The sequence below is a fragment of the Sorex araneus genome, chromosome X (assembly GCF_027595985.1).
Source record: "Sorex araneus isolate mSorAra2 chromosome X, mSorAra2.pri, whole genome shotgun sequence".
Classification (NCBI taxonomy): Eukaryota; Metazoa; Chordata; class Mammalia; order Eulipotyphla; family Soricidae; genus Sorex; species Sorex araneus.
In genome coordinates, this window is record NC_073313.1 from 10,167,732 (window position 1) to 10,456,089 (window position 288,358).

A 288,358-nucleotide genomic window follows, 5' to 3' on the forward strand; every position below is an offset into this window, starting at 1 on the left:
TATTCTATCATTAGAGAGTTCAGTCTACGAAACACTTTTCGTCAAAAAAGCATTAAGAAAAAGGAGGGAGACATTGCTTTCATGGACACTGATTATTTTAAAATCTGCTCTTCTAAATACTCACTGGCAAACAACTCAGAGGGTTGTATGTTGCTTTATTTTTAGAAATTAAAAGATTTAGGCTGTGTCTGCTTTGGTCAATTAATGTACATTGCCTTTTATTTGCTAAACAGGATATCTGTTGACTCTTTTCATCAAAATATAGAGGGGCTTTGTGTTTACTTAGGTATTTTTAAAAGGCCAGAGATGGAAAGACACAGGTGTATACAAACATCTTTTGACCACGTCAACGTGGGATGAGTACTTCTAGCTATATTCAATTGTTTTACTTTCCTGCGATCTCTTTTGCCTCCTTCTTTCCCCCTCCTTACTAGTTCTTGGCTCCATTGAGGGGGGGGGGCGAATTTTTCTGAGAAATTCCTGGAACAGACCTGACCAGAAATAAATCTCCTTGGCCTCAAGTTCACATTGGTAGAACTGGGAACTGCTTTTGCTATGCTTGACCTGGATCTGCATACTCGGGTCAGCTCATTCTCATGGACCTCCTTTGTCTCAGCTACTTAAGTGCAACACAGCGGCTGTTATTCTACTTCTCAGAGCTTCTAATGCATTTTCATGTCATCTACCATACTCTTCATTTTTGTCACTTCTACTTGTAGTTTGTTTTTCGTATTTTCTTGTGCTGCCTATACCATTGTTTCTTTGAGATCATTGAAACATTCTCACCATGGTGTCCGTAATTTTCTGAGGGTTTACAGAGATAGTTTCTGTTGGTTGTTGTTGGAATACAGCTCTAAGAATTTTAAGAAATGACATTGCTTTGTTCTTTTTCCCCACTACAGGGAACTTAGGTTTATTGAGTTACTCACATCGCAGTGCTCCAAAGGCACACCCAATTCCATCAGGCACTCCCATTCCTCTGTGTTTATGTTTAACCTATCCTTTTTGCTCTTCTTCCTCTATCTGTTGATCACTTATATCCCCAAATTACACCTTGTAACTTGTAAAGTCAAATTCTTCTGAGCGCTCTGTATTTTGTATATGTAAGTGAAATATTGCTTTTTCCCCTTTATGTCTTTGACACAGTTTATTTTAGTGCAAAGCCCTTTTGTATAGACACAGGAAGACAGTTATGCTATGCTTTTTTAACATGGGAGTTAATTGACTCTGAATATTATTTTCTCCTGGGTACCCATCATATTTACTTGACTGAAGCCTCAGTTGCCCTTACTCCCTGACACCCCCCAAAGGAGGGTCCTGGCGGGGGATTGAATGAACCCAGGGCAAGCCTCAAGCTACCCTGGCTTCAAAAATGGATATGCTAAGCACCATAAGAAGTATAATAAGTTCAGATAACAGTCATGGAACAAACTCTGTCATTACTCCAAAACAAGTAACTTAATAAGAACCCTGCTGGTTTTAGGAAAGACTAACTTGACCTGAAGACTGTAGTCTGGGGAATGTAGTGAGATGTTCCCAGTTAGAGCCACACTTTAAGCTTAATATATCTATTACTGCATCCATACAAAATGACTAGCAATATTATTCAGAAGTAAATTTAAGATCATAGTTGAAATGGATACTGGCTAAGAAAAGGAGAAAGCAATATACCCTTAGATGGAATTCCGCCCTTGGGTGGATCTCCTGGCAGGAATCTAGAGTGCTGAGCACGTAAATGATATTTTGTCCTTGAGTATCTCCTAGGAGAACTTCCCCTGAAGAAAGGGCTCTATATCTATTCATTGATTACAATAATGCCCAGTCACACCTATGTGTAATTGCTATACCCAACCCATCATGATTTCTCTATAACTAACTCTTAGAGACTTGAATAAATGACCACGGATTACCAGCCTGGTGGCCCCCATTCCTTTGTATGTCTGTTGCCATCAGCTGGCTGGGGAGATGGTGATCAGCTCTAAATGCACCAAGGGTCCTTGGATCACTGCAGGCAGGCCGCTGACTATGCAAGAACAACCACAAGCTGTGGCTTCCATGTCATCGTTTTGCTCATTGAATTTGGTGGGCATCTTTACCATTAGTTTTTTATGTTTTCTGCTGTCTTAGGGGTGAATCTTTGTAGTTAGACTGTCTGGGAAACTCTGAAGTATTAGACTGGGAGTGGATCTTTACCTTTTCTTCCCATCTTTACCCAGTAACAGGATGTATAACTGAGAGCAGTATGAAATTTGCTATTCTGTCTTGTGGCCGCATATGCGGCCACTTGATTAATGTGCTGTTGCATGGGCCTGTTAACATGGTGAAGGTCAGGACAAAGAAAGATCATTTTAGCTTTGCTAGTCTTATGATATGTACAGCTTCCCAATATTGCCATTGCAATACAAATTTCATAGGCAATATGTGGCCACATGGGCAAAGTGGTTTTCTAATAAAACTTTGTCAGTATAAGAAAAGGGCTGGAGGCGCATATACTGCCTGAGCCCATGTGCTGCTTGTGCCTGCGTGGCCGAGCACATGTATTTCCCAAGCACATGTGTTGCCCGCATCTCCCCTCTTGAGATGTGCACTTTCATGCTTTCATACTTTTGTGTCTAAAGCTCGGTTATGTGGAGGGGCTTCCTCCACCCTTGGAGAAGCCCGCGTTCTCCCTTGAGTGCATTATTCTTACTATTTCTCTCTCCCACTTACCCTTTCCTCCTTCCCTCAGAAACCTTTAAATAAAATCTATTTACTTCAAAAATAAAACAAGAGGGCTGGATTTGGAGTGAAGTTTGCCATCTACTGTTCTATGTAACAAAATGATCACTGTCATCCCATTGTTCATCGATTTGCTTGAGTGGGAGCCAGTAACATCTCCATTAGTTCCTGTCGTGTGCTGATGTGACCCGATGGCATATTGGGGGCTCTTTCAGGATCAGGGATATGAGCACCATCGTTGTTACTGTTTTTGGCATATTGAGTATGCCACAGGTAGATTGCCAGGCTCTGCCGTGCAGGTGGGATACTCTTGGTAGCTTGCTGGGCTCTCTGAGAGGGACGGAGGCTTTTGGGGCAGTCTCTAATCACCTTTACAGATGTTCCTAGTCTACTGAATGTAAGCTTTTGGTCAACTGGCATGTTGTAACGATCTATACACTGACAAACACGCACCTGCCTGCGTCTCTGGGCAGCACCTGGGACATCTGCGGCTTCAGGTTATCTCCTTGAGGTTGGAGTGTGGCTGGAGGTTGTTAAGCAGCTGACAGAGCAGGACCCTATCACAGAGGGTCTGTGCCGGGTTGAACACCTGTGCTGAGTCCCAGGTCACTTGATGGTTGGCTGACAGCACCCCACAGTGGATGATTCAATATACGCACTGCCACCACGGCTCTATAAATGATGGTGATGCGATTCGGCCTGGCAGGTCAGGCAGCGACACTGTGGCCGACGCCACGGTTTCTTTGTGCCCAACCGACGCTGAATCTTGCAAAACAGCCAGCGATGTCCATCAGGAATCACACGTAGAGCCAGCAGGGATCACGTGTAGAGTTCCATGCCTGGCGTGCTGAGCCGCACTTTATCTAAGGCAAGATGGTGAGCTGGGTTCGGGAGAGAGTGAGGGGTGTCGGCACCATCTTGCTGATACCTGAGATTATTGGACAATGTACTTATACTGCACACAAACCAATGGAAAAGGAAAAAATCTACGCAATTAGCTGGTTCTCGTTCATTAGTTTTAAAAATTGAATCATCCTGAGATACAGTTACAGAGCTTTCATGTTTGAGTTTCAGTCATACAATGATCTAACACCCATCCTCCACCAGTGCACGTTTTACAGCACCAATATCCCCAGTATGCACCCTCCCTACAAACTTTCCCCCTGCCTCTATGGCAGACAATTTCCCCATACTCTCTCTATACTTTTGGGCATTATGGTTTGCAGTAGAGATACTGAGAGGCTATCACGTTTGGTTCTTAATCTACTTTCAGCACACATTTCCCATCCCAAACAATCCATCTAACCATCACTGACTTAGCGGTCCTTTCTCCATCCCAGTTGCCTTTTCTCCCAGCATGTGAGACAGGCTTCTAAGTATGGAGCATTATTCCTGGCCTTGGAATAATAGTGTCTAATAATAACAACATAATATATTATAATATATACTATCAATGTATTATATAAACATCAACATAATATTATATTACTATAATAGCTATAATTTATAATAATTAATATTATAATCAATATAATTACAATATCAGTATAATGTTAATATATTAATATATTATATATTATATATTATATGTAATATAACAGTAGACACTAAAGACAGTGTCTACTGTCCTTGGGTGTCAGTCTCATATGATGTTATTTTCTTTTCCACAGATGAGTGCAATCCTTCTATGTCTGTCCCTCTCTTTCTGATTCATTTCACTTAGCATGATATTCTCCATGACTATTCACTTATAAGCAAATTTCATGCCTTCATCTTTCCTAACAGCTGCATAGTATTCCATTTTGTAGATGTACCAAAGTTTCTTTAACCAGTCGTCTGTTTTTGGGCACTTGGGTTGTTTCCAGATTCTGGCTACTGTGAACAGTGCTACAATGAACATACAGGTACAGATGTAATTTCTACTGTGTTTTTTTTTGCACTCTCAGGATATATTCCCAGAAGTGGTATCGCTGGTCATATAAAAGCTCAATTTCTAGTATTTTAAGGATTGCCCATATTGTTTTTCAAAAAGGCTGCACCAGTTGGCATTCCCACCTGCAATGAAAAAGTCTCTTTCTCTCCACATCCACACCAGCACTGGTTGTTCTTGTTCTTTTTGATGTGTGCCAGTCTCTGTGGTGTGAGATGATATCTCATTGTCCTTTGATTTGCATCTCCCTGATGATTAGCTATGTAGAGCACTTTTTCATGTGTATTTTGGCCATTTGTATTTCTTTTTTCAAGAAGCTTCTGTTCATTTCTTCTCCCCATGTTTTTATGGGGTTGGAGGTTTTTTTCTTGTACAATTCTACTAGTGTCTTGTATATCCTAGATTTTAACCCCTTATCTGATGGATATTGGGTAAATATTCTTTCCCATTCAGTGAGCTCTCTCTGTATGTTGGTCACTGTTTCTTTGAGGTGCAGAAGTTTCTTAATTTAATGTAGTCCCATTTGTTTATGTTTATTTCCACTTGCTTGGTCAGTGGTGTTTCATCCTTAAAGATGCTTTTAGCTTCAATGTCATGGAGGGTTCTGCCTATATTTTCCTCTATGTACCTTATGTATTCAGGCCTGATATTGGGGTTTTTAATCCACTTTGATTTGACTTCTGTTCCTGGCATTAGACAGAGGTCACATTTCATTGTTTTTGCAGGTTATCTGGCTCTTCATGTATCAATTAGCCCATGTATTACCAGTATCAGACTCAGCATCAAAGTCAGCAGCCATGCTTCCAGAAAAATGCATCTTTCAAGAGACAGAACAAGTGCTTTTCAGTCCATGATCCCTTTTATAAATGAATAATTTAGAATGATACTTCCCATTTGTGTTTCAACATGTCTCCCCCAAACCCAAAAGGTCTACTTCAGTCCTGGGCCCCATGCTGTAAATGTTCTTTTCTGTCTATACTTTCCTCCAAGCCCAGGATTTTCTTGGGCTAGTTGGACATGGAATCCTCTTCTGGACCCTGTATCTGGGACCTGGAACCTGAGATTTATGAATTCCTTACCCCAAATGCCCAAGTAAATGTCCAGACCAGCATGGAGGCATCTCAATGTTTCATATGTACTTAAGAGTAGAGGACAGTCTGTGTTGCTTCTACACAATGCAGGTTGAGAATTGGCCAAAATAAGGCTCTTCATGGTTTACACTGGCAGTGGACCTGGAGCAGAAGAGAGGGGACTATGTTCTGAACAAGCTTCTATGTAAAAATTTGCCCAGGCCCTACAAGAGTTCTGGCTACCTAAAACCCATTCTTACAGGAACTGGGTGCTCAGTAGATATTTGAGGACTGAAATAATAATACCATCATGTCACTAAATTGACAATAAAATAGGAAATCAGTGTTACTGTTACCATTGCTGAGTAACAAATCACCCAAACTTAGTGCCATACAACAGTTTATTATGCTTACAATTCTGTGGCCTAGATAGGTCAGGAAATGATGACTTGTTCGTGCCCTACAATGTCTAAGGCCTCACATGGAAAATAAGTTTCAGAGTGACTCAAAAGCATTTGGAGTCATTTGGAGGTTGACTCACATGTCTGGCAGTGATTCTGGTTGGGACTAGAATACTACAAGTGGTCTCTTTTCTTTGTGACTGCTTGGGTTTCCTCACTGCATGGTGTCTTGAATAGTTAACTTCCCTCAAATAATTTGGCTTGGAAGTCATCACAGTCAGAAGCCCAGTGAGATCCCTGGGGAAGGAACATATGCTCCTACCTTTTGACAGAGGAGATTCTAAGACACATGTTAAGGAGAGTATCTGGGTCAGGAAATATAGTGTGGCTATAATTAAAAATATAGAATTTTTCATCTATAGGTAGATATTCCTTGACAAAAATCAACAGATGCACTCAGACTTCTGGAGAAGGGGGAAAGCTTTTCAAAAATAAATTGTAGTGAAAAATATGGACTGCCTCTATGAGGTTAGAAATCTAAAATGGGCTCCACTTAATGATTTGTGGCTTGCAATGGTTTCTTTCCCACTGAGTGGTTGATTATTTTCTTGCATTCACTGTGTCCCAGTAGTATAGAGTGACTTTTACATGGAGTACTAAAATAACTTTTCAAAAATAAGACAAAAAGTTCCATGCTCTAATGAACTAATATAGCAAAATGTCAATATCATTAAGTGAAAAAATAGCAGACAATTGTTTGAGTTAAACTCAGCTATGAGTGTTCTTTGCAAAAGTTCTTGTATTCTTCAACAATGCTTAATTGACATGATCAAGAATTGATAGTCGTCATCATTAATACATCAAACATGTATGGCAAACAAGGAACAGTGTATATAAAGATTCCAGGAATTTGTTGTTCAAATGGTTTAAGTTTGAGGACATATGAACAAAATATAATTATTGAATGACCTCTTTGAAAATTAAAAACGTATATAAAGTTGAAATAATAAAGTGAATTCAAAGAAAATGAAGAATCTGAGTTGTAGGGAACATGCTGAACAACTTGCCAAAGGTGGTTTTTCACACTTTCTTAAAATTTTTAATTTAATTTGTTCTTTTATTAGTGGTTTGTTTTTTTCTTTTTTGGAGGAGGCCATACCTGGCTGTGCTTAGGTCTTACTCCTGGCTGTGGGTGAGGCCAATCATTCCTTGTGAGGATTGGGGGACCATATGCAGTGACGGATCAAACCAGGTTGGCAATGTGCAAGGCAAGTGTCTACTCACTGTATTATCACTCTGGCCCTAAATTGCTCTTTTAGACTCTGAAAGTGGTTCTCTTAAGAAACCAGAAATATGTGCTTCCAAGGAAGGATGAAAAGTGATTTTAAATGGTGTTTTCCTCATGGAGAGTATCACGCTAAGTGAAATGAGTCAGAAAGAGAGGGACATACATAGAGGGACTGCACTCATTTGTGGAGTATAGAATAACATCACATGAGGCTGACACCCAAGGACAGTAGATACAAGGGCCAGGAGGATTGCCCCATAGCTGGAAGCCTGCTTCATGAGTGGAGGGGAGAAGGCAGATGGAATAGAGAAGGGATCACTAAGAAAATGATGGCTGGAGGAACCAGTTTGGCTGGGAGGTGCATGCCGAAAGTAGATGATGGACCAAACATGATGACCTCTCAGTGTCTGTGTTGCAAGCTATAATGCACAAAAGTAGAGAGAGAGTATGGGGAATATTGTCTGCCATAGAGGCAGGGGGAGGGTGGGAAAGGGGGGGGTATACCGGGGATATTGGTGGTGGGGAATGTGCACTGGTGAAGGGATGGGTGTTTGATCATTGTGAGACTGTAACCCAAACATGAAAGCTTGTAACTATCTCATAGTGATTCAATAAAATTTTTTTTAAAATGTTAAAAAATGGTGTTTTCCTCCCCCACCCCACCGAAAGCATTTCTTTCTACAGCTCTTTCCTCTCCTAGTCATTTTCTTTGAGGATTAGGAAGCTCCTATTCTCACCTTCAATTGTATCTCAAAGGGCAGCAAACTCAGCTTCATAACACTCGCCCTCTTTCAAAATACTGCATGGTTAGCTCAAAGGAATAATTGAGCACACTATTTATGCAGGGGTCCAGACTCAACCCCAGCACCACAGGATACTTTGAGCACTGCCAGGAGCAGTATGGAGCAATGAGCCAAAAGAAACCCTTGAGCATTACTGGCTCCAAGCCCAAAACAAAACAAATATCCTTCTACAAATCCAACTTGTAGGTCTCATCTTAAAAGCACTGGCCTGCCAGAATCTCCAGGATGAAAAAGCCAATGGAATTAGTGTTGGAGATGAGATACACACAAAAGTAGACATAGAACATCTTCTGGGGCAACCCTGTTGACTTCACATCCACTTTGTGTCAAATTTTTAGTGCCTCTTTGTGGGAGGCAAAGAAAAGCTGCGGCAGATGGTGTTATGGGCATCCCACCCAAATTTTAATCAGTTGGCTCTGGCTTTATTGTTGAATGATCAGCCTTCCTTGCAAGTATGCATGTGAAGACCCTTTACAGGTTAGCTAGCACTTCATTGTTCACATTCACTTCCGACCCTCATGAAAACTGCTATTACTGACTGATTTATGGGTCCCTTTAAGTGATTTAGAGAAAGCTCTTTTCAGTCCCCCAAGATTTAGCCTATGCAGACAATTTTAGCACCAAGAGCTATACAGAAGCAAAAAAGGGTTTTGGTGGCTGTCAACATGGACAAAGGAATGGTAGCAGATGTTACAGACTGATCTCCAGTCTTGACTCCCAAAGTAGATGACTCACAGGGCTTGACCATCCTTTTCTTATTAAGTGCTTACAAATTATGAAATTGTTTAAGTGTGAAAAGTGCCTTGAATAAATCCATGGCTGGGTTGCACCTGGAGTCTCCCTACTTTGCCAGTTTTAAGGAATAATTTGGAATAAAGGTAAAGGGCAATGCATTGAGGTCGTATTCAATGTCGAGTTTCAAGTGGATAAGATCTTGTTATTTGAACAAGAAGCCTGAACATTGGGGCAACCTCAGGCCTTTAAGGGGTCCAATCTTATTTTGGTATCCAGCCTCCGCCCCCATTAAACTCTTGCTCAAGGTAGCTCCCTGATGCTTCCTCACCTAAAGGCAATCATTCAATTATGAAGAGGGAAAGAGGAATTTCAATTTTATGATTGCAACATTTAGTTGTAGTAGCTATGCCTGAGTTATACCTCCAGCAACCCCTGCTCCATTATACACTTGCTGGGGCAACCCCTCCTCTGGTTGCTTCTAACCATTAAACAAGCAACAGCAAACAGTGATGGCGATTCACTTCTATGAGATTATGAGCTGTAATATGCTTATCAGAGAAAGGTAATAGGTCAATATTTGTGTGACCCACAAGTTCACCCTTGAGTATGTGATCTCCTTTAGGTTTCGGGGGTACATTTGCTGCTGTAACAAAGGGTGCCAAAATATACATTGGCACTAATGCAAAAGTTCATTTCTTGCTCATAAACTAGCCAGCACCAACAAGTGAAGAGGTAGGCTAAATGTCTCTTTCTCCTCCACACAGCTCCATTTAGAGCCTCAGGGTGACCCAGAAATTATGCCAACTCTGACACAAAACTTCCAGTGTGGATCTGGGTATGGGGTCATCTCTAGACCAGCTTGCTGGAAGGAGAAGAGCTCGTGGAGGAATTCTAGGTCAAAGATTTAAATGGGGTGGGGGTGGTGAGAGGGATACTGGGATCATTGTTGGAGGTGAATGGACACTGGTGGAGGGATGGTCACTGTATGAGTGAAATGCAAACACAAAAGTTCATAAGTTTGTAACTGTATATCACAGTGATTCTCTAATAAAATAATTTAAAAAAGATTTAGAAGTCACCTCGGAGTGAGGCAAGGTGATTATGCTTATGTTCCATTAAGCACATCTCAGTCACCTTATCAAACAGAACTACAAGGGAAGCTGGGAAATATTATAATTCTGCTTTGTGGAAATTGAACATTTTGCAATGGGGTAGTCAGTTTAGTAGTTGATTGTGACATGAAAAGATTAATATTCTTGGTAAAATCAGCAATAGTCTATTTTCCCACCTTCCCAGAAACTCTACCATTCTGGCTTCATTCACACAAGAACCAGAGAAGCACAGTGACAGCCACTACTCATAATTCAGTGTTGAAATTAATTCAGGTCTTCTGAGTCCCATTCCAGGAAAAGGAGGAGGCAAGTTGTTTGGTTTGACTATACATTGAAAGTATTTCTTTCCTTCATTGCCCCTCGGGGTCACCTGCAAGGACTGTTCTAGCCAGAATTCATCATCAAGCCCCTTGCTGGCATATATCCCTTATAGCCCTGCCTCTGAATTTTCCCTCATCACATTCCCTTCTGTCTTAAACCATTGCTTCTTTGGTTTCCTTGTATATCACATTTCCTTCAGTCCTCTACTTTCCCACCTTAGAGGATCAGAGATTTCAGTTTCAATAAACTTATGACTTTAAATTTTCTATCCCTAGTTTTATGTTCCATTTGAGCAGAATACAATACATTTGATATTTCCAGGCCTATGCCCACGAACAGGGCATACTTCACATCGCTACCTCAGTCACACCACTACTGTTACTCGTATATGTTCACCAAGATTTCACATTTCTTGTCAACATAGATAGCTGTCAAGTGAATGCATGATGAATTCATCGTGGGTGGGTGTCCCTGAAGTCATTGTTGCAGGTGGAAAGACACAAGTCATCCGCCTGTTAGCTGAGTTGAGAATTCCTTTTCCATCAAGATCACTCACAATACCGGGTGGTGGAAGAGGTAGGGGAAAAATCAAGAGATTTAGTAGTCTGAAGTTATTGCATAGGGAAAAATACAATGCTGAGTTCCCAAGCTCCCCAGCTCAGAGTGGGCAACATTGTTTTTCTGTAAAAGGCCATGTCATAATTATTTTGGGACTGTGAGCCATACCTTATCTCTGTTGAAGTTGTGCCACTGTAGCCTGGTATGAGCCAGAGACAATGTGTAAACAGGCATATTTGTGTGTTAATAACATTTTCTTTATGGACACTTAAATGTTGTCACTTGTCACTTGTCATTTCGTTGATCTTCTATTTGCTTGAGCGGGAGCCAGTAACATCTCCATTCGTCCCTGTCATGTGCTAGTGTAGCCAAATGGTATCTTGGCTACAAATGGTATCCTCTTCGCTCCAGGAACACGAAGAGCCTCAAACCGTTTGTTCAGGGCTTTGACGAAGTCTGGGGCTGGAGTGATAGCACAGCGGGCAGGGCATTTGCCTTGCATGCGGTGGACCTGGCAATCTCCAGCATCCCATATGGTCCCCCAAACACCACCAGGAGTAATACCTGAGTGCAGAGTCAGGAGTAACCCCTGAGCAATGATGGGTGTGACCCAAAAAGCAAAAACAAAACAAAACAAAACAAAAAAAGAAGTCTGACCATCTCGTAGGTGGGCGGCCACACGGTCTTTTGATGTCCCGTGGAATCCAGTCGATAACAGCTCTAGTCCAGCGGTCATCTCTTAATCGCATTATGTGTCCGGCCCATCTGTTTTTCGATGCCTTGGCAAAAGGGACAGCATCCCTGATTCTTTTATTTTAATTTTTAAATTTTTTGTTAGTTAATCACCATGAGTTACAGTTACAAACTTATGAACTTTCATGTTTGCATTTTGTCTATATCCCTTCACCAGTGTGCCAGTCCCTTCCACCAATGTTCCAAGTATCCCATCCTCCCACCCCATCCCCCCACCCCACCCCGCCTCTGTAGCAGTGCATTCCCTTTTGTTCTCTCTCTCCTTTTGGGTGTTGTGGTTTGCAATAGAGGCACTGCGTGGCCATCGTGTTTGGTCTATATTCTATTTTTAGCGCACATCTACCATCCTGTGCAGGACCTCAAACCACACTTTAACTGGTGTTCCCTTCTCTATGCGAGCTGCCCCTTCCTCCAGCGTGTGGGGCTAGCTTCCATGCCTTGGAGCCAACCTCCTGGTACTTATCTCTACTATTCTTGTTATTTTATATTAGTCTCCTATTCTGTTATTTTATATTCCAAAGATGAGTGCAATGTTTCTATGTCTGTCTCTCTCTTTCTGACTCATTAGTTAGTCTCCTATTCTGTTATTTCATATTCCACAGATAAGTGCAATATTTCTATGTCTGTCTCTCTCTTTCTGACTCATTTCACTTAGCATGATACTTTCCATGTTGATCCACTTATATGCAAAGGTCATGACTTTATCTTTTCTAACAGCAGCATAGTATTCCATTGTGTAGATGTACCAAAGTTTCTTTAACCAGTCGTCTGTTCTCGGGCACTCGGGTTTTTTCTAGATTTTAGCTACTGTAATCAGTGCTGCAATGAACATTGAGTACAGATGTCATTTTGACTGTACTTTTTTGCCTCTCCAGGATATATTCCCAGGAGTGGTATTGCTGGGTCAAATGGGAGCTCAATTTCTAATTTTTTGAGAAGTGACCATACTGTTTTCCAAAATGGCTGAACCAGTCGGCATTCCAACCAGCAGTGTAGGAGGGTCCCTTTCTCCCCACATCCACGCCAACAGTGGTTGCTTTTGTTCTTTTGGATGTGAGCCAGTTTCTGTGGTGGGAGGTGGTATCTCATGGTTGTTTTGATCTGCATCTCTCTGATGATTAGTGATGAAGAGCATTTTTTCATGTGTTTTTTGCCATTCATATCTCTTCCTTGAGAAAATTTCTGTTCATTTCCATCCCCCATTTTTTGATGGGGTTGGGAGTTTTCTTTTTGTAGATTCCAACCAGTGCCTTGTATATCCTTGATATCAACCCCTTATCTGATGAGCGTCCCTGATTCTTGATTGTTGACGGAGGTCAGAACTCCGGATGCCTTCTCTCACTTGAGTGAAATGTGATATTCCAAGCACAGCTCTTTCGGTCCCTCTTTGTGATGCCCGAATAGTGTTCTTGTCCTGTTTGTGTAGGGCCCAGGTCTCTGAGGCATATGTTAGTGCAGGAAGAACAGTAGAGTTGAAAATATGTGCCCGGAGCCGGAGGTTCTTTGTCCTCTTAACCACTTCTTTGACACTCTTGAAGGCATTCCACGCTGCTCTCTTTCTCCTGTGCAGTTCTGGCGCCAAGTCGTTCCTCATGTTGAATTCTTGACCCAGGTACACATAGCTGCTGCATTCAGAGATGTTCGTTTTGTTGAGAGCAAATGCAACGTCAGGGACTAGTTCGTTTTTCATGAATATTGTCTTGGTGAGATTCAGCTTCAGTCTGACCTTTCCACACTCGAGGTCGAAGTCGGCCAACATTTGTGCCATTTGGCTAATGTTTGGTGTTATTAGAACAATGTCATCAGTGAAGCAGTGAAGCAGAGGTGATGCAGTTGCCAACCATCAATCCTCACTCCCATTCCTTCCCATTCTAGTCGTTGCATGATGTTCTTGAGGGTAGCACTGAAGAGTTTCAGTGAAATGGTATCACCCTGCGGACCCCTCTCTTTACATTGATGATCACTTCCTTGTAGAATGGAGAGATCCTGGTGGTGAATCCGTAATACAGCTCACGGAGGATCTTGATGTACTGAGTTTGAATTCCCTATTTGGCTAGGGCTTCAATGACCACTTCAGTCTCAACAGAATCAAAGGCCTTCTTAAAATTGATGACTGTTAGACAGAGCGGCATCTTGAACTCTCGCGAAACTTCAATGAGTTTGGTCACTGTGTGGATATGGTCGATCATGCTGAATTCTTTTCAGTACCCAGCTTGCTCTCATGGTTGTCCTTTGTCTAGTGTTTTGCATATTCTATTCAGGATGACTTGAGTGAACAACTTGTAGATGATGGACAACAGGCAGATTGGGTGATAGTTGCTGGTGTCGTGGGTGTCTCCCTTCTTGTACAACAGAATGGTCCTACTGGTTTTCCATTGGGATGGAAACTTGCTTTCGGACAGGTAGCATGTGAAGAGTCGAGCCAATGTATTGACGAGTACTGGCGGCAGATTCTTCAGGTGTTCGTGTCTGACCTTGTCTGGACTAGGTGTTGTATGCATCTTTACCGAGGAAATGGCATGTCAGATTTTAGAAAGAAATGTGACGTTGGGAATGATATAACCATCCCATGGAATTTGGTATGTGGGCAGATGGACGTGGCTGTCAAAGAGATCTGAGTAGAAGTTGTGAATAATCCTCTCCATTGCCCTTCTGGAAGATGTGATAGATCCATCAGGACATCGGAGGGCAGTCATCTTGGTCTTGTAGTTGGCGAAGGACAGGGGAGCGTTGTGAATACTTTTCCCAGCTTCTGCCACACCAGCCTACACTGCTGTTCTTCTTTCTTTGAGGTCTTCCTTTATCGCTTTTCTGCACAGCTTTGCGAGCTCGGACATTAGCTTGTGGTTGCCTGAGGCTCGCGCCAAACCACGTTGGCGAATGAGCTCAAGAATTTCTGAAGACAGGCGTCTGTGTCTTTTTCACTCTCAGTGTTCCTCGCGCAGTCATGGAAGTGTTGAACCAGTAGATTGTATTCCGTGTCGATGTTTTCAACGACGAAATCTTCCCACGTTGCCGCAATAGTGTCAAAGAGCTCCCAGTTGGTGGTCATTCTGGGAGTTCTCTTCTTAAACTTAAGCTTTGCAATCCTTTCTCCCCACTCTGTGAAGTAGAATTTTGCATGAAGGAGGTGGTGGTCAAATCCTGTTTGGAATTTTGGGATAACAGCGACAATGGTCAGGCAAAACCTTCGATTGAATATGATGTGACCAATTTCATTGTGGAACTGTCCACTGGGAGACTCTGTTTAGATTCAGCTTTCTCTAACTGTGAGTTACCATGGATGGTTTTGGTCGACATGATGAACTCAGACAGTCTCTCACCCTGTTCATTCCATTTTAGGCCATGGGACCTGATGTGGAGTTCTTTGGGTGACCTTCTCAGTCCTATCTTGGCATTAAAATCACTGACAATGATCTTGTAGAAGGTGTGGTCTTCTTTTTTAAAAAAAATTTTGTCAGTGAATCACTGTGAGGTACAGTTACAAACTTATGAACTTTCGTGTTTACATTTCAGTCATACAGTGATTGTTTACCCATCCCTCCACCAGTGCCCATTCTCTTTCACCATTGTCCCCAGAATCCCTCCCACCACCACCACCCCATCCCCCACCACCCCACCCTGCCTCTGTGGCAGGGCATTCCCTTTTGTTCTCTCTCCTTTTGGGTGTTGTAATTAGCAATAGAGGTATTGAGTGACCTTAATGTTCGGTCTATGGTTTACTTTAGGCATGCATCTTTCAACCTGAATGGGTCCTCCCAACATCCTCTACTTGGTGTTCCCTTCTCTATCTCAGCTGCCTTTTCCCCCATCACTCCTGGGAATATATCCCAGAGAGGCAAAAAGGTATAGTAGAAATGACATCTGCATTCATATGTTAATTGCAGCACTGTTTACAATAGCCAAAATCTGGAAAAAACCGGAGTGCCCAAAAACAAATGACTGGTTAAAGAAACTTTGGTACATCTACACAATGGAATACTATGTAGTTGTTAGAAATGATGAAGTCATGACCTTTGCATATAAGTGGATCAACATGGAAAGTATCATGTTAAGTGAAATGAGTCATAAGGAGAGACAGACATAGAAAGATCGTACTCATCTGTGGAATATAAAGTAACAGTGTGGGAGACTAACACCCAAGAGTAGTAGAGATAAGACCAGGAGGTCTGCCCCACAGTTTTGAAACTGGTGTGGTCTTCTTTATAGAACTTCTCCAGCTCCATGTAGAACTTCTCGATTTCTTCTTCATTGTAGTTGGATGTTGGTGCATTAACTTAAATGTTAATTTCATGTTATTTTCACATGCCATCAAATACCATTCTATTTATTCTCCCCCCCCAACAACCACTTATCAGGATAATAAAACATGCTGAGCTCACAAGCCATCAAGAACAAACAGTAGGTTGGATTTGGCCCATGGGTTGTAGCTGGCTGATCCGTTGCCTAGATGGTCGGTCAGACAACTCAGCCTTGTGTGTATTGGGATTGTTGATTCCAGCTCACACAGCTACTTTATAAATAATGTCTCATAGAAAATTTTCATGTAATCCTTGCACTTGAGTCTCCAGGGAGTGTTCCGGGTTACACAGAGGGAGAGGAAGAGAGTATCGCAGGTTTAAATGGTTAACGTTTTATTGCAACATAAATTACTCTTTGCTCCAGATTGCCTGTGCTATCCATGTAGAATGATTAATGTCAAGATGATAAAATGATGCAGTCTCTTGAATTTGATTCCAGCTGTTCTTGTCTTTGATATGATTTGTGAATGACATTTGTATTTTTCACTGGTGATTAGTTAATGCTGGAAAGGACAGCCAGATGAGTGCTGTCTAGAATTCTAAAGCCAAAGATTTACTTGGCTAGAAAACTGTTCAATAGAATATCATTACAGCATTTACCACAAATTCATTTAGCATTTGTCATTAGAAGGTAGTCAGTATCAGGGAAGCCACTATAGCCTGAAGAATTTATTTGACCCTTTGATTTTACCATGATTATTTACACTGCCACTGTTGTTCCGTTGCTCATCGATTTGCTCGAGCGGGCACCAGTAACGTCTCCATTGTGAGAGTTGTTGTTACTGTTTTGGGCATATCAAATAAGCCACACGTAGCTTACCAGGCTCTGCTGTGTGGGCAAGGTACTCTTGGTAGCTTGCCAGGCTCTCCGAGAGGGGTGGAGGAATCAAACCCGGGTCGGCCTCGTGCAAGGCAAATGCCCTATCTGCTGTGCTATCACTCCAGCCCAGATTCGCCCCAGATTACTTACAATAATTGTAAAAAGTTAAAAAGTAAAAAGTAAAAAAAGACTGCCATGATGTATTTTTCTCTTATTTAGAAAGAAATTGTACCCTTAAAGCAATAATTCCATTATTTTTCTGAGACTCCTTTATTGATTTGGTCATGTCAATATCACAACTCAGGCAAGTGTCAAAAGTTACTGAGTTTGGGGCCAGAGAAATAGTACAATGGGTAAGGCACTTGCCTTGCATGCAACCAACCCAGGTTAAATTCCAGGCAATCCAGATGGTCTCCTGAGCACCATCAGGAGTAATTCCTAAGTACATAGTCATTAGTAAGCCCTGAGCACTGTATGGAGGTGTGCCCCTCCACAAAAACAAAAGTTACTGAGTTTTATCAACAATGATAGTAGTGACCACTTATTAAACCGCTTATAATGTTCCAGGCACTAGATTATTTGGGGGCCATTTTTTCCCCATCTGGAGCTTTGAAACATTTGCCAACCACTCAGAACATTGGCCTATCCACCAACTCATTGGTGGGCAGGCAGTGTGGTCTCTTGTTCTCCCTGTGTCTGATTAGTCTTTCAGATGGCAAGTCTCTGTGGGCAAGGGTGGGAAAATTGAACTGAGTGTTTTCCTCACTCAGCGCTATTGCTATCTAGGGCTGGGTCACTCTTTGTTGTGGGGCCATCCTGGAACTGCAGGTTATTGAACTGTATCCCTGAGCTTCACCATCTAGGTGACAGGAACATTCTCTCCCACTCAAGTCAGAACAGCCACAAAATCTCCTCACATTGCGAATATTCCCTAGAGGGCAAAATAACCTCATGTTGCAAACTGGCCTAATTCAATCTCCTCAGTGTAGCTCTGAACATGTACGGGTTTTCTTGCGTGCTCAGCCTATAAATTCACTTCCTGCATGGGACCATCTTGTGATGACTTTCTCTTTACTTGAGGAAGTGAAATGAGAACTGTGTCTAATTTATCATGTATTCTGCTGTTTTGGAAAGCAGAGTTCATTATGATGTTGGCAACAGTGATTGAATTCTCTACTCTGGATCCAAATGAGTATAAAGGAGGTACCATTTTTTAAAATGTAAAAAGAACAGATAGTACAGGAGTCTCCCTCTCTTCCCCACTCCCTTTTTCTCTCCTCATCTCTTCTGGATTAAAATCTCTATAACCCCAAGGTAAATAAACCAGTTTTTTTTCTCTGCATATGGATCAGAGACATATTTTTCCTTTTCTTCTGTGACATTATTTTCAAAACATTCTGCAATAAACACATATCAAAGTTTTGATCAGATAAGAGTCTTTTAAAAATTGAGTCACTATTCTATAGTTAGATTTCTAGCTGATATTAACAATTTCTCTGGACATGTAAGACTTAGCTCTGATCAGAATACTAATGCCACTGTCGCTCCAACAATGAGATTTCTTAGGCAGAACTTGATTGACAGATAGTGGAAAAAATATCCGTTACTTAATCAAGAAGATAAAATTCGAGCAATGTCCTGAAAACTTGAAATGCCAGGAACTTGGAAAAATAAACATCGCATTGCCAGTTTTGAGTGATTTAATATTTTCATTAAAGAACAATGGAGGACAGGAACTGCAGTTGCTTTGAATTACATGCTATTTGGGATCAGCAACAGTGGATTAACCAGGTTTTACTACATGTCAGATGTTTGTCCATGATTGATTGTCGGCCTTCACATCTACATGTGCTTACCAGGTTTTGGGGGTGCAAGGCCTTGGAGAGAGAGAGAGAGAGAGAGAGGCTATAGGATTTTTGTACCAATCCCGACCACACAGGAGAGTCCTAATATGCTGGCAAAATATTTTGCCCATCAATAACAGTATGTGGACTATTTAACTCACAATCTCAAGACCAAGGTAGAAATAGCCTGGAAACAAAGCCTGCAGAGCAAGCATAGAGCTTTCCCAATCAGTGAAGGTTCTTGGCTCAAACCTGTTCTTAAAATGTGGGCGTAGACCCAGGCTGGGTTCAGAAAAGCGGCCCCCCTGCAAATCCACTAGCAGGCTTCCCTGGGCAGAGTAGGAAGCCCTGCCCTTCCTTCATGGCCCCAACACCAGCTCCTGCCTGGAGACATTGGAGAAGTGATAGCTTTCCAGCTGGGCCGGACAGAAGCAGGACCTGCCAATTCCCAGCCAAAGGACATAATCCTGAGGTAGAAAAGCAAATGCAATGCAGAGAACCAGAACCCAGTCATTCCCTTTGATTGTCAGAAAGGAAATGGTTGGGCGATGGTTATGGATGAACACCAGCCAGGGGCCACATTCCTTCCTACTTCTGAAGGCAGAAGTGTCAGCAAACTCAGCTCGTCTGAGTTCCCTGGGTCAGAAGGGCCAGTGCAGCCGTCAGTGCCTCTGATTGGCAGCATCCTCCATGGGGGTCCCAGGCCAGCACGATGGATTTCCTCTGGTTCCTCATTTTTGTTTGGCTTCTGTTTCTCTGACTGGTGGAAGCAATTGGATTTCTTAACTAGAATTAAATTGTTAAGTCCCTTATTGCCAATGGGGTGGGGGGGGAGAATTCTCAAGTAATTTCCATTCAGATGGAATGGGAATAAATGGCTCTGGAAATGGAAGGAATGAATAAAAATAGTAACCCTATTCCCAGGTATGTTTTCCTCCCATAGGAAACAGTGGTTTCAAGTTTATGGAGCAGGTTAATGAGTTGGAGAACCTTGCCTTTTGGCCCATGTCCTAAAATAAGACGTTTAAACACACTTCAAAAACACACAACACTTCTCATTAATGGCGAATAAAGAATTAGTTCTTGAATCAGGAAAAAAGGGCAGAATGATTCATATAGTAATATGGAGCAGAAAGGAGGCTTTTCTGAAATGAGACATTTCATTGAGTCAATGATTCCTGGAATACTCTGGGTATTCCTTGTTCTGTGCCTTTCTCTTTTGTGTTCTGTGATATTTTTCAAAATGGTCTTTGGTCAACATAAGAGAAGAGTAAACTTGAGAGCAAAGTTGCTCTAGTAGATGCCGTAGCTGCAAGGGGCTCTGCAAAAGTAAAACGAAACAACCAAACAACCTCACTGACAGTATTACTGCGATGTGAAAAAGTGGACTTGCCTTCAAAAGTCTGTGAGAAAAAGCAGGAAATTGGCTTTTATTGGGGGTCATGGAATGAATCAGAGGAGTTTTCAGCTTGTTGTTAACTTTGTTTACCTTTTAGGACTCCAAAGCAAAATTCGGGGTACTCTTCTTGAGTATCAAGTTTAGGGGCTTGGGGCAAGTTGAAAAACAGGAAAGGTGAAAAGCTGAGCCCTGTTGATTATTTGCTCTTGTTACCCATTTTCAATCAACCATATTTTTGCATCACTTCAGGCAGCCAGCCTAGTGCAGCTTTACTTCTTCTCGTGCAAGAATTACACAGGAAGTTTTCAGGGTCTTATGGTGACCACAAGAGCAGGCTCGCCAGCACTCGCACTGATTCTTCAGAGCTTTATTTACATTTGGGTTATGCAGTATATAAGCCTAACCAGAATGTCTCTTTGTCTCTTCTTCCTTTTCCTTTTACCTCCCTCCTGCTCTTCTTCCTCCACGTCCCCTCCTCCTCTTCTTCTCACCCTCTCTGTCCCTCAGATTTCTCTCCCTTCTTTTTAAGTAAACGTCCCCTGAAGATATATCATTAACTAGGAACTAAGGGGTTTTTTTTGGTACCAGAAATACACACACACACACAATCAAATAAAAGCACAAAACTTCTATTCAGGAACTTTCTGCTTTAATAGGAAAAGTTATCCCTTAGAGGAAAGAAAAACTCTGTAGATTCTGTAGAAAAATCTGTAGAAAGCAGTCGAAGATGATACAAGATGGTTCAATGCAAATCACACTTGTGATGGCATCCCACTGATCCAGCATATTGTAATAGTTGTTTGGGGGCCACATCCAAACAGGGTTACTCATGGCTCTGTGCTCGGGGGCCACTCCTGGCGGACCCTGAGGTTTCTAATCATCAGCCCTTGCTATGGTGGCTGAAGAGCTCTCAGGCCGGTGGTTCTCCAAAACATCCTACAGAGACTGGAGACTGACTATAGGAGTTAAGGCATTTGCCCTGAATGCCGCTGACCCTGGTTTAATCCCTGGCACCCACATGTGGTCCCCTGAGCCCTGAAAGGTGTGATTCCTGAGTGCATAGCCAGAGGTAGGTAGCTTCTAATCACTGTCTGGTGTGATCCTACTCCTTTCTGGATGCTGCAGTGTATACAGGACAACCCCCACCCCTGCGCTTCCCCTCCCCCCCGCCCAACAGCATACAAGGCTCTGTCCTGTTCTGAATGTATAGAGTGCTGAGGTGGAGAACGCTGCTTTCATGAGGGAAAACCCAAAGATCAAACATGATGAAAATGGGCATCAGAAGACTTGTCCACAGAACAACTGTGGAGGAAGAAAACCTATTTGAGACCAGGTATGGGGCTCAGTGGTGGAGTACATGCATTGCATATGTGAAGCCTTGAATTTTATCCCCAGCAGCACCCAAAAAATAGATGGAAAAGGTATAAAACAGATATAGACTTCTTTGAGCTCTGAGTCCACTAGGGAAGTAGATTGTACTTGGCAATTTCATTACACCCCCAACACAAAAGTGAACAATTCTGGATATCCTGCTGAAATTGGAAATGAAAACTTGACACCCAGACTGTAATTAGCAAGAACGAACAACTTCCTTCTTTTTACCCAATTCGCCAGGGCATTTTAACACTTAGCCATCTCATTTCCTTTCACGGCCATAAAGGTGTCATGATTTCAATCTCTCTGCAGTGGAATGTTTCTACGACCTGGAGCCTGGCCGGGCCACTATGGGGGTGTTTTTGACAGCAGTGTTTGACAGCATTAGGAAAATTGTTCACATTTGAGTCTTGGATGCTGTCACAAGCTGTGTTGATTTTCCTCTGGTTAGAACAGTCTCTGAGGATTTCCTGGGTTTCAGGGCAAAAACCTCAGGACGACTGAGTGTCCTTTGAAAGTCCACCAGCTCCTCAAGTGCGGTAGCTACACAGCCATTCAGACAGAAACCCAGAGGGGAGCTGCTGGGTTGTTCTAGAAACACCTCTTGGCCCTAGTTCGCCACAGAGAGGAGGCCTGTGCATTCCTCTGGGCTGTCTTCTCTCCCAGGATGTTTCCAGATGGCTCTTTCTGAGGACAATTGGGCTCCCAGCCCTTGCTCGCCAAATGTTAGCAATGGAACAATGCCCCAAAGAAAAGATGGATTGACTTGGAAATTTTAAAAATACATGTTTCAAGTGCCTGGAAATCAGGCCCCTAAGGGAGCAGGCAGCCTTATGTTTTGGCACCAAACCCAGCAGCCTGGCTTAATGAGAACTGCCTGTCCCTGGAATCAAGGGCAGGACAGGCTGCTTGGCCCCATGAACTCTGGGATTGAGTGTTCACATCCTGTCACTGCAGCTTCCAGTCAATCACCTGAAAGTTTCAGACATACCTCCTACAGCAACCTTCTCCATGTCAGGATGTTATTTGTGCCAGGACTAGAAAACAGGGAGAGAGCAAGAGGCAACTGACCGCCGATGCTGCCATTGGCTGATACCCCTCCTTTCTCTGATGGAACCAATTCCTCAGGGTCTGAAGGGCAGATGCCTTCACTGGGCTTACTGATCTACCCTGTGGCTGAGCACTTCTTAATTGAATCACTATGAATTACAAAGTTGCAAAGATATTTATGATTGACTTTCAGGTATATGTTGTTCCAACACCAATCCCTTCTCCAGTGTCTACTACCCTGTACCCATGACTCCAGCTTCCTTCCCACCCCCAACCTGCCTCCGTGGTAGATACTTCCCCCCTTCACTAGAACACATTGTCCTAGTGTTCCCTTTCCTTATTGCCCCCACCTCTGTTCAGTGGCAAGCTTCCTACTGAAGTTCTCCTGCTCTTTGTTTCTATTGTCATTGGGTATTTGATATTCCCCTAGGAAGTTTCTTTATATTCTACATAGAGGAGAGATCATTCTCAGTCTGTTCCTCTACCTCTACTGATCTCACTCAACACGATACTCTCCAGCTCATCTACATTGCAGCAAATTGCATGGCTTTATCTTTTCTTACAGCTAAGTAGTGTTCCACTGTATCTATACACCATAGTTTATCTAGTCATCTGTTCATGGGCTGTTTACATACTTTGGCTAATACAATAGTCATGGTGCTGCAATGAACATAGAAATGTAGGTGTCTTTTCTGCTTTGTGCTTTTGGGCCTAGGAGTGAAATTCCTGGGTCATATGGAAGCTTGGTTCCTAGTTATTTTGAGGCATATCCATATTCCTTTTTGGAAGGAATACCCATCCAAAAAGGTTAGACCAGTTCTCATTCCCTCTAGCAGTGAATGAGGATGCCTTTCCCCCCACATCTTCACCAACACTGGCTGTTGTTCTTTTTGATAAGTACCAGTCTCTGGTGTGACAGTTTCATTGCTGCTTTGATTTGCATTTACCTGATAATTAGTGACATAGAGCATTTTTTTCATATTACTTTTGGTCATTTGTATTTCTTCCTTAAGGAAGTTCCTGTACATCTCTTCTCCCAACTTTTGATAGGGTTGGATGTGTATTTTGTAGAGTTCTACCAGTGCTTTATGTATTTTAGATATTAACCCTTTGTCAGATGAGTTGTGGGCAAATAATTATCCCAAGCTGTGTTCTGTCTTTGGATTCTGATGTTCCTTTCCTTTGGAGTGCAGAAGTTTTTTAGTTTAATTTTTTAGTCCAATTTGTTTATGTTTTACTTGTTTGGTGAGTAGTGTTTCATCCTTAAAGATGCCTCTAGCTTCAATTTTATGGAGAGTTCTGCCTATATTTCCTGATATGAATTTGGTTCTGATATCTAGGTCTTTAATACATTTTAATTTGACTTTTGTACATGGCAGTGGAAAGAGGTCTGTGTTCATTTTTGCATGTGGCCGATCAATTTCCCAGCACCACTTCTTGAAGAGGTTTTCCTTGTTCCACTTCATTTTTAGCTCCTTTTTCAAAGATTAACTGACACTCTGTCACTGGGTTTTCTATTCTATTCCATTGATCTGAGGGTCTGTCTTTATTCCAATACCACACTGCTGTAATTACTACCACTTCATAGTACAGTTTGAAGTTGGGTAAGTGATGCTTCCTATTTTTCCCCTTGAGATTTGCTTTAGCTATTTAGGGAGGGAACAGTGCTATTGTTTCATATAAATTTCAGGAGTATTTGATCTATTTCTTTGAAAAATATCATGGCTATGCTTTGAGGGACTGCATTGAATCTGTATAATGCATTGGAAAGCATTGCCATTTTGACTATATGTTAACCCTCCAAATCCATAAGCACCAGGGATGTGTTTCCGTTTACCCTGGATACTGTTTCTTATCTGTGTCTCCTGAAGCTTTTGAAGCAGTTGTATATGGTAATGTATCTCTTGGTAGCTGACAATATATTCCAAAAATCAGTCTGAGGGTCTGTCTTTATTTCCAGTCTGCCCACCAGAAGGGCTGTTTAACCAGTGTCTATGGATAGATGGCCCTACTCCACAATTTCTATCTTTAGACCAGGTTTTTCCTCAAAAAAAGTGCCTGTCTTTGTTTTTGCTCTCCATCTTTTTGGGGTGAATGAAATGGCAATGGCATGAGTGGGTACGGGCAATCATGCATTTATTATTAAAGGAATTGACCCTGAAAAAGCCCCCAGTGTGACATAGTTGGAAGGGCCGAGTCTAGATAGACTTCTAAGATCTCAAGGAAAGGACGAAATGAGAGGTTACTGAGCCCACCCGGGAAATCGGTGATTAACGGGATTTTGTTTAATAAATGTTTCTTGTTTAGAATTCTACTTTGCTGCTAACACAGCAACTACAGCTTGATTTATATTACTGTTTGCAGGTCACGTCTATTGCTATCCTACTCTTTTAACCCTCCTCAACGTCTCTCTTATTTAAAGTGAATTTCAGATAAGGTGGGATTGGTGAATCTGAAAGTCATTCACTGTATCTTTGGGAAACATGGACCAGACCATGTTCAAAGCAGTAAAAGGCAACAGACCTAGGAACACAGGGACAGACACAGTGAAGGAGACAGAGAAATAAGTCCATGCAAATCAATGTACATGCACCCAGTTGGTGACCTGGTTGTCACGTTAAGCAAGGAAGGCCTGAGGTGGGATTCCAACAGAGGGCTGCTGTCGCCTGGGACTTCCCAGGCTGCTCTGGAGATCATGCCCAAAGGAGTTCCAGGAGAACCCAGCTACTGAGGAGAAATGAGAAGCCTCAGAGAATCGGAAACTTCGGTAAAGCCTAAAAACTTTGCTTTCTGGGAAACAGCATGAATTTACAGAGAAATTGAGGCAACAAGCTTAGAAGGGGGAACTTTTACAAGCCTGAGGTAGACAGTAAGACTCTGGAACCCATTTTATTCACACCTGGATTATCTTATCAGCAAGTGGCAATTTAGAAAGTGCAACTCCAGATTTAGAATTTGAGCACAGATGTCAGCCAGGAGATGCAGAAAGGTCATGAATGCTATACTTGATCAATTTCATGGTTTGACTTTTGCTCAATGACCTGCCATTAATATAAATTGAGGATGGAATTTCTAGAAGGTTAATCCTCAAGATTTCACTTCACTTTTATTCTGTAGCATATGTGGTTACTGCACCTATAAAACATTTGTTTTCTTAGTACAAGCACAACGGGTAGGGCCTTGCATGCCCTACTGGGTTCCATTTCTCTGTCCCTCTCAGAGAGCCTAGCAAGCTAGCAAGAGTATCCTGCCTGCACAGCAGAGCCTGGCAAATTACCCATGACATATTTGATATGCCAAAAACAGTGACAACAAGTCTCACGATGAAGACATTACTGGTGCCCACTTGAGCAAATTGATGAATAATGGGATAACAGTGCTACAGTGCTACAGGTTTAAGGGAAGGTTCAAGTACACCATACTCACGACAAACTGGAATTCTACTGTAAATATTTCTTGAACATATACTATAGGGCACACATTGAGCTAAGCTAATCTTAATTTCAGAGTTCAGGAATACTGTAGTCGAGTGTGGAACAAAGAGCGGAAAAAAGTGAGCAAAATTTGACATTAACAAATGCTAAATCACAACCATGACAAGGATTATGAGGAGACCCAGACCGTTACATAAATCTATATTAAGAGGATTAGGCTTTGCTGAAGACAGTTGGGAAATGATGGCTGAGAAGTACTATGAATGACCAAAGGCAGTAAAGCAGGAGAGGGAAGAGTGGTCCAAGCAGAGGTCTGTGGCATAGAGCATAAGGCATGGCACGATGGCCAGTGTAGGCAGGGTGCAGAGATGACAGTCATTGGTCCAAGGTGCTGCTGTGTAAAGATGGAGGGTGCAGGTATAGAGGGCCTCCCAGCCACCGAAGTTTCATGAAAAGTAGATGGGAGACTTAGAGAATTTTTAAGTCAGGTGGCAGTGGGGGCATCGGTGTGGGAATTAGAAAGGTGAAAGAAGTCAAGGGGGACATGTGTGACTTGATTCTGTCTAGAGATGACCATGGCTGCTTGGGGGTGAGCTAAGGGAGGAGGTGCCGTGTGGATTACGACGGGGGTGGGGGGCACGGCATTAGCTGATGCTGTGAAAGTTGAGCTTGGAGGCTGGATGCAGAGCTACGGAGTGGGCCTGATTAGAGCAGTTAGACTTAGAGATGGAAGTTTGGGAGATAGCTGCAGAGAGCAGTAAAGATGCTAATAGTGGAGATGGCACTACCTAGGCAGCGGAGGATTCTACCACTGAACCACTCATACCCTGATCAATGGCACTGCCTAGGGAGAGATTAAAGTACAGAACCAACATCTCCCAAGCTGCCTCTTATCAAAATGAGCCCAGGGAAACCTCAGAGGGAACAGGTGTGGGTGTGGGTGCCGCCTCTGAAATGGGGAGTGCATGGTGTGAGGAGACACTGAATGTGCCAGGGAACATGAGCTGGGGCACTGAGGGCAGAAACAGAACATCTAAGCTTCAACGGGGAAGCAGAACCGAAAAGAGGAGGCGAGATGGAGAGTAAGATTGAAGAACAGGGCAAAGAGGTTTGGGTGTTTGAGATGACTGAAACGGAGCAGTTTTTCATGACTGATGAAAACCTGTGCTTTGAGAAGAAATAGACTATGAAGAGGAACCAATGTTTATTAAATCATTTCTCTGTGCCTCTCCTTAGCTGGTAATTGGTTTGAAGCCGTGACATATTTGCTCGTTAATTGCTATACTTCCTATTTAATCAGGCATACCTAATTCTCTTAGGAGAACATGGCTGAAAAGGATTTAGCAGCAGACCTGGATTCCTGTCCATAAACCACCCATACTAAAACAACACAATGGCCCGAAAAGCTTTTCCCAAAGTCTTTAACCCCATTTTTATTTTGCATTCTTGAATGTGCATCCCATGGTGAGGATGATACTCAAGGGAAAAGAATTTGCCAGTTCCACATGTCTCCCATTTTATGCCCTTATTATAATCGCTAGCAACAACCTTCTCCAACATGTTCTATTTGCATGTTTTTAAAAAATAAAAATAAAAAGAAGGGGATGCAGTCTACTCTCTGGAGTGAGACATGCCTGCAAGCTGAATCGAAAGATGATTCATTACAGCAGTGTCTGTTCAGTTTCAAATGTTGCAATTAAATGTATTTCAGAACTCTTATCAGAGGGACTATGTTACCTGTCACATGTTGAGAAGGGCTGACTTAAGTCAAAATTATGAAGGCTTTTAAGCTGATCCTTCGATTTGGCCTCCCTACCTCTCTTGAATGAAAGAACTACTAGTCACCTGCAGGGCCCTGACTGATGCCTTCTGGGACGAATGAGGTCTGCAATTTGGCAGAATTGTCAAAGTTGCAGTGGGCTTGAGAGCTCACGGGGACTGGCCAAGTCCTCCAGTCCAGCCCCCATCCACCACAGGAGATGTTTATCTACAGCATCAGCCCAGTGCAGCCCCTTTGGCTTTGTAGTTTGACTGAGACAGTCTCGCCCATTCTCTAACCGTTCCGCTGTGTGGCCACTGACCTAATAGTGACCACAGAGATCCATAACCTAACCCCCTTAAAATATTCACTATCTAACCCAGAAAACATAAAGTACCCCCAAAACTATGCAAGTGCTGCACAGGGGTGGGGCAGTTTCGCCCACTTTGGGTCACAGTGATCTAAGCAGAATGCTTCTAGGCCTGGTGACTGTAGCCATCAAGCCCATTGACTTGAGAATCACCTCCTCCAAAAGGACAGGACTGGACTGGCTCACCATGTTTCAGGATGAGATCCAAGCACCACACCAGCATCTGAAAAGCAAAGGTGATATTCATGCTCACTGAGCTGCGCTCATTAGCTCCTGCTGCTTCCATAGCCCTTTGGAAAACTCATCTCAGGGTCTAAGTCGATCTTTGTACACATTACAGTTTATTCATCCACTCATCTATTCTTGGACACATGGGTTGTTTCCAGATTTTGACTGTCATGAATAGTGCTGCAATGAATACAGGAGAGCAAATGTCTTTTCAGAATGCAGTCTTGGGCCCTTGGGTTATGTGTCCAGAAGTAGGATTTCTGGGTCAGGTAGAAGTTCAATTCCTATTGTTTTGTGAAATATCCATAATGTTCTCACAAGTAGTGGATTTTTTTGGGTCATATCCATGACAACACTGGTTGTTTTCAATCTTTGTAATGTGTGCCAGTGGACTACTACTTGGGATACTATGGAATACTACTTGGCTGTAAGACAAAATTGTACAATTTACCACTATGTGGATGGGACTGGAGGGTACCATGCTGAGTGAAGCCAGCTAGAAGGAGGGACAGATACAGAATGATCTCTCCCAGAAGTGGAACATCAAGATGCATAGTAAGGGAACAAGAAATGGCTAAAATCTATTAGAATCTAATAACTAGTCTAGGGAAAGGAACTTATTGTGGTGGTGAGATGTGGGGGAGAGGCAGAGGACATGGGAGAGGTGAGGAGGAGGGAAGAGTGCCCTGAGACAATGGTGGAGGGAAACTAACCCAGGCTGGGGAGTCTGGTGTTGGAATGGTCATGCATGAAACCCTAACGTTGATAGTATTGTATATTGTAACACTGTAAATCCCACACATACAAGTGAGTATAGGTAAGTAATGGGCAGTCAGAGATGTCTCACCCACTTGCATCAGTAACAAAATACCCTGGTGGCCTTTTCAGCAGTCTTCTGGCTAGCTCCCTGGACCCTCCACTCTCCCATTCTTGGATTCAGAAGGGCACGGAGGTCTGGGTGGGGCTGGGCAGCTGGCAATGCTAAGCAGTTCAGGGATATCTGATACTAGGTAGGCTTGGGCTTTTGAGGGATCTCACCATGTTCTGCCCAGCACCAACCTGAATCAGAGCATTCATCTCTAATGAGAGAAAGTCAAGTTCTGTGAGCCACAGAATGGGGCGAGGGAGAGATTTACAGACCAATTGGTGGGATTCTTCTAAACTACAGATATGAAGTTCCGTCACCCATATTCTCCCTTCCATGACAAGACCCTAAATCCAGTCCTTCTTGTTCTGTATCTCCATTCCCCATAAGCAATTTTCTTTTCTTTCGGTTCATTGAAAAAAAAAACATTCCCTGGGGCTGGAGCAATAGCATAGTGGGTAGGGCATTTGCCTTGCATGCGGCCGACCCGGGTTCGATTCCCAGCATCCCATATGGTCCCCTGAGCACCGCCAGGAGTGATTTCTGAGTGCAGAGCCAGGTGTGACCCAAAAAGCAAAAAATAAATAATAATAAATTTTTAAAATAAAACATTCCCTTAGAAATGTCCTGCAGCTTTAAAATAACTATTTTGAATGGAGTGATACAAAACACAGGTCGTGGAAATCCTGGCTGCAAGAATACAACAAGATGAAAAGCAAACACAGAGAGGCAGAGACAGCGGATCTTGGAACCACAAACACAACTTTATTTAGAACCAGAAAGCAACAGCAATTGAGAGACTAATCAGGGCTGAGCTGGGCAGTGCCACCCAAGTACCACTCAGTGAGTTTTTGTTCAGGAGACTGAGAAAGAGAACAGACTTTTCATTTCCAAACAAAACAAATCACATCCAGAGCTTCGCACTACTGATCAGCAAAGGTTCTGAATTGATGTTCCCTTTATTTTTCACTAAAACAAAACCCAAAACACCCAAACAAGAGTTTCTCAATTGTGGCGCTTGATAGTTGGGGCCAGAGAATTCTTTGCGGCAGGGGCTGCGCTAGCACCTCAGGATCCTGAGCAGTGCCCTCGGTCTCTACTCCGGCAGGCAAATTGGGACAATCCACAGTGTCCCCAGACATTGCCAAATTGCCCCCGGCGGAAAAGAACTCTTTAAAAACCATCATCCCAACCCCTTCACTGTTTGTCTTTATTTCTTCTTTATCCTATAAAGGGAAAACCGGATGTCAAATTCCCAACAACCAAAGCAGGTGAATGAAGCGTGCGTATATGCCTGGGGTTGAAACAGTCTCACTTTTTCTGGAGGATACTGGTTTGCTAGAAGTTCACAGTGAATCTAAATATTGTAATGAAACACCTGCTTGACACCAGGCCATTTCTTCTCCTGCAGAAACCACCATCACTATTCATAGGCAGCTTGGGAAGTCATTTTCTCTGAAAGCTGGAAGGAAAATCCTCACCCAGGCACACTCTTCTATTAGTCCATTGGGATTCCTACTGGAATTCAATGACTGCTTTGGACATTGGATCCGGTTTCTTTGTTTCTGTCCAGATAGAGGTACCATGTTTCTCAGTTTCCTTAGAAGGACTGCTTATATTTGTGAGGCCCAACACAAAATGAGAATTCAGGCCCCTTCTTGAATTAGAAAGAATTTCAAGATGGCAGCAGCTGGGCCCTCTCGGCTCTGGGCCTTGGCATCACACACATGCAATGTCAGACACAGCAGCTTTGGTTCACTGGCACCGCACCAATTTTCTTGGAGTGATGTAGTTGGCACTGCCATCTCTTTCTCCCCTGTATCACAGTGCTTCCTGTGAAGGTCCTCAAAAGCCAAATATGGTGACCCCAATTCATTTAAAGAATTGTACGGCAGCAAATGTTTATAGTATATATTTTTCAGACTTTCAAAAAAATCCACATGGAAATCTTTACTACATCATTACAGTAATGAAAGTAAACACTGTAGTCTTTCATCATATACACATTTTCCTGTAAATATGACAATATGGAAATAGTAACTGCTACTATCCACAAAGTTCTTAAGTTAGCAAAGAGTGAGACTTCCACAACAAAACTATAACATAATCCCTCTTGTCCTTATAAAAATAGCAAACACACAACCTAAATGGCTTGCAGTGAAAATTTGAGTAGCAACATCTTTATATTGAAAACATTATATTCATGTAAATATTGTTCTCAAAAATGATTTACATTAACATCATAAGGCAAACTGCAGCATTGGTACCTGGAGACCATGATTTTTAAAACTCAGAAGCTGAGTTTTAGACCCTTTCATTCAAAACCTGTTATTGTACAAAGTACATTAAAATATCTGTTATCCGGCTACCAAAATCAGTACATAAAAATACAGAGGAAACCCTTGCAGGTTTTGGGATAAAGGCAAATACATGTTGCTTTTATAGTATAAAAACAAAACAAAACAAAACAAAATCCCATTAACTTTCCAGAGAATGATCAGTTTTCTCCCCACTGAGGTGTCTGCTTTTCAGATGTGAAATTGTCCTAAGTCACTATCAAAATATTCATCTGGGTATAAATAATATAGTAAATATATAGAATCTATGTAGTAAGAAGGAAAGTGTCTTTCTGTGGAGAGGACAGAGGCCCACAGGAAGCTGCCCATGATGTCAGGCTGAAATGGGTCTTACGGATGGATTTCAGGGAAATGATTGATTGATTTGGTTGAAAATGAAATCACTAAAACAATGCCTAAATCTACCAGACTGCTACATCAAGATGGCCAAGCCAATAGGCCAGAGAAGTATTTTATCAAACAAAACAATTTATATATGCCATGTTCTTGGTCAAGGTAGAATCATGCCAGATTCTAGTCCAAGAACTACTTGAGAATGCCTTAGGTAATGGGCCCTTCAAATGTGTCAGGCGAGCATGCCATGGATGCCACCTAACATCCTCTTAACAGGTCCCGCTAGCTGCTCCCAGTGTGGGTATAATGAGATTGACTTTTTTCTGTCTTATAACTCTACAGTAACGTATCCTAGAATATTGGAGGGACTTCTACATTTTTCAAGATGCATTTAATACAGGTCAGTTTATAATAATGGATGAGACATGTATACTAATGAATCGTACTTTGTTATTACCAACTCATAGTATTCAATGTCTGCAGGTGACTTATATTTGGAGGTGTGATGGTAGGCGGGGCCACAGGTCGATGTCCTGGGGAGCACAGAATCAACTTAAAGGGGTGCTACCATTTGTGACAGACTATATTTCTTCAGCGCTAGTGACACAGGAAAAATAATTGGGGGGGGTGATGGGAAACAGGATAACTAATAAACATAGTGAAGAAATTTCACAGACCTAAAGAGATGATTAAAAGAAAAAAATGAAATAGATTTGACATCATGAAATAATCCAACTTCCAACAATCTTGAATTTTGGAAAACCAGGAGGATTCCAAGTGAGTGATTTTAATTGCCATCTCATTCTTAATGTTCTCCCTGAATCCTTACTCCTACGACAAGTAGGGTGAAATGGCCAAGCATGTCTAAACTTTTCTTTCCAATTTTTGAAAGCCAACAATTTTTTTGGTTGGTTTGGGGTCACGCCTGTCGATGCTCAGGGGTTACTCCTGCATCTAAACTCAGGAATTACACCTGGCAGTACTCAGGGGACCATGTGGGATGCTAGGGATAGAACCTGGGTTGGCCACATGCAAGGCAAGTGCGCTACCAGCTGTACTACTGCTCCAGCTTCTATTTTTTCCAATTTAGTCCATCAGCCACCAGAGGGTAGTTAAAGATGGAATTTTCATGGCTTTAAGCCAGGTTTTTGCAGTTTTTTTCTTTTGCTTCTGTTTCTACTTGACCTAATCAAAGTTTTTGATATTGCAGTTTTAAAATATATCAAAAGGAAACAGTAAGAAATTCTGCTTACTTCCCTATTAGGTTCAAAACTAATTTTGTTTGGGGGCCACACCTTGCAGTGCTCAGGGCATAGTCCTGGCTTTGTGCTCAGAGGTCACACCTGATGGGGCTCGGGAGACCAATTGGGGTACTGGGGCTTGAACCTGGGTCAGCTGCATGCAAGGCAAGTGCCTTACCTGCTGTACTATTTCCCTGGCCCTGTACAAAGCTATTTAAATTTTTTTCAAACAGGTGCAGATTCTGTTAGGCATCATCAAGGTGCCAGGCCCAGCACCTGTCAGACTCAGTCAGAACGATGGTGTGAGGAGGTTAACAATCTTAGGATATTACACAAAACTGTGTAACACGGCCCATAGACTGTGATGAAATGACAATTATAAAGAGCTGCTGAAGTTATGGGCCTCTCGATGTACAAAACCAAACAATTCCTAAGAGCTGGAATTCCGGTTTTGTTTCTTTTATAAATAATCTATTCTTCCTGTAAATACAAAAATTTGAAAAAATTATTAAAGCCTGCACTTAATACCAAACACAGTAAAGATGGGGAGGAACTGCCCACTATGAATCCCATCTTAGACCATTTCTGGACACCTTTCGGTGAAATTTTATCACACTCTGGCAGCCTGTGCTTTCTCTGTCCCTCAAATGGTGCCCCCCACCCCATCCATTGCCCAGTGAGGGGTTCCTCCAGCCAAGTGCTCAGGAGAGCTGCTCAGCACAGTCCAGATGATCTGGGATGGGGAGGCCAGTGATAATGGTCAAACATTTGTTCCACAGGGTAAAGGTGGGGCACACGGGCTGCGAGAAGGTGATGTCGAAGGTGTAGAGGTGCATGGAGTTCAAAGCATCGTAGAAGGCGATGGAGCCGTTATCATAGTCCAGCAGGATACCCACACGCCGGAGGTGAGGGGCGGGGTCGATGGGGATCTCTTTGCTGTTGTGTCTCACCACCCAGTTATTGTGACAGCGACACAGTGCCCAGGAAGCTGAGTTCTTCCCGATCCACTCATGCTTCGGTGCTGATTTGTAGGCCAGGCCAATAGCATACCTGTGGGAACCAAGAACAGCAGCACAAACTGAGAGCGGTATTGCGCGTGGATGTTAAACCCTTTCTCTGGTCCTCAGGGCTATAAAAACGTGACCTTCTGCAGTCCCTGTTCATTGTCCTTAAGTGAAAACTTGGCATGAGCCCCAACACATGTGTTCCTCATCCTCCTCCATCCTACGCACAGAGTGGGAGGAAAGAGACCGTTGGATTGGCCCCACTCCTGTTTTCAGTTCAGACACTACAGGAGAATTTGCAGTTGGTGTTTGGCTGCCTTCCCCCCACCTCCCCTCAATGCTTGTGAAGACCTTACACAAGTCGTTAAGAGGGCACATCCAAGGGAACTTTATGTAGCAATTGGGTAAACAAACATTCTGTTCTGTTTGCTATGGTAGCCACAAGTCACGTGTGGCTACTGGGTCTCAACTGTTGAGGCTGAGGAACTGAACTTTAAGTGAATGTATGTTGACTTTAATTAGATGATTTAAATAAGGCTCATGTGGCTCCCGGCTCCCATATTGGGCAGCATAGCCCTAGATTTTCTTTTTGCCCTTGTATGCATTTTCCAGTGGACAGCATGTCAATTTCATGACCTTGAGCATAGTCCATAGAAAGAAAGCATGGGGAATGATTTGCATGTGTGGGGGGAAATTCCCTGTCAGCTCCCAGTTTTAATTACTCCAGGAACAATGCCAGTGTCCATTTTTGAGGCTTATTTTGAGCAGCAGAGGAAAGAATACATGTTCAGTCCTGGGAAAGAGGCATTGGATGTGATATTCAGTCACTGTTATTGTAGTATTTTTGCCCACTGAAACAGTACTATTAAGTGCCAGGGTCAGAATTTGAACCCGGATGACTTAAAATAGCACAAACTTAAACAAGACTTGAATGAGTTCTTGCCCTAAAAATTGTCTAATTTCTTACTGCCAAGGGTCCTTTTGATTATATTCCCTTAATGTAATTTTTAAAAATTTTCTGAATCTATTTGAGCAGACAGATATCCTGGTTATTCTGAATGTTCTCTCACTGCTCAAACTAAATGAAAAATTCTTTCTACAATGTCCCAAGCTTCTTACTCTCTTTTTGCCCATACTGAAGTATGCTCTGTAATATTTGTAGTATTTCACAATTACTAAGATAAGCAAAACCCATCACTCTTAACAAAGACTGGGTGACTCAGAGTTCAACTTTCAACATATGACAGCAGAAACCAGTGTCGCTAGCTGTTGACAAAGGTTTTACCCAATGCAGAGAGAGAACCTGATTGGGTTTTGGTAAAATGTCATTATTTTATTTGACAACAGTCATATGTTGGATTTAAAATGTTATTGTTTTAAGAGCGATGTGTTTAAAAAGAAACTGAATACAACCTCCTGCCACTGAATTCAAAAGGAGCATGGAGCGGATCATCTGATAAGCCCAGGGTGCCAGCCTGCCTACTCAAAACTCAGCCTCCTCTGCCCCGCTCTCGGAAATCCTGCTTGCTGCATTTCCCAGATTCCCTTTCCTGGAGGAGTCTGGGTCAGGGTCTGCCTTTGTGACACCCTGGCACAAAGTCCAGAAATGGTACAAGAGGGAGGAACAGCCTAGTTTAGACAGGAGAAAGGACAGATGAGCTCCGGGTGCACTTGCCTGGCCCCAGGCTTTCTTCTGGGGCTCTGTGCGCCTTGCTTCCTCTGTCCTCACAGCGCCTAGTGGGACTTCTGTTTTCCTACTGAACCCTAGCCCAGGCACTCTGGAAAGGCTTCATTCGGCAAAGACAGGCTCTATGCCCCAGCAGACAGCACAGCCATTTTTTCAGGTAATTTGGAACCTGCCTTTGCACCATCAAATAACCATATGCTTCTACCGTTTCCTTCTCGTTGCTGCACGCCATTTTTCTTTTTTATTAAAGAACCTTGACATTCATTTACCATTTGAACCTTAACTGAACTCCCTCGGAAGTAGCTGCAGCAGCTATGACCGACTTCATTTAGCAAATGGGAAAACACAGAGGAGGTTAAAAATCAGGAGCAAAATCCAGAGTCTCATTCCTTCCTCCTAGACTTCTGGCCCAGTAATCTTTTCACGAACCTGCACTTAGTTAACACCATTTCATAAAACACCAAGTGCACATGAACGGCATTAGAGAGTAAGAAAATAACTATGTATATAGTCCATTAAGCAAAGGAAAATACCATTATATTATCATTAATCTGTAAAATTATATACATATTTCCATTGAACTTGAAAGGTGCAGGCAGAAAGTAATGTTCCATTAAGTTACACAGTGAGATGCCGAGAATCCCGAAGTCAAAAACTTAGGCTTCTCAGAGCAATGTGAAATGCTCCATTGTATGGATCATGACATCCACATTAATTCCAAGTCAGGAGCGTGTTTCATGAGAAAATATGTGTCATTAGCTGCAGCAAATCAAGGTGGCACTGGAATTTAATCACATCGGGGTCACCTCCCAGAAATGTTAAACTACTTTCTGCATGCGAATTTCCTGAAATCGACACAAACAGGTTTGCAAAGATCCAAAGTGTGGCAATTAATTTTAGAATTTCTCCCCCCCCACTTATGAGTTCCTTTTGACATCTGGCGGGTGTTTTCAAGGTAATCCTGATCCGTGTTTATATAACTGAAGTGGTCTGATGAAATTCCCCGCACCATTCATCAATGGGAATGAGCTCATAACGATCAGGTATCATTCATTATAAATAATTATCAATGGGTTACCATTCTTTAGATACTGGATTCCATCCTAGATTAATATGGCACGTTAATTAACTAGAAATGTTTGCTCTTTTGCACCTGTAAAAATTCATTGCATTTACCTTGGGGCATTTCTATTGCCCTCAAGTCATTAAAAAACTGGAAATGTCCATGGCCATGTAGGGTACAAGGATGTGCCCTCCATCCTTCCTTAGGATGTTGGAACACGATGTTTGGATGCAAAGAGAATCATAATGATGATGACAAAGAAAATTAACTTGCTTGGTTTCTATCAGTACCATGGCAGGGAGAAATGAAGTTCCTCAAATTAGGACTTCAATTTTTTTTTGCTGTTTTTGGGCCACACCTGGTGGTGCTCAGGGCTTCCTCTTGGCTCTATACCAAATTACCAATACCTAGAGGATCACTCCTGGGAGAACTCAGGGGATCATATGTGGTGTTGGGAATCAAATCTGGGCCAGCTGCATGCATGCAAGGCAAGTGCTTTACCCACCATATTATCTCTCTGCCTCCTTAGGATTTCACTCAGTTTGTGCCAACACTCTAAGAGACACTGTAAGATGGGTGTGCTGTTGGAATTATGTGCATGAGAAACCATCATTAATAGAATTGTAAACCACAGTAGTACTGTATCTCGATTAAAACTTTTTTAAAGAGACATTGTAAGATGCAAAAGTACTATTTTCATAAATTTGAGGTAAAGAATTTTAAATATATAAATAACAAGAATTTTGGCCTCCCTATATAAAAACAGCACTATGATAATACTCATCACTGTCAAGTTATGTAGTCTCAGGAGTTTTGGTTTTCTTTTTAAGGCTAGGATTACACTATTGCTCACTGAAGATACCACTGCAAGCCCTAAAGATTAATTATGATCTTAGGCATATTATAAAATATACTGTGGTGGCTAAGAGCAGGGATCAGCAAACTATAGCCCATGGGCCAAATATGGCCGTCTGTTTCTTTTTATAAGTGAGCTTTTCTTGGTCCACCGCCACACCCGTAGACTTGTGGTTTGTGGTTGCTTGCCCACAACAGTAGAGTTGAGGAGTTTCAACAAAGATCATCTGGCCTGCAACACCAGAAACATTACAGGCTCTTCGATAAGATGGTGCACCCTGGCTGCTGACTTCTGAATTTCGCCATCAGTCACCTCTGTATGAGCTTTCTGACCCTGGGTAAGTGCCTCAGTGATCTTGTCAACCATATGGTATACTGGCACTTCCACTTGTGGTGGATTATGAATGAATAAGATGACATCTGTAAAATGCTTGAATCAGAGCCTGGCAACTAGTTGTATTAGATGAAGGCTTCTGAGCAATAACAAGTAGGCATTTATGAGAAAGTCAGCCAGAATAAGGGGTATAAATTGTGGAAAGGTAATTTTGAGTGAGGTTAACCAATCCCAATGTAGACTATACCCTGACTTTTGCCCTTAAGCTGAGACTATTCAGTGGGTTATGATTCAGTAAAAGTTATTCCCAGTCTGCGATCAATGTTTGATCCCATCTAGAATAAAATGGGCAAGGCAACTGATAATTTTTCAAATGATGAAGATTGCTATTTTAGGAAGAAAACTGCTGTTTTAGGGAATTGGCACATTTTATTTAGAAAGGGCCAGAGAAAGATTACTTCTGACTCTGTGCTTGCATAGAGGGCTTACACTCTTGGGCTCGTTGAGAGGGACCCATCTGGAGAGTCCATATGCCCAAAGAGACCCACAAAGCAAAGCTGGGTCTAATCTACAGAATAAAGCAAAGCTCAATTGAAATTCACCTTGATCAGCAAACCCATAGATGTGGTGGGTGTTACTGAGCCACAGTAAATGCTATGTGAATCCACTGAGTTTGGGGGTGGTTGCTATGCAGCAATACTATGGCAACAGCTAACTGATAAAGCGCTTCTGCATATTCTTCTTTAAGATGGACACGGCTGAAGCTTGAGGCTCTCAGAAAGTATGAGAGCTGCCTTTTGCAACCGAATGATGAAAGATACAAATGCCTACCAGGTGCTTCCACTTATGACCACTTCCCAGTAATGACGGCCACTGTCGATGAACACATTGCCAGCTATGCCATAGTTCCCTTGGCTGGTGAAGCGTTCAGGTGTGTGACTCTTTTTGGATGATGACTCTTCACGCTCTACTGTCAAGTTATCATGGGACACCTTCAGCTTTCGATGTGCAGATTTGGGGTCCAGTTTAAATGGCTGGCCTGGATAAGTTGAAAAAAGAGGAAGAGTAAGATAAAATTTAATGTGACTATCAGATTTTCTGAATCCCATTTTTGTTTTGTTTTTTGTTTTGCTTTTTGGGTCACACCCAGTGACACTCAGGGGTTACTCCTGGCTCATGCACTCAGGTATTACTCCTGGCGGTGCTCGGGGGACCAGATGGGATGCTGGGAATCGAACCTGGGTCGACTGCGTGCAAGGCAAACACCCTACCCCTGTGCTATTGCTCCAGCCCCTGAATCCCATTTTTAAAGGTGCAGTAAAATAGTGACTATGAACATGTTCCTGTGACCACGAGCTCACTGTCTGCTGGTTCCAAGGCAGGAGCCCAGAGGTGCTGGGCAAGGGGCAGCAGAACATGTGCATCAGCATCTCAGATACACACTGGCTGAAAAACATCCCCAAATAGATTCTCATATTCAGTCTAGCTTAAACTTATTCCTTTAAAGAGACTTCACATCAGAAACAAACCAAAACAAGGATGTTGATGTTAAGACAGACACTATTCAAAAGGCTTACCTGCTTCTGAGGTTGTTCAAAATCAGAGCATTCCTCTTATGACTTTAGAATGACTACACATGTGTGTATGCTTAGCATACAAGATCAAGAGAAAATATGGGATAGTAACCACTGGTTTTTCTAATTCCTGAGTTTTTCTATGCACACACTAAGCAAGGTCATCTCTATTTCAGTTTTCACATTGGGTTTTGAATATCTTTTTAAAATCTTTTTGGGTCACACCCGGCAATACACAGGGGTTACTCCTGGCGGTGCTCAGGGAATTACTCCTGGCGGTGCTCGGGGGACCATATAGGATTCGGGGAATCAAATCTGGGTCGGCCGGGTGCAAGACAAATGCCCTACCCGCTGTGCTATCGCTCCAGCCCCAGGATTTCGAATATTTAACCCATTATGAAATCTTGACAAAGTCACACCTGACATCCTGTAGCTGTGATTTATTTGACAACTCAACATTGCTTCCTGCCTGTCACTTAACACCATGTCAGCTACATTGAAACACAGGAAGTGAGTTACAACCTGATGCAATACCTGGTGTTCATAGCCAATGGTGTTCCACCTGCCTAGTGTACAGCTCTCAGACAACTGCAGGGGGAAAAATGGCCAACTGGTCATGGCAATACTAGATGTTGACTGAGAAATGGATGTGATCACAATGGGCAGTCACTCTTATGTCACATCCAAGCTCTCCCAAAGATATTCAGTTGGTACCTGAATACAAACTTCATGCCAGCATATCCCTTTCTTTGTGATTAGGGACCAATGTGCCTTTTCTGCATAGGACTGGGTGGGAATATTTCCAACAGAGTGGCACGGAAGCAACAGGCATAAAACATTAGGGAAAAGAATAGATTTGCCGTGCACCAATAAAACTGCTTTCTCAAAACCAGGCAGCTAAATGTGGCCCATGTGCTGTGGTTTGCTGGCCCTGATTTTAGAGTTCTAACTACAGCAAAGAAAAGACTAAAGCAGGGAAGAGAGAAAGTCCTCCAGTGCTAGACAGAAGTGATTCTCTCAGAGGCTGTGAGACCAACAGAGTTACAGCTGAAGTTTTAATTTTAGCTTATTTAAAAAAACTCCTCAGGAATGATGATCAACAACTGTTAGGGATAAGGTGTCATCAAGACAAGAAGAGTATGAAGCTAGATTTTTTTTGGTTTTTGGGTCACACCCAGCGATGCACAGGGGTTACTCCTGGCTCTGCACTCAGGAATTACTCCTGGCGGTGCTCAGGGGACCATATGGGATGCTGGGAATCGAACCTGGGTCGGCCGCGTGCAAGGCAAACATCCTACCCGCTGTGCTATTGCTCTAGCCCCTGAAGCTAGTTTTGATTAAAATGTTTCCATTTGTTGGTGGGGACTGGGGCTGGGTTGGTTTGGGGCCACACACAGAGGTGCTCAGGGCTGACTTCTGGCTGTGCTCAGGGATCACTCCTGGCAGGCCAAGGAACCATATGGGGATTGAGCCCAGGTGAATCACATTCAAGGCAAGTGCCCTGTCCACTGTACTGGTCCCTCCGTTCCCTAGAATACTTCCATTTTTAAAGATGGAAGTTAAGTGGTATGTAGGAGTAAACTGGACCCTGGACAGGAATAAACTATGAGGCACTGATGGTAGAGTGGTGAGCATAGATACCTTGTTTTGGAAGAACTCCATAAAGACCTCCAACATTGGAAAGGGCAGCTGAGACAGAGAAGCGTACACCAAGTAGAGGATGTCGGGAGGACCCATTCAGGTTGGAAGATGCATGCCGAAAGTAGACCATAGACCGAACATGAAGGCCACTCAATACCTCTATTGCAAACTACAACACCCCAAAGGAGAGAGAACAAAAGGGAATGCCCTATTGAAGAGGCAGGGTGGGGTGCTGGGGGATGGGGTGGGAGTGGTGGGCAGGATACTGGGATCATTGGTGGAGGAGAATGGACACTGGTGGAGGGATGGATAAACGATTGTTGTATGACTGAAATGCAAACACAAAATTTCATAAGTTTGTAACTGTACCTCAAGGTGATTTGCTAATAAAATTTTTTTAAAAAGACCCCCCATCATTGACAAGAAGCCTGAGGGATGGGTCAGGAGATGGTTCAGAGGCCTCAACACTTTTAGGCAAGTGTGAGGCTGGCAGTTTTGCATCACAATGGATTTCTGGCCACGTCACAGCCCCGTGTGTAAAAAAACTGAAACTCTGGGGTAGACCCCCAGAGAGCACTGCAACTAAAGAAAAAATATGAGAGCACCATAGCCTGGAGTATGGCCCCCAGCAAGCACCATGGCTAAATGTGTGTGTACCCTGGTCATTGTAGCAACAAAAGAAAAGGGGGAAATAAAGAAAAGGAAGGCTAAGTTCCATGTGACCTCCTGCCAGTGAGGAACCACCTCACATGTCCACACTGGAAGCAGGAACCTGCTGCTTTAGATCAGACCCAAGACCCCACATCCTCAGGGGGCAAATCTACCTGAGTCACAGATGTGGTTCTCAAATAAACCACCGCCCCTGGCACCAGTTTAAGATTTTTCCTTTTGAGAAGATGAATTAATTCAAGTACCAACGTAATTGTTGATTTTACTAAAGAACTGCCCCCTCCCTCGATAGTTCACCACCTCATTGTGGTGGTGGTGGTGGGGGTAACGGTGCCAACCTTCGAAGGGTGAACCAACAGGTGCATCGTTAAAACATGCCAGTCGACCAAAAGCTTGCATTCGGTAGATTGGGAGCACCTGTAAGGGCGATTGGAGGCCGCCCCAAAAGCCTCCATCCCACTTGGAGAGCCCGACAAGTTACCAAGGGTATCCCGGGTATCCCGTCCACACGACAGAGCCTGGCAAGCTACCCATGGCATATTTGATATGACAAAAATGGTAACAATAACAAGTCTCATTCCCCTGACCTTGAAAGAGCCCCCAATATGGCAGCATTGGGAAGGATGAGTAAGGAGAGGCTGCTAAAATCTCAGGGCCGAACTACTTACTTTGTCAAGACCCTGAACTAACGGTTTGATGCTCTTCGTGTTCCTGGAGTGAGCAGACACCGTTGGACTACACTAGCATGAGACAGGGATGAGTGGAGACGTTACTGGCACCCACTTGAACAAATCCATGAGCAACAGGATGACAGTGATACAGTGATACTAAAGAACTGAATAGATCATAGTATTGGCAGACACAGGAGTTTGGCAAACTGCAGTCTATATGTCTAGTCTAGTTTAATGACCATGTGTCAATAAAGTTTTATTTATACTTGGTCATTCCTAACAGATCTGTGTTATATATGGCCATTTTTTGTTTGATTTTGGGTTACAGTTTGAGTTGGTTGGGAACTACTTGGCTCTGTACTAAGGGACCATGTGGTGCCAGGGAATGAACCCAGGTCTCCTAGATGTAAAGACTCACATTAGTCCTTGGAATTCTTGCCCCAGTGCTCTCCAGGCGATTCTGCACTAAAATGGCAGAAGTGAGTGACTGTGACCGGGACCATGTGACTTGCATAAGCCACTACTTGGCACACAGCAGACAGGCTGACTCTCACCCTTTTATTTCACTTCGTAACATACATGTACATATTCTCCTACTCACAAGAATTCATGTTGAGTTATTAAATTTAACAATGAAGTCTGAAGGGCTGAGAGGTTAATAGCTAATGATGTCCTCACGTTCCAAACAAGCCAATATGGGAACCCAGAGGTGTCTGACGGAAACTGCACCCGTGCACACTAGCTCCAGTCTACCTTCTGTTGGTCACAGATGCCTTGGACAAAGGAAGGGAATTATAAGGAGGGAAGAGCAGCTGCAGGGAGACATGAGGCTCCCGGACTTACTGTTTGTCTTCAGCTTCCCAGGTTCGCTACTGCGGCTGCCTGCCTGGTTGATGGCCTTGACCATGAAGATGTACTTGGTGCCGCTCTGCATCCCATGCACCGTGTAGTGGTTCTGCTTGATGTTGGGCACAATCATCCAGCTATCGGCGGAGTTACACAGACCTGCAAAAGCAAACCGAACATGGCTTGGGTCTTCGGCATGGACATAAGACAATATTTGCATAAGTTTAGAGAACTGGAGGCAGGAGTAGGGTGCTTTGTCACTTCTTAGGGGGCTGAACAGAAACCTGAGTCCTTGACAATATGTATTATTATGTATGCCTAGCGCATGCTCTGAATAGAAACGCCTTTTCCGATGATTATACTATAAACTGCTCATGAACAGGAGTGGCCAGGGTGGCTCAATCCAGAATCTTAAAATGAATATGTGCCATCACAGTATAAGGTGCTAAGGGAAGAGCCAGTAACTGACTTCCCCCCATTCTCACCGCAATGTGTCCAAACATTACATTTTGGATCCTTTGATGAGATCAAAGATGCAAAGGTGAGGAGAGAACTGAGCCAGGTAGGGCAAAAGACCTCTCCAATGCAGGTGTCACTACAGTTAGGGCCCTTGTTCTTCATCTTTCAGAAAACCTAATTGCACCTGAGCCTACTACCGCTCCCCACTGTTCCAGCGTGCCCTGAGAGGGCTGGAATCGCCCACATAGGGAAATACTGGTCTTTGCACAAGGAAGCATTTGGCCAAGGAGAAGAGGGAATAACCAGGTGATGGCGGAGTATGTGTTTGTGGCCTGGAATGTGCCGCGGAGACACCAAACAAGAGAAGACACAGGGCACAGTTCTGCTGGCACTGCCCAGCCATTGGTTACTGGAGTGAGGAGGCCAGCAGAGACCAGCCAAGTGCAACCCAGCTTCTGAGAGTAGAGCTAAAGCCAAGCCCACAGGCTGTCAGTGATCCAGCATACATGTGGACATCTCAGACAGGTTGAGGGGACCAGCTCCTGAGAGAACCCTGGGGCTTCGGCGCCCAGCATGGATATTAGAACAGTGGGAGCAGCAGGGATTTGAACCAGCTCCCCCTCCCCCCAACATGGCTGAGTTCACAGCAGAGTGGGGGCTGCTACTCCAGCTGTATTCTGCAGGATGTGGGTTAGGGAGCAGCCTGTGGATTTATGATGCTTGGAAGAACATGCAGTCCAAAGGCAGCCTGTTTGCTCGGCATCTGGCTGATGTTGAAAACATCTCTTTGGTAGTGGGCCCAGCTCTCCTCTCCGCACTCTACAGCCATCAATCTCTGCTCTAATAGAACGTTTTCCCAGCCTCTAGTGAGGGCTGTCAAGGAATTTCCGGCCTCTAGAGAGTTTCCTTCCAGGTTCTGGGTAGAGGGCTGCTTCCTGAGGGACTCCACACTCAACTCCCTTCCCTCCTTCCCTTTCACTGTATTTGCAAGTCAAAGAGTTAGTGCTTTTGATCTTGAGGAACTTGGACCTATGGGCAAGAAACAGTCTCTTAATCCTTCATTTTCACCTTTCTGGGAGAGAAAGAAAGAAAGAAAGAAAGAAAGAAAGAAAGAAAGAAAGAAAGAAAGGAAGGAAGGAAGGAAGGAAGGAAGGAAGGAAGGAAGGAAGGAAGGAAGGAAGGAAGGAAGGAAGGAAGGAAGAAAGAAAGAAAGAAAGAAAGAAAGAAAGAAAGAAAGAAAGAAAGAAAGAAAGAAAGAAAGAAAGAGAGGAAGGAAGAGGGGGAGGGAGGGAGAGAAGGGGTAGGGAGGGAGGAAGGGAGAAAAAGAAAGAAAGAAAAAAGAAAGGGAAGGAAGAAAGAAAAGAAAGAAGAATGGAAGGAAGGAAAGAAGGAAGGAAGGAAGGAAGGAAGGAAGGAAGGGAAAGAAAAAGAAAGGGAGGAAGAGAAAGGAAAGAAAGAAAGAAAGAAAAAGAAAGAAAGAAAGAAAGAAAGAAAGAAAGAAAGAAAGAAAGAAAGAAAGAAAGATGGAAAGAAAGAAGGAAAGAAAGAAGTAACCTTTCTGTATACAGAAATTCACAAATTCAGAAAATTTAAAGGTACTCTGTCAAGGGTAAAAAAATCATATCATTTGTATGTAGTATTTTTGTATGTATGTAAGTAAACATTTGTATGTAGTGTTCATTATCTACTATTTTCTGGCTTACTCTTTCTCACCTGTAGCCACTGTCATCAGCAGCACTGGGACTTGACAAAAGTAGCATCAAGTAACAAAAGGATGTGTCTTTCTTATTTGCCCTGGGTTGTGCGCTAGCTGGAGATGTAGCAGGTAAGAACCCCCTGTCTTCTCTTTTGCCAAGTCTCATTTGCATAAGACCCCAGGACAACTTCCACAGAGAGTGGAGTAACACGGGCTTATCCTCATGCCATGGCCTCTTTGGATACTCGGGATTCACTCTCCACTTAACATGCACTTTAACACAGCAATGCAAAAGAAACTCAGTATTTCTAGAGGGCCACGGCCAAAGACAGGTCATTTTGATCTCTGGGCCCCATAAAGCCCATAACCCACTTTAGATATTTAATAATAACATTATCATAGCAATTAAACAAAAACAATGAGCTTTTCTATTGCCTTGGAAAATCCACTCGTATTTCTAGACTCTTGTCAACAGCCATCAGGCCAACGTGCAAACAATACAGGCATTCAGTGGACTCCAAAGAGAAGCCTCTCAGTGTCACTGCCTTCCACTGTTCCTGCTTAATTGCAAGTGTTACAATAAAATGACTATTGTGGTTTTAAAAAAGCAAATGTAAAAATGTTCCAATAAATTTTACATCACTGTATAAGCCCAAAGCCAGGTTTAATGTGGCCGGGGAATGCTTTCAGGAACATCATAAAGCAGATGTCTGAGATTGCTCCAAACTGCCACTTGGCCTACAATCCGAAGTCTTAACCCAACTAAAAAAATATAAAGATTTAATGCTTCAGAAACCCTTTCCAAACAAAAAAGGAACTCTTGACTATCCTGATTAATTCAGAAAAGGTCACTAATTGTTCCCCTGGAATATTAAAAGAACAAATAGCTTATGGAGCAGTAAAATTTGATTGAAGACCTTTACATCGGGGCAACCTATTTTCATGAATCCAAACAACTATTACCGTTTAGGCTTACCTTCATATTATTCTTATTGCCAAAATAATAATTGAAAAGTTGATTAAAAATGTCTAGAAAGCAACATGGACCATTTTCTTTGGGGGAGGGAGGCTAGAGTAAGTGGGGTGCCCCGGAGAACAACATTATTGGGTTGCTAGTATTGGTCTCCCGCCAACATCATTTAACTTCTGGCATATGGCGCCAAGCCCCAGACTTCTCTGCCTTGATACCCCACTGTGTTGCTATCCCACTGCGTTGGGACTGTTGACCAGGTTTTATTCATCTCTTTATGAAACACCCGCACAACCATCATGCCTGAAACGTTACTTTTCTCCAAATTTGTTTTCAATCATCTTTCAGGGTGTTCTAATATTCACCTTCTCCAATTCAACTATAAGTATGACCACAACAATGGAACGTGGCAAATAACTGATTCATACTGAGATGAAATTGGGTTCTGCAACTTTGTACATTTCTGTCACATTCACAGTGGGTCAGACGCATTTCTTTGCAGAATGTTGCCTGCCACCAGATCCTCATTCCATCTGGGATGTAACAAGCAGCGTTTGGAGAGGCTGCCTGTCAGTTTCTTCTAACAGATTGGACAGACATGAACATTCTTCTAATTCTCGATAAAAGTAGTCTATGCTTACTCACTGACACGTTTCCAAAGTAACTGTGGTAAATTCAGTACATATAACTACTTTGCTACAAAACCTTGGAGAAGGGCATCTTTTTGGCTTGCACTAGTAATAAAAAATGGTTTATGGGACGATCACCCAATTTAAAATTTTAAGTCAGGCACCAGACTTGAAAAAACATGGAATGCATTATAAAATTAAATACGTGTCTTTATATTAATGAGAAATTCATTGACATGTCTAGTCAGAAATCATTAATAAAGATGAGAAATTAAAAATTGATAATACCATTAATTTTACATTTGAATGTAAGAATTTGATTAGTGAAGGTCTTTTTAGAAGACTCTCCTTTACGAAAGTCAGCTAGGATTTATTATGATGAGGCAAGGAACCACTTTTTATACTTTGCCAATAGAGACTATAAGATATTTCCTCATTGCAGAAGGAGGCAGATTCTGAGCATGACAGCAAATTTTCAGTGGAGTTTTGCCATTAGATCTTGTTATTATATATACTATCTACAAGGAATATTCTTCCAAACGACAGAACATATGGACAAATAGCATTCCAGCAGAGACTGCCACATAAAGGTTCTGTAAAATGCGACTATGGAGGTAATCTAGGGAAGCTACATAACTGAGCTTCATCACATGACTAAGAATAAAAATAGCAGCCTTTTCAAAAATACAATGATGGGAAAGTATAGCCTATACTTTTGTAGGAACAAGAACTGTGAATACTGATATGTTTATTATCATGGTGGACAGCATAGGTCCAAGTAAACCAACTGTGCGAGGTTAAAACCTTATCTCCTATAGACCGAACATGATGGCCACTCAATAGTTCTATTGCAAACTACAACACCCAAAAGGAGAGAGAACAAAGGGGAATGCCCTGCCACAGAGGCAGGGTGGGTGGTTTAGATGGGGCAGGGGTGGTGAGAGGCATACTGGGATCATTGGTGAAAGAGAATGGGCACTGGTGGAGGGATGGGTAAATGATCACTGTATGAGTAATATGCAAACACAAAAGCTCATAAGTTTGTAACTGTACATCACAGTGATTCTCTAATAATTTTTTTTTTTTTTTTGCTTTTTGGGTCACACCCAGCGATGCTCAGGGGTTACTCCTGGCTTTGCACTCAGGAATTATTCCTGGCGGTGCTTGGGGGACCATATGGGATGCCGGGGATCGAACCCGGGTCGGCCGCGTGCAAGGCAAACGCCCTACCCGCTGTGCTATCGCTCCGGCCCCTCTAATAATTTTTTTAAACAAATAAATAAGATAAAACCTTGTCTCTTTGGGGAGGGTGTAATTGGGCCACACTGGGCTGTGCTCAGGGATGATTCATGGTGGCTCTCAGGTGACAGTATTTGGGGCTGGGAACTGAAACTGGGTCACTTTCATTCGAGGCAAGAGCCATACCCCTATACTAATTCTCTGGCCCCAAACATGATCTCTTTTAATGGATGAATAAATAGATCTAGAGGACCTAAATCATTTGTCCCCCAAATTATGGAGTTCCAAAGATGGGATTCAAACCTACATCTCCCACAATCACTATAACTATGTACAATAGTTAAAAAATAATTGGGGAATGTTTGCCTCTTGAAACAGAAATTCTGTCTTTCACCACTGCAATTTAATCCTGCAGACATCAGGATGCTACTTCACTGGTGAGGGCTAACAATTTATCAACAGTAGCACCATTAGATAAACACCTGGATCTCCCTGTTTTCCAACTCAACCTGGGAGAACTGGCCGTTTAAACATCTTTGGGTGCATCTTTTTATTTCCCTTACACCATTTTCATTTGGCAACTGACTTATAGGGGGTGGAATGCCTTTTTCTGGAATCACCCAGTATTAAAATTGAAGTACTAGTAGGAACAGAGAGACAATACAGTGGGTAGGGCTCCTGCCTTGAATGCAGCTGATGCAGGTTCAATCCCTGGCACTACATTTAGTTTAATGGGTACCATCAGGAGGGAGCACTGAGCATAGATTCAGGAGTAAGGCCTGAGCAACACTCGGTGTCACCCAAAAAACATACCAAGAAGCAAATATAAGTTGTGCTGCTCCAAAAGTCAGATCAAAGTGGATTAAAGACCTCAATATCAGAACTAAATCCATAAGGTACATGGAGGAAATGTCGGCAGAACTCTCCATGACATTACAGCTAAAGGCATCTTTAAGGATGAAACACCACTGACCAAGCAAGTGGAAACAAACATAAACAAATGTGACTGCATTAAACTAAGACGCTTCTGCACCTCAAAAGAAACAGTGACCAAAATACAGAGAGAGCCCACGGAAAGGGAAAAATTATTTACCCAATACCCATCTGATAAGGGGTTAATATCCAGGATATACAAGACACTAGTAGAATTGTACAAGACAAAAAGTCTCCAACCCCATCAAAAATGGGGAGAAGAAATGAACAGAAACTTTCTCAAAAAAGAAATGCAAATGGCCAAATGACACAAGAAAAAATATTCTACACCACTAATCACCAGGGAGATGCAAATCAGAACAACAATGTGATATCATCTCACAGCACAGAGACTGGTACACATCAAAAAGAACAAAAACTACCAGTGCTGGCACAGATGTGCAGAGAAAGGAACACTCTTTCATTGTTGGTGGTCCAGCCTTTCTGCAAAACAATATAGGAATTCCTTAAAAAACTTGAAATTGAGCTTCCATATGACCCAGAAATACCACTTCTCGGAATATATCCTGAGGGTGCAAAAAAGCACAGTAGACATGACATCTGTACCTGTATGTTCACTGTAGCACTGTTCACAATAGCCAGAATCTGGAAACAACCCGAGTGCCCGAGAACAGATGACTGGTTAAAGAAATTTTGGTACATCTACACAATAGAATACTATATAGCTGTTTAGGAAAGATGAGTCATGAAATTTACTTATAAGTGGATGGTCATGGAGAGTATCATGCAAAGTGAAATGAGTCAGAAAGAGAGGGACAGACATTGAATGACTGCACTGATTTGTGGAATATAAAATAACATCATATGAGACTGACAACCAAGGACAGTGGAGACAAGGGCCAGAAAGACTACTCCATGGTTAGAAGCCTGCCTCATGAGCTGGGGGAGAAGGCAGCTGGGATGGAGAAGGGATCACTAAGTCAATAATGGTTGGAGGGATCGCTTGGGATGGGAGATGTGTGCTGAAAGTAAATAACGGAACAAACATGATGGCCTCTCAGTATCTATATTGCAAACCATAATGTTCAAAAGTAGAGAGCATGGGGGAAACTGCCATCGAGGCACGAGGATAGGTGGGATGGGGGGAGGGATACTGGGGACACTGGTGGTGGAAAATGTGCACTGGTGGAGGGATGGGTGTTTGATCATTGTATGACTGAAACTCAAACATAAAAGCTTTGTAACTGTATCTCACAGTGATTCAATTAAAAATAAAACCTTAGGGAGAAAATGTTGCGCTGCTCTTGTTGGATTTCTTTTGGCATAAAGAATGACTGCTGCTTGGGCACATTTCCATGCCCAAAAGTGTAGACATCAAGGTGGCCAGAGTTGAACTGCCCAGAAGGGTCTAAGTTTTAGGCACTCGATAACTCTTTCATTCAGGGAGTGGAGTGAAGGCTGTAGAGATTGCCTTCTGGCTGCACTTCTTTCTGTATGTATTATCTAGGTCCTGCCATGTAACCTGACAGGTCCTCTCTTCAGAATCTGGAGTCATCGTCAGAAAGAGAGAGACAGGCATAGAAAGATTGCACTCATCTGTGGAATATAGAATAATAGACTAGGAAACTAACACCCAAGAATAGTAGACATAAGTACCAGGAGGTTGACTCCATGGCTTGAAGGCTGGTCTCTCATTCTGGGCAACTCAGAGAAGGGAACACCAAGTAAAATGTGGTCAGAGGTCATGCAGGGGAAGGGTGATGCCTGCCGAATGTAGGCTAGAGACTGAACACAATGGCCATTCAACACCTTTATTGCAAACCACAACACCTAATCAGAGAGAGAACAAAAGGGAATACCCTGCCATAGTGGCAGGATGGGGTGGGGGGAGACGGGACTGGGGAGGGTGGGAGGGATGCTGGGTTTACTGGTGGTAGAGAATGGGCACTGGTGAAGGGATGGGCTCTCGAAATCTGTATGGGGAACATGAGCACAAAAATGTATAAATCTGTAACTCTACCCTCATGGTGACTCACTAATTAAAAATAAATAAAGTATATATAAAAAAAGAATCTGGACTCATCATAAGACCCATGTGGGCCAATGGCAGGTCAGTTCACACAAGGAGGACAGAGGCCTGAAGGCACAAGTACAGTGGGTGTGCAACCGCTGCACTCTACCAGAACATGAAGGAGCTAAACATGCAGAAGTGAGCTTGGCAATTAGTTGAGTTGTCCCACTTCCTAGCCAGACAACACGGGAGCCATACCAACAGCAGCAGGATTCCTAGCTGACCTCAACCCGATTCCACAGGCACCACCAAAAATCTGCTCATTAGGTTCCCTGTGGCTGACTCTTCAGGAAGAGTCACCTGAGAGAGGGCTCGTGAGTTCAGACCAAGCTTCATGTTCTGCCCAGACACCCATAATACTTTGATTCAAGACATTACATCATTACAATCTGTGATGATCATGCTTTCAGGTGGCCCCATGTTCCCACTCCCTATTATTCATGACTCTGAGTAATCATTTCTCCTCATATATAGGCACGAATTGTGACCCGTTCGTTGGTTACTGTGCATGTGTGACATGCCAGAAGTGACCTGCTACTAACCAAGAGAATATTTCAAAGGACAAAGTCTTACCAGGTTTAATCTTTTCATTACATTACAAAATATGAGGAAGGTAAAGGGAATTTGCACCGTAATGCAATTGATGTTACTAATCAGTTGATTTGGGTGGTGTTTGGGGCCACACTGAGGGGTACTCTGGGGCTATTTCCACCTCAGTGGCCAGAGGTTGCTTCTGATAGTGTTCAGGGGACTACCTGGTGGTGGGGATCAAACAGGAGCTGGTCACACACAAGGCTGAACCCCTGCAACATCTTTCTGATCTCTGATCCATCAATTTTGAGAAAATCAAAGGAGAGATGACCCTGGGTAGACCTGAATTAATCAGATGAGCACTTTCACAGATGAAAGACATGAATCAGTCCAGACTCTTCCTCCCTTAATGCCTTCGAAGAAGCCATCTCCCCAGAACTCCACACTCAGAATGAAATACATCCTGACAACCACTTGAGGAGATAGGAAGTGGCTTCCTTAACTGTGTCTCCAGATGAGCAAGTAGCCCAGCCAACACTTTCACCTCAGCATCAGATCCTACGAACAGGATCCTGTTAAACTGTACCCAGAATCCTGAGATCCAGAAATGGTAAAATAATAAACAGGTGTTGTTTTTAAGCAGCTAAGTTTTGGAAAGTTCCATACACTGCAATGTACAAATGATGTCATTGTTCCTGGCTCAAGTGTAGCTTTAGAGAAATATTGGCCTAGAACCATCCTAGAGGCATAAAATGACTCCAAATGTTTTCTTTTGAGGGTTACCCTATTCGTTCATTGAGACATCGCTTCTGCAGGTCCTCTGTGTCCAGAGAACCCTTGAGAGAACTGTGTTGTTTTGAATATGTCACAATGCTTATCGATCCCAGTTTGCTTCCTGCAGTGAATCGTGCCTCTGCCTGCTCTCCCCACGCCTCCACACTCTCCTTTCCTCCACTTCACTTGGAATTTCTGACTGTCTTTTGAATTTCATCTTCCTGAAGTGGGTGTTTGATATAATCTCTCCTTCAGCTTATCCAATATACAGTGATACTCATTCCACAATGAGGAAGTAATCCCTTCAACAAAGTCAAGATAAATTAGATTTGCTCCCCCCACCTCCCATACTATATAACAGTGTGTGTGGTGTAGGCATGTGATTTGGTTATATTCTCAATATTTAGAATGTGATTACATAAATGCCATTTATTTACTGTTACAAATCAAGTTTTCTCAACTTTAGCACTACTGACTTTTGGACCCAGTAATTATTTGGAGTGTGTGTGTGTGTGCGCGCACACATGTGCTATATGGGATATTGCCCATCCTCCCTTGCTCCTACCCACTAGAGGTCAGTAGTACCTCTTCCTCCAGGTTTTGAGAACCAAAAATGTCCCTTGATATGACCTAGGAGGCAAAAATTGGTCCAATTGAGAATCACTACTTTAAATGAAGAAGTATTTAATGTTCCACTAGTGACATAGAATAATTTACATTTCAGATTTATGATGAAGCATAATCTAGGTTTGAAGATGTCCATTTTGCTACGGGTGTCCTACCCCATTTATTGCATGCGCTCTAGTATAGAAAGGCTAATATCCTTTGAATCCTTTCAATTTTTTTACATGTGCTGCCCAAGTGAGCAACAGGTTTGAAAATCATATTGGGCTTCAATTCCGTGTCAAATTTCTGTTACATATATATCCTCAATCAGTACAATGTTAACTCATATAGTTGGGAAAATGCATTTCACCTCTTTGAGGGCAACAGCAAGAAAAAATTACAATGTAAATAAGCTTTGTCTTAGCAATTCCATTTGCATGAAATGTTTTTCAAATCTAACCTGCAATATGTGAAAGGGGAACTGAGCAAGGCTACTCAATGGAGGCACTGCTTATAACGGATGAGAGATTAGAAACAAACTAAATGGCAATAGGAGATAAGACAAATAAGTTAATCTGCCTCAAAAAAGGAGTGGAGTACATATAATATCCAGTGGAAAGGTTGCCCTCTTTTATGTCCCTAAAATATGTGTGTGTGTGAGAGAGAGAGAGAGAGAGAGAGAGAGAAAGAGAGAGAGAGAAAGAGAAAGAGAGAGTCCTTGACTAGACTAACTCAGGAAAGATGAAAGTTGCATGTGAACTGTATGGGTAACTGTGGAACCTGGAAGGCTGATACACAGAAAAATACCCAACTCAGGTCATGTTTGCAATGTTACATTCATAGCACTGTAGCACTGTTGTCCCATTGTTCATGGATTTGCTTGAGCGGGCACCAGTAACGTCTCCATTGTGAGACTTGTTACTGTTTTTGGCATATCGAATATGCCATGGGGAGCTTGCCAGGCTCTGCTTGCTGTGCGGGCGGGATGAAAGATATGGTAGAATCCCATAGAAGAGCAGCAAAATGAGCCTGAGCCCTGCCAGGCCAGCTTCTCAGACTTGCTTTGTGCTGCAATTCAAGTACCTGCGGACAATGTGTGTTTCTGAGGATCTGGGCCAGAGATCAACAAGTCAGTGCTCCATGGCTAGTGCTATTGGTAGGTCCCGGCTCTTCTATCTCGGTGAATGATTTCCATCCACAGAGCTCACACACCTGCTGCTTCTAGTCTCAGGGTTCCACCCACTCTCCAGAAGGCGGCCTGCATCAGCTTCCCATGGTGCATATAAGACGCCATCCCTCTGCCCCACTCCCCAAGGCAGAGGCTAAAGTCCAGGCAGCCTCTCTCTTCTAGCCCCTACGGGAAGATTCAGAGCATGTACGTTCTGGAACCAGGTGTCTATGGGAGAGAGTCCAGCTTCTATTTCTCACTGTCTCTCCCCTTCCTCACTCAACTCCACAGTCGGGCTTTAGTTGAGAGGCCCTGACATGCCGTGCCAGTGTGTGTTTCTGTAAGTTCCTTAGGAAGACAGAGCTGCGTGGGACCCCCTAATTTGCTGACACATAGCCATCCTCTCACAAGACTTAGTTCTGCCCTCTCTCTGCTTCCTATCTCTAAACCAGTTGGCTTGCATTGTCCTCAATGCTTTAATTTTACATTCCAAAATCATATCCTCAGCAAATGGCAGGATTTTAACCAAAGCACCCACAGCTGGCTCTTAAGAAAGTGGAAGGTAAGTGAGCTGAGGAGGGGAGCTGGAGGGAAGGGGACACAAGGGAATTGCAGGCAGGTGGGTGTCATCAACAGTCACTTCAAAGTAGGGGTGTCTCTGCATCACCCTCTTAATAAGTTCTAAATTAAACTTCTCCCATGTCTCAGATTTATAGGGACTATGAAAGAACAGCATAGTGAAAAGAGAAAAGGTTTATATAAGACAAGCCTATTCTGTTGATATGGACTTATTCAAAACACTTCTTTGTTGAAAAGTAGCTATTAATCTTTTCTGTTCTATTCTGTTTGACATGTTCGGCTTTTCTTTACTAAAGAAATTTCAACCTTACTCCCCCCAAAGGCCGTTTCTTCTGGTCTTTTGCCATGTACTCAATGGGGCTGCAATGAGCGTAGGCAGGGGCGGAGGGCTGTCCTGTGAGCATCTCTCTGGAAGCTCCTGCTGCTCTGTGAGATCATCGGATCGTCTATGATGCCAAACATCTTGTGGGCCTCAATGGAGAGAGGGGCTCCTCTGCATTTCAAGCAGGTCTGGAATTCTCCCCAGTGGGGACCAATTACTAATATTTCAGTGGATAGTCTTGGCTTTGCATGGGGGCAGGTATTTGGTGTTCTTGGGCGATTTGCTTAATTACTGTGAAACAACCTTCAGAAAAGTACATTCCACCAAACATAGAATATATCAAGAGATCATGTACTTCCCACACAGCACGCATTGTTAACCCCCAGAACCTCACATCTCTTCCCAGTGGTGCCCATTCCAGAGGTAGCCAGGCCAGCATCCTCCTCTGATTGAAAGTTTCTTATATTTCCACGCACATCTGTAAACAACACCATTTCTATCTATCTGCAAGTTCTGAATATGTAATTGAACTCAGACCACAGACATTCTTTTGCATCCTGTTTCTTTCTCTTACAAATATGTTTGCAATTTTCATCACTCTTTGGCCAGTTATTTTTCAGCAGGGCAATACAAGTGAGTGTGGTCATATTGGTTGGGAAAGACAAGCCCATAATATCATATACTCTTTCCTTTCTTGTCTTCCATTGAGGTCCAAATTTAGAAGCACAGTCCTCTGAAAACAGTCACCAAAGAGAAAAGGCAACAGGTGTGTGGTACTCACTGACGAGGTTGGCTTGTCCAGTGAAGATGGTATAGCGGAGCTCATAGGAAACCACACTGAATTCATCATCGGAGGTCCAGTGGACAGTGATGGTATCGTAGGAAGCCGTGCACAGCTCTTCTCTAATTGTGGGAGAGCTGGGAGCTGTGGGGACCATGGATGCTCATTAGGTGACAAACAAACACCTCCAGGAATACATTTCAGACAAACAGGCTACAACATAGACAGAAATTTCTATGGATGTTGGTTAGCACTACCAGCCTAGAATTGGTGAGCCCAATTGAAAGACCATTTTTTCCCCTGGATATCACTTTGATTTTTAACAGGTAGTGTGATTTCCACCAGCCAATGTGGACTTACCTCCACTTATCATGAAAGTATGTTTCAAATGTTAAGCAAACAGTAACTAGTATCCCATTCACGAGGGAAAACATGCTAAAAAAAAGTAAATAAGATGAACTTCTGTAACTTGGCTCACGTTTGCAATAAGGGATAGAGGTGTGGGAAAACAGCAAATGCTTTCAGTAAAGGCTAGATGGTCGATATGTAAGGCATTGTGGGTTATACAGTGGCCAGTGCAATGACTTTGTTGTGCCTTTGCACCATAAAATCTGCCACAGACAATCTGTACTCAGAGATGGGCAGGCTCCCATGTATATGAGAATTTTATTCAGTTTTCTGGACCAAACCTGGTTGTGCTCAGAGCTCACTCCTGGCTCTGTGCTCAGGAATCAGTCCTGGTACTGTCCGGAGGACCATATGGGGTGCTAGGTATCAAACCCAGGCTGGTCCTATGCAAGGCAAGTGCCCTACCTGCTATACTATATAATTCTGGCCTCATAAAAAACTTTCTTTTAAAAAATAGGCTTATAGAATTGAGCTCATTATGGTGGGGAAACAGGGGAGGGGTTCTCTGGTGGAGGGTGTGGTGTTGGAACATATCTACATGAAACATTATCACGCAAATCATGGTGCCTCAAACAAAATAAAACAGTGGGAGAATCCTGGGGCCTGAAAGACAGTACAGAGAGTAAGGCGTTGCAAGTAGCTGATCCTAGTTCAATCCCCAGAGCCATATATGGTCCCCTGAGAACTATCAGCAGTGACCCCTGAGCAAAGAGCAAAGAGTAGTCCCTGAGCACTGCTAGTACGGCCCCAAACCCAAAACCAAACTCAAACATACCAAACAAAATAATACTACAGGTGGAGAAGGGCCAGGGAGGTGGCTGAATGGTAAAGCATGTGCTTTGTATATGTTAGGTCCTGGGTTGGATGCCCAGTATTACCTGGGCCCTTGAGCAAGCCACCAGCATCGAGTTGGGATTGGACCTCCAGCAACGCCAGATGTGATCCCCAATACAAAACCAACTACACAACCAACCAAACAAAAATAGTGGAGGGCTAGACTTGGCCAATGAATCAACTTACCAACCTCTGAGCACATGGCACTGTTATTTTTATATTTAGGGACCCAACTGAAAAAATAGTGACATGTACTATTCTAGAACAAATCATCCAAATATTGTACATAATTGTTCATTCCTTCCTTAGATGCTTTGATACCTTATAAAAAAAACCTTAGGACTGTGGCCCAATTTTCTTCTCATTCTTCAATAAATGAGTGATATTTCAAATTAAGAACATGATTAACAATCAATCTATCGAAGAAGTACATTTTCCTTCCCCAAAGAAAACATCAGTCCTTGGCATTTGGTTAGATTTATTGCTGGAGAAGGCTGCTGTTTTATGTCTTTAATGCCTTTTGGAGCAGAGAAGTCTAAATCCTACTGAAATAATGAGTTTAAGTTGACTTCTACAGGATTGATTTCAGTGGCTAACTTTATGAGATGAATTTGTGAGAAAAAGACTAGGCAGAGTGCTTTACACTGGCAGCAACATGTTAGAAGCAGGGGTTGGCAAATGAAGGCTATGGGCCAAATTTGTCTCACTCCCTATTTTTGTAAATAAAGTTTTATTGGCGCACAGCCAGGTACATTCATTTATGCATTTCTTATAGCGGCTTTTGTGCAACAGCAAAGCTGAGCAGTTGTGACCATATGTCCTGCAACCCTCAAATATCTGCCATCTGGCCATTACAGCTCACGTTTGCCAACCCCTGGTTTAGAAAATTGATTGGGGTCTTTTTTTCCACTCTTCTGTATACCAGAACCTAACTTCAAAAGGAGAAACTTCTGTGTCTTCTCTAGATTAGCAGAAACTGCTGCTTCTACTGGAGTTTTCTTGCTTCAAGTTCTGGTTAAGACTCACAAGTCCTAAATCAACCCAAAGATGGAGCAACGTTTATGGAAATGGTTGATTTTAAATTTATCATCTTTGGGCTGGAGCGATAGTACAGCGGGTAGGGTATTTGCCTTGCATGCGGCCGACCCGGGTTCTATTCCCAGCATCCCATATGGCCCCCTGAGTACCGCCAGGAATGATTCCTGAGTGCAGAGCCAGGAGTAACCCCTGAGCATTGCTGGGTGTGACCCGAAAAGCAAAAAGAAAACCAAAAAAGAAAACCAAAAAAAACTGATCATCTTAGTAATCTTTGCTTGTTCATCTGAACATCTCTCCAGGGTAAGTATCACAGGAAGCAAGTCACTTCTCTGTGTTGAATACTCCCTAGGCCGAGAGTGCTGCAACGTGGCACGCAGGGCCTTGTTTTGCATTAAGACAGAAAGAGCCTCATAGCTCTTGGATAGTTCTTTCTGGAACACACATTTATACATCTGCCTCCTGAAGTATCCACACGCAAGATAAAGTGCTGTGTGCTGTGACTGGGATGTACACAAAGCAGTGACACCAATGAGAGGTGCAGTCTGCGGGAAAGGCGCAGCTGCATCATAAAACACGCTCACTGCTGTCTGTCGGTGTGGGACAATCCTGCTGGACTCCACAGAAAAACACTCATGTGCCTTCCTCCTCCAGAGGTCACTGAATGATTTCTCCAGCAAACACTGCAGGCAGATTTATTCTTTATGCACTACAAGATGTGATTAAAACAAAAGAAAACTTATGTTCAAAGTAGGCAGATACCAATCAGGGAGGAAACGTTACCTCTCTGGTTATTAGCCTGACACACCACTTAGACACATGACATATGGGGTGGGGCGGGGAGAATCTTGTTTTCACAGCCAGGCAGGCCAACCCTATTTTGATTGTAAACCCAATGGGTTTGTCCTGAAAAGTCAATACCCAATTTATTGTAAATGAGAACACCAGCCTGCTGCCAATTTCAATAGTCACAGAATTGGTACCAGAACTGTTATTTTCTTGCCTCTCATAAACAGGACACAAGAAATGGTGGACTCATACTCTACAAACACTTCACTTCCTGCTTATAAATGTCCGATAAACTATTTGGACTTGGCAGTATCAGCCAAGCATCATATGTTATGGCCAGGATTGATGTTATGTCTAGAAATGAGCTAAATTTGTGTTTGAGCTTGACAGCTAAGGAGGCATAATAGCAGGTACCCCATATGGTCTTCAGTTGGGCATAAACAGCCATCGGGATGATATATGGTGTACATTCAGTACAAAGTCTGCTCACACTTTCCCCTTTAATCAGTCCTTTGGCACTCACAAATGGATCAAAATGGGCACATGTTCTTGAAATCCTACTTTTGGAAACACTAATTATTTGATTATGGGAAAATGGCAGGGGAGAGTTGTGAATAAGACACTAATTTTGTACAGAATTGCCTTGAATGTGACCCTAAAAACTTTTCCATCTTCTCTGCCTATGGGTTTGACCTTGTGGCATTTGGCCCACAAGACCCCAAGTGGATGGTTTTAGATGGGTTTTCTGAGTGAACGTTTTGTTTTCCTGGAAAAGAAATTTAGCCGACAGAGCTTTCTATTCTCACTCCCCCTTTCATCGCCTAGAACCTTGACCTGGTGAAGAATAAGCTGTGTTTTGATCATGTGGCAAAAGGCAACATAATGAAGATGGCACAGATGAAAAAGAAAGAGACCGAGGTCCAACGTGACCTCTGGCCCACTATCCAACCCTGGATCACGTGGCTCTCTTGTCTGGTCTCTGTGGATTTACTCACTGCTAATTGGATTTGTGCTCTAGAGATCATATGTTTTCTCACATGAGAGAAGAAAAAAGGAGATGTTTAAAAGGATGTCCTGCATAAAAAACAATTCAATCAGAGAATGCCCAGACATGCAGTCCTAATAGAGTAGCCATAAGCAATATGTAGTTGTTGATATTTGAATTCAATATCATTTAATATAAATATATATCTGGTAATGAAGCAAAGAAGAGTGAAAGCTTACTAGCACCCTTGGTGTTTTCAATAGCCTCCACATGGTTGTAAGCTACCATACTGGGCAGTGCAGAGAGAGACTATTTCTGTTCTTGTGGCAAGTTCTACTGCATACCGTTACCTTAGCTAAAACTCAAAGCTCAAAGCTTAAAAAGGGAGAATACCATCCTCCTAAAGAATTTCACCCAAGTTTTGATCTTCCTGTGAATGCTTTTTGAATCAATGTAATATTCCTTACTAGATGTAGTATGGTTTGAAATAGGAGATTGCATAAGCAGTTAATGGGCTGACTCACCTTCCTTGCAGAATCAAGAAGGATCAAAATAGCACCTGGGGTTCTTGCAAAGAAAACTGGAGATGGGAGTACCATGCTTTTGGAAAGCAGAACTTCTGGCTTTCTCTCCCAGACTATAAAAATAATTGTCACAGTGTTCCCTCTCTCTTGCTCCACCTTTCCCAACATCTAAGTCTCCAGCGCACACAGACAATTTGAGTTGGAAGCTGACGGCGCACTGAGTTAGGGATGTGGTTTCTGGAAGGTTGCATATGTCCTAAGTCAGTGCACATCTGGCTTCCCTGTATAGGTGGAGCCTTCCCAAAGTCACAGGCACCAGCGATTTTGGCTAACACAAATGAGGTCGTTTAAGCAATCTGCATTTTCCCAGCAAATGTTCTTGGTACTTGCTTTAGAGGTTGACACAAAAGAAAACGGGGAGGCATGGTGAGGAATAGAAGAAAATTGGCTGTTTTCTGTTACTGGTGCTTCTTTTGCTTTTAAAGCATGGAACCCCAAAGTACCTATCAGAAAGCTCAGGATTAAAACATGGCACCAGGAATTTCAAACCTGCTATTTGGGATATCTGCCGGGGTGCCTTTTGCCAAGATGAAATTTAGTCTTTTAATAGAAAGAGCAGAGGGCTCTGGAATCCATGCAGGCTCGAGCCAAGCCTGAGTTCTGCCATTCCCTAGCTAGCTAGGTTCCACAGAGTGACTGAACTTGTCATGTGCAAATGAGGATTCCACTACTTGAGCTCCACTGATGCCGTGGAGGTGACAAGAGCTGCAAAGGCAAGGAGCTAGATCAAACGAAGCTGGCACCATTTTGTTCTCTTGTTGACATGAAGTGGAAACTCATGCTGTACTCACTTCCGTCTCTCTGTCGGCCAACAAAGCTGTTATTTCTACTGACTACACTCACTGTCAGAAGAGGTGGTGAGTGGGCTCTTACTGATCAGAATCCCCTATTTAATCTGGGACTCTCTTATTTGGGACAAACAATACACAAAGAAGCGTGACAAAGATTTACGGGCAGCAATCTGAACCTGTGTCACTGAAAAGTACACAACACTGAAAGTAAACACAAGAAGACAGTACCTGTAAGGTAATCCAGGCATTCTAGCAACTTTTTCTCTCTGGTAAAATCTAAGGCAAAGGTGTCAAATGTGTCATTGAGGTTGATTTCAGGAATTAAGACCTGGGAAGATGCTGTTGCCATGGAGACTCTGTAATGGAAACAAAACAACTTTTTAGACTTGTGAAGATGAACCTGCTAAAAGAATAACACTATGTCTTTTCACCATCACTTGCTCAGGAATGGAAAGAAGAATTCTCAGTAAGGTGAATAAAATTTTTAAAAAGAGCGCTATTTTTATGGGAGCCACCAAAAGCTTCTCAGAATTGGCACAAAAACCAGAAACACAATGCAAATAATGGCAAGCTAAAAGAAAAGGTATCAGGGGCTGGAGCGATAGCACAGCGGGGAGGGCGTTTGCTTTGCATGCAGCTGACCCAGGTTCGATCCCCGCATCCCATAGGGGCCCCAAGCACCACCAGGAGTAATTCCTGAGTGCAAAGCCAGGAGTATCCCCTGAGCATCGCTGGGTGTGACCAAAAAAGAAAAAAGAAAAGAAAAGAAAAGAAAAGGTAAAGGTATCAGGGAAGGACCAGAAAGGTGACCCTCTTTCTTTTTATTATTGGAAAACATTTCCCCTGGAGGTGAAAGGACATTCAGAGCAATGCTGCTGCGCGTTGAACAGCCCGGCCTGCGCGGCCAGCCCGAGCGAGAACACGCAGCTCCAGGCATTTCTTCACACATCTGTCTGGGAAAATGTTTGTTCCTTTCAGACTCGACTCTGCTCCACTTCAAAGAAGAGTCTCCAAAGTTTCAAACTGCATAAAAGGCAAAGCTAAGATTAAAAAAGAATGTTTTCAGATATTGGACTAGTTTAATCAATTACTAGCCTCTCTCTAAAATAAACATTAAAAAAGGAGTTTTTGTCTGGCTCATTTTCATTCTCTCACATTCATTTTTTTCTGTACCATATCCCCAGCAGATGCCATGGAAAATATTCACAAGCTTTCTTGCAAATTCCCCCAGTGGGGAAACTGTTTTTACTCTTCATTTAGCATTTCTAGTTAATCTCTCACGTCTAAGCTATAAACCAAGATATTGGTTAGGACCCATCTTCTGCTAGATGGTATCAAGTTGATTGAGAAAATTTACTTGTTAATAGCAGGATATTCTAATTCAAAAGTGTACAAGTACACTGATTCTTATGAAAACAGGAAAAAATCTGGCACAATATGAACCATTTCTGAGTATATCAAACTTTGTGCTAGACTCATAACTTTGTTCATTCTGGTATTCCGTTAAGTTTGACCAACACCACCAGGACCTATAATGTGTAGGGTGCTGGAGGCTTCAGAGTAAAGAAAGTACCTCGATACTAAATTGAGTAACTTACTTTCTGATTAAGGACCTTGGTGTTCATTTAAACAAGGCAGTAAAGCTAGCTGGCTGCAGTCAGGCAGAGAATTCTAGATCTGTATACTTTCATTTCACCCAGAGAAAAAATGTAATCTGGTTAGTCCAAGAGCTAGAGATCCTCCTATATCTCATAGTACCTCTTAAGGCTTTGGATTTCAGAAATTATATATCTTACTTGTACTTAGGAATCAACTAATGACAGGGATATGCTCTGAGAAACACATCATTAGGTGATTTCATCACGATGACCAGCAGAGAGTATAATTACAGAAACTTAGTAGTGCCTGCTCCATGCCTAATACATACAGGAACCACTGTCATATGTGGTCTGTGTTGACTCAAACATCATGGGATGCTGCATGACTGCAAAAATGGTATTGATAGGGGCCGGCAAGCTAGTATAGCATGTGGAGTGTTTGCCTTGCACATGGTCACTGTAGGTTCAATCCCTCACACTCCAAATGGTCCCCTGAGCCAGGAATAATCCCTAAGCACAAAGCCAGGAGAAAGCCCTGATCACTGACAGGTGTTCTTCCCCCACACCCCCACCAAACAACGTGAAGAATGGCACCTATCACAGGGACAGAGGGGCAGGGTTGTTGTCACTTAGGTGGTGGTGGAGGTGCACACCCAAAGCAGTACCATTGTAACAATGGCATTGTAATAATACATATAGATACCTTCGAATTTCACAATAGAGAAAGAAACAAATTACCCATGGGTGCATCCAGGAGGTAAAATAGGATTCACACATAACAAGAGATCACAGTACAGGAGAGACAGAGCTGATAGGGCGCCCTGGACACAGCAAGCAGGAGGAGCGGGCTCGGAGGGAGCACATCTGTGCCTGCCCATGGCGCTGGGAGGCAGGAGAAAAATGGAGTATGGGATGCAAGTGGGGCTTTTCTGGGCCCTGAGGAACGTGCCTCAGACTGCTAGAATGGAGTGGAGTACATAATGTTGGGAACATGTTCTAGGCCAGCGAAGTGTATTCATTACATGGCTAAGTTAATGCTAGGCAAATTTCCCCCCAAGTAAACACTTATACCTGCCCAGTGCTCCAAATCCTTATAGATCAAGTTTATAAAACTGAAATTCTGGTGTGTCTTCGGGTTCATATAGGGAGAGAAGTAAAGAAGATTATGAACAAGATGATAAGTCAAATAAAATTTGGATCTACAGATCAAAGTTTAAAGAACAGTGAAATCAGAAGTATGGGATTTGAGGGGCTGGTGTGATAATGCGGCAGGTAGGTGCTTGCCTTGAACACGGCAGATCTGGGTTAATTCTCAGCACCTCATACGGTTCCCTAAGCCCCACCAGGAAAGATCCCTGAGCACAGAGCCAGGAGTAAGCCCTAAACATCGCTGGGTGCAGCCGAACACCAAAAGCAAAGCAAACCAACCAACCAAACAAGAGAACTCCAGAATTGTATGTTTTCATCTGCAAAGTCTGGCACCCATGGGAACTGGGCAAATTACTATTAGTAACAACTACTGATTTGGACTAATAGACAGGATAATGGTTGCCAGGCATTTTACTGGCATGCAGATATTCACAGAGTTTTATAGTAAGACTATACTTCAATTATGCCCTCTTTATGTTCTATAAACACACCAAACTCAGGTCTTCAAGTTATTCAATAAATACTCAAATGTCTACATAGGCCCGAGAGCATTTCTCAAGGGCCCTGAATATCTGCATTCAGGTACAGAAGTTAAAAGGAAAGCTACAGAAAGCACCACCAGAGTCCTTAAAGGACCCTGTGAGAGTGAATGCTCCAGTGATCTCTGTTGTGTGCCAGCTCATCAGGGAGACTGCACTGAATGTGCCACGAAACAAATCTAACTTTGCATGAATATGCCACGAACAATCCTAAGCATTGCACTTCTCCAAGGCTGACAAAGCCCAGAGGCTCTGCTTCCCTACCCAGGGGTTCTCGAAAGCTCTGAACAGACAAACTTGCATTAAGATTTCCCCTAGCTAAAGGATGTTGGGAAGACCCAGTCGGGTTGGAAGATGCGAGCTGAAATTAGATTATAGACGGAACATGATGGCCACTCAATACCTCTATTGCAAACTACAACACCCCAAAGGAGAGAGAACAAAAGGGAATGCCCTGCCGCAGAGGCAGGGTAGGGTGGTGGGGGATAGGGTGGGGGTGGTAAGAGGGATACTGGGATCATTGGTGGAGGTGAATGAGCATTGGTGGAGGGATGGGTAAACAATCACTGTATGAGAGAAATGCAAACACAAAAGTTCATAAGTTTGTAACTGTACGTCACAGTGATTTTCTAATAAAAAAAATAAATGGAGGCTCCATTGGGCTGAACAAAGTTCAAAGAACCATCTTGAAACCCTCCACCAAAACTCACTGTAAGAAAAATAAAGTTAGTTTTGGTACATTTATCTATAGCAGATAAATCTTACTATATAATAAAACTATTTAAAAACGAGGGAAAAAAGATTTCCCCAAGCCAGGGGCAGGAGACTCCATTCATGATCATCCTGAACAGAAGTTCTCCTGGCCTTTCTTCTGCTTTGAGAGCCACCAACCATGAAAGAAATGGGATGTTGACTCAGCGACATCAGAAAACACCTGCTATCTTGATGGTGGGAGTTTGTGGTGTGAGTAGGAAAGGATGAAAGTCCTGCAGCCTAGAGGCAAGCAGCGAGAGCAGAATCTTTAGGGATCACTGGGGTTTTCAACACCTACACACTTTCCTTTTTAAGGAAAGAAAGATATTGGCATTTGGCTACAATTTCAAGTTCTTAAGGGGACTGACAGGTGAGGGGAGGCTGCCAAATTCAACATTCTAGTCCAGGTCTTGGTCCCCAAATCCTGGTTACCCATCTTGTGTCCTTTTGGTTTAGTTGCCCCAGTTCACAAGAGCATTGTTGCTATGCCACAATCTTCATTCCTGACTTTCACAGATATGTGTGTGTGTGTGTGTGTGTGTGTGCTATGCATGTGCCACATGAAAGTTCTTAACTTTTAGGGCACATAAGGACAGTTTCCTATATCTTGATGCATAAGACGGTATAACTCCCTATTCTCTTTCTACTTAGATGTTGCTGATCTCCATGTCACCAGGGGTACATGGAACCATTCGGCGAGGGAGTGGACATGTCCGGAGCTTCACTGCTCAAAGCTTTTCTGGTATTCTATTCTGCTCCCCTAACAGCTCCGAGGCTTAGCCCCCGACAATGGCACGGAAGCCACTCTTGGGGATGGGTGACAGTGCACAGTGGGCAAGCTCTCAGAGTATCTCACTGTGGTTTACTTAGGCTCAGGACTTCCCAAATGCATCTGGCCCTGAAAGCTTCCTATTGCCTTAACACCTAACAATACCCTGCAGAACACAATTCAATACCCATTCATAAGATATGTTCTAAGAAACAAGCCACATTTAATAAGTTTTAGTTTGCTTGGGAGCTTTGGGGCCACATCTGGCAATGCTCAGAGATCACTTCTGAAGGGTTTGGGGACCACACAAGGTGCCAGGGATCACACACAGATCAGCTTCATGCAAGGTAAGTGCGCTGCAAGCTATCCTATCTCTCTGGCACCACATTATATTAATAGTATAGAGTCGACAAACTGAGTTCTGGGTTTTGTATTGTGGGAAATTCCTGAGATATTTCTGAATTGCCAGTGGAGGTGAGGGTCACCTTGACAAGTCTGAGAACTATCTAGGAGCTCTGGAAAATGGGTACTATTCAGAAGGAATTTTTAGTTACCATCCTCTTGGTATAGCAAACTTAATATTAACATAATCGTATAAAGACACTTATATAATCAGACCAAATCCCTTTATTAGTGTGCCTTGAGGACAGGATGTATCATTTAATCCATTTGCATGCATTTAGCTATCAGGAAGGAAGGGAATTTGCATTTGTTGCATGTTTACCTTGTCACAGGAATTGAACTAATATTTTTAATACTTATCCCAATTAAGCTTATCCCAAGGACAACCATCTTAGGTAGGAATGAATGATCACTCCTGTTTTACAGATCTGTTCACCCATTCATTGCTGCCAGGCAGTTTGCTGGGAATGTGATGGTGAAAACCATATGGCTGAGGGTTCTGCCTGCTGGGAGCATATGAGCAAAATAAGACTCACATGTGTGAAGCTGCAGACCAAACACAAGTCATAATTGCTAAGCAATTAGCTCAGAACCTGTTGATTCCAGAGCAGCTGCATCACTTACAATGTAAAGCTTTAGGCTTTCCCCACAACTGTATTACTGTCATTGTTAGTGACGTCACTAAGTCGAAAAGCCTTTTTTTCCTTTGCTTTTTGGGTGACACCCGGCAATGCTTCAGGGGTTACTCCTGGCTCTGCACTCAAGAATGACTCCTGGTAGTGCTTGGGGGACTATATGGGATGCCAGAGACCAAACCCAGGTCAGTCACGTGAAAGGCAAATGTCCAACCCACTGTATACTATCACTCCACCCCCCGTAAAAGCCTATTCGCAGCTTTATTTAACTTGTAGGTGAGTATAATCACATCAACAATGATGTTATTAATGCTAAATGATTCAATGATGCAGAAAAATTGCTCCCAACCCTCAGTTTAGGAAGCCCTACATGATAATAAGTGTGCTCTGAATGCTCCACACTTGAAAATTATACTGACCATTTATAATAAATCTCAAAAGAGATCAAAAGCCACAGTTAATCACAGACCCATGGAAGGATGAACAGACCGGAGTAAACTGGAGGGGGCAGGCTAGTCTGGTGCTCCTCTAAGCAGAGCCCCTGGTAGCCGCTTGCTCCCACAATCCAAAATCGTAGCCATACCCTTGGCCTGACTCCACCGTCTTAGGCTGGACCTCATGGAGACATAATCTGCTGAAAATTAAGGTATGCGGGTTTTGTGATTGAAATCTCCAGACTTTCTTGGAGTCTGGATGGGCTACCTCTCCCCAACTCCCCGTACTTCTGGAAGCCTTGGCATTCACATCCCAACCCCAAAGCTGCCACCCAGTTAAAAAGCTACTCCAGCCTTACCATCCCAATAAAAATACTGAATGCCCTGAACAAACACCATGCTCTCTTAGCACCTGTATTGTAAATCATAATGCACCAAAGGAAAAGGAGAGAGAGAGCAAGAAGGAAAGTGCCTCCCATAGAGGAAGGCTGGAGGTGGGGGGAGGGGGGTTGGGGGATGGTGAGAGGGAAGCTGACGACATTGGTGGTCGTTGGTGGTGGGAAATGTACAATGGTGGAGGGGTGGGTGCTGGATCATTGTATGACTGAAACCTAATTATGAACAGTTTTGTAATGGTCTATATCACAGATATGCAATTAAAGAATTTAAAAAGTAATGTGGAGTTTATGCCCAATTCAATCAGCTAGTCAATGGCTGAATAAATAGCAGTACTCCCACATTAAAGAATTATACTCACTGGGGCTGGAGAGATAGCACAGCGGGTAGGGCATTTGCCTTGCACGCGGCCGACCCGAGTTCGAATCCCAGCATCCCATATGGTACCCTGGGCACAGCCAGAGGTAATTCCTGAGTGCAGAGCCAGGAGTAACCCCTGTGCATTGCCGGGTGTGACCCAAAAAAGCAAAAAAAAAATAATAAAGAATTATACTCACCATTTAGAATGAGTTTATTGTGAGTGCTGACGGCCACACCGCCCAGGCGGGCAGAGTGGGGAGCTGCTGTGATTGAAATCTCACATTTCAATCATTTAGAAGGACACAAAAACCAAAGCCTAAGGTAGATACAATAGGGGGCAGAAACCTAGGAAGTTCTGTACTAGAGACACCTGGTAGGTGACAGGTTGAAGAATAGAGATAAGGTAGACAGAGGCCAGCACTGGCCAACAAACATACAAGGAGGGGCTAAAAGAATTACTAGAACAGGAAAAGACATAAATCCAACTAATATTATCAATCTCTGATCTTTTAGTCCGATTCTTAGAAGTCATCAGTAATGTTATTGTAGCTCCTAAGGGAAAAGCAGTTTTCTATGTAGAAAATTACTCATGGATAAACTCAAAGAATCAATGGGAAAAAGGCAGTGCACTGAGACTTGAACACTGGTCTCCCAACAACTAGTCCAGGGTCCTTTTACTGCATACCAAATGGTGGAAAGACCAGAGGTGGGGTGTGGGAGGGAGTTGCAGGAACAAAGGCTTCTGGCAACTTCTTATAGGCCCTGTGTATTCCAATTGGATGAAATTTTAGGTTTCTCATAAGTGGTGGGCCAGCTTTATTATATCTGAATTTAGTGAATACTATTGCTTCTTTAACATAATTTGAAAAGTGCAAATACACTTACCCCAAAGAATTCTGTATTAGTGATGGTGAGAAAAACAGGATACAATATAATTCATTTATAGAGAAAAATTAAAGTCATGTTTCTGTCCTTGATGAGATGGGCTTGTCAGCAACAGAGCTGAATGGGACCAGACTGGATTTGCTGGATCTGATGGAGATCACATGTGGGCATCCACACACTTGTGCTGTGCTTTACATGTAGAGCATCTTTCTAAATGTCACGATGCCACAATCTTTCTCCTGGCCCAGTAAGAACTTCTTCATATTATATTTGACCCAACTGTTAGGAATTTTTTTTTTGCTTTTTGGGTCACACCCAGCAATGCACAGGGGTCACTCCTGGCTCATGCACTCAGGAATCACCCCTGGAGGTGCTCAGGGGACCCTATGGGATGCTGGGATTTGAAACTGCGTTGGTCGCGTGCAAGGCAAATGCCCTACCTGCTGTGCTATCACTCCAGCCCCACTTTTAGGAATTTTAAAGAAAGACAGTTCATGGCAGCCTTTGGACCATTTATAGGTCCAGCCATTTACAACTGGAAAAAAAGACTCTTGGAGCTCATTTGGAAACCAGGCCTTAGTATAGAGAGCATTTAGTAGAGCACACTGAGTTACGCTGGAGTCTTTGTGTTCATTGATTGCACTTTTTAACCTCAGGATAAATATAAAGCAATTGGATGAGAACAGCCAAGACAATTAAACACTAAGAACCTAAGAATCATGAGAGAGAAACTATTTCTTTTTGATTAGGGAGGAGATCATTTAAAGGAAATAAAGGGAAAGAGAACTGGCTCCTGTCCTCATCCCTTGGAAGATATAAATAGCTTGTAGAAGGAAATTTTCTCAAATAGAAGAAATAACACAATCAAGCTGACTGCATACTAAAGAAGAGCTATAAAAATCCCATACACTACTCTCATTGGAAGAACTGTAAAGATGGAAATATCAATGCCCCCCAATATAGTATTTGAGAAATTAACCAAGTGTCCATCACAATGCAGCAATTAATAAATGTAACTTTTCTTTCTCCTTTCTAGAAAAAGTCAAGTCATGAGACAAGGAATTTTTTCCTCCTGAGTTGACAAAATAGAGGCTACCGGCCAAATGTGCTTGTTTCTGTACCTAGTTTAACTGGCATTCGGTCCCACCCATTCATTTCCAAGTTATCTGTTTCTGACTCTGAGCTGTTATCAGCTGAGCTGAATAGCTGTGATGATCAAGACCTTAGGAACTGCAAAGCCGAAAAGATGAACTATCTGATCCATTGCAGGAATTGTTTGCTGACCCCTGACCCATACCAAACAGCTGGCCGGGGGTCTTCTGGCAAAAGAACTCTCTTCCTGCTCTGGGTGAAGCACTACTGACTCTCCTAATCAGAATGATGGAAAAGTCAAGGACCTGACCATCCAATAGAGATGGCATTTAGGAGGCTGTAGGTGCGTTGGTTTTGCTAGAATGAAAACTCGCCTGAACTAAATTAAGAGCTGAATTCAACATTTTATAGGACCAGTAAGCTCTCTGGAGTAGGACTGTGGCCCTTACCTTGTCCTCCTCCCAAAAGCCTAAGACAAGGACAAGCTGAACCCTCCCTCAGAAACCGGATACATAATTGAAAGTGTGCTGCAGGGGACAGGTCCACAGGGTAGTCATTCATCAGTCTGGCACTCACGAGTTTGTAAACAGTCCTTCCTAAAACTTTGCTTCCCTGTTCGCTTTCTCTGTTAAAACTGCTGTTGTAACTATGCAGACAAGATGGCTACTTTGAGGACATTTGTATGCCATTCCCCTATTCTGACAGCTTGTTGTTAATAAGGCTTGTCCCCAACCTGTCACCGTGTCTCGATTGATTGGCTCTCAAGTGGTTACAGAAATGCTAGAGGTGTTTGCATCAGTGAAGCTGAACAATGTTTATGCCAATCAGGTCTGAGTAGGCAAGGAACAGTCACTCATTGGCTTAACTCTTCAGCTGAGCCTTCAATAGTACCCGCGAGTATAATGTCATATTTATGGTTCCTTTCCTAGAATACAAGATAGTTTAAAAGAAGGAGGGATGAGCTTGGCACTTCAGGCTTTTCTCTCTCGAGTTGGCCTTGCCCTTTTCATGAGAGGTGACACTTCTCAACCAAATAAACATGGGCCTAGCAGAGAACAACACCTAGGTGATTTTTAAAAATAGATGAGCTCTGAGGCGGAAGGAAAGACTCCCTTTATGTGTTTGCCTTCATTTGGATTCTTTGTTATCAAGTGTGTGATAAGATCAGGTCTGAAAGTCACAATAAATGCTGTTTTTGTGCTAACATAAGCTTTTTCACTCCCTAAAAGCAGCTGATTTTGTTCTCTCTAATGGGACATTATGTTTTCAAAGACCTTGAACTCCAGGCTGCTACTGAAAGGTCTTTGACTTGTCAAAGGGAGGCATCTTAAGCTGGAACAAAGCAATTCAAAGCCTCTATTCTCTCTGGTCTTCAGCCTTGAAAATGAAAACAAAAGTGAGACAAGGGCAAGGCCAATGCCCACTAATCACACCCAGATACAGGAGCCCAGCAGCTGAGAGCTTCCCAGCAGTCTCCGGGACTCACCTCTCAGTTATATTCTTGGCCGTCTGGAGGAAACGTGCGTGATCATTCTCCTTGAGAGAGTGTTCCGCTTGGGAGATGAGGGATGCCGAGCGCTCAATGCACTGTTTGCAGTTTGCAATCTGCTGAGCCAGTTTGCGAAGCCTCATCACCTGGAACAAAGGAGGCAGGCAGAGGGTTATTGTCCAGGAAGAGTCTGAAATCTGGAAATCCCAGTGATGGGCCCCTTTCCTTAGGTGTTCTTTATTTCAGTGGAGAAATGGGGCTAACCTGTTTCATAAGGAAGCACTGAACAGCAGATAGCTTCCCTCTTGATGGGGAAAGAAAATGTAGCCTGCTGCTAAGTCCCAGTGTCGTCAGGCTCTTCCCAAGTCTACTCACTGAACAAGCCCAGGGAAATCTGAAGCTGGCCCTGTTCTTCAGTGGGGCCAGCAAGAGAGAAGCAACGCATCTGTAGGTGCAAACGTGTGTCCCAGGTAAAAATCATTTTCTAAAAGGCTCTTTGCCACGTATGGAATAAAATCATGATGCCAAAACATTAGGTCTCACCATTTCCCACACTATCTAAAACTCCTGTGTTAAATTAACAGAAAGGGGGCACTTTTTCCATTGATCAATATTTTTCCTGTTGAACAGAAGAGAGGAAGCCAAAAAAAGCACAGCTGGCCCATTTCCCCTCACTGGGAACGTCATTTCCAGGCACTTTGCGCTTAATGTGATAACTAAGAACTATTTTGATAAGCATTTCCCAGTCAGGATAAAAATGCATGCTCGGTTCCAATCTCCATTCCAGTTCCTGATTTCTGTCTCGCTTGAAAACGACCCTCAAACGGAATTGACCTTCGCCTCTGGGGCAGGCCACCAACTTCACTCTAACCTACTGGAGCATTAGCTCTGGCGACTGAAAAGTGCTCTGGACAGGGCCCTCTGGCCAGAAGCCAAGTTCAAATTAGCCTTCTAATTGGACTTGCTGTCCCTCGTGACCCCAGCCACACAGCCCAGGAAAAGTCCTGGCCCACCTTTCGATCTTTCTGGAATGGAAACAGCCTGGGTGCAAGGATAGGGAGGAGGCCAGTTCATCTGTCTTACAGACAAGGCTGGCCCAGGCTCCTCCAGAATTCTTGCTAACTCCAAGAAATTCCTTCTTTCTCCAAGTCATCATTATCATTCCTGTGCAACTCTAACCAGAGAAAAGGAAGGAAGGAAGGAGATGTCAGAACTTGAGGTCTCTGATGAAAGTCCGATTCCAGCATATCACTGTGCTAGGTAAACAAAGGAAATGGATTGAGCAGTGGCGGTCATGAGATTTTGAGCAAGCCGGAGACATTTTTCTGAAAGTCAAGACTTAGAGAATGAAGTGTCAAAACTTGGGATAGGCGGGGAAAACAGCATGTGATCTCAAGGTTTGGAAAAGACTTAACTCATTGCAATGACAGTGACCTTCTGTAGCAGGTTAACTGTGCTCATCAACTGACTAACATAACATGTACTTTACACCAACTGGAATGATTCTCTAACATCATACTCATAGGCCAATTCAAGACATTAGAAGACATCCATAAGAAATTGTCAGAGGGACCGAAGAGGTAGTACAGTAGGTAGGGCATTTGCCTTGTACGATGCCAGCCTGAGTTCAATCCCCAGCTTCCCATATGGTGCCTGAAGCCCCATTGGGGTGATCTTTGCCTACTGAGCCAGGAGAAAGCCCTGAGCACTGCTGGGTGTGGCCCCCAAAAAACAAAAAATAAATTGTCAGAGTGGGCTGGGGGGATAACTCAAAGGGCTGGAGCATATGCCTGGATTGGGTCCTCTCACCCCACTCTGGGCACACTATCAAGGATGCCATCACAAAGCACTGTCAGGTGTGGCCAGAAACCAAAACTAAACCAAAGAAAGCAATTTTCAGAGGAAGGAAAACAAGTCTATAGTCCCTGGAACAACCTAAGAAAAGGCGAGGCTTATCCACATGACATAAAGTATGCTTTAAGTGGCACACCAGAATGCAGCGTGTTCAACACAGATTCTAACGAGAGAAAAATCAGGACAAAATATTTCTTTAGAACAGCTTTATGTCAATTACTCATGCTTTTGGTATGCCTAGTAGTGACCACACAGATTCCCAATGTAACAGTGCTTAAACTCAACTTTCTTCTTTCTTTCCTGCCCTCGTGAGGGATGTAAATGAAAAGTGACATAAGGGCAATAGAGCGGGGGAAATTCCTAACTCATGTATAAATAGAAGCAAGTCAAAATCACAGCTCCTTTGAAAACATAGGAACACTTCACCAGACGCAACTGTTGGGTAAACTTTACTTCTGGGTGTAGCTCCGCTGATACAGCAGATCGAAGATTGCCAAAGCTGCTGTGTTCAAGAATCAGCTAGGGTTCGCTGATGCTCCTATTGCCATATCAGTGGGGAGGGGGTGTGTATAGTAGGAGTTTCACTTGTTTTGGTACGGGGGGGGGATCCTGCACTTTACTGTGGTGCCAAGAACCAAATTTAGGGTCTATTCCTGTGAACCAGGTGCTTGACCAAATAGTTTGGCCCTAGAGATTTTTTTCTTTGATTCTGTAGGATCCTGGGCCTATTCTCCAAAGGCTCGGTAAGTAGCTATCATGGGAAGAGCAGCAAGAATATGCATTTTAACAAGCAATGAGTCTTTTCTGACCTACAAGTCAGGAATCCTAAGTATGGTCAGGATTAGCTGTAAAGGAATACAACAGAAGAAAAGAGGAGAAATGCAGAGTACAGAGTGCATTGCTGATGGAAAAGACTAGTTAGGCTTTGTAAAAGTTTTGCTAGCCTGGGTATATTAATTGGAATGGACATCATACGCTTATTGTACTAAGGGTACAATACACACACATACACCACTAGTCTAATTAGGTGGTCAGAGATACAATTAGGGCCACACACAGCACACAACCTGCTGATGGAAATGAGTCACCCAGGGCTATTTTCACACTACCACCTTAAGCAGAGGTCAGCTCCTAGGACAGAGCAGATGGCAGATACAATATCAGTTCTTGCCCTTTACACAAAACACTTGCCAAACTCACTGATTCCAAGGAGATAGTCCCAACCTGCATGTCACATTGAGCAGATCATTAACTCTTTCCATAGAAAACTACACTTTGGAGGCTGAGGATGTGGGTCACCAATAGAGCCTGTGACTTGCATGCATGAGGATCGGGGTGCAGTCTGTGGCAGAACCCCACAATATATACAATAATGTATATTAAAACCACACAGTCTCAGGGGCCAGAGCAATAGTACCGCAGGTAGGGTGCCTTGCATGCAGCCGACCCGGGTTCAATCCCCGGCATCCCATATGGTCCCCAAAGCACCGCTAGGAGTGATTCCTGAGTGCAGAGCCAGGAGTAACTCCTGGGCATCGCTGGGTGTGACCAAAAAAAGCCCCCCCAAAACATACACAGTTTTATACATTTTTTAAATCAACTGGCAAGATGATTAAAATCGCATATTTGAAAAGAGAGTGACACATAAGAAAATTCTCTAATGCATTGTTATTGCTGCAGGGAAAATTCTTCCCAGTTGATCCTGTCCTGATTTCCTTTGGGAAATGTGATCGCATTGGAATTTGCTCCATACTCATCATGGAAATGCTGTGTCTACTGGAATCTCCTTTTAGTGGATACATGGGCTTATTTATATCAATTTATTTGCAGCTCGGAGCTTTTGAAAGCAGTCCTTATTTTTCTTTCAACACATTCTGAATGCATTTGCTTGTTTTCAGATTTCGGGTTACAGCTGGTGATGCTCAGTTGCCTCTCCTGGCGCTCCTGGCTCTGTGCTAGGTGGTCTTTCCTGGTGGTGCCGGGAAGATCACGAGGTGCTGGCAATCAAAGCCAGGCTCCTTCATACAGAGCCAACACTTGAGACTGTTGAGTTACATGTCTGGCCCCTGAAATGCCTTTAATTAGGTTTCCCTCTGTGTATAGAATTTCTACCTCTAACTCTCTAGGGCTGGAGTGATAGTGCAGTGGGTAGGGTGTTCGCCTTGCATGCGGCCAACCTGGGTTTGATTCCGCCGCCCCTCTCGGAGAGCCCGACAAGCTACCAAGAGTATCTCGCCTGCACGGCAGAGCCTGGCAAGCTACCCGTGGGGTATTCAATATGCCCAAAACAGCAACAACAAGTCTCACAATGGAGACGTTACTGGTGCCTTCTTGAGCAAATCGATGAACAGGATGACAGTGACAATGACAGTGACTCTTTAGGTTCAAATAATTGATCCTCAATTAATATGAAGATCTGAATTAACAATGAGGCCTGAACCCAGCCCATCAATAAGGTTGTGGAAAATTAGGAACACAGTGTCCAAGTTAAATATCTTAAGATTTGAAGATTTTGAATACATAAAACAATGAGGAGAAGGAACTCCTTTTTTAATCTCAAAAAGAGAATAGCTGCTTTTTTTCACTGGAGATAGTTGCCTGAATATAAAACATAAGTTTGTCATGAAATTTGTCCCCTGCTATGAAAAAAATAATGCACTTCTTCCCAGAGAGCCTCATGGCTTGAAGTTCTTCATTGGTTCAATTATAAAGGCTGTCAAACTGTATATGAAGAACATACAACTGTAGGATAACATTGGTTTGTCTTTTCTGCCTTGCCGCAGGAAGCTTAGATTTATTGGGTTATTCCCATCACAGTGCTCCCATTCCTCTGTGTTTATTTGTAACTTCTTTCTTTGTGCTCTGTTGACTTGTAAATATTGTTTTTCTCTTCTCCTTAAGTCCTTTGCATGGCTAATTCAGAGCAATGTCCTTTTTCTATGGGCACAGGAAGATAGTAAATGCTATGCTTTTGTAACATGAGAGTTAATTGAATCCAAATGATATTTTCTTCCTGGGCATCTGTTCTCTCGACTTAAGCCTCAGTTGTCCTTACTTCTTAGCACCCCAAAAGCAGGGTCCCAAAGAGAGACTGGATTGGGTGTTCGAGCATTGTATAACTGAGACTTAAGCCTGAAAACTTTGTAACTTTCCACATGGTAACTCAATAAAAAATTTAAAAAAAGAGAGAGACTGGATGGACCCAGGGCAAGCAGTGAGCTATGTGCTACCCTGGCATCGAAATGGGCCTGGCCAAAGTGCCATAATGCTTAACTATAAGTTAAGAGCTTGGTCATGGACAAATTCTGTTATTATCCAAAATGTAATAACTAGATTTAGACATTGCTGGGGTTAGGAATGATTAATCTGGCCTAAACACTGTTGTCTGAGTCTGTGGCAAGATGCTCCCAGGAGAGCCGCCCTACAAACATCAATATATCTCTTACTGTGCCCATACAAGAATAACTAATATTAAGAAGTAGAATCAAGATGTCAATTAAGATGTTAATTAAGTTATTAGACTGAGGAAAGGAGAAAAACACCTTAAGTGGTATTTTGCCAGTGAGCAAAGGAAAGGCTTTCTTATGTTGATTTTGCTACCAGACTGGGTGTAGCATTGGCCCAGGTGGCTAGGGGGAGAGAATGGAGAGTTGGAGGAAATGGGAGAGAGAGCAGGGAGTGAGATGGAGTGAGGAGAGATGAGCGGGAGAGACAGAAGGAGACGGGAATGAGGGGCAGTGTGAGGCTAGATTGGGGGGCTCAGAGAGATTGGACCAGGCGTGTGGGGAAAATGGAATAAATGGCAACTGATCAACCAACCAGTTTGGGCCTTGTTTCCTCCTCCATCTGCCCCATGCCCCAGGCCACCCCGGCTGTTCGAGTGGCCTGAGACACTCCCCAGACCTGGGTGGCCAGGGGAAGAGCCCCGGCCACCCCGGAGATTATACAACAACTGTGTACATCAGAGAATGCATGCATTCTAAGGACAGGAGTCACCAGTATATACTAATGTGTGACGACACTGCTCTCCTGGCAAGTCCCCAACCAGAGGATTTGGGGTGAGTTTGTTTCCACCAGATCTATGACTCATGTGGTTGGTACCAGTGACAGATGTAGAAAAAATTAATGCTACTGTTACATCCCTCTGTGGTCTGTCCAAACTCCTGCTCTCGTCTTCCAAAGTGCTCGTTAGATGACTCACTGTCCCTGTTCTGGACTCAGTGTTGTTCAACTGCTGGGACTACAGAAACCCAATTCCCTTCGCGAGCACCAAGACCACACCTGCCCTTTCTGCCTGCCACCTCACCCATGCTTGGCCTTTCTCTGAAAAGCGTTTCTGATACCATGTGCTGTGATTGGAGACACAGTCACTGCAAATAACAGGGCTTCAGATAAACAAGTTCTTGGTCATGTGTCAAGTCAAGAGAAAGCCAGAGTCATCCTTCTCAGGTGATCTTTGCATTCTATTATTATATTCAGGAACCTTCTTCTGAGATAGCAAATGTGGAGGAAAGACTTTGGATACTATGATTGAAACGAAATAAAATTTACGGGGAAAACACACAGACAACACACTTGATGATATTTGGCTTAGGGATGTGTTTGGTGACTCAACTCCAAAAGCAAGGGAAATCAAAGCAAAATGAAACAAATGAATGGGTACTCGAACATCGTATGACAGAAACACAAGTACAAAAAGATGTAAGTCTGTAACTGTACCTCATGGTGATTCACTAAAAAAAACGAAACAATGGGGCTGGAGAGATAGCACAGCGGGTAGGGCGTTTGCCTTGCACGCAGCCAACCCGGGTTCAAATCCCAGCATCCCATATGGTCCCCTGAGCACAGCCAGGGGTAATTCCTGAGTGCAGAGCCAGGAGTAACCCCTGTGCGTTGCCAGGTGTGACCCAAAAAGCAAAAAAAAAAAAAAAAAAAAAAAAAAAAAACGAAACAAATGAGACTAGAGCAGGTTATACAGGAGACATGGGTTCAATCCCTGGCGCAGAAAAAAAACACCTCCCAAATGGTACTAGATCAAAATTAAAAGTTTCGCATAAAGAAACATACCTCATAAAGGTGATCTTATTGGATGGGAAAAAGAGATGTGTACATCCTACATTAAACGAGGAATATCCCAAATGTGTAATAATCCACATGAGTGACAAACAACTACAAACAATCCAGTTAAAAATGAGCAGATCAAAATAGACACACCTGCAAAGAAGACACAGATGGCCAATAGGCTCATGAAAAAGATGTATGTCAACTCTTATTATTAGGGAAGTGCAAGTCAAAGCCACAGTGAGATATCATTTTGCTTCTGTGAGAATGCCTGCATCTAAAACAAAAAAATCAAGTGCTGGAGAGGATGCAGAGAGGAATGACTCCATAATTGTACATGGTTTGGGGGGATTGAAATTGGTATAGCCATTATAGAAAGCCTTGTGAAGAATCATTAAAAATTTTTAAAAAGTAATTCCAAATAATAATATTATCCCACTTCTGGGCATTCACCTGAAAAATAGAAAAATAAAAAAAAATAATTCGAAGAGATCTGTTTCTCACGTTCACTGCAGAACTATTTATAATAGCCAACTCCTGGAAATAACCTAAGTGCCCATCAATTGTGGATAAAGAAGACACCATATATATATACATATATATGTATATATGTACAGTATATATATATATATATATACACAGTAGGATTATACTCAGCTCTGTAACAGCAAATATTCCTGCCATATTTGCAACATGTATGGACCTAGGGGGTACTATATTTAGTAAAATAATTCTGAAAAAGAGAAATACCATATGATTTCATTCATATGCAATATATAAAGAAGACAAACAAATGAACTAAATAAAACAAAATAAATGTTTAGACTGCAAGAGCAATTTTGTGGTTGCCAAGTAGGATGGAGCATGAGTAAATTGAGTGAAAGAAGTCAACTATATGTGAAGGACAGGATTGGACTCTATTGGTGGTCTTAATGTACTGTGCATTTCAATGATATATAGCTAAAGCAAATATAATGCTCTAATGCTATGATATGACTTCAATGAAAGTGATAAATTTCAAACATCCAATTTTAAAAGCTAATATGGTTTGTAGTTTATTAACCATTATATTAGCTTCTCATTCCATATAAATGATTATAACAAACCTGTTTATATTTGTGTGATTTCTCTATTGCATATGCATATCATCTTAGGTCATTAATTTTCTAAAAACTCTCATTACATAAGTATGTAATTTGCTTGTCTTAAAGCAACTTTATTGAAATGTAATTAAATACAAGTGTTGAAAGTTCAAATGTGATGTCACCACGATCAAAAAAATGATCATATATATCATAGCCTCAATTTTCTTCCTGCTTTTTATCATTTATTCTACTCTCTTCCCTGCCACTCTGCCAAAAGCAGTCACTGATTAATTTTCTATCATGATAGATTATTAGAAAGTGTTGTCCCATAGATGCAGATTAAAAAAACAATGAGATGTCATTTCACACCACAAAGACTGGCCCACATCCAAAAGAACAAAAGCAACTGGTGTTGGCATGGATGTGGGGAGAAAGGGACTCTCCTTGACTGCTGGTGGGAATGCCGACTGGTTCAGCCCTTTTGGAAAACAATATGGATAATTCTCAAAAAATTAGAAATTGAGCTCCTATTTGACCCAGCAATACCACTCCTGGGAATATACCCTGGAGAGGCAAAAAGGTATAGTAGAAATGACATCTGCACTTCTATGTTCATTGCAGCACTGTTTACAATAGCCAAAATCAGGAAAAAACCAGAGTGCCCAAAAACAGATGACTGGTTAAAGAAACTTTGGTACATCTACACAATGGAATGCTATGCAGCTGTTAGAAAAGATGAAGTCATGAAATTTGCATATAAGTGGATGAACATGGAAAGTATCATGTTAAGTGAAGTGAGTCAGAAAGAGAGAGACAGACATAGAAAGATTGCACTCATCTGTGGAATATAAAATAACAGAGTGGGAGTCTAACACCCAAGAATTGTAGAGATAAGGACCAGGAGGTCTGCCCCACAGCTTGGAAACTGGCCTTACATGCTGGGGGAAAAGGCAGCTGAGATAGAGAAGGGAACACCAAGTAGAGGATGTTGGGAGGACCCATTTGGGTTGGAAGATTCGAACTAAAAGTAGACTATAGACCGAACATGAAGGCCACTCAATACCTCTATTGCAAACTACAACACCCAAAAGGAGAGAGAACAAAAGGGAATGCCCTGCTGCAGAAGCAGGGTGGGGTGGTGGGGGATGGGGTGGGGGTGGCGAGGGATGGGGTGGGGGTGGCGAGAGGGATACTGGGATCATTGGTGGGGGTGAATAATGGGCACTGGTGGAGGGATGGGTAAACGATCACTGTATGAACGAATTGCAAACACAAAAGTTCATACGTTTGTAACTGTACATCACAGTGATTCTCTAATAAAAAAATTTTAAAAAGTGTTGTCCCTAAATTCCAAATGAAAATGTTCCTGTTGTATGTACCATTTTCTCTCTGCCTTCCTTCACTCACTATATTTATATTCATTCATGTTGTTGCATGTATCAATATTTCATTCTTTTTCATGGCTGATTACCAACAATTTTGGTGCTCATTGCTTTTGGTGGCTGGAACTGTGGTTACAGTTGATCACTATAATTGATTATAATTGATTACAATTGTATTACACAGTCAATTGATTACACAGTCAACTGCTGACTTATATGTGTCATTGCCAGTTCGGGGCCATTACATGTAACATTAATATGAAAAATCATGTATGAGTCTTATGTGGTCATATACTTTTATTTCTCTCTGTAAACATTTGAATGTTAGAATCATGTAATAAGGGTATGTTTAACTACTTAAGAAATAGCTGAGGGGGCTGGGATGTGGCTCAGTGATTTGCCTGTATGAAGTCCTGAGCTCAATTGCTAGCATACATGGTTCCCCAAGCATAGCTGGCTGTGGCCCCAAACAAACAATTTTTCAGTCACCATTATCATTTTCACAGGGTGAAAACATTCCAGTACCTCCAACTGTATGTTAACACTCGTGCGATCCATCTTTTTCATTTTAATCATTTCAATAATGTCATCAGACAAGTAATGGTATCTCAGTGAACTACTTCATTGCATTTCCTTGGTGATACAAGATTTAATTTATTTCTAATGAGTATTGCAGTTTAGTTAACATAGTGACAATATTGTTTGTCGTTTTGATGCAAGTCATTCCTGTGTTTCACCACCAAAATGACTAAGACCCTCTACCACTGTCCTTATGTTACTTCTTTTTGGCTTCATCATTTCTCTTCATACCCACTCCCACTGCTCTGTTACCTCAGTGTTGTAAAGCAAGGGTTTAACATAGCTCCTTACTATCTACTCCCTCCTCTTGTTTCTCCATATGCTACAGATAAATGATATCATTTGGCAGTTGTCCTTCTCCCTCTGACTTACTTGCTGAGTGTAATAGCCTCCAGTTGATTCAAACTTGCAGTAAACTGTAAGAGTTCACCTTTTTTTACAGTTGCACATATTATTCCATTGTGTATATATGCCACAACTTCTATACAAAATAATTTATGGCACAATATTTTTGAACATCTTTTCGTGTGTTTATTTATCATCTCTATTTTTTTAATAAAGTTTATATTCAGACACTGAAGCAATTGTACAGGGATAGGGTGTTTGCCTTGCACAGGTTCAACCTGGGTTTGATCCCTAGTACCCCATAGGGTCCCTGGAGCCCCAGCAGGAGTGATCCCTGAGCAGAGTCAGGTATAAGCCCTGAGCACCACCTGGTGTGGCCCCAAAATCAAAACAAAAGAAAGCCTATTCAAATCTTTTATACTTTTGAGTAAAGGAGTTGTTTCCTTTTTTGAGATTTTATTATATAGTAGATATTAGCAAATTACAGACAAATAATTTATAATTTTTCTCTCCTAATTTTCAGCTTGCCTTTACACTCTTATTGCAGTGTCCTCAGAAAAGGTTTTTTTTTGGGGGGGGGGATTCTGGTTTTTGTGACACATGCGCTAGTGCTTGCATAGCGGGTAGGGCATTTGCCTTGCATGCGGCCCATCCGAGTTTGGTTCCTCTGTCCCTCTTGGACAGCCCGGCAAGCTACCGAGAGTATCTCGCCCGCATGGCAGAGCCAGGCAAGCTACCCGTGGCATATTCAATATGCCAAAAACAGTAACAACAAGTCTCTCAATGGAGATGTTACTGGTCTAGCAAATCAATGAGCAACAGCATGACAGTGATACAGTGATGGCGGTGCTTAGGAGTGACCCCTAGTGGTGCTCACAGGACCAGATGTGGTGCTGGGGATTTGAAAACGGATTGGTGGGACGCAAGTGCATTAGGCCTGTAGCATCTTATCTTTTTGGCCCAAGTAATTTTTACTTTTGGTGAGACACCATTTGTGAACATTTATTTTTTTTTTTATCACTACAGATTAAAAACATCTTTACCCAACTCAAGGTCACCAAGATTTCTTTTCCTATTTTCTTCTATAAGTTTTAGAGTTTTACCTTTTACTTTTATGAATATATTCTATTTTGGGCTAATTTTTGTGTACAGTGTGAAATTTCATTCTTACGTGTAGACATTCTTCCTGACATGCAGCACAACTCAGTTTCTAAATTTCACTTGCAGTTGAATTTTCTTTGTAATTTAACTGCCTACATTTTAAACTCCAAAGCTGATGATTTATTATTTTCATACGTACTTTTTCATTTCATATCCTTTTTGTAGTTTCACATTTCTTTGTCTTTTAAAATAGATGTGATTCCTTCAGTTATACCTCCAAACATCTTTTTCCTATTTTCCCATAAAATTAATCTCATCTGGGTGAGATAATGTCTGTTGATTTTGTGAGTTCTATTTTAAAACTTTTAAACTTTATTTAGAATTGTCATTTAAGGTACATGGGTGCGAGGTTAGTCAGTGATCAAACCCAGGGCCTTACATATGTGAGATATTCAAACTACCACAGAGCGATGCCTCTGACTCTAGAATTGTGGTCCGTGTTTCAGCTTTATTTCATTTTTTTGGCCATACCCAACAGTGCTCAGAGGTTTGCACTCAGGGATCAGGGAACCATATGGGTTCTGGGGACTACACCTGGGTCGGACACCTGCAAGGTAAATGTCCTACCAGATACAACTCCTGAGTTTCAGCTTTAAAGAGAAGAAATCATTCATAATCTTTTATACCCTCACCTTCTTGTTTAGGCTTTTCTGTATAGTGCTTTTATATAGTCACCTTTATTTCTTCTTGGAGGTCCTCACTTGAGAATTCCAGGTATGAGAAGTGGGCAAAGTGCTTGCCTTGCACATGGCTGACCCAGTTTCAATCCCTGCCACTCCATAGGATCCCCAGAGTCCTACCAGGAGAGATTCCTGAGTGCAGGGCCAGAAGTAACCCCTGAGCACTACTGGGCATGGCCCCCAAACAAGAATTTCATGCATCTCTGCATTTCTGAGGATCACTTTGGGCACCAAGTTCAGAAACAGTGCACACTTCAGCACCACCAATGACTCGCTCCAGACTCCCGGGCCTGACTAAATCAAAAGCAATGTCATGGGGTAAAGGCTGTCAATCACCTTTGTCAGTTCCTTTTATAGAGCTGAGAATGTATAATGAGGTTATACATGGCCCAGAACATTAAACAATGCGCCTGATTTCAGAGTCTCAGACCACTGAAAGCACAGCTGCTGTTCCCCAACACTCAAGAACTAGGTCTACAGAGGAGCTGCAGGTTTCTTCCAGACTGACGCCCAATAGTCTGTCTTCAGCCCCAATCATGGCCCAGCAATCTCGTCTGCTTTCTGGTCCCTGGAGATGTTTACCAGACTTGGGGTCCAACTATGTGTCTGTGCACATGTTTTACTCTGTTCTATATCACTGACACATGTTTAGGGTGGAATGACTGCATCCAATTGTGAATATCTTGGCTGGAACTTTAAGATTTCCAACTTGGCTACTTTGTTCTAGTTCCCAAGACGGAATCTCAGGATGGGTAGCTCATGCTAAGAAAGGAAAGGAAGTCAGGTTGGCACAGAAGTTGTGGTGGAGTAACACTGCAGGCTGAATAAGGGTCACCTCCCCCCAAATGCCCACATTATAATCCCAGGGATTTCTTGATTAACAAGATGGGTTTTGCAGATGAGATTAAATTAAGGATCTTGAGATGGATGAAGGGAGGAAATTATCCTGGTTGGTTCTGCAACATTCAATTCAATGACAAGGCTCCATCTAAGTGAGAATCCAGAGTGTCTGTGAGAGAGATCTGGGGCTAGAAACAGAGGTCAGGGTGAGGTGAGGAAGAAGCCAAGAATTGTAGGCAGCCTCTGAAGACTTGGAAAGGTAAGAAAAGGATGTGGCCTGAGAGCCTCTAGAAAGAAATGGTACTGCCAAAACCTTGGCTGGAGCCCAGGGAGACAGATTTTAGACTTTTGACCCCTGGAAGGTCAGATCCTAAATCTGTGTTGTGTTAAGCCACCAAATTTGTGATGATTTGTTGCAGCAGCAACAGGAAAAGTAGAATGAATAATGAGGGCTGACCTTTGAATGTGACCATGTAACAGAAACAACTCGTGTTCCAGAGGCATATTAAAAGAAAACCATCATTCATTACTTTATTAAGCAATAAATACCTGAATGAATACTGAATAGATACTATATTTAGTATTCAACAATAAAGAGTTATTGCAGATGTCTTTCAGAGTTAGAGAATCTGGAAAACTCTGAGTACTTAGAAATGGATATAGGTGGTGCATAATGATGGAAGTGGAAGTGGAGACGTGGCTGATATTTCGTGCTTTTCTGAGTTATACAATTTTTACGTGGGGGAGAAGTAGGTGCTCACCATGTGAGTGAGCCTGTGACCAAGGAATGATTTCATGTTCATTTGTTCAAGTACCATTAGCAGCTTTCAAAACTAATTCATCAAATTTTAACTTTTTTGATCATTACAATTTACATGTATAACTATTTTTTCATCTATACAGATGACATGACCCAACAGGATGCAGAACTAGAAGTACGTTTTGGGTCCGTGATGTGGTTCAGTAGGACAGTGCTCTGCATGTCGGATTTGATCCTTGGTACTACAAGGTTACCTGAGCACTGCAGGAAGCAGATCCTAGAGCACCGGCTTGTATGCAGCGCCTGAGCACCACCAGGTGTAGCCAAAACATAGAAAACAAACAAGGTGAGAGAAACAAGACTGCTAGCAGGCAGGGAGTCTGCCTCAAACACAGCTGAACCGGGTTCGAGCTCCAGCACTGCATAGTGTTTCCCGAGCCCTGACAGGAATGATCCCTGGTCACAGAGCCAGGGGTAGGCCCTGAGCACAGCCAGGTATGGCCCAACCCCCAATCCTGGCAAATACAAAACGAAATAAATCTTTTAAAAACTTTGCTAAAAGAGAAGAAACTTCTCTTCGAAATGTTATACAAAACAGAGACTATGAATACCCTATTACAATCACTGAGTGCTACTTACCACGCGTTAGTTTGAATTCATAAAACATGCTTCATTAGTTATGAATAATAGAAATTCACATATGTATTAAATACTGAGTGAATATTTTTTTAAATATTTACAAAATTAGGCTCTGAAGAGGCATAGAATGGGTACAAGAGACAACAAGTATTTCAATAAAAATGACACATATAAAATAGAATAAGGTTGAAGATTCTAAAGCCAACAGTTTCTGAATGAATTTTGAAGAAACAAAAAAGTGGCCCTATGGAATGTAATATAAATTTCTGAATTGCTTTTGACTTTAGTTTACTATAAAACCACAGGAACTTTAAACATAAACACTAGAAAAGGAGCATGATCAATAAATTCACCAAGAAGTATATAATATAGTGAAACTGTAAGACCTTTATCATGATGAAATTATACTTGGCTAAATTCCCTCAAGGGTATTGAAAACCATTTCACAAATTTTTACATATGGAGTTCTTTAAACAGTCACTTCATTCTGTTAATTGGTCAGATGCAACCAAAAAATACAGAGTGAATCATTCCTCTGTGGAACCCACCTTCACAAAGAGATGGAGATCCTGGTCTACGATGGGGTAATGGAGCAGAACTTCTCATACCAGTATGCAAGAGAGTTTGGAGGCAAAAATGGTCCTCCGGGGACTTTGAGCTATATCTTAAAGACCTAAGAGGATATTATAGAAAACCTAAGAAAATACTTAATATTTCTTAACCTACTTAATAGCACAGCAGGTAGGGCATTTGCTTTGCACGTGGCCGACACAGGTTCAATTCCTCCGTCCCTTTCGGAGAGCCCGGCAAGCACCGGGAATATTCCACCCACACAACAGAGCCTGGCAAGCTACCTGTGGCATATTCGATATGCCAAAAACAGTAACAATAAGTCTCACAATGGAGATGTTACTGGAGCCCAATTGAGCAAATCTATGAACAACGGGATGACAATGCTACATGTCAATGACAGTGCTACAGTGTTACTTAGGTGTATGGGAATATGATACTTACGCTGGGTATAGAATTTAAAGACCTTGCCCCTAGAAATCATACATACCTTCCCTTCTTTGATCTTGGTTCCAATAATCTGTCGTCTTTGCTGAATGATCTCAATGAGAAGATCACACTCTTCCATCAGTTTGGCTTCTTGACGGGATGCATTGACCTACAGGAGAGATCAGATGGGAAGCATTACTTTGGCCTTTCCAGGTCAATGGCCATTTGTTACAGTAGAGTAGAGTATTCCTAGAATTGGTTAAAAAATATTTTAAATGTTTAATCTTTCTCCCATTATGCAGAACTTAAAAATATAGGATTTAATACCTACTTTAAGCCATTCCTTGAAAAGATTATTACCCAATAACAGCACATTTTTCTGCTGACCCACACTCAGCCTCAGACTCCACCTTGACACAACTTTTCCATAACTATCACCAATTCGTTGGAAATCAAGATTTGAAATGAAATGTATTTGCAATTCCCTTGTTTACACAATGAAGCTCAATCTCGGTTGTTTAACATTAAAAGTAAACATAAAAACCTATTATTTTGTGGAATAGAGATTGTGAATATCTTTCAGATACATCTTCTAGAATGAACATTATATCACATTTATTTACTAAACATTTTATTATAGTTTAGGGAATCACTGTCACTGTCATCCCATTGTTCGTTGATTTACTCGAGCGGGCACCAGTAATATATCTATTCCTCCCAGCCCTGAGATTTTAGCAGCTTCGACTTACTCATCTTTCCCAATGATTGGAGGTTCTTTCAGGGTCAGGGGAATGAGACCTATCATTACTGTTTTTGGCATATGGAATACACCATGGGTAGCTTGATAGGCTCTGTCCGTGCAGGTGGGATACTCTAAGAAGTTTGCTGGACTCTCTGAGAGGTGTGTGTGTGTGTGTGTGTGTGTGTGTTTGTGTTTGTGTTTGTGTGTGTGTATACACGTAACTTTTGCCTACTGTCTGAACTCCATCAAATATGGTGTGATAATTATGGAAAATGGGTAGGAAGTGTCTTATAATACTGGCGGTTGGATAGTGGAGGTCGGCTGCGGGGCTGGGTCCCTTGGGGCAGGGAGGGCTTTCACCCATCCCCCTCTGGGGTGCCCCGAGTGAAAACAGCCTGGCGCAGAGTAAGGTGGCCTGGCAATGGTAGCCTCATTTTATACTCCGTCTGGGAGGAGCAGCCATTGAGATCTGGAGGTTAGTCAATGAGGAGGCAGGGTGTGGCAGGGCGTGGCATATGGGTATGATCCCTGGGTCACTGGGGATTGGGGGGAAGCAGGCAGATGATCTCTGCTTCTGAGTCTGTTGAGTCCAAAGTCCAAGGTCACAAAGTTCTGCATTATCAGGGTTCTGTGGGATTTCATTCATGTGTGAGGCTCAGCCAGAGTGTTTGGAAAGCGGCCTGGAGTGTGGCAGCAATTGGGTAGTGGAGGTCAGCTGCAGGAGCTGGGTCCCTTGGGGTGGGGAGGGTTCTCACCTGACCCCCTCTGGGGCACCCTGCCCTGAGTGAAAACAGCCTGGTGCAGAGTTTTTTTATTTTCCCCCAAAAAACTTTAATTAAAAAAAAAGTTCAGGGGCAGGAGCAATACTACAGTCAGTAGAGCACTTGCCTTGCACATGGTTACCCTGGGTTGGATCCCAGGCACATCCCAGCACTGCCAGGAGTGATTCCTGAGTGCAGAGCCAAAGGAATAAGCCCTGAGCATAGCCGAGTATAGCTCAAACACAAAGTCCAATAATCTCATCTAAACTGTAGGACATATGCAGTTCTGTCTCCTTCTGGCTCCCTAAACACTACTGTTACAATAATGTTTAAGTTTATAGTATTGTGGTACAAACCTACTGTACCTCACCACCACCAGGACCCTCCACCACTGTCCCCATGTCACCTCTGGTCTTATGTAACATTTACTAAATCTTTCTCTTTTAAAAAATTTTTATTTATTTATTTACTTACTTATTTTGCTTCTGGGGTCATAGCCAGCGATGCTCAGGAGTTATTCCTGGCTTGCACTCAAAAATCACTCCTGGCAGTGCTGGGAGACCACATGGAATGCTGGAGATGGATCCTGGGTCAGTCTCATGCAAGGCAAACACCCTACACTCTGTACTATAACTCTGGCCCTAAGTCTTTCTTTAAAAACAACTTTCATATTTAGTAACTATTAAAACATCAAAGGAAATGGTACTTGAGTGTTTATTAATCTTACAAAATTATATTTATTCCAATGGGGCAACATTGACTTCTAACTGTCACATACATTTTAAGAGTATACCTTAACAACCTCTTCAGACGTATGATACCACACCATGCCCACCCCCATGTTTCAATTATCCCCTACCAACATCCAACCTATTCTTCCCCTCTATCTGTTCCTGCCACCCCACCCTTTCCCCTTGATAGCCATCATTGTATTCTTGTATTCTTATGACAGAATTTTAAATTTTACTCCCATTATATTTCTGAAGGACGAAGGTCCTCCAAGGCAAGTATGCCATTCTCCCTGGAAAGGTTGATCATTATAGACTGGCTTATACTTAAGACTCATTGTATGCAGTGAGGATTACAATGAGCTCATTCTTGGCAACTGGGCTTGGGAAATACTCTGCACATGCTATTTCCTCCACCTCCTGACAATTCTTAAATGCTTATTCACAAACAGAGACGCAGAAATCACAGCTGTGGGAAATGGAGATAGCCAGCAATCATGAATTTTATGATTTTAACACGGTGCAGGAGAACCGCAGCATCCTGGAGATGGGCAATAGCATAACCCGGGGAGGGGGGCCATGGGCCAGTCATTAAGGCCTTGTGACTAGGGATACTCAATTTAGCTGGAGGAATTTCATTCTTTGGGAATGAGATAAATTGAAAGTAGGATAAGGAGTTAAAATGAAAATGCAGGGATGGCTGTTTATCCTGGCCTCTGGAAACAGATACCACGTCCTGTTTCCAGAGACCAGAATTCCTTGAGTTTTATTCCTGATCATGATAAGGCACAGCATGGAGACTACTCAAGACATTTCATAGATAGTCACTGATCATTTGCAGCAAACCATGAGATCATACCCTATGTCAGATAAGCACACAGATGTAGCTTTCTTTTTTTACCTTCTGTTAACTTCATTTTTATTCATTCGATTTTTTAATTTAATTTGGGGGCTACTCCTGGCTCTGTGGTTGGGAGACTTCTATGGAGCATGGGATAAACACTCCTGCATGCAAAACATGCCCTCACACAGCTGAACTCTCTCTCTCTGGCCCAAGTTGGACTTTCTAAATATTTAATGAACAAAGGAAAAATTGAAACTGTGCTGAGAGGCCCAGGGGATTGTTCAAAGGCAAATGTGTGCTGAGTTGGTGTGCAACTGTGAGTTCGATCCCTGGTGCTGGTCATATGGATGGAGCAGTCCCAGTAGCTCTGCTGGATTCACTTAGAATGATTCCGGGATTCCTCCAGGCTTTGGCATGCATCAGTGCTTCATTTTTTATCTCAAAATAATATTCCATTTTAGGGATACACCACATTTGGTTTATACATTGTTTTACAGATGAAGATTTGGGGTTATTTCCAACTGGTGGCTCTTATAAATAATACTGTGTGAAAACTCCTGTATACATTTTTGTGGTCATATGTATAGTCATTCTTTTTGAATAGATAAGCAGAATTGCTGGGTCACTTGTAAACTCTATGTTCAACTTCTTGAGAAACTGTCAACGGTTCTCCAAAGTAGCTGTGTCCTTTTATAGGCCAATAAAATGTTATTGGCCTTGTCCATTTCCCCACATCCTGGTCAACGTTAGGTATTACCTGCCCTTTAAAATTATTCATCCTCGTAAGTGTGAAGTGGCATCAATTTTTAAAAAATAACACTCATTTATAGCAGCTTCAGGAGGGAGTTAAGGAGGCAGGTAATGCAGAAAGAGGGGGTTGTATGTAAGCTAATGCAGTTTCGATTGGCATTTCCCTATGACTAATGTTGAACATCTTTTCCTGTGCACACTTGGCCGTTCATGTATTGATTTGGAGATATGCCTACTCAGATCCTTTGTTTATTTTGGAATTGACTCACTTATCTTCCAAATATTGAACTGAATGATTTCTTTATATGTTCTGAATGCAAGTCTCTTATTAGATATATTATCTGCAAATATTTTTCCCATTATATTCTGTGAGGTGTCTTCATTTTCTTGGCAGTGCTTTTTAAGAACAAAATTCTTGAATTTTGATGGTTCGGTTTATCTATTGTGACTTGTGCTTTTGGTGTCATAAGTAAAAAACCAAATTTATACTTCTGTTTACCCCCCTAAAAGTTGCCTTGCTTATATTTGCATATATCAGTCACTTTGAGTTGAGTTTTGTACATGGTGTGAAATAGAATTTTTATGCTTTTAGATGCCTACTTGTCTAAGCAAGACTAGTTCCTTACTGATGTATCTGAATATGTGAGCAGTTTTATAAAAAAAAAATCAATCAACCAAACTGTGTGGTCCTTAAGCTTTGATGTTGTCACACACATGTTCTGTACTTAAACGACATCCTGTTTTAATGACACCTCCAATGAGACAAGACTAGGAAACACAGAATATGAAGTACCTGCTCTACTCATTGGACGAGACTGGGAAAGTCAAAGACTATTGCATTTTCTAAGTTTTCCTAATTTGTAAAATGACGTGAGTACTATCTACTTCCTAAACCAGGTGGGATTACCGTACTAAATATGCAATACAATAATAAGGAACTAATTACAATTTTGAAGTCATTTGACAAGTCTGGGTAGAACTGCTAGCATTGAGAAGTAGTTTTGTTAACAGATTCTTACTCTGGAGTCCATTTTCCTTGAAAAAATTACTGGGATTTGCGTAGGAAGAGAATCTCACTTGCCATTCCCATAAGGAGCTCACATTAATCCAATTCTGACTATTCAATATTTACAATGGTCAGATTTGTTTTACAGAAAAAGAGGTAGACTGAAATCTATGTTGTTGAGCCAAATATGTTTTGAGAAAGCTGATACTGCAACCATCATCACCCCCAAACATGAATTCCCAGAAATTTGGGAACATGATCTGTTATTTCAGGCCAAGTATTTCTTTAGATCTTTCAAAGAAGAGTTGATTTTTCTCTGAAACCCTGAAAGTTGAGTTTTTTTTTTTCACTTTGATGAAGTATCCAAACTTTGTAAATGTAGCATTCTTATATTCTAACAGGTACAATAAAAATGTTGAAAGATATCTTATATTTCTAAAATTCTTCTACTACAAGAAGTTTTCCACAGTTTTGCTATTTTATATGTTACACCAAAAGAGCTGATTATTTGACTGGATGTCATTTCTTCTGTGGGTTATTAATTCAAATATGGTATAACTGTTAGTTTTGCATAGGTGTGTGTGTGGTGGAGATAATTTATTTTGTTTTCATCAAATACATATAGACATTAAAGGGACTTAATTACATATGCATGCTAGAAGTCTGACTCCATGAAATGATCTTCAGCACTCTACAAACAGGTGCTGTTTCTCGAAATTCGCTCGTTTAATCTGAGCTGTCTGCAATGCTGAGAGGTTCAGCACAGAGTGTGAACATCACCAGGCTGTACACGCACAGAGCTCAACAATCCTTAGGTATGTCTTAGGGCACATTCAGAAGCAATTCTCAGTGGGGTACATCTGGCGTGGCTCATGGGGAATCTGGACTAATGGACATTTTAGAAACCCTCATTTTCCCCATTTGGTGCGCTTTAGGGAAATGCGTTAGCCACCTTGAAATATTCAGAATTAACCCTTCTGATTCCTTCTCTATAGTGGGCAGGCTGGCTAGCACGAGCATTCCCTGCTCACATCCAGATGCTAACTGGCAGTGACCTGAGCACTGATGCTCCAGGGAAAGGAAACTGGCCATAGGCTGAGCGGGAAAGGGAGGTGCAGGGGTTGCACAATTCCAGAGGCAATCATTCACTCTGAATCCCCCCTAAAGGTGCTCCTCTAAGCACCCCCACCACACTGGCCTACCTTCAATGCACTCTTGAAATCATATCATTGAACTGCCACCACCACCCCCTGCCAATGGTTTAAGACTCTAACCTTGTCCTTGAAATCAATCCCAATGTGGTTAGAACCCTAAGAGACAAATGCCTTCATTACACATTTGCCTGGAATAGGCCCTCTTGGCAAAAGCAAACCCACCCACCCCCATTCAAATGAAGGTGACATTGAGAAAGATTCTATTTTTATTTGATGCTACTTTGATCTTGTTATTGTTTTAACGCAACAGCACTATCCCCCTATGACTAAGATGCCATTTTTGAGACTGTGTCCCAATTGAAAGGAGTTAGTGGTTTTATGTCCTAATCCCACTAGATTAGCATAGAACACCCTATGCTGTCGCGTTGGTAACAGTCCCATCTCATGGAAACATAAAGCACCGAAAGAAAAATCCCTTTCAGTTTTCCAAGGGCCGGAGCAGCTGCCACACAACTGAGCAGCAGGTCAGCTGACAGCCTGACTGGGAGGATGAGGGCATGGAGAAACCTGCATGCCACGGGCTCGAAGCCATGCCTGGCTGGACCATCAGGTGCACAAAGAAATATGAGGATCAGAGGGTCCTATGGGTTTTATTGCCGAAGGCAGCTGTGATGAACATTCCAGACCCTGGGACAGAAGTCAGACAGAGCTGCCAGAAGGAACAATGAAAGGGACTCTAAGACTTGAATTTGTCTATAAAATTGAGCCAAGAAGAACTGAATAAGAGTGTTACTGCAATTCATCTAATATGTTTATATGCAATTTTCACCCAGAAGACTCACACCAGAATCAAATATTTGTGGGCCAAACTTTAGAGGATGAGAGAGCAAAGACGCACCAAGTTCCCAGGGTCTCTGTCTGTTCCAGAGAAACTGAAGTATAGAGCAAGATTTCTTGATGCTTAATATGCTGCATTAATTTCCTATTTGGGATGAAAACTCTTTAAACCCCAAGAAGAGTGCTGCACAAGAATTAAAAGTGCACTTGGGAAGTAGTAATGATAGTGACAATACAGGCTAGAAGCTGTATGTAATTCAGCACAGACTGATGTGGTAGAAAATGATTTGGCCCAGAAGAGATCAATTCTGCAGACTGAGTAACTATCCAGATGGAATTTTGCTGGATTTCTGCTATGGAATAATAATAATAAAAAAAACAGCACCAGGAAACCTTATGATAAGCCCTATTTACACGAAGGTTCTGAGATTAAGAATGTTGGGCAGGGCAACAAGGTACCACTAAAAATGGTACCATGTGGGACCAGAGAGGTAATACAGGTAAGGGACTTGCCTTGCTCACGTCCAGTGCTGATTCAACCTCTAGCATCACATATGGTGCTCAAGCTCCACCAGGAGTAACTCCTGAGCACAGAGCCAAGAATAGCCCCTGAGCATTTCTGGGTATATAACCCCAACTCCTACCCCAGACCCCCAAATGACACCAAACTGTGATAAGTTGGACCAATAAAAGTCTTCTTAGAAATACAGCACAATTTGGAAAGGATAATAAAAGTGCCCAGTAAAGCTGCCCATGCTAATGGTTAACTTTTGAAACTGCAGAAAGGAATTTCACTCTGAAGAGTAGTACACACGAGCCACCCATCGGAAGACATTGGTGAATGGCAGTCAGCCTCCCACCTGAGCAAAACCATCCAACCAGGTGAAATAATTCAGAGCTGAGTTTCCTAATGTGGGTGAGAGCACCGAAAGAAAAATCCCTTTCTGGAATGCTGGAATGACGGGGGCAGTAGTGGCTTTGGGTACATTTGTAGGGTGCATGTGTGTCCACTTAAAGAAGGTCAATTTTGGGGGTGGCATTGCATACTTTTTTTTCTGAAAAGGTGGCAGTAGGCCAAGGAAGTCTGGGAGCCTCTGATAGAGGGGGGTTAGTTTCTAACATTCAGAACTAAGGGTACGGAGGAAATATTCCCAGAATAGAAAACCACGTCTTTTACACTTACTACTTTTGTATGTTATTGGGCATTTTCTCCATGGAATCTATCTTCAGCTTCCTGGCTGTGTAGCACTGCACTGTAGCACTATTGTCCCATTGTTCATCAATTGGCTCAAGTGGGCACCAGTAATGTCTCTATTGTGAGACTTGTTGTTACTGTTTTTGGCATATCGAATACCCACGGGGAGCTTGCCAGGCTCTGCTGTGTGGGCGGGATACTCTTGGTAGCTTGCCAGGCTCTCCGAGAGGGACGGAGAAGTCAACCCGGGTCGGCTGCGTGCAAGGCAAATGCCCTACCCACTCTGCTATCGCTCCAGTCTGTATTGCTCCTGGCTGCATAGTGAAGAAAATATCAGTTCTTGCCTCCTAGATCAAGTGCGTGCCCAGAGGACATGGGCAACGTCTGGAGACATTTTCAGCCAGGTGGTGAAGGGTGAAGTGCTCTGAGTACCAGGATTCAGAGTGAATGATCGCCTCTGGAATTGTGCAACCCCTGCGCCCCCCTTTCCCGCTGAGCCTATGGTCAGAGATGCTGCTGAGCAACCTGATACGTGCGGATAGCTGCTGCCATAGTGGAGAAGGCCCACGTGTTCCTAGAACTGAAGCTGAGAAAGCCTGGACTGTGGTGAGGAGTGAGCTGGCACGTGCAATGCCGTGGAAAATTTCTCAGCGCACAGCAATCACTCACTGAATGTTAACTCTCACGAGTGTTAGTAAACTCTTTATCTGGATTATTCGCAGGGAATCCAAACTATAAGGGCTAGGTTCAGTTAGGTGAGGTTCAGTGAGTGCATGCTGATTATCCGGGGACTTTCTAGCACAAAACAAAAACATTTCTCTCCTGATTTCACCTAAAACACTGGCTTTGGAAGGTCTGCGGACCAACTCAAAAATTATGATTGTTGTTTTTACTATTATTTTGTGGTACTAGAAAGAATTTCTGGAGGTAGGCTGATTTTAATTTGGTTTAATTTAATTGTACTTTACTGGCTTTCTGGGCCACATCCGGTGGAGCTACATCTGGAGTCTACAACTGGAGTCTACAACCAGATCTGTGCTCAGGGAGTCATTCCCGTAATGCTCTGAGAACCCTGCAGTGCCGGGGACCAAACCTGGAACTGGGGTGTGCAAAATCTGCACTCAGAGTTATTGCTGCAGCCCTGGAGTTGGTTTCCAATCCCAAATGCACTCCGTAAAGGCTCCTTCCTGGTGCAAATGACAGAGGGAGCAGACGAAAGTCTTCCAGAGCACAGAGTAGAAGCGCAGGAACGGCTGCGAAGGCGAGCCAGCAGAGAGTGGAGCTCATGGGCCACAGCGTCCGTTTTGCAGGAAAGCAGCCACAGACAATAGGTAATCCAAAGGGCACGGCAGTGCTCCAGCGCAACTTTCCTTACAAAAACACACGAAGAGCCAAATTGGGCCCTAGGGTCCTACTTTGCCAACCTCCAGCAGAGAGGAAAAGATCCCGGATTTTGCAGGTGTGGCTAATGTGTTGGATTTCTAAGAGAATGTTTCCACATTTGTATATATTCAGTGAAATTATTCAAACATTTCTTTGCACACAGGACTGTCTTAAGAAGTCCTGGCTTTCCCGGGGCTGGAGCAGGGAGGATAGCACAGATATGGCACAGCGGGGAGGGCGTTTGCCTTGCACACGGCCAACCCAGGCTCCATTCCCAGCATCCCATCAGGTCCCCCGAGCACCGCCCGGAGTGATTCCTGAGTGCGGAGCCAGGAGTAACCCCTGTGCATCACCGGGTGTGACCCAAAAAGAAAAAAACAGTCATGGCTTTCTTTATTCAAGGCCTGAATCATTGCAATGAGCACCTTTGCCTCATTTCAGTTAGAAAGTAGAAATACACACGCACTATGGCTTTTCTGCTCCTCTCGGTGATCTGCCTCACATTTCTAGCCAATGCCGTCTTTCCCATGATGCCTTTTTCAAAGCACACACAATGGTCTTGCATTCCTGGCTTTCAGGCCACAGCCCTTCCTTTCTGTGCTTAATGGTAACTGTTCAAAGCCATTCCAAGCTGAAGGTGCCACTAATAATTCATTCAAAACCAATAAGCCCCTCCCTTCCTCTCTCTCACAAATTACACACTGTATAAAACAAATGCCCCGCTCCCTTCTGCACGCGCAGTGAAGATGAAAATCTATGAACCTGTCATGGGCCCTTGTCTCTATCAAGTCTTTTTCAAAATGTGTTAAGTCATTTTCAACAAATATATCTGACCAAAACCAGCTTGCAGCTGCTGTGGTCAGAAGGAAATAGGACCTGGCAGAGGAGGACGTTCACTGAGTGCCATTCACTGAGTGCCGGGGGATGCAGGTGACGGGTTTCGGGGAAGGGAAGTCATTTCGAATGAAAAAAGGAAGCTTCTAGCCCACAAGCTGTGCCATTAGTCATTTTCAGTCATACATGTCATTTCTCAATAAATGACCTTTTTTTTTTAAAATTCAGTTCCGTTGCCATGATTCCTGAATGGTGAGGGACTGGAAAAGTACAGAGTCAGACTCCTACTATGGCTGGCTTGACATGGCCAGGAGAGATGCCATCTGCCCCGCCGCAGACTTGACGGAAAATACAGATCGGATCCCTGGTTTTTCGATCAGATTGACAAGACTTAAACTTGGAAGTACAACTGGAAATAAAACATTTGTGTTTGCTCTATTTCTCCTTTCAGCTGTGGAGCCATGCCAGAGGGTGCTCAGGACTGTGTCCAGCTCGGTGCTAAGGGGACGGTGGGGTGCTGTGATGGAACCCAGGCCTCGGCGTGCAAGCAGGCACTCAGCTCATTAGCAACTGATAAATACCTTTGCCTGGCTGTTGTCATTTGAAAATCCCGGCAGAATCTGGTAGGATAGTGTTGTTTACTCAGAACAGGTGACACCCAGTGGTGCTCTGAGTCCACCCAGGGCACAGCGGTGGCACTGGGAAAGGAGATCTAGGGCGGGAGGGACTCAGGCTGTCCAAGGCCCGTGCTCTTACCAATTCTGCCATATCCTGGGTCCTACAACTGATATTTAAAGCTCCTGAAATCTGCAAAACACTCAGTTTTCAACTCGCATTTATTTCCGTACTGGGAAGAAGAAGAGAACTTTGAGAAATTGAACATGTGAGCCCCAACCGGGAGCTGGCATTTTATTTTGTAGGGAGTTTTGTGATTCTCTTCTTCTCCGAGCAGGACCTGAGATCATGCTACCAGAACAGACTGTTGCCAGGAAACACCATTAAGAGACCCAGTGAACGGAGTCTTTCCAAGACCACTATGGAAAAGTAAGTGGAGATAAATCCCAATTAATTACTCCAAGAATTAATTTGCTAGTTAAATTGGGGGTCCTTCTGGGCCACAGTGTGGACATCTCCAGCCAATGGGAAGGAAGAACAGTATTATGTATTAACCCCCACTGGGGGCTGAGGAGTGGGTGGCTGGTAACTTCCTTCCAGAATTGACTTGTCTGTAGGGTAGGAAGGGGGGGTGACAAAAAGCTTCCAAGAAGAGTGTCAGCTGCCAGTTCCCAGGCCAGAGAACACAGGCACAGACTGTGTTAGAGAAAGGAACTGTGATCAAGAGGCCGCGGTCATTATCACTGCCTTGATCTACCTGCAGCTCCCACGCCTGGTGACTCAGAGCAGACCTAGACAGAGCCAGTTTCCAGCCTGACCTCGGTCATTCTTGACTTCGGGCCACAATCACCTGCACACATTCCTTTGCGACTGACTGGAAACAGTGCAAAACTTGAGTAATGGCAGGCAATGTTTCCTGGAGAAGAAAAAGCTGGAAACCCAGCGAGTCAAACTCCACTACCTACACTAGGTCTTCACTTCAACATCGAGGAAAGTCGCACTCTTTTGCTGAGATCTGAGTGTCAACAATTTTCTGCAGCAGAACTGTAATTTTGCAAAACTGCAGTTAGAGATGACTCAAGAAATACTCCCCGCCCCCCGCATCCCACTCCATTCTCTGAAAGGTCAAGCAGTATTTCTCAACACAAGCTGACAGATGTTCTAGACAGATGTGTGTTGTCACCTTTCTATCTGACACCAGAATATGGTGCTTCATTTTGTCGGGCTGGGGGTGGTGGAGAGAAGGCATCCTGCCAGGTATTGGAAACATCACTTGCTTTAATTTTATTACGAAGAACAAAGCTTTCTTCTTATTTAATAGAACCCTTACAGGCGGGCCTCATGGGCATACTTCTCATTTTTTTGAGACCACAAACAAGAGAAATTGTTTAACGCCATTTCATGAAAAACAGAAGGAAAGATCTGTTCTTCGGCAAAAATGAAAGCAGTCTTTTAAGGCATTACGGGAGCCTCACTCCACGTTAGCATCTGCACATGATCTTTTATCTGGTCCTTTGTGGCCAGCGTGTACCTGGGTTTCTATTCCTTTGTCAAGATTAGATGGAGGATCTGGCAGAGACAGGAGGGACAGCACCTTCCTTTGAGACAGCAGCTCTGTGGTATGCTTCAAGAGAGGCACACATTTTCATTCAGCGCTTAGTGAGATCCAGTCAATAAACGAAACATTCAATGCCATTCATGCTTCCCAGATACAAGTTTATCTCTCTAATTTTACTAGTTTCCATGCACCTTTGCAAAAGGCTTAGCAGCTTAGGGGGAGCAGTGAGAGAAAATGATGATGTTCTTACTTCCCCACGAAGGAGGAAAGGGCCGATGTTGCCTTGATAAAACACAAAATAATGATATAAATTTCTTGGGTACACACATTGTACAAGGTGAACCACTAGGACCTGTGGTCGAAACAGAACTTTGTCCTCTAGAGAAAATAACGTCATTAGATAGCAGTTAGTGAACATGTCAAGTGCATACATAAGTAACTGCCAAACCAAGGGCTACTGAAGGTCTGGAATTGTGTGGTCCAATATGGCAACCACAAGCCACATGTGGGTTTGGAGCACCTGAAATGCAGCTAGTCTCAGTTGCAATGCATATGGTAATCATTTTTATAAAAAATGACACTCTGAAATGATCATGTTTTGAATATATTGGGTCAAAGAAAATGAACTGATTAAATGAGCTTGACCTATCTGCTTTTGTACTTTTTGAAAAACTGTGGTTACTTGGAGATTTGAAACTATCCATGTTGCTCCCACTATATTTCCACTGGACAGTGGGGCTCTAGAGGATTTCAGAAATGTGACAAGTGGGAAGAAGCGGGGAAAATTTGCTGCTAAATATGGGAGCAGGACTAGGCCTTGGAGATCACAGAAGGCAAGAACGGAGTAGGAAAATACAGGGGTGAGGAAGATGGGCAAAGAGTACTGGGAAGGCAGTGAGGAGTTGCGAGTTCATTTCTATGATGGGCAGACTACAGTGGGCACGAGTCTTGAATTGTTTATCTGAAAGCAGAGAAAGAAGCACCAGAGCAGTCATGTCTCAGTGACTGTTGTCACATGCCCTACTGGGGTGGATAAGAAAAGTAGTTTTTCATATTTTCCCTCAGGTGGAGTAGCAGGGGTCCTCAGACTGGCAGATGAAAGCCACAGAATTAGAAGGCACTAGCTATAGCTGATCACACCCTCGGCCTCCCTGGGGCAAATGGTGAATGGGGAGGGTTAGCTTTGGGGAACGATGTCCTAGACGTTATCTCCCGATGGACCTTGTGGGCCTGCAAGCTCCCGTCTCTTAGGAGTTTCTTTTACAGATGTGTCCACAGGGCAGGTGAAGGTTCGAAGGACAGATGAGGGGAATGAGAGGGGGGAAAGAGCACTGTGCCTTTCCTGAAAGGACATGGAAAGGGAAATCTAAGCTGGTCTGGAAGAGAGAAGGAAAGGTCAGGGTGTCAGAGAGATGCTGAGGTCCTCTGTGTGTGTGTGTGTGTGTGTGTGTGTGTGTGTGTGCGTGTGCAATTGAGAGAGAGTGTTAAAGAGTGTGTGCACGTGAAATTGAGAGTATGTGAGTGTGAGTGCATGCGTGTGTGTGTATGTATGTGTGTGTGTGTGTGTACATATGCATTGATCTCAGGGGAAACTGATCTTGATGGCCACTGGCCATTTTATCTCTTACAAAACAGAAGGAATGGAAAAGGTATCCAAGAGAATCAAAGGGGAAGGGGGAAGACTATGATCCCCCTCAAGGGTTCAGCGATGGGCCAGTGGAAAGGTCACTCATCCTGGCTTCTCTCTGATCCCAGGCCCAGTGGCAGATTCAGAAGCAGCGCCCTGTGTGCTGCCTATTCTGCTGGAGTCCAGGGCTCGGGGGCTGCTAAGATCTGCTAGCAAAGACACTCTGTCCTATGTAAATCTTCTCCGAAGAAAATCCTAGATGGGAATGTGTCCGTCTGGATGAGAATTTATCTGACACTTATGCGAATGGTCCTGGGACAGAGGGAGGAGTCAGTTTGGTGTTTCATGGGGAGCTCCATCCTGCTTCACAGGAGCCCGGTGACCAGGAGAGGAAACAGGTATGCACTTCCCATGAGGACTGTTCAAGAACTACGTTATCATCCACAATGCAGTGCAGCATTTCCTTTTCATTTTTAAGTTCAAATTATCTCATTGACACATTCATAAATGCAAAAATTGTATAAAGCTATGAATGATCACTCTCAGGAGTCCTCAAATCAACGTTTAATGAACTCGTTCAAGACTTATTTCCACCTATAAATTTGATGGCTAAGTTCTTGTACATATTTTTCAATTGAGGCACTATATAAAGAAAAATGCATAGTTCTCTTGGTGGGGAGGGGCTGGGGGGCCATACCTGGGGGTACTCATGGATTACTCCTGGCTCTGCAATCAAAGATCACACCTGGCAGGCCCGAGGAATCATATGGGGTGTTGGGGATTGAACCCAGCTGGGCCACATGCAAGGCAAGTGCTCTACCTGCAGTACTATCGAGATGGCCACCAGGAGATGAATAATTCTTAAGGAACAATTTAATGAATTTTGATAACCCAACTAACTAACAGCTTATCAAGATATAAAACATTACTATCACCCCACAATGTATCCTCTAGTCCCTCTACCAAACAATTCTCATCCCCATAGGAAATCATTACTCAATTTTTAAATGACCAAATACTTGCAACATTTTAACTTAATTATAAAGGTAAATTTCATTTACTTTATAAATTTTTTAACTAGCAAAGTAAGATTAAAAACTCTACCAAGTTAAACCATCCCAAGTATTTAAGCAGTTCCTAGAAATTAAAATAAATGAAACTTAGAAACAGTGAAATTCAAGTTCTCTTGAACATTTCTATACTGGGTTGAGTCTTAATTACTTTACATTTTCAACTTATAAACACATACCTAAACAAATTAGGCATTTTGCTTTGTAATCTCAAAGCTAACATGTAAAGTTTCTGTGGTATCCTAAATTGAAAAACAAAAATTTGATTCATTGAATGTTAATTAGGTCTTCATTCTTTTTTTTGTTTTTTCAACGGAACCTGGAAGTTCTCAGCGATTTCTTACGACATTGTCCTCAGGGATCACTCCTGGCAGGGCTAAGGGGACCATTTGGGGTGTCAGGGATTGAACCCAGGTCAGCTGCATGCAAGGTAAGCACCTTCTTCATATTTATAGAACTATTCTCTAACTTCTTGGGAAGGAGAGAAGGAATGAACGTCAGTTATTAAATAAAGCTAATAGATAATTTCAAAGAAGCTGAGGGATGTGACTCAAAGGGTAGAGTACATGCCTGTTTGCACAAGGCCCAGACTCAACCCTCAGTGCCTTCTCCCTCCCCAATCCACCTAGTCATGTCAGGTGTGGCAACAAACAACAAATATTAAAGAGAACAGTTGCAAGTCAGAGAATAGTGAGTTCACAAGACTGTAATGTCCACTGGCTCGAGTGGCTTCACAGATATGACCCTTATTATAGTGGGCTGGACAGGGCTTCCAACTTCTCAGAAAAATGAACTTCTTGCCATCAGAATTACCCCAAGAATTTAAGTTTATTTACTGCAAAATTTCTATTTCAGTTCTATTACCTGGCTTGGGGAACTACAATTTAGTAAGCCCTTCAGGTGCTTTACTACTTGAGGCATTAACCTATTTCTTTTATTTGTTTTTTTTTTTGTTTGTTTGGGTCTATATCTTGCTGTGTTTAGGGCTTCTTGGGATTAGTACTCAGGAATTACTTCTGGCAACTTAGGGGACCACATGTGTTGCTGAGGCTTGAACCCAGGTTGGCTGTATGCTAGCAGATTCTTTTTCTTTCTTTTTCATTAATCTCAAGAGATACTTTAATAATTGACAATTGACAATGTAAGCTAAACTTTTTACATCAGCTTTTAATTATAGACAAAGGAATCAAATACAACCATGAACTGACAGGCAACGTTATCTGCATAAAAAATCCTGGAATTGTCTTCACCCGGGCAACACAGAGGGAGGTGGGTTGAGTTTCCCTCCATGCCCCAACAGAAACCTGGCAGCCAAAAACCTCCAGAACCCAACCACACAGCCATGCTCAAGGCTGCTCTCCACAGGCTCGGACGAGCAGAAAACCCAGATGTGTGGGACCTGTGACTGAGATCTCCAAGCTTGCTCAGAAAGGGTCTGGGCCTCCTCCCCCGCAGTTCCTCCTCCTCCCCCAGTTCAATTTTCCAGTAGCTTGGCAGTCACACCCACAAACTGCCCCGGGCACCATATAATCTCATCAGTGGCCAAGATCCAGAGACTATGAAATAAAGCTCCCAGAAGGGAGTGACACAAAAAGTCCTCGGCACATGGCCGCAAATGCAGCCATGTGACCTCTTATACTCTAGCCCACTGATGTACCAAAAGTAGCACACATTTGTTTGGGTTTAAGATATATGTTTGTAAGCTCTTATACAAGGGCTTAAATGGCTCCATCATGAAATACAACAATCTTCACACACTTTCCTCTTATGGTGGTGGGAAGGTGCATGGCGGTGGGATTGGTGTTTGAATATTATCTGTAATGAACTATTGTGAACAACTTTATAAAAATAAAATAAAATTTAAAAAAATCAGGAATGAGTTATATTTTGATACCTGGCCACTTCACATTGTTCCATATTCTTAAGACTGATTTCCAGTCACATGTCTACAAACATATGAATGACACTGACCTCAACAGGCTACTAAGATCATTAAATCAGGCTACAATAGAAGGAACTTGTCACATGGTCATTGTTTTGTCACATTTTCATAAGCCAGGTCACTTTTGCTTTCCTTATAGTACAGTTATGCCTACTATCTGCAAGGATGGACAGTGAACCATCTTTCCAAGTCATATGTGAATAGACGAAAGGCTTCCTTGAACTCATTGTAGCCCAGTTCGGTCTAGACCTCATCAGAGAATGAGGCTACTATCACCTTAGATATGTGTAAACCTGATGTTCCCACTAGTACAAATCCTTGTAAAAGCACAGTTAAAATGCTGCCATAAATTCCTAGGCTGGGAGGTGACCTTACTTGGTCATAAAACTCTTTATTTGTGTCACTCCTCTCTGAGTCTTTTACATTCTGTGGTAGCCTCAAGCTTTTTGAATCACTGAATTTAAAAATTCATATTTTGCCTCATGCAAAAATAACCAGTGCTACAATTGAGCTCTTGTTAATGAACATTTTATATGCATGACTCAATTATTTTGCTTTGCAGTCTGAAAATTAGAACAAAGCTCTTTAGTTTTCTCTACAATATCGAGCAATTAAAAATAGAAGCCAGTGGAATGAAGGTAAAGGATGAAGCGTTTGTTTCTCTCATAATCTGTAATCATCTTATATGGAGATCATTTACAGCTGATTGTCTCAAGCAATTCTATAGCCAATTACTGAGGGAAATCATTTACACTCGATATTAAGACCCAGAAACAAAGGAGGTTGGTTCAGTAACAAAAAGATAGATTGACAGTTGGGATCAAGCTGGTCTTCGAATGGCGTGAAGAAGAGCAGAATGAGATCCAATTTTCTGGCAGTGACTCCTCCTTGGAAGATTATATCTTATATCGCTTAACCTTGGATTCATTCAACTCCCACCATGTCAGGTGCAAGCTGAGGGATAGTGAAGGGAAGTGGTCACTCTGGAGGAGGACTTGGTGCTGAACAGAGGGAAAGTGAAACGCATGATACCTTCTTAGCAACAGTATTGCAAACCACAGTGCCTAAAGGGAAGAAAAAAGGTAAAGAAAACAACAGCTGCCACTTAGGCAGGTTGAGGGTCGGGAGGGAAACAGGAAATTGGTGGAGAAAAGTGGGCACTTGATGAAGGGATTGGAGCCGGAACATTGTACACCTGAAACTCGACCACGAATAACTTTCTTACTTTGTAATTCCCAGTGATACCATTAAAAACTAAAATTTGTAGAGAAAAAGGCCAAATTTGAAATTTGTCCTAACCTTGTTTTTTTGTTATTTTTGAGTCACACCTGGTGATACTCAGGGGTCACTCCTGGCTCTGCACATGGGAATTGCTCCTGGCTATACTCAGGGGACTTTATGGGATGCCAGAGATTGGACTCACAACAGGCCTTATCTGCTGTACTATCTCTTTGTGACAAGCCAGCAACATCCCTGCTGCTTTGGTCAAGTAGGCAAGTATTTTAAGGCAAGGAGGTTGTGTGCAGAAACCATAGTAAAGTACAACAGGAAAACCACTTCTCTCTTCACTTTTCTTGCTCAGCCCAATCCCTGTTCTCCTCAAAAAGGAGGGACTATCCTCAGAGGTACAGATAAAATATCATACTTATATCATATATATAATCCAAGTCACATGTAAGATTCTGAATATAACCCAATAAGCCATGCCATTCAAACTGGGAAGTTTAGCACAAGAAGAAAGGCGCTTGGTGATGCTTTAAAAAAAGAGGTGAGACTTGGAAATGTCACTCTGAAAGTAATTTCAAGATGCTGGAAGATTTTCTTCTGATATCATCTCATTATTCCTCACAGAGGTAACAGTATCCAGTCCCCTTTATGAATCAGCTTTTAAGGCAAGAGTATTGAACCTTAGAAGAGACATTCAAGTATGTACTAGAAACTACTTTACTAAACAGCTCAATTTAACATGGAGATAATTTGACTTCGTAAGCTTCCATGTTTAGTGAAGTCAGTGAAGTACACTGGATACACAGCCATTATATACATGTAGAAGTGAAAAATTTGATCTTCACAGGAAGATGAAGTTCAGCACACCTGAGACATTTGCTTTTCCTTTGTTTTGAGAATCCTAAGAATTGAAATTGGCTCTCAAACTTTACTGTGGTGGTATACCACAATCCAGCAGCTAAAGGCCAATTAACTGTATTGTACCATCACATTAGCGTCGTTTTTAGTGACCACATGCAGTGATGCTTGAGGGCTGCCAGCAATTTCCAGGGGGCCCTGTGGTACGGGATTGAACCCAGGGCCTCATACAGTTAAGGATGTGCTCTGTGGCATATGACCTTATCTCTGGTACCTTATTGTCACTTTAGCGCTGTTGACGAGAGAAATGGATGCTATACATTGCCTGGTATGCTTTAATGAGGCCCAGAATTTCACTTCAGACCTTGAGAACATTCTCAGAGGGGCTGAGAAGGGAGGGTGAGGGGGTGGATGTGACCATTATTTGCAAGTCACAAAGGATTATGACTTTGGACATCTATGATGGGCCTGAACAGCTCATTCACGATTGGGCCCCAATCTTCTAGACAGCCTGGGCACTTACACACTAGACACCCACGGCACAGCTGGGGTTAAGATGCTAAAGTTCACCTAATGTCTCAAGACCAGCATTTCTAAATCAAGGGGACTCCTGTGGGCCCTCAGGATATTCCAAGGGGGTTACACGTGAATCATGTAAATCATAAGGGGCATAATATAAAACTAGGGGGTAGTCATCCCCCATTGTAGGATAATATAGCCTCAGGTAGTTTAGGTTTATTGGGTTACTCCCATCACAGTGCTCCCATTCCTCTGTGTTTATTTGTAGCTTCTTTCTTAGTGTTCTGTTGACTTGTATATATTGTTTTTCTCTTCTCCTTGAATCCTCTGCATAGTTTTTTCAGAACCCTGTCTTTTTGTATGGACACAGGAAGACTTAGCAAATGCTATGCTTTTGTAAACTGGGAGTCATTTGACTCTACATGATATTTTACTCCTGGGCATCTGTTCTCTTGACCTAAGCCTCAGCTGCTCTTACTTCCTAGCACCCCCAAAAGCAGGGTCCTGACGAGGGACAAGACGGACCCAGGGCAAGCGGTGAGTTGTGTGCTACCCTGGCATCGAGATGGGCCTGACCAAAGTGCCTAATGCTTAACTATAAGTTAAGAGCTTGGTCATGGACAAATGCTGTCATGATCCAAACAGTAAGAACTAGATTCGGACCCTGCTAGGGTTAGGAATGATTCATCTGGCCTGGGTGCTGTAGTCTGAGTCTGTGGCAAGATGTTGCCAGGAGAGCTGTCTTGCAAGCTTCAATGTATCTCTTGCTTTGTCCATACAAAAATAACTAGTATTAAGATGTGAATAAGTTCTTGGACTAGGGAAAGGAGAAAAACCTTAAGAGGTATTTTGCCTGCTGACAGTCAGGAGGGGCTTTGGAATGCCCAGCCCTCAGGAAGAGCTTTCTTATGTTGATTTTGCTACCTGACTGTGTAGCCTAGAGGGCAAGGTGAAGAGAGACAAGTAGGGAGAGAGACTAGTGAAGAGGGAGAATCCAGAGTGAAGGTAGATGCAGAGAGAGGACAGAGCTAGGAGTGTGGGAGACGAGAAAGATGGAAGATTGAATAAACGGTAACTAATCAGCAACCAACTTGGTCCTCGTTCTTCCTTTGCCTGTCCTTGGCAAACAGCCGTCCCGATCCAGCCCATACATAGCAATTCCAGAGCACCGAACATGGGCGGTGAGACAGGCTGCCCGCAGAGCCCGTGAGTGCACACGCCTTTCAGCGTGCTTAGTTTTTTTAACACCCCATCACCCATCTATCATCTTAAACTCAGTTGTGTGGTTGCAGTGGGCTCTTCACCATCACCCAGCCTGAAGTCCAGCCTCCACACAAAGGGAAGACTGGACACTTAGCATTTTGACCCTGAACTATACCTTATGACGTTCCTTTAAAATCTCTAACCTCCGGGGAGGGGGAGGGGCGCGGCGCGGCTAGGCCAGGCCTGGGGGCTCAGCATGCTGCAGCTGCCCCTGGGCGCCCCCGCCGCCGCCGCCCTCGCTGCAGAGCCGCGCGGAGCCGACCAGGCAAGTTAACCCCGAGCCGGCGGCCCGGAGCCAGCCGGCGGGCATCCCGGAGGCGGCGCAGGGAGGGGCCCAACGCGTGCACGTGGCCCTGGCGACCGCCATGGTGGACAGCGGCCCCGCGGGGGTCGCGGCGGTGGCAGCTCCGGCCCCCGGGCTGGACAGCGGCAGCCCAGGGCCCCGCGTCTACTTTCAGAGCCCCCCGGGGGCTGCGGGCGAGGGCCTGGGGGGCGCGGACGACGAGGGCCCTGTGAGGCGCCAAGGGAAGGTCACGGTCAAGTACGACCGCAAGGAGCTACGGAAACGCCTCAACCTGGAGGAGTGGATCCTGGAGCAGCTCACCTGCCTCTATGACTGCCAGGAAGAGGAGATCCCCGAGCTGGAGGTAGACGTGGACAAGCTCCTGGACATGGAGAGTGACGATGCCTGAACTACCAGGGTCAGAGAGTGGCTGGTTGACTCTTACAAACCCACTGAGGCCTTCATCTCTGGCCTGCTGGACAAGATCCGGGGCATGCAGAAGCTGAGCACACCCCAGAAGAAGTGAGGGTCCCCGGCCTGGCTGAACAGGGGCACCCACTGGACAATCGCTGCCCTCCCCACCTCATAGCAACAGCAATACCTGGTGCCCTGTGGCTCGGCCTGGCGCCGTGAGCGGGGCCCCCTGTGCCCCTGCGCCACGGGCCTCTTCCTGCCCCCTCGGTTTTCCACTTTCGGGGTTTTTTTTTTATTGTTATTAAACTGATGGGATTTTTGTGTTTTTTTTTTTTAAATAATAATAAAATAAAATCTCTAACCTCCAAACCACTCAGATGCTCTAGTCCACGTGAAGTTACTTCATCCATAACCTGTATTAGAGTTACCAGTGAACCCAGGCCGCACATTTCTACACCTCTCCGTAACTCACTGTAACATACAAAGACAACCTAACTACAGGGGCCTAACCACAAAACAACACACAAGAAACAACTTCAAACTGCAAAGGTCACAATGGTAAAAAAAAATGCAGTAACTCACCAGGCTTAGTGAGTGAATTCTCTAGCCCAGATGAACCAAACAGTAATAATGAACTTTATAACCTCTTGGATAAGGAATTTGCAATGGAGCAGTTAAGGATGTATAAGGAGCTCAAACAAGCAATGGAACACACTGCCAATAACATACAAGAGGATATGAGAGCATAAATAAGAAAAATACAAACAAATGACAGAGCTGAAAAGCTTGCTAAGAGAAATGAAAAACTCACTGGAAGGCAGCAGAGTAACAATTGCTGAGGACAGAATCAGTGAGCTCCAAGATGAGGTGCAGAGAATCTCCAGACAATAGCAGAAGATGGGAAAGAGCCTCAAAATAAATCAACAGATAACAAGAGAAACTTGGGATGAAGACAAAGGAATGACATAAAAAATCATTGGAGTCCCAGAGGGGTGGGAAGAAACCCCTGATGAAGAAGAAACCATCAAAGACATCATTAATGAGACATCCCCAGAGCTAAGAGCACATGGACACAGATTCAAGAGGCCCGAAGGGTACCAGCTAAAAGGAATCCAAATAAAAATACTCCAAGAAACATCCTAATCAGAATGACAAAAACCAAAGATAGAGATAGAATACTGAAAGCAGCAAGATCAAAAAGGAAATTGCGTATAAAGGAGCATCCTTAAGATTTACAGCAGACTTACCTGATTTAACTGTCTGGCCCGGAGACAATGGCAGGGGGAATATAGTGAGAAAACCTCAATGAAATGAATGCCTCACCAAGAACAGTCTACCCAGAAACACTCTCATTTATACTTGAAGGTACAATACATAGCTTCAAAGACAAACAAGTCAGGAATGACACAAATTCAAAGACGTGGTTACAGGAAAAGCTAAATGGGATACTTTAAGACAAAACAAGCCCCTCAAATACCCCAAACTTTTGCAGAAATATGGGACAAAACCCCATAACAATAACCTCTTTCTATGTCAATGGGTGAAACACACCAATTAAAAGACAGAGTGGAAGAATAGATGCAAAAATTAAACCCAACATTCTGCTGCCTGCAAGAAACACATCTGAACAGTCAGAGCAAACACACACTCGAAGTAAAAGGCTGAAAAACAATTCTACAATCAAACAACTCCCTCAAAAGAGCTAGGGTGGCCATACTAGTATCAGACAACATAGACTTCAGACTGAAAAAGGTTACAAGAGATAATGAAGGTCATTTCTTATTGATCAAGGGATCTATAAATCAGGAAGAATTCACACTCCTAAATGTATATGCACCTAATTAGGGACCAGCAAAATCCTTAAAACAACTGGTCATAGACTTGAAGAAAGACATTGATAACAACATAATAATAGTTGGAGATTTCAATACTATTTTATAACCTCTCGATAGATCAACCAGGCTAAAGCTGAAGAACATAATTTATTTGAGGAAAAAATGGAAGAGAGGGGTTTAGCACACACTCTGACATTTCATTCCCCAAAAGCTGAATACATGTTCATCTCCAGTGCACATGGGGTAATCTTCAAGATAGACCACATGCTGGGCCACAAAACATACCTCCATAGAATTGAGAGGATAGAAACTATATCAATGATCTTTTCAGACCATGACACACTGAAAATAGAAGTGAATCATATACAGAAAGAGAGAATCAAATCAAATACCTGGAAGTAAAACAGCTCACTACTTAATGAGTGGCTTAGAAAGGAAATCAAAGAGAAAATCAAAAGACTCCTGGAAACAAACGAGAATGAAGACATGAATTACAAGAACTTATGGGACATGGCAAAAGCAGTGTTAAGAGGAAAGTTTATAGGTCTGCAAGCATTCCTCAGGAAGGAAGAGTGAGCCCACATAAGTAATTTAATCTCACAGCTTAAGATCTTGGAAAATGACCAACAAAAGGAGCCCAAACTAGGCAGGAGGAAGGAAATAATAAAACTTTAAACAGAAATTAACGAGAGGGAAGCCCAAAACACAATCCAAAAGATCAATGAACACAAGAGCTGGTTCTTTTAGAAAATAAATAAGATCGATAAACCACTGGCAAGATTTACAAAGAAAGAGAGAGAAGAACCCTAATAAATAGAATCAGAATTAAAGAGGGGGCATTACAACAGAAACCACAGAAATACAAAGGATTATCAGAGATTACTTTGAGAATCTGTATGTCATGAAACAAGAGAATCTCGGAGAAATGGATAAATTCCTGGACTCCTATGACCTCCCAAGGCTGACCCAAGAAGATTTGGAATATCTGAAAGACCTATCACTATTGAAGAAACTGAAATAGTAATCAAAAGTGTCCCCAGAAAGAAAAGCCCCACATCAGATGGATTCAATAATGAATTCTTCCAAACCTTTAAAGAGGACCTACTCCCAATCCTGTTCAAGCTATTCCAGGAAAATGAAGAAACAGAAGCACTTCCAGTTTCTATGAGGCAAATATAACCTTGATACCAAGATCAGAGACATCACAAAAAAGAAAATTATTGGCAGATATAGCTGATGGACACAGACACAAAGATCCTCAACAAAATACTGGCAAAGAGTCCAATGACTCATCAAAAAGATCATACACATGACCAAGTAGGATTCATCCCAGGAATGCAAGTATGGTTGAACATTTGCAAGTTAATTAACATAATACATCATCATTATAACTATCACTATTATCCCGTTAATCATCAATTTGCTGGAGCAGGCCCAGTAACGTCTCCATTCGTCCTAGCCCTGAGATTTTAGCAGCCTCTCTTTACTCGTCCTTCCCAACAGTGCCACATTAGAGGCTCTGTCCGGGGAGGAAAATGATACCCACCATTGTTACTGTATTTGGCATATGAATACGCCATGGGGAGCTTGCCAGGCTCTCCCGTGTGGGCAGGAAGCTCTCGGTAGCTTGCCAGGTTCTCTGAGAGGGAGAACATCTTATAGCCTAGTTCTCCCTCTCGGATAGTACACCCTATAAATAAAAAATTAAAACCATATTGATCACATCAGAAAAAGCATTTGACAAGATCCAGCACCCAACTATGATAAAAAAAAAACTCTCAAGAAAATGGGAGTTGAAAGAACTTTCCACAGTATAGTTAAAACCATCTACCACAAGCCCACAGTAAGCATCAGTTTTAATGGGGAAAAATTAAAAGGCTTCCTTCTAAGATCAGGGAGAAGACAAGATTGCCCACTCTCACCAGTCCTATTCAATATAATACTGGAAGTACTTGCCATAGCAGGTAAGCAAGAAAAAGATATCAAGGGCATCTAGAGGAGAAAGGAAGAAGTCAAGCTGTCACTATTTGCAGATGAAATGATATTATATTTAGAAAATTCTCAAGATTCTACAACAAAGGTCCTAGAAACAATAGTAAAGTGGTAGGTTATGAAAGCAATACTTAAAAGTCCATAACTTTCCAATAAACAAATAATGAAAGATATTTTTTAAAAAACAAGTACCTCAAATCAGTTTAGCTACAGAGGTGAAGAACCTCTTTAGAAAGTTACAAAACACTGCTTCAAGAAATAAAAGGGGACACGGGGAAATGGAGAAGCATATCCTGTTAAAAAATACAAACGTGCATGCTCAAGGGGGTGATGTGTGTGTTGTTTGGGTCAGTTCTCTCTCTCTCTCTCTCTCTCTCTCTCTCTCTCTCTCTCTCTCTCTCTCTCTCTCTCTCCCCGCTTGTGTTTGGTGCTCTCAAGCCGCTGTGTATGGACTGGATCAGGATGGCTCCTCCTTGTGCTCTGCTTCTATATGTGCCGCTGTGCTCTCTTCTGTCTGTCTCTCTAGTCTCTCCTCTGGTCTCTTCCGATGTCTCTTCTTCTGATCTCTCCCTCTCCGGAGCTCTTCTTGCTCTCACTTCTGACTCTGTCTCTTACTTCCGACTCTGACCCTTACTTCTGACTCTCTCACTCGCTTTATGCTCTTTCTTTCCCCTGCTTCTGGCTCTGCTGACTCCCCGATTCTCTTTTGTCTTTGTGCTCTGCTTCTGTGTCTTCTCCCTGCTTCTGTGTCTTCTCCCTGCTTCTGTGTCGTCTTCCTCACTTCTGTGTCTTCTCCCCTGCTTCCATGTCTTCTCTCTTCCTTCTGTGTCTTCTCTCTTCTTTCTGTGTCTTCTATCTGTGCTCTCTATCTATCTTCTGGCTCCGATGACTCTCTGATTCTCTTTCGCTTTTGTGTCTTCTCCCTTGCTTCTATGTTTTCTCTCCTCACTTCTTTGTCTTCCCCCTACTTCTTTTACAGTCTTGGTTTATATAGCAATCACTTAGGGTGGTGACACAAAGGTGGGTTGAACATTTACAAATCAACAAAGAGGGGTAAGACTACTCCTCCAGGAGATTAACAAAATATCATCTAGGGAGATCACTCCAGATTACTAGGAGATCCGTTTAAGGGCGGGATCTCATCCAGGATATGTTGCTTTCTTCTTTCCTCAGCTAGTAATACACGTAATTAGTTGTAGTAAATCTACTTCTAGTATTTCTAGCAATGTCATTCTGTATGAGCACAGTAAGAGAGATATCAAACTTAGTTTGGTTCTTCCAGAGGACATCTCACTATATATTCCAGACCACTGTCTTCAGGTCAGGTTAGTCTTCCTAACCCCAGCAGGGTTCTAGTCTCATCGTTACTTAAACTATACTACAAAGCAGTGTTAATTAAAACAGTATGGAATGGAAAAGAGACAGACCAGCAGACCAATGAAAAAGAGTTGAATATACTGACAGAGACCCTCAAATATATGATGACTTAATCCTTGGCAATGGAGCAATAAATGTGAAGTAGAGCAAGGTAAGCCTCTTCAGCAAATAGTGATGGGAAAACTGGAGAGCTACACCAAAAAAAATGCACTCAGTCCTCTGTCTAATGCCAGACACAAAAGTCAGATCAAAATGGATTAAAATTCAGATCAATATCAGACCTGAATCCATACAGTACATGGAGGAAGACTTAGTTGGAACCCTCCATGACACTTAAGCTAAGGCATCTTTAGCTTCACATCCAAGCAAGTGAAAGCAAAAATAAACAATGGGACGGCATTAAGCTGAGAAGATTCTGCACCTCAAAAGAAACAATGACCAAGATACTGAGACAGTCCACAGAACAGGAAAAAGATTTACCCAATACCCACCAGATAAAGGGTTAATATCCAAGGTATTAGATATAACTTTTTAAGAAAAAAATCTCCAACCCCATAAAAAATGAGCAGAAATAAACAGAAACTTCCTCAAAGAAGGAACGAGTTGGGATGGGAGATGCATGCCAAAAGTAGATAATGGACCAAACATGATGACCTCTCAGTGTCTGTGTTGCAAGCTATAATGCCCAAAAGTAGAGAGAGTATGGGGAATAATGTCTGCCATGGAGGCAGGGGGAGGGTGGGAAAGGGGGGGTATACCCGGGATATTGGTGGTGGGGAATGTGCACTGATGGAGGGATGGGTGTTTGATCATTGTGAGATTGTAACCCAAACATGAAAGCTTGTAACTGTATCACAACGAATCAATAAAATAAAAAAATTGTATGAAAAATTTAAAAAACGAAATACAAATAGCCAAAATGAACATGAAAAAATGCTCTACGTAAGTCATCATCGGAGAGATGCAAATCAAAACAACAGATATAACCTTACTTCACAGAGAGTGGCACACATCAAAAAGAACAAGAACAACCAGTGCTGGTGCGGATTAGAGGAGAAAGGGACTCTCATTCATTGTTGGTGGGAAAACCAAGTTCTCCAGTCTTTTTGAAAAAAAGTATGGGCATTCATAAAAAACTAGAAATTGAGCTTCCATATGACTCAGAAATACCACTTCTGGGTAAAAAAAAACACAGCAGAAATAACATCTGCAGTTGTATATTCATTGCAGCACTGTTGACAATAGCCAGAATCTGCTAACAACCTGAGTGCCCAAGAACAGACAATTGTTAAAGAAACTCTGGTACATCTACACAATGGAATACTATACAGGTGTTAGAAAGATGAAGTCATGAAATTTGCTTATAAATTCATGAACATGGAGAATCTAATGCTGAGTGAAGGAGAAGGACAAACATAGAATGACTGCACTAATTTGTGGGATATGAAAAAAACATAGTATGAGACTAGCATCCAAGTATAGTAGAAGCAAGAGCCAGCACGAATGGTCCACAGTAGAAAGTCTTCCTCAAGGGCTGAGGGAGAGGGCACTTGGGATAGAGAAGGGACCATTATGACAATGAAGGTTGGAAGTGATCACTCTGGATGAGAGATATGTTCTGAAAGGGGATAAAAAACCAAACATGATGTCCTCTCAGTATCTGTATTGCAAACCATAATGCCCACAAGTAGAGAGAGAGACACACACAGACAGATATACAGACAAAGAAGAAAAATGCCTGCCTTGAGGTGGCGGGTGGGGGATAGTGACAGGAGGGAGACGGATATTGGTGGTGGGAAATTTACACTGGTGAAGGGATGGGTATTAGAACATTGTATGACTGAAACCCAATCGTGAAAGTTCTGTAACTGTATCTCATGATGATTTCATTTAAATAAACTAATTAATTAAAGAAAACCTAGTGGGGACAGTCAGTGAGACAGGGTCATGTCACAAGAAGGAAACGAGGTTGAAAGGGAGTCAGGATTGGGATTAGAATGAGTAACAATGCTCAAGACAAGCAATCATCAGGTTTCCATAGAAAGAGACCTTAGCCATAAAATTATACAACAAATTAATCTAAATTTAAGAGTTCATCTTTCTTTTAACCCAGCACATTTTCCTTTATTAAAAACTTTATAATTAAACATTTTCAGGACATAGTGAATGACAGAGAAAGTCATCTGTGTTGCCAAGTCAATGTTTACCATTTCTTACAAGCTACGTCACTCCTTTCCCTCCCCATTTAGAGAGCTATAAAGTGAAACCTAATTCCCAAAGACTCTGAGATTATCAGTACGAGAGCAACTTTCCATTAACAATAGCCTTGAAGTGGGAAAAACAAATGCTAAAGGGAGCTTTTAAAGTGATTATGGGGCAATAAAGATGTCTCAAAGGGCTGGAGCAAGGGTTTGCCTGTGAGGCCCTGGATTCGACCCCTGGCATTACATGGTCCCCCAAGTATCACTAGGAGTGATCCTTGAACACTGAGTGAGCCAGAAGAACCTGAGCACCTCTGGGTAAGGGCCCAAAACAAAAACAAAAGTGACTGCAAACATGCAACATAATTCCAGGAACCAATGACATGCCTTTAATGAAGAAGCTGGGTCAGAGCAGGTTCTTGGGGGAACTTATCCAAGAACTTTTAGCTTTTCTGAACCACTCTGGGCCTAGGTCACTCCTTCCCAATTTTTCTTTACTATCTCACTGATGACATGTGATTTCCCAGATGAATATCCATTGCATGGCTTGGGAATGTTCTTAATTCACAGAAGATGTGTGACTTTGAAATTCACCAGCGATTCTCAGTATCCATCTTTTTAATAAACGAGGTCCATTAATTTTTTTAAGAAAAACTCTGGGTCAAGGACAGCATGATGAAGACAAATATTTGAATTTGACTAAGAAACATGAAGCTCTGCAACTGACACAGATTTTGGTCATTTCTCCTACTCCTGCACGACAAGCTGCTCCAAACTCATCCCAGAGGGACCTTTCAACTGTAATCCTTTTCTTAAGATAACAAAACATACTCATTTTTCAGAATCCCAAATGCCACAAATAATTTTTAGGAGTAAACCTGGAGTTGTTCTTGCAAAACCTGTAAGTCTGATGGTGTCTCCATTCTCCAGTTTCAAAAAAGATTTGCCACTTACTATCAAAAAGCCAGTTTATTCACTGACCTTCCTTTAAAAAACAAGTTGTGAAAACAATGGATACGGCACGGAGGACCTTCAAACTCTTTTCATTCTAGAGAGAAGCAGAAGTGAATCCCAGGAAGGAGGTGTGGGCTTCTAAGGATGTGGCATTTCCTCAGGAGTCGTGGGAATTCATTGATTTAATGTCTAACAATTGAGAGTTGCCTCTGTGCTTGGAGTTTTTTGAAAGCTCCAGCTGGCATGGGGAGTATTTTCCCCAGGAACATTCAGAGCCAGAGTCAAGGACACCTTCAGGAAGAGGAAAAGGAAGAAATACAGTCTAAGAACCTAGGATGTGACCCAGGGGATTCTTGACCCCTGCATCAATTTCAGCCCACCATGCTGGTGCCTAACATACCTCTGGATTTTACTAGCTTTGTGATGTTTCCCTTTGCATGGGTAATCAGCTGAAACTTTGACAGACACATTATTTTCTCAGTCAGAAATACCACTTCCTAAAAACAGTGATGTCAGCTGTAACTGTGATTATAAAGGTCTTCAGGGTCCTTGAACTCTCACTAAACCTTCCAGCTCAAATCAAGCTCAGATACAATATTAAAGCCCACCCAGCTCTGAGTTCTCCAAAGCTGCTTCCTACTTCTCCCTGTCACATATTTTCTATTTCAACAGAACAAACCACTTGCTTTGTGTACATATACTCTTCAATTTCCATTCCCATGCTTTGGCTTGTCCTGCAAGCAGTGAGTGTCTTTCCTGTTGGAAATATCTCGGTTCTCAGAATTCCAAAGTATATAGCTCATGCCTCTCTTTCAGTCACTACAGCTATCCACTTTACCTTGGATGGTATTTATTCTTTTGTCCTAGTCAAGATAGTAAGCTCCGCTGGGAAAGGTACTTTGTAACACACACACACAGGTTGTAATACACAGAGGATACTCTATATAAACAAAATCAACAGAGGAACTGGCATGATACTTTACCAAAGAATAATAACTGATCACAGGAAAATTTAAAACCTACACTCAGATATATATCTGTGTAGTGAACAGAGCTCATAGATCAATAACAGTCAGAGGGGTTGGAGCAATAGTACAACGGGTAGGGCATTTGCCTTATACGTGGCCATCCAGGGTTTGATTCCCAACATCCCATATGGTCCCCTGAGCACCGTCAGAAGTAATTCCTGAGTGTCAAGCCAGGAGTAACCCCTGTGCATCACTTTTGTGACCCAAAAAGCAAAATAATAATGATAATGATAATGATAATAATAATAACCAGGACAGGAAAGATCGAAAGCTGTATTAAGCTAAATGATCTCAAAGCTGGAAAAAAGGCCCAAAGAAGACTGTGTGCCCTCTAAGTGTCATACATGTGCTGCAAGCAGTGAGTGTCTTTCCTGTTGGAAATATCTCAGTTCTCAAAATTCCAAAGTATATAGCTCATGCCTCTCTTTCAGTCACTACAGCTATCCACTTTACCTTGGATGGTATTTACTCTTTTGTCCTAGTCAAGATAGTAAGCTCCGCTGGGAAAGGTACAAGCCAGCCCAAGGAAAGGCCAGCTGGCTCCTCAGGCAGGAAGCAATCAGAGCTACACTTTCTTTTTACTACTACTCTTTACTACCACTTTCTTTATACTACTTTTACTACTGATAAGCTTTGCAAACTTCAGTATCACTATATCACTGTCATCCCGTTGCTCATCCATTTGCTTGAGTGGGCACCAGTAGCATCTCCGTTGTGATACTTGTTGTTACTGTTTTTGTCATATTGAATATGCTACAGGCAGCTTGCCAGGCTCTGCCGTGTGGGCGGGATACTCTGGTAGCTTGCCGGGCTCTCCTAGAGGGATGGAGGAATCGAACTCAGGTCAGCTGCATGCAAGGCAAAAGCCCTACCTGCTGTGCTATCAGTTTTTTTTTAACCAATCATCCAAGATTGGAGCAAAGTACAGCAGGTAGGACACTTGCCTTCCATGTGGCCAGCCCAAGTTTGATTCCCGGCATCCTGTATGGTAGAGCCAGGAGTAAGCCCTGAGCACTGCCTAGAAACAAAACACAGAAAGACACAATCATATGCAACTTATTTTGGCCACAGGTTATGAATGTATTGCCCTTGGGAGTAAATATTAGTTTAGTTATATTATTCTACAATAGATTTCCCCCATTCATTGCCCGCCCTCACCCACTGTTTGTATGCAGCTGTTTCTGACATCCCCGCCTAAGCTTGATTGTCTGGCTATTCCCCAATTCATGATCTAAATAAGTCTTGACTGAAGACTTGTTTGTTACACGAGAATTGAACAATCAACTCTTAAAAAATAATACTTGGGAATATCAGTGCAAACTATGAAAGAACTTGACTGCAATTGCACAATAGCAGCAAGTTGAAATTCATAGTGTGTACCCAATGCTGATAACGGCACATCACAGGAACTGTGTAAATAAGCGAATGAATGTGACAAGCTGGTATTATTATTTTCTACTTATGATTAATTTTCTTGAATTTATATCTAGAATCATTTTCCTGAACACCAAGTTTCTATCCATTGCAAAAAATTTATTGAGAAACAACAGTGAGGGGCTGGAGCGACAGTACAGCAGGTAGGGCATTTGCCTTGCACACGGCCAACCCAGGTTCTATTCCCAGCATCCCTTATGGTCCCCTGAACACTGCCAGGAATAATTCCTGAGTGTAAAGCCTGGAGTAGCCGTGTGCATTGCCGGGTGTGACCCAAAAAGCCAAAAAAAAAGTGAAAAGAATGAATATTTAAATTTTTTCTAAAAAACCTGTATGTATAATGTATATGCCAGAGAGTATAGCAGGTAAAATGCATATATATGTATACACACATATGCCTCCTATATGCCAGAAAGATAGTATAACAGGCACCTTGCACATGGCCAACTCAGATTTGATTCCTGGTGCCCCAAAGAGTCCCCTAAACATCATGAAGCATGAAACCTGAGCATAGTCAAGAGTAAACACTGAAAACAGCCAGATATGGCCCTCCAATATAAGTAAACCACATTCTAGTGGAATGTATGTGTCCAGTTGTAAATCTGCTACAATCAACTCAGTAATGGCTTTATTTAAAAGGGTTTCAGGGAACGGCCTTTCTGACTCCTGATCTAGCTGCTTAACGGCTATGATCCCAGAGACTCAGAAACAAATCTTGGAACCCAGCAGCTTTTGGCAGAAATGCGCTGAGACTCTGCATTAGGTTACTGGCTCTGGGCCACCCTAGGTGGCTCTGGGCCAAACCACCTCCTGTTCCCCCTGGCGGCTCTGTGGCCACCATCTTCCAGAGGCCAATGGACAGTCAGGTATGGGCCCGATGTGACGAGACATGCAGGGCCTCACGGGATTGGGGTGGAGCTGGCCCTTTTCTCCCCTGCCCCAAGGAGACCCCGAGTTGCCACCCACGATTGGCCTCTATGGCTCCTGATCTAGCTGCTTAACGACCATGATTCCAGAGACTCAGAAACAAATCTCGGAACCCAGTGGCTTTTGGCAGAAATCCCTCCAGATATAATTATTAAAATTTTAGAATTCCAAAATCATCATATGCTGTTCATAATCAGCAATAGAAAATAAACTATCTAATGTTTCCTTTTCGGCAGATCTGAGTGTTGGGGTAAAATACCAAATAATAATGTTGGGTCTGGTGTTGAAATATTGAATGTAATCAAAGTAGAGAGAGAGTAATGTGGAAATAATCTGCCACACAGGTAGGGGGAGGGTGTGGGATGGGGATATACTGGAGGTTTTGGTGGTGGAAAATGTGCACTGGTGAATGGATGAGTGGTTCATCGTTGTATGACCGAGATTTAAACCCAAAAGCTTTGTAACTGCTCTCACGGTGAGCCAATAAATAAATTTATGTAAGTAAATAAAAGGGTTTTAGGTCAACTAACATAATACCCAATTCTTTGAAATAAAAAAATAAAATCTGCCTGTTTCTTGAATGACATCATTTGAAATTACTGATTATAAAAGTAATTTTACATCATATTAAATGATGAAAAATATTAGCATATTTAAGCCACACTAATATTGCATTAGGAGCAAGTCAGTTGTTCTGAAATCACTTTAGGCCATAATGGAAACCAGACACTAATGCTTTAAAAAGTATGAAATTGAATTAAATAATCACCCAATCAGTAAAATATTTCTAAGATTTTCCTACACAATCCAGCTAATTACACTTTTAACTGATGAGGAACAATGATTTCTTATTGTCTAAAACATCAAATACCATCTCATAATAAAAATAAACTACAGCACAAGGATCATTCCATTCTGTTCATTCATTTACTCCTATAATACATAGTCACTTTATCATGCCATATTGGAAAAAGCTATACTCACTATTATTTACAATGTTGTTTAATCAACAGTGCTCAAAATGTTCTATGGAGATCTCGTTACACAAAGTGAAGCCATTCTCAGTAGAAGGTTACAAACATTAGCTCTTGCAATTTGCCCTTGCTATCACTGAGGCATACACACTCTTTTTTTTTTTTCGCTTTTTGGGTCACACCTGGAGATGCACAGGGGTTACTTCTGGCTCTGTGCTCAGAAATTACTCCTGGCAGTGCACAGAGGACCATATGGGACGCTTGGAATCAAATCCGGATCGGCCGTGTGCAAGGCAAACGCCCTACCCGCTGTGCTATTGCTCCAGCCCCGGCATATACACTCTTGACTTAGTCCCAACGCACTGCCATTGTGGTCAATTTAACAGAAACATATCTGACAACCAAGATGCAATAATTTTACATCTATGGTATGTGCCAACACCCCTCTTTCAGGGATATGCCCAAATCCTAACTCCCAGTACTTTGAAATGTGACCTATTCAAATAAGTTCTTTGCAGATCTAACCAAATTAAAGTTTAGTTTCTACTGGAGTAGAATGGCGCTGATCTGATTTTCTGAGAGGAAAGGGGTGAGATTCTCTGATGTTCTAGTAGCTTCCAATTTCATTTTTCCTATGTGTTTATATTTCTGTAAGAGATCTAAGTTTAAGACAATTCCCATTTTAAAAATACAATGGGTGAGGCTAGTGGTTTTCATGCAAAACATGTCATACAAAGACACTCACCTCCACATGTTGACAGGTTTGGATGAGTTTGGCCAAAAGGGTCTCCAGTTCTGTGTTCCTCTTAATAAGGTTGGTGAGATTACTCTCTAAGTTTTGCTGTTCAAAAAAGAAAAGAAAATTATCATTCAGCAAACTTTTCAGACTTAATCTACAAAATTTCGCATAATCAGAAAAACCTGAAACATTTTCAAGAAAATTGAAGTCTATGCAGTTTCAAGCATTTCAGAAATAAGCTAGATTTTGAAAAGTTGTCATTTAAATGACCCTTTCCAAAATGTCCAAAGTTCATTCATTTTCTTTCTACTTCCTGCACAAACTCAGACATAGTGAACTAAGTAATGACTTCTAGGGTACTTCTAGGTTTTGAACTGGAGGTAAAGGAGGTAATTGGATTTCTATTCCTATATATGAATCAGAAATGGAAATAATGGGGAATTTATTCCCACATCAAATCAACTACTATTGGATTGTTAGTACTGTTCAACTTCAGAGAAGGCTGGGGTCAGTCCCACAGAGGAAAATTTGGTCCTGCTATTGCTGACAATATGGCCATTTATGGACATTTAAACGAAATCTAATCATGCAGATTTATTCACAGGGCATTTTATTGTACGTGCTTCAATTGTTTGCCTAGCAACCTCTCAATACCAGAGAATATAGATTTTACTGATGAAATTATCCAAACTGAAACTGTGAATCTATATTAGGATTTTTAAAAAAATCAATGATGAGGGAACTACTGAGATAAAAATAATACTCCCAAAATTATAGTAGCTCACATATCAAATGGTATTATTTGATGATAGATTTCCTGAGTATGTGGATATTCACGTACACTTTGAAGAAATTGCTAATGATTAAATGCACTTAACTCAGGTTTCTAAGGGACAGTTACTATTGTAGTCACAAATGTTTTAATTGCTCATCTCTCACTAAAGGCATCTTGAGTAAGGGGTGGGAGCAATAGTACAGTGGGTAGGGCATTTGCCTTGCATGAAGCTGGCCCGGGCTCAATCACCAGCACACCATATGGTACCCGGCAGGAATGACAGCTGAGTGCAGAGCCAGAAGTAATCCCTGAGCACTGCTGGGTGTGGACCAAAACCAAATCAACCAACCAAAACCCAATCTCAGGCAGTATTATCTATTTGTAAATTATATGTGCCTTAATATTGTCAATCTATATATTAAATATTAGTAAGCCTTAAAAACGTTTCCTTTAATGCTATACTTGTTCTCTCATTATTCTGTTTATGAATGTAAAATTAGGGGCCGCCAGAGAGCTAGTACAGGGGCTAAGGCATATGGCTTGCATGAGGTCAACCTCAGTTCAATTTCCAGCACCACATGGTTGCCCGGCTGAGGTGGGGATCACTAGGGTGGCCTGGCTAATTCCCAGCACCACAGGACTTAATCCTTGGATCCTAACATTAAATCTCTGGTTTGATTGGTGGTGAATTGCTGGGAGTGGCCCTGGAATCCCTTTAGCATTGGCTAGAACTGACACCTGCACCATAAAAGGGATCTAAAATTAATCCCTACTTTTCCAGAAAATCAAATTTAAAGTTCCTTGCAATGTTTGTTCAATCATATTTTCAGCCTCAATTCAGTAAGAGCTCACATTGTTTTTGATTCTGCATACTATTCATTCATCTCTTCATAGAAGTCTTTACTGAGCTTCCTACTATATCAGTATTTGAGAGATCAACTGAGGAAACCAAAATAAAAATATGTACTCCCAGAACTGGGAAAGATAGCCCAAAGGGCTGGAGTGCATACTGTGTTGCATGAAGAAACCCCGGGTTCAATCCCTATTGCATATGATCCCCAAACACCACTGGCAGTGATCCCCTGAGCACCACAAGATGGGGTCCAAAAACAAAATACCTACTCCCAGTTCACAAGGAGATAGCTGTGCATCTGGGAGAGATTATACATAAGAGAAAGGAAAGAGAGGGCTTCCTGGAGAAGATTTTTTAGAGAACAATCTTTCAGCTGCAGCTGGAAGGACATGAGAATTGTCAGTGAATGAGAGTGTGAATTTCCTTAGAGGATGGAAAGAAAGGGGAGGTGAGCTTGGGGAAAGAATAGAGCAATATCATAAGCCAAGACTGGGGAGGTCTGAGAAGGCAAAGGATTAGGGCAACTGTGTTTTAACATAGAGAGTTCCACAAATGCAGTGAAGGCAAGGAAAAACTGGGAATTTCAAGGAAATAGATCTAGGATTTGTAATGCCATCTGAGGAAAAGGGTTTGGAGAGAGTGTAACAGATTTCAAAAATTAGCAGCTTCATAGAGGTGATCATGATTCATCATGCTGTGAAGTGTTTCCAAAACTGCTTGTTCTACTTTCCAGAATTTTATGTTCAGAAAGAGAAGAACTTTCATTAATGCTTAAATGCATAAACCAGAAGCCAAAACTTGTACTTATTCTCAGACAAGTTATACTTCTTAATCTAGTGTTTATCCTACTGTTTTGTTCGTACTTTTACTTCAATGACCTCATTTTTCACCTCTAGCAGGTTCTTTATCACATCTCCTTCTTCTTGTTGAGTAATTTCCTATTCCTGTTTTCAGGATACAATTCTGCCTTCCATAATCTGAAGAGGACTCAATATGCTTACTTGAGAAAAGGCAATTCCCTATTTCCTTGTGTTTGCTTAACGCTTCCCGAGAACCTGATGTTATCTGTACCTTGTCAGTTTATGTCTGACAGCTCATCTAATGTCAACTTTGTTCCTTGTTCTGTGTTTTGGGGGCCTGATATGCCTCAGTAAGGGGAGGTGCCTGCTGTGGTGTTAGGGCTTTGGTTTGTTTCCAAGACAGGGAATTCCCACACCACCCTGAGCCACAGAGACAGAGCTGGCTTGCCTCAGCACCTCTGTTTCCTTTCCCAAGAATTCTGTCTGGCTTCAATGCCACAGCGAGAGGGAAGTACCCTTTGAGACCATGGTGTTGAACACCGGCAGTCTCCAGATGTAGGAGGCAGCCTCAGGCCCTTGCAATGTGCAGGATACACCCACAGCCCAACCTCATCTCCACTTCTCATGAGAGTCCAGCTTTATCCTCCTTCAACATTATGTACTTCTTTCCAGCTCTGCCTCTTGGGGACTTTCAACATATATTAAAACTTGGCCCAAATGCACTTTAAAAATATTTTATTTGCAGGGATGGAGTGATATTACAGTGGGTAGGGCACTCTCTTTGTATGCAGCCGACCCAGATTTGATCCCCGGCCCCCTATATGGTCTCCTGAGCACCACCAGGTGTAATTCCTGAGTACAGGGTCAGAAGTAACCCCTGAGCGCCACCAAGCATAGCCCTCCAAACAAAACAAAAATATTTTATTTACAATTCTCACATGTTCTAAATTAAAAGGGACAGGTTGTGTGTCTCTTTCATGGGGCCTTGAAGACAACAAAAAAGTTCAATTTTGACTTTGAAAGACTTAAAATATATCTCAAATCTGAATATTTTAAAAGAGAAATATTTCCTAAAGGAAGGGATGCAACGAAAAGGCAACCAGATAGTGATTTATGTGCAACTTAATCTCAATTCTTCCAAAGCTCTTACCAACAACAAAATAGAAAAGACAAGACCTTTTCTATTGTTTGAGTTAAATGAATTGCAGCTACAAGGCATATTATGATCCGAGCGACAAGAGAACACTTTTTGAAACCTTCCATTATTTAGTGTCCTCGACTTCCGTAGGACTACTTCATGGTATGATTGTCAACTGGTTTTGGTATGTTAATTTTAGGGAATTCTTTTACTGTTCTATTTGGCTGATCTTTCAGGGCAGGAAATTTCTAGGGAAATACATCATCTCCCTGTTTAGATTGTCATAGGTATGAGTTTTTTGAAGCTAGTCAGCAAAAGAGCCAAATAAATACAATCTAACAAACTTAGATTTGACAAACATCTGCTTGCCTCTCCCTCCTGTTATTAGGTATACATCATGTATAAAATCTGTTTTTAATCATGAAATCTGTAGACGAAAGCCCATAGATTAAACATATTGCCCATCTAAATCCGTTGGGGTTATTCAAATTTAAATAGTACAAGAGTTAGTAACATCCATGTAGAATTACTAAGTTACTTAGAAATGTAATAAATGTAAATATGGGAATGAAACTTATTTTAAAGAGGTGCAAAAAAGGTACTGCCATTTTGAAGAAAGTCCAAGTAATGGGAAATTAGCAAGACCCAGTCCCCAGTAAGCCAAATACACAGAACTACAGGACTTCTGTGAAGGTTTTCTAGAATTCAACTATATCACTAACATCTTGTGTAGCAGACTACAAGGTCTATAAGCCCTTGCTTATGACTAGGCTTTGTACAAAAAAAGCAGTAATACTTTTTGGCATGAGAGTCTTGGGACTAAGTGAATATAAGTATCAACTTCCCTAAGGATATGTAAGAAATTCTACAGAGTACAAAAAAGAGCTCAAGTTTCCTGTTCTCACCTCAAACTGTCAATATATTTCTACCTTCTGGAGAAGAGCCCTGTAGAAACCCAAGGACTGAGGCATAAATGACCATTCATCTTCCACACAGCTCACCCTCTTGAACAAATGACATGGGCTCAGTTCTGCCCTCCATAAGGTGTAGGGAGCGATAAGCCTACTTCTCTGTGCTGGTATGAAGATCAGATGAACACACCCTGTGCACTATCCAAATGTTTGAACAATAAATTATTCGATAAAACATTCCACTGGGATTAGTTCCACACTTTCTAACCTCACGTTTCCAACTGGCTCATCACCTTTTTCTTTCTCCTAAAAGCACCTTTGCCTTTTGATCCCAGAATGTTACCGGAGCACAGAAAGAGGAGGTTGGGGTGTTTGGGAAGACACAGGGATGCCCCATGGAAGCTGCCCTCAACCAACAACCACTGACGTGTTGTGCAGTTTCCTTCCGTGAACACTGCAGTTTCCTCACCTCATGGGTGGGACCACTTTGAGTTGTATTGCCTAAAACCCCTCCATGAGCCCCACTGGGAGTCCAGGTGCCCACCCCATAACCTGCTAATGATCACACCTTCCTTCTGCTTCCTTCCCTTCCTTCCGGCTTTCCCCCTCCCTCACAGATGCTTCCTGGCCCACCTCCCAATTCCAGTTCTCTGTCAGGCTCAATTTCTGGGAGAATTCAACTAAAACCTTTCCACCAACATCCTCATTCATTCTTTTCAGGATTTCTTCTTAAGTGAAAGAGCCATGCTAATGAAGATTTTCCTTCTTTTTATCTATCTGCAAACACACCGAATAGTACTATCTTCTCCACATCTTCCCTCTTTATAACTCTAGACGTCATTTAGCATCCAAATTCCAAGTGCCTAAATAAACCAGTCCAGTCACTAGAAACACAGCACAAGTCACAAATGCAAGTACCAACTGAAACTTTTCTAACTGTCATGGTAGCAAAAGTCAAAAGAAACAGGCAAAATTCATTTTATTGGGCTGGAGTGATAGCACAGTGGGTTTTTTGCCTTGCATGCAGCAGACCCAGGTTCAATTCCCAGCATCCCATATGGTCCCCAGAGCACCACATGGAGTAATTCTTGAGTACAGAGCCAAGAGTAACCTCTGTGCCTCACTGGGTGTCATTTTACTATTTTGCTGTTGTTGTTTGCTTTGTTTGGGGGGACCACATCTGGCAGTGCTCAGGGCTTACTTCTGGCCCTTCACTCAGGGATCACTTCTTATGGGGCTTGGGGGGACCATATAGGGTGTCAAGGATCAAACCCAGGTTGGCCACATGCAAGACAAGTCAGCTGTACTATTGTTCAAACCCTGCAAAATTTATTTTAATAATACATTTTACTTAATTTCACTTAAACATAATCATAGCTTTTAAACTGCTGAGTTATTTTATATTTTCTTTCTTTCTTAACAAAGTCTTTCGAATTCAATGTGTTTACACATGTAACACAGCTCAATTCACATGAGGCACATTTCCATGTCTCGGCTGCTACATGAAGGCACTGGCCAGCTAAGTGCTCAAGTCTAGCTCGCTTTTTATAGGTAGGAATGCTGAAGTTTTTAATGGCCAGATGCCCTCTGTTGCAACTGCTCAGTTCTGCAGCAGTTTTAGCCTGAAAGCAGCCACAGACAATATGTAAGCATAGACAATATATAAACTGCGTTCCAGTGAAACTTTATTTACAAAAATAGGTGGTGAGTGAGACTTGGACCGGGGGCCAGGATTCTTCCTGGGCCAGGGTACATGTTCTTCCCGGGGTCTGGACCACATCTGTACAGCAGGAAACAATCTTCTCCCAAGGAGAAAGCATGACAAACCCATTGGATGTACTCGATCTCTGTTGTATACCCATCAAGGCTGCTAATCTGTTCCTATTATAGAGTCTCCCATAGTCATGGAGGGAGCAATTAGGATAGAAAACAGAATCTTTGTTGGCAAATCCTCCTGAAGTCTAGGGTAGTAAACCAACATACTAATTAGTTCATTTAACAATTACTATAGATTATTAAAACAACATTTCTATTATCGAGGGCTTTTCTTTCTTTTTCTATTACTATGGGGTTTTTTTGGGGGGGGTAGCAGATCAGACACCAGGGTTTCACCTGTGATGCTCAGGGGACCATGTGGTTCCCCGATCAAACTTGGGCCTCTCTCTATGAGCCATCTCCTTGGGCTTTCTGATTGCTAACACTGAGTCTGAACTCAGGAAGACCGGTTTGGCCTTTTAGAAGCATTCGAAAGAAATGCAGTATATATAATTCCATCACATCATAAGAATGCATTTTTTATCTAGCAATCATAATTAATGGATGTATTTAAAAATTGCATCTAAAATCACAGTCAACGATAACTTGGTCCTAGTCTTGTGCACTCAGCACTTCTTCCCCAGGTGATATATTTCCAGTGCTCTTACTTCATGATGGTAACAGGTGTACTACAGGTCTTCACTGGAAAGGACGAGGGTTCTGTAAGTGCGCAACTATTTCAGGAATATCACCAACAGGCTCTTCACACCACAAAATAGGAGAAATATAAATAAGGTGGACCTTCAAAAACCATATAAGAGGCACGGTTCATTTAGTATTAAGCAAACGATTGGGTAGAAGTTCAATTTGTAAAAAAAAAAGTAGGAAAAAGTGTGTTACATACATAAATGAGTGTCCTCCTGCTTAATTTATACAAAAAGGATAACAAATTTTTCCTTCACTTTTGGTTTTGAATGCATGTATTTTCATGGCACCATGCTCAGTCTACTTCCTGTTAGGTAATTTGAAAGTGAGGTCTATTTGAGGTGATAATTGAACCCTCTATAGTAGGACAACAGACTTTCCACCAATGTCAACATGATCCCTTAGACGTGGCTCTGAACAACCCTTGAGAATAGCAGAGTCAACTTAACAGATGAGCTTTGTACTTTTGCACATACTAATGCTCAATCGAAGAGCAAGGTAAGTAGACAAAAATACTCCTAATTTTAGCCTTTGGAGACCTGCACCCAGAGTCAGGTTGCAGGGAATTAATGACTGGCCATTGAGCACTACTATTAAAATGTATGCCTGAAACAGGAGATTTCAGTAACTCCTTTTGGGTTCAGCCAGGCCTTAAAGAATGTTTGCTCTTATTACGAAGTCAATGCTTCAGAATGTCTTTAAAGTATAATATTAAGCCTGGATACTTTTCAAGGCAAACACAGATCTGGCTTGTTTCTTTACGTAATATTCAGAGTGACAGTGAGGAACTGTGTTTGTAATCCTGACACCCAAACCACCACATGAGCACCATCAGGATATGAACACACTGAGTGCCACAACTCATATATTTTCTTCTGAGAAACTTTAATCTCAATCCTTAATATGAAAACATACCTGTATTAACACATGCCACCTGCAAAAAAGCATGAATTCTATACGCGTAACTAAACTCTTAAAATGTTTTAATTACATTGAAGGAAGGGGGTTAAAGCTATCGTCAGGTTTAGCTCCTGGAAGACGGCAAAGACATGTGATTATACAGGTCTTATTTTTTAATGACTTTTTTCATTGGTTATGATAGTCAACATTTCCAAATGCCCTGGCAAGGCAGCTCACCCAGAGAACTTCAAAAACATAATAAAACTCGATCTACTACAAATGTAAGTCTAGTGTTCCACGGACTACAATTTAAGTCATTTTGATACGTGATACCATATTTACCTTGTCAGGTTTTATTTGATATTTCTGCATCAGCCTCACAGAATCTGCTCCAGATACTTATGAATTCCACCAATTAGAGTACAATATTTATTATTCTAATCTGGTAGTCAGTAGTATACAGACGATCATTTAGAATACTTTATGGTCTAAAAGAACTTTCAAATTTTAATAGAGATAAGATATATCTTACTATACTTGCTGAGTCACAATTTTAGCAGATCTAGTGAGGTTTGGCCTTCTTTCCAGGTACTAGAGACATGAAAGTGACTTGACTGTTCACTTCTCATCTCCTGGTCCTACTTCTAGCAGAGCTGAGCAACTAACTGACCAATAATATACATTCATTGGTCCTAAGAACCAATACTGAGTAAAGAAAGCTAGATGACTAAGAACCTTTGAAATAATGACTGAAAGACTTATGTTTGGAGAGTTGTTGCAGAGAAAATGATTAACTTTTATAAATGGAACATATGGAAAACATCGCATAAGATTATAACATATGCATAAGATTCATGGATGGTACAGTTTGCTGTCTTTTCTCTATTCCTTTGTTTGGCCCTACTCAACTTCCTGTCTTTCTGAACAAAGTCCTTAGGGTGACACAGGGTATCCTTCTTGTTGTCTCAAGGGTATGACCTGAGGCAATGGGGGTGGAGAGAAATGAGCACTATGGTGCTGGAATGTTGTATGAATAATAACCTAGCATTGACATGAGGGGGAGGGGCACAAAATATTGTGAAGGATTAAGATGGTAAAGAAATCCTGAGAATCAGCTCTGGTTCACCATTAGTAGCCATAATGAGATTGGATAAGTCACATAACTGCTCTCAAAGGCATGCAATTTCCTCTTCTATATAATGGGGATATTCTCTGTTGACCTCTACATAAGAGGATTTGGCCAGGAGTTAATTGGATAGTTTGCAAAAATCTCTCTTCTAGTTTTTGTTAATTACAGATGGAGACATTTTCAGATAACTAAGACCGGCATGAGACTAGAAAAACATTATTTCTCTGAGCGTTCTTATTTACCCATACTTCCAGAAAATAAGCTGCAACCATCCTAATCTGTGATTACTAAAATACAATGAAGTGTTTAATTAACTAGAGGAAAAAATATACAGAAGGGGAAAAAAAGGGAGACAGTGAAAGGATTATGGGGAAATTGGAAAGCACATTAATAGTGGTTAATTATTTTTGCTCAAATGGAAGTTTTCTAGTTGGGGAAGTGTTTAATTCCCTAAACCATGGGTCAGCAAACTATAGCTGAGGACAAATACTGCCTGCTGCCTACTTTTGTATGGATTCAGCTAAGAATGTTTTTCCTGTATCACTGTATCACTGTCATCCTGTTGCCCATCAATTTGCTCAAGCAGGCACCAGTAACGTCTCCATTGTGAGACTTGTTGTTACTGTTTTTGGCATATTGAGTATGCCACGGGTAACTTGCCAGGCTCTGCTGTGCGGGTGGGATACTCTCAGTAGCTTGCTGGGCTCTCCGAGAGGGACAAAAGAATCAAACCCAGGTCAGCCGCATGCAAGGCAAAGGCCCTACCTGCTGTGCTATCGCTCCAGCCCTAGTTTAGAATAATTTTTAAGAGTCAAAAGAAGAAAAAAATCTGAGACACGTGTAAAGTACATCAAATTTGACTTTCTTGGAACATATGGGAACACAGACACTCCCATTCATTCATATAGTATCTGTTGTTGCTTTGGAAGTGCAATGCCAAGTTGATACACCTACAAAGACTGAAGTATTTTAATATCTTGCCCTCAGCTGAAAGTTGCTGTCTTCTAAAATATACTCTTTAAAATTGTTTTGTAGAAGCAGGAGTCTATTAAACAGACTAAGAGAAAAATGTAAACAGACTAAGAGAAAAATGCTTTTCAATTAAAAATTTCATTTATCATTAGAATTTCATGGGTATAGCCACCTTACACTTCAATATTTCTATAAGACTCTCCCTGTATCTCTTAAAAATACTCCAAGCACTTTTTATTGATACAGAGTATTTTTAAACCTTAAAAAAATTTTAAATAATGGGGCTGGAGCAATAGTACAATGGGTAGGGCGTTTGCCTTGTATGCAGTCAACCCGGGTTTGATTCCCGGCATCCCATATGGTCCCCCAAGCACCGCCAGGAGTAATTTCTGAGTACATGAGCCAGGCGTCACCCCTGTGCATCGCCAGGTGTGACCCAAAAAGCCAAAAAAATTTTTTTTAATAAAATACAATTTTCCATAACATTTGCAATCTCTACTACAAGAGTTTTGGAATATACCTACAATTTCAATTATTTTGGTATTGAAAATTCTAAGGAGAAGACTTTTCACCTCTTTTCTTTGGCTACCCAATTTATTTGTAAATCATAAAGAAAAAAAGCTTCCAATCATGAGTAAAATGCAATGTGTGAGCAATGTCTGAATATATTCTGTCATCCACTTTTGTTCAGAAAAGCAGAAAATTCAGACCAGGAAAGGGTTTCTAAGAAAGAGCCTTACAATGGATTGTGGTTGCTATAGCAAAAGCATGGTCAAGAGTGAAAGGAAAACAAACCATGAGGATTAGTCAATCCTTCCCTTTCTGTGGGTAACTCAAAAGCACTGGATTGTACACAAAATGTGGAATTTCTCAATTGATTGTGGTTTCCATCAATTCTATTTTATGTGGTCTATTTTTTCTAATCATAAATTATACCTCAAAGGGGGGCTTAGAGCACTGGATAATTACTGTCTAAAAAAATCCCTTGATATTGATGGATGTCATGCACATTGTTTGTATATGCCATTTCAAGCTTTACTTCCTCCATCTCTCAGAGATTGAATAATTTTGATCTTATCCTCTTTCTTCCGTCTTAAGTAGATGATGACATTGCCAGATACTCATTAACAAACATGTTCTGGCCTTTCTACTTAAATAAGAGTTTAAACTGATACCATCATGCATTTTTGCCAGAACTGAGACAGAGCATCAAATTAGTCTCATGGTTGATGCTTAGCCTTAGATGTATGGGAACTCTCTTTTTGGTAGATCCAACTCAGTGTTTCACACATGCAAGGCAAATACTATACCACTAAGCCACATACTGGCAAGGGAATACATTATCTATTATTTTTCAGATATTGTGGTAAAACCTAATTTGGTCTAAACTAGTACTTGACATGCTGCAGATACTTCATGTTCCTGAATATGGTTCAAACTAAAATAGTTGAGTTTTGGATCTAATAACTTTGTGGAGGTAACTATGTTTTGCTTTGTTTTAATAGAAGTATTTATCTCCCTAAATATGGGATTTTAGAGGACTATGCTTTCTCTGGACAAGCTACTGAAAATGATTATCATAATTCAATACCTGACCAGATTTTCTCTTGGATTTATGGCATTCCCAGAAAGGGTTCAGATTGTCAGCAAAATACATATGCCCATCTGGGTGGTGCAAAATATATTAAAGTCAAAGGAGGCTATACTCTTAGGCTATACTCAAAAAATAGATTAAAATTCCATTCCATCCAAAGTGGGTCTGGTCTGTTAAGAATTTACAAAATCAATGTTTTGTAATAGAAATCCTCACTTGGGACAGCTGAGAGAATCAAAGAATACAAAAGCATGCAACTGTTTCTGAGCCCCAAGTAAACTACCAAGGCCGAAGTTTCCTGGGTTTTAGATTTTTGAATCTCAAATTCCTTGAGTCTATTGCCTCCTTGGTCCCTGGCTTCACTGCCTTTACTCAGCTTCTATATTGTTCCTCCATGTTAACTAGGACCAATGCTATGTCCAATCAAGATGATTTAATTGCATCAAAATCAAAGAAATACAGAAGTTAATGGAAAGAAGGTGACAAGCAAATGATGGCCATTCACTAGGTAGGTGATTTCCACCCAGCCTGTACCCTGCAGTCACCTGGGTAACCTATATCCATATCACGCTCAGTCAACAGATCCTGGAGACTAAGTGACTTTGTCTGGGCACTGGAATCCTTAACATTCCTTGGAACCTTCATCCCCCCACCCCAGGACTCTGAGAAGATGCCACCCGGCCACTGTCTACTTAAGCTCCCATACAGTCAGGATTCAGAGACACTGTTGTTTGTACGAACATGGGTACTTGCTACAGAAATAGAAATGACCCTGGACTTTGCAATAGGCCGTTTCTGCCAGGCTGCTCCTGACAGGGATACTTGCCATCCCTCCACCTACACCCTAGGAACTCTGGCAGGTGCCATTTTCTAGATGCCAGCGATAAGCTCCAGGTACTGAGTGAGAGTGGTGCCAAATGCCAGGCCTCACAGGATGGGGGAGGAGCGGGCACTCCTCAATCCCCCGCCCCAGGACTCTGACTATGATGTCACACCCTGCCACCATCTACTCAAGCTCCCACATGGCCAGGATCCAGAGACACACAAAGAAACTTCGGTCCAGAGCAACTTGCTGCAGCAACCTCTTCAGACCCTAATTATTAAAATTTTAGAATTCCTAAAGCACGCAGCCGTGTGACATTATATTGCATCCATAACAAACAGTACAAAACACATGGTCTAGCATTGCCTTTTCGGCAGATATGAGTGGTGGATCTGGTCTTGAAATATCGAAGGTAACTAAAGTAGAGAAAGAGTATCATGCAAATTGTCTGCCACACAGGCAGGGGGAGGTGTGAAATGGGGAAAAGAGGGTTATTGGGGATTTTGGTGGCGGATAATGTGCACTAGTGAAGGGATGGGTGTTGGATGACTGTATGATCAAAACTCAAACATGAAAGCTTTGTTACTGTACCTCATGGTGAATCAATTAATTTTTTTTTTAAATTCCTTGGGAGATTCTAATGCGCAGCTAAGTGTAAGCACTAAGGTTCAAAACTGACAAATCAGATTGCTAAGTCACTGGATCTGTGATACAGTAAAAAAAATAGATTCAATTTCCTTGCTTCACAAATTTATTTGGAATAAACTTTATAATGCAATATATGCATATAATACATACAGGAATGTAACTATAGATAGTTGTAGCCATATGTGTGAATTTGTTTGAATTTTTCAGAGTAAATCCCAGGATCTTTATTAAAACTACTTAGCAGGGGGGCTGGAGCAATAGCACAGTGGGTAGGGCGTTTGCCTTGCACACGGCTGACCCAGGTTAAATTCCCAGCATCCCATATGGTCCACTGAGCATCACCAGAGGTAATTCCTGAGTGTGTAGCCAGGAGTAACCCCTGTGAATAGCCAGGTGTGACCCACAAAGCAAAAAAAAAAACCTACTTAGCAGGGAGCATGGATGGCATTGCTAAGAAATGTGGAAAGATTTTGTGACTAGGAAATATAGTAAGGTACTTCATGGAGTCATTCAAGCACTCCCAATGTTGAAAACAACTCCTGCATTGTCTCATAAATTTATACTTCGCAGCAGGATCAGTATCATACACATTTGGTTTGCTGATTTCAACATGAAATTATTTCACCAGAAAAGGTAACAAAAGAATATTACAGATGTTTTAAATTTGATGTGATTTTATGTTCATTCAAACAAGAGTCGGGGGAAATTTTAAGATTTCTGATGACAAAAAAATAGACTCACTACCCTACCCTACCCAAATATTCTTTTAAAGGTCAACTCAGGCAATGCAACTGGCCTAAAGACAAGAAACTTTTTCAGCAATAAAATGCAAATATTTACAATGATGATATCGCAGCGATACCATTTCTTTCCTTCAATATTTGTCAATAGTGTTCTGTTTCTTTGATCTATAGCCACTTGTCTGCTAACCCCCCAAAAAAAATTCTGGCGAGTTAATTATTTAATTTGCAGTGCTTTACAGAATATTATAAAGCTTTTTTCCCAGAGTTAATGTGTGTAAACATGACTAAAGATAATTTAAGGCCAACGTATTTCGGAAATGAACTAATGCTCATTTCCCTGGAATATGCCTGAGTTTACATATACAATGTTTTGCTAAAGAGGAAGTCAAAGAATGAATGTCACTTCAACACTGTTTAAAAAGCCACTCGCTTTTAACTCAGGAAAAAAAATAACAGGCCAGTATCCAGAGAATTAAGAGGAGACTTGAGTTCCAGCAATTACTGATCAAGAAGTCTTACACTCTCCAGAGAGTGGGAGTTCTAGAAGCACAGCAAGAACCAGCAGCGCTCTCCTGGGGAGCGTGTTGGAATGATAAACTCTTGTAAGCGCCCTCGCTTGCTGAGACAGAAGCTCTAGAGATGGGTCCAGCAGCTTATGTTTTCATAAGCGTTCCACGGAGTTCTGGGAGTGCTAGAGTTTGAGAACCACCAGCTTGAATGTTAGAGCAGTGTCAGATTGAAAGTCTACAGAGAAGCTTAGGGGGGAGAGGGAGGCAATCTACGGCCTTTCCATCTTCCCTTTCTCATGAGTGTCTTTGTCAACAAGCCCCAATCTCGGGCCTTTCCCTAGACGGGGAACAGGAAGCATAATGGACGAGGGGGCTAGGCCGGGCACAGGGGACAAGGAAGTACAACTGGAGGATTTGGTGGGTGCAGCAGAGGGAAGGCACACCTCTGTCAACCAGACTTTTTACCCCATCGCCACTGGCTGTTCTGAATTGCTTTTTCTAATAAAAACATCAATAGAACTCAGGTGTTCAAAATGTGCCAGGGGAAAAAAATCTTCTTGGTGAAGTTGCCCCAGTGTATTCTCAATTACTTATAAATGTTGTTTGAAAAAACGAAGTGGTGTTGAAAAGGCCTGTGCGCCGGCAGAGGACCCAACTCACCTGTTTATGATGAGAACCTAATGCCCACCCGCTCCGGCAGGAACCAGAGCACCTCTTTCAGATTCCACTTGACACAAGTGTAAAAGCTGAAAGCAAACATGTTAAACCTTGCTCATAGGACTTTTTTAGTATGACTTTTGTCATTTGACTTTCAAATGTCTCTGACCTTGTCAACTACTGTGACAGGACACTCCAGGGAGGTGGAAAGTTAAGCTAATATATGCGATCAGAGGCAGCTACATAATTTAATGGCAAGAGTAAGCCATACATTGGAGTTTGATTTTCTCCTAAGCACTGTCTTTCTTGGATGCATTCTTTAATATTTCAGTTAAGTGCCAATTATATGGCTGGAGCTATAGCACAGTGGTAGGGTGTTTGCCTTGCACGTGGATGAACCGGGTTCGATTCCTCCGCCTCTCTTGGAGAGCCTGGCAAGCTACCAAGAGTATCTTGGCCGCACGGCAGAGCCTGACAAGCTACCCGTGGCTTATTCGATAAGCCAAAAACAGTAACAAGTCTCACGATGGAGACGTTACTGGTGCCCGCTCGAGCAAATCAATGAGCAACGGGATGACAGCGACAATTAATAAATTTCAAATCAAGTGCATTGGCTCTAATAATTAAAGTCAGACTTTAGCACCACGCAATTTTGACTGCAAGAGATTTTCACCAGAATGTGTTCTTTCCCTCTCCCAACAATGAAAACCAGTGACTTCATTTATTCATCTATACTCAAAGCAAACATGTGCTCTTTACAGCTTCAACACTGTACTGATATGATATATATATTTTGAGCTCACACCTTAACTTTGACCTAAGCTTTGCAAGAACATTTCCACCTCCACAGAAACGTTTAGCTTTAATGATGTTCTGTTATTTTAAACTCAACATTCTTAGGCCGGAGTAATAGGAGAGCGGATAGAGCACTTGTCCTGCAGGTGGCTGACTCAGGTTCAATCCCTGGCACCCCATATGGTGCCCGAGTCTTGCCAGAAATCACACCTGAGCTGAGCATAGAGCCAGGAGTAAATCCTGAGTATCACCAGGTGTGATTAATAGAAGACACGCAGTAAAGATTATGGTCTAATGCTATGTTGCCACTCTAACATGAAGGACTGTAATACCCTTTGCAAAGACTATAAAGAAGAAATTTCATTGGGAAGAAGATGCATTTAAGAATGTTGAGTTTATTATTATTTTTAAAGTTTGAACCACACCTGGTGATTGATGCTCAGGATTTACTCCTGGCTCTATGCTCAGCTCAGAATAATAATAAACTCAACATTGTTAAAAGCATCCTCTGCCTAATGAAATTTCTTCCTACTTATAGTCTTTGCAAAGGGTATTAGAGTTCTTCAGGTTAGAGTGGCAACATAGCATTAGACCGTAACCTTTACCATGTCTTCTACTAACCACCCTCTAGAGATTTTTGGTAGCTCATTTACAAAAATCTGGCATTCAGTCCTCCCTTTTTTCCCCATAGTTACCACCATTTTCTCCCTTGAATCTGTTATCTGTTCCTTTAATTTTTCCTAGTAAATCAGATTCACACATGACACCAAAGTAATCTCCCTCATAGGCTTGTGTTACTACACTGGCATATTCCTAAAAGTACAAAAGCTGTTCATTCTTAAAAGATCAATTTCAAACTACTGAATAGTCACAGAAAGCTCTCAAAACTATCGTATGTTTAGAATTTCTCCCGGGTAAAGCCAGCTATAATTTGCACGACCCTGCAAAATGAACGCTCAACTTCAGTTCAACTAAAGTCCTTGTTGGCCAATAACTACCACATCAGTTATTCATTTGAGCCCTTGGTTGTCTATCCAGCAAACTTCGCATCTTTTTTCCTTCCTCAACAGCATCTGAAAGATGGCAGATGTTTAGCTCTGCAAACTGCGACATCAATAAGTGCTTACTCAATAAAAGCTATGTGATTATTAATAATAATATTAAAATTTCCTGCCTATAACCAAAACCATATAAAGCCAAATCTTAATTCTATTTAAAAATTGAATGTGATTAAATCATGTTTCTCAAGACATAAATACCTATTTGGGGCATCAAGCAAGAGTTCACTGTATTAAAAAAAAATCACTTTGATTAAATTAGTTTCAGAAATTGCTCTCTGGCCAAGGAGCTATCTACCACTCAATGGGCCAGGCAATAAATCTTAGACCATAGGTGCTGACAGGTGTAAGATGATTTATTGAATTGTAAGACAAGGAATTATGAAGCATTACTAAGAAAATACACACTCTGTTCCAATACATTATTTTACTTAACAAAAGCAATTTTGGGGGAACTGGACATTTAAATAATAGCAAACACTTCCTATACATCTCTAATTCTATATATTAAAAATAATCCAGGAGTGAAATCATTACATGGTGCTGCTGGCTGTAGTTCAGACAAGTGACTGAATAACGATCCATCTTTCTAAGCTGAAGTTCATCTCTCTCTGTCTTGTAACAATCGGGGAATTCACACTACCTGTGATGCGGTCAACCCAGGTTCAATCCCCAGCATCCCATATGGTCCCCTGAGCACTACCAGAAGTAATTCCTGAGTGCATAGACAGTAGAAACCCCTGAGCATCACCAGGCATGACCCAAAAAGCAAAAAAAAATAAAGCAAACAATTCAAAAATTAATTAAAATTGTACCAAAGAGGAACTTTTGTGCTAGTTTGATGAAAAATGATATCTTTGGTGCTCAGGATGTGAAAGTGACCCTCCATCTTCAGGAGAGGTTGATATGATTATGCCACAAGTTATATGTGGAACAACTCAGAGACATCTTGGCCAGAAAGGGGTTTTTGTTTTCTCAAGTTTAAATTATAATGCTAGAGAGAAACTGACACTCTTGTTCTTGGTCTCTGGCTCCCAAAGAGTATTTTTAGTCCTACACCAGATCGTAGATGTAGAGCAACCCTCAGAAACCCACTCTACGATGGGGTGTCAAGGAGATCTGGCATCTGAGATTAGTTTTTAGCTACATGCAGTCCTTGGAATAAGAAGGCTAGAAGACAGTGGCTAGGTGGGCTCCGGGGTCCTTGTGGAAGCCGAATTTGTTTTCGTGAAACTGATCAACCATTTAGTGCTGAGACTTTACAAAGGGAGTCAGGGTGAGCAGGGTTTGGCTCTGCTCTGTACTGTGACGTGGACAACTAGCAGATTTTATCTCTGTTCACCACCATTACGCAGTGTTTTATTAAACAGGAATGGCACTTCAGTTACATGCAGACCCAGAGAATGCCCTTTTAGGGGGCTGAGGAAATAGTTTGAAAGGCTGAAGTGCAAGTTCTGTACACAGGAACCCCAGATTCACTTGTCACTGCAAGTTCCCCTGAGCACTGCTGGGAGTGACACCTGAGAACCAGGTGGGGTACCCCCCCAAAAAAAAAACCTCTTTCGGAGGATTTCAAGATCTGAGAACTTCCCAAGCTCTTCCCAAGAACCAAGTACTTGAGCTAGTGCCAGTTCCAAGAGTTCTGCCTAGAAGCTGTTTCCTGGGCTATCAGTATTCCACACAAAAGATTCTAGCTGCTGTCCCTAGAAGGCCTGGTGGTTCACAGAAAGAGGCCGAGAGCAGAACTTGCTCAAGGATAGCCGGTGGCACTGTTTAAAAGTGTAAGTCAGATTGTCACTGGTCAGAGGCACCTTGGCTGGTGGTTCGTGACTCACTATTCCAACCGAGATGGTTGCATGGCTAAGGAGCATGCTACCCAAATGGTCCATCTGGGGAATTTTTGCTCCCTTTGTCACTACCAGTGACAATGACTTCCAGGAACACATAGTTAGACTGTCTCCTGCCTCCTGTGACTAGAGGGCTTCCGGTGAAAGCATCTTGTGAAAGAAGTACTGTAAAAGGAAAGCACCATTAATACAGGACTCATGGCTCTCTCTTCTGCCCAATGGATTCACAGTGACTAATGCTGTGCTTGCTTTGTAGACGAGTCTCAACCAATATTTGCTAGAGAAATGGGCAGCTGGTGGGTGATCAGGCAGATGGAGGGAAGGGTAGTAGTGATGAGGGCTCCAGCAGAGTTTGAGGGAAGTAATTTGACACTTGGTCCCAAACCCAGAGAAAGCATTTAGGGGGTACAGAATGCTCTTAGACTGCAGAGCTACAATGGGCAATGCCTGGGACTGGAAGTTTGTCCATTTATCTTAAACGGATGCTTGTGATTCAACTGAGTGTTTTCTGAAACAATCCAATTACTTGGCATTCCAACATCCTACAGAAGACACAAAGATCATAGGCCTGTCCTTCTTCTCTCTCAGAAAACAAAACTGTCTCCCGAGCCAAACACAAAGGCCTCACGTCCTAGCTATATTTTCTCCTCTATCTAGAAATTTGCTGCCCATGTCAAGAAAGGAAATTAGCCATTATTCGCTTGAACAAATGGCAAATACTGAGTTCAGGTGCTGCTACTAGGGTTTTCTTTCCCAGTAACTCACAAAAGGCTCATCTACTATCTCATTATCTGAAATTGTTAACTTTAAAACTCAAATCTAGACCATGTATTCTTCAAAGTACTGTGAAGCAGGCACAGACAGGCCAGCCCTTTTTGTAACTAATTTGGTAAGATAAACCAAGATTGAAATACAGGAAGCAGTAGTCTATTGGCTATTATTTCCCCCCTTTAATCCAAAAATACAATGAGAGTTTAAAAGTGAGAAGAACACAGGCCTGGCATGACTGCCATGGGTACCTCTTCAGAACCACAAAAAATAAAGCAAAACTGCGGACAAGAAAGTAGGTTTTATATTATTTGTGCCTTATTTGAGCAAAGTGTCTCCTTAAACTTAGATGCCTGGAATTTCAGCTGAACATCCATCTTAGACATGCAAAAGGAAACTGCAAAAAAAAAAAAAACATGATTTCAAATCACAAAACAGTGATTCCAAGCATGAAGTTTCTGAGCCCAAGGAGAATCCGTAAAGAGCTGAATTTCTAGAAGAAGGCAGGCTTGGAGAGAGAGAATACAGCAGGCAAGGCACATGCTGTGCCCATGAGCACCATCAGGAGAGAGCCCAGGATACAGAGAGGAGTGAACCCTGAGCACAGGGCCAGGAATGAGCCTTGAGCACTGCTGGGTGTGACTCAACCCCTGCCCCAGCCCCAGCTAAAACGAGTGCAATGCATGGGATGGGTAGGAGGGTGGGGGCTTTAAGGGAGAAACACATTTACTTCAAAGAATTCTGGGGACCCTCCACAGGTAGGTATTTCTACTAGATTTTGCATGCTAATCAGGCTCCCCAGGACTATAGTTCATTTATTTCCAGGAGCCATTTTACTGTTCGGTTCAATAGCCAAATCTACCATGGGTGTTTGCCCCCACTAATGGACCTGAGAGTTGTCAATGTCCTCATAACAGAGAATGGAAATGTGGCAAAATCAATGGCCATTTAAAGTGGTTAACAAACTTCTGGAACATATCAATTAAACCCTTCATAGAATTTTCACCTAAATAAAACATTACAAATGTACAGCTGGAAGGCATGTTAAGAAAACAATCCTTAACTGTATACATTACAAACATTAATGTGTTTTGCAGACTTTTTTAAGGTTGGGATGAATCCAAATTGACCATGTGCATGCTGTCTTTGGCAATCATATGGTTTTCCAAAACAATTATAAAAATAAAAGAAACATTTGCTCATTGCTACTCATGTATACAATGTCTCCAAAGGGTACTTTATGCTGCTGGAATAAATGCTCAAAGTCTTAAAAATTCATAGCTCATTATCTATCAATGTCTACAAGTCAAAAAAATGAGTCATGGAGAAGACTTGGGGGAATGTTGGCTTCGTGATAATTAACATCAGCAATAGTGTCTGAACAAAAAGCTGAATAATAGAAAGACTGAACTGAACTCTGTTGCTCCAAACACTTTCCTCAATTACTATGCTTTAATTAAACTTGTTGTCATTTTTATCGTTTTTTAAGGTCATGCACCTTACCCACTATAGTAACTCTCTGGGAAAAATCAATACATTTTGAAATTAATTGGAAAGCTTATGGATGGAGGCAAGATGGCACCGACACCGCCTGAACCCCTCACACCCTCCCAAACCAGCTCACCATCTCGCCTAAGACAGCACGCAGCTCAGCACGCCAGACATGGAAATGATCCCTGCTGGGACTCTACATTCAGTAGACTGGGAAAACCTGTAAAGGCGATTAGAGGCCGCCCCAAAAGCCTCTGTCCCTCTCAGGAAGCCTAGCAAGCTACCGAGAGTATCCCGCCCGCACGGCAAAGCCTGGCAAGCTACCCATAGTGTACTTGATATTCCAAAAACAGTAGCAAAGACGGTCCTCATTCCCCTGATCCTGAAAAAAGCCCCCAATACACAATCGGGCTACACTAGCACACAATAGGGATGAATGGAGACACTACTGGCACCCGCTCGAGCAAATCAATGAACAATGGGATGACAGTGATGCAGTGATACAGTGATAGACATTAGTAATGAGAGAAACTAAGGTACTCTGTTCTATCCTACTTCAAACTCGAAAAATGTCAAAGATTCGCCACATTTCAAATATACTCTACATCTGAAGTACCATCATAAAAGTTCAATGTAATTTTCTTTCAGAACTAAAAAAATCACTTTCTAGAGTCTAGAGCAATAGTAGACTTGGTAGGGTGCTTGCCTTGCACACGGTCGACACAGGTTTGATTCCCTGCACCCCATATGGTCCCTGAACCCACCAGGAGTGATCCCTGAACCAGAGCCAGGAATAAGCCCTGAGTATTGTGTGGCTCCCAAAACAAAATAAACAAAAAACTCCTACTGTTTAGTGAAATTCTATTCCAGCTCATTAAGTCAAAGTATTGGTCCTACTACTATATGCCAAACATACAATACTCTTTCCCATGTGGCATACTTATTAGTAATAAATCATACCTACACAATGAAGTCTCTAGACTCCTAATCCAATTTGAAGTACATTAGCATTTTTCAGAAGCTTCAGAAGATCATTTTTATAGCTTCAGAAGATCAACTACTGGCCACGCAATAAATCCTAATATCTTCAACAATATTGGTTTGGGGAAACAATTTCAGTCACGCAAACTCAGCACTTGGATAAACTCAGGTTCTTGTATCTTCTATGGTTCCGCCATTCTCCGTAAATTAATCTTGAGTTTATCCAATTCCAAAATACTTAGTCGTTCTCCAATCCCAGCTAGCAAGGGGGACTAGGAAGAAGTAAAGGCTTGTTCACTTTGTTTTTTGTTTTTGGGTCACACCTGGCAATGCGCAGGGGTTACTCCTGGCTCATTACACTCAGGAATTACTCCTGGCCATGCTCAGGGGACCATATGGGATGCTGCGAATCAAACCCGGGCTGGCCACATGCAAGGCAAATGCCTTACCCACTGTGCTATCACTACAGCCCCAAGGCTTGTTCACTTTGAACTAGAGGTGACGATCTCTTTTTTCATATAGATGCCTCACATGACAAGTCATAACAGCAGTAGTAATAGCTGTAGACGAGCAGTTGCCATAAGAGCCATCATAGTCAAAAGTATTAGTAGAACAGTAATAGTCATAGTAATAGCAGCAGCCGCAGAGGTAGTAGTGGTACTAGTAATAGCAGCCCCCATTTATTGAACTATACGCCAAGGATTTAACGGATTTTATTCTAGTCCTTTTAATAATGCTATTAGGAATGTATTATTACCCTGATCTTTTTTAATGAAGAAACATGCTTTGCCAAGTTCACTGAACTAATAAATGCTGGAGTGGGGTCTCCAAGCCCACATCCACTCAATTTCCAAGTCTGTTTTCCTGCCCTGAGCCTGGAATTGATTATTGTCTTCATTCTGATGGCAGCAATCTTTAAAAAGTCAACACATTTTATCCAGTTTTTTTTGCTCTCTTGCAACATCTCCAGAGAAGGCCCGTTATGAGTACTCGGTCTACAAACTGAAATGCCAAAGAAAGGTTTTCAAAGGGAAGGTAGCGATCTCTAAGGTTATCCTTAAGGGAGAAAAGCAAACAAGATTCTATGTTAAAGTGATACTCAACAGAACCAAGAAGCTTTGAAATCTAAGTTAAAACTAACTACATGATGCGGAATAACTTTGTCTGGGAAAAGGTCTGACCAGAACTGCTTACCTATCAAAATTTAATGAAAGACATTGGTTTGAGACTGCTTTTCTACCAAGATCTGGATCAGGATGAGAAGACTACTTTGTTCGTTTGGGGGCCACACTCAGTGATGCTCAGGGGTTACTCCTGGCTCTGCACTCAGGAATTATTACTGGCGGTTCTCAGGGGAACCATACAGGATACTGGGGATCAAACTTGGTCTGGCAGCGTGCAAGACAAGTGCCCTACCCACTGGACAATCTCAGAATAGTAGCCAGTATCAGAAGACTTATTAAAAGGGAAATCAGTCTATTTTAATATCCAACCACCCTAAGTAAAACCAATTCTGAACAGTGACTTAATTTATCATTTGATAAAGAATCATAGCACTGGGGCTGGAGCCATAGTGTAGCAGGTAGGGCATTTGTCTTGCACGCTGCTGACCTGGGTTCGATTCCAAGGATCCCATATGATCTCCCCTGAGCACCTCCAAGGGTAATTCCTGAGTGCAAAGCCAGGAGTAACCCCTGTGCACTGCCAAGTGTGACCCCCCCAAAAAAAAAGAAATAAAGAAAGAATCATAGCACTTCAACTTGTAGCACTGTAGCATTGTTGTTTTATTGTTCATCAATTTGCTTGATCAGGCATCAGTAATGTCTCCATTGTGAGACTTGCAGTTACTGTTTTTGGCATATCAAATATACCACGGGTAGCTTGCCAGGCTCTGCCATGCGGGTGGGATACTCTTGGTAGCTTGCCAGCCTCTCTGAGAGGGACAGAGGAGTCGAACCCAGGTCAGCCATATGCAAGGCAAACACCCTACCCACTGTGCTATCGCTCCAGTCCCAGCCCTCCAACTTATCAATAAAAATACACCTCAAATTCCATATAATCATCCTCTTAACACAGATTTCTCCCCAACTTTTATTATAAGAAAATTCTTATTTAGATATCTATCATTTGGCTGAGGGGCATAAATCACTTCCTTTGCCTTGTATGTGTGAGGCCCTGGGCCTGATCCCCATCAATGCAGAAGAAGGAAGGAAGAAAGGAGGGAGGGAGGGAATGCAGGAGGAAGGAACATGGAAAAGCAAGCAAGCAAAAATAAGAAAAGAAAGCTTAGATATATCGATTATCAGATTTATTTGGCCTGATGAAGGTTAATTTCAAATTGGTGAGCAAAGGCAAATGGACAGCCTGAGATCAAGGGAAAAACTGTGCTGTTTGATACAGTAAAAATGCAACATAATTTTGAACTCTGATTCGTGGAAATGGAGTGTGTTTCTTTTCAAAAATAAGTTTTCAGTGACTCCATATGTAACCTTTGCCTGACTCAAGATTTAAACAAAAGAAAAAATATTTGGATGTAAGTGTGTAGGTGGAAGCCAAGCTAGAGAATACTGTGGAAAGTTTCATCCATTCTTTAAAGAATAGGTATCTTGGGGTGGAAGAGAGAGTACAGCGGGTAAGACAGTTGTCTGGGAGGCTGCCAGCCTGAAAACACTGCAGCAGGCTATTGGGATACAGGCTGGAACATTTTGGTAGCCTGTGTACAAACTGAAATAAGAAGATTAAAGTAATGTTTTTCACTCTTTGCTCAGTTGACAAATATAGAAAGGCTCTTATTTTGTTTCAGAGCACCTAGGAATCACTTTGCCTCCCGAAATGATGAAAGTCACACCAATATTCAGATCCCCAAATTAAATGGAAAACATCTTCAATCTGTGTTGTGTGCCTGTGGTGGCATAATTATTGTTTTGGGATGAAGGAGGGAACTAAGGCAGGCAAGGAGGAGAAAGAACAACATGCTAAATACTGCTATTCTCATGCAGCTCAACTAGGCAGTGATCATTTTGCTGCTTATAAAACCCAATAAAAGGAGGGGGAGAGGGAAAGGGAGAGAAATAAGGGTAGAGGGAGGGGAAGAGGGAGAGAGGGAGGGGATGGAGGAGAGAGAGAGGCTCTATGGTGCTTGCCTTGTACTCAGTAGACCCTGCATGAAATCCCATATAGGCATCACATATAGTCCCCAAAGCATGGCCAGGGGTCACTGGTGAAATCTTGAGCATAAAACCAGAAATAGCCCCTGACCACTGCCAGGGGAAACCCAATAATCAAAAATGAAATAAAACAGCTTATGCCTGGGACTGGAGTGATAGTATAGTGGGGAATGTGTTTGCCTTGCAAGTGGCCAACCTGGGTTCGATCCCCGATATCCCTTATGGTCCCCTGAGCACCGTCAAGTAGTAATTCCTGAGTGTGGAGCCAGGAGGGACTCCTGAGCTCCTGACTCCTGAGTAGGTGTGACCCAAAAACCAAAATGGAGGGAAAAAAAACCACCTATGCTGATTTGTAAGCCCAGAGGTAGTGGCTGCCTCAGGACCACTCTCAGTAATGTTCAGAGGCCACCCTGGATACTCCGAGTGTTGCTCTGGGAAGGGGTGGACACTTGTAGTGCTGGGAATCAAACCCAGGGCCTCACACCGGGAACTCAGAGGCTCTACCACCGGAGCCAGATCTCTTGCCCCAAATCAATAAAGTTTAATTTTTTAAAACGTTTATTAGGAGGGGCTGGAGTGATATCACAGCGGGTAGGGCATTTGCCTTCCACTCGGCCGACCCAGGTTCGATTCCCAGCATCCCATATGGTCCCCCAGCACCGCCAGGAGTAATTCCTGAGTGTAGAGCCAGGAGTAAACCCTGTGCATCGCTGGGTGTGACCCGAAAAGAAAAAAAACACTTGTTTATTAGTATATAGTAATCATGATTCTCCTATTTCTGTTTTTTTTCGGGGGGAGGTAGGTATGGGTAGAGAGGATTGGGCTCCATCTAGCAGTGCTCAGGGTTTACTCCTGGCTCCGTGCTCAGGGATCATTCCTGGTGCTGCTCAGAGATTGCTATATGTGGTGCTGGGATTCTCTCTCTGTGTCCGCCGCCACCCCCTGCCCTTCAGTTCTGTTTGATAGTGTTAGCTGCTGGCATAAACAATACATTTGAAGAAGCTTATTATTTATTTATTTATTTATTTATTTATTTTTTGCTTTTTGGGTCACACCCAGTGATGCTCAGGGGTTACTCCTGGCTTTGCACTCAGGAACTACTCCTGGCGGTGCTTGGGGGACCATATGGGATGCTGGGGATCGAACCCGGGTCGGCCGCGTGCAAGGCAAACGCCCTACCCACTGTGCTATCGCTCCGGCCCCAAGAAGCTTATAATTTAGTCTCCCAGATCATCAAAAATATTGACTATGACCAGTGCAATTTATTTATTTTTTGCTTTTTGGGTCACATCTGGCAATGCATAGGGGTTACTCCTGGCTTTGCACTCAGGAATTACTCCTGGTGGTGCTCAGGGGACCATATGGGATGCTGGGAATTGATCCCAGGTCACCCGCATGCAAGACAAACGCCCTACCCGCTGTGCTATCACTCCAGCCCTAGCCAGTGCAATTTAAATAGAACTTCCAAACAATAGTGTGGCCTACAGGGATTCCTGTGGTAGGATAAGACGATACAAGATAAACTGGCCAGTCCCTGGAAACTTCTATCCTGGCCAGCCCTCAGATGCTCCAGCATTACACACTCAGCTGTCACCACATCAAACTTACCACTAGGAAATGCTTTTAGAACATAATCAATATTCCTTAAGCAGTAAGAGTAAATTACAAAAAAAAACCTAAAACAATATTTTGAAACAGTAAAATATGAGAAAATTCTTCAATTTGAAAACTGTAAAAAATATTCAATTAAAATATTTTAGAGCATATAAATAATTTCATAAAAATTATTAGTGGTAGAATATTCAATTAAAATATTTTAGAATATATAAATAATTTCATAAAAATTCTTTGTATTTTGGTCAGAGAGACAGTAAACTAGGTAGGGTGCTAGCATTGCATACAGATGATCATGGTTTGGTCCCTGGCACCCATATGGTCTCCCAAGCCCTCCAGGAGTGATCCCAGAGCACAGAGTCAGGAGTAAGCACTGAGCACCACAGGGGGGAGGAAAAGTTTGGTATTTCTACACAATAGAATACTATGCGGAGAGATGACATCATGAAATTTGCTTATAAATGGATAAACATGGAGAGTATCATGCTAAGTGAAATGAGTCAGAAAGAGAGGGACAGACATAGTAGGACTGCACTCATTTGTGGAGTATAGAATAACATTACATGAGGCTGACACCCAAGGACAGTAGAAACAAGGGCCAGGAGAATTTTCCCATAGCTGGAAGCCTGCTTCATGAGCGGAGGGGAGAAGGCAGAGGGAATAGAGAAGGCCTCACTAAGAATATGATGGCTGGAGGAATCAGTCGGGATGGGAGATGTGTGCCGAAAGTAGATAATGGACCAAACATGATGACCTTTCAGTGTCTGTGTTGCAAGTCATAATGCCCAAAAGTAGAGAGAGAGTATGGGGAATATTGTCTGCCATGGAGGCAGGGGAGGGTGGGAAAGGGGGCTATACCAGGAATATCGGTGATAGGAAATGTGCACTGGTGGAGGGATGGGAGTTTGATCATTGTGTGATTGTAGCCCAGACATGAAAGCTTGTAACTATCTCATGGTGATTCAATAAAATTTAAATAAATAAATAGGTCAGTTTTATAATCTGGAAATTCAGAAAAAATAAGATCATTTTCCTTAACAAATGCTCTTTTGACCTTTGTAATCTGTTTGTAATATAAAATGTCTTTAGTGGGCTAGAGGGATAGTACAGCAGGGAGGGCATTGGCCTTGCATGCGGCCAATGCAGATTCCATCACTGGAATCCCATATGGTCCCCTGAACACTGCCAGAAATAACTAGTGAGTGGAGAGCCAGGATGAACCCCTGAGCATCGCTGGTGTGACCAAAAAAAGAAAAGTAAGTCTTTAGGGACTGGAAAGATAATACAGTGGGTAGAGCATTTACCTTGTACGCTGTTGACCTGGATTCAATCCCTGATATCCCATATGGTCCCTTGAGCACTACCAGGAGTGATTCCTGAGCCAGATGTAAGCCCTGAACATCAACAGATGTGGCCCCAAAATAAAAATCCAAAAGTAACCCAAAGAAAAGTCTTTAACAGAAATGTTATGGCCTGGGTTACTCTAGCTCAAAAAAGTATGGGAACCCCTGCTTTAGTAGAACTGTCATTCCATTATTAATATTTATCAATTAAATATAAATTATTAACAAAATAATCTTCAGCATGCAGGCCTCTCATAGGAATGCAGATAAGGAAAATGTGCTCTAGTTAAGAAATATTACTCTAAGACACTTGTCATGACTGACATTGACTTAACTTGGACAGAAACTGGGTGTGTTAGAGAAGTGCCTTCAATAGGACTTTCTGAAGTGGAAGAGCATATCAATTGTTGCTAGACTTGTGGTCTACTATATGAGTTTCCACTCAATAGCTGTGTGATCTAAATCAGTGGTTTGCAAGCTTTTGCCTAAGACTCCTAGTCAGCCAGTCACCTGTTTAGGTATGGTTTCACTGACATGTGGCCATGCCCATTCTTTGAAGTATTGTCCATCGCTGCTTGCCCACTAAGGAGGTGCTGAGAAGTTCCAGCAGGAACCATACGGCATGGACGCTGATATTTAGCAGCTAGCTGGCCCTTAATATGCTTGCTGACTCCTGCATTTAGGAATTAATGTGTCTCAGTTTCCTCATTTATAATTGGGCAAAATGATACCTTAGAATCTCTTGGGGGCACTTGGAGGCAAACTCAGGGCCCGAGCTACACCCCAGAGGACTGGGCCCCTGGTTGAGGTGACCTATAGCAGCCTGGGAAGACCACAGGACTAGACAACAGTGAAGCCCCTCCTAGCTTGGGGCTTTCCATGATTTCAGTCTCCTGTGGAAAACAAAGTATTTGTCTACAGGAACAAACACTTGCAAACACTTGGAACTGATGCCGAAATAGCTTTGGCCTCCTAGTTGATGATTCCCTTCTGATTTATGTCATTCCAAGTCTCTGACTTGAGGCGTTTAGAATCTACCGTTTTGCATGGATAACAATGCAGAGTTATGTAAAAATAAACAGTTCCTTTGCAAGACAGATCTAAAATAGACTAACAGATTTAACGAGGGACCTTTGATCTATGGAAATAATTCACTTGGACTAACTCACAGTTAAAACCATTAGGCATCAAGTCGAAACCATTTGGGTGAAAAAGAGGCCGCAGGCAGCTCTCTGCAGACTGCCCACTTGGTAGAAAGCCCTGGGCTGGCACTGAAATAGGCGGCTACACCTGGAAGGTAGCTGTGAGCAGGAGCCATGCAGGGACTGGGAAGTCTTGGGGATGGCAGATAATATCAAATGCACCTAAGTCATGTTTGGGGAAGGGATTAAAGACGATTTCATCGGCCTTTGGAATTTTAAACATTGCCGCAAGAGCTCGAAGGATGGCATGTGCGGGCCCAGACCGCTCAAGCTGTGCTGGGGCCCTGGGGTGGAGGAAGCCTGCTGTGCTCAGAGTCTTGGGGCGGCTGCCAACCTGTCGCTTGGGGTGTTCACAGATGGTAGGAGGGGGACTCTGCAAGGGCTGAGCTTCCTACATTGCAAAACAGACTTGGTCGGGGAGGTCACGCAAACAAGTCCCTGCCTCTGAGAGCACACCTGAGCTCTGGCCTTTATGTCGCCAGGAAGGGGGCTCCAGCTCAATGCAGGGTGGCTCAGCTTCGGCACCACTGATGTTTGGAGCCAGATCACTGTCACCCGTGGGGCTGTTCAGCATGGAAGTCAACCATCAGCATCTGGCCCTTGATCTACCAGGTGCCAGCACGGGCCCTTTCACCCAAGTGGTGATCATCAAGCGATAGTGAGTTGCTTAGATATTTTTAGTCTACCTGCTGTCATAATTTCTTATCATTCTGCCTCAAGGTAAGATTGAGGACAACAGTTCTGAGCCAACCAGGAACCAAATGTATGCACAAAAATGAACAGACAAAAATATGTATAGCATAATATTATTTTATCCAGTCCTTTGTGAATTACAAATATTTTATCACCTCTGCCTGAGCTAAAGTTTTAAATCAAATTGTTTCTTAATGACACTTGCTCAAAAAGAAATCACAGAGGAGCAATTTGTAGATTCAGAAAATGAATGCTGAGACCTAAAAGGCAATATTTCACTTGCTTATATATTCAAAACTCTAAAGAATGACTGGTGGGGTATAGTTTTACTATTTATCTGATGGGCAAACTCTACTGAAGCAGTCGAGATGGTAATCTGATTAAATTATTACAGGTTGTTCCATGTGTTTCAACAAGCATTTGCCTCCGATAAAATATTTGGTTGCTTTTTAAAGTGCTCTAGTCATTACGAAATGAGTAATCAGAAAAGAAATGTAAGATACAATCACTGGGTTTAAGAAACAGACAAATTATTGAGGTGGGAGGGCCTATGTCCAAAGAATAATTGTGAAGGAGCAGGGGATACTGAGCAACTATGAAGGGCAAGAAAAGTAACATGACATGTCTAAGATTACGGGATTTTGTGGAAAATTAAACTAAGGGAGTCCCTAGTGACCTTAAAGTTGGTCAATTGAAAATAAGACAGAAGTAGGCTTGTGTTTCAGGAGCAAAAGCCAGAATCTAATCCCAGTACCCATGCATTTGCCCAAAGCCAGCAACACTGCAGTCCTACAAAGAAAGGAGGGGAAAAATGAATTTTTCTTTTTCTTCATTTTTCCTTCTAGAATTTTCTTAGTATTAAACCTATGCACTTTAGATGTGCATTGTTTGCTTTAAGGTCACATAAGTTTGAAATTATGTAGGTGTCAGCTGCACGAGCTCATAAATCAACATCTGTGTCTATGTTCATCACCCAAACCTAGCTTAACTCATCACCAGACATACAGCCTCTCTTGCTACCGCGTAGAACACATAGTGACTTTCATACCACAGGAAATGCTGCCATCGTGGCACACAGGGATGGAGAACCATAGTAGCCGGCGACACCAGCCATCCATGGGCCATGGCTTCCCAGGGATCGAGCATTAAAGTCCTGATGAGGAAACAAAGCTTTAAAAAGTCAATTCAAAAGTTTTCCTTAGCCTAAATGCACAACTCTAAAGTGGTAGGACCAGGGCACCAGTGAAAATCAGACTTCCATTCTGCCTCAGACCAGTTGAATCAGAACTTGTATTGGGTTCATAAAGGTTGGGGGCTATACCAGGGGTGGGGGGATGCTTTGTGCTTCAGGAATGAGCCCAAGTGGTGGGAAGATTGAGGATGGGAATGGCCATATGTTGTACCAGATTTGATCTTGGATGGTTAAATGCAAGGCAAGGCCTTAACCTCCATACTATTTCTCCGGTCCTCAGAATCTGCATTTTAATAAGTCCCAGTAAGAGTCCCAGGGTACCTTCATGCTAAAAAGTTCTGGTCTTTGCTCAAAACAGCCAGTGTTGGTGGGGGAGAAAAGAACCCTCATCCCTTGTTAGGGGGAATGTTGTCTGATTCAGCCTTTATGGAAAGCAATACAGAGATCTATCCAAAAACTAACAATTCTTTTATAGCCAAGCAGTATCACTCCTTGGCATCTATTCTGAAAACACAGAAAACATTAATTTGAAATGATATGTGTTCACCTATATTAATCACAACACTTAATACAAGAGCCAAGATATGAAAACAGTCCAAATGCCCACATACGAAAGAATGGATCATGGCACATATACACAATGGAACACTATGCAGCACCAAGAAAGAACAAAATGATGCAATTTGCAGTGATATGGATGGAACTAGAGGGTACCATGCTGAGTGAAGTTAGAAGGAAAGAGACAGAGACAAAATGATCTCACTCACAAGTAGTACTTAAAGATACACAGTCAGGGAGTAACAAAGGGCCCAAGACAACACAATGAGAAAATTTATGCCCAAGGGGAGAATTCATCCACACAATCAAGCTGGGAGAGGATGGATGTTGGGGTACTTGAGAAAAGGTGGGGACACAGTGGTGCATGAGAAACCATTATTAATAGCATTGTAAACTATTTGAAATGTCAAACTCATAAGACAAGACTCCAAATTTACACATTCAACCAGGGCAAATAAATCATCGTACTTCAAGTGATGAAACGAACTTCAGGACCGTCAGAGATTCATTCACTGCTTCCTCCACAATATCACATATGCAGCAGCTGATGAATACTGAATAAACAGCATCCCTGCCCCAAAATACAAATTATTCCAGATGGTTCTCTATATTTCAACTCTGTGTTTTTTATTTCTTCCTTTGATTTATATCAGAACAACAAAGAGCTCATTTTCAATCATAGTCATCACTTCGGAGGATACTAGTAGGTCTCTCAGACCTGGGATCCCTCAGCTCAAAAATTACAACGTCACACAAGCACTTTTTCTTATTTTTAGAGGTGGGGCATTTGGGAGACTGAGTTCCTTCTGCCTAAATCAGAGTTGGTCATTAATCGGGGCTAATATCCAGTCCCTGGATCTGAGCCTCAAATTTCCATTTCTTTAACCAGAGTTATACTATTTCATTTCCTGTGGCCTTAACACATTCAGGGAGGTTTTTTTTATACTGAGAGTCTCCCACCCACTAGACACTGGGCTAGACATTTTGACCTGTATTATGTAATTTAATCCTTCCAAGACCCCTAATGAGCAGGTATTATCATTCCCATATTTTATTTTTGCAAAAGATATATGGTTGTTCCAAGGATCAAGTAATACTTGAAAGTGCTTTGCAAACTGTCAATCTGGAGATTTACAAATACTAGTTATTACTCTTGGTAATGGCTGGTTCTCAGTGTTGAATCAACAAATATCCTTGAACTGCATCTCAAAACAACTGAAAGCAGCATTTTTCAAGTCAACCAACCCTGGCCTACAAGATTTTCTTTCTTGAAAAACAAACGGAGGCAGCAAGATGACTTGGCCTTAATATGTTTTAATTTTTAGAATAAAAGAAAAATTGGGGCTGGAGTGATAGTACACATGGCCAACCTGGGTTCGATTCCCAGCATCCCATATGGTTCCCCAAGCACCACCAGGAGTAATTCCTGAATGCAGAGCCAGGAGTAACCCCTGAGCACTGCTGGATGTGACCCAAAAAGAAAAAAGAAAAGCAAAATCAAAACTAATTCATTGAACGAGCTGAACGATACAAATGGGATAGATCATTGTTTGCTGGAACCCTCTAAAGATGATTTAGCAATCCAGGTCAAGAGACACACTCATCTGCCTCCCAGTTCCCTAGGTGGGGCTTGTAGGCGGTTCAGTTCTTCCAGAAGCAATAGGCCATAGGAAGCATGAATTGGAAAACTGGCGCATTTCACTCCTCCCTGCCCCGAGTCTGACAACACCATGAGCAACTAAGCCCCCACACGCCACGTCAAGGGTCAAAGGACGAGGAAACAAAGCTGTCTACCAGGTCAGGATGTTCACCCTGATGTCTAAGTGGGTAAAGAGCCCGGAACAGATAAAGCAAGCACACTTCCTCCACGTGCCTCTCCTAAGGGCTTTCTAGAGATGAGCCCTTTCACAGTGGAAATGACCCAAGCTGCTTCTGGGTCAGGATATCTCCCTGACCTGTGTGCTCCGCTCAGGAAGGAAACGGAGACCTCCAAGGGAGCACTGAGGGGAGGAGCAGTCCAGCTGGTCACCGGTAGACCTTGAATAAGAAAGGGCCTGCCTGGGTCTTATCCAGGGTGGAGTCTGGCGCCCTGGCCCTTCCCTGGCACGGCAGAGGAACGCTCAGCAGGAACATCCTGCTTCATCCTCTCTCAATTTGGCTTGGCACTGTGATGTGCTTTTCCCTCAGTTTTTCAATAGGAAATTTCCAGCAGGCAACACCTAACTCAGTGATTTTTGACTCTTCCTCATAACTCCCTAATGGACTGAGCTCCAAGGTGGGGGCCGGGGTGACCAGGGGCTCTTTCCAGTGCCCTTTATCTCCCGTCACATGTCATAACTAGGCTGAGACCAGGGAAGTAATGACTTAGCTTTGTTATTCATTTCTGCATTCCCAGAGTTGGCCCAAGGCTTATCTCATTGGCTCTACACACATGTTCTTTGGTTCTTGGGGTGAATAAATAAAGTTTTTTTCTTTTTCAAAAGGCAACCTTTCATAAAAAACAGAGATGGGGAAGATCGTTGAGAAAGGCAAATGGATAGAAGATTTTTGATGTGTCCACAGTTGTGGTAACAGGAAGCTAGTCTACCTTTGCCAATGTGAATACAAGCCATTCTTCTCCTGACCTCCCCCGTTCCGGCAGTGAAGGAAATGTGAGGCAGAAGATAATGGGGCCAACCTTTCTCATGTCCAAGTGGTGCTGAAGAGAGGACAGGGAAGCAGTACCCCAAAGCCACTTCCAGGGAGAGCCTGTGAGCCTCAAATGCCACAGAGCTCTTCTCCTCCCAGCCAGAACCAGCACTGCCCCTGGCTTTGTGCTCGCAGCTAAGCAGCAGCTAAGAGGCAGCCAAAGGCTGACTGCCTCCATCCTCCACCCAGACTCTGAAGACAAGCAACCCCTAGCACAAAAGCTGGTTAGCTGACAGCGTGATTGGTAGGGGCTGCCTACGTGTCAAGTCCCCTCCATCGGTCACATCTGACAGTCGCAGCATAGCCCAGATGCTTCTCTTGCCAGGAAACAGTCACAGGACCCCTGTCAACACCTGGGGGGCTGCTTTGAGCAGATACACCAGAACACAAGAGACTTGCTCCCCTCCATGCACTTCCAAACGGGGCTGGTTGGGAAAGCCCTTTCCTTCAGTGCCCTGCGCACTGTCTCTCCGAAGTCCACTTACAATTCAGCTGGGTTTAGAAGGGACAAATGGGAAGGTTCCACCCAATTATAATTTCCCTGAGGTCTGTTCAAAAGTTCCCCCCTGTCAATCAGAAAGACACATTGACCCTATAATCATTGAGTAATTTGTGATGCTGTCAGGAAATCCATGATTGGATTACACCAATGCGTGTCTTTAAGGCGCCCGTCAATGCCCAGATACAATAATACCTCGTGTTCCAGGAACACTGACCCTGTGCCAATTACTGCGCGAGGCACTTGACAAGCTTTCTCTTTTCTGATGAGAAAGGCAAAAGTGTGCATTCCTTTGTGGGTTTTAAGGCCGTTCTCATGGGTACGTGAAGACCTTAGGGGTCAGGTACTAAAGCCCAAAACCTAAAGCGAAAACGTTTTTCAGTGGATTTTCAAACTGCAGCATTCTCAGCACTTTTTCAGACTGCTTATGTCACACACCAAGAAGAATGTCTTCAGTTAAATTCACTTTCTCGGGCTCCTCACAGCCTCCTACTTGATGTCAAAAGTATTTACTACTGGGCTGGAGTGATAGCGCAGCGGGTAGGGCGTTTGCCTTGCATGCGGCCAATCCGGGTTCAAATCCCAGCATCCCATATGGTCCCCTGAGCACCACCAGGGGTGATTCCTGAGTGTATGAGCCAGGAGTGACCCCTGTGCATCGCCGGGTGTGACCCAAAAAGCAAAAAAAAAAGTATTTACTACTGTTTTTCAAAATAACCTCACTTAGGGGTTAGAGCAATCGGATAGTGTGTAGGCATTTGCCTTGCACATGATGACCCAGGTTCAAGCCCCAGGACCCCATAGGGTCCCCCCAGGAATGCCAGGAGTGATCCTTGAGCAGAGTCAGGAGTAATCCTTAAGCGCTGCTGGGTGTGGCCCCCAAACCCATTTGGATTTGTCAATGACACAGAATGAAAAAGCCTTTTGGCAATCACAGCTCTCAGGGAGAGAAACACAGCAAAGGTAGTTTCAGCCACTTGCAGTAGCTTTCAGTTGTGAAGTCAAAACAAATGGTGCTTCTTTCCACAAATCCCAACTTCAATGACAACACCCTGCACAGACTCCTTGCTGATATCTACTTATGGGGCCTACTAAAAGCAAGTTAGTGTAGAGATGTGAGGAGCTCATCTTCTCTGTGGTATCATCCTGCGGTCACCGGGGCCCAACTAGATAAAACCAGTTCTGGGCAAGGGGCCTGGCCCACTTGGGAGCAGCCACCCTCCTTGGCTCAAAACAGGGCCACTTCAAGGAGTGACCTTGAAGCACCAGGCTCAGGGCTAGGAGGAAAACTGGGGACATTGGTGGAGGGTAATGGTGTTGGTACTGGTGTTGAAACATCGTACACCTGAAACTCACTTATAAATAGCTTTGTGAGTTTTGTAATTCACTTTTGTAATTCACAAATTCACTTGTGACTTTGTGACTGTTGTAATTCACATTTGCTTCAATTAAAAGCTGAAAGAGAAGTAGCTTCTTCCATGGTACGTGAGCATCAATCCAAAACCACATCTCTGAAGTCACTTCCCAAGCTGGTGGCTGGATGCTGACCCAGAGCTATGCCAGGTGTCTGTGAACAGAACTGAAGCAAGGAGACTCAAAACCTCACAAGACCTCAGGGAAAGGTGGACAAGCAAGGCCATGCTGCCAGTGCAGACCCTGCCAACTAAAGCAAAGAATCATGGGAAACACTCAGAACAAGTAGGCTGCATTCCAGCCCTAGTTCAGAATCATAACCCTGCTGAGGCAAAGGGGGCCGTTCTCTTCCTACTTCCCAGCTCCAGTATCCTCATCTGGATGCTGGGGCTAAAATACCATGAGCTACAAAATAGCATCCAGCGCAGCAATGTTCCTAAAGCCTGTGGTTGGAACAGCACCTGCCTTTGGCAACTCAAAAGGCTGGAAGAAACTGTATTTGGAAAAAAATGGCTGGGAGTAGTAAGCACAGCAGTCTGCTATGCCCGGGGAGGGGAAGAAGGGCACTTAGGCCTGGCTCTGAGAGCCAGTCCGCAATGATGCCTCCTATTCCTTCCACATCTTCAGGGGCAAGACTGAAGCACACAGCTTTGCAATGACAGGGTGGAGGGTTCTGCCATGTAGGTCACCTTGCCACCTGAACCATCACAAAAAACAAAAGTCTCTTCAAAATCCAAAGCATCTCGTACTCCTTGCCTCAGTGTCGTTGCTGGCAGTCATTGACATAGCTGTTGGCAGTCACCCGAATCCGAATCCTTCTGATCGCCTCATTTAACATTTCCTCCTGAACATGCCCTTTCTATCAGCTTCTCTCCAACACAAAGTCACGTCAGTGCCACCCTGCGGAGATCACATAAGTCTCCCACGCCCTGAACCTGCGGGGAAGGCTTTGGGAACCTCCCATCTACACCACTCTTCCAACGTTTGCTCTCCTGGCCCCTCCGTTGGCACCCTGTGCTCCAGCCAGCATTGTCTGGAAGTGCTAAGCTGTCTTGCCAGTTCCTGCCAACAGGTCTCTGCTGGCCTCGCTCCCAAGAAACACCTCACTCTTCTTTGATGCATAATCCCCCTATCTGTCAGGGCAGCTTAAATCCCACCACCCTGCAGCCAGGTTTCTTGTCTACTCAAAACTGGTCTTCTTCCTCCTCCAAATCCCAACCCATCAATTCTGCACACGTCCATCAACAAGTGTTTATTCATTGTTATGCCTCTGCCCTTTGCCAGGTGCTTTAGAAATAAGACGACACAACTTCTTAAAACCATGACATGGACCCTTATCTCACACATAAATCATACGTGCAGTGGTTCAAAAGGTTTTGACAGAAGCCCACGCCTTCACCATCACACCATCGCTCCACCTGGGTTTGAGCCGAAGTTGCGATGTCCTAACAGAGTACAGGCTTCCTTTGTGCCGAGGGTTACTTGCAACATCTTAATTTGTACCCTAACATTTCTCTGCAGATAAGCACTTTACTAGTCTTGTTTTACAAAGGAGGACAAGGCAGCCCAATGGCTTAGAAAGTGTGCCAAGAGTTGCATTTGTTTATACAGCCACAACATGTACTGTGTTCTTAGCAGCACATGCTCTCAGAGCGTATAGAAAATGCTTCCAATAATAAGAAATGATACATTCCGATCTTAAGGTGAAGGAAAAAAGAAGAAGACTCGTTAGAGGAATAGATGGATCAGAGGAAGAGAAGAATGTGGCCTTTCTTACTATTAAAAACATTGGGAAATGTGGGCCAGAAATATAGTATAAAGGCTAAGGCACTTGCCTAACATAGGCTGTGGCTGCAATCCTAGTTGAATTCCTTGCACCACATATGGTCCCCTGAGCATGGCCAGGTGTGGCCCCCAAAACATACAAAACAAAACAAAGGGAAATGCAAATCAAAATGACAAAGAGATATTACCTCATACCAGTGAGAAGGGAAAGGGAAGGGACAGAAAAAGAAAACATAGAGAAAGCTTCAACATACACAGCTCAATCTTCACTTTGAACTCTCTCATGGCAAATAAAGTACGAGACTTTCACAACTGGTAAATGAAACCCAAACGTGAAACCACATGTCTGTATCTCCAGATGAGAAGGATACAGAGAAAGGCAGAGACGACAAAATGACCCTGGGATGATACAGGAACACAAGCATTAAACAAGCACATTCAGACAACTTTTAGTGTAAGAACATCAAAAACAGTGCTTTGGAGCATTAGCATCAGGGTCATGCTGAAATTGAAGGGCTAGGAAAGGGCAATTGGTTTCAATTCATATGTTTTTATAGGTGTAATAAGAGAAAAGAAACCCGAGGGCCAGAGCGTTAGGGCACCTGCTTTGCTTGTGGTCATGGACTGGGGTTCGATCCCCAGCATCTCATATGGTCCCCTGAGCACTGCCAGGATTGTCAGGACTATCCTTGGAGCAGCACTGGGTGTGCCTCCCCCCAGAAAAGAAATGAGAGTTCTGACAATGTATGTTGGAACACAAGAAAAGGAATTACTGCAGTGTAATTCCTTGAAAACTCTGGAATGCATTACATTAACTTCTGTGTTTTGTGGTTCACAAACCAAACTTTTAATCCAAGTTTGGAGGTCTGAGCAGTTGCTAAATTTCAATTTAAATGATGTAAAAAGGTCCACATTATGATATGCTCCATTTAGAGACTTACACATTTGGCAAGAAGGCTTTCTCTTTTAATCTTAAGAGTTCAGGAAACACTAGCTTAATTTTCTTCTTTGGTATTTCAAGAGTGCTTCTGATGTAGAGTTTCTGAAAGCACGAAATTACTGGCATGGCACTATTTCAGATGCTATGGGTGACTTTATTTGCATGTATTCTACGTGTTGGAACTTTTATTATGCCAAGAAAAATTTTAATGTGCAAAATTATATTTGAATTTCTTCTAGAAATATATGTATAGTAAGACCCAAATTAGTTAAAATGTCTCCCACAAATTTAGTATTTTTTTGCAAAAAGTAATTATTCATCATGGCATCAAAGAATCCCCCTCTTTATACAATAAACTTCAATTAATGGAAGGAAAAAATATTTTCATAGAAGGCACTGGAGTCTCACATATCCAAGTAAGTGAAATTTCAAATTTCTCCAGGCATCGTTGCAAAACTATTTCTATACAAAGGCTAAAACCCATGAAAAGCACATTCCAGGGTAAGAGCAGTGGCTCTGTGGTCCCCTGAGCACTGAGCACTGCTGGGAGCGCCCCCAAAACAAAAATAAAAACAGAAATATTGAAAGAACATGTTTACCTTACAGACCAAAATAATGATTATCATAAATATGCAAAAGACCACACAACCTAATGGATAAGCCATCTGACATCGGCTCAGGAGATTAACAGGAATATACTTTATTGGCTCTGATTCTTTCTTCACAACCCAGTGTCTATTGCAGTTAGGCGTTTCAAAAAGCAAGTCCATATGCTCATGAATGTGTGATCACTGAAACATCCCAGGCATCCATGGTCTTCTATGCTGGTACTTCTTTACTCTAACTTATAAGTGGCATGTTTCAGAACAAACATGTGAAGCCACGGTTTTTTGGTTCAATGGTAGCAAGCATGTCTTGTGGAAACCAATGCTGATGCTGCTGAGTGGCTATAAAAGGACTTTTGGTGCTCTAGCTGCTGTTTCTATGCCTGCTTTGTCATCAGAAGATAAAATTATGACATGGTTAGTCACCAGGTGCTCTTATTGACATTCTAAAGGACCACTAACGCATGGGCTTGTTTAGAAAAGTTTCGATTTCATCAGTAAAGAGGCTACAGAGTAGTTTCCAGAAGTCTGGAGTGTTAGGGAAGTAATGAATAATCACTCAGTCAGTGACAGCGCCCAAGGAGCGGAACTTGGCTACCAGGTTTACGGAGCAAGTCTGGGATGTGCTGAGGAGACATAGTGGTGCCTTGGTAAGCGGGTGTTGGAGATGGTGCTCATCTACTCAACGGAAGAGTTCAGAAGGGCAGGAGGAGGGAAAACTCATCTCATTTCTGAAGCATTGCCTTTGCTCTCACTAATTTGAGGTGGGGTTTTGGCTAAGTCCTTGAACTACTTCCTCTCCCTGGGTAAGCCTGTCTTAGCGCTGTTTGTCACTGCCCTGTGCAGGAGGCCAGTCCAGGTGAAGCCTTTGCTGCCCAGGTGACATCAAGAAGCTGAACCTTCAGTTCTGCATGTCAGTTTCCCTCAGGATCACAAGGAACAATGAAGCCAAACCACAGATGTGGCCTGGGGTCCCATTGGCACAAACTCAACTCTAAGGTCCTGGCAAACACATTAGAGTGAAGTGACAAGTGACAAGAACCGTTTGTTAAAGGTGATGTTGGGCTCTGTGGGGTAAGAACCACTTAAGCATGAGATTCAGTTTGTTTGTGTTTCTCCTGAGAGGACGGGACTGCGATATATATTTACTGGGAGCTCTTAATTTATACTTCCTTTCCTTTTAATTGGCATCTTGTGATCTAAAATTAGCCACTGAATGGCGGATCTCACTCTCCGAGCGCTCTCTCGGCTGAGTTGTCAATAATTAGACCCACCCGGCTCCTGAAGTCGAACAGGCATCTGGAGTGTTGGCCCGTCTCTTCCCTGGCGCATTCTACTCAGATTCAGAGAGGGAGGTTTTAATCTGATGTACAGTCATATTCATTATCGTTCCTCAAGCTGGAATTAGGTTAATCATTTCATGTCAAAAGTGAGGTTCAAGCCATCGTTTTGCCTGGGACCTTCCTGAATAAGCAAGCTAGCATGGCTAGGAATTCTGTGGAGAAACCGGAGCTGGCCGAGCGCTCTAGTTCACCAAAAAGTTGGATATCATTTACAGTAGGAAAGAAGGGTCACGTGTGCTCAGATGCCTCACTTGCTGCGGGCATTCCTCTCTCTCTCCTTGGCTTTGGGTAGTAATGGGATCCTGGCACAAAGGCAGTGAAATTCATTTACCCCGATCAGTAGAAAATAAATGCCGCCCCACAAGATGCCTGAAGCCCAACTTTATCTACCCTTCGGCCTTGTTTTCTCTCTCTCCCGCCCTCCCTTTTCCTCTCCCCCTCGCCCCCACCTCCAATTGCAAGGATTGAAAACGATCCCGACTTTGTGGATTTGCCCTCACCTTGACAACGCTGAAATTACAAGCAGCAGTCAACTTTTACAAGATACCCTTATTGTGTAACATTTATAGGCTGCCAAAAAGCATGCTACAACTCATCAGATAACAAAGGTGAAGAACAAACCTTCACCTGCCACACAGCTAGCAGTGAATACACTTTTTATTTCCATGACATTCACTGGCAGAAAGGGGTTGGCTTAAGGCGGATCGGACTAACCTTCAATTTGTCATAGCGCTCACTCAAAGCTGCCACCTGATGATCTCGGTGCCGCCCAACCAGTTTACACAAGGCACAGATTAACTGGTCATCGGTCACACAGTACATATTCACCTTCTCATCCTCATGCTCCAGACACATCAGCCCCCGAATGTGCGAGTCCGGAATTGGCTCAATCAGACGGTGGCCCGTAAAGGGCTTCTTATTCGGGTGAGTGGCTTTCAGGCACTCATCACAGTAGGACACTTCACAAGTGACACAGGTCTTCACGGCATCCTGGGCAGGATCCTGGTCACAGAACTGGCAGAGCACTTTCTCGGCGGAGGTCATGGTGTGGGCGTCGAAGGCACGCTCGCGGCGGGTCTCGCTGGGGGAATTGGGACTGCTCACAGATGCTTTCTGGAACCTGTCGATGATGTTCTGCAGCGTGACGTTGCGCTTGAGCCCGTCTAGACCGCGGTGGCTGAGAGTGATGACATGCCTGCAGGTGGGGCACTGGAAGGCGGTGATGGACTCCACAGACTCGTTGGTGGCACAGTGTGACACCAGGATGCGATGGGCACAGTTGAAGCAGAGGCTGTGTGCGCAGGGCAGCAGGAGAGGGTCCTCGAAGAGCTCCAGACAAATAGGACAGGTCAGCTCCGACTCCAGTGTTTCCATCTTCAGGCAAAGCTCTCCTGGATCATCAGCAAAATCCAAGGCAGCTGATCAGCTATCTGGAAACACGGTAAGATCGGATTAGGTGGAAAGGTCGCTGGGGTTGGGGGGCCTGTCAGTGTTGAATGCATCTCAGAGTAATTCCAGAGCCAAATCCTGGGAGTGGGGAGTGCCTATATTCTGGATAATCCTTTCTCTTCACTCTGCAACTGGGGAGGGCGCACCCCAAGTCAGCACTCTGGCAAACTCTTTCTCCAAATCCCAGTCTCTAAAAATGGCAGTACTATTTTTCCCCCTGCAGTTTTGTCTTTTGAAAGGTCTTAGTCCAAACTGGCAAGTTACTCAAACTGTCATTTCCATCATTTGTATTTAATCACAATAATCTTATTGTATCACCGCCAAGTTTGGCCTTGCATTGAAGACTAAAATGAAGACACGGTCATTAATGAACTATGGAGTCTTTCATAAGTGAAAATTTACAAACTTACATGTTAAGTTCTGTGTGCTATCAGAATTTGTGACTATGCAATAACGAATCAGGCTTCCAAGAAGCAGAGAGGCACTTATTGTCGAAATGGGCATAAAATGTGCATGAAATCAAGTGCAGGATTTCAGTGGAACCAATAATGCTTAAATATGGGATGTCAGTTTCCAAAACATATCCTGGGGGAAAAACCCCACTGACTGGCCCAAAGAGGATTGTTATAGAGATGTTTCTGGCAGGTTTTTGTTACTCTTCTAAATAATTTTATTGTTGAATTCAGCAATAGGACATGGATAGGCAGAGAGATGCAGAGACAAATATCCAGGGGCCATTTTAGGGGCCACAGTGAGCTTCAGAATCAACAACTAAGGATGATTCAGTTCATCAGAACAAGGATGTTTGTGGCTACCATATTCATTTGACAAGTTATAACAGTGGTAATGGTTACACTGTAGAAATCAGTACTAAGTGGCCTCTGAGAGACTCCACACAGCCCTTCGGTGCTAAAAGCTCCCATCAAGGGCTTGTCACTGGTGGCAGCACAGGGCAGGGCTGGCCAGTGTCCAGCCTCACACTCAGAACCATGTGTTGCCCGGGGCATGGCCCTCATGAGCTCTGTTACTCCCCTGCAAGCTGCTGCTTTGGTCAATTCTCGCCTGCCTTCCCCTGAGAAAGAAGAGGGGGAGGAAGGATCCCACATAAATCTGGTCTGTTAAAGGAGAAGACGCCTGAGTGCTTGTTAGTGGGCCCGGGAAAGCAAGCATCTTTCCTTGAACCTTCTGTCTTTCAAGGCCATTAGCAGAGGTCTGGGGAGAGGGCTACAAAGGGCAAACACAGATGGATGGAAGGGCGGCCTTCAACTAAACCTTCTCAGTACTATTTGGGAGAAGGCAGACTTCACCTCCAAAGCATGTTCAATGATTCTGACAGTCACCCTTTTTGCACTCATGGCTCCATTTTTTACCCAAATCCCAACCTCTAGAATACCCTGACCCTTTAGGAAACAGCATCCATCAGAAATACCATGTGGCATCTTGTTAAAATAATGTTCTTGTTCTCCACTGCCTGGTAACTGATCATTAAAAGTGACAAATATGTGCTCAATTGGCTAAAATTTAAAAGAACTCCTGATTTCCTGGAAGCTGATTCCTTTCTCTTTCAAAGCAGGCAGTTGCTGCAGTCAACTATAAGAGAAAGAAATAATGGGCAGCTGAGGCCAGAAACATTAAAGCCTGCCCATCTTTCCCCAACCTGCAACGGAAACCCAGTGCTAGTGTGAGAAATGCACCGACCCCCTGGGTCCCACTCAACTCTTCCAACAGAGGGCTTGGAAGAAATGAAAGACTTTTTACTTGTTAATCATTACACTGCAGAGTTATTGCTAAATTAAATTTCTTCTCTCTCTCCACCAGAAACATGCATGTTCAAGGAAAACCATGGAGTCCTTTGGTATGCTTTGTTGTCCTGTAAAAGGAGGACAATGCCCACCACCAGAGCTCAGGAGAGGGATGGGTGTCCTCACATCTGGGAAACTCTGATGACTGAATTCTTAGCTAGGCACCGTGGTCCCATGGTCCACTCGGGATTGCTACAGGTAAACGCACTGCTGACCTCAATGGGAACTCTGATGTTTACTGAGTGCCAAGCTCAGAGGTGGTTTGAGAGGCCGGAACCCACCACTTCTACTCACTGACCATGGACCACTACATTGACATGGATGAACACAAGCGCTTTCTAATGGGTCTCCTGGGTTTGGCTCCCTCGTGCCCCCACTCTGGTCAACCCTCTACTCCAAGTTGCCAGGCAAGGGCAACAGAGCTGCCTCTCTTCCGTTCGACCCTGCAAGGGTTTGTCAAAAGCACCAGAATAAAACCAACCCGAGGAAACAGACTCAGACAGTGACCTCATTTCCTCCCATGCCACGCCTGTTTTGCTCGGGCACATGGACTCCTTGTGATTCCTCAAAACATGCCAAGCATGTCCCAGTTCCCTCTTACAAGGTCGTTGAAATCCACAGGCTGCTCTGGAGCTGCTTTCTTTGTGAATTCCCTTCAAACCAGCTCCTCTGCTCCCACAACCATCACCAACACAACACACACACACACACACACACACACACTCTTTCTCTCTCATCTTGGCAATCCTTCCCCACTCCAGTCTGTTTTTCCTTAACACTATCCCTGAGTTTCTTAGTTTGTTCACTGCTCTCCTCCTCCCTACTGCCCGACTGCGAGAATGGATGCTCTCTGAGAGCCGACTTTGCAATGCAATTCTATAATGTATCGTTGGTGCCTGAAAAGTGTACTGTGCATGCAGTAGGCCTCCAGAGTTCTTTGCTTTGAGTCAGTAAATGTACCAATGCTAGGGCTGAAACTAAAAGCAGACAAACAAAAACCACCAAGCTACTCTCTTGATAGAGTCTTACAGAGGTCAGCAAACTGTGTCGAGGAAAGGCAAAACAGATGTTTTTGGCCTCGCAGTCAAGTCTCCGTTACAACTACTCAATTCCACCGCCATCACACCCAAGACATAAAGGAATGAGTAGCTATCCAATAAAACAATATTTGTAAAAGCTAAAAGCAAGCAAAATTGGGCGGCAGAACCTATTCTGTTGAACCTTTGTGCTGGAGACACATAAAGCTAGTGAAAATGCAGAACAAAACTTTCCACTGGAACAGTGTGAAGACAATGGTGGGTGGCCAACATGGTGTGCATGGAGGAAGACAGACACACGCGTGCAAGTTTCCATGTAGAGGGAAATGAGAGGGGATAGGAAGTCACCCCGATATGAGTGGGTGAGTGCTTAGAGGCAATTAATGGGAGCCTGCTCACACAGCTGCTGCTCAGAACTGGAGTCTTTTCTACTATTGCCACAGTGCTTGGCCTGGGGCTTGGTGCAAGTATCCACACGGGAAAGTCAGTTACCTGTAGGAGGTGATGACAAAATATCTACATGCAAAGTGCGGTTCAGTTTTCAGAATCCTCCACCCATTTACTGCTGAAAAAAGGGCTTTGATTTGATATACTCTACCCCATTTTTCCATTTTGATCTAGCTTTTCCTTCATATTGAGATAAAGATTTTGTGAAGTTACTAGACAAATCTTAGCTCATAAACATGCTGCCATTCTTTCACCTAAAAATATAGGATAGCTATTTTCTAGCTTTCTTTAATGTACCATTTTTAGGGAAATGAAAGCACTGTTCAGTCTATCACCAAATATCAAACTTAGGAAGCCAGAGTGATAGTACATCAGGTAGGGTGCTTGCCTTGCACATAGCTGACCCAGGTTTGATCCCCAGCACCCCATATGGTACCCTGAGCCTGCCTGGAGGGATCCCTGAGAACAGAGCCAGGTGTAAGTCCTAAGCAGCCTGAGTATAAACCCCAAACCAAAAACAACAATACCAAAACAAAACAAATGAAAAAGAAGTATCAAATTTACCCCAGGTGCTTGGTTCATGGAAAAATAACGGTAAAACTTGACCTCTACCTCAGAGATCTTATGGTCCATCCAGAGAGAAAACATACGAACATGTAACATGTAACATGCAATGTAACAAAAGATGTGTGCCAAAGTTGGGAGGCAAGGACAGAAAGAAGTATCTGAAGCGTGCAAAGTGCAGTGGTTTTCAGAAGATGAGCAAGGCTTCAGTAAGCAGAAGGAGGTGGGGGAGACTTTGAACAAAACATATCTGTTTTCTCCCAATTGTCTAAATTCCTGTCTTAAAAAAAGCACAAAAGTGTGTGTGTGTGGGGGGATTCTTAGTCTTAACTACAATGGAAGGAAGTCCCACATGCATATCATTGTCAGGATATTCTATAGCTCAACATTTTTTCTGAATGGGCTGATTGGTCCTCATTCTGAGGAGGAAGTGGGTAATCATGGGAACTTCTTTTAACCAACTGGGAACGGCAACTATTCAGAGCTTACGCCACTGTGCACTGTCCACTGTAACCTCAAACAGGGCCTAAGGGAGTGGGTGGAATGAGAGTGGGTGATCCAGGATGATGGGCAGCTCGGGATGTTCCCAAGCTAGGTGCCCCTGGGTGAGTGTCCATTCAGATGTTCCCTCCGATCCTAGCACTTCCGGTACCCACATCTCTGAGCTGGGGTCTTTCATCCTGGTTTGGGACTAGAACCGGCATGGGGTGTGCTGGATGCAATATCTTTTCAAGACTTACAGATTCAGAACTTCTACATCCAGTTGGGTTTTTTTTTCCCTTTCAGTTTTGGGCCACACCTGGTGATGCTCAGGGGCTACTCCAGTTCTGTACTTGGGAATCATTCCTGGCAGTGCTCAGGGGATGTTGGGAATTGAGCCTAGGTTGGCCACATGCAAGGCCCTATCCACTCTCTCTGGCCCAGATTCAGGAGTTCTGAAGAAAGCACTTCCTTAAGACAGAAAATGAAACTAAGATCTATCTGGATGCAACATGTTGATGTGCCATTTCTCTCCCTTTCTTCTTTCCCTCCCTCTCATTCTGTGGATCACTGAAACTGTGTTTTCCTGGTTTTCCTCTCGAACCATTGCTGGCATCTGATAGCTCATCCAAACCCAAGTGTTTGTGAAAGGTATGGCTTTCCATCCCAACGCCATCACAGCTGGCTAACGCTTCGTGCGCTCCCTCTGAAAGCTCCAGATGCACACCTCAGAGAAAACTTTAACATTCCCCATCCCACACTCACAAGGCTTTGCTTCATTTCCCAGGAGCGTGCCAAGTCAGGACACGCCATCTCAAATCTGTCTGCCCTGTAAGCCTCCTGACATCCATGGTGCTTCCATTCTCCTCCTCAATAGATGTCAGAGACTTACCACATTTCTACTCCTCTCTCTCTTCGAGGGGCAGAACAATGATGTGCAAACCCTCATCCCTGGAACCTATGACTACTTTAGGTTACAAGACCAAAAATAAATAAATAAATAAATAAATAAATAAAAAGTTTCCGGCCCTGAGATGGAATGAAGGCATAGATACAGGCATACTGATGGCTGAGAAGCTGATCTTGAGAAGGGGTGAAGCCTCCAAGTGGGACCTCAATGCCAGCATGGGACTCCATAAAATTGGAAATGGGACAAAAAGAGAAGGGTTAGAGGATGCACTGTGAAAAGGAGTTGGTCGGCCACTGCTGACCTTCAATAGGGAAGGGGCCACAGCCCAAGAAATGAAGGCTGTCTCTAGAAGCTAGGAATGGTAAAGAGAGAAACACAGATGCCTCCTCCTGCCGATACCTTCATAGGAGTCCTCAGAGACCCCCCCCCCTCAGACCCCAGACTGAGAGGGCTAGTGAGAGCCATCCAGTCCACGCAATTCATTACAGCCTCAATAGGAAACTACACTCTCCTCAACCCAAGCCAGATCCTTAGACATGTGATGTTCACCCTTACCCTCACCCACGAAGCACCAACAGGAAAGCACACAAAGGCCTCCTAATGGGATTTCTCCCCTGACACCCTCGGTTTCATCTCTGTGACCTACGACTGGCACCACAGCTTTCTCCGATCACTTCTCCTGATCTGAAGCAACAGGCAGCTCCGTGCTGCCCACTGGAAGGAGGCGGACACCGTATCTTCATTCTCCGAGATGCCCTTGCCCAAGTCCCAAACTGCCTCTGCACCCTCACACCCCCAGCACCCCCACTGTCCTCCTGGAGTAGGACCGCTAAATGAGAGCATCTGCTGCACCTACCAGCTGCCTTCACTTGTCTGCTTAGCGGCCAATTGGAGGCTAATTGTGAAGAAGCGGCCTGAGCCAAAGAAGCCCGTCCTCCTGGGAACTCTACATGCTAAAATCTGCAGGTCAGACACTCTTGCTCTGGGGAGCTAGGGACAGTCAATAGCCCAGAGGAGGAGAGCTGGCAGTGAGGGCCTCCAGAATGACAGGAGCCGGGCCCCCAGGCCGTGGCTGAGGCAATCTGGTGGATCCAGGTTCCTGGCAGATGGCTCTCTGCTCTCTTTGGCACCAGGTTTCTTGACTGGGAAGTGGAGGTGGGCCTCCCCAGTGGGAAGGAGGCTTCCTTTCCTTTCACTCCCGGTACAAGATACGGGAACAGCCTGAAGGACAGAGTTCCCAGTGGCCCAGCAAAGAGCTTGCACTTTGAGTTCAAGATAAATTTTGGGCTGAATCTGTAGAGACCCTTATGGGTTATGAGTATAGGGCAGGGAGAGGGAAATTGAGGGGGCTCATGTCTGTTGCATTCATATGTTTCACCCCCGTTTAGAAAAAAAAGGCCAAATTAGTGACCTGAAAAGTGACTGAAGAGAAAACATGCCCTCTCCCCACCCTGACCTGTCACATCTGTTCCCACCATCTTCCTCTGTTTCTCGTTCTCTCTCGTGGTCCCTGCTAAAACACAGCTAAGAGTACCTGCACTCAGAGGAAGCACATAGAATCCTTGCAAGGGTAGTATGCACTGCAAGGGTTCATGGCCCAACCAGTGAGCTGGCTTTCTGGTTCAAAGTCCCAAGAGTCTGGAAAATGTTACCCATGCATTAAGGATAGGACTAAGAACTAGTGGCTCCATAGTGAGTGTGGCCTGTCTAGTTCAGTCACCGTTAGAAGGAGCAGATATTTCACTGTCGCCATGTCCTCCATGAAGGCTTGGAGTCGTAACGTCTTGTAATAGAGGCATTAACATTTCATGCATTGACTAAACCTGTCTCTCAATGCTTCCCTACACCCATTCTGTCTAGTCTGTTTTCTCGTGGGAAAGTCTTGCGTTTTTCTAAGATTTTTTTTCTAAATTACCAACACGTAAGTGAGCTGAAAAGCACCAACAACTGATGTTACATCAAGCCATGTAAAAACAGTTTGCAAAAGAAAACACCTAAAAGCCCGATGAAAAAGACAGGGTCCACGAGGCCCTGACACATCCTTAACGAGGTGGCAACGTCAGAAACACAATTGGCTCTCCATCACCTATCTTCACGTGACTAATATTTAGTTGACTTAATGCTGCCTGGTATTTTGCTATGAGAGCAGCCCTAGGACAGAACCCTAAGTAGAATCTCATTTCAGGGCTGTGGGAGGGTGGATTTCTCTTGGATCAGCAGCAATATAGACTTGCAGAGGATTGAGAGCTTGAGAGGTGTGAACTGCTGAAAACCAAGCTCAGCTGGTGAGGCAGGGTTTGCCACGGGGACCAAGCTTCTCTCTCAAATCAAACAATGACCTAACGAACCCCCTCCCAGGTCTGGGTGCTACAGCCAAGTTGAGTTCCCCACAAATAGAGGATTTTAAAGAATATATTACAAGTACTGGGATTTCTGTCCACAGACTGATTCATGATTTCATAACTAACTTTGAGATAAAAAAAATCTAGGTAATGAACACAGCACCCAAACGCTATTTCACACCATACTGCACTTGCAGGTTTGAGAATCAGACTACAGCATACGAAAATAAGGCTCCAAGGCATTAAGTGAAGGAAAGAGGGGAGCCGGAGCTCCCCAGGAAGGCAATGGTATTCTGACAGACTGGAGTCCACAAAACTTGGCTCTCTCCCACCCCGAATTAGGCTGGGAGCAGTCAAATTGTAAGGGAGTCTTAAAGCAACAGTGCAAATAGTCCCTGGGGTAGGAACAGGTGGGGGAGCAATCCCCATCTTCTGAAGGTAATTCCTCTGAACGCTCACCATAACGAAACCGGTAACTAGCAGCACACTTACACTTGTTCACGTCATCAGTGACTGATACAAATTTCTGTCAGATCTTAGGGAACCAGGGGAAACTACCAGCAATGCACAGTGGCCAGCTGATACGGATGGAGGCACAGCCCTCAGGTTGTAAAAGAACTCCTGAGTACAATCGATATTTTTCAGAATATGCCATTTCATATTTCTCCTCAGGAACACTGAAGCTACAATATCGTACCTGAGACCTGACATGAGAAGCGCTCGGATGGCACCGAACACCCACCGGGCCAAGTCTGCACCAGCTGAATTACCCTGTTCACAAAACCCTTTCTGTCTGTCCAATCCGTCTGCAACATGCTCATTTTTCAGTAATTGGATCTTGAGGACATTCTTGAAAATAATCACATGCTCTCTTGACCGTGCAACCTGATTAATAATGAATGAACATTCCTGAAAAGAATCACTTGGAAGCGGGCCCGATGTCTTTAGGGACACGCAGGCTTTAATGATAAAAATTAAGGAGAAGTGGAAGCAAGGTCACACTGTCTGGTTATTTTAATTGAAACCTAGTCTTCCCAATTTACTGAACAGAATGCTTAAATACACCTTCTGGACCTCATTTCTACAAGCAGACTAGCAAAGAGACACAAATGACAATGCAAGAAGCAATGCTGAGGTTGCGAGGGACCACCGCCCAGGCCTTTCTGCCCCTAACAGTCTCAAATCCAAGTCATCCCACGGAAAGGCTGACAAACAGGTTAAAAGCAGGAAACAACACTCTCGTCCTTTAGAGTTCTTTTAGCACCGCTCCAGAGTCTTACAAAGAGATTGCAGTGAATACCCACCAATGGACTGCACCCTAGTTCTTTTTGAAGAAACATCGCCGTAAGCAGAGGATGGGACCCACGAAAGGATAGACAGGCAACCAAGACCCGTTGCGGGTGGCAGGCAGTGCTGGAGCGGTCCCGTGTGTCTGTGAGAGCGTCAACAGTGAAACACAACAGGAAAATCGACGCGACAATTCCAGGAAGGCCAGCTCCACCTCATCCACCCTGCCAGGGCTGCTGAGCTGAAGAATCAAAACTCTCTCTTGCTTTGCAGCTGCCTTTTCCACAGACCCCGCCGTGACTTCCCCTCGTCCAACAGCATTCAACTGACGAGATGACAAGGCAGCTGGGGTCAGCCAACACCTACTGCCTGATCCCCTCCCACCCTCAATCATGACTTGGCACCAGAATTGGTAACCTTGGGGCTTAGAGGGACCTGCTGAGGGTCAGTGTTCCACAGCCTCACACACTGTCAACAGGAGCCAGCCTGCCAGCTGCCAGGGTCAACAAGGGGTTTGTCCTCTGACCGCAGCAAGACCCTCCCTTTTGGTGCCCTCATGGGCACACTCGCTTTCTGCTCTGCTTTCCTTCTAACACATCTCCACTGTGTCTCTCGTCAAATTAAAATAGAACCTCCAGAAGAAGTTTTTTCAAAAGGTGACACTGGGAAAAAACGTTTCTTTTCAAAATTTTCTTGGTATTTGGAGTGAGGGGGGGTCATGTCCAGTGGTGCTCGGGACTTACTCTTGACTCTGTCTGTGCTCAAGAGATCATTCCTGGTGGGGTTCAGGGGACTCTATGTGGTGGCAGGGAACAACCAAGGGGTGAGCCACACACAAGGCAAGCACCCAGAGAGAGAAATTTACTTATCTCTAGACAAATTTATTTGGCTTATGTAATGGAAGACACACTAAATCAGATATTTTATCTTTAAAAACTGGAAAAATTTCAGTTGGAATCTATCATCCGAATAGTTGAAAATATATAAATGAAATATGTACCTATGCATAAACACCCCAACAGGTTTTACAGACATGTCAACAATGTATCCATATCACATATCCATAACATCACATATGTTCACATACATATAAAATACAAAACTACATGCTCAAAGATCAGATTGGTCAAGGGTGTGCCAGATTTCAGTTTCCAGAATGGCAAAGAAACAGTAAACTGAGAATGCAAAATAATCTCTTAAAAATGCATCTAAAGGAAATGGGCTTCCCACAAGCCAAGGAAGTTTCCCCTGCACTGCAGTTCTTTCAAGGGTCTTGCTTATCACTCTGCAAGACAAGAAAGTGCAATGAAAGTAAATCCTCCAGAACATGTGAAACAAACAAACCAAAAAAACCAGAAAACAGACTGATTGATCGGATACCTGCAGTTTCACTTACAAAACAGACCTCTTGATGCCAACAAACACGTTTGTTTGGGGGTTACACCAGGCAGAGCTCAGGGGCCACTCTTGGCTGTTTTCAGGCATTGAACTGGGGTCGGCAGCAGGCAAGGCAAGAGCCTCCACACCTCAACTACTTCTCCGGCACCCTCCCACCTCCCTGCAAAAGAGTTTGAAGAGAATTCTGGACAAGGACAAGCAGGAAGTGGACAGTCTCCATGGCAGGGCATCCACTTCCACGTCCCCATAACACCTTCTGCGGTACCAAAGTCGGCTTCGCATGCTTGGGCAGAAAAATGCAAAGGATATCTTTTCGAGTGCTTATGTCTCTACAAGTTGTGATTTCATTGGTCTTTTAACAACAAACCAAGGGATTACTCAATTCCACAAACAGAAGAGAGCTTTTCAAAGTCGTCCTCCCTGTCCACAGAAAACAGTACCTGTATATCACTGCACAAAATTGGAAGGAAATTTTCATTAATTTTCATTAAGAGATGTGAAAGCACTGCTTTTGATAAAAGAGCAACGAAACTGTCACAATTTCTACTGAATCTGCCCACCATGTCTGTGTTTTGGCACTGCAGTGGAAAATTTGCCTGAACATCTCAAGTGGAAATACTAGGAGACAAACACTGACTCCACCCCTTAAAAAACAAAAGAAAATGACAACCAACCAATTTTATATCTAAAGAGCTTAAACTCACAACCTCAATAGGAAATTCCCCACTGTCAGAAGGTCTCAGGCATTTCATATCATTTACAGTTTATGCCACAAAAATAAAACATCCAATTTTTAAAGGCAAAGGAAACCTAATTTATTTTACACTAAAATGATGGATGTCTTCCAGGTCTACTGTATAAGCACGTATCAGGCAAAAATTTAGTTCCAAAGTTAGTGACTCAGACGTGAAAGAGAAGGAAGAGAGTAAGAGTCTGACACTTAGTTTCCTGTCAGAAGTCTCGAAGCGGCCTCCTGGAGAGTGGGCCAAAAGTATGGTGGTGGCAGAAATGGAAGCCACTGATTCCTGTGAAGTCACAAATCACCCTCCGGACAAAAGCCCTTAACTGCTGCCTTCCCAGCACATTTGCAAGTAGATTTCTACTTTGACAGGCATCCCCATATACATTCACAGAACTCTTCTAGGTCTCTGTAAAAGCCTGTGTGCATCTAGAATGCAGTGAGTGATTCCTGGCACTCTCAAAAATATGTATGTGTGTATCCCTGGGCACAGTAACTCTGCCAAACAACTCTGGATTTGAGCAAAAGTATGCAGCACATGCACCTAAGTTAGACAAGCCTCCTGTCTTTGGCTACTCTGGGGAAACCCAGAAACATGGAGCTACTATTCTTTTTGAGTTTGCGGTAGGCTACGTCCTGCAGTGCTCAGGGTTTTCTCCTGGCTCTATGCTCAGGGATCACTCCTGGTGGGGCCAAGGGAATCAGATGAGGTGTCCAGGATCAAAACCAGGTGAGTCTCATGCAAAGTAAGTGCCCTGCCAGCTGTAATCTATGTTTCCGGCCTCACTAACATTTTCACTAGACTGAAAGGGGTTTCCCAGCCATTCGTGAGCTGACATGTAATCTAGCTTCTGCAGGACTAACTCGTTGAGTCGGCTGTCTGGAGCAAGTGAATTGTACCTGGAAAAAACGCTCAATCTTTTCCCACCTCACTTCCTTCCTTTGGTCCCTGGCATACTGTTTGGGCCCCTGATCTCTCTCTGCCACACAACCTCCATGCCATTTTCGCATGTGGCCCACTCTCCTGGGAGCCCTGGGGGCTAGGCCATGAGGCTGTGCTGCTCTGGTAGGCTGGGCAGGGGCTTCTCTCTCCTGCCCACTTATTGTCCACTAGTACATCAAGAAATAGTCGCTGATGGTGGTCATTGTAGCCTTTCCAACTGTTGGCTGAACTCTGGAAAGCTTGAGTTCAAAGACTGGTCTCATGAATCGCGGAGGTTATGTCAAGGTTACAGATGAACTGGTTCTAATTGCATGAACAAATTGGAAAAATGTTTTCAAATACGGTAGTTGCTCTTCTCAATAAAAATGGCCATTTTTCTCTTACTGTCAAAAGTTAGCCACACACAAAACCCTCGAGTTCATAACGCCGCCAAAAAACTTTGCAATTCTAAAAAAATAAAGTGACCCAGAGGCCAGAGTGATAGTTCCAGTGGGTAGGGCATTTGTCTTGCATGTGGTCAACCCATTTTATCCCTGGCACCCTGTATGGTCCTCTGGGCAGTGCTGGAAGTGATCCCTAAGTGTTGAGCCAAAACCAGGCCCTGCGCACCACTGGGTGTGGCCCGAAAATCAACCATCAAATAGTGCCCCTTAGTCACAGCTCCTGGATGAAGAACATGCTTCAAACGTTTCCCAAAGGCGATGGGCCTGTGAGGGTGTGGGGAGACCAAATCTTTCTCTTGCTTTTGCTTTTCAGGCTGTAACACAAAGAGGAGGCCCTCTTTTGTTCTGAGTTGTTATTGTAAAGCAGCCTGTGAGAGAGGGAGCATGGTGGGAACGGGACAATGAGAAGGACAAGAGCACTAACAAACGAAAACAGGATATTAACAGTAGCGCCCGGCAGTGTCCACACAGAACAAAGGCCAGCCACTTCTTGGGAGAAATTCCAGCGAAAACACTTTTAGCAGATTTGAATGCTGAGGAGGGAATTCATTTTCTAGACAGCAGGGGCTCTTTAAGGCTGTGCAGTAAAAGTAGGTTATCATTAAGATACACATACAATTTCAACTATCATAAAAAAAAAGTGCTTTCAAAACACTCTGCTTTCAACCCAGGACCCACTTTTTGAAAAGCACCTATTTTGCTTTATCCTAAAATACAAGAGGCATTTTTTAAAGTAGAATAGTCATTTCTAATATATCCATTTCGGATAGTTCAGCATTAGAAACCAACATCTTTATGACACATATGTAAAAGTCTAATTCTATCCATTATCAAGAATATTGGCTTAGTAAATAACTAAACTAATGTTATAGAGATTCCTAAGGAAATTGGATTATTTATAAAATGCGATTATCTCCATTCAGGGCCAACTCTAACATCCACTTGAAGTAAAACCTGTAAACCGGGTTAAGAATGCCTAAGATACCTATGGGATGAGTTCTGTGTTGAAAAACACCATAGCAACTAAGTTGCTATATTAGTAAATATAGCAACTAACAGAGAACACACTCATGCTTGCGTCCTCTTGAACTTGCCTTCTGATGCAAATTCTGCTAAAGTTTAATATGATGCATTAATAAAAATCCTCGACTTTGTCTACTCTTGGACTGACAAGAATTAGAACTATTGGAAAAATCCTATCTTGCACTGCATCTAAAAAAGCCGCTATGTTTTTTATCTCTTCTGTTCTACTCTTTTCCTCCCTGTCTCATCCTTGCCTTCTATTGTGAGACATGAGCTAACTGGCTTTCTTCTTTGACATCATGTGTTTCTTCCAGCTTTCCCTTTGAAGTGCTGTCAGAAAGCATAGGGTTAAGCCCAGGGCTCAGTTGGTCTGACTATCTGTGGTCTGGTTTGGAGGTAAAACCATTGGTTTGATGTCACTCAAAGAAATATGTACCTTGAAACAAGATAAACCTGAGTTCAAACTCTGGGCTCGGCCATTTCCTAGCGAAGCAGCTAGGAGCCTGCACCCGACATATCTTCCTGTCACAGATAGTCCATATCGGCCGTGGTTTCCTTATCTGGAGACTGCGGACAATGGGAGCAATCTCAGAGGATCCTTGAGAGTTATTCAAAGGGCGAGTTTTTGAAATGCCTGGCAAAGCTGGGCTCCCACAGCCTTCTTCCCCTCTCCTCTGAATACATTCGTATCTATAAATTTTTATTGCAAATATCTCTGAGTCATTTTTGGAAGCAGGAAGGCCATAATGTTGATGAAGGTCTTCTGTGAAAGACCAGCGTATGAATAAGTAAAGGAGCTCGCGTTTGGCTCGTGAATACTGACTGCTCTTTCTCATCGTCTTCACACGGGCGATTGCATTGCCTTCCCAGACTGGGCAGACCCCGCCTGCTCATGGCCCTTGGCTCTCCCACAGTTCTCTCGGGCTCCAGCTGTCTGCTCCCCAGACTTTGGGATCCTGTAGGAAATGAGGGAACCTGGCCTGAGTGAAGAAGTGAGATTCCAGAAGCAAGAAAGGGTTCAGATGTTTCTGACTTGCAAGCAAATCAGTTCACATGCCAGTGGGGGTGCTGGTAGAGGACAGGCGACCCTGGGATCAGAGACAAAGGACATTCTGGTCAGCGCCAGCAGCAGCAGCAGCAGAACTTCTATGCCACTAATTTCATGTTGCGCTTTGAGTTTGCTGCTCTGGGAATGCACCGATGAACAATGGGTGCAGAGACTGGGCCCGGCGGAGCTTACAATGTGATAAGGGAACCTTCACGTAAGGCAGGAAATGGGTGAGAACATGTGATCATTTCAAGGAAACATACATAAAAGGAAAGTAGTACAAAGCAGAGAGAGAGGAGCGCGGGGACGGAAAGCAGGTCAATCTGAGCACAGGAGCTGTTCTGACTCATGCCTGTGCGGGCTTTCTTGATATTTGGCTTTGTCCTCTGTCAATAAGCTTGAGTATAAAACTCTCCAGCCTTCGGGCAGAACAGTGATTAGATTTCCCCAGGTGTTCAATGTTTCGTTTCAGATTTCCTTAAGGACTGATTTTGTGTTCAAGGACACTTGACTCTAGCTGTTTCTTGCATGAAAAGACAAAGTGGCAAATTACTGGAAAGCAGAGCCTCCTTATGTGATCGATGCAATTTGAGAGAGAAAGCCCATAATCACATGGTGGATCAAATGAGGGTCCTTACAAACCCCGGGGTGTTGGAATGCTTGGTGGCAGGACACTGGCCCCACATGGATGGGAATGACAGTCATGCAGTCAGGGGTACAGGGAAGGGTGTGGTGGAAATGAAATATTTGGTTTGGGGTGGGGGGCGACAGTCTAGTAGATGAGGCGCCTGTCCAGCATGCTGCAGACCCAGACTCCATCCTGCCATCCCATACGGTCCCCCCCACCAGCACCACCAAGAGTGATTCGTGAATGCAGATCCAGGAGTATCCCCTAAGCATCACTGAGTGGGACCCCAAAACAACTCCCCCCCAAGAAAGACCCAAAGGAAACATTTGGTTTTGTGTGAAATCACCTCCATTTGCCTCTCTAGGAGAGGATGTTTCAGAAAGGTAAAGGTAAGAGGAGTGGGAAGAGCAGAAGGAAGCAGACAGGGACAGTCATGCGTTCCTGAATGCAGGACGAATGATAATTCATGACTGTAAGATCCCATTACCAGAAAGCTTCCTTGATGTCTCATTGACAATGACAAAACAACAACAAAAACAACAACAAAAACCCAATGATAACAATGACAAAAGGGAGCTCAAAATCCACAAGTACTGGCTACTGGCTAGATCATTTTAATAGCTGTAAGATCATAAATTTAAGAGTGTTTCTCACTCTCACTCCCATTCGCACACACGCACTCTCTCTCTCTCTCTCAGTTTGGAGCCACTGGCAGTGCACAGGGCTTATTTCTGGCTCTGTGCTCAGGGATCATTCCTGTTAGTGCTCGTGGGATCCTATGTGGTCAAACTGGAGTTGGCTGCATGCACAGCAAGCGCCTTACCCCTAGCCTATGCTTTCAGTCCCCACAGTTAAACTCTTTAGGAAGGGACAAGAGAAGTGATGAACACAATGGTGTGGCAAAAAAAAAGAATTTCTACTGTGCCCACAACAAAGGCCAAGAGAAGGCTTGGGATTCTGGGTGATGGGTGCCAGTACCCCACAGGGAAACCAGTGAAAAGCTATGAGAGGACAGAGGGCCAAGTTAGATGTGTTATAAAGCAAACAATTCTGTCGGTTGTCTCTAACCCATGCACTTTGGGGGTTAAAAATCCAAACAAACAAAAATTTAATGGTTTCTCTGAAGGCTTAAAGTATATATATATTCATGTGTGTGACTTTTTATACTTACAATCTATATGAAAAGAAAGTCTACCAATGCTATGAGGTTTCTACTGACTTTAAAAAATACTCCTACGGCTGGGGCAGAAGTGATAGTGCAGCAGGTAAGGCCTTTCATACGGCTGACCTGGGTTCAATCTCTGACATCCCATAAGCACTAAGCATTGCCAGGAATATATTCCTGAGTGCAGAGCCAGGAGTAACCCCTGAGTACCACTGGGTATGGACCACCACCAACAACAAAAATACTCCTAAGGCTGCCTAAACTGAGAGATTTTCCTTGCATTAACCAGGAATATTTTCTTACTGTTGCTTTGAGAGTACACATGTAATTTGTAGAACAGGAAGATATTCCATGATAATACCTTGGAATTAATATTAGACAGTATGATGGTAGGGACTTGACTCCAAAGGGACTTCTTGTTGTTCTGTTGTTTAGGATTATGTGAGTCTTCAAGGGAAAGGATATTATTATTACACTAATGAGTGTTCATCTCACCATGTACAGTTTATCTGTTCACTGAATTGACTCTTACGAGTTTCGAAATATAAAGAGAGAGAATTGAAAGGACTCAGAACTTGTCATGAAACCCAAGACCTGCAAATTCACTTACAGAAAAGTGTATAGCTTTGACCATAGTGACTTTTTCTGGGTGGCTAAGTTATCTTAAAGCATAAATACAATTATGTTTATTATGGAGATGAATATTCATGGCAGGAATTACCACAATTAAAGGGAAAACAACACCTGCTGGGAAAGAACCAGTTGGAAAGTCTGTTCTGCTTTAGTGTACGGTCCATATTGATGGGTTTCCTGGCCTGGTACAGAGCTTCTGGAGCTTGCCCTTGTTTAAGTCAACAGACACCGGATTGGGGCACAGTTCCAAACAGTTCTCCCAGTTGCCTGTATCTAAATCCCGCCTAGTGACTCCCTCTTGCAAAGGGAGGCAAGGATTCTATTTCACAATGTTCTTCATTTGCTTCCTGGGGACACAGATTGGGCAATCTCGGACTCGTGGGGTACAGAGCAGAGGACTGGTGACTCCAGAAAGGCGCTTCACTGGGCCCTGAGCCACATGCCAAGCAAGCTCCTGGCAAAATATCAAGGTCCAAGGCCCAAAGAGGGGCCTGCAGTGCCCTTCTCCGCCACCCCCAAAGCCTCACCTATCACTCACCTATTAGCGTGCGGAAGCATTTCTTTGCATGGGCACTTCCCCACTGTGGATTCAACTCCCGGGTCCTTTGTGCACATTAGGCCCCTGGAGTGCTGAGCTCTCAAACCTCTAATTCTCCAGCCAAGAGTCCCCCCCCACCGCCCCTGTCCACTTGGCATCTCACAAAAGCCTGCTTAGCCACTCTGATCCAAAGCCTTTCTCCCACTCTGGCTTATCAAAGGAAAATAAAACAAAACACCAGAGCCCGCCACAATATGACGGAGACAGTAATGATGGAGGGTTTGGAGGGAAGTGGGGAGATTCCAAGTTCTTTCATAGCTCTGACTTGCAAACCCATTTATTTCTTTACTATTAAGACTTTGTTTTCTCCTCAGCAGAATCTGGCTGACAATGGCACACATGACCAACTGGCTGAATGAAAATTGTGTGTGCTATGTATGGGGACATATAGCTATTAGAAAAGGAAAAAAAAGACCAGTGTCTTCCTAATCAAGCAGTTTCCTGTTCAGTGACTGTAGTTTAAAAATGGACCATCTGGCCTCCCTGCTACTGGAGGCTTTTGGCTCCTCACTTCCTGGCTATCTTTAGCAAAATATTATAATTTCACTTATAACTTATTTTTATCACATCGCATTTCCTTCTGTGCACTACTTTAAGAAACAGGGTAGAAAGCATTGTTCTGTTCCCAGGAAAGCCCTTCTCACTTCTAAATGACAGGTCAGTAAGGAGGAAAGTGTACTTGAAAGAGGAAAATAAAGTGAAATCAGGGCATTCATGAGCTGAATCTCTTTAGCCAGAAACACTTCTGCCAGTGAGTGTCCACCCTCTCCAGCTCTATTTTAGTGAGAACTAAAATCCTCAAACAAATGGCTACCACTGCCTTGTTCATTCAAGGTGTTCTTGGGGCGTGCTCGCATGTCCCAAGAAATCAGTCAGACATGCAGTATTCATGTCTCCGTGGGAACCAGGATTACAACAAAAGTTGAGTCAAACTCCAATTAATTGGCATTCTCTGGAAATGGGAACATTCTGGTTAATTAAACTTTCTGGTTAACTAACACCCCCTCCCCAAAAAAACTTTTTATGCTTAAATCCTCATTGAAACATTACTAAGATGCATGAGTCTACAGTTATAACTACAAACCACATAGTAGATCAAATTGAAAGGTTCTTAGGTAATCCCAAATTTTATTGTTCCTTGCAACCATCATTCTAAACAGTTTTCTCATTTTATTATAAACACAGGTAATTTAAAAGGCTGAGCTGAACATATATTTAGATCCATGACCATGAATTTTACATGAATCCATACTATCACTCTTTTCCATGTATTTCACAAATATCTTGGGAAAGTATAATGTAAAACTGTGGTGAAATCTTATATGCCTAAAACTCAACTATCAATAACTTTGTAAAACACAGTTCTTTAATACAAAATTTAAAGAGAAATAGAAACTGATAAGTAGGTTGTTTTTTATGAAAGTGTTTGTGTGCTAGAGGAAACAGACAAAAATTCCTCCTCTAGGGGTCCGGAGTGATAGTACAGAGGGTAGGGAGCCAGCCCTACATGTGGCTGACCCGGGTTTGATCCTCAGCACTCCATATGGTTTCTAAAACCCTGCCAGGAGTGCTCCCTGAACAGCAGTAAGCCCTGAGCACCAGTAGGTGTGGCTCAAAAAACCAAACATAACAAAAATTACTCCTCTACTTAATACTCATGTAGGTGTAAAAAGTGAGTATGTCATCAGTGTTTATTTATTTGAGAGTAGGGTTGGCCACACCTGGAGTTTCTCAGGGGTTATAACTAGTTCTGTGCTCAGGGATCACTCCTGGTGGTGCCAAGAATTACATTGATGGTGGCCATGCAAGGCTAGCATCTGACCTGCCGAACTAGCTCTCTAGACCCCAAAGGAATAATTTTGATACTGTACTTTTCACTGTACTTCCCTCTGACTTCAAAGTCAAGTTTCACTCGCTGATGTATAAATCTCAGCTTACCAAGATGAAACTTACAGTGGCTCCAAACTGGCTGCAAATATCTTGGTTCAATGTGGTTGTGACCACACCTGGCTTGGGCTTCACGGTTCAATTTTCCACAGACATTTACACCGTGCCGCCTCGAATTACCGAATAATAATTTCAGATTGAATTAAATTATTGTCCAACAAAGAGAACTCTAGTCTTACATTAGGCTTCTTGGGTAAGACTACTGTAGACTCTATTTATGTAAATTGTCTCTAAGTCCCACCCAAACTCTAAATAGCAGGTGTCCTTTCCCCCGCTGTGCTGTGAGGAAACTAAGAGGCATAATTCTGTGCTAAATTGTCATGTGGCCAAAGCCAGGTAAGGGCCCACGTTTCTCAGCAATACATCGCTATAATATCCACCAGATACATGGAAATTTCTGATGTAGAAAGAAAACGTGGATCCTGCTAGGACTTCAGCCCTTTCTAAGGATTGAACTGAAAAGGCCTTGGATAGGAATGCGTGGGTTCTGCATCTCCACGAGGAATCTCAGGTCAGGAATCTCACCAGCTACATACTATCCAATTTCCCTGAAAAGGACTGACATCCAAATCATACTGAATAGTGGGTGCTTTCAACATGAAAGGAAACTAGCTGAAAAGCCCAAGGCTGAATGAATTCCATGAAGTCACTCACCAGTATCTCCCCCAAGCGTCTGTGAGGCTACATATAGGTGCAACTGGCTTTCCATCCCGTCTACTCAGTGAAGAATGGCTTTTAACCTCCCAGTAAGCAAGTTCACAGGAGACATATATCAGTTATAGTTAATGTTTACTGGAATTGATGTAAATATTTTAAAACACATAACTATTCTAAGCACATGTGATTTCCATTTTATTTTATGAAACACTAAAAATCCACTTGTCCACCCCATTAATTATAAGCGGCCCTCGGCCCTGACCTGCATATAATTCCCTCAGACGTAAATTGGAACAAGGTGTTCAGAATGGAAGCAGCCTACGCCCCAAACGAGCAACACTATGTCAGGTTTCCAAACCTCTCAAGAGTGGAACCTGACATTTTTCTAAGATTACAGGCAGTTTATGAATTTAAAACAAGGACTTAAAGACTCACCACAGTTTAAACGTAGAGTAACTCCTGAAATATCCAAAGTAAACAGGGCTAAGGTTGCTCTGGGGACACTAAGAGTTTGCTCTGAGAAGAGAACGACTCTTGGGTAGGTGGTATTTCTTTGCACCAAGTAATGGACATGTTGTTCAACCAGAATTAAGGAGAGTGAACAATAACCTTGGAGGCATAAAGCCCTCTAGAGATCTAAAGGAATCCCGAATGGGCTGTGTCGTGCAAAATATTTCTCCTTCTCCTTCGTGAATGATTGACTTTGCACCGCCCATTAATCCCCAGTGTTGAAGGCAGAAAGGAGAATGGTTGACTTTTCTAATGATATTTTTCTTGACACCAATGTAATACATATTCAATTATAACATTCCCCAAAAGCAAAATGCCCACAGAAGACTAACCACTGAAAAGCAGCACCAGCAGATTGATCTTTCTCGTCATTTTTCTCTACATCTTATCCACAAACAGGGGGTTATACTTTGGCTTTGCAAGTTGTTATTTTAAATGTAATATATATGGTAATTTTTCATGTTCAAAGACTCTTTTGATTTCTCAGGATTAACCTTAAGTACCTTTTAGTACAACTGAAGTATTACTGCCACTTGCCAAACAGACCGTGGAAGCTGAAGATTTAATAAAGATTAAAATGGGAGCAATTTATTTTCCCTATTACAACAGGCATGGTCAATGAGGCTGATATTGCCCCCAAGGGGGAAAATTAGTTCTTGGTGGCAAAAAAGCACTCTTTTTTACGTACAAAGCACAGTACACATAATGGATATACAGTTATAACTGGCTGATTAGAAAAAAGGAGATTTGAAAGGCCTCCGTGGGTGGGGCCCACAATGAAAATACCTTTCAAAACACCACGTGATGGGTCAGACTGGCCTTGGCATCTCCCAAAAAGATGAATTTTTCCCCTTGGGATGCCGCATCCTTGAATGAACCCCAGCCTATTTCTGAACTGGAGAAACTGAGGTTCCAAGAAGGGATTGATTTTTGATTTTGGTTTTCTGCCATGAATATTCCTAAGTGGTCAGTGAGGTGGGAGACGGCAAGCAGTTGTTGCTCAGAAGCTGCTGTGCAGGGCCAGGCCATGGCTCTAGGTGGACCAGCTCTTACTCTGTGCTGCCCTCTGGTGCCACCCGTGCCCCCTGCACACCTCCTCCCAACAACCTCCAGTTGCCTCCAACTCCGAGCATCTGTTCTCTGGTGCTTCCTGGCACAGTCACAAAGGAGGTAGTGAAGGAGAGAAGAGAATGCCAGAAGATACAGATTTCCTTGCAGGAAGGAGCAAGTGTCTGGAGGAATGAAAAGCTATAAAGTCTCTCATCTGCCCTTTCACCCTGGGAGAGAGTGGAACGATTGGCCACAAACTGCTGCTACCACAGGTCATAGAATATACAAAGGAAGAGACAGTCGGTGGCAGGCGGATGGTGGGTCCAAATGCACTCGGACCTCCGACTGTGACACCGCCGTCTTGGGTGTATCCTGTTCTATATCACAGCTGATGTTCAAGTATGGAGACAGGCCAGGGAACTGAAAACAGAGCAGCTTTTCTAAATGATGACAATGACTTGGAAGCTATACTGTGTGCAAGAGACTCATGCTGTTGCTGCTCTGAGATGTCCATGTGAGAAAAAGTGTGGGTACGACTTCAGAAGAAAGCATGGGCAGTACAGTCTTCCAAACCCAAGAAAATGGATTCTGCCAACAACTGGATTGAGTGTGTTAACATATTCTTCTACAGGGTTTTGAGAAAAGAACCTAGCTTGAACAGTACCATGTGATTCTTACTTCATGGAAGCCCAAGCTAGAAAATGGGTGTGACTTCACCTGTAAGTCAGTGGGAATTGATTACCCGGCACTGGTAAACAGATTCACCTTCACTTCTCAGTTTGACAGTCAGACCAAGTGTACCTATGAATGAATGATATACTTACAACTCTTAATTAGGTCATCATTTCTCATCTGGCCTCCAGCAGGCTCCCAGGATATTTCGAGGTTTCCAGAGACAAGAATTGTGTAAGGGTGGGGGTTGGGGGGGAGGTTTACTGTGGTTCTTGGTGGTGGAATATGTGCACTGGTGAAGGGATGGGTGTATGAGCATTGTGTAACTGAGACTTGAGCCTGAAAGCTTTGTAACTTTCTACATGGTGATTCAATAAAAAAAAAAGAATCATGTAAATGAGGGCTAAGATAAGGGGGCTAACTAGAAGGACAGGGGGACCATGGGAAGGAATCAAGGATGCGAGAGGCAGCTAAAGTTGAGAAACAACCTCATTGTATGACTGAAACCCAATCATGAAATCATTGTAACTATCTCACAGTGATTCAATTAAATTTTTTTTTAAAAAATGAACCTCTCTTCTGTTATTACCAGAATAAACCCACAGTCAACCTTTCTGCTACACTTGAGTCTTGACAATCCAAGATTGGTGCCATATGGAAGCTGTCTTTTCTCAGAAAATACTGTATTTGACATGGATCAAGGGTAAGAAGAGTAAGTTTAAGACTGAATTAGGACATCTGAACCTATATGTTCATTGCAGCACTGTTCACAATAGCCAAAATCTAGAAATAACCCAAGTGCCCTAGAAGAGATGACTGGTTAAAAAAACTTTGGTACATCTACACAATGGAATACTATGCAGCTGTTAGGAGAGATGAAGTCATGAAATTTGCTTGTAAATGGATGAACATGGAGAGTATCGTGCTACGTGAAATGATTCGAAAAAAGAGGAACAGACATAGAAGGACTTCACTCATTTGTGGAGTATAAAACAACATAGCATGAGGCTGACACCGAACGACAGTAGATACAAGGGTCAGGAAGATTGCTCCATAGCTGGAAGCCTGACTTATGAGCGGAAAGGAGAAGGCAGCTGGAATAGAGAAGGGATCACCGAGAAAATGATGGCTGGAGGAATCGGTCAGGTTGGAAGATGTGTGTTAAAAGTAGATAATGGACCAAACATGATAACCTCTCAGTATCTGTATTGCAAATCATAATGCCCCAAAGTAGAGAGAGCATATGGAGAATATTGTCTGCCATGGAGGCAGGGGGAGGGTGGGAAAGAGGGCTATACCAGGGATATTGGTGGTGGGGAATGTGCACTGGTGGAAAGATGGGCGCTTGATCATTGTGTGACTGTAACCCTAACATGAAAGCTTATAACTATCTCATGGTGATTCAATAAAATGTTTTTAAAAAGACTGAATTAGGAAGAAAGTTCTACAGTTTCTGTCTCAATTTGGGCATTTCTACTAGTTGTTCTGAAACACTGAGTCAGCCATTGCCCCGTGAGGAGGTTTAATTCATCATGGCTATCTACACCCTCTATGTGCGAACTGTGATCTCTGTGAGCTTCTGAACAGTCAGAACTCAGGTGGTTGTTTAGATGGCAAGGTGTGTGTCAGACCACCGCTAAATCCCCAAGCTCTCCAAATGAGAGAATAAATCCCCAAAGTGTAATAGTAAAAGAACTACATGTTTTCCAACTGCTTTCTTGCCTGTGTGTTCCCAGCTGCTACCCAGGAACCAGTTTTTGTGTGATCTAGCTCCAAGGATCCTTTGGGGAATGGAACATGAGGGACTTTCAGATTTAATATCTGTGCTTGCTCAAGAGTTCTTCATTCTGGAAATGACTTGGCATTAAAATAACAATGGATGCACCCATTAATCAAATTAAAGATCATCTTTCTGGAAATGTATCAAATGCAATCAAGTATAAAGAAGCACTGTTGATATTTTTTTCTAATGGATTTAAAGAATAACTTTGCTGTTAAAGTCCAGCTGCCAGGGGCAATGAAAAATTCTCAGGGCTTTCAAATACAGCCTTGGCAGACTCCAAGGCTATGCTCAAGATAGCCAGTTTCTTGATGTAAAGATGAAATCAAGAAATCATCTTTAAATCAAGATGAAAATCTTAGCTTGAGAGATAGCACAGGGGACAGGATCTGGTGCACTGTCCAAGAGCCCTTCAAGCACAGGCTTAGCAATGCAGGGGGCACCCATGAAGGCCCTGGCACTGGATGTCCCAAGAAGCCTTGTACCTTGGGTCCTCGCACTCAACTAACTCACCCTATTGTCCAGCTGTTGCCAGGAGTGGCCCCTCGGCCTGCTAGAAACTGCTTGGGAAGTCAAAAACAAATGAAAATCTCAAAATGAGATATGGCTGCATTATTATCCTCCATTCTTTAGAAAAGAGGGACTGGAGTGATAGGACAGTGGGTAAGGCAATTGTCTTGCATGTGGCCAACCCTGGTATGATCTGCGGTGTCCCATATGGATTTCCCCCCCCCGCCCCCCCCGACCCCTAGTCCACCAAGGAGTGATACCTGAGCACAGAGTCAGGAGTCACTCCTGAGCATCACTGGATGTAGCCCAAAAGTAAAGAAAGAACAGCCTGATGGCTGATTTTTCATAATTTGCTCAAAGTTGACTGTTCCAACGGAGTCTCTTCATAGATGGACCTTGAACACAACAGGGCAGTTACTTCTGGCTTTAAGTTATGCGCTAGCTCAGGGATGACATGTGCTTCACATACTCAGCAGTCAAGTGTCCCCTCTCCCTGAACCTCTTTCTCCTTGACTTTAGGGCCATCCTGGCCAGTGCTCAGGTCTTACTTCTGGCTCTGTGCTCAGGGGTTCCCCATGGTGAGGCTTGTAGAACCATCTGGGATGCCAGGATTCAAAGCAGGGTGGGCCACATGCAAGGCAAGTACCTTACTCCCTGTACTACCTCTCTAGTTCCAGAGTCCCCTTCTAAGTGAGAAGCCCAGTGTTGACACACGGTGGGCCGCAGGCCACTGTGCCCCAGACTAGTCTCTGCCTGCTCTGTGTAGCTCACAAACTACAAATGGTTTTGATGTATCTGGTGGTTAAAAATAAGCTGAGTCGTATTTTGTGACAAGGGAAAATGATCTGAAATACAAATCTCAGTGTTCATAAATATTTCTTGGCATTCAGGCCCAATTGCTAACCGGTTGCTTACGGCCAAGTTGAGTGAGTTTCTTTCCTCTAAGGAAACTTTTTTGGATCATTTTTAGCGATCATTCATAACAAGCAATACAAAATAAATTATTTAGTCCTGCTTTGGAAGCAGGCTTTGGGGACCGGGGTGGAAACATTTGAAATATGGTCATGGGAAGGTGTCATGGTGGTGAGATTGGTGTTGGAATATTAAAGGTAATAAATTATTGTGAACAACTTTAAAAAGTTGAGTAAGTTTGAGAGACTGTATTACCTATGCAGTATTTACTATCCCACCTTTCAGAACCCACCTACTGACCCCTGGCCTAGAGTTATATGGTAGGAGAAGAGTGTTAAGAACTAGAAACTCTGCCCCTAAGAGCACTTCCATAGAACCTAAGACCACGTCCTAGGAGAACTTCCATGGAACCTGAAAGTCTCACATTATAGCTGAGCACTGTCCTTCTTACACTTACACACACAAGAACAGACACTTTCCTTTCTCCTGATCATCCAATTATTGGCAATGGGGAGAGGAAGAAGGAATAGTTCATAGCTGTGCCCACCACCTGCATTTGCTAGAGTCTACGGACTGTCTGAGAAGGAACGAGTTCCCTTTCTAGAAGGAATGAGTTCTTTTCATGGGTTACTCCTGATTTCTATACTCAGGAGGGTATACTCCTGGTGGGTTTAGGAGAACTACTTGGAAACTGGGGATCGAGCCCGAGTCATTCCAGTGCAAGACAAGTGCCTTACCCATTGTCCTCTCTCTCCGGCCCTGGGAATGAGTTCATTTAATCTGAAATAAAATCCTCTATAACAATCAGTAAATGACAGGTGAGCATTAAGAGCCTCGCCTCATTTTTTAAATAAATGCTGAGTACTTATCATTTTTTCTTTTTTGCTTTTTGGGTCACACCCGGCGATGCACAGGGGTTACTCCTGACTCTGAACTCAGGAACTACTGGCGGTGCTCAGGGGACCATATGGGATGCTGGGATTCGAACCCGGGTCGGCCGCGTGCAAGGCAAATGCCCTACCCACTGTGCTATCGCTCCAGCCCCGAGTACTTATCATTTTTAAAAACAGCTCTTTTGAAATAGAATTCACAATTCAAAACTCACATTCAAGGTGTACACTTGGATTTTTGTGCATTCATGGAATCACCACTAATTCCAGAGCATTCTCATCACTCACATCCCTCAAAAAGAAACACCCCTTTGCCTCTGATGCCTACCCACCCATAATCTCTTGAATTTTTCAGTGAAGCAAAATAGGGTGTTTTGTGGTTGTTTTCTTCTTTTATGGGTCACACCCGGCAATGCACAGGGGTTACTCCTGGCTTTGCACTCAGGAATTACTCCTGGCGGTGCTTGGGGGATCCTATGGGATGCTGGGGACTGAATCCGGGTCGGCTGAGTGCAAGGCAAATGCCCTACCCGCTGTGCTTTCGCTCCAGCCCCGCAAAATAGTATTATTGAAATAATTTTGCCTAGAGAAATGGAAGAGGAGAGACAGAGAGATTAATGTTCAAGAGAGAACCAGAGCTTCTCCCGAGCAGAAAATTAAAGCCAAAAATCTCTTTGCTTTTAATGTCATAAGTCCCCAGATTTCCAAATATGTGATGAAAAACAACCATTAAAAGGAAAAGACTATGCAATTTCCTTTGAGTTTAGAACATAATAAAAATAGTCATAAACTTTTTTTTATTGAATCACAGTGTAATACACAGTTACAAAGCTGTTCATGGTCGGGTTTCAGTCATACAGTGTTCCAACACCGATCCCTCCACCAGTGTACATTTCCCAGCACCAATTGTCCCCAGTTTCCCTCCTCCCAGCCTTCCCCTCATTTGTAGCATATAAAAAGGCCATAAACTTTACTTACAGCCCATGTGGATCCCAATGGCCCAGCGACCCCCAGGGGATCCCCTACCACATTCTATTCAATCTTCTATTTACAAGTGGCAGCTCTAAGGCTGGTGCTAACTGCTGGCTTCAGATGGAAGCTCCCAAAGATCTTACTTGCAATTAGATATTGGAATCCATTAATCCCTAAGTAACTTATTGCGAACACCTTGAGCATTTTCCAGAGTTTCTGTCTTTAAGTAAAAATGGTATAATTTCTTAACATGTTGAAAAGAATCAAGTTGCCTTTAACTTTCCAAATATTTAAAGTTCCCAACTCCTCATTCTTGTCATTTCCTACTTTTCCATGCTATGTCTTTCTCTTATGTATTATAGCACCGTAGCACTGTCATCCCATTGTTCATCGATTTGCTCAAGCGGGCACCAGTGATGTCTCCATTGTGAGATCTGTTGTTACTGTTTTTGGCATATCGAATACACCACGGGGAGCTTGCCAGGCTCTGCTGTGTGCGCAGGATACTCTCGGTAGCTTGCCGGGCTCTCCGAGAGGGACAAAGGAATCAAACCTGGGTCAGCTGCATGCAAAGCAAATGCCCTACCCACTGTGCTATCACTCCAGTCCGTATTATACTTCCTTTATTTGATAACTCTTTTGAGTTCTGTAACACATCAGCAAGGTACAGTGAAAATCAGCGGAGTATTTAAACAAGCAACAAAACAAAACGCAAACCTTGAAAGCCAGAGAGAGATTGCTTAATGAGCTGAGCACAAGCTATGAACACAAGAGGTCCAGGTTTGAGTCCCTGGCAACCCATAATCCCCAGAACACAATCAGGAGCCAGTCCTGAGCACAAAATGGAGCAAGAAACAGTCCTGAGCACCACAGGGTGTGGTCCAGAAGCCAAAGCATAAAAAACAGACCTTGTCCATTAACAATTATTTTTCTTAGTACCTAGCTGCCTGTTATCATCTTACGGCTCACTCGCGAACCAAGACTCAGTATTTCCATCCCAAAAGCAAGCTACACTGAGTCCCTATAATCTAAGCAGTGAGAATTTAAAATAGTGGCTTTAGGTCACCGGGTACCAGAGGCCAAATGGTATGTCTTTCCTCCAATCAGGTGACTCTCTCCCGTAGAGAGGCCATTTAACTGTTTGACATTTGTACTTACTAGCATTGCTTGATCCTGAAGGATAAAGTCTAAATCAGACACATCTGGGCATATTTAACCTGAAGAAATGCCCCCCGAAGGCCCTGTTAACTCCGTCTTTGAAGCGCTATCGGAGAACAGAGCGGCGGCACGTGGGCTCTGCCTGGGAGAGAGGCCCAAAGTGAGGGGAAGCAAGAGGGAAACAGCATAGATTTCCTCAAAGGACTAAGTCCACCCCACTGTGCACACTATGGCCCACACTGCAGTGGCTCTCAGGACAGTGGATACTGTGCTAGCATTCCCGGGGATGTTCGAGAGGAGGCACTGATGACAGTCTAGGTTTGGAAGAGAGAAAGGAGTCTGTGCCAAGAGGGGTGATAAGGAAAGGAGTTGGTGTTAGTCTCAGTGTAAGGCAGTTTTAATGGTTCAACGCCAAAGAAAGACGTGTTTTTGAAAGCGATGAAAGCAATATGTGGGGCTGGAGTGATAGGGCGGTTGCCTTGCACACGGCCAACCCGGGTTCAATTCCCAGCATCCCATATGGTCCCCCGAGCACCACCAGGAGTAATTCCTGAGTGCAGAGCCAGGAGTAACCCCTGTGCACCACCGGTGTGACCCAAAAAACAAACAAACAAACAAGCAATATGTTGTCAATGGCAACATATTTTTAAAAAATAACATTTATGGCAGGATTTAGTAAACGAAAGCATAGCTAACACGTATAAGTAAATATTGAGGTCTGACCTGTCCAGATATCAAAAATAACTTTTTAAAGGTATCAGGGGATGGAGATATGGTATGGCAGGTAAGGCACTTGCCTTGCATGTGGTCAATCTGGGTTCTAGCCCTACCAAACGGTCCCCAAATCCCAGCCAGGATCCAGCCAGAGAAGAGAGTCCGGAATGAGACCTGAGCTCAGCCAGGAATGGTCACCCCAAATAAAAGCAAACGGAACAGCAACAACAAAAAGAAAAGGTATTTGAGCAAGAGTAGTGGTTTTTAGGATTAAAGATATAAATTTGAATGATAAATTTCATTTTTATGTAACTTTTTCCAAATTATCACTAGACAAGATCTCATGAGAAAACTTGAAAGTCAAAAATATATGTAATCTTTTAAGAAAATCACTTATTGGGAAGACTTGACCTTGACATTAATTATAAAGAACACAACGATTGAAAATCTTGTACCACTTCACTGACATAGCTGAACTTACCAAAAATATTCTGCATGTTTTGAAATTACATTTTCTGCAAGGGGTTCGTTCAAAAGTTAAAACCTCAAAACTATTGTTCAGTTTGAAATACTTTCAGAAAGTTTTGTTACCAGAAAAAAGTGAATTATCTCTGCTACTTAGCACTAGAAAACTGTAAAATCTGTTCTGATATCAAATGAGATTTTTAGTAATAGTTAAGAGTATTAGAAAATTCCCATACCTTCAATGGTGATGTTGTGTTACATGGAATTGTAACACACGTTATTGTTACATGATATTTTATCCCAAACAGTCGATGTTACATTTTAAAAATTTCTATTCCATCAATGAATTTAGTAATCCATACATCCAATAGAGAGTAAGCTTGAAGACAGTGAGGGAAATTCTGATCATTTGCTATACAGGTTTCAAGGACTTCTTCAAGGAATTATCAAAAAGATTGGCCCCAAGGGGCAAGAGTGTTAGTACAGTGGGGAGGGCTTGCATGCAGCTGACGCAGGTTTGATCTCCAGCACCCCACATGGTCCCCTAAGCTCACCAGGAGTGATCCTTGAGCTCAGAGCCAGGCATAAGCCTTGAGTACTGCCATGTGTGGCCGAAAACAAAACCAAGAAGATGGCCCGAAAATTGAAGTGTTTTTTCCTGATTCGATTTGGGATCAGATCTGTTGCTACTATAATCTCAACAAATCAATCCCTATACCTTCAATGGTGATATGTTACATGGAATTGATAGTCTAAGAAGAGATTGTAACTCTAAAAGATCACTTTATGCATTGCTTCCATATACAAGAATGAAGGAACGCAAAGATGAGCATAACTGGGGAACAAAGTGGCATTATCAGGGTTACCCCATGGCACTGTTCCTTTAAAATAGAGCTTGGGAAGGGGCTAACAGATAGTAGAGTGGGTAAAGCACTTGTCTTGCATTTGGCCAACCAATGTTAGATCCCTGGCATCACATATTGTCCTATCCAAGCACAGTCAGGAGTGGTCCCTGAGCACAGAGACAGAGTAAGGCCTGAGCACAGAGCCAGGAGTTAAGCCCTGAGCACAGAGCCAGGAGTACGTCCCGAGCACAGCTTGTCACAACCCAAACCAAATAGTAAAATAATAAGTAAAAAGTACCTGTGCAGTTGTCTATGTGCCCTCTTGCACATAAAAGTTCGCCTTTTCTCTTGCTAAAAAGTAATTACTTGATTTATTAGAACTTATCAGACAATATTGGAAATAACACATTATTTGGGGTTTTAGCAACACTTTGCTATATAGTTATATAATAAGTGTGCCTCTTATTCCTGCTCATAAAGAATGTGTTCAGAGTGTGTATGATGTCACTCTTAACACTGATCTTAAATGGAGTTAAATAAAATATGTATGGAGTTACAGTGGTATAGCTTCCAAAGAGACTTTCTGAAAGGACATCAAATAAAGTATAGAAAGAGGGGCCGAAGTGGTAGTATAGTGGGTAGGGCATTTGCCTTGCATGCAGCCAACCCAGGTTCGATCCTCAGCACCTCATATGGTCCCCTGTGAAATGCCAGGAGTTATTCCTGAGTGCAGAGCCAGAGGTAACTACTCCTGAGCATCGCCAGGTGTGACCCAAAAAGCCAAAATAAATAAATCAACGAATAAATAAATAAAACTTTAAAAAATGAAGTATAGAAAGAAAACCCTGATCGTTTCCTTCTAGGAGAGCACTTGTAAACTATGAATAAGTTGTATTCTCACTTTAGAAGTAAAAATTTCCTCCAAAATATCCTGCAAACAAAGGAGGACCTTTTCTTTGGCTTGTATGTATATACTTAATCTTTCTCCAAAGCTTTCTCTCCATACAATCTACAAAGTCTGGAAGCACTTTTCAAATACTGTCAACACACATTCTTAAGTACTTTTGAGTCTTGTTATATTTGTTATACAATGAAGCTGATGCACCTGAAAATGTATTTAGTATTTGGGGAATCCATCTTTATTTCAGTGGCTTATTTTCTTTTCGGTAAATTTCTTGTCAAAATTCACCCCCAAGAGTCTTTGCTACATTTAAGTGGAACCTGCTAAGATCACAAGAGCATGGTGGAAAAAAAGAACACAAATATTTTAGGATAAACCTTTGTCTAGAAAATAAGTACCAGGAGGTTGGCTCCATGGCTTGGAGGCTGACCTCACATGCTGGGGGAAAAGGCAGTTCAGATAGAGAAGGGAACATAAAGTAAGCTCTGGTTGGAGGACCCGCTCGGGAGGGGTGATGCGTTCTGAAAGTAGACTATAGATTGAACAGGATGGCCACTCAATACCCCTATTGCAGACCACAACACCCAAAGGAGAGAGAGAACAAAAGGGAATGCCCTGCCACAGAGGGGGGGGGGCAGGGGGAAGGGGGAATGGGATTGGGAGGTGAGAGGGATACTGGGTTCACTGGTGGTGGAGAATGGACACTGGTAGAGAAAGGGGTGCTCGAACATTATATGAGGGAAACACAAGTATGAAAATGTGTAAATCTGTTACTGTACCCTCATGGTGACTCACTAATTAATAAAAAAATAAATTAAAAAAAACCTTTGTCTAGAATTAGCTTTATCTGGAATACCCAAGGACAATGGAAACAAAGATGAGAACTGGTCTTCAGTAGGAAACATGACACTTGAGGGTGTGGGGAGGGAGGACAGGCAGGGGGCAAGGTCTACAGTGGAGGGAAGCTTTCAACCAGGAGGAGGAGGTGTATGAAACCTTAGCAGCAACCCTACTAAACCACAGTGAGAAACAATTTTTAAAAAGCACATCTAATAGAAGCAGACAGGTGGGCGGGAGGCAGTGAGGGTGAGGGGGCAACTGGTGGAGGGAAGAGGACACTGGTGAATTGATCAGTGTGGGAACGCTGTCTGCCAGAAAACCAAGCATGAATAAGATTTTATAGTAATGATCTAATTATCATGTGTGATTGCAGCTACCTTCCCTTAAAATGGAAGGAATATAACTTAGTCTAGGGTTGTTATAAAGACTGAGTGAGTTTTTGCCAGTTAGAACAGCACCAAGTAGAGTTGGTAAGGCATTTGTCCTGCACACAGCCATTCTGGGTTCAATCCCTGGCATCCCACGTGGTTCCCTGAGCACCAACAGGAATGATTCCTGAGTGCAGAGCCAGGAGTAACCAACTGAACAACCCCAGGTGTGGCCTCAAAATGGGAAAAAAAGAATAGCACCTGGTTGAGACTCAGTCCTTAAGAAGTTGCAGAATGCTATTGTCAAGAATTGTGGAGAGGGGCTGGAGCGTTAGCACAGCAGGTAGGGCGTTTGCCTTGCACGCTGCTGACCCGGGTTCGATCCTCAGCATCCATATGGTCCCTTGAGCACCGCCAGGAGTAATTCCTGAGTGCAAAGTCAGGAGTAACCGCTGTGCAGCGCCAGGTGAGACCCAAAAAGAAAAAAAAAGCAAAAAAAAAAGAATTGTGGAGAAATGGAGAATTTACATGACTTGCAAGACAATAGTTCGGCCTGCTGGTGTCTCTTAGTTGTTGACAGAAGACTTGTAACTCCTGGCTCAGAGATAAAGGACTCTTACTCTACAGGATGGAGCATAAGCTTTGTGCACTGCTTGTCCTGCCTTCCCAGTCCCACGGGCAGATGGAGTAGCCCACAGAGATCCCGTGCAGTTCCCGTGATTGCCTCAAGGACAAGGCCGTGGGCTGAGGGAGCGGACTCTCTTGTAACGGACAATATGCTAGCCTGTTGCAGCTGTGTCACAGTCAAGACTACCACTCACTGGCACAGGTCCTTGGAAAGAGTGTCCAAACCCAAGGCAACGAGGGCCTCTGCCCACAGATGTGCAAAAGTGCAGGCCTCCGTGGAGAATTTCTCACAGGAGTTGTCTGATGAAGTGTCTCTGAACCGTGATCTTCAGAGTGCTAATATTTTACCCTTTCCTTCATTTTATTCGCATATATATGTAATATCACTGTATCACTGTTGTCCTGTTGCTCACTGATTTGTTTGAGTGGACGCCAGTAATGTCTCCATTCGTCCCTGTCACATTCCGGGTCAGGGGAATGAGGCCTATTATTGTTACTGTTTTTGGCATATTGAATATGCCATGGGGACCTTGTCAGGCTCTGCCATGCGAGATTCTGCATCGCTCTCTTCTGGGAGCTTTGTTTTATAGTCTCTGAATCTTGGCCGTTGATGAGATTACATGGCACCGGGGGCATTTTGTTGGTGTGACTGCCAAGCTACTGGAAAACTGGGGATCTGGGTGGAGGAGGCCCAGTCCCGATCCGAGCAGGCTTGGATCTCACATACCTGGGCTCCTCTGCTGGTTCCTTCATGTGAGGCTCATCCGAGTGTGTGGAGAGTGGCCTTGAGCATGGCAGTGGTTGCGTTCTGGAGGTTGTCAGCTGCTGGGCTCTGCTTGGGGTGGGGAGGGAAACTCAACTCGCCCCTTTCTGAGGGGACCCCAGTGAAGACACCCTGGCGTGGGGGCAGGAGATTCTATATATAATATAATTACAGAAACAGTAAAACTTCTCTTATAAGTGACGCACCCTGACATATGGTATCTGAGAGGTTAAAGAGACTTCCTATTTCGACAGAGACTTTTCCAGGCTCTGCATTGTTTAGTGAAGTATCTCAGTTCCTTGGAAAATGGTTGCAATTCCAACAAACCAGACTAAAAAATGTAAGCATCCTCTCAGAATCAGATCTTCATAGAAGGCTTTCAGCACTTCAGAGGCTTTTTTAAAAAATTTTTATTTCAGGCACTGTGGTTTACAAAGCTGTTAATATTTGAGGTTATTTTTGTTTTACACAGCTTAGCCCTTGATATTCACTGCCTAGAGAAGGAGAAAAAGTGATAAACAGGCCCAGAAATCTAGACACTACATGAATGTCTGCTGTGAGTCAGCTCCACATCCATTGATACCAAATCATTAGTATTAGCTAGTTATCACAGGAGTCCCTCTGGGATTATGTCCAACATACATGGGGATAGTCATCAACAAGATATATATCACCTCAGTAAAAAACGATAAAGATTGGGCCTGGAGTGATAGCACAGTGGGTAGGGCGTTTGCCTTGCACTCGGCCAACCCGGGTTCAAATCCCAGCATCCCATATGGTCCCCTGAGTGCCGCCAGGAGTAATTCCTCAGTGCAGAGCCAGGAGTAACCCCTGTGCATCGCCTGTTGTGACCAAAAAAAGCAAAAAAAAAAAACTATAAAGATTGACTAAACGTTATTATTTAGAACAATCCCCCAAAGAGAGATAACCTGTGGGGAGTTGGCTCAAAGAACTGGAGCACATGCTTTGCATGCAACAGGCCTGGCACCACATGGACACTGCTGAGGAAACCCCCAAATGCTGAGGCAGGAATACCCCTGACACTGCAGGATGTGGTCCTTAAACAGAAACAAAAGACAAAACAAGAGAAAACAGGTGACTGCACTTGCTCATCAAAGTCAGAAACTGCATGGACCCTCACACCCAGGATGGCCACCTCAACGGATCTGTAATACAGACACCCTTGCTCCATACCAACCGGTGAATATTCCAGGCTTTTCTATGACACTGTTGTAAAGGCAAAAAGATTAGACACAATCCACTTGGCCAGGAAGAAAGGGTCAAACAAATTAGGGTACACAGTCACTACAGAAGACCACACAGGGGCCTGGAGCGATAGCATAGCAGGTAGGGCATTTGCCTTGCATGCGGCCAACCCGATTTGATTCCCAGCATCCCATATGGTTCCCTGAGCACCGCCAGAAGTAATTCCTGAGTACATGAGTCAGGAGTAACCCCTGTGCATTGCTGGGTGTGACCCAAAAAGAAAAAAAAGAAGACCACACAGTGAAGGAAGAGAGAGGGGAAGCTCTTTGGTACTGGAAGAGTTAGGTCTCTGGGACATACTAGAAAGTAGAACAAAATTAGAGTTCAAATCAAGCACACAGAAAGGTTAGATTTATGTTGTGTATGTAAGACAATGGGAATATATTTGCACCTGCCTCCAATAAGAAAACAATGCTCAGTCTGACATCATCACCAAGAACTGAGTATCACAAAGAGGCAACGTGTGGTACATGTCACAACTTTGAGTCACTTAGGAGTGACGCTGTTTATATACCAATTAGGGATTCCAGAAATCCTCTAAAGAAGGTTTTCTAAGATGCTAGCATTCAAATTAGCATAAGGATCAGACAGGAAACACAATTCTCTGAGTTGACTATTTCAAACAATGTTTCAAGTCCCCTGAGATCCAGGTTAGGCCTTGTGCCTATCCCAATTACTTTCATACTGTTTCTTGAAAGGATTCATTGCTCATCATCAATTTACCTGGTTAAAAGGCAGTTGATTTGGATGCACATTAAGAGGGCACACTCCTTTGCTTAGGTTTTCTGCATTCTGACCGAGGACATATAAAGGAGCTCGCGAGAAAGAGCTTTAACAGAAAACGTGAGTAAAGGGTTTCTTTTTGAAGAGGAGCCACAAACACATATTCTTGTGAGCTTTGGGCCTGATTATATTCGTTAATAAGGAATGCCAAAACATGGGCACCAAAACCTGTTCAAGGTCTTTTGGTAGCAAATTATACTTGTAAATTTGATGTAAGTTGATCACTAGAAGCATTCACACTCTTTGAAGATTTGAATTCATAAGAGTATGAAAGAATTAAATGGTTCTTTCCCCCTAGTGATATAAAGTATTAAATGGCAGGAAAAATGTGTTTGAAATCAACTAAGGAAATAATTCATTTTGAAAATTATTCAATAAAAATGTTAAATAGGAAAAATATTTCAGGCCAGTTTCTACAGGATGAGTCAAGCAGAAACATGTAATGGGTAAGCTTGAGGAGGATGGGTTGAAAAATGTCCAGATTCTCAGTCTTCCCTTTTTTGTTTCTTTCTTTTGTTATTCAACTATGGCGGCCTTAGGCACAGTAATCTATTCCATCCCAGTAAGACAAAGAAAGGAAAACTAATCCTGATCAGCAGAAAACTGGCTGGCCTCTTGGAGCCTTCAAGAGGGTAGTGGCTAGGGATCAAGGAGAAATGAATGCCTTTGAAGACTGCATCTTAGATTGTTTGGTTAATACATAAAATCATCTCTATCCTGCAGCAAGCGCATTTCAAAAGGAAAACACAAGTCAATGAGGATTAGTCGGGCTTCTTGGAGGTCAGAACTAAATACACACAACTCGTAAAATGACACTGAGATAAACAAGAATGTGAAATTGTTCATCCGTGGGCCATGAGGTAAGTAATACTGACATAATTTCCAAGCAGAAAGGCAAAACTAGGTCAGAGCATGCTGGCCTGACATAATAAGCATGTTTGCTCCCAGAATTTTACCATGTAAGCTATGTCTGCAGGCGTTAATGTCTTATGTTATCAATATTCCAGGCCTGTCACAAACAAGTCATGTCTTATCACTCTTTGTTAGTTAAACCAGAACAATGTCATTAACATGTGAACTGGTGGCATCTGACAGCTGAAATGCTAGAAGGGAAAATGTTACAAATATTCTGGAAGTGTCTCCATCAGGCTGAGAAGCATTAAGCAATTAATATTCATTACTTAATAGTCAACTATCATGTTTTTGTCAACTCAGAAAGCCATGCCCCCATCAATCATGGGGGCATGATTCTTTCCTTCTTACACTCAGAAGCACATACAAAGGGAGACAGCATGAATCTCTCTTTAGAAATCCACTTTAGACATTGACCAATCAGAAGAAAACCTCCAGTGAGTGAGTCATTGAATCACTATTTTGAAAAAAAATTCTGCTCTCTCTGTATGTCGACTGAAAGAACTCACACTTTCTTCTCCTTCTTAAATTTTCCAGTTCACTTCCTTGCACTATTTCTGCAGGGCAAGCTGTTGTATGGAGAACTCGTCTCAGTCCGTAAAGTTTGTTCTGTGTAAACAGAATTCTCCTATGCTCACTTACCTCAGTCAGAGCAAAGGTACAGAGGAAAACAAAACCAAAATATAAGACTGCTGGGCTCTTTGGAATTTAGGGAAAAGAATTTCCTCCTACAAATAATATAAACCTGCTGGACTCTTGGGCCCGATAGTACAGTGGGTAGAGCGCTTGCCTTGCAAGTGGCCTACCTGGGTTCTATCCCTGGCATCCCATATTCCATATGGTCCCCCAGGCATTGCTAGAAGTGATCCCTGAGTACAGAGTGAAAAAGAAAGAAGCCCTGCCCTGAGCCCCTCAGAGTGTGGCCCAAAACAAAAACAAAAATCATTCACTCTGGACTCTTGATTCATTATAAACAACAGCTCAGTTCAATTATCTTGGAATTTATTAGTACATTAAAAGAGCATATGGCCTAAAACATCCAGATTCTATCTTATCAGAAGGCAAGTTGTTCAGTCAAAAGAGAACAGGAGGGAGAATTCAAAAGACTCGGATTCTAGGCGTATACTAGTTCATACCTGATTCCTAATGAAGGGAAAAGCATTCCTGTGTGCCAAAATGGCAACTCACAAGTGCTAAGTGTTGAGCAGTGCTCCCTGTCTAAATTACTAGTGCATCTCAGAGATTTCTAATATTTGGTGAAGCCTTTCATTTATATGTTGCTCTATCTGGCCATTCTACCTGATCAAGGCATTCAAATCCCATTTATTCACACACAGCAACCTTCCACTTTGCTGCTTGGGGAAGACCTCTTAAACATACATGTGACTGAAGCCATATTCCGTTCAAACTGGGCCTGTAACAGATAACAGAGTCTACCATGATGACCCTCTGAAAATGGATTAATCCTGTTGTCTTCAGAAACCATTAAATGTCTCAGAAATTCCCATCTCATCATTTCAATCATAACTTTCAGTGTATTATACCCAGAAGCAGTGAAAATGCAGCATGCCTTGACTTTTACTGCATAAAATGTGGCCACCATATGCATGGAATACACTAGAAGGCTTTCGTCTTCTCCCAGAAATAACCTTAGTTGCAGGTGACCTTGGGCATGTCACTCACCTGGCAAAATAAACCAAGTGCACACGGGGCCATCTGCTAAAACAATGAGTTGAGCGCAATGAAAGCAAACAGTAGTAGTCTCTCTCATTGCTTGTCAACTTTGAACTATAGGAGTGGGGATCTCATTTCTTAAGCACTTCTGTAGTGCCCCCAAGATAGTATAATATAAACCAAGTGTTCGGCCACGTTCTATGTTCTTGTTTTTATAATTTTATTGAGTCACCATGAGATAGTTACAAGCTTTCATGTTTGGGTTACAATCACACAATGATCAAACACCCATCCCTCCACCAGTGCACATTCCCCACCACCAATATCCCCGGTATACGGCCATGTTCTATGTTCTTGATCTGGGATTCAACCAAACAGATATGACCTAACTTATTTTTTCACAATTTTAATCTATTAACTCCCCAACCTTTCCAATGCTGTTTTTCCCTCATAGACCTCAGATCTTAAGGGGCATTTTCTATTCTCTTTCCTACTGAAATTCTTCTAGCCTGTGAGTAGACAATATGTGCAGAGTGCTGTGCTTAGACCTGAGGAGTGAATTAAGATACAATTCTTGTTCTTGAATAACGCCATTCCAAGACAGCCAGAAAAACATGGAATTGGACATCCGCTCACACTCACAAATATACACACTCACTCACTCACACACACACACACACACACTTGTGTGGATCTGAGCAATCTCCAATCTTTCTCTTTCCATTTATTCTAACGCAAACAGACAGTGTTCAGCTTGCAAATAACATACTTACAAACCACCCAAACCCACAAATGCCATGATGCCCCTAATTCAGACCCCCTATGGGGCCCCGGCTGTCATTCACATGGACCCCAGTGGGTGCAGAAGTTCAAGCAGGATGCTGAGAAAAGAACAAACGAAAAGGTCTGACCCGAAGGCAGGCAGGCAGGCGCGCATGCTCACACACATGCTCACACACATGCACACACACACACACACACACACACACACAGTCTTATTTGCCAAAGGCTCGCCCCTGCCCACAAATATTGTCCCTGAAAGGTCAACTTCTTTTTCCAGCTCCAGGCTCTACTGCCTAGTGTTTGCTCAATTAAAGATTCATCTTGAAGGTTAAAGGGCTAAGAGTCAGGAACCTTCACGCATCCTTATTGCTTCTCTCCCTCTCTCCCAACATCTGGTGGAGACCATTGTCTGCAGAAAATAGGAATGTGGCTGGGAGGAGGGGGAGGGGGAAATGGGCCATGATGGGAACTCAATTCACAGAGGATTAAGATAGGCCAGGCAACGCTGCAGTGTGGCTGAGAAGAAATGAAAAGGCTGGAGAAAATGAAAAAGTGGAAATCAGTGCAAATCTTGCCGTGTTTCACTGGCCTGGGACCTGCAGGGTGGCAACTCTTTCTCCTTCTAGGGTCCACGTTTCCCAGACAGAAATTTAATCATTATAGGAAGTAGATCCTTTTTTATAATAATGCTTCAGATTGCCCCAATTATGGCAACATTTCTCAATGGAGAAAATGGCCTGGGTTTCCAAACAACTGGCCCACCTCCTAGACTGGGAAATGCAATGAGTAATTTTTTTCTACTGAGGAAAAAATAAAACCAATTAAAATGTAATAATTATGCTAAATTCATTGAAACGAAACTTAAATTATGATAAATTTATTGAAATAAGAAATGTCTACAAATGGACACGTGGCTAAAAATTAATGAAGTCCCAAAACTGCAAGTCATTTTTCAAGTCTCCAAAGACTGGGAAAGTCTCGGATTCCATTGTTTGTCAAGTGGATTCTCTGGTCATTTCTCGGTTTTCGGGCCACACCTGCCAGTGCTCAGGGGCTATACCTGACTGAGTGCTCAGGAGTCACTCCCAGTGGTGCTTGGGGGACCAGGCAGAGCTGGAGATAGATAGAACCCGGGTCTCCTGAATGCAAGGCCTGTGCTTTTTTAGGGGTGGAGGTGGGGGTGGGATTTGGGGCTACACCTGGCAATGCTCAGGGCCTACTCCTGATGCTGTGCTCTGGGGGTCCTCCCAGTAGCACTCAGGGGATCATGTGGTCCTTGTGTCTAGGATCAAGCTGGGGTAGCCACAGGCAAGACAAGTGCCTTAACCTCTGGACTATGTCTCTGACCCTGCTCGAACCCTCTCAGCCACCTCCCCAGCAACTTCATGTGGAGTCTTAGCCATATAAAAGTAGGCATTAATAAATGGGCATTTTCCCCATAAATAAGCCAACGGCATGCCCTTCAACTATACACTAGATTAAATTTTCTCAGAGGTCAAGGGCCATATCCAAATCAAAGTGGCCTGACAGAAACTCATCACTCGAAAGCAACTTCACTACACTGAAAAGATGAGCTGCAACTACAACAACCAACTTTAAAATGTGCCTGTTGGGGCTGGAGCGGTAGCACAGCGGGTAGGGCATTTGCCTTACATGTGGCTGACCCGGGTTCGATTCCCAGCATCCCATATGGTCCCCTGAGCACTGCCAGGAGTAATTCCTGAGTGCATGAGCCAGGAGTAACCCCTGTGCATTGCCAGGTGTGACCCCAAAAAGCCAAAAAAAACGCCTGTCAACGTGGCAGACTGGGGGGTGGGTGGGGACCTGGGGTCACTGGGGTGGGACTGGGTTTAGCACCCCAGTGCTAGAGAGAGAGGGAGAGGGAAATAGATAGATAGCACCCCAGTGCTCCATGCAGGATGCCTGGGTTCTATCTCCAGAACTGCTTCGTCCCCCACTCACCACTGGGAGTGACTCCTGAGCACTCAGTCAGGAATAGCCTGAGTACTGCCAGTTGTGGCCCCCAAACCAGGAAATGACCAGAAGAATCCGTTTGACAAACGATGGAATCTGAGACTTTCCCAATCTTAGGAGACTTGAGAAACACCCTGTAGTTTTGACGTGTATAAGTTTATATCTAAAACTCAACTAGCAATAACTTTGTACATCATGGATCTTTAATACATTTTTAATTAAACAAATAAAGTAGCTTCACTAAATGAGCTACTATTTATGTCCCAGCACAATGCAAGAAGTGGAGCACTTTTATCTTATATTCATCCCACATAATAGCCCCAACCTGCTTCAAATGCACTACAAATGAACAGTACTCTTCCTTTTGCTTTTTTCTTTTTGTGTTTCAGACATGCCTGGTAGTGCTCGGAGTTACTTCTGGCTCAGTGCTCAGGGATCATTTCTGGTGGTGCTCAATGAACCACGTGGGGCCAGGCATTGAACCTGGGCCTCCTGCATGCAAATCATGTGCTCCAGTCATTTGTATTTTCTTCTGACCTATTCTTCCCCCTCCTCATTTCACTGTATTTGTTTCCATTAGCTAAAACTTCTCTTTTATAGGACAAAGCAGTGAGTTTCACTCTTTTCTCTATTTTGTTTTTACGAAAAATACTGTAGACTGAAGAAGCCTAAAAATACTGTAGAAGCCTAAAGAAGGCTATGAACCACTCTGATTTGGTATCAATGGTACATTTCTCCAAGAATCTCCTTGGAGAAAAAAAAAAAGCAAAAGAACCTGTGGATCCAGAAGGGGCCCTAATTTTTGTTCCTAATTTTGCACTCTTAAAAGAGATTTCTAGAACGGCCCAGTTCATAAAACTTAGCCAGCACCAACCAGCTAGAACAAAGCCCCTGGGATTGATTTCAGGTGAAACCAGAGGCGCTGAGAATGAGCCAGAAAGAACCTTGTTGATAAACTGCCATGTATCCGAATGCAGCTTAGGTTCCTGCCTGACCTGACTTTTCAGCCCTGCCTTTAATCACTGAGAATGTGATATTCTCTTCCTTGAATAAACACGCTTCCTCCGCGGCTTGGGTCAGGAGAAGAATCACTCCCAGTTCCAAGTCGGCACAGCCATTCTCTTGGAGCCCGGGTCGGCCTGGCTCCCCGCAGAGGCGAACGCTCCCTCATCCACACTTCGCGCCTGACCTCTGCAGGTGGCCGACCGAAGTGCAGCCGCCCTGGCCGGAGAGGTCTTCCTACCGCGAACCTCAAGTTCTGAAAATCGCGTGCAAGAGAAGCTCGACAGGAACACTGATAGGAAACACTGGGCTGCCATGTTTCAGTCTGCAAGTTACTTTTTAAAAAGGAATCATCAGTTGAGTCCAAAGCATTTCTTTTTGCATCTGCAAACTGAACTGCTTTGGGCTACGGTGTCTCCTGGGCTGTTGAGAAAAATTCAAATGATTTGATGAACGGAGAGAGAATTCCTCAAATCGTGTGGGCTTTAAAATGTCCTGGTCGGCCCCACCTTTTTCTAATCAAACAAATTACTCTTTGTCTAATGACCAAATCCCCCCACCCCTCCCCAGCCCCCGCTGCTCTCTCCAAAGCACAGCCCAGGTTGCCATAGCTACCTTGGATGTCTATTTACCACACAAGGGATCAAAGCCAGGAGACATCCACATCCACACATAGCCTTAAAACTTGCTGGAATGTTTGTGGATAACGTGCAACTACCAATTAAAGGATTTACTTGCAGCCCTTCCAGCTCCAGAGCGAGCAAACACAGAACGCAAATCAGAATGAGTGGCAAGAAAGAGCCAACTCCAAAAAGGCATTTCAAAATGACCGACTTTAAACTGACATATAACTTTCTCCGCAAAGGAGAGGTAGCAGGGAAGAAATGAAAAGCGGATTGAAGGCACTGGGCCTCCTGACCACGTGCAGAAACTTAAAACATCTGTTGAAAGGGGACATTTCTTAGATACATATTTTAAATTCCGGTTAACTGCAGTATCTTTCTCTCTGATGTCATAAAAGCTGCCTGTTCTCAATGTTGGGACAAATGAGAACAGAAATGCCTTTCAAACTTTTACAGGCTTGACTTTCAAATAAAGGAAACCATAAGACATACTTGGGATGCTGCGAGCTCATTACAGAACAGAAGAAAAGGACATTGTAGAACAGATCTGTTTTGATCCCTCAACTGTCTTTCTGGGAGGGTTGTGTTCGTCGTCTGCCTGGCTTCTAACTTGGGTCTCTTTATACCTCATTTTCCTCTACCTTCACTTCCACATTTGTTCAAGGAAGATCAGATTGCCTCCTCCTCTCCTGGGGATGTGGCAGAGAATAAATAGATCGAGATTGTAAAGGATTCTCTAATCCTCAAAGGCAAGATCCATACAAAGACATTCATTATTAAACCAGATGTCCTTGGGCATTTTCATTTCAATCCCAAGAATGCAAAGCGATGACACTGAGTCACAGCACCATCTTCGCCATGCAGTGACCAAAAGCCTTGGCCAACGACCTCATTTCCCCCTTTCCACTATATTAAAGCAGTTACAAAGCCTTGCCTGAGTCCAATCAGAATCTGCATGTGTGCTTTCTCTCAGAGTGTTTTCTAAACTCATCGGGATATTAAAAAAAAATTAAAAACTCAACTATGTCTGGTAGGCAATGTGGTCTGGTCAACCTGATGGGTTTTTTTTCCAGCTCAAGAATGAATTATTTGTTCTTCTCATGGACAGAGACAAAGAGTGGTGAGCTATTTGGGGAGAATATTCACAGTTGTGGGAAAGCCACGGGCGAACCTGTTGTTTTTGGCCAAGCTTCTAGAACAGGTGGCCATGCCTTTTCTTTTGCCTGGGAACATAGCAAATTCCTTCTCAAAGAAGTTTCAGGGAAGTTTCCCATTGATGATGAGAAAGGCTGGCGCTTTCAAACGACGCCTGATGAAGGCAAAGGCAGCTTTCCACTTTGGTTTTCACTGAGTACCGGACCCCAGGACCTCCCCCGCCCCAAGGACCCTATCCTTCGGTGCCATTTCTCTACTACCAGCCTGGCAAAAAGCATCCAACCCCTCCTCACCCATCTCCATCTCATCACTGGCATGTTCCAGCTGCTTGTGGTTTCAAGTCAGTGGCAGGGCCCTTTGGGTGCCCACAACCTTCCCACATGTGTGCAGCGTTGGGGATGGATCCATCCTCAGTGAAGAGACTGGATCACACTGCTGAGCTGAGGAAACGCAGATCTGCCCAATATTCACCCTGCAAATGCAGCGAGCCTGTCCCGCCCAGATGCCAAGCTGACTCTCCAAAGTCAGTTTCCCCCCAAGAAAGAGTCAAGTTTGGGTTGGCCGGGGCCCACAACCCATCGCGTTCCCTTCTGCATTCTGTCTTGCTGAGGTGGAGCAAGGCAATAGCCAGCTGGGACCCTAAAAGGATGGACGAGAAAGGAATCCTCCACCCTCTCCTAGCCCGCGCCCACTCCCTAGCCCGCCCGCTTTTCAGATACTGAAGAGAGTTGTGGGATCAAAAGTTCCCCATTCACTACATAACTAAGCGGTTAGGTGTCCCCTCGAAACTTCCGCCTTGGGCTGAATTCCAGCTCCACGTGAATGCCACAAGGATCTAGGCATGGGAAAAAAAATCCCACCAGGCTGGGACCGCATGCCACTGGCAGCAGACACGGGGAGCAGAGCTCCAGAGGAAGTGTGTGGGAACAGGGATTCTGAAAACTGAGCTGAGACACCACGGAGGGGACAGGTGGCTCTGCACAGGATCAAATGACTTCTTTGTTCCAGCTGAGGACCTGGCTTCCCCTTTCTCCTGGAAATCTGTTCCCTCGCAGCTTCTTGCCCCCTTCGCCACCTGACGGCAGGACGTGAGCGGACCGAGGTGGGATTGGGAGTTGGCTGAGTCAGGAGTCAGAGCCCGGGGCTGCAGAACTCACAGTTCCCACAAAGTAACTGCCTTTCTAGAAGCTCGGGGTGCGGAAACTTGCAAGCTGACCTCGCCACCTCTCCAGCACGGATATTTGGGTCTGAATGGGGGGCGGAGCTCTGGTTTCACCTCCTCCACTGCAGGGAGAGGGCAGAGGTATAAACCCTCGCCCCCCAGCCCGTAAATGTAGCTTCCAAACGTTGCTTCCAAAGCTTCCTATGCAAACCACTTCACCCTAAGTGCAGGGTGGCGGCTGCCTAACCTGCTTAGGGGGTGCAGTCAAGCGCCTTTCTGGGGTAAATAAAGATGCTAACTCCCACCCCCCACCCCCGATCTGTTCCAATTCTAGATATATCCTCTGCCCTTGTCTGGCGCCTGACAAGGTTCTCCAGTCTCGACTGCCCGGGCTGTGGACCTTGATATTTAAATGCGGATATAAGATTCTGCCATCACACGGACTGAATTGTAAATCACACCCTGTCTGGGTCCCCACGCCCACGTCTCTCTCCTCTTCTTTGCTCCAAGGCGAAGCCCTCAGCCTGCTCAGGGGATTGGATCATCGTGCCCCGAAGCCCCGGAAGAAGCCACTGGTTTAGAAATCTTTTCAAAGACTCGCTGAAGTAATCCCCGAACCCTTTCTCTGCACCCTCCTTTCCAAGCTGAATAATCGCGGCCAGAAGCAGTGTAAGTTCAAAAACTGCTAGAACCGAAAAGCAAATCTGCATTTTTTTCTCTTTTTTTTTCGGGAAAGACTGTCTGTCTGTGTTCATTTTGCACCGGTTCCGCCTTCAGCCATAAATACAGTAAGTGCTCCGAATGGGAAGCCCAAATGAGATAAGCGGCCCCGTGTAATTCTTTTTCAGGATATTCAGTGGGCTTTATTCTGCCCCCAAAGCAGTGCGGGGAGGCTAGCGGCTCGGGACAGCCCCTGCACAATACATTCCAGCGACTGCAAACTGGAATTGATTTACATATTCTCCAAACCGCTTTTTAAGCCCTTTACAATGACTGCCTGACATCACCAATCACCATTCGAGGCAAAAGAGGGGAGGGCTGGCGAGCAGTGGGGGGTAATGATGGGGGGACCACGGGAAATGGGCTTCTCGGATTCCCTCAGGAAAACGCAACCGCGTCTTCCAGCCCAAGGACCGTCCTGGATGCGGGACTGCTACGGCAGCACGTTGCCCAGAGTCACAACCCGGGGTGTGTATGTGGTGGGGGGGGAGCCCAGGCTGCGCCCTCCCTCTCCAGCCGGCTCGGGCTGGCCCGCAGCTTACCTGCCTCATGTTTAGAATTCCATGACCCATCCGGCAGGGAGCGAGCGGACTCCGAGCCCACGCCCGCGCTCTTTGGAGGGGCAACGCCAAACCCGACAGCAGCCCGCAAGACAAAAGCAACTCGGCGAGATCCCCCGGGCGGCCAGGAGCACGTTTTCTTCCCTTTTTTTTTTTTGCTTTGATCTGTTGCTACACGCACTCAGCCCAAGACAATGTCAAGTTTCTCAAGCTCCTCTCTCAGCCTATGAAAAGTCGGGTGCAGGGAAGCGAGGACCGCCTGGCTCTTATTTCAAATCGGGTCTCAGAGACGTCGTAGGTGGCTGGCGTGGGCCCCGGAGGAGCCTCGCCAATCAGGAGGAAGGGGTGGGCCAGCGGGCTGCCTCCGCCGGGATTACAGCGCTCTCAGGATGGAAATGACTGGAAGCAGCTGGAGCCGCAGCCCCCAAAAGGGAAGGGGGATTCTAGTCCCCCTTTCGGCGCGCCGGGTCAGCTCTGAGCGTAACTCGCTTTGGTCCGTACGCCCCTAACCTCTTAGGTAGCCCCCAAATCACTCAAGTCGTTGGCAGGTTGAATGCCTTCTGCCGGAAAAGTGCCATCCGCAGAAGCCAGCCCTAGTTTGAACCGGGTTATCTTGCACCTTCACGGTACTTTTGCAAAGACACTGGGGTGTAAACTAAATTGTCATACCATAACGGACAAGGACCGGTCAGGGAGGGGGGTGTCGCTAGCGCCCTTTCCAAGGAGACAAAGCCACATCGGCCGCAGTGACCACTCGCATAGCAATCTGTTGGAATGCAGCACATGAGCCGCGATTCTGAGGGCGAGGCGAGGCAGTGCTCCAGCGGGACAGTTGTGTTATTAGAACGAGGAATGCTGATACTGGATCAATTAAAAAAATGTCGCGTCAAACTTTCTCACGCTGGTGAACTAATTAATAGGAATGTGCTGTGCATAATTGAAGGAGGCTGGGGGGAAAACTGTCTGGCTTTTTCAAAACTTAAGCCTATGGCCGGAGTGAGTGATAGCAAAGCGGGGAGGTTCCAACCCCGGCATCCCGCGGGTCCCCCAAGCACCACCAGGAGGGATTCCTGAGCGCAGAGCCAGGAGTATCCCCTGAGCAGCGCGGGTGTGACCCCAAAAACAAACAAACAAAAAAGCAACTTAAGCCTAGACCTAAAAATAACTGTATTTCCTGGGACCAGAGACATAGCACAGTGGGGAAGGCGCTTGCCTTAAAAATAGCTGACTGGGGGGCTGGAGCAATAGCACAGCGGGTAGGGCGTTTGCCTTGCACGCGGCCAACCCGGGTTCGAATCCCAGCATCCCATAGGGTCCCCCGAGCACCGCCAGGAGTAATTCCTGAGTGCATGAGCCAGGAGTGACCCCTGTGCATTGCCGGGTGTGACCCCAAAAAATATAGCTGACTGGGGTTGGCTCCCCAGCACCCCAAATGCTCCCCGGAGCTCTGTCAGTTGTGATTCCAAAGCACCAACTATGTGGCCCCCAAAAACAACAAAAAGAAAGATTATCCCAGATTTGCCTTTTGACGTCTGTGTAAAGAATATTGTCAACCAATACGATCTCAGAGCGAATCTGCCTTCCTGAGGGGAAGGTGTGCAAGCTACACCATGGCGGCTCGCTTTGGCTCCATGGCATAACGCGTTCCCCAGAGTTCCTGAGAATAACTCAACGAATATTCAAACTTTTGCGCTATCACAGAGGAAGAAAGTGAACTTAGCACACGGTGAACAGCTCCAGGAGCTCTGCCGAGCTCTGGGCCTGGGAGGAGATACCTGCAGCCATTTCCGCGCAGAGCCCGCAGCCAGCCGCACACATTGGGTCGACCCATCCTTGCACCCAGGGGTCCTCAACCTCTGCATTGTTTCTTTACTTTGTGCGGTGGGGCACCACATCCAGCAATGCTCAGCGATTACTCCAGGCACTGCTTGCAGGAGTGGAGGGCCGTATGGGGTGCTGGGGATCGAACCCTGGTTGGGCCCTGTGCAAGGCAACCGCCCTACCTGCTGTACTATTTCTCTCGCCCCAACCTCTGCGCTACTGACACTGTTGTTAGAACATTCCCTGGGCTGGGATGTCGAGCAACATCTTTGGCCCGGTTCCACTAGATGTCAGTAGTTTTCCCAGATCAGGATAAGCACTGAGGTCTCCACGAGGACCAAATGTCCTGGGGGGGGGTGGGGGGAGGGAGGAAGGGGGAGTAAAATTGGGTCCAATTTGAAAACCATTAAAGCATCCACTTTGAAATACTGGTTCTCTTTCTTTGTTGGGGAAGGGGCTGGCCACATCTGGCTGTGCTCAGGGATCACTCCTGGTAGGGTTCCAGGGACCAGATGTGGTTCTAGGGATCAAAGTGCCTTACTCGCTTTACTATCTCTCCAACTTTGAGCATGCAAGGAAACTTCTAGGGAGGTTCTTTTTCGGTCTTTACTGATAAAGCAAAATAGTTTTTATTTGAACGAAACTAACGCGGTGGAGTGGGGGAAGAACAAGCAAGAAACAAAGATAAAGACAAGCGAGAATGTGTTCAAGGGCCAACACTGGCTTGAGTAACAGCAGAGGGAGATTCTGTAAATGCAAATCCCCAGGACCCTGCTCCAGCTCTAAAAGCCTCAGGTACCTGGGAATCAGCATGTTACTCCACAGCAAAAGATTCCCTTAGAGGAATAAATACTGCACCTATTCCTGTCCTGGGCCCCCCCTCTGCCCCTCTGCAGGGAATAGCCCGGGGCTCTCAGCATTAAACATCACCGGAACTAAGTCCCCAGGCACATCTATTTCTCAGCCCAAGCATCTCCCGTGAGCCTGCCTGGTTCTGTCATCGCCCATAGGTGGGTGCGAGCAGCAATTTCCTCATGCACTGACTCTGTCTTTCCATGTTTCCGCCACTTTTCTTCACCCGAGGCCCTGCTATCCCACCAGGTCAAATGTCAACACTCTTTTGTGGTTTCCTGAATGCCCCAAGACAAATTAATCCCTTCCCCATCCATGCTCATAAAGCAGTTTACATAGACGCAGTGGTGGGCTGAAAAGTGTGTGACAACGAGTTGGAGTTTTTTTTTAAAGCCAAGATTTGTAGTAACCTTTGACCAATTTCTGTGGTGTGAATGCTCCCTCCTTTCTCACAGAGTGGGAGAGGTCTGGGATGTACCAGGAACTGGGAAATTCCAGCTGGAGTCACAGTCCTCTGCTTTCCCTACAATGGTGAACCGTGACCCGAAATTCCTGGATCAATCTCTCCTGCTAAACACCCAGACTCCTGAGGGGACAGATCAGGGCCTGTTCATCTTTGTAACCCCAGCTATGTCCACAGAACAGGCGGAAAGGGAAGGAAAAACCAAGTACAGATATCTCTGTGCTAAGGAGGGAAAAAGAACATCTTTGAAATGACCTTATTAAAGTCTCCTTGCTTTCATAATTCACCCTGCATTCTGTATTTGGGGAAATAAGAGTCTCTTGCCTCCGGAACCCAGCCACAGCCATGCTCAAGACTATTCTCCACATGCTCTGATGAACCTCATGCATGAAGTAACTGGCAGAGGAACCCAGGTATGCGGGACCCAGGGCTGAGATCTCCAAGCCTGCTCAGATCGGGACTGGGCCTCCTCCACCCAGATCCCCCTTTTGCCAGTAGCTTGGCAGCCACACTACAAACTGCCCCCGGCCCATTAACAGCCAAGATCCAGAGACTATAAGACAATATTCCTGGAAGTGTGCGTCCGCAAATGCCTAGTTCTTATAGCCTAGTTCTCAGAGGGAGAACCTGGCAAGGTACCGAGAGCATCGTGCCTGCATGGCAGAGCCTGGCAAGCTCTTTGTGGCATATTCGATATGCCATAAACAGTAACAATGATGGGTCTCATTCCTCTTACCCTGAAAGAGCCTCCACGGGGCACTGCTGGGAAAAACAAGTAAAGAGAGGCTGCTAAAATCTCAGGGCTAGGACAAATGGAGACGTTACTGGTGCCCACTTGAGCAAACTGATGATCAACAGGATGACAGTGATACAGTGATACAGTGAAAAGGCCATCTTCTCTAGCACCCCGATGGCCAAGCATAGTTCAGGTGAGTGTGGAAGAGGAGAGCAGTCCCCGAAAGCACAAGCTCAGGTCTAGACAGATTTGAGAGGCTTGACACTGGTAATGCAGTTGATGAAGGTAGCGCGTACCTTCACAGCTACATAGTCTACATTTTCTCAGCTCTGAAGGACAAGAGCTCTGATCGTTTATAGATGTGTAAACATATGGGAATCTGGCAGAGAGGAATGAGGGGAGGGCAGTCCCACTGGGGAGAGATGAGCCACGTAGCTGGAGCTGTGGTACAGTGGGGAGGGCACTTACCTTGCATGAGGCTGACCTGGTTCCATCCCCAGTATCCCATGGGACCCCCTGAGCCCCACTAGGAGTAATTCTTGAGTGCAGAGCCAATAGGAACCCCATGAGCATTGCCAGGTGTGGTCCCCAAACAAAACAAACCAAAAAAGCAAACAAAAGGGCTGGAGTGATAGCACAGCGGGTAGGGTGTTTGCCTTGCACCCGGCCGACCCGGGTTCGAATCCCAGCATCCCATATGGTCCCTTGAGCACTGCCAGGGATGATTCCTGAGTGCAGAGCCGGGAATGACTCCTGTGCATTGCCAGGTGTGACCCAAAAAGCAAAAAAAAAAAAAGCAAACAAAAGAGCAACTGAAGAGAGCGCAGGGGTAGGTGTTTCCCCTGCATGTGGGTCCAGAGCTGCTGCGGGTGACCCTCAAGCACAGAGCCTGGATGAGCCCCCAGCACAGCCAGGTATGGCCCAAACCACCCACCTCCAGCCTGGTAAAAAGACTGGTTTTTAATTTAAAAATAAATACAATGAGGGCTGGAGTGATAGTACAGCGGGTGGGGCATTTGCCTTGCACGCGGCCAACCTGGGTTCAAGTCCCAGCATCCCATATGGTTCCTTGAGCACTGCCAGGAGTAATTCCTGAGTGCAGAGCCAGGAGTAACCCCTGAGCATTGCCAGGTGTGACCCAAAAAGAAATAAAAACAAATAAATACAATGTTGAAAATATTTCAATTAAATCCGTTAAATGAAGATTAGATCCACATATTGGATATTGGAAACAGTGTAAGCGAGTAAAGAACTGCCATTCTGTTCCCCACTGTGATGAACAGCCTTCGCAAATGTCAGTTAGAGGATGCTACAATCTTGACAGCTCTTCCTTTCCAAAGCAGTCCTGTTGATAACCCTGTGGAGCTCTGTGCAGCTTTTGCTATAAACAGATCTCCCCAGCAAATGTGCTACACGATACTGGGCAGGAGGTCCCGGACAGCCATGCTGGACAAGGGTGACGTTGCGAGGGCACCTTCGAGGAAAATGAGCAGTGCCTGTGCCCCCTCTTTCGTGTGCTACTAGGGAGAAGCATCTAGAATCAGTGTTGAGGTAAGTATGAAGTGGTTGACTTCATGTAATTGAAGGAAATTGTCAGGACATGGTGTCAGAACTGTCTTGCAGCTGCTGCCTTGCACCTGGAAAGGGTGTCTGGAGAAGCCTGTGGTCTCTCCCACGGGTTCCAGAAACCCAGCTGTTTGATTGCAATGGTTTGAAATTGCTGTGGAAAGGACACACATGCTGCTCAGGGACCGCTAGAGTCATAGTCGGGGGTGCTAGGGGTGAGCACATGCGGGGCCAGGGCTTGAACTTGGGGCCCCACATACGGAAGATTCTATCACTGAAGTCCAACTCAACCCAGGAGATTCATTCGTGAAGGCCATTTAGCTGGATGACAACTTCAGTCCCAGCTTAGAAGAGAAGAAAAACTCCACCTGATGCAACCAAAGCAGACACAACTTCCGTTCGCTGAGGATAGCTCCTCATTAAGTAACTCATTAAGATCCTCATTAAGTAACATTGAATTGGTCAACGATAGCAACGTGCCACGCCACTGGCAGGGGTTACAAATGCCATTTGGAACCCTTTTCCCCCATTGATGCTGCTGTTATATCGGCTGATGGGCCTCAGGGAAACTGGCTAACATCTCAAAGTCCAGGATTTTTCTTGGAACATATATGAATTAGGGGACTGAATGTGTCCCCTCAAGTTAATATGTTAAATTCTTAAGATATGGAGGGCCTACCAGCAGGAGTGCTTGGGAGACCATCTGATGTTGGAGATCAAACCTAGGACTCTCACATGCAAAGTATGCATGCTAGCTAGCCCTTTGAGTAATCTCCCTAGTCCTTGAAATCCCCCTACAATCATATCTGGAGGTTGGGTCTTTGGCAGGTGGGTGGGGTCCCCATGAGTATTATTAGTGTCTTATTACAGAGACCTCGTCGAGCTCTCTGACTCCAAAAGGAACACATTTTTGTTGTTTATTAGTCAGTCTACAGGATTTTGTTAGAGAAGTCCAAACAGACTAAGACCCAAAGAGGAAGTTTTGGGTAACTATTATTTGCTGTATGAATGTTCTGGATGACAAACTCTGGAAAAATGGAAAGAAATCTGTGAGTGCAGAAACAAAAGAGATACACTGGTAAGAAACTGTTCAGGGAAATGAATAACAAAGGCACACTCTCAGACATGACAGAGCTGGTCACCAGTCAGGGTTTGAAATAAATTCAACATGATGTACTATCATTTGAAAAATCAAGGAATCATTTGTGTCTGTATTAGGGTCACACCCAGCCATGTTTAGGGATTACTCCTGGCTCTGCACGCAGGAATTGCCCTTGGAGGTGCTTGGGGGGCCATATGGGATGCCCGGAATCGAACCCAGGGAGGCGGAGGCCACAGGCAAGGCAAATGTCCTACCTGCTGTCCTATCATCTCTCCGGCCTGCTAAAAATTCAGAAAATTAAAACAAATTGTGTTGTTCTCAATTTTAACTGTAATTTTTTATACAATAGTGCTGTGCTTTTTGCAGCTAGATTTTTTGCATGGCTTCATATTTACTGAATGATTAAATATGATGGATACTTCATTAACTTCCTCTTACTAATGTGGTAAGGCTCTACACATGAATTTTGGCAATGATTTCTGTATGCTCTGTCCCTGTCAACAATTCTCTACACACCTAGTCGAACATGTCAACACAAAAATTTCACACCTCCCCAGCGTAATTCTTTGATTTCTGAGCTACTTACATTTTTCTACAGTTTTGCATTTAAATTTGTAAGAAAAATTATCTTTTAAATTGGGGGGAGCAACTGGAGAGATAGTACAGCGGGTATAGAGCTTGTCTTTAGTGTGGCTGATCCAGGTTCGACCCCCAGCAGTTCACATGATCCCCTCATGCCTGCCAGGAGTCATTCCTGAGTTCAGAGCTATGAGTAAGTCCCAAGCATCTCCAGATGTGGCCCCCAAACGAACAAAAACATAGGGGGAGGGAGAATTGGTTCAAATCCGGCAGTGCTCAGGGCTCATTCCTGACTCTATACTCAGGCATCACTCCTGGTGAGGCTCGGGGGGTCATATGTGATGCGGAATCCAAAGCAAGGGCTTCCCCGCTGAAATTCGTTATGGTAGCTAATCAAGAGCTCAAGCTATAATTTTCAGACAAAATTTTGTCTTCCTTAGGGAAACCTAAGTTTTCCTTGTTTTTATTCCCCCCTTCCCCATCAGTTTTTATTTTAATGAATGGATGAAGAGCTAGAGAGATAGTACAGCAGGTAGGGCACTTGCCTTGCATGCACCTAGCCCAGGATCCACTCCTGACATCATGTAGGGTCCCCTGGGCACTGCCAGTAGTAATTCCTGAGTGCAGAGCCAGGAGTAACACTTGGGTGTGACACCAAAACTAAAAAGAAACCAAAAAAATTAAGTGATTGAATAAGGCCAACCCACATTATCAAAGATAATCTCCTTATGCTTTAAGAAACTATACATGTTAACCACAGCTACAAAATACCTTTACAGCAACACGTAAATTCATGTTTGACTTAAGAACTAAGAAGTATAATCTAGCCAAAGAAATACTGTATGCCCTAATAACAAACACAGAGTATGTGGTCAATATGTGAAGTAATGTTTATGGAACTGTAGCTAATAATAACAATTACCGTCATAATAAAACTTTACAAGTTCCATTAAAAGTTCCTTGTCTTAATAAATAATGAAACTTTGCTAATGCTCCTCTTATTATGCATTAAACCACAACAATGGAAGGCACAAGAGATACAAGATTATTATTTCTGGGGGTGTAAGTGGTAGGATATAACCAAATAATATTGTTACTTTTCCTAACTCCAGGAAAAACAAAGAATGCACCAAAAAAAGACAGCAGTCATAAACTCTCCTTAAACAGATAGCGATCTCTGATGCAGACACTGGCAGAGACCATGGGTAGCCAGTCCAACATTAATCTTGCCTCATTTCTTTCCAACGGAACTTCCATTGACTTGGAGACAAATGTGTCCAGCTGAAGAACATTTCCCAGTCTCCTTTGCAGGCACTTAGGTCAATTACAGCCAACAGAATTTTAATAGAAATTGCTGTTTAGGTCTTCTGGGATAGCTCTTTAAGGAGACACATACTTTTTTTCCTTTGCCCTTCCGAGGCTGCCTCACCAGGAAGATAACAACACGGCCTGAAGGACTGGGCCATTCTATGGCCATGAGATGGATGGGACACATGATAAACCAGGCAACAGGAAAGAAAAGAGGACTGTGGACTCCTGATGACATTTAGAGTCTCCAATGAGCCCTGAACTGGACCCCAAACGTCATGTTCCATGGGAAAAGTACATTGCTAATTAGTTTGAGTCAGTGTTTTATAATTTAGATTACTAGATAAACATGGTTTCTAAGACATGATTATATTACATGTTGGGTGGGCTGGAGCGATAGCACAGCAGGTAGGGCGTTTGTCTTGCATGCAGATGACCCGGGTTCGATTACTCCGTCCCTCTTGGAGAGTCTGGCAAGCTACTGAGAGTATCCTGCACACACGACAGAGCTTGGCAAGTTACCCGTGGCATATTCGAAATGCCAAAAACAATAACAACAACTCTCACAATGGAGGCATTCCTGGTCTCCATTTTTTTTTTTTTTTGCTTGAGCAAATTGATGAACAACAGGATGACAGTGCTACAGTGCTATAGGGGTGGGATGAGGAAGGTTGTGCAAGAGAGAAAATTTTTTGGGGGGTTGTATGTAGGATGCCAAAGGTACTATGTAAAATTCATAAATAAGAAATTGCCACAAAAACATGTTAATGGAAAATATGAAAGAATATACCAGAGCAGATATTTATAAACAGAAAGCTTTGCTCTTAGAATGGAGGGAGATAGGGTCAGGATCGCTGTTTTCCTTATCAGACTTTAATGTATTTGTACTTGATATGTTATTTTGATAAGCTAAATTAATCACAAAGAAATAAAACCATAGAGCCAGGAGTAAGTCCCGAGCACTGCCAGGTGTGACCCCAAAACAAACAAAAAGTTAAGAAGGTATTCACTGCTTATGAACCAATTTCTTTCTTTTGCTTTTTAGATCACACCCGGTAATGCACAGGGGTAACTCCTGGCTCTGCACTCAGGAATTACCCCTTGCAGTGCTCAGGGAACCATATGGGATGCTGGGAATCGAACCCGGGTTGGCCGCATGCAAGGCAAATGCCCTACCCGCTGTGCTATCACTCCAGCCCCTGAACCAATTTCTTATCAGGAAATTCACTTGGAAGCTGGCAACATTTTATGATTATCTGGCCCATAGCTCACCCACGAGTCAGGCTAGAGTTTTAGAGATGTTACATGATGGCGGATGCTGAATGTCAACGGCAATGTCACTAGGTCACATGAAATCTGACTGCCATTTTTTCTTTCTCCTACCACAGATTTAATTTGCTGAGAGCTTATGAGTGATTTTTCCTGTGTAGTAAGAAGTACATTAATTAGAGAATCCTAATCTAAACTGTTTTAGACAAATATTCTTCTAGATGTCTGGGAATGTAGAATCTACAAGCTGAATGCCTTAATAATTCATTAGACTAATCAAAAGTCCCATTCTCTTCTTATTCCTAATTGGCATCATTCTTGGTTTAAATCCATTTTTTTGTGGATTTAAAATGACAAGGAATAGCTGGTTACTATTCTTCCTATTATTACCATTGAACTTGATTCTCTTCTCTTCATTTTCTCATATATGAAAAGGATTAGTTCTTAAACCTTTAATATTTTAATGCCCAAAGCTGATTTTAAATTAGTCAGACAAAAAATTAACTTTTGTCAATCAGATCTCAGTTTTCATGTGTTAGTAACAAACAAACCAAGCTGGTTCATTGATAATCACATGGACAGAAGGAGGTGAATAGAAATTTTAATCAAAAGAAGCTTTGAACAGGATTTGCTCTCCGTGATTTCAAACAGAAAATGCTTTATCCTTTAGATTGGCACTTCTCAAATGCGTAGAAAGACTGCTGAAATGGTGCTAATTTTTTTTCTGATTGGCAAAACCACTCTGCCACTTCACACATAATATCTGTACTTGGGTTTAAGGTGAAAACTAGTAAAGAATCATGATGTTCGTGACTCTTTCCTTTGATATGCACACACCAGAAGAGAGCTCAAGGGGTGGAGCAGAGGCTTTGTGGGACCCCCACACGCGATCCCTGACACCATATGGTCCCCTTGAGCACATCTGAGTTTGGGTCCCCCCTCCAAAAACACCTTAAAAATAAAAATAAGCATGTTTGTATTGGTTTCAATAATTATTTCAGTAATCGCTTGTAGTTTTTAGTGTATAAATCTTTTAGTGTATAAATCTTTCACTTTAGGTAGTAAGTTCTATATAACCCTGAAATTGTCTAATACTGTAAAAAAATCAATAAAACAGAGCAATGTAAGAATAAAGCAATAAAAGGGGTCACTGTGAAAGGAGATGTGCACTAGAGAGACGTGTTGTTTAATCCAACAAGCGAGGAACTGAAGAGTCCCATCTCAGTCAGGGACCGCAAACGTCTCAGGCCGGCTGGAGCATGCAAACTGGTCTGGAGTTCGTTCCTCTCTGGGATGCCTGAAGCCATCTTCCTGATTCCGTAACCCAAGCTCTGCATGTCATTTGTTCTTGGAGAGAGGCAGCAATACCCAGCACCCTTGGCTCTTGTCACAACACTCCTTAATCTTGTGGCCACTTGGGTTGAATTTGACTTCAGCCGCCCTCCCCAGGATTCTGACACTGTTGCCTCAAAAGAAGCCAGGATTTCAGCACTGGAAAGAAACTCATCACTATGGTGACCTGTATGCACTTGAAACGGTTTTTCCAACGTGGGGTGTGCTCCCCCTCTCATTGAAAGGTAGGGAACGGTATACAGTGCCTATTGATGGGGTGTTCCTCAGGGAACATCTTGTTGCTGTTGTGTTCTGGAGGATGAAGATTTTAGGGAGATTTCTAGGGCAGTCTGGGACATTTTCCTTCTCTATTTACAAGTTCTCAGTGGCATTACCAAGTAGAATCTATTTCCATGGTTCATTTCCACAATTAGGAATGCCTATAGAGCTGCTTTTGCTCATTCAATGCTTAATTGGTGGAGGGTAGCTTTGTCATTGATTTTGTTAGTAGCATCTCTGGATCATATCACTTCCCAGGGCATCAGAAGAGGTCAAGAGTTAAAACAAGTGCTGCTGATTGCAGATGCAAGGAAACGAAGAGATGAGCCACACAGTCGGCAATGGCCACACCATGACAGGCGGCAGAAACGAGAAAATCAGCTAGGCCTCGGGTTCAGTTCCTGGAACTGAAACAGTTTTGGTTTCCCAGAAATAAAACAATGCAAAACTAGCCAACCAAGACCCCATCTAGAAAATTCCTGGGCCCAGCAAGTGGGCTCAATCAATCACCATGTGCCATATCAGCAATAACTAGTGCCAGAAATTGTCTTTTTTTTTTGCTTTTTGGGTCACACCCGGCAATGCACAGAGGTTACTCCTGGCTCTGCACTCAGGAATTACTCCTGGCAGTGCTCAGAGGACCCTATGGGATGCAGGGAATCGAACCCAGGTCAGCCACATGCAAGGCAAACACCCTACCTGCTGTGCTATCACTCCAGCCCCAGAAATTGTCCTTTGTTAACTGCAAAGAAGGAGTAGCTTCTGTGACCATCACTGTCACTGTCACTGTCATCACGTTGCTCATCGATTTGCTCGAGCGGGCACCAGTAACATCTCCATTGTGAGACTTGTTGTTACTGTTTTTGGGTAGCTTGCCAAATGCTATATAATGCCCTTTGAAACTAGAGTCAGGGTCCTTGTCCTGAGGCCGCTGCATTGGTGGGCACTTGGACCCTAGCTTGGGCTAGCAATAAAATTCCTTGCTTTTGTATCACAGAGTAGTCTCTTTTTAACAAAAAGAGGGTTGTACTTTCTGTCTGTGTGATGGTGGCAGTCCAGACAGAACGGGGAAGTACAGGAGCAAAAAGGAATGTGCATGTATCTGAAGAACCTCATCAGCAGTAAGAACCTGCTCAGCTCTAAAAGAACTGGCAAATTGGAAAAAGAGGTCATAGGGGTTACTTCCTTGTGTCTGAATGGCCAATCAAACTTTCAAGAAGCGTTTGCTGGGTGTGCATCACGTGCCAGGCACTGTTCTAGGTGCTGGTGAAGCCAGCAGACAGGCACTGGATATTTGAGGACTGTCTTCTTGAATATGTCTTCTAGTGGAGGGAGTAAGACACATCCTTACATCTAAAAGTCCGCTGGTGGTGGGGGCCCCAGTGAGCCAGTGGGGAGTGCTGGCGAGGCCTTGGACGAGGTGGATATCGCCTAGGTAATATCAACAGATGTTCTTAAACAGACTGCAAGACCTAGCCACAGTGATGGGTGGAGCAGAGGAAGAAAGAGTGCAGAAGTCTGGGACCAGGGCAAACTGGAAGCATGAAGTCAGAGGCAGCTGGAGCAGGGTGAGTAAGGCGCCCGCAGGAGAGCTGGGGGCTTGTGAATAGAGTGTGTGAGCCTCAGGGGTCAGCATTCCCAAGTTATGTTGGGTCTGGTCCAGGGTTTCTAAACCCATCTGGCTTCCTGTGGGCTCCCTAGATATTCCAAGGCAGGGCGCTCGGGGCACAGGAGGAAACAGTCAGAGGGAGCCACAGTGGGGAAGAGGTTGAGAAACGTCTCACTACTGCACTAGCATAGCACCATTGGCTCAGAGCAAGTTGGGAAGACGCAGAGACCTTGAAGCTAAGGGCTGATAACAACGGTTGCGGGACCGCTGAGTGGACTGCAGCCCACAGAGTCTTCTTGAATATGTCTTGAGGTGAGGGCACCCCACTGGAGAATGCCCTCTGGTCCATCAGAGGAACCAGGCTGGAGACGTGGAAAATGGCAACACGGGGTAGCAGAGACTTGAATAAATTCTAGCTAGCTCGGACAGCCAGAGTGATTTGCAGGTGGAGTGAGAGTCACGTAGAGAGAGGAGACCAGACTGAGCAGTGAAGAATCCTGGCCGGCGGGCGCTGCAACACCGGTAAATGCTCCGGGGCCCCAAACCGAGCCGATATCACCGGGGTGCCCCAGATGGAGCAGGCGCAGTCTCCCCGCCTTCTCCAGATCGAATCCCAGCAACCATGAGCTTCTACAATCAAGGCTCTGGTATGTGGGGACCGGGACTATTTCTCCGAACTTCGCAGCCACGTAAGCAGCCGCATGACCTTTCCTGATATGCCAAGTGAGCAATGGAAAATCGATGATCTAGCATCTGCCCCAAGAAGGCTGGCTTGAATGGTAGTGGGAATATCCAAGCAAAATATAATGCCCAAAACTATAGAGAGAGGATCTAAACAATTGTCTGCCGTAAAGGCAGAGTAAGGACTGAAATGGAAAAGGAGGGATCAATGGGGATATTGGTGGTGGAAAGTTTGCACTGGTGGAGGGTTGAGTGATCGATCATTGTATTGCTGATTATCAACCATGCAGCTTTGGGCAGAAATGTGTCTGGACCACCCCAGGTAGGAATGGGTTTCGTGCCTTGGCCTGTTTCCCCTGACAGCTCGGTCACCGCTGCCATCTTCCAGAGGCCTAGGGACAGCCAGGCAGGGGCCCGTAGTGATGAGGAACATGGGGCCTTAAAGGATGAGAGCGGAGCTGGCCCTCCCCACCCCCCCCCTTCCAGACTCCCAGTTGCCGCCCACGAAAGAGCCTTCTGGCTGCTGATTGAGCTGCTTATCGGCCATGATCCCAAAGACTCAGAAACAAAACTTGGAACCCAGTGGCTTTTGGCAGAAATGTGTCTAGACTACGCATTAGGTTTCCGGCGCTGGACCACCCCAGGTGGGAATGGCTTTCGTGTCTGGCCTGTTTCCCCTGGCGGCTCTCACCGCTGACATCTTCCAGAGGCCTAGGGACAACCAGGGAGGGGCCCAAAGTGATGAGGAAGGTGGGGCTTCATGAGATGGGGGCAGAGCCGGTCCTTTCCCTCCCCCCCCCCGCCCCTATGAGACCCCAAGTTGCCGCCCACGAACAAGCCCTCTGGCTGCTGATCGAGCTGCTTATCGGCCGGGATCCCAGAGTCTCAGAAACAAAGCTTGGAACACAGCGGCTTTTGGCAGAAATCCCTCTAGATTTAATTATTAAAACTTACAGTATTCTAGAATTGTGCGGCGCAATAATGTCCGCACATTATCATATGCAATTCATAATCAGCAGTAGAAAACAAATGGCCTTTTCGGCAGATCTGAGTGTTGGGGTAAAATCCCAAATAATAATGGTGGATTTTGTGTCAAAATGTTGAATGTAATCAAAGTAGAGAGATAGTAACATGGAAATCGTATGGCACACAAGTAGGGGGAGGGTGTGGGATGGGGGGGGATACTGGGTTTTTCGGTGGTGGAAAATGCGCACTAGTGAAGGGTCGGGTGTTTCATCAATGTATGACCGAGACTTAAAACCAAAACTCTGTAACTGCCCTCATGGTGTTTCAATAAAAAAAAGAGAGGAGGGGCTGGAGCGATTGCACAGTGGGTAAGGCGTTTGCCTTGCACGCTGCCGACCCAGGTTCAATTCCCAGCATCCCATATGGTCCCCTGAGCACCACCAGGGGTAATTCCTGAGTGCAGAGCCAGGAGTGACCCCTGTGCATTGCTGGGTGTTACCCAAACAGCAAAAAAAAAAAAGAGAGAGAGGAGACCAGAATGATTTTCAAGTTGGAAGAAGTTTAAAACTGGAGTGGGGGGAGGGGAAGTGCAGGGCTGCTGGAGCGAGGGTTGGCAAAGTGTGGAAGTACACGTAATAAGGTTCATATCAAACAAGCCCAGGGATACATAAACCAAGCCAACACAGTTAATACTTGTCCTACTCTTCTGACCAATGCAGTGCAGTGGGCCACTGTGCCTTGGAGCATCCATTCTGGAAAGACCCTCAGTCCAAATATCGTATCTGTTCCCTAATAACTATGTCAATTTGGTCATCTGCTTTTTCCTCCCTCCTGTGTTCCCACAATTTGAATGAGGAATTTATATATATATTTATATATAAAATGTTTATAAAATATAAATATAAAATATAAATATAAATAAATATTGGAAAGGACGTGTAAAGAGAGGCTTCTAAAATCTCAGGGCTAGGATAAATGGAGACGTTACTGAGACTACTCGAGAAATTTGATGATTAATGGGATGATGATGATGAAATTTTACAAATATAAATATATATATTATATATATGTAGGTACACACACATATATAATAGTATTAGGGGCTGGAGAGATAGTGGGTAGGGCCTTGCACACAGCCAACCTGGGTCCAATCCCTGGTATCCCATATATTCCTCTAAACACCACCAGGGGTAATTCCTGAGTACAGAGCCTGGAGTAACCCCTGAGCATTGCTGGGTGTGGCCAAGAAATAAAATTAAAATAATAATATTATGTGACATTTATCCACTGCCATCTAGTAAGATGCCAACTGGTTGGGAACATGCATTACCCTCCTTCACCCTGCAGGAGAGTAGGTTCTAGTGTTGTCCCATTTTTCAGAAGAGAAAACTGAGGTCCAGCATGACAAATGAACTTGCCAGGGCCACAAAACCAGGAGGATATCTGATTTATGTGCCCAGACTAACTGACCCCTGAAAACAAGCTTTAATCACAGAACTGTAGCAAAGCAGCACACTGTAAATGCCAAAATGTGCTGCTATCAAGTAACTACCCAAACAAAACCTTCCAGCCAGTTTTACATTGTCCAAGTCCACCATTTCCATCTGTGCCTCACTTTCTCCAAGACGCAGCCTGTGAGCTTCTCTCTGTGGAATGCACAGATCCGGTGAAGGCTGTGCTGAGATAATCAGCAACCCAGCATCCATCACTCTAAAGTTCCTTTTCAAAGGCCCCAGGCACCAGAGTCCTGAAGAGTCATGAAACCCATCCCCGGCTTGCAAACGTGGGTTTCTCCCCGTCATAGGCCGTTCAGGACTGCAGCCTATGTTCCTGCATTCCAGATATGGCACAGGATACGTTGGCTCAGATATGCTGGCGGGGAGCCCGAGGGCGGGCCAGGCCAGTGAGTGGCCTTAGCTCTCCTGCTGAAGCCTGCACGGTCTGCCTTGCCCGGGGTGCTTGCAGTGAGACTCTCCGAGCTCTCTCTGCTCCTTAGTGCTTCTAATTAGAGTCACACCATTTGGCCTAATGAGTTGCTCCAACTAGCTTTCATTTTATTTAGGCCATGTTTCTAGACGTGTCATAATTAATCAGAGCAGAGAAGTTAACACGATAACCCCTCAAGCAACTGGCAAGGACTTTCTATAGCCACAGTGTTCTTTTTCAGCAGTACTAGGGGGCTGCTTTCAGCGCTGTGAACCACGTGGTACCAGGGGTTGGGCCAAGCCTCTCACATCCACTCAGCCCTCCTGTTATCTTCTAGTCCCCAGACACTGCATCGTAAAAAGAGGTCAGTGCGCTACGCCATACAGACTTCTTCTTGTAGTTCTTTTGGCCAGTTCAAGTCTCTGAGCAACTCCAATTTTTCTTATTTGTACAATGAGCACAGAGTTGTTTGCTCCCTGAAATCACCTGCAGATTAAAAGCTACTGGTCTTGGGGCCAGAGAGATAGCACACGATGTGAGCCCCAGCCGCGCTCCGGCATCCCACCCCCTAAAAGCTACTCTTTGGTCTAGGCCTGGGTGGGGAGTTTTTTGAAAAGTTCCTGGAATTAGGAATTAGGGAATTAGGAATTGTGTTTCTCCCCCCATCTAATGGTTTCTTTCATAGTGCTCTGTCCCAAGCTAAAGTGTGATCTGAAATTCTTGTAACTTCCTGTTGGTATAGGCTAATCAATTGGCCATCCAGGTGTGAGCCACCAGTGGTACACAGATCCTATGTGGATTGGTTCATTATATTCCACTGAATGATCAAGTTCTCAGCTCTGCAACCCTCCCTCCTGGCTTACTTCACATCTGCTCCAGGTCAGGCTTTTGCTTTCTTCACCTGCCACATCAGCTTTGCCTCTGCAAGGCCCCTCAGATCGATCCTGAGGCCGATCATTCGGGGCCCACCTCTAGGTCGGGAACTGCAAGCACGAGCCAAATCCTGCCAGGGGTGATCCGCAGAGGGGTTTTGGGGTCATATTTTCCTGTTACTGGGAATAAACCAACAGATTCTATGTGTGTCATGTAGAAAGTACGAGAAATCCCAACTTCGGCACCCGGAAGTCAAGCTGTCCTGCAGTGCAGCCAGACGCAGCCAGCAGAACCCGAACCACACTGTGGGCTGTGCTTGCTTCCAGGCTGGCCCTGGCTGACACCAGCTCATTCAGCCTCAGAGCGGGATATATTTAGCTCCTGAAGGGGGTGGAAAGGGCTACTCACACAGACCCCTTCAGCATCAGGATTGTTTGGAGCAAAAGGCATCTGAGAAGCAGCAGATACTACTCTACCCTCTCCTTATCGGCTGACAATCAATCGGGGCATAAATTTATTTCCCTTTGAGGAAGGTGCCCTCACCCCGGCCCCAGGGAGAAGATGATTCTTATCATCAAAGACCGGGACTCAGCGACACCAAGAAACAGAGCTGATGGGAGAGAACTTCCCTGAGGAATTCCTGCACAAAACACCCAGAGATCTTCCGGCATTTTGTAATTTCTTGAAGCCCAAACCTGCTTTTCTTTGTTCCAAGGGTCTGTCAGGCCAGGAATCAAACCATTTCTATGAGTCTCCTGCCTATTTTTTAATGAATATCCATGTGCATAAATATGAATACAAACGGTGTGCCTTTTACCCTGTTCACCTGGCTTTTCTTCATTTAATTTGCAAGCCCCAGTGACTAAGAGGTTCCAGGAATGTTTTCCTTCCTGGCACTCCTTTAGCCAAGAGAAGAGAGGTGGAGATTTGCTCCTCAGGCCTAAAGTCCCCTCCACTTTAGCCCATCCGGTCAACAGATCTGCAGGGTTTCTCTGAGCGTTTGTTTCTCTGAGCATTTCCCTGGTGTTTCTCTGGTGTTTCATTCACAACACCTGCTTGAGTGAAGGAACAACAACTCCAGCACAGCCTCTGGGCAACAGGAGTGGGCACTTGGCCTTGATCCTGTGTCCTGTCAGGTAACCAATACCCTTGAAGTGCCTGGCGGATATTTCACAATCCTTACCATGCATGCTGCGTCAAAGATCTCTGAGGAAATGCTGATGTTTAAGCAAAAGTATCTGAAACCCCAAGTAATTTCATGGCACTTAATAAAAGCCCCATACAAGAAGCTCCTGGTGATATTCTACTGGAAATAAGCACATACTGTCACAAGTTTCTTAGCACCCTTCTTTCCTCCTGACTCATGCTCCTAATTAAAGTTAAACCCAAGTAATTCCATCCGCAGTTAGCTAATATAACTTTATTTCTCCCTGTTTCTTTGAAAAAAAAAATGTATATCCTTTCAGGTGAACTATTCCCTTGATAAGGAGGTTGCTATGGATACAGTTTTGTTTTAATTGACTGCTGGTATTTTTAAAGCCTGCGCAATTTAGTGAAGTAGGCTTGGCCTGAGGGTTATACTAATTTAAGCGCCTGTCTTTAATGTTAACATTTTAATCTCAATACAGTTGCTGGGTGCACTCGTGTGGTGTACAAGAGCACTTGGAACACCGCGTGGGAGTTCCTGAGGAAAAGGCAGGAAGACAAACAGCACCCAGCCCACCTTGCTGCAGCTGGATCTTTGGTGGCTTCACGAGCTTGGAATTTGTCTGTTCTCGGCATGTTTCATACTGAGTCATGCAATGCATCTGCAGGACTTTCAGGCCCAGGGGCCATGTGATCATTTGCCTGAATACCTGGTCTTTGTTCAGACGGGCTGCTCAGGTGGCCCCCGCAGCAAAGCTTGCTCCTTCAGTGGCTCTATTTTAATTCTGTGGCTCAGTTTGAACTGAACGGGCTATTTAGGAAATGGATTTTTCAGACATGCAAATCAAGAGAAAAATCTCTTTCAGCAGTCTGATCAGCCTTTGCTCAGGGCACAGGGTTTCTGGGTCTCTCCTTAGTTGGGGCAGATTGAGAAGTGGGAGACCTCCTGGAATCTAGCACTTTCCACCTGCATCCCACCTTTGCCAAGCACTTGCTACAATCAACTCCAAACGACAGACTGTGTCTCCGCGTTCTTCCTGAGAAGAAGCCACGTGCGCCCTAATCTCTCTTGAAACCTATTAAATATTTCCAGCGTTTTCATTATCCTTCTGGTGATGTATCGACCACTTCCACTTCTAATAATCCTCCACTCTGACCATAAGGACACCAAACAGGGATGTTTCACAGTAACTCAAGATTTCTTCTCAGAGCAAAAGGAATTCTTGAAACTGCCATCTTTCCAGAAATAGATTTTTTTTTTCAGTTTACTTAGATTTTTATTTTATGCTGAGCTTATTCCCGGTTCATAAGTTTTTGCTTCTTCAGTTTCTTCTGTGATATCTTTTTCTTCTGTGCAACTTCCTCTTCAGGTTTAGGAACAATCTGCTCTTTTTCAGTAAGAATCATCTCAATGTGGCAGGGAGAGCTCACAGAGGGGTTAATTCGCCCATGAGCCCTGTAAGTCCTGTGCGCAGGCGCATCTTGTGTGCTTTGTTTACCTGGATATGCTCAATGGCCAGAGAATCTACATCTAAACCCTTGAGTTCAGCATCACTTTCTGCATTTTTATGTGCAGTAAGAATTCAGCACTCTTTCTGGGCCAAGGACCCTGTGTCCGGCCCCACTGCTTGGCCTGGGCACACCTCCCAACACTACCGTTGTAACGCCGGAAGGGCACACACAGCTTCTGCAGAGTGACATCCTTCAAGTACTTAGTGGCCTTTCTGATATGCATGCCCTTGATGGCCTGAGCCGTTTCCCGAGTGTTCTTGAAGTGCACGCAAAGGTTCGAGCCCCGGGACTTGCATGATTTCCTCGGGTTCTGGGGTCCAGCGAGTAGCGCACTATCTCGGGACCTCCGATGGCCACTCACAGAAGAGGAAGAGCGGAGGCTCCTGGGAGAATTCTTGAGCAGAAATAGAATTTTTAAAAACGATTGTTTTCCTTCCAGTTCAATGGACTTCTTGTATAATCCACAGAAAATATAAGGAGACACATACTTAAGTGAGACTGTTTGCAGGCAAACAAGGAATTTTGCCCTCCTTCGTCACCTCTCCATTGACGCCTCTACCTGCTTCAAAACTGTGGTTTTGGAATTTGCCAAGGATTACAGCAGTTACATCTTTATATAGCAACTTCTTTCTCATATAGTAGACTTTCTCAAAGTCTACTAATTAGGATGACATAAGTAACAGTACCAGAAAACCCAGTCGTTTCTCATGAGCTGGTCATTGTGTATCACAGTTGTTCCTTCACTCAAGAAGGCTGAAAGCAATTTCACATGAAGAAACTAGTTTCATTCTTCAATTAACAATTTAAACAAGTGCTTAGTTGTCCAAGATCACATGCAAAACATGGTACATGCACTGAGACCATTTTTAATCCTGCTTAACTATAGCCACTCTGTTAAATTTCTGGCTTCTTTTGCCAGATAAGCACCAAGATTCCAGGGAGAATGGCAAAGATTTTTTCAAAACTTAAAGAGGGAACAGTAGGAAAGCCAGTATAAAATGCTGCTAAAATGAGAGCGAATAGAAACCATGTGGAAGTTAAGTATTGTGTGGAGTGCAGTTTAAAAAAAATGAAAAAATCTTCTTTGAAAATAAGTTACACAGAGAAAACAATGAAAAATGAGCCAATGCCATTATGAAAGCCACGTCACTCCCGTTTTCTTTAGAACATGATTAAGAGTTTAACCCTAGAGGGCGGCAAGGCTGTTATCTATACTTTTTGCTCTGTTGGGACTTGTCCTCTCGACTGTGGCAGCCACTAAGTCCAACAGCTGCCAACCTGCAAAGGCTGAGTCGGTCCGCAGCACAGGAGGCCGAAGCCGACAAGAGGATTGTGCCCCGGAGGAAGGGCCAATGTACTCAGAACTGCTCCTTGCTGCAGACTGTCCAAAAGCTCCAGGCCATCTTATTGGGGGTTCTGAAAATCTGGAGCAAACGAAGTTTGAAGTTAAACAACTTCAAGGAAAAGGCACAATTGACTTGATTGGAACTGAAATTAATTTACTGCTCTCAAAGATGATCACAGATGAAGTGGAAATATGAGGCTGACAAACTGGGCCATTCCGACAATGGAGAGAGCTTTCCTGTGCTTTTTCATCAATTAAGCAGTGCTGACTGCAAAATCATCTCCAGGGTTTCAAGAGTTGCAGGCAGGAGGATGGGGGTGGGCACGTGATGTATCTGGGAGGAAAACACTGTCTGAAAGCAGAACCAGCCTGTAGGCATAGAGGCCTTCCACACAAAAGACCATCTCAGGAGCCCAGAAAGCCATTGAGATGCAGAATTCCAGGCTAGAATTCCAAGAGTGCAAGGAGAGGTGAGAGGAGAGCAGGGTCCCAGCTGAAAACAGGGCCAGGCAATGAATAGCAAAAGAAGAATATCAGAAGACCATCCTGGATACTCTTGGGGAGCCGAAGGGATAGCACAGCTGGTAGGGCATCTGCCTTGCACTCGACCGACCTGGGTTCAATACCCAGCACCCCATATGGTTCCCCGGGCACCGCCAAGAGTAATTCCTGAGTGCAGAGCCAGGAGTAACCCCTTAACATCGCTGGTGTGACCCAAAAAGCAAAAAAGAAAAAAAAACTTGAAACTCTTGGCTACCACCCCAACAAGGACCTGGGGGTGAGTGAAAAAAGAGTATGTTGGGGAAAATAATTTGGCAGAAGAGCTGTGCAAAAACTGCCTGCATCCGGCTGGCACATCCATGCTTGGGATGGGTACTAGCTCTCTCCATTTTGGAGAAGCCCGTGTTCTCCCTTGAGTATATATATATATAAAGTATATATATATATATATATATATATATATATATATACTTTTTTTTAATCTATCTTTCTCCTTGATCCCACTCTATGATTTCCCAATGAACTTGTTTGACTTCACTACAGTCTTCGGAAATTCTTTCCTGTGACGGAAAGACAATGGATCCCAAAAGGCTGGGTAAGATTAGGACCAACTTTCCTTTCCAGCCTGAGCCCTCAGCTCCCCATGGCGGGGATTCCACCCGGCAGAATGAACGGGCTTCTTCATACCATGCAGGGGCTCATCACAGACTTGCATCCGTTCATCGGCACTCAATTTCCCAGGAGTCTCCCCAGGTGACACAAGTGGGGAGAGAGGGAAGCAGTACTCTCCTCCCCCAAGACTACCCCCCCAATGCTCCGACTTTGCATAAGCTACGCAGGGGTCCCCACTTCTCAGCTGGTGGGGTTTGAGTCTACCACCAGTGACACAACAATATCAAATAAATGATTTAACTAGTGATCACTGACACCCCAACATTCTAATTGTAATTTTTAAGTGACTGAAATATTTTCAATGCTTAAAAAGCTCTGGTGTGTGTGTGTGTGTGTGTGTGTGTGTGTGTGTGTGTGTGTGTGTGTGTGTGTGTGTAAGAGAGCGAGAGAGTGATTTTCTGATTGCAGCTTTCCCAATTGGAAAACATCTGTTTCGGACAGAGGCCCTAAATTCCATCCCATCTGGGATGTTTCCAAGGGCTGCACTATAGAGTCTCACATCTGATAAAGTCACCGGTGTCATTCATACGTCTGTCCCAAAGAGTGCTGCCATCTGCCACATCATTTTTCTGAACACATCAGGTTTCCACAGTACATTAGAATGTTGTATTCAAAGCCAGATGCTCGATATTCTCGGAAAAGACTTGGCAGATTCAAGCAGAATTAGGGTAAGTTTGTGAGTATCCAAACACACTTCAAAATTGGTTTTAATTGGGGTCATCTTTGCTTACATTTAGTGATTAAACCAAACAATTTCCCAGGATTGCTCGAAGCAATGGCATTTTCATGGGATGACCTCAAGGTGACACATGGTCTATTCTGAATGCACAAAGCTGAAGTTATAAAGCCCACTTACTGTTCAGTCACATAAAGATACCCAGTTCAGTCAAATAGCAACATTAGAATGATCTGGGCTCCTAATAAATGCCTGGAAAAATCTAGAGTGTTGCGTTAAAAGTACAAGGACTTAACTGCAATGGACCAATGCCAAGTGTACCACAGCAATTGAAGATATTACTCTGGGGGTAGGGATGGGGAGCTGGGTAGCAAGAGGTTGGGACTCTGGGAGATTATCTTTGAAAATTTTCCATAAATCTAAAATGTTCTGAAATCAATGTTTTTTTTTTCAGTACAGAGAACAATACAGTTGTGTGGGAAAGGATGGACAAAATTCTCTTACAGAAGGAAAGGACAGACAATCTAGTGTTGTTTGCTATGTTCCAGACACTCAAACATGCACCTGACAAGTCTGACTCATAAACATGGCGCCCTTCCGTGAATACAGTCGCCTACATCAATAAAGCTAAAGAATGTTATCCTAGGGATAACCCCTCAGAAATTTGGTGCTCAGACTGTAGTATGTAAACCTTTCTTTCTGTATACTCTCAGTAATCTCCCTAAGCTTCTCCTTCCTATGTCTCAGGCCCACTCCAAACACTGTCTTTATTCCTCATGATGTCTCTTTCTCTCATTACTCATATGTCTGAGTATCAGAAATCTTCAATGTCCAATAGTCCAGTACTCCACTATCTGAGTTGGGATATAACTGGTAAATACAGTTTCCAGATGAGAAAGGCAGGAGTGGAGGATGAGCCAGTGGCACCATAAGAACCCTGCTTCCTGGTCAACCTGGCCATGGATAAAAGGCTCCACTGGACATGCTACATGACCTCTTCAGTGTTAATCGAGTAATCGAATCAGTACCTCAGTTATTCTCATTTCCTTAACACAATTTCCAAGCTCAACACAAAATGTTACTCCCAGAGCCTGATGGACAATACAGGTGATCCCTGGGCCTGCCAGGAGTGAGTAAGCCCTGAGCACCCCTGGGTGTGGTCCCCAAAGAAACAAAGTTATTCCCTTCCAAACTCAGAAAATGGAGGACGTACAATTGCAAGTGAAAATAGTATGTGATCAAAGTCCGATTTTATCCTTTTATGTATTTGGACACCCCCAGTGGTGCCCAGGGCTAATTCTGGTTCTGTGCTCAGGAGTGAGTCCTGAAGGTACTCAGTGTGCCATCTGAGGTAGCAGAGATCTGAGCTAGGGTCATAGCTGCTAGCCTTCCCTTCTGCACTAATTACTCCAGGACCCTCATTTTCTCTGAGACCAATCTTGCTTCCTTCTCACTTCCCTGAGACTCACTGTACCACTCATCACTGATCCTGTTCTTTTGTGCATGAGCTTCTCTGCCATTATTAATTACCATTACTGAAGTCACACATGGATGTCTTTTGAACTTCTCCCCAAAACTCCTGGACATGGCATGCAGCACCCAGCTCTCAGGCTGTTTTACCAAATGGCACTAAGGCAGGGCACTGTGGCCAAACACCTGGTGAACAGGGGAGCTAGGGGAGCTAGAGCCCAGTTCCTTTGCCACAGGCGAACTTGTGACGGGATCACCCAGTTAAGTTCTTGGGCACCCAAAGGTCTCTGCGGAGCAGGATGGGGGTGGAATTCACACAAGGGCCACACCATCCGGGACATGTCTTGGGCACCTTAGCAAGTGCTCCCATGGCTTCCTTTCTGCCAGCCACAGGCACTTGGGCCTGGGCTTCGAACAGTTTCCCTTGGTACCACGTGAAAGTGTCTTACCTCTGGGTGTACCAAGGAGCCTGGCGCTTCTCTAATAGGATTCGGGACTCATTCATCCGGCTCAACTTTCCTGGGGCCCCACTCACAAGTGCAGGCAGGGGACTGTGAGGGGCCAAGGGAGACTGCAGGCGCTCTAGGGAGAAGGGGCCTGTGGAAGGAATCACCTGGATCCTGCCCTGGGCCTGTCTTGTCACTATTTCGTCACATAGGACCTATGCTGACTGGACTCAGACTCACATCAGCGTCCCCACAGCCTTTTCTGATGATTCTCCAATGGATTCCTTGCTAGCAGAGTTCAGTTCTGCCCAACTGTCCTTGGAATAAGGAGGAAACTAGAGATAACTAAAAAATCATTGCACTTTCTTGCCTGACTTCAGGAAGCCACTAGAAAGAAGGTCCGGGGCCTCCCTGGGTTAAGTTAAATGGTCTAATGTAAGTGAAAATATATTAAGTTACATGGGACCTCATTTCAGTGGCGAGGAAAGGTAAGAGGGAATGATTTAGCAGAAATAGGCTAATGAGAGACCTAGAAACAGCTCTTCTTTCTTGCCCCTCCCAAATGTGGAGGAAAGCATTCAGGGAAGGAAGTTCTAGCCCCATTTCTGCTCAGAAAAAATTGTAAAGTTTAGGGGACATTCTAAAGCACTCATTTCTGCATGCTGCCCCAAATGAGAGGAATGTGTCACTTTTCCTCCTAGAATGAAACTAAAGGACACTGACAAGGTCTCACTGTCCACTCTTAAAGACTTATTTGTCTATTGGGGCCGGAGCGATAGCACAGCGGAAAGAGCATTTGCCTTGCACGCGGCCGACCCGGGTTCGATCCCCGGCATCCCATATGGTCCCCCAAGCACTGCCAGGAGTAATTCCTGAGTGCAAAGCCAGGAGTATCCCCTGTGCATAGCTGGGTGTGACCCAAAAGTAAAAAAAAACAACTTATTTGTCTATTAAGTTTGAGAAACAAGTTTTCTGTATGCTTTTAAACTTATGACATATTTTGTGATTCTTTGAGAGAGAGACTGAGAAAGCAACATTTCCTTCATTGGCTTTTCCACAGAACCGTTTCCCCACAGGCCAGTATGCAGAACAAAAGGGTAGAACAGGCTCAGAGAAAAGAAAGTCCCTTTGGGTAGTACAGTGGTTAGGGCATTTCCCTTGCACACAGCCGACCTGGCATCCCGTATGGCCCCCCATGTACCAATAGGAGTAATTCCTGAGCACAGAGCCAGGAGTAACCCCTGAGCATCGCTGGGTGTGTCCCAAAGCACTGTAGCACTGCCATCCCATTGTTCATTGATTTGCTTGAGCGGGCACCAATAACGTCTCCATTGTAAGACTTGTTGTTAACTGGTTTTGGCATATCGAATATGCCAAGGGTAGCTTGTCAGGCTCTGCCATGAGGGCAGGATACTCTCGGTAGCTTGCCGGACTCTCCGAGAGGGACGGAGGAATGGGTCCCTCTCAGGTCAGCTGTGTGACCCAAAAAGCAAAAAAAAAAAAAAAAAAGAAAAAGAAAAAGAAGAAGAAGGAAAGAAAGTCGTTTTTTTTCCTGCACCATGTAAATTATGTCCTACTTGACTGGTTTAAGAGGTAAACCCTCAGGGCTTCTTGAACTTTTTCTGGCGGTGAATTATGGTCTACATGGATTGATAGCCCCAAGTCACCCCCACCCTCTCATCTAAACAGCATAGAACGTAGGTAGATCAGGAGTTCTCACTATTTGGGGGGGGCACCCAAACAGCGTTCAAGGGACCCAGGGGGCACTCCCGGCGATACTCAGCCGATCAGGCTGGACAGTTCAATGCTTGGGCCATTGATAGGCTGCTGCTCGAATCCCATCGTGCTGGGGGTCACCCACCTGGTCCCCCATGTACCGATATTCTGCCCGTGGAGGTCAGGTACCTCCCAAGATTCTCCCCTGGAGGTCAGGGATTGCATATGCAAGCATGCGTCCCACAGCCCTGAGCTCCCTTCCCAGCCAAAAGAAGCCCTACTCCTCAGGAAAGGAAAACCTCTTCATTGACTAAAGGAACACACAAAAAACGCTGGCCTTTGTTTCCATGATGGGGAGGCAGAGCCGGGTATGAGAACTAGGCTTTCCAGTACCTAATCCGGTACCTTATTGCCCTCAGGAACCGACCGTTTCTTTTCTGTTTGTTTGCTTACTGGGCCACAACCATCACCGATACTCGGGGCTTACTCCTGGCTCTGCACTTGGGAATAACTGCAGGCGGGTTGTTCAGGGGATCCTATGGGATGCTGCTGGGTTGAACCCGGCGCATGCAAGGCAAGTGCTCCACCTGCTCTACCATCGCTCCAACCCCTGAACATTTCTATGAGGAGTCACTTTGTATTTCGTCATTTCCTCCGACAAAATACATGAAGTAGGAAAGTAGTCAAATCATCTCTGGAAAACTGTTACAAGTGTTGTGTGTCAGGTCACAGAAATAGGACAGCAGGTAGGGTACTTGTCTTGCACTGGCTGACCCAGTTTCAATCCCTGGCACGTCATATGGTCCCCCGATCCTGCCTGGACTTATACCTGAGTCCAGGAGTGAGTGATGCTCCCCCAATACATAAATACATGGAAAGTGGTGTGTCTTTTCATTTGAACTCTGCATAGGGTGCTAGAAGAGATGATGTTTCAAAGAGTGCTAAAAAGGCTTTCAATCCCCAAACCTGATGACCTGAAAATGAAGAATAGAAAGCTTAGCTTATTCATGGCCCGAAGAATAAACAGCTTGCCATCTGGGAAGCAGTTTCTGGCTTACGGAAGCATTGATTCCATGTCCAAAGCATGTTAGGAGTTTGACAGAAACAAGTCCAGCCCTTTGTGCAAGGTAACCTGGAAAATCCGGTCATCAGCCCTTGGGGGTGGCTCTGGATGAAATCAGCAGGTGGCAGAGGTGCCTTATATGGAAGTAAAAGGGAAACAGACTAATGTAAATTTCTTGACCACATTTCAAATTGCCCATTCTGAGAATGTGCTCCCATCAAATTTTAAGTTTCTTCTGCTCATATTACTGTGTGACTATAATCTTTATGAAAAAGTACTGAACAAAAAATCCCCAGTAATCTCCAGTCACAAGTTCTAATATATTTTTTGGTTTCTGGGTTACTCCTTTCAGTGCTCAGGGACCATTCCTGGCAGTTCTGGGGAACCATGGGTCACTGGGGATTGAACCTGGGTCTCCTGCATGCAAAGCATGTAGCCCAGTCCTTTGAATTATGTCTCAGTCCCAGTTCCCAGTTCTGATTTATTTTTACATTCGACTTGGTCAGAAATAAAAAATGAGATACCACTACCACAAAGCTCAGTTCTTTTAAACTGATTTCATGAGTGTACACATGAGTAATAACTGTAGCACTGTAGCACTGTTGTCCAGTTGTTCATCAATTTACTCGAGCGGGCACCAGTAATATCTCCATTATGAGACTTGTTGTTACTGTTTGGGGCATATCAAATATGCCACAGGTAGCTTTCCAGACTCTGCCGTGCAGGCGGGATACTCTTGGTAGCTTGCCAGGCTCTTTGAGAGGAACCCTCTCAGAGAGGAATCGAACCCAGATCGGCCACGTGCAAGGCAAATGCCCTACTTGCTGTGCTATTGCTCCAGTCCTAGAGCTGGGCAAGTGCCTTCCTCCTGTACTATCACTCTCTCCCCCGCACCTGTAATTTTTCTTATTGTTATTGCTCATGAGATCTGAAGAGAAACCACAGTATGAGCAATAACAATAAGAAAAATTACAGGTGTGAGGGAGAAAGTGATAGTACAGCAGGAAGGCGCTTGTCCAGCTCTAAGCCAACCTAGGATCAGTCTCCAGCACTGTACATACTCTTCTGAGCCCACCAGGCGTGATCCCTGAGTGCAGACCCAGGAGGTGTGGCCGACAAAGAAACCACAAAGTTCATGCACAGAAGGCTCAAAGTGATGAAGAATATGCTTTGCCTCTTGAGGGCCCAGGCTAACCTCTAGGCACTGCAAAGTCCACAGAGAACTGCTAGGAGTGACCCCCAAGCAATGAACTGAGAGCAACCCCTCAGCAATCTGGGTGTGGCTCCCCAAGCCAAAAAAAAAATCCAAACCAAAGTCTACCTTACTGAGCTGGTAAGTGCATCGCAAGCTCATACTAATTATTATTAACTGTTTTATTATACATGAGAAGCTTGGAGAGGAGACAAGGCTCTATGTCCAGCTAACCCTGTTATATTCTTATACCTTCTTGGACCCCAAGGAAGTCCATTATTTCCCATATTCCCACATGCGTAACCGGCAATCACGTGACTGAGTTCTGGGTCGTGGGAAAAAGTGATGCAATCTTCTTGTGGCCTACTTAGTAACCCACGTGATGCTCCTGCTGCCTTCTTCCAGTGTCATATTACACTTCTATTTCAAGACATAAGACTTAAGTCTTCATATTGGCCACTAGATGGACACTGAGTAGTTTAGTTTATTAAAATACTTAACAAGATTTACAATTCCTTATTTCCATTCATTCATATTTTCCGCTTTCTATCTTAAAAATAAAAGGTAAAATAAATTGTCAGGGCAGCTAGCTCCAAATCTGGATTAAAAGAAATGTGTGGAAATAGCTTCCAAACGATCAGATAAAGTTTGCAAAGTCTGTGGGCAAATTCTCCCCAGGGAAGCAAAGCAGCTACTTCTTGTCAAACAAGTCTGGTCCCTCTAAGTAAGTAGTTATTATTTATGCTGAACATCTACTACCTCGGAAGAAAATGATGTCTGGAGGCCCAGCCATTTTTTTCCTTTTCTCAAATAGACCATCTTATCTTCCCTGCAGCTATTAACACACTGTGCATTTCTATTCTCCCTAGCACGTCGGGTTTAAAGGAAGATGAGGAGTTATGGGAAAAGGCCTAAGGAGAAATCCACTTCTAGCTGGATCGCATTAGAAGGTGTAAGGTAAAATGTATGTGCCTGCTAATGTTAATGTAGCTCCTGTTTTATGATTCATATCTTGTTTATAGCAACTTCTTTTTGGTAAGCAGGCATGATAACTGAGTTACATTTTTATTAATCAAACAAATGCCAGGAAAAGCATTTCTACGTAAGTTACCTAAAAGATCGAGAAGCTTCTAGCAGTTTCCAAAGAACCCTAGCTGGCATGAAAATCTTAAGACTTTCTCTTGATGAAAAATAATACATACTCGGGCATCTCTACTAATATGGTCTTTATAATTTAAAAATACATATTTATGCTCAACCATGTAGCTCCACAGTAAAACACAGGTCTTGCAAGTGTGAAGCCCTATATGTAACCCTGGCCCCACAATAATGAAACAAAAAATGTATTTGGATGGACACATTACACAGTAGATGAGACTAATTATAGAAACAATATTCACATGTAAGATAGAACTACAAAAGAAAAGATCTCAAAGAATGTTCACTGGAAACCATAGACCCTCTAGGAATATCATAGTGGAATTCTTCAAAAGCACTGTATATATGATTTGGTTAAGTCACTTAGCTTGATTGTACCTCGAGATTTTTCCATACAAGTGGATGTTTTTAAAAGTTAAAACATGTATTGCAAAAAAATGGGTTTAGACCTTGACCTGACACCATGCACAAAAGTCAGATCAAAATGGATTAAAGACCTCAACATTAGACCACAAACCATAAGGTACATTGAAGACAAGGTCGGCGAAACCCTCCACGATATTGAAGATAAAGGTATCTTCAAAGGTGACACGGAACTAAGCAATCTAGTAAAAACAGAGATCAACAAATGGGACTACATTAAACTAAAAAGCTTCTGCACCGCAAGAGATACAGTGACCAGAATCCAAAGACTATCCACAGAATGGGAAAGGATATTTACACAATACCCATCAGATAAGGGGTTGATATCAATGGTATATAAAGCACTGGTTGAACTCTACAAGAAGAAAACATCCAACCCCATCAAAAAATGGGGCGAAGAAATGAACAGAAACTTTACCAAGGAAGAAATACGAATGGCCAAAAGGCACATGAAAAAGTGCTCTGCATCACTAATCATCAGAGAGATGCAGATCAAAACAACTTTGAGATACCACCTCACACCACAGAGACTAGCACACATCCAAAAGAACAAAAGCAACCGCTGTTGGAGAGGATGTGGGGAGAAAGGGACCCTTCTTCACTGCTGGTGGGAATGCCGACTGGTTCAGCCCTTCTGGAAAACAATTTGGACGACTCTCAAAAAATTAGATATTGAATTCCCATTTGACCCAGCAATACCACTGCTGGGAATATATCCCAGAGAGGCAAAAAAGTACAATCGAAACAACATCTGCACATGTATGTTCATCGCAGCACTGTTTACAATAGCCAGAATCTGGAAAAAACCCGAATGCCCCAAAACGGATGACTGGTTGAGGAAACTTTGGTACATCTATACAATGGAATACTATGCAGCTGTTAGAAAAAAGGAGGTCAAGAATTTTGTAGTCAAGTGGATGGGCATGAAAAGTTTCATGCTGAGTGAAATGAGTCAGAAAGAGAGAGACAGACATAGAAAGATTGCACTCATCTATGGTATATAGAATAACAGAGTGGGAGACTAACACTCAAGAACTGTAGAAATAAGTACCAGGAGGTTGACTCCATGGCTTCGAGGCTGGCCTCACGTTCCGGGGAAAGGTCAACTCAGAGAAGCGATCACCAACTACATTGTAGTCGAAGGCCATGTGGGGGAAGGGAGTTGCGGGCTGAATGAGGGCTAGAGACTGAGCACAGCGGCCACTCAACACCTTTATTGCAAACCACAACAGCTAATTAGAGAGAGAAAACAGAAGGGAATGCCTTGCCACAGTGGCAGGGTGGGGTGGGGGGGAGATGGGATTGGGGAGGGTGGGAGGGACACTGGGTTTACGGGTGGTGGAGAATGGGCACTGGTGAAGGGATGGGTTCCAAACTTTGTATGAGGGAAGTATAAGCACAAAAGTGTATAAATCTGTAACTGTACCCTCACGGTGATTCTCTAATTAAAAATAAATAAATTAAAAAAAAATATTTTAACACACAAAAAAAAAAAAAAAAAAAGTTAAAACATGTATTAATCAGGTTGTTCTAACATTCAATTGTTATAAGACCCCCGAATGTCTAAGGCGTAACACAATAAGGGTTTATTTTTGTTCACATCACCATCCAACTTAGAGCTCCTGCACAGCTAGCTCTTTGGACATACCCAAGATCCTCCCATCTGCCAGTTTTTATTTTTTATTTATTATTATTTTTTTGCTTTTGGGGGGTCACACCTGGCGATGTACAGGGGTTACTCCTGACTCTGCACTCAGGAATCACCCCTGGTGGTGCTCAGGGAACCATATGGGATGCTGGGAATCAAACCCGGGTCGGCTGCGTGTAAAGTCAACGCCCTACCCGCTGTGCTATTGCTCCAGCCCCCCATCTACCAATTTTTAGGCCTCACAGAGTTCTCAAACTGCAGTGGCTCCTGTATTTTGACAGCAGTCAAGGGAACAGGAAGTCCAGTGGAATATCGCAGAGTACACATTAGGGCTCAGACCTAGTATACACCAATCCCATTCATGTTTTACCCACCTGACGCAAGCACATGATCACACATAGAAAACAAAGAAAGGGGGGCTGGAGCGATAGCACAGCAGGTAGGGTGTTTGCATTGCATGCGGCCGACCCGGGTTCAAATCCCAGCATCCCATATGGTCCCCTGAGCACGGCCAGGGGTAATTCCTGAGTGCAGAGCCAGGGGTAATCCCTGTGCATCGCCAGGTGTGACCCAAAAAGCCAAAAAAAAAAAAGAAAGAAAACAAAGAAAGGGCCAGAGTGGGTAGGGCACTTGCTTTGCATGTATCTAGCCCTGGTTTGATCCCCAGCTCCCTAGAGGGTCCCCCAAGCCTGTCAGGATTAAGCCCTGAGCAAAGCCAGGTGTGCCCTCCCTCCCCAATAAGAAATAATAACGACAAAACCCCAAAGGAGGCTGGAATATACAGTGCATCAGAGTCTGGAGTCTGGAGATGAGTCACAACTATTGGAGAGTACTCGCAGAACCTTTTCTGGAAAACTCTCCTTCCATTGTACTAAAGCATTTCCTACAGCAGCTCACATGTATAGGTCACAATTCAATTTTGGGTCCTATCCACTGTGTTAATCCTGCACTCACATAATAGCCCTGCACACTTGCTATTCATCCATTATTCCACTTGTTCTCATTTGGTCTGTTTTCATGTCACCTCGCACATTTTCTTCATTTCAATCGCTTCATGTCATGAATGAAAACTAAATGAGATATACGATAGGGATTCTACCCAGAGAAACTATAAATGTATTGCTGCAAATGTTTAACATATTAAGTTCTATTAAGTCACACTAAACTTACTCCCTCTGATCAATTTTACCCACAACTGCCAAGTTCTATTTTGTCTTTTTCATGGTGCGTGTGTGTGGCGGGGGGACATCTGACGGTGCCAGGGGTTGAACCCCAGGTTGGCTACGTGCAAGAAAAATGCCCTACCCACTGTAATATCACTCTGGGCCCTCTATTTTGTCTTTTTATATGCTGTTGAACTTCGATATAGTGTCAAGCCCGATTAGTACACCTGTATACTCCTCTCTCTCTCCCCATGTTCAAACATGTGTGACTATGCTTAAGAACAAGTAGGCCTTAGAAGCCAGCAATAAACAAGGCCAGATGCTCAGATCAAAATCTTTGTAGTTCCTTGTGTTATTTCTTTTTAAGAAAAGTCTTTCTCTTGAGTGCACCATCCAGTTCAATCAGGAAATCCTGTCAATTTCACCTTCCAAACCCACCCAGCCACCGATGCCAGCAGCTTTTGATGCACTCCTCACTCTCTGCCGGGCCCGCTTCAAACTGGGTTTCACCCTATCCCTCAGCAGCCTCTGAGGAGCCTGTGATTGTTTGGAACTGCCCGTTCCCACTTCAAACTCCAACATCACGCAGTCAAAACTGAAGATTATGCTGCATACGACCCTCATGGCTGTGGTCTCATCTGTTTCCCCTGCCTTGCTCACTGCTCCAGTTGCGCTGCGCTCGGAGTCCATACCAATCTCTACAGGATTTCATCTCTTGGTGTTCACTGACCCGAGCTTCTCTCCACCTGGATGAAAGCAAGAGCCACATCTCTGCTCAACTGCCATGCTTCCAAGAGGCCTGCAGAGACATTTTCTTCTGTTTTACGGTATTTAGTTCGTTGGGGACCACAACTCTGTTGTACTCAGGGGCTCAGGGGGCCACTCCTGACCAGGCACAGGAGATCATAGGCGGTTCTGGTGAAAGAACTAGAGTCAGACACCTAAAAGACAAGCGCCCTATCTACTGTACTACCTCTCTGCCCCCTTCCGAGACAGCCTCCTGCTGCTTTCTCTTCCTGGAGCCTGCTAACTCATCTCCCTCTCTGACAAACTGGACACATTGGTTTCTCTTGGCTCATTTCTTGGTTTGGTTTTTCTCCCCAGAAGGATGTAAGCCAGATGCGGATGATTTGTAGCTTCAGCAACCAGAATAGAGTGAGGGCTACTGTGGATACTCAAGATTTGCTGAAGGAGTCACCAACTTCACGAGCCTGTCTCTTTTTTTTTTCTCATTCACATTTATTTTCTGTCTGTTAAAGTTCTCGGGAAACTTTTTAGTCACTACCCTAAAAGAATAATCTTTTTTTAAAATTTTATTTATTTTTTAATTAGTGAGTCACAGTGAGGGGTACAGTCACAGATTCATACATTTGTTAGCCTCAGTTTCTTGCTTTGCTTCTGGTCTGAGATTTCCATACACAGCTCTGCATAAAGCATTAACCCCCTGACCTTGGAGGGTGTGGTCATTGGTTTGGTAGTTGCAGGAATTGAACCCAGAATCTCACGTGCAAGGCAAGTGTCACCAGCAATGTCCCATCCAAAGTCCCACAATCCCCAAGTTTGAACAAAGTATTGGCTATTCCCCCATTCCATATCATTTATTACACTTCAAATTGAGTAAATTGCTGAATAAAACATCATCCTTGTTAAGGCATTAACTAGTTTAGACTTTAAGTTAACCTAGGTAAAACCACCCAGTAAACCCCATTCCTGTCTCTGACTTGGAAGAATTCCTGTGTAATAACCAAATTTCTTTCTCAAATGATATCATTGGCAAAAGGCATTGTTAGTGCAAAAATCACCATAGCGGGGCTGGAGAGATAGCACAGCGGGTAGGGCGTTTGCCTTGCACGCGGCCGACCCGGGTTCAAATCCCAGCATCCCATATGGTCCCCTGAGCACGGCCAGGGGTAATTCCTGAGTGCAGAGCCAGGAGTAACCCCTGTGCATCGCCAGGTGTGACCCAAAAAGCAAAAAAAAAAAAAAATCACCATAGCATACTTCTTAGGAAATATCTGCTCTGAATTACTAGGAATAAAGTCTATGCCTCTCTCAAACTCTCTTATACACGTATCCTTGATCAAGAAGGTGAAAGGCATGCTTTCTTTTTTTTCTTTTAAAGAAAAGCACTGCAATTCTAAAGAAACAAAAATTATAAAAAAGTATAAAAATGGAGAGTATCAGAGAACTCCCTCAAATTGGACAACACAATAAAATGTAATTATTTTATTCAGGGAGATTTAAAAAATACATTTCACAACCTTTTGCCAAAACCTAGTGTCAGTTTTGGAAAGGAACATACTTCCCAGTCATTCCTTTTAAGGTTGTGCTTCATTGGAATGCAACAGAAAATTGCCTCTCTATTTATATTGTGTCAATTGCTCCCTTCAAGAGTTCTACTTGAACAAGAAAAACTTCTCCCAATGTTTTAACAGAACTGTACTTTAGCCTCAGTTATTCAATGTCTCAGAGAAGCATTAGAAACACATCTGCATCAGTCCTATGGTCACCCAGAACATATTATATATATATGTATATATGTATATACATATTGAACATGGTTTATATGCTGAGTCTTGGAAGAGAAAAAGATCATTTTTATAAGAGAGTTTTGGAAAATAAAGAATTTCTACTGAGTTAACTAAAATAGGACATCTAGATATAGACATCAAAACAGTTATGAATATAAATTTAAGTATAGAGGTAACTAAAAGGAATTTAGGCCACATAATAAATGTATTAATGTACCTTCCTACTTGAAAGTACAATAAAGCAAAAACAATGTTTTAGGAGTTCTCCCAAGCAATGCTCAGGATGTCTGGGCCCGCTGACAGTTCTTTGCCAACCAGACCTGAAGTCCCATGCGCGGGTGGAGAATGTGGTAGTGCTCAGGCCCTGTGGTTCTGGAGACTGCTCTGGCCACCCGAGTGGTGCCAGAGGGACTACATGGTGCTGGTGATCACACTGACGTGGCCACATGCCAAGCCTCTACCCTAACCACCGTAGACCCCAGGTTCAAAAACAAAACTGTTTTGAGAAAAAAATTCTCCCTTACAATAGCATGAGTTATTTTCCCTTTGTCTAGCAAGTCAGTTACTTAAGAATAATTTCTGGGGACTGGAGCAATAGCACAGTGGGTAGGGCATTTGCCTTGCATGCAACTGACCCAGGTTTGATTCCCGGCAGCCTTATGGTCCCCCGAGCATGGCCAGGAGTAACTCCTGAGGGTAAGAGCCAGGAGTAACCCCTGTGCATCGCCGGGTGTGACCCAAAAAGCAAAATTTCTGAGTTTTCCATGCATGTCAGAGTGTATTTCATGCATAAAAATGTACAAAATTTGGGCCAGAGAGCTAGAACAGCAGGTGAAGTGATTGTCTTGCACATGTCTCACCCAGGTTCAATCCCTGGCACCCCATATGGTTCCCAGAGCACAGAACCAACAGTATGCACTAAGCACTGCTGTATGTGCCCACCCCCCACCAAAACCAGAGCATAAAATCTTTACATCTGGCCAAAGTGGGGTCAGCAATGACAAAGGCATGTGCTACCGAGGCTCATTCTAACTAAATTTCGTTTTCCCCTTCTTGAGGTGTTGGGGAGAGAACCAACAGGGTCTCAGACGGGGTCTCCATGACTCAGCCACATCCCCAGCCCAGAAGACTCATTCACTCATATCTTCAAAGATTTATGGAGAGCCTGTCATGTGCTAAGTGGTATTCTAGATGCGTGGGACACATCAGTGAAATAAATCCACACAATCTCTGTCCCAGGTGCACTTCCACCACAGACTAGAGATAACCAGAAATACAGTAGACGAGTGAATTCTATCAGATCTTCGAATACAAACCTATGTGCAAACAGAACACGAAAAGACATTGGGGGTATAGGTGGCAAAATATGGGTTTGTAATTTACATGAACAATTGGAGATACCAGGTAGGTCATGTAAGTAAACTTACGTAAAACCAGGATGCAGGGCCAGAGCAATAGTACTGCAGGTAAGGAGCTTGCCTTACATGTTAATAACCTGGGTTTGATTCCCGGCATACCATATGGTCCCCAGAGCACTGCCAGGAGTGATTTTTGACTACAGAGCCAAGAGTAACCCCTAAGCATCGCTGGGTATGTCCCAAAAACCAAACCTCCCTCCCTCCCTCCCTCCATTCCTCCCTCCCTCCCTTCCTCCCATCCTCCCTCCCTCCCTCCCTCCCTCCCTCCCTTCCTTCCTTCCTTCCTTCCTTCCTTCCTTCCTTCCTTCCTTCCTTCCTTCCTTCCTTCCTTCCTTCCTTCCTTCCTTCCTTCCTTCCTTCCTTCCTTCCTTCCTCCCTCCCTCCCTCCCTCCTTTCCTTCCTTCCTTCCTTCCTTCCTTCCTTCCTTCCTTCCTTCCTTCCTTCCTTCCTTCCTTCCTTCCTTCCTTCCTTCCTTCCTTCCTTCCTTCCTTCCTTTCTTCCTTCCAACCTTCCTTACCTCCCTCCCTTTCTTCCTCCCTCTCCCCCCTAGACATTCGATCAATTTCCAACATAGAATAGCTTAAGGAGCTATGAGATACTATACTTGCTTAACTTCCATCTTTATCCCCCAATACGCACACCAGACCAGTTCCCTTTATTCTTAGAATCCTCTTTATTGTGGCTAAGAGAAGAGAATCCTTTCCTCTCTGAGTATGATGCAGTGAAAACATAAGCCCAAGAACTGTAAGATAAGATCTGAGTCTCCTATCTTGTCCAGACAGCTGGCTTAAGAGATCAAGTTTTGTAAAAAGAGAATAGAAAGAAGGGGAAGCAAAGAAAGTCTGCCATTGCTGCATTCCTGACTCTGTGTCCTCAGCTGTCTTCTAGTAGATTGCAAAATCTCTCACAAATTCTATCAAAAGTGTATTTTGAGGCTAGAGATCATACAGCAGGTAGGGGCATTTGCCTTGCATATGGCTGACCCAGGTTCAATGCCAGGAACCCCATATGATCTCTTGAGCTCACCAGGAGTGATCCCTGAGTGTAAAGCCAGGAGTAAGCCTGGAGCACCGGTGGTTTTGCCCCCAAAACATAAAACATAAACCAAAGTAGAATTTTTTTCTTTTTGGGTCATACCCGGCAAAGTACAGGGGTTACTCCTGGCTCATGCACTCAGGAATTACTCGTGGCGGTGCTGGGAAGACCATATGGGATGCCGGGGATCGAACCCAGGTCGGCCGCCTGCAAGGCAAATGCCCTACCCGCTGTGCTATTGCTCTGGCCCCACAAAAGTAGAATTTATCTCCTCCTTAAATGTGGGCATAGCTAGATGGTTCCTGTTGATTGATGAGACATTAGAAAATGTGAAGGAAAATGAACACTGGTGGAAGGATGGGTGTTCGCTCATTGTATGACTGAAACTCAATCAAGAAAGCTTTGTAACTGTGGTGATTCAATAAAAAAATCTAAAAAGAAAAAGAAAATGTGAAGCAAAGTGGAAGCTTAAAAAGTGCTTGCCTTGGGGATTGCTTTCTCTGCTCTGGGGAACCTTTCCATTCACAGATCCAGCGCTCCAGGCTAGCCATCTGGATGATAAAAGACATTTAAATCTTATAGACCAGGCAGAGGGATCTTAGTTAATGATTTCTGGAATATTGAGTCCCCAGATGACCTGTCAGCTGACTGCAAACGTATGAGCGATCCTAGCCAGCCAAATGAGGCAAGCAGAGGGATCAAGCAACTGAATTCAGCTAATGTGAATAAGTCACTAAAATTTAGGATATTTGTTTGTTTATTTTGGGCCACATCTGGTATGCTTAGGGTTCTGCACTCAAGTTATCTCTCCTGATGTGGTCTGGGGCTAGAATTCAGGTTGGCCACATGCATAGCCAGCTTCCTGCCTGCCTATCTCTCCAGCCCAGGAAAACTCGCTATATATCATTACAACTGATGTTCTCTCTCTCATACACTTTTTGCATTTTTCCTCTAAAACCAAAGTTATTTGTTATCATTCACAATCCAAAACATGTACAAAGAAGGAAATGATAGATTTTCCTGTTCCCTGGGAATTAATTTGTTCTGTCCCTTGAACTATGACACTAAATCCGAAGCTTCCCCTGCCAAGGCCCACAGTGGCCTTAGCCACCTAAGCTTGTCCTCACAAACCACCTAAGAACCCTCTCTCTTCCCTTTCTCCATACCCCAGACCGGAAGCACTATCGGGTAGACTTCTCCCCATGGCCTTTTCCAAGGGCCTGCCCTCGTCAGTGCCAGCTGCTTGACAATGGACTGCTCCATCTGGGCCCATCGCTGGGCTGACTGCTAGCTGCCTTCACTTGTCTGTGCACTCTGCCTCCTGCCAACAGTAGAGCCAAATGCTCTCCGACAGTCACCTTCCTCCTTGATGTTTTTTACTTTAGACCCAGATTCCCATTCTTTTATTCTTCTGGGTCCTTCTCTAAAACAGAGCTGGGCATAGAAAACTAGGCCAACTCTGGACGAGCTTGCATAGACAGATGATCAGCAGCATGCAGCAGAAGTAGACTGTGAGGCATTTGGGGTCTTTTGCAGACAAGTCATGAGGAAATCATCCTTTGTTGCGGATGGATGGGTACTGACATGGCTGCCACAAGAAATTGGAGAACATGTGATGGCCTTCAGGGTTGGAAGACAGGGGAATCTGATTTTCAATAGTATCATCATTATCATCCCGTTGATCATCGAATTTTTTGAGAGATCTTAGTAACATCTCCATTCATCCTAGCCCTGAGATTTTAGAAGCCTCTCTTTACTCATCCTTTCCAATGGTGCCACATTGGAGGCTCTTTCATGGTCAGGGGAATGAGACCCAGCATTGTTACTGGTTTTGGCATATGAATACACCATGAGAAGTTTTTGAGGCTCTCCCATGTGGACAGGAAACTCTTGGTAGCTTGCCAGTTCTCCCAGAGGGAGAACTAGGCTATAAGATGTCTTATAAGATGTCTTATCTTATTTCAATAGTATGGACGAGCCAAACCAAAGCTCTACTCACATTTCCATTTCTCTGCCTGGTAGCCCAACACTCAACTGCCAGGTTCTCCATGCCTTTTTACCAGAAAGCTTTTTCTTACACTGGAGTCAACTTCTGTTTGCTCTGACAGGCCAGAGGTGCTCAAAAATTTTAAAGTTCAGTCCCTCACCTCTGACCCTGCCTAGTACTCATCCAGCAAACTTTAGCACTGTAGCACTGTCGTCCCATTGTTCATCAATTTGCTGGAGCAGGCACCAGTAAGCTCTCCATTGTGACACTTGTTATTGTTTTTTGCATATCGAATACGCCACGGGTAGCTTGCCAGGCTTTGCCACGTTGGCGGGATATTCTCCATAGCTTGCTGGGCTCTGGAGAGGGACAGAGGAATAGAACTCGGGTCGACCGCGTGCAAGGCAAATGCCCAACCCGCTGTGCTATCGCTCAGTCCCATCCAGCAACCACAGTTACTAAATAAATCCCCAACTGCTTAGTCCCTTAGATGAGACACTTCTGAGGAGAAAGTTTCACATTCACCAAATGAAGATCCTGTTGTCTTTAGTGATTGTTTACTTGGTAGCATCTTCCTCATTGGTTCCATTCTTTAACCCAGCTCCACAATTTTCCTCTAATAGGTTTCTTGCAGTTGAAATTTTGCCCAGGTAGGAACTAAACAAGACAATAGGCACCCATCAGATGACCTCAAAGGCCAGGAGGGAGCTCTAAGGTGAAAGCAAGAACTTAAAAGGGGACAGTGTAGGGGGCCAGTGCTTGCCTCGCATGTAGCCGACACCAGTTCAATCCCCAGCACCACACTGTCCCTTGAGCACCTACAGGAGCAAACCCTGGGCTCAGAGTGGAAGTAGCTCCTGGGCATCACTGAATGACCCCCAACACAGCACAAACAAAAAACAAATTAAAAGCATAAAATTCAGAGGGGAATAAGCATGATGTGACCAGGTGATGCGGATGAACAGATCCAGTGGGAAACAGCTGTCCATCCACCCTCTGCCCAACAGTCTGCTATGAGGTTCCCGACTGAAGAGTATCTGAACTGAAGCTAAAAATATGGGGAATTTTTGTTATTATCTGATTTATCTATAATACAGGTATCAGTCACTTCACACAGGGCAATACATTTGTGGAATTTAATTTCTTTTTATGCAGAACTATTTAAGCAGAACATTGCAGGCTTTTATGGGAGAATGCTGCTCTGATATGGCTCTTTGTCTAAGAGCAAAATGTAACTTTAAAATGATAACCAGGGGTGTTCCAATAACTATGTTCAAATATTTATAAAACATTGCCTTTTGGGTGGTGGGATAAAACACAGCATCTAAATTGGGTTAGTTCTACTGCCAAATGCCTTTAAACTTCATTGACTTTTTTGGAGTTGGTACAAAGGCAGGGATTAGATCCAAACTTGTACAGGATTCTGTGTGGTCCAAAAATGTATAAGTCTTTACTGATCCATATGCACTAAATACTGAAGGCACTCACTCTCCATCTTTTGGGACGGTGAGCAGGCAAGGTGTCTCAACTGATCAGGGCAAGACCTCTCTCTAATCCATGACCTCTGCTTCTGACAAGGACTACAGAAAGTTTTTCGAGTTCTTAGTGATGGGATTTCTTAGTAAGGCCAAACCCAGTGACTGCGGTATTTGGGAGGTGATGCTCATCCCCTCCAGGCCCCCCCGAACAGCTGCCCATAGTCGGAGCCAGACTTGCCGTTGCTGCTTTGTCGAGGATTCTGAAGTTCTTCAAGCATGAAAAGAAGGATAGGAAATAAAATCTCTCCACTTAATAGTGGACGTATTCGAACTGCTTCAAAATTAGCCTTGGCTCAGCTTAAAGAAACTTGCCCCATTGTTCAGCAGAGACTCACAAAATCCACAGTATTCAACTGGCAGCCTCCAACCCTGGGGAACTCACAAAGTGAAGATTCTTCTCCCACTTCCCCAGGAAGAAGCAAACCTGCTCAGACTTTTGAGCAGACTCGATCTTAGAAGCATCCTTACTCAGAAAGACAGACGACACAGAAGTGAATACGGAAAATGCCTGTAGGGCCAGAAGCTTCTGCAATGAAACTCACAGTGCTCGAGAGCTTGAGAATGTGACAGAGACCTTGAATTGGAGTTGTTCCTCACCGGGGGTCACGAGCTATCACCAGTGGGGCTGGCAGGCTTCCTCCATCGAGAGTTCTCCTCAGCTCAGGTTTAATGAATTTGCCTTCACTGGCCTGTGATAAGAGAATTACCATCTCTTCTCTAACCCACCTCTATCCTATCTACTCTCACACATGCACGAAGTCATTGTGTTTTCAAAACTCCTTAAGATAACACTGTAATAGCCAACACGACGTTCTGTATGACATCAATCTGGATATAAAATTTGACATTCAAATCTCACCTTTCATCACTCTGCCTAGCCATCTCCCGTCGGACTGAACAAGAGTGAGCCCAAACTTGCACACATCCCAGTCTTCAGAGCTCAGATCAGTGTCGTAGCAAACAAAGGAACCCCTGATTCGAATGCTACCGGTGTCAAATGCTGATGTGTGTAAATAATTAATGGTGTTTTCACTGGTGAGTCCAGTTTGATCTTTCATTGCCGGGCTACCCCTGGGATCCGGGGCTCCCTGAGAAGCAGAGACATTTCAGATTTTTTTTATTACAAGCTCATCACTAATTTATAGATTGCAATAGAGTCAACTTTGGAGTCTCATCTATCACTATTAGGCAGTGCCAGTGTTAAGCGATGGCTTCTTCCCAGATAGCAACGAAGGGGAATGGGAAAAGGGAGAAGGCAAATATGCCAGAGAAGACATAGCTTTCAGAAGCAGCACAAACAGCTCAAGGTACAGTGTTTCCTACTGGCTGAGCTGACAAAAGAGAGTTTGCTAATTATCTCCAAGAGATACAGTGCACACTATGTTGCCAGCATAACCATATTCCACAATCATCACTGATCTTTATCTGTCTTTTACAATTCTTTATCTGGTTTTCCTCTGATCTGTCTTCTCCAGGAAACTTCTTACAGAGCACCACACTCAACTCAAACTTGCAGAAATTACTATTGCTCCAGGGGAATAAAGGGGAAATTTCATAACAGGGCAATTTTAGCACATCAGGAAATGAGCTTGAAAATAGAGGAAAATACTGGAGCTTAATTACAGCGTTGATAACATATGTGCTGTGTCTTTTGGACAATGGCATCGAGTGCCGAGTTCCTGTCCTTTGCATTTTCTAAGTGTCCTGTATCATCAGCACAGGTTCATACGTGACAGAAAGAACTGAAAAGCACAAACACTAAAAGGGCCATTTATTACATACCTTCAAAGAGAGCAACAATGACTTCGGGATGTCTATTACATTCCAGGGTTTTACACAGTTTCCTGGATGGCGGTAATAGTTCTCTGTGAATGTACTCAAGAATTCCATTTCCACCACCGCCAAGTATGAATTCCCACCCTCTGACCGCTCAGCCAGCTCCACAATTTCTATACAGAGCCCGTTCTCACAGAGCAAAGGACGGATGGGGGGTGGGTGCGTAAATCAAACCCAAACCCAGCAGAATCACAAACAAGTGACCGAGGGATAAAGAAATCTCCGAACAAATTCATAAGGAGTGTTTCTTTTAGGGCACTTTCCTATGTCCCCGGGACAGCACCAAAGCCGGGCTACATTCTAAAACCGTTGCTATGGCAAAGTGTCTTGTTTTATTGACTATAGAGCACATTGTTGTGTTTAAGTCATGTAAATGATGGGGACACAAAGGAAAAGACCCACTACAGCCCCTGTTCACCACACTGGGGTCTCTCCCCCTTGACACATGCCATTTGTGCAGTATGGGGCCACGGTGCCTGCAGAATGCCTCTCTCCCTGGGTGCTGTATAGTGGTTTGGAGCCATTTCTGAGTACTCCACATCCTTCAAAATCAATTCTGTGGGCGAAAACGAACACACAATGACGAAGCTCTTGCTTTTGTCTTAAGACCAGGATATTTCTATAGAAACTTTGCATTCTCTGCCTAGTAGCACATTTTAGTTTTCCAGGCGACTGGGCTTCTCCAATGCTTCAACTTTCCATCAGTTTCTGTCACTTGCCAGCCAAGGAGAGCTGCTCTTCGCTCCCCACTTATATCTCAAATATGTGTATTTTAATTAAGTATTTTACTACAGCATCAATTCACGCTGATTAGACATAATTACAGAAACAAAATATGCAGAATGCATTTTAATAACGCCTGCCACCTCTGCGGGGACAATGAGGATCTAATTTAATGATCTAAGTGTTGTTTGAAAGCAATGCAGAGTTTTAAAAATAGCAATACATTTGGAAATGGAGCTTAATAGTATTTTTGGATACAAATGTGAATGAAAACGCACTATTATCGGGCTTTTGGTACTTGTAATTAAACACACACAGGGCAACATTTGTTTACATGAAGACTCAATGACATCCATGAATAATAAAAGCCGGATCCAATGAATACAGGTTCAGTTGTGGCACTCGAGACAGGAAATGCTGTTTTAACTTGTAGCCCAATTTTGAAAGGAAATCTCACTGTTCAACCAGTTGATTTCTGATTGCCTTGTGTCAATGTCCATTGTCATGTGTTGACAAAATATGCACTGATAAAGGGGATTGGCACCGGGGAAGGTCCATGGGGTGGGGGGAGCTTGCCCAGGAACTCCAGACCAGCTTCGAAATCAGCTGTGTACTTGGAGCTCTTTCAAAATGCCAAAAGCTACAATGAAAGTCTATTTTCGTGTAGAATAAAAATGCCCTTTTCCAACTTGCGCTTGGGAGAAGCGCGCTGTCCTGGCAGAGCTTCGTGACCCATTGCTCCCAGCACTTAAGCACACCATTGAACAGTCTGGACTCAAAGGAGTTTTAGGCAATGACTTCACTTTCTCAATAAAAATTCTATTTGCCCCACATTTTCATTAATTCAGAAAAGAATCCTGTGAACAATTAGGAGAGACTTGCTTTCTTTCACAGCTTCAGATGCTCTTCTAATAGGCTTTTGTTTGGCTTGGGCTTGGGGGTCACATCCGGAGGTGCTCAGGATTCACTCCTGGCTCTCTGCTCATGGGTTACTTTAGGTGGTGCTCAAGGGACCATAAACGGTGCTGAGATTCAAATCAGGGTTGACCGGCATGCAAGGCAAGTAAGCATCTTGCCCCTGCACTATACCTCTGCCACTTTAAAAAAGGGTAATTACTGAGGCACTGTGATTTCCAATACCCTTAAGGGTCTGCTTTCATACATAAACCATTCCAGCAGCACACTCTTCACCTGAGTGTCTACTTCCATTCACCAATGTCCAGTGCACCATTTCCTGGTCCTGCCCCACCTGTGGTAAGCTTCCTACTGAAGATCAGTTCTCAGTTCCTGTTGTCTGGCCTGTACTTTTATTTTTTTGGGGGGGGTTGTCACACCCAGCAATGCTCAGAGGTTACTCCTGGCTCTGCACTCAGGAATTACTCCCAGCAGTGCTTGGGGGACCATACAGGACACCAGGGATCGAAACCAGGTCAGCCGCGTGCAAGGCAAATGCCTTACCTGCTGTACTATTGCTCCGGCCCCCTGGCCATATTTAAGGGGCTGGAGTGATAGTACAGTGGGTAGGGTTATTTCCTTGCACACGGCCGACCCGGGTTCAACCCCCGGCATTTCACATGGTCTAACAGTGCACCACCCATCCCTCCACCAGTGCACATTCCCCACTTCCAGTATCTCCGATGTACCCCCCTTCCCCACCCTTCCACTGCTTCAATGGAATACAATATTCCCCATACTTTCTCTCTACTTTTGAGCATTGCAATACAGATACTGAGGAGTTATCATTTTTGGTCCATTATCTACTTCATAATTTACTTTTAGAAGAGGCTCATTCTGCAAAAGAAACCATGTACCCATTACCAGTCATTGCCTACTCTCCCAGCCCTTCAGTCTCTGGCAACCACTCATTCACTTTCAGTTTCCACAGATTTACTTAATCTGGCTGTACCATATATACCAAGTAATAGAGTTTGTGATCTGGTGGGACTCACATATTTACTTCGCATAATATACCATGTATTAGCACTGCATTTCTCCTTACTGTGACTCATATTCCATTGTGTGGATCCACATTGCATTTGTACACCAGTTAATGGGCATAGGTTGCTACCACCTTTGGACCATGTGTTGGATAACATTAGGTTGTCCTTGTTCCTCACACAGGGAGTTTAGGTTTATTGAGATACTCTCACAACAGTGCCCCTGAGGCACACCCAGTTCTATCAAGCACTAATAATTCTATATTGCTTTTCTCTTTTCTTTATGTCATTTGTATGGTTTAGCAATGGCATTTTCATATAAATACAGGAAGACAGTTCATGCTATGCTTTCTAACATGGGAGTTAATTGAGTCCAAATAATATTTACTCCTGGGTATCGATCATATTTACCTGACTTAAACCTCAGTTGACCTTACTTCCTAACACCCCCAAAAGGAGAGTCCCAACAAAGGGACTGGATGGATCCAAGGCAATCTGTAAGCTACCCTGGCACCAAAGGTGACAAGCTAAGCACCGTAAGTATAATAAGTTAAGAGCATTGTCATGGAACAAACTCTGTCATGACCTCAAAAGAAATAACAGAATAAGGACCCTGCTGGGGTTAGGAAATACTAACCTGGCCTGAGGACTATAGTCTGGGATATATAGTGAGATGTCCCCAGGAAGAGCCACCTTTTAAGCGTAATACATCTCTTACTGTGTTCATACAAAATGACTAGAAATATTATTATAAGAAGTAAACCAACTATGATTGTTCAAATGGATTACTAGCTGAGGAAAGGAGAAAGCAATACACCGTAGATGGAATCCCGCCCTTGAGCAGATCCCCTAGTAATCTGGAATGCTGAACCCTCAGATGAGATTTTGTCGTTGAGTTAATCTCCTAGAACTTCCCCTGAATGAGTAGCTTTACCTCTGTTTGTTGTTATGACAATGTTCAACCCCACGCATGTGTACCCCCACTGTTCATGGTTTCTATATAACTATGCTGTAAGGGGAAAGAGGGGACTAGACAAGGACTAGAAAGATAAGGATTAGAGAGTGAAGGACTAGGGGGAAACCAGGATGATGGAACCATGATGACTGGGACTACGACCAAAACTACGACTACAACTGTGCTGTAACTGTGAGACGGGACTATGCTGGGGAGGAGAGAGAAATAAACTGACTACCGACAAGCCTGGGGCCCAGTCCCTATTTCTCCGTTTCCCTGGTTCTTCATTCGTCCATCGCTGTTGACCGGCCTAGGGAGGCGGCTCTCAGTCACCGAACGCTCGCGTCCTGTGTGTGCCCACGCTTTTCATTGAAACCCTCAATGACGATGCTGAGCATTGATGTACAAGTTCTTTTGTGACTTTGGACATGTTTTTCTTTCTCTCGGGACCCATCGAGGGATGGAACTACAGGGGCGTATGAAAACCTTCTATTTAACTGTCTTGAGGAACCACTAGGTGATTTCCAGACTGGCTCTATCATTTTATTTTATTTTATTTTATTTTTGCTTTTTGGGTCACACCTGGCGATGCACAGGGGTTACTCCTGGCTCTACACTCAGGAATTACTCCTGGCGGTGCTCAGGTGACTATATGGGATGCTGGGATTCGAACCCGGGTTGGCCGTGTGCAAGGCAAACACCCTACCCGCTATGGGATGCTGGGATTCGAACCCGGGTCGGCCGTGTGCAAGGCAAACACCCTACCCGCTATGCTATCGCTCCAGCCCCCAGCTCTATCATTTTAAAACCCCACCAATAATGCCTTTTCTTAACCGGAGCTGAGTCACTCTGAGAGCACTTGTCATTTACCCTTAGTACTAAACTCCAAAGTCCCCACTGTCACATATTTCTGGGTCTGGCCAGGTAAAAGGTGGAAGTCTCTATTTGCCTTACCATGGTTTCAGAAAAGGGACCGGGAATTAGTACATGAAACAAAGAAATAAGGTTTCTAATCAATTCGACACCTAGAGTGCGCACCACCTTCTGGTGAGGAAATTTTATTTTTTTACGTAGAGGATTGAATCACACCCGGTGGCGCTGAGGGGCTACTCCCGGCTCTGTGCTCAGGAGTGACCGCTGATGGTTCTTGGGGGACCATAGGCAGTGCCTGGGATTCGAGCAGGGATCAGTCATATGCGGGGCAATTAATTTAACCCCTGGACTGTGTCTCTGGCCTCCAGTGAGGAAATTTTTAACTGAGCTTGCAACAAATACACAAACAAAAATTTCTATTTACCTTAAAAAATCAAAACAACCAAATCAACCAATCAGTGAAACAGAAATTCCCAGCAGAAAGCATTTGTTCTGCTATCAGTAATCCCCAAAGAAGGCAATATTTGAACTGCTTTAATAGTTTTATAATATTCAATGGCATGAGAAAGTTTAGGCTTTGTAGCATCTGTGCAAAACCCCTCACATCTGCTTGCTGCCCAGAGACATGCAACTAGTCATGAAAACTCCAAAGATACATAAATAAACCTTTTTTTTTGCTTTTTGCTTTATGGGTCACACCCGGCAATGCACAGGAGTTTCTCCTAGTTCTGCATTTAGGAATTACTCCTGGTGGTGCTCAGGGGACCATATGTGATGCTGGGATTCAAACCCAGGTTAGCCGAATGCAAGGCAAAAACACCCTACCCTCTGTGCTATCGCTCCAGCCCCTATAAATAAACCTTTTGTAATCTCAACAACTCTTAGGTTTCTAGGCTGGGATCAATACAGACTTTTGAGGCAAGCTGGGACACCTTCTGGAATTCAAAACACATGGTTGGCCCCTGACAAATCCAGGGAGAGTCTGGACATGCATCTGATTGGTTCTGCTATGTACAAACCGAGTAACACTGACTGGCTCTTGCTGTAGGCCCGGAAAGGTGTGCGAGACGAGAAGCTGAAGTGGCTTCTATCCACGCAGTGGCTCGAGCAGCCATTTCTTCTTCCCCTCGATTCTTTGGGTCTGTTTTCTGTTTTGTTACTCTTGGTTATCTTTCCTTAAATTTTATTTTCACCTGATTCTTGGAATATCCAGTCAGTGCTTTTGAACTGTTCTTATCTGTGACCAACATGTCCAAGTACAGCTAATCCAACACCAAGCTAGAGGGGGACATTTCTTGTATCCCGTGTCTCCCAAGGAGCCCCCTCCCCGCCCCCAGCATTATAACCTGACAGATGATCTGGCGGGGAACAGTCTCAAGCAGGACTGCTGGAGGGTGCTGGATAAACATGAAAAACATGCTTGAGAGAAGAAGGCAGCAGGAATGTGTATGAAGAAAGAAGAAGGAATATGTAGGGTGCAGGAGATATAGGAAAGCAGGTAGAAGCTTGCCTTGCATATGGCAAACCCAGACTGTGTGGTAGGCCATGTGGTCCCAGAACTGCTTATGGTCCCTCAAGTCCCACCAGATGTGATCCCTGAGCAGGGCCAGGTATGGCCCCCAAACCACCCACCCCTCACCCCCCCACACACATACGCACACACACACACACACATGCCACAAAGGAGGAGCTGGAGCAATAGTACAGTGAGTAAGGTACTTGCCTTGCAGTTGGTTGATGCAGGTTTGGTCCCCAGTACTACACATGGAACCCTGAGCCTGCCAGGAGTAAGTCCTAAAACACTGCCGAGGGTGACCCCCCAAACACAAAACAAAAAAGCAAAGAAGGGCTGTATAAAAAGGAAAAAATAGCATGGGTAGCCTCGTGGTTTAGAGCACCTGCCTTGTGAGTTCAATCACCAGTGCCACCACATGTACCAACAGTGACCCTGGAAGCTTTGTGACCCTAGGGTTATGGACAATTTCTAGCCACCCCATAGCCAGGTATGTGTGAGCACTGCAGCAAGAGAGGTGTGCCTCCTGACGAGCACCACAACTTAACCAAGAAAGGTGACTGAGCTTCATAACCAGAAGTACCACCCCCAGTGAGCAGATATACGAGCAGCACAGCAAGTCCCAGTGAGCCTGTGTGTGGTGGGGGGTGCACCAGAAATAGAGTATGACTCACTCCCACTGCCCGGTGTGTGCGTGACACTCAGTTACAGGAACAACAACAACAAGGAAGGGGGGAAGTAAAACCCATACAAAAAAGAAATGGGCCGGAGCTACAGTAGTGAAGCAGGCACTTGCCTTACATGCAGAAGACCTGGGATCGATTCCTGGAACAACTATAAGGTGTCCCGAATCCACCAGCAGTGATTGCTGAGTACAAAGCCCTAAGCACCACCGGGTGGGGTCCAAAAAAAAAAAAAGAAAACCATTTAAAATACAGAGAGAAGCTGGAGCAATAGCACAGTGGGTAGGGCGTTTGCTTTGCACGTGGCCAACCCGGGTTCGATTCCCAGCATCCCATATGGTCCCCTGAGAACCGCCAGGAGTAATTCCTGAGTGCATGAGCCAGGAGTAACCCCTGTGCATCACCGGGTGCAACCCAAAAAGTAAAAAAAAATACAGATAATGGAATAAAAAAGTATATTTTGAGACAGGTCAAATGAGGGGAAGAGGTAGGAAGCAGGAAAACAAGCCCAATGAATCTTTGAGCTGAAGGTGTTCACAAGTAATACTCTTTTGGGATCAGTCCATTTTCCACTGAGGTCTTCATGCCCTTGGTTCATGCAATAATTCATTGGTAATGCTCAAATTGAGTTCGCAAATGGTCTCAAACCTCAGCAGGAGTTACCAGGGGCTTATAGCTTCATGCACTGAAATTGAAATGGAAAATGTCCTTGATAAACTGCAATAAAAGAATAGGAAGCAGAAAGACAATCTAGGTTACAGAAGAGCCTCCAAACTGAACATCAAAGCATTTTTCCCAATTCAAAGAAGAAAGTTAACCTGCTAACTAGTAGTGGACACTGATTATGGAAGAAAGCATACTCCAGAGGCACACCAAAGTATCAGTGAGCTATCGCCAGGAGATCTGGCCACTGACACTATTTCAAAGCCATGCAGCCTAGCTCAGCGCTCCCCAATTAAAGAGGGGTGTGGAGGACTTGGAAAGAGTTCAGAGAAAAGCCACAAAGATGATCAAAGAGTGGAAGAAAAGCGACCTCGGAGGAAAAAGAGTCATAGAGCTGGAAAGATTGAACCTGAAGAGGTTCGACAGATGCGTTAATTATGGTCCTTGGCTAAGCCAGGAGATGCAGCAGTCTCCGGCTCTCTGTTCCACTGTGAAAGGACGCGTGTGAGGCCGTCGGGTCGGGGCGGGGGTGCTCCAGCTAGCTCTGAGGGATGGCACATCAGGGGCTCCTCGTGGTGAGTGGAGGTAAGGCTGTCATTCTTCTCTAGTGACTGGAAAACTGGCTATGAGTCTCATACCCCGGGGATGGTGGCAGATCTTTCTAGCTCGAGGCAAAGGTGGGACGGGGACCGAATATATTCTCACAATCTAGAAGAACGCTGTCAGTACTTTGGTTTGACAACAAACTCCGGTATTTCTCCTCTGCCCAGCCAACCTGCTAACATGGTGATGTGTTGCCCCAAAGTGACACGAGTTTGGGAGTTACCCATCCCATCTGTGAGAAAGAGCACTGGGGAGTATCTTCTGAAGAGCAGGAATGTGTTGAAGAAAAAGTCAGCTATAGAAGAATCTCGGTGGGGGGGCAGGAGGTGGTGGGGGGGTAAGGCACCTCCGAGTGCATGCTGGGATTAGGGCTAATTAAGATGTTGACTGAATCTATGCTAATCATGTCCCACCAGACTCTGCTGGATTAGTATGTAAATTGGTAAACTCTGTTCTGAAATTGCCCTACCAGCTGAGGTCTAATTACTGACTAGACATAACAAATAATAATGGGATTTGTATTTTAGGATGTTTAATTATGGAAATACACGTCTGGAAAAAGATACCAGTTGTATTGCACAGAAAGAGAATTCATAATGTTTTACCAAAGGTTTATGAAATTTTACACCTTTAATAAGAGCACTCGGAATGAGGTGGGTGGAGCAGCGGCTTGGAGATGGAGGGGGGGGCTTGGGGGGCGCAAATCACAATGATTAATTTGCTGCTTGAGTAATTTCCCCAAAGCTTCTCAAAGACTAATTGTTTCATTGCTGATACACAGCATCTTGTGAGCTTTTAGTTCTATCACCAAAAGAGCTGGAACTCCTCCATGAAGAATAACCAAGACACGATGGATGTAACGCAGCTACTCCATGGCCTGCATTCAAATGGAATTCAAAGCAACAGGCCCAGAATATCTGTAGTCTTTTTTAAACTCTCTCCAATCATTTTTCTTCGATGATACTGAAATCATGGAATGCATAAATCAGAACATGCTTAGTTCAGTTCCAAAGCAAGAGAGTAAATTTCATGGTTTCAGAGAAAAAAAAAGAGCTTACACTCCAAAATTCATTGAATGCGTATCTTGGGACAGAAACTTATTTGGAACTAATTTTGCATCATTCTGTGACCCACCTTTCCAAAAATAAATTCATATACAAAGAATGTCTGCAGAATTTTAGACAGAGCTGTAATAGTTATTGTTATTTACCTACCATATTGCTCTTTTTAAAATAATTTAGTTATATTTTATTTTGGCATATCCAATACGCACTGGTAGCTTGCCAGGCTCTGTCGCGCAGGCTCCATACTCTCAGTAGCTTGCTGGGCTCTCCGAGAGGGGCAGAGGAATCGAACTTGGGTTGGCCGAGTGAAAGGCGAACGCCCAACCGCTGTGCTATCACTCCAGCTCTTTTTTTGGATATGCCAAAAACAGTAACAATAAGTCTCTCAATGAGAGACGTTACTGGTGCCCACTCGAACATATCGATGAGCAACGGGATGACAGTGACCTTTATGTTTTACTTTATTTTATTTTATTTTTGGTGAACAAGATTGAAACTTTATTTAGAAAGGTGTCAGGGAACAGGGGCAAGAGCGATGAGACAGCGGGTAGGGCGTTTGCCTTGCACACGGCTGACCCAGGTTCAATCCTCAGCACCATATAAGGTCCCCCATGTCCACCAGGAGTGATTTCTAAGTGCAGAGCCATGCATAAACCCTGATCAGCACTTTGTGCGACCCAAACACCAAAGGAAAAATAAAGTAAGAGGTGAGGGCAAAGAGAAGGAGAAGCACCTGTTAGAGAGAGAACACAGACTTCTCTAGAGTGGAAACAGGCAAGCCAGAAATGTCTGGACAAATGAGATGCGTGTTTACAGAGAGAGCACAGGCTTGGAGAACAAACCTCTGATGTCATTTCCAAGGCACATGGGTGACTATTAAAACTCTATCACAAGTGGGCTGGAGCAGGGCGTTTGCCTTGCACGCAGCCGACCCGGGTTCGATTCCCAGCATCCCATAGGGTTCCCCGAGCACTGCCAGGGGTAATTCCTGAGTGCAGAGCCAGGAGTAACCCCTGTGCATCGCTGCGTGTGACCACCCAAAAAAACCTCTATCGCAAAATATATTACCCATAGTGCTCTAATTCTAATACAGACTTGGACCTTTACAGCCCTTATGCCAAATCTCATTTGCATATCATTTCTATTTGAATTTAGGACACTTTTGTTGCAAGGATACAAGATTTAGAGGCCTATTATGTACCAATTATGTGCCTATTTCACACACTTTTCTTGGTTCCATACAGTGCATTACTAACGAGGAAAAGCTTACTGCTTAATAAAGATAGATGATTTCTTTCCTTTCATTTACAGTAAGTTTCAGAATGCCTGTTCTTGCCATTATGTAGCAGGAGAGAGGTCAGCTAATACAATACAGGGTGCAAGCATGTGTCTTCAGGAACTTCAATACTGACGTCTTACACAAATCTGGAAATTAAGTTGATTAGTGCCTAACTTTGAATCAGTGGCAATAAAGTCTCAATGCACCCTTTTGGTAGACATTATTTGAAAAATTTTATTGAATCACTGTGAGATAGCTACAAGCTTTCATGTTTGGGTTACAATCACACAATGATCAAGCACCCATCCCTCCACCAGTGCACATTCCCCACCACCAATATCCCTGGCATACCCCCCTTTCCCACTCTCCACCTGCCTCCATGGCAGACAATATTCCCCATACTCTGTCTCTACTTTGGGGCATTATGGCTTGCAATACATACACTGAGAAGTCATCATATTTGGTCCATTATCTACTTTCAGCATGCATCTCCTGTCCCAACTGGTTCCTCCAGCCATCATTTTCTTAGTGATCCCTTCTCTATTCCATCTGACTTCTCCCCTCCGCTCATGAAGCAGGCTTCCAGCTATGGGGCAATCCCCCTGGCCCTGGTCTCTACTGTCCTTTGGTGTCAGCCTCATGTGATGTTCTTCTATACTCCACAAATGAGTGCAGTCCTTCTATGTCTGTCTCTCTCTTTTTGACTCATTTCAGTTAGCATGATACTCTCCATGTCTATCCATTTATAAGCAAATTTCATGACTTCATCTCCCCTAACAGCTGCATAGTATTGCATTGTGTAGATGTACCAAAGTATTTTTAACTAGTCATCTGTTCTAGGGCACTTGGGTTGTTTCCAGATTTGGGCTCTTAGGTACAGATGTCATTTCTACTGTGCTTTTTTACGTCCTCGGGATATATTCCCAGAAGTGGTATTGCAAGGTCATATGGAAGCTCTATTTCTAGTCTTTGTAGAACTGTCCATATTGGGGGCCGGAGCGATAGCACAGCGGGTAGGGCGTTTGCCTTGCACGCGGCCGACCCGGGTTCAATCCCTGGCATCCCATATGGTCCCCCCAAGCACTGCCAGGAGTAATTCCTGAGTGCAAAGCCAGGAGTAACCCCTGAGCATCGCTGGGTGTGACCCAAAAAGCAAAAAAAAAAAAAAAAAAGAACTGTCCATATTGTTTTATAAGAAAGAATGATACAGGGGCTGGAGTGATAGCACAGCGGGTAGGGAGTTTGCCTTGCATGCGGCCTACCTGGGTTCAATTTCCAGCATCCCATAGGGTCCCCTGAGCACCATCAGGAATAATTCCTGAGTGCAGAGCCAGGAGTAACTCCTGTGCATCACTGGGTGTGACCCAAAAAGAAAAAAAAACCGTTACAGTATTACTGTGATCAAAATATATACAAACTTTGTCATGAAAAGTTCATTGACTATCATAATCGGGAGTGGGGCCAGAGTGATAGTACAGTAGGGAGGGCCCTTATCTTTCATGTGGCCCACCAAGATTCTATCCCCAGCACCAGATATGGTCCCCCAAGTCCCACCAGACATGATCCCTGAGCACAGAGCCAGGAGTAAGCCCTGAACACTGCTGGTATGTGGCCCTAAACCAAAAAAACCAATAAAGTAAAAACAAAATGGGGGGTTGGGCCACACTAGCGGTGGGGGAGTGGCTATTCCGTGTGTCATGCTTGGCCCCCATGCAGTGCCAGAAATCAAAGTCCCTATGCAAGGCATGTGCTCCAGCACTGCAGATTTTACTGGCTTATTGATAACTGTATATATATATATAATATATATATACACACATAGATACATACATACCTCTTGGAGAGCCTGGCAAGCTACCGAGAGTATCCCACCCGCACAGCAGAGCCTGGCAAGCTATCCATGGCGTATTTGATATGCCAAAAACAGTAACGGTAGGTCTCATCCCCCTGACCCTGAAAGAGCCTCCAATCATTGGGAAAGACGAGAAAGGAGAGGCTGCAAAATCTCAGGGCTGGGAGGAATAGAGACGTTACTGGTGCCCGCTCGAGTAAATCGATGAACAATGGGATGACAGTGCAACAGTGATTGATAACTGTGCTGGTTTTGGTTTCTGGTTTTTTTTGGGGGGGGGGTTGTCACACCTGGTAATGCACAGAGGTTTTCCTGGCTCATGCACTCAGGAATTATTCCTGGTGGTGCTCAGGGGACCATATGTGATGCTGGGAATCTGAACCCGGGTCGGTCACGTGCAAGGCAAAAAATGCCCTACCCGCTGTGCTATTGCTCCAGCCCCTGGTTTATATTTCAATGGTAATTCTAGTTCCTTTTATTCATAGTCTTAAAAACGTTCTCTGATGTCTGATTCCTTGATGGTGAATAAAAACAATCTGGGGGCTGGAGAGATAGCACAGCGGGTAGGGCGTTTGCCTTGCACGCGGCCGACCCGGGTTCAAATCCCAGCATCCCATATGGTCCCCTGAGCACGGCCAGGGGTAATTCCTGAGTGCAGAGCCAGGAGTAACCCCTGTGCATCGCCAGGTGTGACCCAAAAAGCAAAAAAAAAAAAAAAAAAAACAATCTGAACCTTCCCTTTCCATGTGATATTGCATTCTGGTCTTAAAGCACTGCTAGTCAGCTTGCATGCTGACATGTTCTTGTAGGCAACACAGCCCTGGAAACAGTACTTTAAATGCCATTTTCCAATGCCCAGAGGAAGCTGTTGGCAATTATGTGTTATTTACTATCAAAACTAATCGTGACCCTTTCTGAGGCATTGAAACCAGGATTCGATAATCTGGGATGATAATTCTCATTCTGGATCCTTCTCGCCTAAAGTTTTTTTTTTTTTAAGATCACAGTATTTTTATTTATTTTTAATTTTTTTGATTGGGTTACTGTGAAATACAGTTACAGAGCTGTTCATGATCAGGTTTCAGTAATACAATGATCCAACACCCATCCCTTTACCAGTGTCCATTTTCCACCACCAATGACCCCAGATTCCATCCCGCTATTCCCACCCCCAGCTTGCCTTTATGGCTTTATGGCAGGCACTTTCCTTCTCTCTCTCTTTCTCTCTCTCAATCATAGTTTTATGAGAAGTCACATGGGGTTAGAACGTTTGGAAGGCTCACTGCGAGTGTTTTCCCAACATGTACGTAAGCAGAGCATACGCCTGAACAGATGTCATCTTGAATGTAAATCTCTCAGTGATTGGCTAGCAAGCTATTGGTTAAATCTCATGTTTTTCCGGAATTCTCACTTTGAAGCAATTTATACAAATACTGAGTGTTATCCTGTCAACAAATGGGCTTTCAAATCCTCTCTCATTAAAGCAAGCTGCATATTATCTTGATAAACAGTAGTACTGATTCCCGAAATGTACCTAACTTTGCTCATGTGGATAACACAGCCAAACTCTTCCTTGTCCCTCCAGGTGAAAAATACTGGGGATTCCTCTCCAGCAGCACCCATGTTAGAGAGTAAGTTCAGGGGCCTAGGGGCAATTGTTCAAGAAGGAAGGGTGGAATGTGGTTGGGGATCCCGCACGAGAAGAGAGATGCGTGCTGAAAGTAGACTAGAGACTGAACACGATGGCCACTCAATACCCCTATCACAAACCACAACACCAAAAAGGAGAGAGAACAAAATGGAATACCCTGCCACAGAGGCGGGGGTGGGGGGGACGGGATTGGAGGGTGGGAGGGATACTGGGTTCATTGGTGGTGGAGAATGGACACTGGTGGAGGGATGGGTTCTCGAACATTGTATGAGGGAAACACAAGCACGAAGATGGGTAAATTTGTTAATGTACCCTCATGGTAACTCACTTATTAAAAAACAAAGAAAGAAAAGGGTGGAAGACTGGAGTTGATCTCTGCTTTGTCTCAAGAGATCTATAGTCTTTTAGATTCTCCTTCCATGACAAAGTGGAAGCTTCCTAAGAATGCAAGGAACCAATGAAATTAAACGTGTGCACAACACACAGAGGATACCAGAGAAATGCCCAGCAGAAAGGGTTAAAAAAGTCTCATTTCTTTTGAGGGGTTGGCTGGAGCATTGGACAGCAGGCAGGGCTCTTGCCTTGCACATGACTGCCTAGGTTGGATTCCCAAGCATCCCGTATGGTCTCCCAAGAATCATCAGGAGTAATTTCTGAACACAGAGCCAGGAGCAAGCCCTGAGCATTGCTGGGTGTGCACCTCTGTCCAAAACATTTTTTCCTCTCAATTGCTTAAAGGAGTAAACTTAAGGGGTAAATTTTTTCTTCTGAGTGAACTAGCTATTAAAAAAAAAGATAGCACCACATTTTTCTCGTTAATATCTCTTGAAATTTGTACCTAATTATGTATATATACACACATGCATATTATATGTATTTGGAATTCACAGACTTGTGCTCTATAATTTCACACTGTGAGTTCTGCAAAGATTATGGAATATAAAAGATAAAAGTGAATGTGAAAAAGAAGTTTACATATACCTTCTTATCAAATAGTTTGGCATTTTTTGACCATCATGTTATATTCAAATCTCTCTCTCACACGCACATACACAGAAATACATCACAAACATCGCGACTGGGCAGCTCTACCTGACAGACTAGATACTGAAGAACAGTCTTATCAAGACACCAGGACCTTAGACAAAGAAACATTATTTTAGCATTACTGGAGCTAAAATAATGAAACATTTCCATTTCTTCCTTAAAGGTGGTGCTATCTGGTATTTCAAAAACATATCCTTAAAATCACCAGTAGCAGAGTGAAACCTTGGGGTTCAAATTTCACTCTGCTGATAACCACTTGATTTCTTTCAAGCAAGTTCCTTAGCTTCTATTTGCTGCTATTTCTCCATCTTTAAGACAGGTCATTTCACAACATGATCATGGGGATTAGATGGAAGAATGCAGAGAACAGGCATCGCATACTCAGTCATTTGCTGTATACCAGTGACATTCCTGCATCTATACATTTTGTTTTGCTTTTTCCTGGGCCCTTTTTAAAACGGACTATATCGTGGGACTGGAGCATACAGTGAGTGGGACGTTTGTCTTGCATGCAGCTCACCTGGGTTAGATCCCCGCTACCCCAAATGATTCCCTGAGCTTGCTAGGAGTGATCCCTGAGTGTAGACCCAAAAGGAAAGCCCTGATCACTACTAGGTGTGGCCCTAAAACCAAGAAAGAAAGAAAGAGAGAAAGGAAGAAAGAAAGAAAGAAAGAAAGAAAGAAAGAAAGAAAGAAAGAAAGAAAGAAAGAAAGAAAGAAAGAAAGAAAGAAAGAAAGAAAGAAAGAAAGAAAGGAAGAGAGAAAGAAAGGAAGAGAGAAAGAAAGGAAGAGAGAAAGAAAGAGAGAAAGAAAGAAAGAAAGAAAGAAAGAAAGAAAGAAAGAAAGAAAGAAAGAAAGAAAGAAAGAAAACCAAATAAAGAGGACTGTATCTACACTTCAGACTTACTCATAAAGCCCTTGAATAATTTTATTTTCATCATCTAATTTTTGTGATTGCAGTATGGCTTCCTCCATGTAACCACAAAATCTTGGAGAGCAGGGATATGAGATTTTTCCTTAAGTTTACCCTCATTACTAGTCCAGTGCTGTCCCATATGAGTGTTTGTCATGAATCACATGCTCCCAGTGGCCAGGAGTCCATAGCAAATAGGAAATAGCGAATAGAGTGCACCCTGATAGCTGTAATTATGATCCCTGTATCCCTCCCTGCAAAAAGCAGAGGTAGCTCTCAAACAAGATGCCCCCCATTGTAAAAAGTTATTAAGTGACGCAGTAGAGTGTAAGAAACAAAACCAAATGGCCAGGCAGGTAGTACAGGAGATAAGGCCTTGCATGATCTCAGTTTGATCCCTAGCACCACCGATGTGCCAGGGGTACCAGCATCACTGCCAGGGATAACTGCAAGAAGAGCCCCCCAACACTGCCAGCTAGGACACAAACTCTACCGTAGGCCCCACAAGAGGATGGAAACTGTGGACACAGGGCACAGGGATGGCCCAGTGGTGCAATACTCGCCTTGCGGGCATGGGGTCTTGGGTTTGATCACCGGCATTGCCTACATGTTGAGTGTACATGGTTATCAATGCCATTGGTGAAACTCTAGTACCAGAGCAAAAATGCTCGATCTAGGGCTAGGGACGTGGCTCATTGGTAGACCTCATGCTTGGCATGTATGTGTTCTTGGGTTTAATCCCCAACATCGCCAAAAAAAAAAAACAATGGTTGATTTCTGGTGCATCACAGACAGTTGCCTCTGAGCTTCAACACTAGAGTGTGTGAACCCCAGTGAGCCCACTCCTGGGCAACCACTGAGACCAAGTGCACAACTCCTAGTGAGCACCGCAAAACAGGTGTGTGACACCCCCTGACACCCCCCCCCCGTTATCCCTATGGCAAACAGCAAACAGAAGGGAAGGGGGTAAACAATCATGGGCCCTGGAGTCAGACTATTTGGCTTAAAATCTCTCTGCTCCCTTGAGAACTACTTTGCCTTAGCAAATCATGTCTTTTTATTTTTTGAAGTAAAAACAGATTTTATTTGGAGGTTCTTAGGAAGGGGAAAGCGGAAGAGAAAGTTAGAGTAACGTGCTCAAGAGAGAACTCGGGCTTCTCCAAGGGCCCCTACACACACCCCCGCATTAGATATGGAAGCATGAAAGTCCACATCGCAAGAGGGGAGATGCAGGGGACACATTTGCAGGCTGTGTGGGCACAAGCAGCACATGGGCTGGAGCAGCATAAGTGCCAAATTGTGTATTTTTGACCGACCTTTCACCTGAAAAAGGGGCTATGTCAGAGGTGATACAAAGATTGAAAGCAATGTGCTTGGAAGAAGAGAACACTCAATAAAGACGAGCCCTAGCTGTACTTGTCACCTTCACAGATGGATCTGTGAGCTGTCTGTGTCTGTCTCCACCACCAGAGCACACACAGCTTCCAGTCTAGCTCTCTTCTTTCTCTCTCTCCGTAGTATCCATTTAAGCCGTCTGTGTCACACACTTCCTCTGGACTGTCCTGCTGATGCAGTCCATTGTTTACCTCTTGGAAATGTCCTATCCTTTTCTCTATAGACTTTGTCACAAATCATGAGAAGATTGTAACCATCCAGCTCCTCATAAGGCAAGAAGGAGAAAAGAGTGTCACAGTACAAGATGTGACAATGGCAGCAGGTCAGAAGAGAGTGGGGCTCTTAGCCAAGGAAGAGCAGCATGCTTTACAAGCAGGGAAACTAAGGGGCAGATTCTCCCCCTCGAACTTCCACAAGGAATTCAGTCAGCAGACACCTTAATTTCAGAACCATTTTGAGCTTTGGGCATCCAGGACCCAAAGAAAATGAACTTGTGCTATTTTAAGAAGCTAAGTTTGTGGCAAAACAATAGTTTGCATGTTCAAAGAAGTGCTAGGAATAGGAAATTGGTACACCAAATGCAAAGATAGTACTGGCTTCAAAGTGCCGAGGTCAGGGTCCATTGAGGCAGTACAGTGGGTAAGGCACTTGCCTTGCACACGGCTGGCCTGGGTTTGATCCCCAGCACCGCATATGGTTCCCAAAGGCTGCCAGGAGGGATCCCCAAGTACAGAGCCAGAGAAGCAAGCATGAGTGCTGCACAGTGTGACTCCCCCCTCCTCCCATGCCCAAAGGTAAGCAAAGCAAGCAAGCAAGCAAGCTACAGGGAAGTGCTCTCAGCAGAATCCTGCTCTGTGGAGCAGGGCCCCATCTGGGTTCGCCATAGCACGAGCCACAAGCTATCATTTCATTCTTTTTGTTGGGGGGGGTCACACCCAGCAATGTCTAGGAGCTACTCCTGGCTTTGCACTCAGGAATTACTCCTGGCAGTGCTTGTGGGACCATATGGGATGCTGGGAATAGAACCCGAGTTGGCCGTGTGCAAGGCAAACACCCTACCCACTGTACTATGGCTCCAGCCCCTATCATTTTATTCTTAACTTCTCTGGGACTCTGGATGACAAAAGTCAGATTATCAAGCAGTGGGGGAAGGTGGTGGAGGGATAAAGTTGGGACTAGAGCTGACATAGGGACAGTGGTGGAGGGGCTCAGGCACTTGGCATGCGGGGTGTGCAGTAACTTTGCACATCGATACCATAAATATTATGGCAAAAATGTGTAAAAGGAAACATTCTATCTGGGATGCTATACAGTGGGGAAGATGCATGCCTTGCATGCAGCTGATGCAGGTTCAATCTCCAGCAACCCAGGTGGTCCCCTGAGCAGAGAGCCCAGCGTAAGCCCTGAGCACCACCCGGTGTGGCCCCCAAACCCAACAGCTCCCTCTGGGTCTCTGTATTGGTCACCTTTTTGCCTTTTGGGACTTTGGGGGGTGCTGTGGTGTAGACCACCAAGCTATACCCTCAGCTCAGCATCCACCTCTGTCAAGGGGATGGCATATCTTTATCCTGCATCAGTGTTGAGCAGAGGAAATGATAAAATGCTTGCCGTGTGGCCAGGACAGTCTGCCACGTGGCAGACTCATTTCTTCCTATGCTCCCCCTTTCCTACTGACACTATTCTAAATGAGGCATATTATGCGATATCATTTCACAGAATAAAAACATTTAACCATAACCATCAAACTAGGAAAAAATGAATCCATTAAGGCAAAAAAAGAGAAGGAACAGTAATTTATAAAGTAAGATTAAGCTTGCTGAGACATTTTGATCCATATTTTCCCAACTTGTGCAATGGCCAGATTAATTCACAAGAAATATTAGCTTTGAATTATTTAAATGCTTAGCAAGGGGAATAATACATAGCAGGTCTTGTGCGCTGTGAGAGGATTATTGATTAACTTGGCTCCCAAGTTCTAAGTAGCCAGTGGTATATTTTAATGTATGAATAATTCAAAGGAATGAACAATTTCTGCAGTTGCCGGAACCACAATCACAGCTGAACTATGTGAACATGTAAACTATTGTTTTGCCCAAAAAGAGATGAGTCCTTTCCCTCCTCGCCCTGGCCAATTTGCTGGGGAATCCCACCAAAATATAGTTTTCATCTCTAACAGCAAATGTAGGTCATAGAAGTGACACTCAGGCACTCAATAAATATATGACAGACAAATGAAAATTTCATAAGGTGGTAGTGAAAAATAACCAGCAGAAATATTTTAAAAGATCAACCTGGAAAGAAAATCAATTCCAATAAACTCAATGCTCTCAGGCTCAACTATTATGAAGGCAAATAGTCTTTGAAACTGGACTGAGCAAGGCTCAGAGAATAGCAAATAACATTGATCAAAACTTGAACACCTCCGAGGTATTTTCAGAGTCCACAGATAAATTGATTCATTGTTATCTCACACACAAGACCCCAAATGCATTTCATAAGCAGTTCCTAAAGGCAAGGAGAAAACCAGCTTTTGGTTAAATTAGCATTTGCAGTTGAGAAAAGAATGAAAACTGAAATTGAAGGAAATTAGCTTTCTTTTTTCTTTCTTTCTTTCTTTTTTTTGGGAAAGGGTACCTCAGGCAAATAATTAGCTCATTTCAAACAGAGACCATGTATGGGTTTTTCAGGCTTTCAGGGTGCATGCAAAGAAACTTTGGTAAATTAGCCATTTCTTTAAGCAAATCTGATTGTGATTTATAAAATGCCATACATTTTAAAGTTTGAACTAGTCTGATCATCAGATCATCTTCAGACAGCAACATTTAAAACTCTGGCTCCGATTTCATTTGCAGTAAAGGTTGCAAATCTTGATAATGAGTTGGTGTTCACACATTTCACGTGATCATTGTTTTCCTGATGGACAGTTTCAGCTGGAACAGTAGTCCGTACATGTCAAGTTTAGAAACCAACATCTACCAGCAGAACTGTGCACAGAGCAGAGCTCTTCATTGTAGTTTGGGAAAGAGAAAAAAAAATACAAAACGAGCTGCTTTAGTCAGTGGCATCTACACAAATTTCTCAGGGAAAACCGAGCACAACAAAGACCACTACCCAGGCAGGGGTGGGGGGAGGGGCGGGCAGGGTTTGCCAACTGACACTCCCCCCCCCCATAGTTTAGGGGGAAAATGTTGGAGTGCTTCTGAACTGTAAGACCTGCATGGAAGATAAAAGAGACAGACAGCTGTTGTTCCTGTGATGGACAAATACAGAAGGGGGTCCGCAGCCTGACTCTGGCTTAGAAGCACTTTGGGGGTTGGCTTGAGGGCCAAGCTGCTCGGTATCCAGTCACGTCTCGCTAGATAAAATAAAGTCTAGCTCTAAAACCCAAGTTCATTCTAAAAATCACAGAATGAAAGAGGCAGTAGTAGAGGTACAGGGGGTGGTCTCTCCCATGGCAGGTTCCTCTGCCTTCTCTCCAGATAGGATACTTGCTGAGGATCTCAAATTCTTCTGGAACTTACTCTGGGGACTGACTACCTCTTCACCAGCAGCCCAAGTCACAAAACAGGTGAAACATGCAGTAGGAGACAGGCAGTTGGTATTTCCCAGAAAAGCCCAGAGACTTCCCCACCCCTTGCCCGCCACCCTCCCCCCCACCCCCCACACACCCCCCTCACACACACACCCGCCCCCCCCCCTGCCGACACCCCCACCCAGCAGCAAAGTACTCAGATTGAAATCCAAATGCCAAGTGCTGCGAATGCAATTTTCCTCTATATTAAGCGCATTCCTCAGTCGAGGATGGCTTCTGCGGATGCTTAGGTTTTAAGTTAGCTGCTCAAAAGTGATGCTAATCCAGTTTAGGACACATGCGATGTGTCTGCCTCAGTCCTTTGTGCGAGCCGCAGCGCCTTTCTCCCCGTCGTCGGGCAGAGACAATGCGTGATGTCCTGAGCCCGGCTAAGCAAGCCCCGTTCCAGCCCGGAGCGCGAGAAAGGAATTCAGCCTTACCAGTTTGTCCCACAGTAGACGAGAGAGAGGAAACCACCCCCAGCTGCTCTAGGCCAAGCAACTGGGTTTCTTATCCTGCACCAACGGGGGCTAAGCAAGCCGGGCAGCCTTCCCTCTGTTTGCTTTTTCCTCAGCAACGTCTCCCAGGATTTTCTCACAATGCACGCCCCTATTCTCTAATCCCCTCAGAAGGAAAACCGGCACACACACACCAAATGACTTCTGCAGAAGCGCCCCTGCAGGGGAGCGGGGAGTGGGGAGGGCCGGGCGGAGGGGTGTGTGCTCCCTCTCAGTCCTGCCAGTCCCTCCTCCATCCAAGAGGCAGGGAACCAGCTGCCCCCTGCCCCCCCTGCTCTAGCGACAGCACCGCAGGGACCCAGGGACCCAGGCCCGGAAGAGAACTCCCAGGGGACACAGGGAGCCTGCCATGCGCCTGTCCAGCCTCAAACTTCTGAGTTCTTCCACACGCTCCATCCCTCCCTGGCTGGGAACAAACAGTTCAACAAGTAGAAGTCAGGTAGCAGCTACCCCAATGGACCAAATCGTGCCTGAAAAGTCCCAGACAATTGAGAACAGCAGTCTCTCAATGGCCCGCCCGGCTGAAAAGAATCCCAAAACGTCAAGAGGAAGCAAAAGATGAAATCACGAAAACGTGTCACCGGCAAACACCCGAACTTTGGCTCGGGTAAGCTTGACTCAACCTGAACCAAACGGAAGGTGAGTGACTGGGTCCCATTAGACTTTAGACGGGGGCACCTGCGTCTTCCTCCTTCTGCCCTGCCCTTCCTCTGCCCTTTCCCTGTCCTCTCAGGCCAGTGCTCACCCCGGCTCCTCATCACAAGTCACGCCTTAGGAATCCAGATGCCTTTCGAACTGGAGACACACACCTTACCCAGGTTTCAGAGAATTAATTACCAGGTGATGGACGTGGGACGCCTCCCTTGCCCTCAAGTTTCCAGAGAGAAGACTTACCTTTCTGTTCCATCACTCAAAGCCCACATGAATAAATCAGAGAGGAGGCGAGCAGATGGCCCTTTCTCCGCTCGCTCGCACGGAGCGCCGTTCGCCTCCCGATCAGATGAGCGGATGCGCCCGGGCCTCCCTCCCATGGGCAGCCAGCCATGTGGGCCTTTGAAAGAAAATGAATCAGCTTCACACCACCAGCTCTACCAGACCCACTAACACTTCACAATGCCCGAACTGGGGCACGCATAGAATCAGAGGTGACGGTTTGATGGATGAGTTTCCCAAGAGACAATGCAATCCGTGACATCACGATTCTGCCTGCACCCCCTACCCCAGCCGCCACCCCCCACCCTACCAGCCTTTCCTTTCTCCAAAGAAAACTCCTCTGCCTGGTGACAATGCCATCTCAATAGCAAAGGAGCCAGGGAAGAGGAGGAGGGGTGTGTGTGTGAACTAATGCTCTGACTTATCTGTTCTTCTGAACTTCAATTTTTAATTCCCCCTGCACAGGTTAATGGAAACAACGGTCAGAAAGTGCAGTTAAAACAGACAAGCACAGAATTATAAAAGTTTGTCACCTGACAGCCAAGTAGTAATCTTTAAAAGGATCATTTTATTTGTTTTTTAAAATCCCTCCTACTTGCACAGGGATAATGTCTTTCTGTTACATGCAATTCAATAGACTTAAAATTGTATGCAAGCAACTGCAAAGGTCTTGAAAGAATGTGTACAAAGACTTTCTCAGGCTTTGGTGAAACTCGTTAAATTCCACATTTTTCTGGATGATAAGTAACTTTATGTTTGTTCTTTATGAATGAACATGAATCACTGTTCTCACTGTCAGTACAGGCCAACAGTCTTGGTGAAAATGCTTCATCAACTCACTACAAACTTATTTGCCGGAAAAAACCCTCTAAAGTCTATCTTTATGACTCACCATCATCTCTACCCTTTCACCTACTTAAGAGTTCAGATATTAGGACAGGAGGATGAAAACTTCCTTGTATTTCTATCTCTACAATTTTAAAAATAAAAGCCGTTTGCATGACAATGAACTGCACCAAAGAAATGATGCACTGGGGCTAGAGGATAGTACAGTGGGGAGGGTACTTGCCTTGCATGTGGCTGACCCCGGTTTGATTCCCAGCATTCCACATAGTTCCCTGAGAACCAGGGGTAATTCCTGAGTGCAGAGCCAAGAGTAACCCTGAGCACCACCAGGTGTGACCCCCCCACACACACACACCCCGCTATACTGGTATCACTGAGGGTCCATCTCCTTCCTATTTTAGTAAGTTCCTAAACTCCGAAGAGGAAAAAAAGAGTCCACCCAAAAGGACTATGAGCAAAATTCATGTAAAAGAGGGACATCTGTATGTCCTCATATTTCATATATATTTACATATATATTGAGATTTAATATCCTCAAATGTATGAATTGATGATCACTGTCACTTGCAGTATAATCAATGCACAGTGAAACTACACAGATACCACTCTTCACCTAGAGTGCTGCGAATCCAACAGTTTGGTCTCTTGGGCAGAGAGAGACTTTAAAGGGCTGAGCACATACTCTGCATGCAAGAAGATGAGGTTCAATTCCCAACACTACTTGGTCCTCCAAGTACCACTGGAAGTAGTCCTGAGTACTAAGCCTGGAGTTAGTAGGCCCCTCACACTGAGCACCGCCTGGTTTAGGCCTTCCTGCAAAAAATACTTACAGTGTAAGTGGTTTTCAACCTTTCCACACCAGTAGATAGGAACCTGTCCATGCAATGGCCTTCAGACAGGCAATGATAAATAACTACTGCGGTTATTCACCAATCAATGCTTGTGAGCCACTGCACGGTTGAGGCAGAGGGGAGAGAGGTTTTGTCATAGATTGCTGGTGGCAGTTAAAGTATGAGCACAAACATGGAGGCGATTTATCCCTATATAGTAGATGCATGTGTTGTCTGTGGAGGTTCCACGGGTGGCTTATGTGAAGAGGCCTCAGAAAGGAAATCTATCACTTTCCTCTACCCACTTCTGTCCCCTAAGAGAGTGTCACAGAGACTCAGGAATGATGAAAGGCTACTATGAGCACAGACGGTCATGTCCCACCAGCCTCATGCGGTAGCGTCCAGCTGCACCTGATGTCCACTTCTTCTGCCCAGCATGGGAAATCCTGAGAAATCCCTGCCACCTGTTTCTCAGGGAGCCGTGGACCCAGGCTGGAGTCAGGAATTACTCTTTGCAGGAAAATCACTCCAAATCTGATCAGCACCCTTTGGTTCATTGCCTTTTCCTCAGAGAAAAGAATTTCAGGATAGGAAATAAAAAGAGGCCGGGCTGGGGCTGGAGAGATAGCACAGCGGGTAGGGCGTTTGCCTTGCACGCGGCCGACCCAGGTTCGAATCCCAGCATCCCATATGGTCCCCTGAGCACAGCCAGGAGTAATTCCTGAGTGCAGAGCCAGGAGTAACCCCTGTGCATCGCCAGGTGTGACCCAAAAAGCCAAAAAAAAAAAAAAAAAGAGGCCGGGAGAGAGGCAGCTTAACATGCTCAAGAATGAACAGAGAGAGGCCAGAGCAATAGTACAGTGGGTAGGGCATTTGCCTTGCACGTGGCCAACCTGGGTTCTATCCCCTGCATCCCATATGGTACCCCAAGAAATTCCAGGAGTAATTCCTGAGAGCAGAGCCAGGAGTAACCCCTGAGCATTGCTGGGTGTGGCCCAAAAAGCAAAAAAAAGAGAGAGAACAGAGATTTCTCCAGAGTCCAGTACACATCTCAAGAGGGTAGATGTGGGTGGCATGTTACTTTATATACACATTTCCCAAATTGCCCACCACCCCACTGGTCCGTTGCTAAGGTGGTTGCCAATGGGAGTTTAGAGCAGCTGAGGGTCTTTCACAATCCATTTCCTGGCATTTGTTTCAGGGGGCAGCCTCCTTGCACTGGGCCTGAAATTCTGCATCTTCATAGTTTACCAGGTTCCTCAGAAGGGTCCTTTGTGCCAAAGGCCGCCATGCTTTCAGGCTGGTTCAGGTTTCAGACAGCATTTTCCCCAAAATATGTTTCCAGGGCCCCCCATCTACCTCCTTACAAGGTATCCTGCAGAATACAGCACAGGATACCTACAACACAGGTATCCTTCCATCCGGAAATCACCACTTCCAGACATCTACACCATTTTATCACTAGGCTAGCAAAAGGGGTCACAAGTCCAAGCAAAATAATGGCAACCATACAAGTAGCCAGCAGTGGATTCTAAATGCACGGCAACTCTCCACAGCAAAGGGCGGTGCAGTCATAGACAAGCCTGCCAGATCGATGGCCCCCTCTGGGCAAATGCACCAAGCAAGGTGGAGGAGAGGTTGTGGGCAGTGGGAGTGGGGTGACGAAGTCCATGTATGTACTGCTTGTTTTGGGAAAAAGGCAACTCTCTAAGCATAAAGAAGAAGCTAATTAAAATAATTTCTTACTGGAAGAGTTACTGCGTAGGGCAGGAAGGACAGAAATAGACAGGAGATTCCTCTGGGTTTACTGAACCTTTTAAGGCAAGGGTTGGAAACTACGGCCAAAGGCTTTATTGCCTATTTCTGTCAATAACGTTTTCCTAGAACCTTCATCAGCCATTGTCTTTGGCTGCCTTTGTGCTTCAATGGCAGAGCCAAGTGGTTGCAATAGTAGCCTACACGGTCTGCTAAGCAGCAAATGATACTATCTGGCCCTTGACAGAATGTTTTCTGATCTCCACCTATTCCATGTGATGTGTTGAATCTTAGTATAAAGCAAGAGACAGTTTTATTTGTTTATTACTTTTGGTTTTGGGGCAACACACAGTGGTGCTCCAGGGCTACTCCCAGCTCTGTAATCAGAAATCACTCCTGAAGAGTTCGAGGTCACCGTATGGGGCTCGGGGATCAAACCCGGGTCAGCGTCATTCAAGGCAAGCACCTTACCTACTGTACTATCTCTCTGGCCCCAAGAGACAGGTTTCAAGAAATGGGGCATGTCCAGGATAAAGCTCAGCACTAGAGCACACATGTGGCATCTATGACATCCTGGGCTCTACTCCTGGCACCAAGCACACGCACAAATGTCTCTTGGAAGTCAGACGGATGGATCACTTTTAGTGGACTGAAGCAATCCTGAAACTTCTAGATTTGGGATAAGGGAGCAGAGATTGTATCATCTCATGGTGAATAACCACAGAAGGTGAGATGGGGGTGGGACAGGGAAAGGGAAGGTTGTAATTGCCATTTTGGAAAGTAAACTATAGTTATGCAGACATTAAAAATTCTATTGACATGGAAGGACATATAAATGCTAGGAAACTTTAAGCTGACAGAACAGCAACCCTGGTGTTACTGAGTAGAAATAACGCTGGTACATAACTCAACATTTTTGAACAGATGTTTGTGTACAAATGAATCATGTTTTCTATTTGCTTCTGAATTAAAAATAACCTAGGAGAAGCTACATCAAAATGTGAACAGTGGTTCTATTTCTTTGATGAGATTCAATTTAACCTTTTAAAGATAGCTTATAATAGTCTAATAATGTGTGCTTATAGAAAATTAAAAGATATTTCAAATTGAATCTCATAGGACAGTCATCTGATTTGATTGTTAGAAAGATTGACCTAATTTTTTAGATAATTGAAAGCTAATTAGAATGCTCCCTGGTAAATCACTTTTCCCTTTTCTGGCTGTTTGAAGAACCTGTTTAGCTATCTGTAATACAGAATGTAATTGACATAAAGTAATTAAAGTATTTACATGATGTAAAATTAAAGTATTTCCAGGATTGTAAAAACCTTGCAATAACAAAAAAATGTACTAGCAACATAAAATATATAAAATAGTTAGATACCATTAAATTAAATATAATTTGCCTGCAAATTAGTAATGGTTGAGAAAAATAATCAAAAACTCACACTTTAATTACTGAATAGTGAGAAAAATCATCATAAACTCACACTTTTAATTACTGAATAGTGACTACAGTTAAATGGGGACCAGGATATTAGGAAAGAAAAAATCATGGTCTGGACGTAAAGAACCTTACACTACTCACCTTTTTTCCTAGATCTAAATTTTAATGTAGGAAAATTGAAGTTGTTTTTCAAATAAAATTGCTAACTTCCCATTTAGAAAATACTGTGAAAACTCAACTTCACCAAGATTTTAGACATGTTACATGGACAAATGTGAACACGGAATTACCTCTGAACTTCTCTTGTATGGAGAGCAATAGTTAAGAGTGTAAAATCTGGAAATTCAATGAAGCTGGATTAAACGAACAATCCTGGGGTAATTTGTCTTTTGTGAGACCTTAGAAAGAGAAAATAGTTTAAAGTAAACTCATAAACTGGTTAACAGTAATGAACTTTTAGTAAACTGTGCCCTATTTGTCTTCAGTTGTCATTCCACTTCACTTAACCCTAACTGAATTAAATCTCTAATACTTTATGGCAGATAATACTTTAATTCTTTAAATATCATTTCTCTAAAAGACTGCTGGGGCAATAGCACAGCGGGTAGGGCATTTTCCTTGCGCGCAGCAGACCCGAGTTCCATTCCTCTGTCCCTCTCAGAGAGCCCGGCAAGCTACAAGAGTATCCCACCCACACGGCAGAGCCTGGCCACGTGCAAGGAAAATGCCCTACTTGCTGTGCACTGTGCTATCAATCCAGTCCCCTTGTTTCTAGAAGAATCAAGAATTAGAATTGGAGCTTTATTCATTTGCATCACATACACACACACACACACACGCGCGTACACACACGCACGCACACACAGACATCACTCACCCATAGAGCCAACCATTCAGTAGTAATAAATGCACTCTCCCAGAAGCAAGTGCTCTAGGATTCCATGGTGCTGCGGGCATGCTGAATAGGAAGTTTCAAGGTCTTTGAAACACCAAGATATTTTCTACAGAAAAGTAGCTGCACTTTCTATCTTTCTAAAATTTTTAAGCTTTCAAGTTATTTACTTTCAATAATAAATGTAGTGCAGGGCCAACAGGACAGTGAAGGTGTTAAGGCACTTGCAGAGAAAGTAGCTGACCCCAGTTTGAACATGGGAATAACATATGGTCCCCCAGACCACCATGAGTGATCCCAAAGCACAGAGCCAGAAAATCTCCATGTAAAACATTTGCATATTGAGAAATCACCCTTACTTCCAAATCAAAATGATAACCATTATTAATAGCTTTACATAGATAGGTAGATAGGTAGACAGATAGAACATTCAATTAGTTGAATTAAGAAATCAGGCCAAAAAAAACTTATCTTGACTAGGCAGTCAGAGACTCACCCATCTAAGTCCAAAGATAAGACCTCAGTTTATTCTTTGCTTCAAAGGTAAGCTCTAGTTTGTTTAGATTTTCCGATAAGACACGTGTACTATGTGTACTATGCTGGAGCCATAGTACACTCTCAAGAGGAAAACCCAGTTCCATCCCCAGCACTCCACACGGTTCCCCAGCCTCTTTCTCAAATATGTTTCCTGTTCTCTTTCTCTGTAAACACTGCTTCTCCTGGTAGTGCAGACAAGATGGTTACTCTGAAGACATGAATCTATCATCTTTCAAGTTGCCAAGCAAACTCTTTTGACCCAGCACCACTGATGACCCCTCAAGCCACAGTATAGATTTGTCCAATCATACACATAAAAGGCCATTTTTGCCCCATGGGGGTGGGGCGGGAGTGGGGGTTAAGGAGGAATTTATAAACTCTTTAACAATTTTCTTGAGGTGCTGCTTACACAGGATACATTTTATCATTGTGAGCAACCTTTTAGTAAATTTGCCAAGCTTCTCAACCAGTACCAAACTTAACTTTCAGAACCTTGTGCCTGTTCAGTCTATCCCTGTTCCCACACCCAAACCCAGACAATTCCTTTTTGTCTCTCTGGATTTGTTTTTTCTGGACATTTCATATAAACAGAACCAGACAATCCATGGTCTTTTGTGTGTGTCTTCTGTCATTACATAAAATCTTCCTGTGCGTCATTCATGTTGTAACATGTATCATTACTCAGTGGGCTTTATTGTTAAATAGCATTTGTAGTTATTCATCAAACCTAGCATAAAAAGCTCAGGTTTACACACTTCTGTAGGTCTTCATTTCTTGATGAAGTCTCCTGAGTCATAAAACTCATATTAAGCGTTGTATGACTGAAACTCAGTCATGAACAGATTTGTAATGCTCTATCTCATGGTGAGTCAATAAAAATTTTTTAATGTATATCAAGTACAATGTGAACCCTTTGTTCTTGCTAATCTGTTTTTTTAAAAAAGCCCTAGTCCAGAACTTGGAAGTGTGATAGAAACAGATATTAGTCCTTTTCTACAAGAACATTTTTATTTATGTGATTCACTGCACAAATATTTATCAAACTCTGGTTTGCTGTCCTAGATGATGACTGCACACTGACAAACAGGAAGTACAAACGGTGGAGGTATGGAAGAAAAGGTGGCAGAAATAAAAACCAAAAGAGGAAAAATCGGCGCTGGGGCGGTAGCACAGTGGGTAGGGCATTTGCCTTGCACGCAGCTGACCCAGTTTCGATTCTCAGGATTCCATATGGTCCCCTGAGCACTGCCAGGAGTGATTCCTGAGTGCAGAGCCAAGAGTAACCCCTGTGCATTGCCGGGTATGACCCAAAAAGGAAAAAAAAAAGAGGAAAAAGCCGGGGCCAGAGACATAATACAGAGGGTAGAGCATTTGCATTGCACCATATTTGATACCCAGAGCCCTGCCCGAAGTGATCCCTGAGTACAGGGCCAAGAGTAAGGCCTGAGCACCACTGGGCAAGAAACCCAAAGCAAAAAATCCAGGGCCAGAGAGATAGGACAAGAGAAAAGGCGCTTAGTTGCCTTGCAGGCAGCTGCCCTGGCCACAACCCCTCCTCGGCAACCCTGGAACCAGGTCTTGTCCTGAGCACTGTCAGGAGTCACTTCTGAGCAAAGAGCCAGGGATAGATCTTCAGCACTACCGCCCAAAATAATGACAACAACAACGAAACAAAAACAAACGGAAAAAATAAAGGAAACAGAAACTGCGGTGCTGTTTCTGCCCTTCCCAGGGGTTGGGAGCTGTTTGGGAAGAAAGGCATTACTGTAGAGGGGAAGCGGAGCAGGAGACGGAACAGGAAATGCAAGTAGAAGCAGTAAAAGCAACGGTTCTGTGGGCACCCAGCAGAAAATCCAGAGCTCGTCAAAAGGTTTGTTCAACACGTGAGTTTTAGCAGGTACAGTAAAAGGTTTCCGGGAATGTCTCTTATCTGACTAGAAGCAGAGATTTCCGAAAACTGCCCCATATATCCCCTCTGCTGGGTGGCCTCAACTAGAAAGAGCCCAGGACCATAAGTGTCCTCTCCCCTGCAGGGTCAGAAAGAAGACTGTAAAAACAAGGCAATCTCCCAGAAGCGAATGTCACAGATTTACTTCAAAAAAAAAAAGAAAAGAAAGAAAAACCTTATTTGCCAAAGGTGAAGGGGTTCAAGAGATATGAACTTGGGGCTGGAGCAATAGCACAGTGGGGAGGGCATTTGCCTTGCATGGGGCCGACCCGTGTTCGATTCCCAGCATCCCCTATGGTCCCCTGAGCACTGCCAGGGGTAATTCCTGAGTGCAGAGCCAGGAGTAACCCCTGTTCATCGCTGGGGTGTGACCCCAAAAAAGCAAAAAAAAAAAAGAGGTATGAACTTGCGGTTATAAGATGGAAAAATAGGGGCTCAGGGGCTGGAGCGATAGCACAGCGGGTAGGGCGTTTGCCTTACACTCGGCCGACCCGGGTTCCATTCCCAGCATCCCATAAGGTCCCCTGAGCACCGCCAGGAGCAATTCCTGAGTGCAGAGCCAGGAGTAACCCCTGGTGCTCGCCAGGTGTGACCCAAAAAGCAAAAAAAAAAAATAGGGGCTGGAGCAATAGCACAGTGGGTAGGGTGTTTGCCTTACACATGGCTGACCTGGGTTCAATTCGCAGCATCCAATATGGTCCCCCAAGCACCGCAAGGAGTGATTCCTGAGTGATGAGCCAGAAGTACTCCCTGTTGTATCGCTGGGTGTGACCAAAAGGCAAAAAAAAAAAAAGATAAAAATAAACAGGGGAAGGAGCTGCAATGGAGAGCGACTGTTGTCTATACCACGGGGAAGACATGATAGTTGCCAAGAAAATGCTAAGTGATGAAGGGCTGAAGAAATACTCTGGGGCTGGTGCAATAGCACAGTGGGTAAGGTGTTTGCCTTGCACACGGCCAACCTGGTTCGAATCCCAGGATCCCATATGGTCCCCCTGAGCACCACCAAGGGTATTTCCTGAGTGCAGAGGCAGGAGGAACCCCCTGTGCATAGCCGGGTGTGACGGAAAAGAAAACAGAGAAGAGAAGAGAAGCGAAGAGAAGAGAAGAGAAGAGAAGAGAAGAGAAGAGAAGAGAAGAGAAGAGAAGAGAAGAGAAGAGAAGAGAAGAGAAGAGAAGAGAAGAGAGAGAAGAGAAGAGAAAGAAGAGAAGAGGAGAGGAGAGGAGAGGAGAGGTGAGGAGAGGAGGGGAGGGGAGGGGAGGGAGGGGAGGGGGAGGGGAGGGGAGGGGAGGGGAGGGGAGGGGAGGGGGAGGGGAGGGGAGGGGAGGGAGGGGAGGGGAGGGAGGGGAGGGGAGGGAGGGAGGGGAGGGGAGGGGAGGGGAGGGGAGGAGGAGAGAGGAGAGGAGAGGAGAGGAGAGGAGAGGAGAGGAGAGGAGAGGAGAGGAGAGGGGAGGGAGGAGAGGAGAGGGGAGGGAGGAGAGGAAGAGGAGAGGAGAGGAGAGGAGAGGAGAGGAGGGAGAGGAGAGGAGAGGGGTGGGGGAGGGGGGAGGAGAGGAGAGGAGAGGAGAGGGGAGGAGAAAGGGGCTGGAGCGATAGCACAGCGGGTAGGGCATTTGCCTTGTACCACGGCCAACCCGGGTTCGATTCCCAGCATCCCATATGGTCCCCCGAGCACCACCAGGGGTGATTCCTGAGTGCAGAGCCAGGAGTAACCCCTGAGCTTCGCCGGGTGTGACCCCCAAAAAAAGAAAAGAAAAGAGAAGAAAAGAAAAGAAAAACTTTGACGAGTCTCGTGCCCGTCTGCGTGGCTGACTGGGGCTCAACCCCCATGGCCCCATCTAGTCCCCCAAGTCCCTCCAGGAGTGATTACTTAAAGCAGAGCCTGGAGTAAGCCCCGAGCAGTGTGGGTGTGGGTTCCAACCAAAACAAACAAACAAAAGTTAAGGAACTCTCTGTGGTAACAGATGGCAACAGTGATCTTTTCCAGGGCTACAAATAAGAGCAAGTCATAAACTACTGTCATAGTAAATGACAATTATAACTCAACAGATTGAAAACGCAGAAGCGGAAATATACATCACATTTTTTATGATTACAAAAATGGGATATCATACAGGCTCCCTGGAAAGTATATAAGGGCCCAACTATTCCTGATCGATTTCCCGATTTCCACCTCATGAACAGACTGGAATTTTCTGAGAAAAGAAACCGAATGGTCTTCCCCCAAATTTTCTCTCCTTCTCCATTTCCCCTATGATGTTAGCTATAAAAAAACCCCAATTCTAACCACTCCAGAGAGTTACTCATCACCCAGCACTTGTGTCTGAACAGTGATCAGACGTAAATAAACTCTGTCTGTTCTCCTGTGTTTTGTCAGTTGAAATTCATACAAGCCCCAATCAATAAACCTAAGAGGACAAGAGAAACGAGGTTTTCAAGATTTTTCCCACAAGAATCAATTTGGTGAAAAGTAGAAATGATCCCAATGGGTGGAGGGGTAGGAGAATGTTCCGAGAT

The 288,358-nt window shown here is 43.7% G+C and overlaps 1 protein-coding gene and 2 pseudogenes across 1 annotated transcript; 1 reads left to right on the forward strand and 2 right to left on the reverse strand.

Annotated features, from left to right (window-relative positions):
• Window positions 1-29,884: 29,884 nt before the first annotated feature.
• Window positions 29,885-173,903, reverse strand: MID1 (midline 1). Its single transcript, XM_004612178.2, has 10 exons — window positions 173,779-173,903; window positions 164,158-164,873; window positions 122,556-122,651; window positions 87,540-87,647; window positions 72,091-72,239; window positions 61,821-61,948; window positions 56,167-56,310; window positions 43,406-43,567; window positions 38,839-39,046; window positions 29,885-34,114 (listed from the first exon to the last, which is right to left on the reverse strand). Exons 2-10 carry the CDS (start codon window positions 164,815-164,817, stop codon window positions 33,766-33,768), a joined length of 2,004 nt encoding a protein of 667 aa, XP_004612235.1. The 5' UTR covers window positions 164,818-164,873; window positions 173,779-173,903; the 3' UTR covers window positions 29,885-33,765.
• LOC129400148 (protein phosphatase 1 regulatory subunit 14B-like) lies at window positions 108,588-109,364 on the forward strand (annotated as a pseudogene).
• A 57,472-nt stretch (window positions 173,904-231,375) lies between the features above and the next one.
• Window positions 231,376-231,986, reverse strand: LOC101553615 (60S ribosomal protein L17-like; annotated as a pseudogene).
• Between the last annotated feature and the right edge of the window lie 56,372 nt (window positions 231,987-288,358).

Coding starts and splice junctions, on each gene's coding strand:
- MID1 (XM_004612178.2), bottom strand. CDS start 164,817: ATGGAAACACTGGAGTCGGAGCTGACCTGTCCTATTTGTCTGGAGCTC. Junction 56,311..61,820: donor ATGCCTGGATTACCTTACAG/GTACTGTCTTCT, acceptor TGGTCCCCACAG/CTCCCAGCTCTCCCACAATT. Junction 43,568..56,166: donor TGGACAAGCCAACCTCGTCA/GTGAGTACCACA, acceptor TTGCTTTTGCAG/GTCTGTGTAACTCCGCCGAT.